The sequence below is a fragment of the Macrosteles quadrilineatus genome, unplaced genomic scaffold (assembly GCF_028750875.1).
Source record: "Macrosteles quadrilineatus isolate MER2022 unplaced genomic scaffold, UCM_ALF_1.0 Scaffold_2__2_contigs__length_208266976, whole genome shotgun sequence".
Classification (NCBI taxonomy): Eukaryota; Metazoa; Arthropoda; class Insecta; order Hemiptera; family Cicadellidae; genus Macrosteles; species Macrosteles quadrilineatus.
The window spans coordinates 23,625,850-23,912,551 of record NW_026542595.1 but is presented as its reverse complement, the minus strand read 5'-3'; the positions used below and the strand labels follow the sequence as shown (position 1 = coordinate 23,912,551).

Genomic DNA, 286,702 nt, shown 5'->3' with positions numbered 1-286,702 from the left:
TCCACCTCTCTAGGCTCAAATTTTGCAAACTCTAGCGACTCAAGGGGTGGGGGGGGGGTCCCCATAACTAACGGGTATAGTTGTGAATAACAATGACTTTGCTCATGAAAGTGCATTTACAGTTTACGCGGTGGGTCAGCACCTGGCTAGGATGATGAAGTCCTGAACGCTTATTAACATTTATTTAGCAAACCACTCTTAGATATATAAAATCTGAGCATTTCATCAGGTACGGTACATTTCCTGAATGTTTTAAGCTTGCTAAGTTTTAATCTCTTTATAAATCCAATGAATTTGCCATTATAAATAATTATAGACCAATAGAGGGAATAATAAAGCCCAATTAGTTTAATTTCTTCAAGCAAACAATATTTTAATTTTTAACATTCCTTTGTCTTAGGCCATCAATGCCTAACAAAATAGTATATTTCGTACCTAGGGCCGAAAATGAGGTTTTGCCGGCTCGAGATAGTTTTTAAGTTCGAGACGAAGTCGAGAACTTAAATCGATCGAGAGCTGCAAAACCATTTCGGTCCGTGGTACGAACGCTATTATTCACCACACTTTACCCTATTACCACTATTCACCACTATAATAATGCACACTGATAGTTAACACAACTACAACTATAAGGTTATGTGAAGAAATAATTTGAGGAATCAGCAAAAATAAAAATAAATAGTTGCTAGGCAACGGTGACAATAACACAATTCTATTGCAATGCTATGGATTTTGATTGTGTATTTAAAATGCATTCATGTTTTAAGTAAGTAAGCGGACAGCTGATTTTGCGGCCCCGGCCTGTAAAAACCTGCTCGGTCCCCAAATTACGATGACAGCTGGCATGGCCAGCAAAACGTAACTTTCAGCCACTAATTAACGTATGTAATACAGCCAAAAACATAATAGTGTGGTGAAAACAATTTTTCACCACACTATTATGTTTTTGGCTGTATTACATACGTTAATTAGTGGCTGAAAGTTACGTTTTGCTGGCCATGCCAGCTGTCATCGTAATTTGGGGACCGAGAAGGTTTTTACAGGCCGGGGCCGCAAAATCAGCTGTCCGCTTACTTACTTAAAACATGAATCTATCTATATATTAATAGGCAAGCATGTTTCTTTGAAACCTTTTTTCTCAGGTTGTGTGCATCGCAGGGAAAATCTACGCATACTGTTGGAAAGATATTTACCTGTAGATGTGCAGAATGCCTCTAAAAATTAAAATAGGCTAACAAATAAGCACAAAAAATTAATTTGAAAACTTCAAAAAATTAACATGGACCATATGGGTTGCTATGATGGTGACGAAATAACAACAAAAAGTAAACAGAAAATCAAAACAAATGGAAGAGATTCCAATTGCATGTTTTATTTACAGTGTGGGGAGAAAATAGAGAAGTCAGTACATTAATTATTTTTGGTCGAGTTTCGACCACAGGACAACCACTAGTACGTTTTAAATACACAATCAAAATGAAAATCCATAGCATTGCAATATAAAATTGGATTATTGTCACCGTTGCCTAGCAACTATTTATTTTTATTTTTGCTGATTCCTCAAATTATTTCTTCACATAACCTTAAAGTTGTAGATGTGTTGACGATCAGTGTGCATTATTATAGTGGTGAATAGTGGTAATAGGGTATAGTGTGGTGAAAAATAGCGTTCGTACCACGGACCGAAATGGTTTTGCAGCTCTCGATAGATTTAAGTTCTCGACTTCGTCTCGAACTTAAAAACTATCTCGAGCCGGCAAAACCTCATTTTCGGCCCTAGGTACGAAATATACTATAGTGTGTATCTGCAGTTTCACTTGAAGATTGTGTGGCAGGATTACAAATTTTACTTGATTGATAGCGGACCCTTCTAGGGCAATTGCTTTCTTGAGGAGTGCATCAAAACTGTTAAGATAAGTGCCTTGTAGAAGTTGGTCTTGTATACAATGACTTTTAGAAAAAGAAAAGAATTTCATTCATTGGACATCTTTTAAGGACACCGGAAAATAGAATAAGCAAGAAAATAATTGACAAGTTGTGGAATAGCAAGAGTGACTTTAGGTGGATTACAGAGATTAAGGAGGACATGAGAAGGTTGAAAATATCATTAGAAGATTTGGAAAATAAGTCAAAGGCGCTTGCAGTACTCAAAGACAAAAATATCATCCTGCCAATAGGAGCAAACAATCAGAGACAAGGAAGAGTGGTTTCGGAAGAAGAAAGAAACAAACGGTCGGAAAGAATGAAGAAGTATTGGGCGGACAAGAAGAAGAGACAGAATTTAAAAAGAATCTAACCATTATATTGACTTAAGTGGTCCAATGCTGGCCATAAAATAATAATAATAATACAATGACTTTTAGTACTCTAATAAATTGAGGGTGAAGAAATTCATCAGCAATTGGAATTATACTTTCACATTCTTTGTAAGAAGTGTAAAATTTACAATCATTCAAGTTACCTTTCAGGATCGACTGTGACAAAATCAGAGATAGATTGTTGTAACTGTTGTGAAACACTGAGCAAATAGTGTTGTGCAACAATATAATATACCGTAGGTGACAACAAAATTAAATGTTCAATTAATTTTGAAAAACTTAAGTTTTTTAAAGGGTTATCTGGGTCTAAAAGAGTTATCAGATTATTGTAACTAGATAACCCGTTGCTCGAAATCGAGCAAAACTGTAACCAACTTGTAATAAAAGGATAAGAACAAAAACAGCAAGAGCCTCAAGCCTCAATCAAGGAGTACTAAAGTTTTGTTTTTTATAGGAATATGAAATATATTATGTTGTAAAAATTCTAAAATTAATTTACATTATTTAAATACTGATCCGCTCTCATACTGCTTTGGTTATCTCTTTTGTACTATAGGCGGATGCCCTCTATGAACACGTAGATGTCAACCACACACTGTAAAGTGAGCTTTTCCAACCTAATGTAGCAAACTAAATCCATTACTTGATGCCTACCAGTAAGACACGTACTCTAGTATTGATAATTTATTTATACTTATTAGGGGTTTAAATTAGGGGTCCCAACCAAAGTCTCCGGTTGGAAACATAAGAGGGTAAGCAAGAGGATCTAATGACAGAAATAGAACAGATACGCATTTAACATTATAAGTTTTTGACATCTATACAGGTAGCATCATTGCAGCGAGTGAAGTCACTTATTTTTTCCCTTATTATGTATACACTAGGTGAAACCCGTCGAAATCGATGGTTACTTTCAAGGCTTACGCTAATTCATCTAACTGTGATAAATTGAGTGAAATTATACATATTTTGAGCATTTAGCATTGTTTAAAGATTAATAAGTGAAAAAACATTAATATGATATTGATTGCGTTAGTTACGAAATATGGTTGACCATTGAATGAATAAAATATTTCCCATACTGTACGTCATCGGAGTAGTTAGTATGCTATCTGGTATCTCTTCCTTTGGAAGAACCTTTAAATAGTATTAAAATCGTATTGGTGGATCTTTTGTAGTTAAACACTTCCGTGATTTCATCAGTGTAGTGCAGATTAATCTATGATTTTATTTGAAAAAAAATCTGTTTGTTGGGAAGAGACGTTCTAACTTCAAAGAGAGGTATATCCTTTACAAAGTTTGATTTTTCCTTCGTCACGTCGCGTCAGTTCATATCGTACTTCTGTGCCAATGAATAACCCTCTAGCACAGTTTTGAGAAATTGGTTGTGGGGTTAATGTTAAAGCTGGAATTCCTTGACATGGGGGATGTCAGTTAGTTGCCTCAGCCTTACCAGTTGAAGAAAACCAAGATGGCGGACAACCAACACAGTCTGTGAAAGTGCTCCACCAGTTTAGTGCAGTTTAAGTGGGTTAAACCAACAAAAGATCCATTAAATGTGCTAGAAAACCTCTAAAACTTATGTAAGTTAAATTTACACATTTTTGACATATGTATCTCAATGAAACTAAGAAAAATCAACACTATAAGCAACTCACCTTGTGATGACCTACCAATTTCTAATGGAATTATAAAGGAATCATTTATAAGAATACCAAGCATGTTCAAATCACTCTTTTAAAGGAAAAGAAATATAACAAATCTAATTTTAGCACTAAAATTCAAGATAAACCATCTCATTTGTAAATTCAATAAACTGCCAGTCAGGGAATACTAGGCTTCAACATAATTCCAACTCATCACTATACGTCACAGCCAAACTAGGTGACACAGACTGAGGCAATAACCTGCTGACGACACAATCTGACGACACAGCTGGTAGACGTCAACACTGCTGACTCTGTAACTAACGTCATAGCTAGCAGACAAACAGACATAGCACACTGCTGATCAACAACAGTTGTGTGTTCAGACAACTAGCCTCTCCAACTGAGGTAGAATTATGTATAAAGCAGGTGATTTAGTTTTTGCAAAGATAAAAGGCTACAGTTTCTGGCCTGCAGAAATAAAGGAGACTGTTCCAAAGAAAAATGATGGACAACCACAGTATACTGTTTCTTTTTTTGGAGATAATAAAACAGCTAAAATAAAGGAAAGTGATGTATGTCTTTACTCAGAAAACAAAGCAATACATGGTAAACCTAAACAAGACAGTTTCAAAAATAAATATTTTAATGCAGCTTTAAAAGAAGCAGAAATGGCTTTTGCAAGGAAATCAAGCAAAACTGATGATAAGCATTGCTCTGAAAGTCAAACCTCAGAGGACACCTTGCTTAGCTGTATCACTCAACTTCATACCTCAATTAACAAGCCCGAACCTATGTTAAACAATTTAAATCTTACCATGGACGATTTTCAAAACATTGTACAGAATTTTGATACAGCGAAGAGAATGATTTGGAAAGTTCTCTTAACCTAGCAGCGGAGGTTGGAAATGCTCTCCTTGAAGAAAACAATAAACTTAGAGAGGATGTACACAAGCTGAGTCTCGAAAATGCCAAACTGTCTTTTCAAGTAACAAAAATAAAAAATGGAAATGAAGCAGCAGCTTGGGAAGAAAAAATAGACACACTATTAGACCAAAATGAAAGATTGTTAATGAAAAACAACTCGTTAGTGGAAACCATCAATAATCTTGAAAACAGCTCGACAATGAGAAGATGCTTCGCAGAGACTTAGAACACACCTTTGAAGAATTGGACAAGGAAAAAGAAGACACATTTAAAGAATATGAACAAGAAACTCAACAACTTAAACGGAACATAAAAGATCTGACACAAAAACACAATGAAGTTAAGCTGGATGAAAAAGAGAAAAATCTGGTTAGTACAAAGCCTGCTGTAGCCCAGACCCATCAATGTATAGCTGGTCACAGTCCTTTCCTCTTAGCTGAACTTGCTCAAATTAAAATGAAACAAAATCAAATGGAACACGTCATTAACACCCTGAAAATGCAGATGAACAAAGAGATCTCTAACACCATTTCTCTGACAACTCGTACAAATCCTTCCATTCCAACACCAAGTTCATTAAAAAATAAAAGGGCTCAAAGAAATCATAACAGAACTAACATATTCAGCGTATCCCTGCAAAATGCAAAATACCTAGAACAAACAAATCACACACTTGCTACTGACTGCCGAGAAATAACCAGCAAAACCTTCAAAAACACAACGTGGAGAGCCAGACAAACTCCAACGAAAAAACTGCAAACTGAAACAACAACCGGGAGAGTCAGACAAACTCCTACTAAAAAACTGCCAACCGAGACTACAACAGGGAGAGTCAGACAAACTCCTACTAAAAAACTGCCAACCGAGACTACAACAGGGAGTGTTAGACAAACTCCTACTAAAAAACTGCCAACAGAAACTGCAACAGGGAGAGTCAGACAAACTCCTACGAAAAACTGTCATCTGAGACCTCAACGGAACAAGTATCAACAGGGGGAACCAGCCAAACCCCGCCACAAAAACTGTCACAAGTGTCACAAACAGTAAAAGCTCAAGAAAGCCTGAAAGAGACTAAAAATAAAAATAAATTTCCACCCCTAAATACTAAGCCAAAGAGCAAAGACGAGGATTACAATGATTTCTTTGTAAAAAATATAGGATTTTATTCAGAACATATGAAGAAGCATTATGGATATTTAGTAAAAAGGGAGGCTGCATCGCTACAGGATAATAACTTTGTTTTTTCCTCACCTTCTCAGATTATTCCAACGCAGCCTGATTTTACTTTAAGAAAACTGAAAAAATCAGCAGAGACAAGAGAAACGCAACCTGACTGTTTTTTAGACAATCGAGTCAGGATGTAAACTCCAAACTCATCCTGCTGCACCAAAATACACAGGAAGTCTCAAATAAAATAAATAGACTACAGCACCTTTTAGAAGAAACCAAACCTGACATAGTAATTCTTACAGAACATGGACTGAAACCTGAGACAATAAGTAGCACCGTCATAGCTACTGGATTCTGCCTCAAGGCTCACTATAGTAGAATAGAACAGTTGCTGCTTAAATAGTATTAACTCATTGGGCCATTTTTACAGCTAAAATGTCGTGTCATTTTCAATTATGTTACCAACCCAGTGGGCCACGGTCCATAATATAGGCCACTGCAAATAATTTGTCAGGAAAGGTACTATTTTAGGCAAGGTTTCTGTGTTTTGATGTTATTAGAAACGGTAAGAGCACAATAAAATTCTTCTGCAGATGAATTTTCAGTTGGAGAAATATAAGCCGAATTATAAATGTCACAATGCGAGTTTGAGCATTTTGTAACTATATTATATGGGTAACTTACATAGATTTACTTACATAATGGAACTTTATATTGCAACACATGACATGATACAGAAGAAAATAGATTTTGAAATAAGAAAATAACATTGCAAATACTTCTTTTGGACTATTCAGTAACTCCCAATAAATGTGTGTTGTTTAAAATACAATTTTAAAATTAACAGCTGTTTTATTAAATACCCCCACCGCAGCAAACCTGCAGACTAAGCGAATTTCCATTTGCCTGATTGGATTTACACTAAAATGTCTCCTTAAAAATATCACATTTATTCCCTATTTAAATTGAATCAGTTTAACACATACTTAGGTTTGCTGCAACAGTGAGGGTTAAAGTGTTTTTTTTTTATTTAAAATGTTAATAGTTAGTAAGAAATAAAAACATTTTCCAAATTTGGGCAAAATATGTTAATAAATAAGCAAACTACAACAATTTACTTATCCTCCATAAGAATAACATGGGAATTTAAAATTTAAAATTTTTTTTGAATTTTCTCCGTGACCATTAGGCGCATTATAACGCTTCAATATACTAAATTATTTGTTTTTTAAAGCTCTACAAAATAGTTTGGAAAGAAATTGCAAAAATTTAAGTTTTTTTGGTCAAAAATGGGAAAAACCCATTTTTACCCCATAAAAGCCCCCATAAACCCCCGTTCCCATGGTCCGATCATGCTGGTTCGCGAACTCGTTCGAATAAACGTAGGTTAACACGTTTGTACCAAATTTCATCAAAATCGGATCATTTTTGCTCGAGTTATCGCGCTATCGGACACATATATAAATATATATATATATATATAAATTTGAACGGATGCTATTTTTGGCCTCTAGGGACCTCAAAACGAAAAAAAAATCGGTCCCGGGTCCAGGTCTTACCATGAGTACTACGGTAATAGCTTATTCCCTATATGGGAAATTCGCTAAAAGTATTATCCACATGACCAAAATGTGAACAAATCTGTGGAGGGACCTTTAAATGCTTCGGGGGCAGAGCCCTAAGCGAATTTACTTTGTTTTTCTTTTAAAAACTCATCTACAGACCAAGACCTTTCTTTGGACACCTCTACCAAGTTTCTACACCCAGCCGTTCTCTCAAATTAGTGGAGACAAAGTTTCCAATTAAATATTTAGATTCCCCTATGTTAAATCTTATGGGAGAAAACCCAACTTTGATGGAAGATCCTGCCCAAACTAATCAAGATATCAAAAAACGAAAAACACTTTGCAAAACTACAGATCAGAGCAATTATTTTGACACTTTAATCATCAAAATCGGTCTAAAAATGAGGGAGGAGTTCTGTTCACAAAAATCGGCTTAGCGTATTACATATATAGATGAGAATCTCACTTGACTCCTTGGAGTACAAAAGTCCCTACAAATTTCTGCCACAGTCTTGCCAAGATTGGGCAAATAGGTTAACATTGTGACCCATTTGCCGTACATTTTTTCATTGCATTTTTCACTTGAATTGTTTTTCATGCGCTGTTGGGTTCCTGTGCCACCGCCCCACATAGCACAGAATATCCTCAGGATATCCCACAGAGTTCCCAAAACATCCCAATATCCCATGAGATATAGGAATATCCCTGGGACATTCCTGGCATATTTCCGTCACAATAATTAATTTAATTTTTTTGAGGGCTTTTGATCGAGGGACGGGATTATCTTTGGTATATCCCTAGAATATCAACGATATCCTTTTTTCATAATTTATTTGTAAGATCCACTAATAACTCAAATACCTACTTCGCGAAATATGCTACTGTACCGAATACAGCTTTCCTACACAGCACAGGATCCTGACCAGTTCCCACATATCCCACATAGATCCCAGGATGTGAGAATGTCCCTAGGATCACTCTAAGATATTGCACATATTATCCAACACAAACGAATGCATTGTGAGGATATCCTGGGGACTTCCTATGGATATTCTCGGTTGGCTACTTATATTTTATAATATTGGATGTATTTTTTCAAGTGACAGGTCGACAAGTGCTTGAGAAACGATATTAAAAAGGATTTCAAGGATATCCCCCCCAAAGGATATCCCGCGGTTGTGAGGAGATTATCATCGTCTACCGCGAATGGGGCAAAATTCTGATCTTTTCCCGCGGTTGTGAGGACATTATCCTCGTCTTGCGCGATCGCGGTCAAATTCTGATCATCCCACACGGCTCGCGGTCCTGTAGACATCGTAACCGTCTCCCGCGGTCGTGAATGCATGGTAATCGTCTCCCGCGTTTGCGGCAAAATGTTAATCATATCCCGTAGTTGTGAGAAGATCATCATCGTCTTCCGCGATCGCGGCAAAATTCTTGCTGTTTCCCGCAGTAGTGTGGACATTATCATCGTCTTCCGTGATCGTGCCAATATTCTGATCATCCCTCGTGGCCGTGTGTTATCGTTTCCCGCGGTCACGGAAACGTCACTGTTGTCATGCGCGATCACGGTAAATCGAAAACACCAGGTAGAAAATACAAAATTCACACATAATTTCCGGTTAAAAAAACTCCAGCATGATTCACGTATTTCCCGGTCAGTGGACACCCTGTTTATATATATTGCAAAGGGACTATTAGTCTGTATGCCTAGGGCGCTGTCAGGGTCAAAAACGGGCCTGGGTTGCGGTTGGTAACACAACATAATCTATCTATCTAATTAATACGTTACATGAAACTTTGTGAACAATAAGGCTTTTTTGTTTTTAGATTTAACCCCACACATTATATAGCAAAATTTTGGTCTAGGGGTGTAGATTTGCAAATTGACCTTACATTTATGAAAAAGTCCCTTGATCTTCCCCAGTGGCTTTTAAAGTTCCCTTGTTATCCTTATGAAGAACATATTTGTTTACATTATGATCAGCTGGATAATTTAATTGCTGTTAATATTTTAGTTGCAATTTAAGAAAACGTGTAATATAGTCAGAAACTTGGGTGAAAAAAATAAAACTGAATTAACACTGTGCTGCATTTCTTGAGCAATTATTGAAAGAGCTTATTTGCAAACTATGGAAACATAGGAAAGTCATAGAACACAACCAAGAAGAAGAAATAGAAATACAAATAATGTATTTTAAAAATTTATAATCGTTATTATGGACAACCTAATAGCATAGATAAAACATACTCCCTTGTGTTGGTTAGTCTATGCTAATAACATTTGTAGAAAACACTAAAAATCAAGGTCAGCTTTAAAAAAATGATAAGATAGTTGATTATATCGAGCTGTTATGTACATCGTGAGCATTTCTATAATCTTTGAGTCGACTCTTTAACCCTCCGAGTGTTATTTGTCGCTGCAGCGACCACTGTTTACGGCGAAGGCTCTATGACTGACAAAATCGGATTGAACTGGATCGAGTTAGGTATCGTTTTATTTGACAGATTCAGAGCTTTCTCGGGAGGTCTGTCTCTAAGCGCTATTCATTTTAGTTCCGAAAATATTGTAGCAGACAGCTGACGTGCGTATTTGTAAACAGCTTGGTTAACCTTGGACCGATGACTGATGTGTTTTATTACGTTTATCATTGTTTTAGTGTTAAAAATCAAAAGTAGTGATATACGTGGTGCATTATAAGAAGATTTAAGTGATTTTGAAGGGCTGGTTGATGATCCTGAAGAAGTAGGTAGTGGTATTGATGTAAATTATCAGCCAGATTCCTAGCTATGGTTAGGCTATGCATTCTTAGCTAAACGCTATGTACTGAAATCTGTTTTTTGCCCATAACTTATTTATTTGCAAATCTACTTCCTTATATTATTATATATTTGTAATCCTCATAAAATTTAGAACAAAGTGGATATTTTCAAATATTTATAGGCCTATAATTTATACAACTTCATTGAGCGCAAACTTATTTTTTTTTTTAATTTTCCAAAATATATTTTTTTTTCCAAAAATTTTTTTTGAAACAAATGTTCCATATGTTCTATGTATAATATTGAAGCCCATGATTTTCCAAACAAAATGGTATATAGAACAGTATAATTAACATTGTTTTCCAGCTTCTTAGATCCGTTTTAATAAAACCTTGCAAATGAGCAAAAAAATAGGTAGACATTAAGGCCAAAACAAGGGACACTCTGAGGGTTAAAGTCATTGTAAATTATGACTGTCATTTGTTTTACAATACCACCTGTAATACTTCGTAATTGCTTGAATTCAAGCAACAGGTTCACTAGTAATGATTTAAAAGGTGGTAAAATAAGAACAGAAAATTGTGTTTGTATATAATATTATTATTCAATTAGTAACAAATTTTTACTGCAGACATACAAAAACAGCTTAAAACAGTAACGTGTCCAGAGCATAAAGTATATAATTTTTTGAGATAATTTTAATAAGCCTCGTTTCTAGTAGCACAAGATAAAAAAACATATTGCACTTTGGAATGAAAATCGTTTGTAAACATAGTAACAGTAACATTGGTCAAATGAATTTGTCAAATTTTTGTGTCTACATCAAAAGTAGATTTTCAAGAAAACAAGCTTGTCAATTGAACACAGGAATAGAAAATTAATACATATGATTAAACAAGAATAATTACACAAATATGTGAGATGCCAATTAATTTTCAATCTGTTACTATTACAAAGTATAAACAAAAACATGTTTGGTTGAGAGATAAAAATTATTATAATATATCCATAATGCCATGACTAGAGATTCACTATTACTTAGAATACATATATATAATAATAAATAATAAAGGATAGAAGTAAAGAATATTTTTCACTGTACACATTTCAATAATAAAGTTTCAACATATGCAAAAGTTACACTAATTTACATAAATACAAAACTTACAAAACAAACAGTCTGTGTTAACAAAGTAATGGAATGCCCATTGCAGAATTGAATGAGCAACAGCATAATGTCGATTGAAGGTGTGTGACTAGACTTTTTTTAGGTTAAAACAATTATTCTTTTAATTTCTCAGTTTTTATTCAGGATGATTAATTTTATTTGCCAGCTTCCACATATTTTAACCAGTTAAACTGTGGACTGTGAGACTAGGCTCCACAATCATCCACAGAACTAAGATAACAGACTATAGCAAACAATGTTGTACTTATGTAAATGGCTTGAAAAAAGGTTTTTTGACAATATTATTTTGAATTTAGGGTAACCAATAAAAGTGTCATTAAAATAGTTTTGGTCGAGTTTTGAACACTTGATTATAAACTAATAACGTCTTTAATCACACACCTGCTTTACCTACTTTAGGAATTATAATCATAACAAAATAGAAAAATAACAAAGTATAACTGGCTTTCTATATCACAAAATAATGTCAAACAATAACCCATTTCAGTTGTTAGCTGATCTGATTTTGTCAGGCCATAATTTTTTGGCCATAATAAAAAAAACTATTCTTCAAGTTAAATCAGGTCTTAGCATTACAATGTTCTCCAATTGCAATGTGCTGCCAATATGATTCTCCAATAATGAAAAACAAACAAAACTAAACCTCATTAATATACCATAATTGACCTGCAGTACATAAAGCCTACATTTCATTCACTTATTGCTCTGCAAGCATCATATCCATAAAACGCACATCTTAGGCCAGAAGAAATTAAATCATAATGAGCTTCGAAAAGACATAGTCTCACGAGATTAACAGTCTTGCTAATTAGGACTCTCGTACAGTACATTCCCGTAGAGTAACATATTAGGCTATAAATGCGCTTAATGTATTTTTTGTACAGAGTGACGAGTGTGATGGTCAGTTGGTTATCAGGACTTGTAAGTACGGATGACGTCGCGTATGACAGCCCGACACAGAGGACAATGGCCACCACCCTTTCCTCGCCACTGCTGCACTGCACAGTCGTAGCACATGCACATGTGGCCACACATGTACAGCACAGAGTCGATAGTGCGCTCGTAGCAGATGGAACACTCTGAGCCCGATGGAGCTGTCACACTCGTCTCCACCCACTCCCTCATGCTAGGAGAGTCTAACGTAGAGTAGGACTGCGACACTGGCTGCAATCAACAATATTTGAATTAAAACAATTATTTGAATACATTTCAAGTTATAATATCATAACTAAACTGTATTTTGAACCAATCGGTAAAGAAAATAGGTCTTGCTGTGCCACCTACAGTAATAGCCTTTCCCTGTAGGGAAATTCACTACAAAAAAGTTAGGTCAAAATCTGTTACGTGCCCACAACTCCTAAACTTGTTAGAACATTTCTGTACAAAAAGTAGTTTTTCAATGAAAGAGTACTTTGTTTAGTAGAATGCAATCATTTCCAGGTATTTACGACGGCATTGTTGTCTGTCTTATAATCTTATCTGACTGGGAGAGATAAAGGTTCGCTGTAGCGTCCAGCAGCGGCCCGCGGTAACAAATCACGTTGTCTTTGTTGCAACAATGAGATACCGAATTAGATCGGTTACCGGTACTCAAAAAACTAATTTTAAGCTGTTCGAGAAGTTTGGTTGGGTTAGAGCAGTGTTATCTAACCTAACCTAACCTTACCAACCAAACTGCTCAAACAGCTTAAAATTATTAGTAGTTATTCTACTATTTTGTGTGTTTTCTACAAATTTATATCGCGTGTGATCAAAAACCTTTTCTAAATATTGTATTTTTCATTATGTATTACCTAATAAAGGTTTCAATGAGTTATAGAAGTGTAGTTGGAAAAAATAACATGAAGTGATAGGCTACTCATTCTTTCAGCCACAGATCCAATCCCCTACTACAATCAATATAGAATGCAAAAAGCTAAAACTCACAAAAAACTATTCTAAAGCCTGACGCATATGCTCTGATGACAGGGCGGCAATAGGAATTGTTGTGATGTACCCGTTTGTGGTGTACAGTCATGCCATATGTGGTGTAGCACGCAACTTTAAGTGTTTGATTGTCCACAGGGAGGGTCAGAAAACTAAAAAGGACCGATAATCGAGACTGAAATTCATTAAAATATTATACAGGACACTCTTCTCACCTCAATGTAAGTGTGGCTGTAGGTAGATAGCAGAGTTGCTGAAGGGTTGTGAGGGTGAGGAGGTGTAGGGGTGGAGGGAGGCAGATTGACCACCAATACAGTGCCTCCACCTACACCCCCCGCTAGCTGTACCACCTGCGGCTCTGGCAGTGCCACTCTCAGTGCCCCACCACTACCTCTACTGCTGGAGGCCACCACTGGGGCTGGGCCTGGTGATGTGCACACTGAAACATAAACACACCGTATAAATCAACTAACTTATACATGAATAAAAACACTTCAACAAAAGGTTCATGCTAATTTGTTTGCACGTTATTAAAAAAAAATGTTGTTAACACTTAGGTCTAGCATCTAAATATTTGTATAGGTGTTAAGATGAAAAAAACTCACAATTTTAAATCATTATATACAGTATTCATAAAGACAAGTTCTCTCACACCACAAATACTCTATATAAAAAATCTATACAAAATATTTGTTTTCAATAATAATAATAAGCAGAAGGAGAATGATTTTTAAAAAACCCAACAATATAAATAATTTAAAAACAATAATTTTGTTTTGGGATTCATAAAAAAGAGAGAACATTTTACCTTCTTGTTAGAGAGTATGACAACAGAAAAAACAAATCTTTATGAGAATGATAAAAACATGAAGAGGCTTGTACAAGTAGGCTAGATGTAAATCTCACCTGGCCGGGGGTGTTCAATTATGGAGCTTCCTAGGACCCTAATTTTCTGAGTAGATCCGTAGACATCAAAGAAGGCCCAGAGTGTCAGAGATTGATCAACATGCATCAGAACAGTCGGGGTACATCCGTTTTTACTCATCTGCACTTCACCTGTAAAACATTAAAACATTATTAGTTGTAACTTAACAAATAAATATCTGTTTTCACCTATATTTAGCAAATTTCTCTATAGGGAAGTAGCTATTACCATAGGTGGCACGGTAAGACCTAGGCCCAGAACCGATATACTTTTTCTTTTTATGTCCCTAGAGGCCACAAACACTATTCGTTCAAATCTTTATATATACTGAATGTATACGTCCGCAAACATGACAACTTGAATAATTTTTCTCAAATTTTTTTTAATTTGGCTTGAAGGTGTAGGGCGGGATAAACTTGAATGAGTTCGCAAACCAGCATGATCGGACTATGGGAACGGGTTTATGGGGTAAAAATTGGTTTTTTTATCTTTTGACACTCAAAACATAAAATTTCCCAAATTTCTCTGTACACCATTTCAAAGAGCTTAAATAAACAAATAATTTAATATATTGGAGTGTTTTTGTGTAGTATTTGGCTAAGTAGAAAATTGAATAAATTGTAAATTTAAAATGCCCAAGTTATTCTTATGGAGAATAAGTAAACTGGTTGTAGTTTGCTTGTTTATGGATATATTTTTATCAAACTTGGTAAATTTATTTATTTTATAAGCTACCTATTTATATTTTACTAAAAAACACACCTTATTATATACTCTCCCTGTAGCAGCAAACCTAGGTACTTGTTAAATCTAATGTTATTTAAATATTTCTATAATTCCGTAAGCTAATCGGTCCCCACGAAATATCTCGAGCTAGGAAAAAGGTAGCATGGCTGTTGAGGATTCATTTTTAAGCTTAAGGTCCAAGGATGGTGGGGAAAATATCATAAGTGTCAAAAATTACCCGTGCTCTGCCCCACAGGCCGTCAAAGATACAGTTATTTTCTCATGGAAGTACTGCTACAGTGTTTCTATAAGCTGTTTTAACCCTCCAAGTGTCCATAGTTTAGGCCTTAATGTCCACCTATTTTTGGCGCATTTGCAAGGTTTTATTAAAACGGATCTGAGAAGCTTAAAACAATGTTAATTCTAATGTTCTATATACCATTTTGTTTGGAAAATCATGGGCTTCAATATTATATATAAAACATAAGGAACATTTTTTCAAAAAAAAAAATTTTTTAGGTAAAAAAAATATAATTTCGAAAATTTTCAAAAAAAAAATAAGTTCGCGCCTAATGAAATTGTATAAATTATAGGCCTATAAATATTTGAAAATAGCCACTTTGTTCTAAATTTTATGAGGATTACAAATATATAATAATATAAGGAAGTATATTTGCAAATAAATAAGTTATGGGCAAAAAACTGATTTCAGTACATAGCGTTTAGCTAAGAATGCATAGCCTAACCATAGCTAGGAATCTGGCTGATAATTTACATCAATATCACTACCTACTTCTTCAGGATCATCAACCAGCACTTCAAAACCACTTAAATCTTCTTATAATGCACCACGTATATCACTACTTTTGATTTTTAACACTAAAACAATGATAAACGTAATAAAACACATCAGTCATCGGTCCGGGGGAACCTAGCTGTTTACAAATACACGCACGTCAGCTGTCTGCTACAATATTTTCAGAACTAAAATGAATAGCGCTTAGAGACAGTCATCTGGAGACAGCTTAGAATGTAACGGAAAGAACGATACCTAACTCGATCCAGTTCAATCCGATTCAGTCAGTTATAGAGCCTTCGCCGTAAACGATGTCTGCTTGTCGAAAAATCGGCAAGTAACACTATACAAAGTGTGGTGCTTGCCGAATTTTCGTCAAGTAACACTGGGAGGGTTAAATATGACAGCTGATGTAAACATTGCATATTTGTTTGTTTATTAGTTTTAGTGTTTTGTTTTGTTTTTTGGTTAGAATGGTAATGCAGTGTTGAAATGTATCAAGTTAGGGGAATAACACGACCACGAAGGAGAGTTATTGGGAATGGTGCACAGCATAGGGGGCGGTTAAGGACAGGGCGGAAAAATAATATTGTTTGAGGGAGATTTTAATCATTTACTGCCTTAAATATAAAATAATTTTGGAATTTTGGTTGTTCCAAGCAAAAAAGGTTCAAATAATAAAACATAGCATGCATAGTATATAAATATAAATATAGTAAAGGGAGCAAAACAGTAAAATCTGGAAATAGATTCCGTTTCTTTGTGTTTCTTAAACTAACTAAAATAAGTGTGTCAATGCCAAAGAAAAGGAATTTGGCGATTCACTTTGACAACTGGGCTACGGAACCATAGTGCCAAAGTATTTAGGATTTTTTTACAGTTAGTAACAGTATTTTAATAGGAAACAGTATATTCACTCACAAATAGTTGAATCGTTTATTGCAGAAACTCCATAACCAAATTTTTTTCCCAATTTTGACTTTTTAGTTGGCCTATACACACATTTTTAACAAATTGTTTGGTGCAGAAATCACACAACTGCAAAAAAATGTTGGTTATGGGGTTCTTACACATTTGTTGCCTTGAGCAGATTTAAAACTGTGGAAGGAGTTAATTAAATTTTTTATTGAAAATTAATACCAAAAACCAAGACAAACAAAGAGAATATTGTGTCAAAGGATATGGTGTACAGGGATATCTATCCTGACAAATTGATAAATTAATTCTTAATTTGTTTAAATATTAGGTCTACAATAATTTGTTTTACATTACATTTGAGATTTTTAGGGACTTCTGTCCCTACAAGCCACTAAAATCCAATACTGGTAAATGGAAATTCGTCTGCAGGTTTGCTGCTGCGGGGGTATTGTTATACGCTTATCACCTGCCAAAATTCATCACTACATTACTATTCAAAAGTAATGTTCACTATTTTTTGGATTTTGCTAACATAAACAAACATTTGTTATTGTTTCATCAACTGTTTCAATTTGCAACAGCCAAAACTGTATAATCAATGAAAATTTGTAATAGAAGGCATTAAATCCCAAAAAATCCTTAATCAGATTTAAATGTTCTCAACTGGAATAAAGAAATATTCCAATGCCTACTTTTATTTGAAAATTAACGTTCAAAACAGAAGCGAAAGTGGGTCATTATATATTCTCGACCCCATTTAAAGTGTTTGATCAATCTTTAACTTTAAACATATGTTCTCAAATATGTAATGACTCACTTTCTAATCTTGTTATGAAATTTTATATACTATTAATGTACTAATCAAATGAGGCCTAGCTATGTTTGTAAGATCTAATATGACAAGAACAGGAGAAAAAGGCGTTGAAATAATTTTAACAAGTCATACAGCATATTTAAACTTTAAAGCAAGATGGCAAATAGCTACCAAACTTGGCCAAACTTAAATAATGTCAATAACTTTTTGTAATTGATAACATTTTTTGACAGCCGTGAATCGTCCTTATTTTGCCTAAACCGATTCTACATGTTAGTAAACATTGGTCTATAGTGGTTTATCACAAACATTCATCTGGAGATTCAAGTTTGTGGCATTTTTCATAGCTTAGCTTTATTTACAGCGGGATGGAGTTTTTAGCTGTAATGCTTACTATCACAATCAAACTATAATTGCTGACTGTAAAGTCTGTGTGCAGATAGTAAATTACTTACCCTGATGAGTTATGCAGAAAGCCAGTTCATCTCCTCTCTGTGGACAGTTGGCCACATCCTTGCTGACCACCCAGTACTCTGGTCTGTCCAACAGGAGGTCACTGTCGTCTGGCAGGTCTAGAGGGTTGAGTGTCGTGGGGTCACAGCTGGTCAGTCCCAAGGCTAGAGCCCCCAGGTACATTGGCTCTGTAGCTAGGATCTGGATGACAATACGCTCGCCAAGTTGTATCGGCCGTGCAGTGAAGACATATCCTTGGCAGAACTCCGTGTCTGTCCTACTGGCTATGCAGCAATTGTTGCTGAGTCTCACGTTGCGGCCCCGAGTCCTGTGGAAAGGCAGTGGTGTGAAGTGGACGCCGGGCTGCTGGAAGCGAGGAGGCGGAGGAACTTGCTCTGACACATCTTCAATCCTTGGACTGTTTTGTATGCTGAGAGCAGCCATCGACGGCATTATGAGCCTGTCTACATCCGGGCTCATTTCACCGTTGCTTACAGCTGGATTTCTGTAACATAAGATACATCTATTAAATCATTAGGACCAAAATAAAAACTGTTATTTGGTTAGTGGTAACATAGTAGTATTACAATACTATATGGGTATATTGGAGGGGTTCCTTCTGAAATATATATTTACTGCTACTTCTTCTATTCTTACATTTGCTAATCATGAAAATCACATGATCCATAAATGTTTGAATTAACAAAAATTCATGTCAAAAGTTAATGATTGCAATGACAAGGAAAGAGCAGTACCTTCTACTATTGTTGAGCTGATGTCTGGCGTCCAGTAGTTCTATTGCTGTAGAGTTGCCATACACATCTATCATGGCCCATAGCTGGCCTCGGGTCTCCACACCACTGAAGAAGATTCCTTTCTCTTCTCCATTGATGCCGAAGTGCACATCACCAGCATGGGTAACATAGTAGAACAGGACTGTGTCTCTCTCACAGAACCTCTCTGCTAGAGCTTTGGCCCAGTAGCCCGCCTTGTTGGTTAAATCTAGAACACAATCAGGCATTATTAAAAACCAAATGATATGTTTAAAACTGATTTATTCATTTTGACAATCTACATCAGTTTTGCTACTTAATTGTTATCATAATTGGTAAAGTGATTCCAGTGGAACCGTAATAGTAATTCACAGATTGATTAGTAATTCAAAGTAAGTATTTTGAATAATCTTGAGAAAAAGTTTGATAATAATGAGACTAACCTGGACAGGCATACTTTGGAAGAGCATGTCGTAGATTACTGGGATCATTGGATGTGAAGCCGAATCTGATAACTCCACTCCAATTGTTGGATACATCTAGGAACTTTACATACACCTGAAACATACCATGCATGACCTATAGTTACACAGAAATTTATTTAATATATATTATTTTCAATTATGGTTATCGTTAAGACTTCGTTCATTACTATTGAGTAGTTTGATGTGCCTAAACGAAGACATATTGTAGGATGTATATTTAAGTCAAATAGCAAGTAAAACTTACAATATTGTTCTTGTTTGGTTTTCATAAACATTACAAGTTTGTTTCAAGATAAAAGTAATGATTATACTAGTATTATTCAACTTCCTTTCTGAGTTTAACACAATGTTTAACGTTTAACACCACAAAAATTTAAATAATTAATTAATTATATATTTTCAATCTGAAAAAGTATACAAGAGTAAAAAATAAGCCTATCCATCTAGTAATAGTACAGGGTGCGCTAAAATAACCTGACGGTTTATAATACTAAATAACTCAAGAACAAAATACAATCTTATGTATTAAATAATATTATATTGTACACACTACTATGCCATTTTCATTTATGAACAATTATATCTCTTAGGTGGGACCTTCTCCTAAACATCCTTCCCATTTTTTGTTTCATATTTACAGTCACCTTCGCCTGATGAATAGAAGCAATGTCATCCCGGATACACTGCTTGAGTTTAGGGATGGTTCAAAATTTCGAGACAAACACTTTGTTTTTTAAGTATCCCCATAGCCAACAGTCACACGAAATTAAGTCTGGGGATCGAGCTGATCACAGCACATCACCAAACCAAGAGATCCCTTTACCGGGAAAGAGTTCACGCAAAATTGAATAATTGGATGTATGACAATTGCGTCGTCCTGTTGAAACCATGTGTTGGTCATGTATATCCCTCCTAACATTCCCAGTTGTTCCCAGTTGGTTCCCAGTTGGTTGGAACCAAAAAATCCCTCAGTATTTCCACATAGCGTTCCGAGTTTACAGTGACAGGGGGTGTTCCCACTTTCGTCCTCAAAAACATATAGTCAGATGACTCCAAACAGTGCCACACAACACTAGACAGTAACTTTCTTTCGAGGAAGTGATGTTTTACCAAACATAACCTAAAAATTGCATAAAATAAGCAATCGGTCACTACAACAATGAGGTCTCTAGCTAGTATAACAGCTGACTTATTACAAAACAGAAACCGTCAGGTTTTTTTGGTGCACCCTTTATAAAGAATTGTGCAGAAGCACAGACAATGGACAACACATTTTGTCTGTGGCAGAGGTAAAGAGAACTTGAATGCACTGACTTAATGCACTATAAACTGGAGTAGTGATAGTGTCAAGGTGAACAAACAAATTTATCTATCGTTCTGTATATGACTTGACAGTTGTTGACTTATTAATTTCAAAGCACAACATATAATTGTGATTACCTTCTCAGAGATCTTGACTGGTCGGTTAGTGAATGTGACTCCCTTGCAGAAACTCTCAGCTCTGCGAGCCACAGCTCCATCACGGGACAGTCGGATGTTGTCTCCATGTACTTGGTGGAACAGCAGGGGAGGCAGATTGTTGGTGCCTGCACTGCTGGACGAATTGCGAGGCGCTGCAAACACATAGATGCGTTAGGACAATCACACTGGAATACTGTAAATTAATCCACTTTTGGATGCTAGAGCTGGAGAAGACATACCTCCCATTTAGACTAAATGTAGCCATTTCTTAAAAAAAGTTAAATGAGCCACTCATAGAGTTTTATTACTGTAGATTAAATTATATTTTCTCCAACACTACTCCATTTTACTTCTTGATACTAGGATAGTTTGGTGACATGTATAAGATGATTTCCGTGGTTTGGTTGAAATATTGACATAAAAACATAATAGACACAAATCAGTGATTGACATCAGCACGGTCTGTCGCTCAATTGATTTTTTAATAGCCTACAACTTTAACATTGGGGTGTCTAAATCTGCCTGAAGTCAAATTAAACCATACCTGAGCTCAGTAAAAAAATTAAGGCTGAACACTGATAATATTTATAGTTAGGCAAAAGTTGAGAAATATTTTTTGAAATCATTAGACTAAGTCAAGTTTATAAAATAGGCAATGTTTATCAGTAATATTTTGTTGTTACAGCCCTAATTTGGATAAAAATACATGTGAAAAAATAGAAACGACAAATTTTAAACTATGGGATCAAATTAAGAAAGTTGCCGAGTTGAAACTTACTAGCATGCAGTAGGGACGGGTATCTAAACGCGACGACCATACTCGCGGTACGGCGCTGCGACTGACGTAGACGCAGTGAAGCGACGCGAGACGCGGAAACAACGAGCGTCGAGCGAGGCCGCGGGCTCAAGGGAACTTCCCGCCACCACCACAACAGCGAACGAACAGCCGCGCCGCAGTCGCAGTGAGTCACTGTCTCTGCTCTGGTTATGAGGCGCACACGCGGGCGTCTTCCAAGTATTAGAGAGGCGGATTAAGTTTTTCGGAATTGAATTAGAAAATGGCTTAGTAAATAACTTGACTGATCATCTGTTGCGTAGAAGAGCCAAGGGTCATCGTATATACACAGCTTTCTGTTTCGTCATCTACTTTTTATTGTAAATACGCCACAATGAAGTAAATTGTAAACCTATAAATAGGATCAAATCAAAACTAACTGCGCTGAATGAATTCCTCGAATAACTTCATTGGGGAAAACTCTCTGAATCACTGGATCGTCGAGAGGAATGTGAATTACTTTAGACGTCCATTTGAATTTGAAAATTTATTTCAAAATTAGCTGTATACCGTAGTTAACAAAGAAATTATTTTGGTTGCTGTAATGGTCGGAACAGTAAAATTTATTCCATCGCAATAGGCCATAACAGTCTCGTGTGTCACAATTAGCCACAGCCCTGAGTAGCTGAGATTGACCAGTGGTCGTGGACAGGAAGCCAGTTGACGAGACAATGAACCGTGAACTTGACAGAAATGACTTGTCACAGACAAAGACCAGCGGCTTCTGGCTTGGCCCCTCCTCCGCCCCTTCACACTACACACTACACACTACCCGACAAAGCGTACCTCAGTGTACGGCATCATCGGCGTAATATAGCGCAATGATACTAGTTGTTACCGTTGGATGGACGAAGAATCTAAAGTAACAACAATATCGTACAGTTGCGTAATTAGCTAGGTAGGAATGTTCCTAATTGGGAGTGAAATGACTTTGATATCATAATACTGTACTTCACTACATCCAAGTCTAGGACGGACGTTGAGAAACAGCAAATTACATCACCAAACTGATGGTGAAGGAAGGATACAATAACCAGCATTACGCATTATCATCCGGTTTACCGAGGCGACTATATTGCCTCGGCAATTGATAACTCGTGGAGTGTAGAATTAGTGTAAATCGAACATTTTTAAAGCATCTTGTTGCATGATAGGAAACAATTAACCAAAAGCGCGTTGCCGAAAGGTCACTAGTGTTAAGGTTGCAGAGAGCTGTCAGTATCCTGTACCGTATTTCAACGATTACCTGTAATGTTATAGGCCTATTGTTAACTAGATTATAAATAAACTAGGTTGGTTATAAATTAACATGAGTTGTTTTGTTAACCGGAATTGTTCCTGAAAAGACTGAAACAAAACAGTTGTTATCTATCATCCGTGCTTATTTTATTATAATCATGCACATTAAAGTTACGTGATGGATATGATGGTGGGACTTGGCGAGCAAGCCGTTTGAGCAGTTATCGCCGGAACCGGAAGTGAGATTCAGCAAGACGAGTGTGTAGGAGTGGAACTGAATCATTACGTAGTTTTAGCTGAGCCTCAACTTGGCCTACTTGGTCACGTGAGGCTAAATAATCGTCACGTGTCACATCTACCTAGCACAATCCCTACACTCTTAACACTACACTACAATCAATACCTGGCATATTACGTCCGATACAGTACGTGTAGGCCTACAGTACGTTCAGTAGGGCAGTAGGCAGTAAGTCAAAGCAAGTGAACGTAGTAACATTTATTAATTAATTGCGATTGGTCGCCAGAGCTATTACCACATTATTTATCGCAGCTCTGCCTCGTCCTTGTAGTGGATGACCGGGGTTCGATTTTCAGACTCTATAAAGCTGTGATCAGTCAGTCCAAGAACGAGTCGGAGCTATGACGGAAAATGGTGTATGTATAAATAGATTAATTTTCCTGTAGTGACGAAACCAGCAATTTTACCCACGAATAAACCACATACAAAACCCGTGTTCACCGGTTATTATACATGTTGGTATATGAACGGCGAGACTTTGAGGCTAATTAGAAGTTAAGGGTGGGCGCCGAGCCGCCGGATACTTCAATTCATAGAATTGCCGTAATTGGAAGCACCGTTCCCACGGCAGCCTACAGCGTGTCCGCCGCAGGAGAGCGACGGACAACACCGCTGTTGGCGCTGTTTGTATGAAATTGCTCTACAGTGAATGGGAGGAACCGCTAAAATGTGGCTTACAATTCTTGCTGTTACAAACAACGATTTCTTGATAAATTTTAAGTGACCACAAAGGATGAAAAACGCAAAAATTAGCAGATAGGTAACAATACTGTAGGTACCTCTATTTTGATACATTTTAACGAGTGTTTCTTTTGTGCAATATACGTCAAGTAACATTAACAGGAAGTCTACCGGCGTAACCAATTAAGTTAAGTGCAATACGATACGAGTCAATATTGTATGGGTCGAACGAAACAAAAGCATGTGCACAATGAGCACGGATCCGTGCGAAGATGCAACTTTATGCCATGCATCTTGCTTCAAGCTGACCACGCCACGCGACCTAGGAGGATTACACGCGACACTGCAAACTAATGCCTCTAATGTTTTGAGTCATGTTCGCCGCTCAAGAGGCAACTTTGTGCAATGTATCTTGCTAAATATAGGTGAGCAATGGCGATCACGTCACGCGATGCGACAGTCACGATACTACATCTACTTTCAGCAACTATGACATGTCCTGTCTTAATGAAAACATTTTATCACAGATTCAATAAAGTAATTGACATTTAAGTCTACTCCTATCTGGTCTTTGCCATCAATACGACTGTAATTCAGGCATCCAAACGACAACAGTCATATTTGGCAAAAGAGCCACACATGTTATGTTAATTCAGTCGCGATGGCGGATATCAGTACAATATCGTACAGCGAGTGTCCTTGCTGCAAGATCGATGCTACAATGTACGGGTGCCTCGCAGTGCGTGGCGTGCCGTCTACCATTGTATTGTTATATGGGACAGGACGACTTTCTAAATCGTGCACATCTCCGTTCCCATGCTTATCACCGCGGCTTGGCTAGTTCTCAACCTTTGCGTAACCTCCCTTCCCCCCACCACCTTCCCATTGGTAACGGCATCCTTTTGTCTGTACCCTCAGGCAGCTGCAAAGCTCCCCTTAAACACTATACGATCGATTTTTGCCAATAGAATCAAAAGAACGAAAGTTTCAACCGTACGCAATCTTTTACTTGTACCATTGACTATATACGAATGTATAGTCAATGCTTGTACCCTAAACTATAAATTTGGCTTTTTAGAATTGTCAGTCAACTCGTTCTACAAATTGATAAAACAATACATAACATCACGGAATGGATAAGTAAACTTTTTAATTTCTATCAAAGTTCCAACAGCTTTAATCTCAACGAAACTATTATACTGTAGAAGTACAATTGACCTTGCCTAATTTTAACCTGGATTCTTTCACAAGACTGTTTTGTTTTTCACTCTATCTAGGTTAGAAATAACTTAACTACAGCAGTATTTATTGAAGGCAGTACTGTATGTGTATATAGGCCTACAGCTTTATTTCCGTGCAACATGGTCTAAACCACAGTGACGACGACGGACACCGTAGGTCTCTGGGTTCAGGGTTGTACAATGTACATGTTTGTTTGGTTTGTTGCTGAGGCCTGATAGCGATAGTAACCTAACCTTATCTCGACAGTGGAGTCGCCCAGTCTACATGTCTGTCCGTCTTGCTATATGCATCATATTACATTACACTAAGTACACCTCCACGATGGACGATGGACCACACTGTTTATCCTTAACACTTCTACAACGACAACCGTAGGCCTACTTCCATAACCACAACTAATACACTATATTGTACCAGTTATCGACAAGAAATTGTGTTATTGTAATACTGTACTCTCATTGCACGATGCCGCCGCTTAATATGAATATTAGCATTAGCAATATCACCGAATCTCATTTTCATAATCCATTAGTGTGGAACACTATCAGCTGTGAAATCATAGTTTACTTGGACTTGGAGCCAGATTATAAAACATCACCCACTAAGAGAATGAATCAAATTAATTGGTTGAAATAATTTTGTACATTATATGAGGAAACATTAGTTGGCATGAGCAAACTTAACATTTTACAAGCAACAAAAAGCTATACTGTCCAGCTAGATCTTACACATTTTAAAAACGCAATCAGATCGGTTTCACTTTAACAACACCATTTTAAAACTTCATAATGTATGTTAACTGTAAAAAAACTTCGGTGCTTTATATAGTCCCTTAAAATAGCAAAATCTCAATTCTGTTTTTAACTTCATGATTTTTTTGGAAATGGTACCGTACCTGAAATAAATACTTAAAAATTCTAACTACGCTAACAATAATTAGCTTGTCAAATCATGAAAAAGGCTACATACTGAGTCCGATTCTGCGTTTGATCTTCTTGAGCACCTTCATCTTGCTACGGAGAGGCGCTAAGATGTCGTCGACAGCGCAATGACACCTCTGTGGTTGTTGTTGTTGGGGGGCTGCGCTGTTGAACCCCATGGGCACACACCACACACGACACTACAATATTGTACACGGCACGACCACTAACGACGACGTCCAGCGAGCGACTGAGACTGAGACTGACTGACACTGACGTGGGGCTGGGGCAGGGGCACGTCTATCTCCCACCACCACCACCTCACACACAACAGCACAGCTGGCACCACCCCTCCGACTACCATTGTCACTCCTCTGTTTAATTGCGATTGAAAAGAATTCCATTGAATATTTTTAAATAAAGGGACAGGTGTAGACAGAGAACTATTTCACCTTATTACATACTTTATACTTTGTCTACACAAAACTGTGATAAACATGATAAACGAAACTAAAATATGGACAAGCAAGTAGGAGGAATAAAAGCTCTATCACAAGAACAAGAGCTCGTCAAATTGAATTTTAAGAAAAAAAGGAATCGGTAAATTAAATTGAAATTTGGATTTTGGTTGGTACAGAACCATTGATGATCCAACTAAATAAAGTGTTTGGTCAATAAACATTATATAGCCTAGAAGTGCACGAACATTGATTCTAAATGATACAACGATTATTTGCGGTATTGTACTGCGTTAGGATATCCACATATAAATCCCAAAGTACGCATGAACTTTTGAGAAAACTAAAAGTCACACCCCATAAACCATATAGTTGAAATGTTCGTCATGACGAGAAACCTTGCGCAAAACTATCCATTATTTCATAAATTCCCCTTTAAGGGCATAATTCCTTTCTAAAGGGAACTTTACATATACCTAATGTTAAAAATACCTCAGCTGTACTTATTTGTTTGTTATTCTTTTAATTTATTACCTTACTAGCTGGCGCGACAGACGTCGTCCTGTCCTCATGTGGTTTTTATGTTAAATGCTCGTTCATTTTCAAGATGAGCTCGTTCGCATGACTAAATCACGTCATGTTTTACTTTATTCTGTTTTGTTTATTTCAACTTAAATTAACAAATAAATAGTTTTATTAAAACTTATTAATATGTCAAACGAGGTGAAGCCCGTGGGTAACAGCTAGTGGCAATAATTATCCATATATTCTCAGATGACAATAATTTAGTAATGTTATACATCAGCATTCTTATCATAATGGTAGAATCACGTAGAATGTTGTAGTAATGGTAAAATGTAGTAGCTCCAAAGTCCGAAGGTAAAACAAAATTCAGCTAGTGTTTACTGTAGCCTAGTCAATAAAATCCATGTTTTTAAAATTATTGAGTGGCCGTGAGCGAGAAAAGCAAGAGCCATGATACAGTAATATTGCCAATGCACAGACATGATCGATTGTGAAAAGAATATACAGGTTATTCATGATAGTGCGTATAAGAATATAACGTGTCCGGGAAGGTGAGGACAAGGGAATTTGAGATAACACGATGATTACGGTAACTACCATAACAACAACAAAATTAGTCATAGAGGTTATCTTACTTAAGAACAAACTAATTCTAGGCCTACTATATAAAGATTACTGTATAGTTTCCTAAAATGGTAGATTAAAATGTCATGCGGCTATCAATTAATGAAGCTATCTAACAAAAGGTCGATGAGAGTAACAAAACCAGAGTTTGGATTGCACCGTCCCTCACAGAAAACCACAACGTTAAAATTTCAAAGGCATGTACATTTAACGCTATTTAAAATATATAAACTAAATCTATCTGCGTATATATATCATACAATGACTCTAAAGATCCACGTTTTTCTAGTTAAGAATTGCTGTGAGCATGAATAGTTAGTAAAATAAAGAATAGATAAGTAGGCCTAACCGTGAATTATCGTCGGGTGGCCTATTTTGCAATCTACATATTTCCATGAGTTATTCGTTCGGATTACATTTTATGTTGAACTAATGGAAGTGGTTTAGCCTATGTAACACATCCAATACATAAACATACTCTATATTGGCTAACATGAAACACCCCTTTGCATTGGTTAGTAGGTATGTGCACAAGAGAATAGAAGGGGTTAGATATAATGCTAAGAAATTATTTTTAATTTTAATTTACAGTGGCACAAGTGCGATGGGCGTAGGAAGAGGATCTTCAGTTCAGGATTCTACTATTATTTGGCCACCTTTGATCAAAATATATACATAAACAAGCAAACTACAACAGTTTATTTATTCTCTATAAGAATAGCATGTGAATTTTAAATTTAAAGTTGTTTTTTTATTATCTCCGTAACCGTTAGGCATACAACAACGCTTCAATCCAAAACACTAAGAAAGGTTTAACAAGCACCTTGGTATGTATCTAATAAAGTTATTCATCAAGATACAAAATTGTCTTTTATCAGAGAAGAAATCAAGAAACGAAGCGAAAAATATCAAAGAAAATTATAAAATCATCCAAATTTCCTGGTAGTCAACCTCCTCGATAATAGTGAAGCTACTTATAGGCTCAGAAGAATACTTCCAATCGATCTTCCAAATCGTTTCTAGTTTATTTTTTTTATAAAATGTTTTGTATGTCAGTGCACTCGCTGTGTAATTAACTCATGTTAAATTGTCATGGCATTTACTTATTTTTTCAGTATAGAACAGATTGTAAATAAAATACTTGTCAAAAAACCCTGTATTTTTATAGCTGGTGCGGGTGCAATGGTTAGGCTACTTGCAAATCCGGTTATTTCCTTTAACACCAAGGGACTGAGTTTTCATCAGGGAAAGATCTTCGGTGGTCAGTATCAAAGAGTCAGTGGTTAAATCCTTCATTTAATGAAATCCTTAGAGCCGACTCTAAAAAAACTAGATCAGTGATACTAAATTTACTCATTTAGTGTATACTGTATGTATAACATTCAACAGCTTTACAGGTATATGGTATATGACGAATGTCCCAAAGATGTTGTAAACGCAGTACAGTACACTATTGTGAAGCACCTCGAGGAGCGGAGGTCGAAGCTGTGAAGTATGAATGAACGGATATCCTTGCCTTACGAATCAACCGAGCGCAGCCGAGCGCTCATTCATGATTCCCGCATGGTAATGGCTAGCAATGGTCGGGGGGGGGGGGGGAGGTTTTTGTAGTCCAATTGCCCTCTCAATTGCTCGGTACTGCTCGCCCCCACGTGAACCTACGCGCCGCCGCCGCCGAGGTCAAATATAATCGTGACCTGGCCATGGCAATTACTGTACCACTAACATTTTTTGTATCTTTACTGGTCACGAATGATAAATTGGCTATGTCTTTTAAACCGGAGAATCAACTGATTGCTACGGAATGCTCTTAAAATTTGCGGTCTAGATTGTTAGCTATAATGACACTACTTCCACTCTATGCTGTATTGTCTCTGAAAATTTAAATTTATTTCAAACTAGGAACATATATTTCAAGCATTTCCAAGCTTTAACTCGTACAAATGCTACCGTAACAGTTTACGTTAGGTACACCAACAGAATTTTCTGTATTATCCAATTATTCCGCTTTCTATGAACAATCAACATGTGATTTTCGTTAGGTTGAGTTTTATTCCGTAACTCATCGCTGCGAGTTGTAATTTCTGAAACTTGAACATGTCAAGGTAACACCATTTACTATAAATATATGCATGTATGTTTAATTGTGATACATACATATCCAAGACAACGTGGTTATTATTTAGTCATGTAAAACACTTCCCTATATATCTGATATAAAAATGCGTTCGCCGAACTAACGTACTATGTGAGTTAATAGCTGAATGTAAGTATTACAAAAACACGACTAAAATCTTATTTTTTATCGTTATCTGAGCAAAAATGCTTAAAACATACTGGAGCCAACATGCAAATAGTTATACTGCATGCAATAGTGCATGCCCATAAGATAATAGATAATAGATTAGATTATAATTTTATATACAATAGTTCAAAAGTTATAAATTAATTTCTTAAGAGTATACATGTTTTTGTCCTGATATTATCACTATAAATGTGCTTTATGGTAACTGTAGGAAAAATATAATGTGTTACGCGAGTGACTTCGCCCACTAGTTACACAAATAACTATTGCAAAGTGTTATGCAGTTTGTATACATTTTACTCTTCAATCTTATGGTTGAACAAAGTTTACTGATCTATAACAAAACAAAACAGAAAAGAAAAGACAGTATCGCTTCAATGTAACTTCCAGCAATAAACTAGGAGGAATTCGCAACGCAAATTCTAAGGACAAACACAGTTTTACAGAGTGTTGGTCACACAGTACTATAAGTGTGTGTCGAGAGTATTATCATAGATTAAACAATACTCTCTTGGTATTATACATCGATGGGGTCGACAACAGTCGTATATTAAGAAACATATCCTGCAATTGGCCACACCTGACAGCAGGTGAGTCCAGGACAAGCAACTGCTAACCGCGGCATATGCGGGAGTCACCTGCCCGGCACCTGTTGTACTCATTAAAACTGTACTGCCAAAGACAAAGAATAATATATACTAGGCCTATATGTTATACTGTAATGCTGTATATCTGTATATGCATCACATAATATATGAACTATGATGAAACCTGGTGTGGATACCATAATGTTCCAACTACCAACTACATCGCTGATGCCTCTACGTGCAGTGTTTAAAATTACTGATGTAGTCCTGTATTGACATTTTAGCTGGTTCTTCCTACACTATACAGACAAGTTCATTTATACACGAGACGCACTTTCAAAAGAAACACTGATACAAGATTACATTCTATCCGTATCTCACGGCTCTTGCCAACTCAAATCATAGACAAATACCCCCGCCACCGCAACCCTGCAGACCAAGTGAATTTGAATTTCACTGATATGATTTTCAATTATATCTATTTAAATAGTATTATTTTTAACAATTACCTAGGTTTGCTGCTACGGGGAGGGTAATAAAGTGTTTTTTAAGTAAAATATTTATTGCTTAATATAAAATAGATAAATTTGTCAAGTTTGATCAAAATATATCCATAAACAAGCAAACTTTTAACAGTTTACTTATTCTCAATAAAAAAAACATGGAAATTTTAATTTTACAATTAATTTTTTGAATTTTCCTAACCAATAACCGTACAAAAGCACTTCAATATACTAAATTATTTGTTTTTTAAGTTCTTCAAAATGGTTTAGAGAGATATTATGAAATGTTATGTTTTGAGGGTACTCTACAGTAACAAGTTAGAAACCCCAGTTGTTATCCCATACAATATATTATTATACCTATAGGCCTATATACAGGGTGGAAAAAAGTCCTGAGACGATTAAAAATAATACAGGTAGAGCTTCAAAACTTGGTACACAGTTATTGGGTATTGGTATTGAGTTCATTTTCACTCACTATTCACCGATGCGTTTCCTCTTCAGGGGGATGGCCCGCTAGGAGTCAGAAGAAAATCTTAAATGTAAGCACAGGTACATATGTACATCAAATTAAAGGTCTTTGTTAGTAAAATACGATGCCACAAACCCAAACTCAAACGACCGAGTCAAAAATTACAGCTATTCTAAGATGCGTTAAATTTGCATTGCTATTATACGCTACCTCCTCAGGTAGCGCTAAACGTTGGAAGAAAATCATAAACGTGTGCATAGGTCGATACAGTATGCACATCAAATTAAACATATTTATTAGTAGAAAATAATGCCAAAAATTTGAGCTCAAAAGAACAACTGAGTATAACATGGTAGCCATAGCGCGTAGCGAGGGTTCCCTACCCCCATTGAAAAACGTCAGAAAACCGCTTCGCGCGGTATCATATAGCGATTCTAGTTTTGACATTTAAATTGTGAACCAAACACCATTTTGTACATAAAGAGTGGTTCTACTAAGTTTGCTTTTTAAAAAATGTCTATGCTTACGCAATCAAGGACAACGACTTGTCAAAGTTAGTGAACTTTAACTGTAAATACAAACCAGTGAATACATTAATGACTTGGATCTTGATAGGTACTCTTGTTTTCACGGAGAAGATTGCGTAAAATGCCATCTTGAGTGTTACAGACAAAGGGAAAGACAGATAGACAGACAGACAGACAGACAGAAATAGAGATAAGACTCGTTTCTGCTTCTTTAATGTATAAAACGTAAAAATAACCTAAAAGTATATGATTCTGAGCAAAGTACAGACAAAACTCTTAATTTTATTTATATAGATGAATTTGAACAGGTGGTGTTTATTGCTACGGGGGACATTCAAACGAAAAATAAATCGGTCCCGGGTCCAGGTTTTATCATGACACCTACGGTAATAGCTTATTACCTACATGGGAAATTCGCTAAAAGAAGCAAATATTGATATGCTAGTCCGTGCTCAAGCCTTAGCCCCATGAATATACGGAACTATTTATATATCTTCCCTTGACTTTACTTTCCTTTGGGAGATTCACTAGAATGCAGTCAGCCAACTGTGGAGAACGGAGAAACAAAACATGGGGTGGTTGAAACCTATTGACACCACATTGTAAACACTAAACAGAATAACTTGATGGATGACACAGGCTGTTGATTTGCGAAGAGCGCGGACCATCACGCCTCACGCGAGGGAGCGGCAACTCTGCCAATGCTGTACAAGGAACTGCTGATTTACAACACAGCTGAGGGCTCCAAAGTCATTCGGGGTGGCTTTTACTGGAGACCGTTTCACAATGGTTTCAGTTTCTCCGTTAGGCACTTTTTGTTCGTCAGCTAGATCTCAACAGCAATTCGCAGTTTGTAAATTCCTCAAAATGTCATTGACAAACGTGACTTAGACATTTTACGTTTTGGTATTTGGCAAAAATTATCTACCGTTAAATTAAATGCAGTCAAAACGACATAAAATTATAAAATGAAATTACACATTGTCTGAGATTCTCATCAGATTCGCTAACAATTTGCTTTTCCAATTTCCTTGTTTAATATATTTTTAATTACGTTGTAAAGTAACACCAACACGCGCATAACTCTTTCCAGGACGAATGTCAGCTGCATGTTGTTTATTACCCGCATTCTCGATGTCGGCCAGCTGCTCTGGACATATCTACAGCCTCAGTCACATCTACTGTGTTGTGTGTTCCAGCGTTCCAGCTGCCCCCGCGACGGCTGCAGTACTGCAGTCTGCAGTCAATCCTACCACAAGGTGTCTGGGACTAAGTGAGCATGGTACTGCAATGCAATGAGAGACAATTTTTTTGCTAATACATGGCAAAATTAAATAGTTATTTTGGGTTGTTAACTGTTTATAATTCTGTGGTCGCTGGTTTAGTCCACCTTTTAGAATTTTAGGACCAGTGCGCTGAGTTATTAATGAAGGTCGGTTTTATGACCCCCAAGTAAAAAACTTTATTCAATATTCATTTTTCAAGGGGTCTTTGTCAAATTACTTTAAATGGCGACCAAGAAGACACATATGTTTTTGCAAAATCTTCAGCAATAGCATAAAAATGTTAATATTTTAAAAAGACAAATTATTTACATAGACATAATTTTTACAAGACAAATCAAAAGACAGATCAAAACACAATCTGCACATTATTGTTGTTGATTATTACTCCGTATCTTTGGTTAAATACCTTATGCCTCACTTTATTCAATATCTATACTGAATCTGGTAATAATAAGACACTATGTTGGATATAAATTAAATTATGCAGTAGAGTGAAGGTAATGAGACAATGCGGATGTTACAACTTCCCAACAAAGATATTTTGCTTCGCTTTATATGAAAGACGATTTAGAGGAAGTGACATAGCAAAAAAGGCGTTGCATGGACGGCATAGTATACTGTATTTATCGTAAAAAGTGGCATATATACCCGACAAGAAAATAACGCTAAAAATCCACAGGGATGCTTGTATTATTGGTATAATTTGGGCATAACTTGGAATGAAATGATATGTTGCATGGCGGTGACCTGCAGAAGCCATCCTAAACCATGGGCTTGTCGATATCCGGACTGAAACAGAGGGAAGCCATGAATAGCTCCAGAGGGGAACGGAAGTTGGGGTTAGGGCCGGAAGGACGACTCCCCTTGATTTAGGCTTTGTTGCCAGGAGCAATAGCCAGGTACGGGGAGCATATGTGCGGCCCCCAGGTCCAGGTGTAGGCGCCCCAACAGCATTACCATACAGGGCGCAAACAGCTTCACAACAACCACTAACCACTGAGTATCACGCGGATGAACAAAATATATTCCATAAGAGCGAAGCTATACTTGGCGAACACCACGACATAATATCACACAAGCAAACAAGAACCAGTCAATTCCGGAGGTAAAGAAAATTTAGAAAAGTTATAGAATATGACAAACGCCAAGCCAGTGTGTAGACCTAGCGGAGATGATGGACAGGATGTTCTACACAATCATATACTCATCACCGTGTCGGAAACACGGCCCAGCGCCACTCGCTCTACTCCACTGGCTCATTTACATTGAATGAAATAACTTGAGTTAATAATTATAAATTATAAAAGAAATTAGCAACGCAACAGAAGTAAAATAACGCCACAACGGTACACGCGCATCGCGTATTGACATGGGCAAAGGAAAAGTAGCAGCAAAGTAAAATTTAACTCGATGACTGTAGGCAAAACTGTGCATGGATCCTATACACTATAGAACATAACTCAGCAAAATTTCTTATACGCTAATACGTATTCGAAAGTCAAATAGGATATCCTTAATATAGTAACTTCTTTAATTGACAGTGAGGGATTGATCATTTCAGCTAAAGGAGGGTAGTTTCCAAACAGATTGTTGTAGGGATCAAAATAAGTTATTAACAACCTATACGATTGTTCCAATGGTGCGGCGTTTAAGGGACATGGCAACGCGATGATAAGTACTCGTGTATCGGAGGGAGAGGTACCGTTATGTGAGGGGATCCTATTTTGGACTTGAAGTCGCCAGATGTGGATTCCCGCAGTGGAGGTATCCTTCTACCCCTGGGAGAGCACAGCCGGCACTGGGTCCCTCCCACACACACACACACACACACATATGCAGTCAGTAAGTTGAGGGCGGATAGCTAAAAATACGCGACATCTGACAGTGGTCGAGACGATTGTAAAATACTGCGTCCTGATTGTAACGTTAATGATTATCGGTCCAGATAAACGTGACAGGGTACACAGTATACATGGAGCAAGTACAACACTTGCGCTGGATATCAAATTGGTATCAACCACGAATACTTGAACAGATAAGCTATATTACGGGAATCATAAACAATCTATTAGGGTGCGAATTGGCTTTAACGTTCTCAGTCGAAGCTGATCAAGAATGTTTAAAACCGCAAATGGGGGAACCAATTACGTTACTACAGAACGTGTACACGACTAGACAAACTTGGGCAATGGGACAACCGATCTGATAAATTGCTATATCCATCAAAGACTTGAATTATTTGGATCATTTTCCCCGTATGTATCTTTCTGGCTTTTTTCACGACAATTTCTAATCACGAAAGTATCTGTTGTCGTATACGTGGATTTTTCTTAAAGACTTTACTTTCGATGGCTAGTCAAAATTATACAGCAGTCTCTACAAAAACAAGATCGAGTAGGTACAGACTACTCAGTAAATATTGAGTAAGCATTAGTTACCAACAAAAAATATGTTATGTTTGTTTTATATTTAAATCCAAATATATTATTAAGTATTACTAGTTGCATTACGTGTAAAATGTATCAAAAAAACTATATCTAGTACCCTAGATCATTAATGGAATGTAGAGAATAGTTTCCTTCTCACCAGAGACGCTAAAAAAGGAATCTTTTTGTTAAAAGGGCTTTAAGGGTTAAAACCTATTTAAATTCTTGTGGATATTCCGGGAATCGAACCCGTCGCTATGTCGCCCACGATGTCGATAGGTCGACGTAAACTGTACTACGCTGTGCCGCACTGTCGCTGATAGCTTGTCACTCTAGCGGCTACATTGCACGATACGCGGGGGTGGATCGGGAAACCACATCTGCGGTGATGTAGAATTACTCATCGTCCCCGGGGACACTTGTATGTTCCCAAGGGTTATTATCCAATCAACACGCCACATGTCCGCATTTACTTGTTGCTGCTCTACCCCAACATCGAAGCCCACTTCCTCTATTAATTACCGATACTGGCTGGAATAACTACACAACAGTTGCATCAGTTTCGGCCTTCTGTCTCGAACCAAACGTATATATTACGTGTCCGTCCGTATTTAACTGTTCATATTTATAAATTTATTTAACCATTTATTAAATAAATTTGTCATGTCAAGATATTTTAATAATACACTTCTGACTTTTTGCATGATCAGCATATAGTCGGAAAGAAGATAAGCTGTTTACTTTCACAGTATCGACGGCTTCCTTAGTTCCGATTAGAATTATATGACGTTGACACGCCAAGCGGCCAAGGACGAGCGGTGAATGAATTACAGTATAAATATGACAGCTCTGTTACTGACTATTAGATAAGCTGGTTTATATCCAGGATAAAAAAAACCGAAAGTCAAGGACAGCTGGGCCCAGCTTTGAACCACCAACGAGCTTCTGACTTTTCTCAAGATTGGCGGTCGTATGATTACCAGGCGAGCGCTATAACCACTCAGCTACAGGTCAAATTACAACCAATTGTTGTCCAACTATGTAGTGTTAATTGTAGTGAGATAATATTTTATTAAAATCTACGATGAAAGATCTTAATACTAAAATCGAACTCTTTAGCCCCTTTTTCGTTTTATAGCTGTTGGTATTGGGTGTAATGCTCAGTAAGACTTAATCTGGAAAACTATCAATATGTGTTTGGCCGGAGACGCAGTACTCAGACCGGAAGGACTGATTACAGGGGATGTTTCCGGTGTCGAGAGGGGGTTACTTCCGACGGGGGGGGGGACACGTGCTAGCAGTAGCAACATCTGTCCCGCATTTACACACCGCTGCAAGCGCAAGCACCTTTCTGCACTTGAGCGGTCCGTAATCATGCCGGTGATCGCTTCTCCTTGCTAAACAAAACCAAAAGCTATAGAGTTTTGATACTATTACAATAACTGGTGTTGCAAGGTCGATTCATAAAACTAAGGTTGGTGATGTAAAATACTTAAAATTTAAAGGTATGTGGTTCTAGCGTAAAATACGTCTATATTGGAATGTCAATGATTCCAAATAATGCCAAAACTTTGAACTTGGAATGGACAAAAACCACGGCAGCAGATGACACCCAATAGATTGCAAACAAGACACTCCATTGAAAAATAAAACCTGGGTATTCTGATGTTAACAGAAAGTGTAATCTGGTTAGTAAAAACCATTTTTAGTGAAAGTAAAGAAAACAGCAGTCATACAGTATTTGTCAGTCAGAAACCCGTGGAGAATTTATATCCTGGTGACAATTTGGGTCCACAGTTTCCACCCATGAACATTGTTTAAAATTTTTCCTTGGGTCAATTTAAGTATTTTTAGGCCAAAATCAACGGGGTAGCATGTGACTAATTGATCTAAAAGTAAAATTTGTAATGCAAAGGCGAAGGACTAACGCTAACGTTACGGGTTTGGCTACCGGTATAATTGTCAAATCAAATCAGTTTTATTTTCACAATTTATACAAAAAATAAAAATGTTTCAAAAAATAAAATACGAACAGCCTATAGTCTTGAAGTCTTATACAGTACATTGTTCACGTTCACGTAAAATTAAATTTATAAAGTTATTAATAGTATAAATTTAAATACTAGTTGGAATATGATTGCTCCAGCTAGAGTAATAACTAATGTAATAATGGAAAGGAGTCTACATAGACCTCAGTGGTCTGTGCGTAGACTCGAGTTGTTAAAAATTATATTTTATGAGCTAATTTGCAATTGAAGAAAAAGTTTTAAAATTAAATAAAAATTTACTATGTGCTATGGGAACGTGATTCGATGAAATATACAACATGAGAATAAATGTTCATTGAAATTTTTATCAACAGAATTGTTTTACGGGGAAGCCAATAAATAGAATGGAAAATTGGCAACTAATGCTGCAACGAAGTCAGTCGCTTTTTGGTTCACAACTGTACCCAGCTGCAATTGATTATTAGGCGTATAAAGTTTTAAAACAGTGTTGATTTCGGTCAGTCACAAAGCTACTGAGGTCATCTACACTCATTCATATTTCGTGCTTAAAATACGCACACAAAGTGCGTAGTTGTCTTTGTCTAAAGCGGTAAGTAATTAGTGAACTATGACTGGTGTATGGAGAGCAACTAAAGGCCAGTATTAACTAACATTTCATATCATGTCGATCCTATTATAGCTCGCCACACCGCAGTTATGTTTGAGGCACACGGCATGTGGCCAAACTCTGCACCAGCCCAGATGGCACGACAGACTTGTACCACACCACGCGCCCTCATCCCCATCCCATCAACAATTGACAGTTTAGGTATTTTAAGATGTCCTCCGTATCTGTTCCTGCTGGTGATAATTTAGTTTAAATGACATTATGCATCCAAAGACTCGAATTAGCTTATCGAATGAACAATTGTTATGTAACATGATTTCGCTTGTGCATTTGCAGAAATGGAATTAGTTCTAGTTCGATAAGAATAACATATCTCCTGAAGGTAACATGAACAAGAATCATAAAACTTATGATATCATCATTCAAATTTTATAGTTAGAATGTTTATACATCACTATTTTTTTTATTGGTTTAGAACTAGAGTTTGATTTGATGATGCATTTTATTTATTTTTACTTTCTCATTCTCCCCATATACATAGTAAGCCTATAATATACCAAGTCTCCATAATAAAATGGAGAAAGCATTCTAAGTTTCGGGTGGAAATATCAGTTTTGGACCCCAAAAAGTTGTATTTGAAGTTATAAGTCTGTGGGGTTGGGGTTGTGTACAGTACTACAGAGCATCGATATCGAATAGACATCGATGGTATACAGCTAAAGTTGTGCTAAGCTATGCATGTTGTCTGATCTTGATGAAATTAGGTATGTGGGTTGGGTACTAGACCAAAGTATCTAAGAGGGTTTTCATTTTTTTTAAGTTTTGATTTTTAATGGTGATTTTCCCATAATAATGGAAACATTAGATTTAAAAAAATACCATAGTTACTCCCATTGCTTGCACAAGGGTTGTTGACAAGCTAATGGGAGAAAGAATGTGCTAGATTGCTGAAACAGTTTATTTTTTTAAAGTCAAAATTGCACAGTTTCTCCGATTACGGTAGTATGTTCATATTAACATAGTACTACTTGACATACACCAGGAACTTTGCCTCAGGAAATGTAAATATTATCTTTTCTGCAGAAAGGGATCTTTCCAAGATCACGGATTCGTAGTCCAAACGGGAAAATTATTATCAAAAACATTAATGTTTTTAGTTCTTGTATTCTGATTTTTAATACAATATTGGATTGATTTTTAAAATATAAATTCTATTTTACATAAAGTCACTTAATTAAAACTACAGGATGAATTTATTCAACGGAAAGGATACAAAAAAAATCAAAAGTAACCAAACGATCAAATAAATTCAGTTAAATTAGTATTGGTTTATGGCTGCTGACCTATGGAACATTATTTTGTTTTTTTACTCCTCCAGATCTATAAAATAACAAAGGAGCAACAAACAATTGTTCTAAATGTTTGGCCATAAAAACTTAGTATAAATATATGCAAAGCCTATTATAATTATATAGTTTTACACCAGCGTTGACTACAAGAAAACGTATTTTTCAAATTCAGTCTCGACAGATAAATTCAGTCGTTAAACAAAGACACGTTTCCCTTTTTAATTTCACACCCTATACATTTACTTTAGTATTATAGAGAAATTATTGTTTTTGTCAATATTGTCTGTGTGTGTACAGAGCTACAGACCACACATGTGGTCTGATTTGTTGTACTGTATGTAGGTACTAATCCTTGGTACCTCCAAGCATTTTTTTTTTTTAATTTTTCGACCTTTTGATTTTAATTGAGATTTTACCATTAAATAACAGAAAAGTCAAATTTTTACAAAAACGAACAACCTTGATTCAAATTTAGTATGTTATATTCCTTTATCTCTAAACAAAATTGTATAACCCCATTGCTGTAAAGATTAAGGTTCAAAAGTTGTAATTTATGTGATTTACTCATTAAAAAACATAAAATAACGGAAAAATCTGATTTTAGAACACCGGATTCGTCGACCGATTTTAATTAAATCTAGTACGTTATGGTTCTTAATGATTCTAAACCACCCCCGCTGCTGTAGTACGGTTACAAAATTATTGAAACTTAAGCGATTTTCCTCATCATAACTACTCACACCGCTTACCCATGATTAAGGTTGTTGGCAAGCTAATGTCAGATTGCAACAGTTTATTTATAGGGGTGATGAAGAATGAAGACTCTTTAAGGAGAAGCAAGTTGACAATTTTAGAGAAACCTATGCAAACGAAGCTATCAATATTTCAACAAAGGTTAAGGTAATCTGAACTTGTTGCCAATACTTGGAAATAATCTGGCCTCGCAACAGGGCAAGGTCGAATCTTTATACCTTCGACAATGTGAAGGCGAAGGCATTCTATTCTGTAAGGACCTGCTCGTCTTTGTGCACCATGACTATGGGGTCTATGGCCTATGTGGTAACGCCGCTGTTGCTAGCCAGGTGTCGCGTGCCACTCTCCCCTCCCTACCCACACCACCCTCACATTGCGAATATGCAACTAGCCCAACTAGGTGTATATTGATAAGGCCTAACTATGGTGCGGGAACTACAAATCTTTCTTACAACTGGACATAGGTACTGATACTTCCGATATTGCAACATGTACTGAACAGAAAACATAAACTTTCCTCATAAATGAATCTTCATAGCCATTTTAAAAATAAAACTATTTTGTGTAGTGATTTTTTATAAAAGTGGCGTCGTTTGAATAAAATGTTAACTTGTTTTCATATCCAGGTTTTTTTCTTTCTTTTTTCAGGCCTACTCCAATACTGTAATTTTTGAACATGTTCTTGACATTGGTGGATAGACACTGTTAATTACTCGATGTGTTTTTCAGAGTTTCACAGGCGTCTGTAAATTAAATAATTTGGAATTTATCACAATTACTCATTACATAATGCTCCGGGTTCTGTACATATATTAAAAATGAAAAAAAAAAACTCCGCAGATATGTCAACCTGGTACTGTCAAGATGTTACTTTTAAAATATTAGAACACCGCAAAGTAATGAAACAAGCATTCGCCTTGTTTGACCAAGGCCTTTCACCCGATGTTCACATAATTCTGATTTAATATAAAAAATACTGACAGTGTAAAGCAATTTGCACTTTCGGTTTCGTTGGCGTTCTAAACACGCTAACCCTGTTTGGATCATATTCAAAATTCCAAAACGTCGCGAAAACACATTTTTAATCATGAAAGTAATCGTAATAATCCGTCAAATATCAAGAACATTGCAATCAGCAAAATTGAGTTTTATAACAAAATTATAGGTTATTGTGGTGGTAGGGGGATAGCCAGGTGGGTAGCCACGCGCCTAGCCGGGTGTGTCGTGTGCCGCTACCACCAGGTGCCAGCTGACTACCCCCTCCACCACCACCTGCAGAGACAGCTGACACACCAGCACCACTGGCGGGTAATTATAACATAGGCTTGTGTATGTGTACTCCTAGCATAATAAATCGGATTATTGGTTTATCTTCCATTTTAACGTGGCAAAAAAAAAACGTAAATAAAAACACACAATATGCATTTACTATTTAATTGTTTACTTCGTTAAAATTAACTTGCAATAATCTGATTTCATAAAATAATTACACCCAATTTAGTTTTCTTTACTTTAGCGAGAATGTAATTTTGCTCTAATAATGATTTAAAAACAAAACGTATTATTAGATTTGGGAAATAAATAGTCATAACATATAACACAAGGATTTTTCCCGTCAGTTACTTACTTACTTCTTACTTCTTACTTCTGAAGTCTTCTCCGCAATCGGGTGATTGGGGAATCGTCAAGATTCATCTGTTTGGTTCTCGAAGTGAGTCCCGTTATCTAAGGTGTTGAAAAGTGTGTTCCTCGATATACTCTGCTGTGGTGTAGTAGGGCCTATTGATTAAATATTGTTTAAGCTTGTAAATATTCTTAGTTGATATTCTATTTATTCTTATTCAACTTTTGACAGTGCTTGTGCTTCAGCCTCTAAAGCCACGTAGATGTAACAGTTTATAACATTATATTTTTAACAATGTTTACAACCAACAATTAATCAATATCAATTAATTATTTAAGATGGGGACGCCACTGTGTGCGTATTTTAACCCAAATATGAGTGAAGGATGAGTGTAGGATGAGTGGCACGATCTTGTAGTCTTGTTACGACCCAAAGAACACTAGTTTTCTAGTCAAAATATTATCCTAAGTTTGTAAAAAATTAATGTTTTTTTTTGGGTTGTAATCATGCAGTTTTTTTTTTTGTACAGAAGTGGTTCAAACCTGGATGTTGTTACTCATACCCTTCAAAGTAAAAAGTTAGTTGTCTAAATATTCTTTATTCTGTAATATTACACAACATTTCTCTTTGTAAAAACACGAGACAGTAACAACATATAGGCCTACAATCTAATTTACTTCTGCACTAAAATCAATTAAATATCTGTTAGGTACTATGTTTCCTTACTCAATAGTTATGATTAACTACAATGAACTATGGAACGAGTAAAAATACGAACGGTTATTTATCAGGCCTATATGTTGTTGATGACTTACAGTAGGCCTATTTACATTGATGGAATTTGTGCCCTGGTTAACAATAATCTTTTAATAAAAGGTAATACGAGTTTTCTAATTTGTATTTTTGCTTACTGTGACATAATGTGCTGCATACAAAAGTTGAATAGTTATGGTTAAACATATCAATTTTATGTGGAATGAATAAAAACTGATTTTTGTATCATACGGTACCTACTCTATGTTGTGGGTTATGCGATTCTTTATTTCCTATTGATTTTAAAGGTACGATTTTCAACTAGTTAGGTAAACGTTTAAATAAGCGTTGCATTTGAAAATTAAAAGAAGAGGCTCGGAGAAAGATATTTGATCAAATTAAGAGGACCAACTGAATTTTGTTGTTTTTTAACCAAAGGCGGGTGTGTAGCTATTTTATAAAACCGATTTAAAGAACAGCAGATTTTTCTCTTCAGCATCCTCTCTGTTGCGAAGCCTGACAGCAGCTAGATTTATAAATTCAAATATCTATTCTATATATAATTCAGTTTTAAAATCTTTGTACAACAAAATCTAGAGTTCTACTGGACCGATTTTGTTAATTAATGGGTCGTTGGAAAGCTTAATTCGTGTAGATTTGCAAATAATTATGAAAGTTTGTTTTTGTTATGATTTATGGTGAAAAAATTAAAAAAAACATGTCTGTTTTTGAACGACATGCTTTTAGGCGAGGTGTTATTATTGATGTAGATTTTTGTGGGCTTCACTCACCTTTATTTTTGTTTGTGATGTCCGGGACACGTCAAAACACATAAACATATATACAACACAAAATCGTCCACGGCATCAAGGTCCGACGTTTCGCGGAACTCGAAACAACGTTCCGCTTCTTCAGGGTATTAAAAAACTATTTTTAGCCCGCACGCGGGTCGAACGCCTAACCACGACTCCAAAAAAATCTACATAAAAAAAACATGTTTTTCATAAGAAATACATTGCACACGGTGTTTTCTCACTTGTTATTTGGGTGAGACTTTTAGCTGCCTTTTTTGAGTGTTACCAAGAAGTGTATAGTATCAATTTGTAGGAAATTTTGTTCACTTTCAGAATATCACCTTCCACTTTACTTGATTTCCTCACCATTTAACAGTTATTAGCAAAAAAGCTAAGCAACCTCCGAATTTCTAGTAATGAGAAAATACTGAGTTAGGGATATTTTTGTTAAACTTTGTACAACTAAATCTAGACTTCTACTGGACCGATTTTGTTACTTAATGGGTCGTTGGAAAGCCTAATTCGTGTAGATTTGCAAATAATTATGAAAGTTTAATTTTATTACATATTTGAGGTAAAACAATACAAACTAGTGAACCTGTGCGGCTCAATGCCCCGCAAAATAACATAACTTATGAATTCAGAAAACAAATTCATCGTATTATATACTCGACGTCGAAAATTAAATACAGTAATAATGAAGCCTTGGAAGGGAAGCAGTCCAGCCATTTTCTAGCTGTATGTGTATTATATTTAGTGAATTAATAAGTGTTCAAGTTTAAGTATGTTATATATGCTTAGGCAGCGAGCAAGGTTATAGGGTAGTTATGTTTTAAAGATTTGTATAACACATTTAACAAAACCTTTTATCATATCAAACCAATAGGCCTATGTAGCATATTTTGAGGGTCATAAAAATGCTGCTTGAAGAAAACACACTTATAAAAATAAACACTAAAAAACAATATTTTTTATCACAAAAGCACTTCCATGAATACTATGATTTTAGCCTTAAAGTTACCTTCAGGACGATTACCCTGGTCAGAGTTTTCCGTAACGAAAATGCTTATCCTATTAAAAGATGTAGCCTTACTTAAAACAACATATAGCCTACAGTAATATAGTTGCTCATGACTGCAAATGCCAAATGTACCGGTAACAGAAATTACTATCTTTCCATTTTAAAAGGTAAGTTTGTTTTAGACGGGTAAATTTTTATTCTCAAAATCAAAATATGTCCCCACTCACTTGTTCCAGTTAAGACTTAACATTCTATTAAGTTGTTAACCATTCTGATCACATGAAGCATTGTGCCATTAATGAGGCCCTTTTTGATGTATTAATATTCCTCTTCAATAAAACCACTGCCCCCTTTTATTAGTCTAATCTGTGTCTTGGCAATCCACTGACCTCTATATTTAAAAACTCAGTTGGATTTTCAAGATGGGTGTCTCCGCCTTCGTCTGTTTTCAAGGACCCACTCTTCTTCCCCTTGGTAAACTGACAATTAATTACCTGACTTGTCAAGTTCATGTAGTAATTCATTAATACTGTTAGTTTATAAAGAAAATTTGATAAAAGTTACTTGGCTTGGTGCTTTCATAACTGCAAACTAAAAATACACCCACGAGTAAAAAATAATCTAGATATTGGTTAAATAAAAACTATGTTTGTGTAATAACATTATTCACATGAAGTAGATGATTTGTTTGATTTGTCGATCAGCTGTTTAGTTCCAAATGAATTAATAATGTCAAAGATTTGTGATTTAAATACATAAAGTATTATAGTAAAGTTTTCTAAATCATGGTAACTTATTCTCCACTAAATTTTACTACTCCCAGCATTAAAATAAAGTAGTAAGATCCATTATGGGTAAACTTTAAGGTACACAATCCTTGATTGAAATGTAGTAGGTATACATTAAAAGTCATAATACACAGCAATTATTATGTAGTAGACTTTGACTATTTTCAAGTAACAAACATATGTTTCTGTAAATAACAATTATCTCCCATGTTATCCTTATGGAGAAATATGAAACTTTAAAGGGCTCCAGGGTCTCAATATCTCAGTATTTCCCTAAAAAGAAAGTTTCCTGCACAACTTCACGTTACCCTCTTTCCAATGACACCAAAAACATGTCAATCGGTTCAGTAGTTTCGGAGGAGTAATTGTCACAAAAAACCTGCTTGCGTATTAAATAAGTACTAGAGGTCGTCCAGTGGTCGAAACTCGACCAAAAATATTTAATGTACAGACTTCTTTATTTTCATTCCACACTTTGAATAGAACATGTGATTGGAGTTTCTTCCATTTGTTTTGGTTTTCTGTTTACATTTCGTTGTTATTTCGTCACCAGCAGGGCAACTCATAATATCCGTGTTAAATTTTTCAAAATTTTAAATTCATTTTTTGTGCTTATTTTTGAGCCTATTTTAATTTAAAAAGGGATTCTGCACACCTACAGGAAAATAGCTTTCTAACAGTATGCGTAGATTTTCCCTACGATGCACACGAGCTGAGAAAAAAGGTTTTAAAGAAACATGCTTGCCTATTAATATATAGAAGATAGATAGATAGATAAACAATAATACATTTAAAACGCCTTTTTCCAAGATCATATTTGTAACAGCCACCTTTAGGCTGCTTTTATTGATTATTTTCCAGAAAAACATAATACAGTAGTAATTTGTAGGAAATTTTATTCTCTATCAGAATATCACCTTCCACTTTTGTCGATTTCCTCACCATTTCAAAGTTATTTGCAAAAACGTTAAGCAACCTCTAAATTTATAATGGTGAGAAAACACTGAATTAAAGATTTTGTTGTTAAACGTTGTACAATTAAATCTACAGTTTTACTGAACCAATTTTGTTAATTAATAAATCATTAAAAAGTCTAATTCGTGTAGATTTGCAAATAATTATGAAAGTTTGTTTTTTTTCAGGATTTACTTGGTGAAACCCGTCAAAGTCTAGTTGCTGTTGAGGTTGCAAGCCCGTTTGACTTATAAATCGATGATAAATAACTAAATTTTTTTTTATTTGTGTGTTTCGTGATTTAGCAGTGTGCTTTAGGTACGTCCGATTCAAATAATCAATAATTCAAATGGAAGCTGGTATTTCACTGAAGGTTCTCAGGTCAAAACATATAGAATAACGTAATTAGAATTGAGTAAATATATCTAAAACTAATATTTATTTGATTAAAATATATATCTAAAACTTTAACTTAACTTATTAAAACTATCAATATCTCAAGTGAAAGCCTTTGAAGTATTTTAAGACCAAGACATATAAAATACCTTAAATAAAATTTGAGTTACGTATCATTGATTGCAGATAAGTACTAAAACGATTATAATTATTGTTGATTCGTGATTCAGCAGTGTTCTTTAGGTAGGATTAATAAGATCGGAATCTTAATACTGTAATCATTAGCTCAAATGTAAGCTGGTTTTTCACTAAAGGTTTTTAGACAAAAACATAGGGTAATGTAATTAGAACTGCTGGAATACATCTTTAATTGAAGTAAAAAAATCAAATAAATCTAATTTATATTTTTTCGTTGAGTAATACATTAGGTAAATTAATAATGATGCTTGATGACAAATATGTGCTTGCATAACTCGAAATATACGTCAAAATGAATGCCGATGCTTGATGGCAAATCGGTGGTGCGTCCATACCTTTAGTTTAAGGCCAAAATTATGAAAATCGGCCGAGTAGAAGACCTTTAAGACGGTGACACACTATCGATCTTTTCCCCGAACAAGACCCCGAACCGAGCAGGGAGAAGGGAGAAGGGAGGTCGAAGGGAGCATGTTCGATAGTGTGTCACGGGTCCGTACACCGAACCAGACGGCGAACCAGACATCAGGCCGAGCAGGGAGACGAGCGCTCTGGAGGCGGTTTTTTTGGCGAAAGATCAAAGAATAGATCGGTCCGATGTACGGAGTGATGTACGATAGTGTGTCACGGTATATTTTTGCCCCGTACATCGTCGCGAGCGCCGCACCGAGCGGCCGCCTGCACTAGCGATGATAGTTCTAATTTAATATGGCATTTTAACTCTATAATTAGTAAAATAAATAAATGCTGGGTAATATTTTGCCGTTTTATATTATGGGAATTTATGTTATAATTTTTTGGTTTGTTTGGTCAAGGTTGAAAATGTATTTTACAAGTTGAAACCGTCAACTCAATGATACCAATAATGTTTACCTTTAATTGATATTATACATTAATTCCTTCATAATTAATATAAACATAAATATTATTAAAGGCAATTAAAATTATCATTAGGTAACATGTTATTTCATGTTTTATTACTGTTTTATTATTACTACCTCTCGCTGTGCGGCTCCGGCATTAGAATAGACCGCAGTATCCCCTGCTCGTCGTAAGAGTCGACTAAAAGGGGGGGGGGGAGCGCACCAATTCTTTTAGCGTCTCCTCTGCAAACCAACATTTCCCGCTTAAAATCAATAAACCAATTTTCTTTTTCCAAATCACCCTGGTCTATTGTTGTGTATGGCTCCGTGTCCTGCGGTCCCCCGATGCGTTGGACGTCCGTTCAGGTAGAGGGTACAGCTTAGAAACTGGGTCTTTCTTGCACATCCCAGGATGCCGGATAGTACAGGGGCCCGAGTCAGCTTAGCCGGCAATGACCTGGCTGCCCTATCATCCGGCAAAAATCTCTTTGGCCGTAGCAGTGCCGGATGGCGACCGGATAGGGCCCTGCTGCGGTTTTGGGGGGGCTCTGCCGAGGCCACTACCTTTTCTGGAGCGTTCTGGGTTTCGGGGGGCGCAGGACATGGAGTACAGCCGTGCATGAGGTGAACCAGGGTGACATTCTCACGAGGGCACAGCATAGGGGGGGAACATTTGAAAATATGGCAGACAAACCAAAAGAAAACGTTCCAATCGTGCAAGAAAAAAATTCGGGTTCCCTAACCCAAAAAAAAGAGGCAGAAACGACACCTGAAGTGGATTTCGACCCGTTCAGGAGGAGCTCACGTTTGAGTCGCTCCCCTGTTCGCGCCCATCCTTTCACTCCGAGTTCCGATCCATCGCCGCTCTCGGAAACTCTGCCAGAGCAGGGAAGTGAGAAAACGACCTCGCCATACGAGGCCGTTATCGCACTGGCCAGGCAGGAAGAGGAGGACCTCCTGACAAAGTGTTTTGACACTCTCAGTCAGATGAAGTCAGCGACACGCAGACAGAGGAATGTGAACCAAGACGTTAAGACTGGGATTACCAAGCTGGAGTCCTATCTCAACCACATCCTTCATCTCCGCAAGTCTTGGAAGTCGTGTGAAAAGACCCTCGTCTCTTCGTCAACGCAGACCTCGCCACGACAACAGACGTCTCAGTCCTCAACTGCGGCCAGCTCTAAGCGAGCCGCCTCAAGCCCAGCTGAGCCTGTGACTGAGAAGAAAAAGAAGGTCGACGGAAACAAACCAGGAGAGTGGGTGACGGTTGCGAAACGGAAGGGCAAGCAGAAGAACCCTCCTCAGCAGTCTGTTGTCCAGTCTGGTGACGAAACGACAAAGAAGCCCAAGAAAAAGAGAGCCTCTAAACACCGCCCTGACGCTCTTCTAATCAAGCCGACAAGCGGAAAGACATACGCTGACGTGCTTGGTGAGATACGTCAAAAGGTGAAGCCCGAAGAGAAGGGAGCCGTTATCAAATCGCTCAGAAAAACTAGAGCTGGTGATCTCCTCGTAGAGCTTGGGGATTCCTCCGGGACGAAGGCAGAATTCGGGGCCGATTTGCAATCCATCCTTGGTGCAAACGCCTTGGTGCGTATTCTTGAGCCTAAGTCGACATTGGAAGTGAGGGATCTCGACGAACTCACGACTGAGGAAGAGGTCTCCACTGCAGTTAAGTCTGTTCTCGGGGAAAACAGTGAGATGAAGATCTTTGTCTCAAAGGCCAACTCTCGAGGGCAGAAGATGGCGATATTGACGTTGGGAGCTAGAGATGGGAGAAAACTCCTAGCTGAAGGGCTCATAAAGGTCGGATGGGTGAGATGCCGGGTCCGCGAGAAGCTCGTAGCCCCAAGGTGTTATAAATGCCTGGGGTTTAACCACATAGCTAATCGCTGCAAAGGTCCCGACAGAAGCAATATGTGCTACAAATGCGGCGGCCAAAATCACAGGGCCAATGTATGCAGTTCCGCTGAATCTTGCGTCCTGTGCTCAGAGGCCGGCTTGAAGAACGATGCCATAAAGCACGCTGCGGGATCAAGCCGTTGTGCTGCTTATAAGCAAGCACTGCACAAGATCCGCCAATCCACCCAGAAATGATAAGTGCCCTTCAGCTTAACATGCAAAGGAGCAGAACAGCTGACGGTCTGCTGTACCAATTCGCAACCGAGCAAGGCGCCGATATTTTGCTGCTGAGTGAGCAATATCAGAACCGACGCTCTCCTCAGTGGTTTCCTGATGTTTCTGGGACGGCGGCCATCTGGGTCCTTGACCCCGGGAAGGTACCTATCTTAGATTCCGGTGCGGGAAACGGTTTCGTGTGGGTGCGAAGCAGAGGTTTAACTTTCTTCTCCTGCTACCTTACACCTAACCAGCCCATAGCAGAGTACCGCCAGATGGTCGACTCTCTAGAGGACGGGATCCTGAACGTCGATGGTGGGGTGATTGTTTGCGGAGATTTCAACGCTAGGGCGGTGGAATGGGGTTCACCCCAAATAAACACAAGGGGACGATATGTTTTAGAGATGGCAGCCAGGCTGGGTCTTCATGTTCTGAACGTGGGCAATGTCTCCACTTTCCGTCGCCCTGGATATGGAGAGACCATCCCTGACATCTCACTGGCATCTGAAGGCCTAGCCAATCGGATTTCTGACTGGCGTGTCTCCGAGGACTACTCTGCAAGTGATCACCAGGCAATTGTCTTCGGGGTGCTTCCCGAGCCTAGGCGTCCATATGCCAACTCGGCCAACCCGCCTCGACGTTGGAACCTCGGTCGTCTTTGCCGAGACACCTTTCGGGGATGTATCGGGGATCAAACTGTTGGAGACATCGGAAGTGCCGAATTTCGTGCCACGTCGACAATGCGACTCATTTCATTGGCGTGCGACTGTTCCATGCCCAGGAATTCTGCCCGTCGTGGGAAGAAGCCAGTTTACTGGTGGACACCCGAGATTGCGGAACTCCGGCGAAGATGCCTTAGCCTCCGACGAGCAGCGCAGCGTGCCAGAAACCGGCCTGAAGCCAATGCCAGATCGGCAGAGCACAAGGCTGCCAGGCGAGATCTTCGTGGTGCAATCAACCGGAGTAAGGTCAGGTGCTGGAAGCAACTGTGTCAGGACGTCGACAACAACCCCTGGGGGACGGGTTACAAGATAGTAACCCAAAAGCTAGGGACTCGTTCACCACCTGTGGTCATGGATCCTACTGCCATGGCTGCTGTCGTTGACTCGTTGTTTCCAAAGCACCCAGTGCGACCAACTAGAGAATTTAGGAATCTTGGCACGTTCCCACCCTTTCGGGAAGAGGAACTTACCTCCGCTGTCCGATCCCTCAGGAATCGAAGAGCACCCGGTCCTGATGGCATTCCTGCGGAAATCCTCAAGCTCGTCGTTGAGTACAATCCAAAGCTTATGTTGGATATGTTCAACTCCTGTTTGGCGGACGGCGTTTTCCCGACAGCGTGGAAGGTGGCTCGCCTTGTCCTGATCTCTAAGGCGAAGAGTGCACCGGGAACCCCCTCCTCTTACCGCCCACTGTGTATGCTTGACACTGTTGGCAAAGTGATGGAGAAGTTAATTCGTGTCAGACTGACCGAGGCTATCGTCTCTGCGGGTGATTTGTCCCCGCAGCAGCATGGTTTTCGTTCTGGTCACTCGACCATTGACGCCATCCAAGAGGTAGTTGGGGCAGTGCGGAGTGCGGAGAACCACAGTCATTGGTCGCGCCGCTTAGTTCTCCTCGTCACTCTTGACGTGAAGAATGCGTTCAACTCCGCCAGGTGGAGTGACATGCTACAGGCACTCGAGCACACATTCCGCGTCCCTCCTTACATATTGCGAATGATTGAGTCCTACCTTTCAGACCGCGTCCTGCTCTTTGACACCAGCGAAGGTCAGCGTCGGATCTCTGTCACTTCTGGGGCTGCACAGGGATCGATCCTTGGACCTGATCTCTGGAATGTGTCTTACGACAGTCTGCTTAGACTCGAAATGCCAGACGAGACCCGCCTCGTTGGCTACGCCGACGACGTCGCTGCTCTGGTTGCAGGCAGAACCGTTGAAGAAGCAGAGCTTAAACTTGGTATAGTGATGCTCCGTGTCAACGAGTGGATGCGGGACCACGGCTTATCGTTGGCGGTTGAAAAAACAGAGATCGTGATCCTAACCAAGAAAAGAATTCCCACCGTCCTTCCTTTGCAAGTAGGCCATGCCCAATTGGAGACCAAGCCGTATGCCAAATACCTTGGTGTTATGATTGACAGCAAAATGTCTTTCGGCGAGCAGATAAAGCGAACTGTTGACAAAGCCGCTAAGGGAGTTGTTGCCCTTAGTAGGCTTATGCCAAATGTCGGCGGCCCCCATTCCTGCAAACGCCGCCTACTGATGTCTGCCGTCCAATCAGTACTCTTGTACGGCGCTGAAATCTGGGCCCACGTGCTGGAGAGGCGTGTCTTCCGTGACAGGCTCTCCCGTGTTCATCGTCGAGGTGCCTTGCGAGTTGCTTCCGCTTACCGCACGGTTTCCGAGCCTGCAGTCATGGTGATTGCCAGTGTCATCCCCGTCTTTCATCTCGCGAGGGAGCGACAGGCGATCTACCGCAGGAGACCTGAAGTAGATAGAGAGACTGCTGCCAGAGAAGAACGCAACCGCAGTTTCGACCGCTGGCAGCATGAATGGGAAGCCGAGTCTCGGGGACGTTGGACCGCCAGGCTCATTCCTAGCATCCGACCATGGGTGGAACGGGAGCATGGTGAGGTTGGGTACTACTTGACTCAATTTTTTTCGGGTCACGGGTACTTTGGGGCCTTTTTGCACAGAATGGGGAAGGCTGCCAGCTCAGACTGTATGTACTGTCCAGGCATTGCAGACACGGCTGAGCATACCTTCTTCTTCTGCGACAGGTGGCATGTCCGCCGAGCCTCCTTGATCTCCGAGATCGGCGTCGACATTACTCCCGACAACATCGTTGGAGCTATGATACAGGGGGAAGGAAACTGGAACTGTGTAAAGCAGTTCGTCGAAGCCATACTTCGGGATAAGAAGGTCGACCTCGATCGGCCTTAGTTTTCTGAGGAAACCAGAAGGAAAGCCCTAGGGGCGTAGTATAAAAGGCCTAGCCCGAAGTAATGTGCGAAACAGTTCCAGGCTAGTGTCCTAGGAGACGAGGGGGTTTTTTAGCCGGTAGTCCGGGGACAATGAGCCCGCGGGAGTCCGGCACTACTGAGAGGCCATTGAGCACCTCAGTGTGCGTAAATGCATTTTTACCTCCTCCCCATAAAAAAAAAAAAAATTATTACTACCTCCGCGCTCTCACTCGCACACACTCTCCATCTCTCTCTAAACTCCCTTTTGCCGCGCTCGGTAGAATTCGTCTGGTCTTGGTCTTGTTCGGGGTAATGTTCGGAGTGAAATTTTGCTGATATTTATCTCCCTTCTCCCTGCTCGGTTCGGGGTCTTGATCGGGGAAAAGATCGATAGTGTGTCACCGCCTTTAACCCGACTCGGAAAAGAAAACCCAATAATTTTTATCGATGGCAATAATTGGTTTACACATCCTACACTCATCTCCATTTATACTTGGCTTAAAATACCTACTTTGTATGGTTGCCATTTCACTAAAAAGTATTAAAGTATTATGCATAATCTAAACATACGAAACGTGTGTTAATAATTTAACAGCTTATTGGTATTTTGTTATTGATTTTTCTTTGATTAAATGTTGTTGTTAACAATTTGCATTTGTGTTTAAAGTGAGTTCCTTATGTTAAGAATGCGATTCTAAAGTTTTTTGCTTAATCTGTACCATTAATATTAGTGAGTAAAATGGTGTATGGATTTCACAGCTATTATTTCAATAGAGACCGTTGTATTTAACCACAACGGGCTCTGTTGCTAGTATATATATATAAGACTTATACATATATGAATACAAATTTAATGAATGGTGTTTTTGCCTTACGGGGACATAAATATGAAAAAAGCAAATTGGTCCTGGGTCTATGTTTTTCCGTTCTCTCTACCATAGACAAAAAGAATAAAACAAGGGCGACAGTAGTGCTGCGGTTAGCATATGTTCTGGCATTCACCGCTAGGAGTGCCGTGTAGTTACGGCAACGGCACACACCGCTGCGCTGCAGCGTCTGCTGGTAGCATCAGGTGCCTACGTCGGTCGGCAGCTAAACGAACACCGAGCACGCTCTAGCGGCACATCGCAGAACCTTCCTTTGACAGTCTCTACACCCCCCTCTACGGTAAAGGCCTTGCCACACCAAAAGTACACGTGCTTTGTCAGTACCACATCATCGGCGGGAGTTTTGAGGTGATTTTCATTACAATTCATTTTACAATATAAACACATTTTAATCCTACCTATTAGTATGCCATGTAAATCTTATGGGGGTTTTCAAAGCATTAAAGTGTTTTGTAAGCAATTGAATGTTTATTTGATTTGTTAATGTACATTAAAGAGTGGACTGTAATTATTTTTTAAATTTTAAATAGGAAATAGCTTCTTTCTTATAAGGAAGTGATGTCATTATAAATGTCTTGTCAGATGCCTGCATTTACATTTTAACCTTAAAAATTCTGAGGTGGTACTGCCATAGACCTTTTTTCTAACAGGGGGCTACAGTTCTAACTAGGGATGACCTAGAATTCAACCAAAACATTCTTGCCTTTGATGATTGTGGTTAAGCACTGATAACTGCATAACAGATTAACTTAAAATGTTAATAAATGAAAACACAAAAGATAATAGCATTCCCTTATATCTGAGACCCTCAGAGCTAATAAAAATTTACAAATTAAATAATTGGATGAATCTTTTAATTTAAAAAATTGAAATTAAATACAGTATCAAGTTGATTGATTTAACAATTCATTTGAACGAACATGAATATTTAAAACCAAAACTGTGATATTAAACGTTGATAATTGACTTGTTTTCTTGTTTATGTGTCCAGATAGAGGTTTTTTAAATGCTCATCAGGTGTTCCATTGAAAATCTTGGGTTGAAGAATAGCCCGTCTATTGATCGGACATGGCTCTAATGTAATAAGGGGTTCACTTTAAAAAATCATTACTGTTATATGGACTACTGTTACAAGTTTAATTAAGTTTTCTCAAGTACAACTATTGTATTTAAAGAACACAGTCAATATCAACTGAGATGGCCTACTATTATTTAAGGAAATCTATGTAGTATGATATGTAAAGCGACAACTTTGTTTACATTAAAACACGTAGTCCTGTCCCGTTAGATTGAAATACCATTATTTATATTGGCATAATGACATGTTGTGTTCATTTCATAAAAAGGACTGAAAGGAAATAACGCGAACAATTTAGTTAATAAGGCAGAGGACTGGGACTGGAGTAACAAATTCATCTTGACATCAGTGTATTTAAACTAAATATGTGTCAGGCTACCACTACCCTTGTTTAAGCACAGTGTCTTTTACATTGCACGGCAAAGCTTCAAAATTCTTAGTCTGAAAAACCTATCTCTAACCAATATTGTTATGGTTTTAATCAATACTCCAACACAAAAAATGGCACAGATTCATCAAGGTACTATTTGGACTAGACATAATACTGTATGACAGAATGGATCTTCAAAATGTTGCGAATATTTCCAACCATAATCACAAAAAAACTCATTACAACACAATAAGTCACATTGATCCAAAAGGTCAGGGATATTGTTTAAACCTTGAGGGATGACCTCACAAAGATACATCTATTCACTTAAGTAAGCTATTTAAAAAATAGCTTATTCCCTAAGGGAAATTCGCTAAAAATGAGTTTTGGCCAGTCGTAGAAGTCACAGTACCTTCCTCGTTTTTATCTATGAACAGACTTGACCTGATTTCAATTTTCAAATCCTCTCCCACTACCCCATACATCCAGTCTGACTGTTAAAGAAGCTGCCACCTCTCACTTGTGACACCTCTCACAACCGGAATTTTAAAAGTTCTGTGTGTCACCTATTGTATTTTTATTTATGAATTCGTGGACTTTTTATAGTCTAATAACTATTTAATATGTATTCGTTTCATTGATCTAAAAAATAGGACTTATAGAAACTTACGTACGGTAAGAATAACCTTGCCTTTAACACTTCTATAGTGCTAGGGACTTGAAATGTTTTAGGCCTACCAGTCTTAGTCTTGAGTTTAATACTCCAATGAATGTTTCTAAAAAGTATCTTATTAAAATTATCAGTCCCCCGCCTTCTAATTTTTTTTCATAGGCACTACACGAGCAATGCACTTAATTTCAATGGACATGCGAGATACATCCAGCAGGATGGTTGGCTTTGGTCCTAATTTTACCAGATTTTATTTTTTGAGTGGAGGAGGTATAACTGTTAAAAATTTTAATGTGGGGTAATATTTCACGGTCATCCCAAATACGTTGATTTGTTTCACGAAAAGAGTGCCACGAACGCTGGACATAGTTACATCATATGGAGGGGATGACCGTAGTTCTCAACCCCTGACGACAGGGGCGGTACGAGAGAACCGCTCAAGAAGCGCCCCGGGCAGACAGTCGTTCTTCAGCCATCGGCCAAATGTTCACGAACTCCCCACAAAACAATATCTGGTGATAGCCAATATTTAAAATCACAACACGATACGAACACTGGTAAGCATAGAGCCTTGATAATGCTCTATTTAATTACCATTCACGTTTAATACTTATTTAAAGTTATTAAAAATAAATAAAAAAAGGGTACTAAGGTGTATTTATTTATTAATATTATTTAAAGTTATATATTGTATGTTATCGATTACGCATGTTCAAGGCAGGATTCTCCGCGCACGAATAAGCGTAGACTCTGTCTTACACAAGGCTTTGGTGGTTACCAAGCATTATAAACGTTTTATTATTTCAAATTGTGTTATAAACACCACATTATATAGACCGATTAAAATTAGTACAATCGACTCTGGCGATTACCCGAGTTATTATTATTAGGACACAATTTACTTTGATGTCGACCAAGTACCGATTCACGTTTTATTAAAACCTCGTAGATCTATTTCGATATATTTATTCATGCGGTATTTTTATTCTAAATTCTATCTCAACGCATATTTTGAGTGGTTGTGATGATCACTTTTCACTAAGCCCCGATATTAAAATCTAATTTTGTCTCACTACACAAAATTTTGTCATAGAGATGCAATTTACACACACTGAGATACTCAATGTCCTCTCAATAGTGCCAGACTCCCAATGTCCGGACTGGTTCAATGTCACCAGACTACTGGCTGAAAAGCCCCATCATCTCCTAGGACACTAGCCTGGAACTGTTTAGCACATAACTTTGGGCTAGGCCATTATAACTATGCCACTAGGGCTTTCTTCTTAATGCCAATAGAAATATTAGCCCGACTGAAGTATGGCCTCAGTGAACTACTTGACACAGTTCCAGGTGGCCTCTCCCTGGAGCATACCTCCAACAATGTTGTTGGGATTGATGTTGGCGCAGATCTCAGAGCTCAAAGAGGCTCGGCAGACATGCCACCTGTCGCAAGGTGTGCTCGGCTGTGTCTGAAATGCAGGGACAGTACAGACAGTCCGAGCTGGAGACCTTCCACATAAAAGGCCCGGAAGTACCCATGACCCGACATAAACTGGGTCACGAAATAGCCGACCTCACCAAGCTCCCGTTCCACTCATGGATGGATGCTATGAATGAGCCTGGCGGTCAAGCATCTCCTAGACTCGGCGTCCCATTCGTGTTGCCAGTACTTGAAACTGGGGTCGCTTTCTTTTCTGGTGTAGTCCCTCTGTATACTTTGTGTCTCCTGCGGTCTCTTAGCAGACAGACAGAGATAAACACACCCATCATTTTTATATACTGTATTAGTATAGATAACACTTACTAAGTTAGAAACCTTCCAACCAGGTTGATCATGATAAATAGGTAACTGTCAGGTAGGACTAACTTAGTGGGCCCAAAATGCTTCATATTACACATTTTAAAATGTACAAAGTAGCCTGATTAGGTTTTCTTCAGATAGGCTATGTTTGGTTAACCCATTGATGCAAAAACATTTTTTGTTTCTAGGCCTAGGCCTATATTAATATTATTTTTCCTTAGGCTATGTCCTTTTGTGGATTATATCATCTATTTCAACATGATAACTTATGCATATAACAAAAAATAAATAAATAATATAATAATAAATGCCAACAATGATAAATCTGTGTCCTACCCTCCTCCTAAGTAAAAAAGAATCAAAACAAGTGCGGTGTGCAATCCATATTTAACTCACTAAGCTAGTAAAGTTGTCAACTTCCACCCTAGGGGGCTATGGTAACTTTCACCTATGGTTTTAATAATTAACTTACCCACCGTTTGTTAAAGGTTGGCCTTCCACTCCAGCTGAGCTACACATTATTAAGCTCGATATGGATTGCACCTGTACGAGATTCGAACCTGCGCAGGTAGAAGACCACAATGCTATAATCGTCAGTGCAACGCCTCAGCCAACTGAGCTAATGCCACAGTAAGCTAAAAGGCTCGATTTCCCCTATTTAACCGTAGCTCTCATAGATTGGAATCTGCGTATTATTTGATGGCCAGTGGGTTAGCAGTACCGTACAACTATTTCACGGTGAAATGCAGTTACGAGCTACACTCGTAAGTTGTCCTCAATGGGTTGATACTCATTTAAGCAAACCATGGGGTTTTGGATAAGCAAACCATCAAAAAGGCAAGTGGCTGCTCTTGTCACCAGTGCTCACTGACCAATGTTAGTTAATGGGGGAGTGAATCTACAGTAAGCCTAACTTAATTTAATTTCTTTACCGTATACTGTTAGGGTTGCCATATGGTAATTTGTAAAAAAGAGGAAATTTTAGCTGGCGGCCCCCACTACAGTTAATAAAAGTTTACGGGCTAGCTAAATTGTATACCTACATAGCACAAATACTTATTATAGCAGAAACGGTACCGTGAGATGGGGTTACATCGTTACAAAAATGTAGATTTTTTAAAATAAGGAACTTCAAAACTAGACATAGGCTACAAAAGATTTAATTCTTGCACCATATTATGTGAATGAATGTAGGCTACTATTTGTGCATGTTAAAAAAAAATTATATGTTTTATATAAAAAATATATATTTTTGTAACTGTTCAAAGTAGTCCTGTGGATGGGGCTTCTATGAACAAACTTTAACCTCTTAATATATCTTGCACGGTTAAACCTAAAGGGCTTCTTTGATATATCATAAAAAAGCTTGGGTTTCAATGAACAAATGCATAAAAAAATATTGAAAAATATTAAATGTTCAAATTTTTATTAAGTAAGACTAACTGAAACAAACTTACTCCTCCATTAGTATAATTTTTTCTAGTTCTTCCAGATGCCTGGTAATGGTTACACTTCTTTTTAATTAAGTTATTAATGAATATTAGAGTAAAAAATAATTGTTTGATATTTTGCAAACTGCTCAAAAGTGTCAATAAAAACATTGCAAAAACAGATGCCAAAAGAGCGTCTAAACTTTACTAAAAACGGCTACCTAGGCATATATATTTATTTCTTCTTTTAGCGAATTTCCCTATAAGGAAGTAGGCTAGCTATTACCATAGGTGGCACGGTAAGACCTAGGCCCGAGACCGATTTACTTTTTCATTTTGATGTCCCCAGAGGCCAAAAACACCATTCGTTAAAATGTATTATACATGTAGGATATACCTATATATATATATAGGCCCTACCTATATATACATATATATAGGCCTATATATATACACGTCCGTGAACGCGATAACTTGAGTATTTTTTGTCCGCTTTTGATGAAATTTGGTTTAAAACAGCTGGTGAGTGGTGATACGTAATCGTGCAGTTCTCTGATTGACTGGTGGTTTCTTTCGTGCAATAATCTGATTGGCTGGTCGCTTCTTTGCTAGTTGTTTGTTTATAACTGTCTCCATGACTCCATGTTGGTAGTTCAAAGTGAAGTAGTGACAAAGTAGGACGTAGCTCAAATTTCTGATCAATTTTCATTCTGTTTGTGTCGGAAAGACGGAAAATCGCATTCGGACATTATTTAGAAAACGGGGTGATTCGTGGTGAAATATGTGGATAGGCCTACCTATCAATATATATTTGTTGGACGAAGTGATTTTAATTTTCGTTGTAGGCTAGTTGCTGGTTGGCTATCGGCAAACCAAAGACATGGTGCTCTCCGTGCGTGCCGGTTTTGGTTATCTTTGAGTGCGACAGCAGTAAATTATATGTCGAGTGCATATTCCTTGTGAATTTTTCACGTCGATATAGTGAATCCAACATTCTTGAAGTGTGGAATTGTGTAAAATTGGTGTATATTGAGGTTTTGGAGGAACTGTTGTTATGGTCGGTTTTATTAAATTCCAGTCAATATTTGGGACTGGAAATGCTTTACCCCCAATTATTATCCTCCAAAACTTTTATACACTTTTTCCACAATTTCACACTTCAGAAAGTGTTTTTAAGCTGGGGTCTGGGTCCTAAATTTTTACTGCCATTTTTCGTAAAAAGATAAAGTTATGGAACATTAATGACAGCTGTGCGCTTTCAAACTAGAGATATGATGACGACGGGTCAGCGAGCGCGTTGCGTACAGGGAAGTTAATCCCGAGCACGCGAACATTACCGAACTCACCCGAACTTGAATGGTACGGTAATGAAGATCGAGACTTGACATAGCGCCTCTGGTGAGGGACCTCCCAACTACGAGAAGGTGGCCCCATTCAAAAACGACTTGGCACATAATTGCCGTAAGGTGTGATATCTATTTTGCGTAGCATAAGTAATCTTTGGTTAGGCCTAAAGCTTTCCTAAGTTAATTGATTGGTTATTTATTACAAGACCAGCTGATTCATTTAAATCATTATGCAAGCATGACCACTCAGTTGACATGCATGACTTATGATAGGACCAGCCAAGGAATGATTATTGGTGTGAACCTGGCAATAACTCCAGCCATAAGTAGTGTGCGCGCCCGAAAAAATCTATTGCTGGCCGCTTTGCGGCAATATACGTCCGCGATGCATATTACCGATTATGCCAACAGATAGAGGACACTTTAACGGACACGACAGTATCAACATTATGTACCTGGGGAGTAGGTTAAGGGGGGTAAAATGAGCAATAAGTAGTGCGCGCACCACCAAAAATCTATTGCTGGCCGTATTACGGCAAAATACGTCCGCGATGCATATTACCGATTATGCCAACAGATAGAGGACACTTTAACGGACACGACAGTATCAATATTATGTACCTGGGGAGTAGTATAAGGGGGGTAAAATCGGCAAAAAGTAGTGCGCGCGCTACAAAAAATCTATTGCTGGCCGTATTACGGCAAAATACGTCCGCGATGCATATTACCGATTATGCCAACAGATAGAGGACACTTTGACGGACACGACAGTATCAACATTATGTACCTGGGGAGTAGTATAAGGGGGGTAAAATCGGCAAAAAGTAGTGCGCGCGCTACAAAAATCTATTGCTGGCCGTATTGCGGCAAAATACGTCCGCGATGCATACTACCGATGATGCCAACAGATAGAGGACACTTTAACGGACACGACAGTATCAACATTATGTACCTGGGGAGTAGTATAAGGGGGGTAAAATCGGCAAACAGTAGTGCGCGCGCTACAAAAAATCTATTGCTGGCCGTATTACGGCAAAATACGTCCGCGATGCATATTATCGATTATGCCAAAAGATAGAGGACACTCTAACGGACACGACAGTATCAACATTATGTACCTGGGGAGTAGGTTAAGGGGGGTAAAATCAGCAATAAGTAATGCGCGCGCTACAAAAAATCTATTGCTGGCCGTATTGCGGCAAAATACGTCCGCGATGCATATTACCGATGATGCCAACAGATAGAGGACACTTTAACGGACACGACAGTATCAATATTATGTACCTGGGGAGTAGTATAAGGGGGGTAAAATCGGCAAAAAGTAGTGCGCGCGCTACAAAAAATCTATTGCTGGCCGTATTACGGAAAAATACGTCCGCGATGCATTTTATCGATTATGCCAACAGATAGAGGACACTCTAACGGACACGACAAAATCAACATTATATACCTGGGGAGTAGGTTAAGGGGGGTAAAATCAGCAAAAAGTAGTGCGCGCGCTACAAAAAATCTATTGCTGGCCGTATTACGGCAAAATACGTCCGCGATGCATATTACCGATTATGCCAACAGATAGAGGACCCTTTAACGGACTCGACAGTATCAACATTATGTACCTGGGGAGTAGGTTAAGGGGGGTAAAATGAGCAATAAGTAGTGCGCGCGCTACAAAAAATCTATTGCTGGCCGTATTGCGGCAAAATACGTCCGCGATGCATATTACCGATGATGCCACCGTATTTTGCCGCAATACGGCCAGCAATAGATTTTTTGTAGCGCGCGCACTACTTTTTGCCGATTTTACCCCCCTTATACTACTCCCCAGGTACATAATGTTGATACTGGTGTCCTCTATCTGTTGGCATCATCGGTAATAGGCTATGCATCAAGGACGTATTTTGCCGCAATACGGCCAGCAATAGATTTTTTGTAGCGCGCGCACTACTTTTTGCCGATTTTACCCCCCTTATCCTACTCCCCAGGTACATAATGTTGATACTGTCGTGTCCGTTAAAGTGTCTTCTATCTGTTGGCATAATCGGTAATATGCTTCGCGGACGTATTTTAGCGCGCGCACTACTTTTTGCCGATTTTACCCCCCTTATCCTACTCCCCAGGTACATAATGTTGATACTGTCGTGTCCGTTAAAGTGTCTTCTATCTGTTGGCATAATCGGTAATATGCATCGCGGACGTATTTTGCCGCAATACGGCCAGCAATAGATTTTTTGTAGCGCGTGCACTACTTTTTGCCGATTTTACCCCCCTTATACTACTCCCCAGGTACATAATGTTGATACTGTCGTGTCCGTTAAAGTGTCCTCTATCTGTTGGCATCATCGGTAATATGCATTGCGGACGTCTTTTGCCGCAATACGGCCAGCAATAGATTTTTTGTAGCGCGCGCACTTCTTTTTGCCGATTTTACCCCCCTTAACCTACTCCCCAGGTACATAATGTTGATACTGTCGTGTCCGTTAAAGTGTCTTCTATCTGTTGGCATAATCGGTAATATGCATCGCGGACGTATTTTAGCGCGCGCACTACTTTTTGCTGATTTTACCCCCCTTATCCTACTCCCCAGGTACATAATGTTGATACTGTCGTGTCCGTTAAAGTGTCTTCTATCTGTTGGCATAATCGGTAATATGCATCGCGGACGTATTTTGCCGCAATACGGCCAGCAATAGATTTTTTGTAGCGCGCGCACTACTTTTTGCCGATTTTACCCCCCTTATACTACTCCCCAGGTACATAATGTTGATACTGTCGTGTCCGTTAAAGTGTCCTCTATCTGTTGGCATCATCGGTAATATGCATCGCGGACGTCTTTTGCCGCAATACGGCCAGCAATAGATTTTTTGTAGCGCGCACACTACTTTTTGCCGATTTTACCCCCCTTAACCTACTCCCCAGGTACATAATGTTGATACTGTCGTGTCCGTTAAAGTGTCCTCTATCTGTTGGCATCATCGGTAATATGCATCGCGGACGTATTTTGCCGCAATACGGCCAGCAAAAAATTTTTGTAGCGCGCGCACTACTTTTTGCCGATTTTACCCCCCTTATACTACTCCCAAGGTACATAATGTTGATACTGTCGTGTCCGTTAAAGTGTCCTCTATCTGTTGGCATCATCGGTAATATGCATCGCGGACGTATTTTGCCGCAAAACGGCCAGCAATAGATTTTTTGTGGCGCGCGCACTACTTATTGCCAAGTTATTGCCAGGTTCACACAAGTGGAATGATTGACCAGACTAAAACATGTAGGGTAGGTAACTCTAGGCTAAGACTTACATGTACTTACTTTGGTTGATGTTGCTTCCAGTTTGTCCCATTTCAAATCATTATCGGTCAGATTACAACTGATTTATTTAAAATACTGTAACTGTTATTTATAATTCCTAGTCTAGTGTTGGGAAATAGCAATAGCACCGAGTCACAGGTTTAATATCTAAAATCTAGTTAACAAGGTTTTTAAGGTTAAGTCCACGGAAATGAAAAGAACATTTTACAATTTATTGACTTGTGTCTTAGTGATGAAAGTAATTTGCTAACTTTAAAATTTGTTGTTATCGGTATTATGGAATAGCCTAGGCCTACATAACATAAAAATAAAATCTACACACACTGTATTGTATAACGTCAATAATACATCAATACCAAACCAAATACATGTTTCACGACAGGACTTTATCCAAAGGCGGCAAAGGCTTGTAAAAGTTCCAAAACCAGATAGTCTTTTCACGTCTATGACTGCATTAAAGGTCGATTCACACACATCAGTTCAGTCACAGTTCCGTTACAGTCCAGTTGCAGTCCAGTTACAGTCCAGTCACAGTTGCATCCGCAATTTCTCAGTCAATTGTCCGTCAGTTGGTTTCAGTCAGTCTTCCGTCTCTAATATTTACAGTAATTTACAGTCAAAAAAATTAAATTTTAATCCTATATTCTATTAAATTATCATTGTCCATCTTGTTGATTGTTACAAACAGTACTCAAAATACAAACGCAACCATTTAAATAACAATAACACTATTTTCTAACCTCAAACAGTTCCGTCAGGCGTCCGAACAATCAAAAAGTATCGTTGGAAAGAAATCTGAAATTGACTGACGGGACTGCGACGGATGAGTGTAGATAGCGCAATAGAAAATCTATCAAAGAATATTTTTGTTAACTGTGACGTGCCTGAAGTGACTTTACTGTGACGTGCCGTAACTGATGTGTGTGAATCGACCTTAAAGGCCCACCCCGCCGCCGGCCGGCACGATTTGTTTTTCAGGATTAATATTGCCAACAGTGTCTTTTGGAAACTTCTGATTGACTATTGAAGGTTTACTAATGGAAAAATTAGTTCTGTTAATTAAATAAAATTATAAATGCTTCAAATTTAATTTTATATTTTTTTTATCATGAAATTAAACTGTCATAACCTAACCAAACTAACCAGACTTGCTTATAATGAAAAATTGAATAAAGGTTTAGTCAAAAAAATAACTTAAGTTCTGTTTGTAAAATAAAATTATAAATGGCTAAAATTCAATTTTATAATGTTTTAATTATAAAATTAAAAGGTCATAACCTAACCAAACTTGCTGATAATGAAAAAACCTATACAAAAATTAGTGCTCTCGGAAGGATTCGAACCCGGCCCTCCCGTTAATCAGCCCAGCATCCTATACACTATGCCACCGAGGCCGATGACGGTAAACAGTATCGTTCCGGTGGCGGTAATGGTGTTTCCTCAGCCAATCAGAAGCCTCCAAATAACACTGTTGCCAAAATTAATCCTGAAATCAAAATTCAGCGGCCCGCCGCACACGCACATTGTGGGGCGAGGTGAGGAGGAGCTACCTGGTGCAGGCCAGCAGGCCTTCCACTGTGGGTGCAGGCCAGGTATTTACTCAAGGGAGGTACAAAAGAGCCTTCGATGACGTCAACTGTCAAAACTCCTCTTGAGGGAACACCATTACCGCAACGATACGGAATTCAGTCATCGGTCCTCAATAGTGGATAGCGTGTCGGGCTGATAATCCGAAGGTGCCGGGTTCGAATCCCGCTGGCAGCACAAACTTTTGGTCAACAATTTTTTTTCATATCAGCAAGTTTGGTTGGTTTGGTTAGGTTATGACAGTTTCATTTTATAATTAAAAAATTAAGTTATAAAATTGAATTTTAGGCATTTAAGTAATAATTTTATTTTATGAACAAAACTATTTTTTAGATTAGGCCTAGTAAACCTTCATTCGATTTTTTCATTATCAGCACGTTTGGTTTGGTTATGACAGTTTAATTTAATAATTGAAAATTTTAAGATTAATTTTACAATTAACTATTTACTATGCTACAACAATAGATAAAACATACTCCTAGTCTATTCTACAACGCTGTTAACGGAGGAATTTTGAACTAAACTATGATGTCATCGTTGCCTCATTTATACCTCCCTTAAGTCAGACCCGTGCAGGCCAGGCCACGGTCTTCGAATTGTTTTTGTTTGGAAGCAGCTAATGGTATTTTTGCATTTACGAAATATTGGTTACTGGACAACATATGACAATATTGACTCCGCTTAAAATTTACAGATATCTAAATATTATATAAAAGGCAAAGCCCTCACTCATCACTAATTCTCCCACTTCCCATTTACCTAGGAGGCTGAAATTCGGTGCACCGATTCTTTGGACATTAAATAGGAAAACGAAGTAGTTTTTATTCTGATTGGGCTTTTGGGCTCCGCCCCAGTGGCTCTGGGGTTTCCCATGTTAACCTTATGATTTTTCATATTTAAAAGGAATTAATGAATCTTTAACATCTGTTTCAATTAAACAAGTTGGTTCTGTTTGTTCTATGATGTTCAATAGCATTAAAGTTACAATGATTACCAACAGGGTGCAGCATTATTATTGTTTTTAAATTTATGACAACAGCTAATTTGCAACCAAAAGGTGAGTGAGCGTAGCGAACGAACTTCAACATGGAGGCGAGTTAGCGTAGCGAACGAACTTCAACCTGGAGGCGAGTTAGCGTAGCGAACGAGCTAACCCGAAGCTAGTGAGCGCAGGAAATGAGCTCCAACCTAAAGGTGAGTGAGCGTAGCGAGCGAACTTCAACCAGGACGTGATTGAGCCATGCGAATAGGCCTACTTATGAAGTTAAACGGGGCAAAGCCCGCGGGTACAGCTAGTCCATATATAAAGCCCAAAGTACCCATGAAGTTTTGAGAAAACCACAAGTCACACCCCCATAAACCATATACTTAAAATGTTCGTCATCACGAGAAACCTTGCGCAAAACTATCCATTATTTCATAAATTGCTCTTAAAGGTCGTAATTGCTTTCCAAAGGGAACTTTCCATATACCTAATGTTGAAAATACCTCAGCTGTATTTATTTGTCTGTTATTCTTTCATTTTATTACCTTACTAGCTGAGGACCCGTCCTTCGTACGGGGTTGGCATATAGGAATAAAATGCTTATTGCAGTTATACTCAAGTTTTGCTTTTTCAATGGGGGAGGACACAGTTTGATAAAATTTGCTTCTTTAAATTTACGGTATACATAGTATTACACATCTACCATAGCCATAATGTTCTACCACTTCACCTAAACCACCTAAACAATAGAGAAAAATTAATTATTAAATATTTGCAAAATATCGCAAATTATACATTAAATTAAAAACATAAACAACTGTAAACAATCCTACTTTTACAGTTCTATTACGTATTACAGCTTTTTGTAGCTGCTTAGTTCAAACATAGACAATAGCTGTTTTTATAAATGAAAAAAAGTGCTGCACCCTCTGTGTAAATCTTATAACTTTTTAATGCTTTTGCATATCATAGAACCAACTTTTTAGTTTAAACAGCTGACAAAATTCTTTAATTCCCTTTAAATATGAATACTCATAAGGTTAACATGGGGAACTACAGAGCCACTGAGGCGGAGCCCGAAAGGATTTTTGAGATAAGAATATGCCTATATGTTAATCGGGAATGTGAGCTATCATCGTGCCAAATTTCAGCCCAATCCATCCAGTAGTTAATGCGTGATTGAACTTCAAACAAACACACAAACTTTCACATTTATAATATTATATAGTAAGATTAAAATCAGGTGTGATTATCATCAATATATATAATTCCGTAAGTCAAATTTTTGTAAAGAAATTGTGAGTGACTGGATGGCCGTAGAAGGATGGGTGGGGTCTTATTTTAAAGGTCTTGACGTGAATTTTGAGGGAAAACTATTCATTTTTCTTAATTATGCGCCAAAAGGGTGTAACAGAATAAAATAATTTACATTTAAATAGCATGGGAATCTAATTTTATGTATTTTTATTTAGTGTAAACACAGCTGTGATTATATAAATTGAAAAAAGTTATAACTACACCTGAATGTGCATATGTTATTATTTTGTTATTGTAAAATTGTTTGTGAAGCAGTAAACAACACAAAGTTAAAATTAGATCAAGTCTTTTGAACTGTAAACAATTTGATACTTTTAAGCTTAATACTTTACAATGGATTGTTTTTTTGCACAGTAATGTATAATGTCGAAAGACTACCACGCAGAGTTATTGTTCCTCGAAATGAAAACAACAGGCACCAGATTTGGCACAATATTAATGGAAGAATAAATGAGCATCGGATGAACATGAATTTATTCCTGTGTATAGATTACCACTTTTAAATGAGATTGCATTACACAGGGTAGGACCAAAGAACGATTTGATTTGGTAAAGTTTTGGCGCAAGGACAAACCTTCACAAAAGTGGGCATTTATTTAAAAAAAAACCCAGTGTTTACCCATGGTCAACTATATGTTGCTTTTAGAAAAGTAAAGAGGCCAGATTATGTTAAAATAGTACTAGAACCATATAAAGACCAAGTAATCGACCGAAATGGATACTACAAAAAACAAATTGTTTCAGAGAGATTTTGTCGTAGAATTAGCAGTTTACAATTTCGATGATGACATTATCTCTATGTGTTTTTCTAAGATAATTAGTCTATATTTAAAGAAATCTATATAGATTTAATTAATAGTCTTAAAGATTGTTTATTAGAAAATGTTCCATAGTTGTAAATTATGATTAGAAAGTTTATATTATAAACACACAGCATGTCCTTTGGAATTTTTATTTTAAATAGAGCAGACATCAAAATGCATTATGGAGGTATGTAATAACTATTATACATATCATAATTTACAAAAATGTTAAATGATAATTCAAGGTAGGGTAATCCATGAGACTAATAATTTGTACAAAATAATTACCATAATATAGGGGCTATTGCCCCTACAAGCCACTAGTTCGATTGTATAACTGTAATATTTTTTGTTTATTTCAGCTTAACTTAAACCAATCAACAGTTTTATTAATACTGTACTTATGAAGTCAAACGGGCCCCACTAGAAAATCAGGCCATGCTGCAGGATCCATGACGTCACACTAGTGCACTAGTGGATAGATTAATTGATAACTTCATTGACATTGCCATATGTTTTAGGAAAATAAGCAAGTGGCTGTTTGTAAGATTTTAATGGTAAGAGTAATTGGTAAGATTTTAATGGTACAACTATCCACCACTGTGACGTAGTGTTGCGCTGCCCGTGCTGCAGCATGACCTGTTTTTCTATAGTGGGGCCTCGGGTGAAGTCTGTGGGTAAATAAATTTATGTTCATAAATTTAAATTTAAATCAATTAAGTGCGATTTAATGATTTAATTTTCTAAATACAGTTTTGAATCAGCTAATTCTCACTCACCCTCAATAAATAAACTCAGACACATCTATTTTTGTGCTCCTTTAAAAAATTCCTTACAAAAATACCCACACCAACTTTCTGCATTGATCATTGGCAGAAAGCAGCCTTATTTATATAACCAATGAGCATAATCGTCTCCAACTCCAAATATTTAAAATATATATCATATTTATTGTGCTCTTTATTGTTATAAATATTATTTATTGTTTTCTAGATTATTCCATGTGCCTGTTTGCCATATACATACTCTTATTATTATTAAATTAGGTGTTATTTCTCGTTACTCTTAGTTCTTTCATTGTACAAGTCTTCACATGCACTGTATTCTAACATAGATAAAACATACTCCCTTAGTAGATTTCTCATCCTTATGGAACAGCTGAAGACAATGTTATTGTTAGTCCTTACGGTTTTCTGCAGATGTCGTGTTTTGTTTACAATTTGTTTCCCGTTATTACAGCCATTTAAAACCTCGTTACCCCAATTAATACGATCTAATCATAAACAATAACTTGTCCCCTAGTTATATAACCAAACAGTAAAGCACAAATCAAGAAATTAACCCTAAAATAATAGAAACAAAGTTTCGTCGACACTAGCGCCCATGTGTCACGTACATGAACTAGACACGAAAAGCGTGCTTCAAAATTTACAATGGGATGAGAAGTCTACTTGTGTTGGTTAGTCTATGATTCTAATTACTTGTATTGTTACCATAGACTAACCAACACAAGTAGACTTCTCATCCCATTGTAAATTTTGAAGCACGTTTTTCGTGTCTAGTTCATGTACGTGACACATGAGCGCTAGTGTCGACAAAACTTTGTTTCTATTATTTTAGGGTTAATTTCTTGATTTGTGCTTTACTGTTTGGTTGTATAACTAGGGGACGAGTTATTGTTTATGATTAGATCGTGTTATTTGGTTAAACGAGGTTTTAAATGGCTGTAATAACGGGAAACAAATTGTAATCAAAACACGACCTCTACATAAACCGTACAGAACTAACAATAAAATTCTCTTCAGCTGTTCCATAAGGATGAGAAATCTACTAAGGGAGTATGTTTATCTATGTTGTTACTTTAGATTTTACACTCATCAATTGTTACCACATTGTTACCATACATAGGCTATTTGCAGTGACGTAGCCAGGATTTCAAAGGGGGGGGGGTCGATCGACCAGGCCCAGGTAGAAGGGGGGTCCGGGAAATGTTTTGTAAATATAGGCCCTAAAACGGTCTTCTGGTATTGAAAATAATCAACCCCAACGTCAATAAAGTATTATAATATAATGTATATAATGATTATTATAAAATTGTACGTTTGATTTAATTTAACAAAAAAAAATATATTTAGGATCGGAAGAGGGGTCCGGACCCCCATAGTCGGGGGGCAAACTGTATTCCGTGGGATTTTTTGTGAAGGGAATGTGTGACTATGTGGAATCTCTTTATTATATGTCACATAATGGTGTAGTACCGGGTGTTTACCCTAGAATTGCGGGGTTTGGTATTTATGACATCTTAAATCCAAGATGGCCGCCATGTGTGACATCTATTCATTAAATTAATGATAACTCTTTCCAGAGTAAAATAATCGAATTTTAATTTATACCATTGAATTCAGCTCAAAAAATCAAACAATTTGGTGTTTTGAATCATTGCTCTATGACCATTGGTTACCGAGATATTGAAGGCGGAAAACACAGAACATTGTCCCCAAGCAAGACCCCACTACCCCCATGTTATCCTTATGGGGAAAAAATAAAATTGTATATCTAGCTTATTACTCAGCATATCTTAATAATAATTGGTATGTGGCTTCATTTAGTGGAGATCTACTTGATTATGGCCTAAAATCCCCCATTTTTACATTTCCGTGGCAGAAAACCTGCATACTCACTTCCCATGGTATTCTTATGGTCAATATTTTTGCATGCTTGTCCATGAACATACTTTGAGAAATGATGATGTGTGGCTACATTTTAATTATTTATTGAAGCATAAGAATACCATGGGAAGTGAGTATGCAGGTTTGCTGCCACGGAAATGTAAAAATGGGGGATTTTAGGCCATAATCAAGTAGATCTCTACTAAATGAAGCCACATACCAATTTTTATTAAGATATGCTGAGTAATAAGCTAGTACAATTTTATTTTTTCCCCATAAGGATAACATGGGGGTAGTGGGGTCTTGCTTGGGGACAATGTTCTGTGTTTTCCGCCTTCAATATCTCGGTAACCAATGGTCATAGAGCAATGATTCAAAACACCAAATTGTTTGATTTTTTGAGCTGAATTCAATGGTATAAATTAAAATTCGATTATTTTACTCTGGAAAGAGTTATTATTAATTTAATGAATAGATGTCACACATGGCGGCCATCTTGGATTTAAGACGTCATAAATTCCAAACCCCGCAATTCGAGGGTAAACACCCGGTACTACACCATTATGTGACATATAATAAAGAGATTCCACATAGTCACACATTCCCTTCACAAAAAATCCCACGGAAGCTGGATATGTGCAGTTTGCTCCTGGACTACCAGCCCCCCTGGCTACGTCACTGCTATTTGGTCATAATGAGCATTTCTCAACTTGTAATCATAATCTTTAAAATTGCCGTTAAATCCGTTGGCAAATAAATAAATAAACCTAATGTTATTTAAATAAATTTATAATTGAAAATTCAATCAGGTAAATGGAAATTAGTCTTAGGTTTGCTGTGCGGGGTATTTTCTTTTAGGCACTGTGACATTATGCACTATGATGCCACCATTTGCACATTGTTAAATTTAATGCCGCTGCCGCCTGCCCAAGCTAATCGTCTGGTGACTGGACGAAGTTTTCGTCTGCTGCTTGATTTTGTTCTTTGTTGACTTGTTCTTGTTGTCGTCGTGTTGTCTTGTCATACCGACCGACTGACGTTGACGGTTGACGAAAGAATAGACACTCGGAATCTTGGTATCATTTCATTTTCTAATTTTCGTGGTTCCTACCATTAAGGACAAAACCATAAAAAGGATCATTGTATTGTTTTGTACGATCATTGACGATTGACTGCACGATTGATGCACCTGCAACACCCTACTTACGACCTGTTTGTTTTCGTTTAAATTTTATCACTCAGGAGTCAATACTTGTCTCATGGGTCTCAAACATTCACACTCAATTCTACGAAAACATTTAAGGAAGTCAACACTAGCCTATAAGTTGTGTTTAGGTATTGTTAAAATTACATTTGTGTCAACCCAAGGCTAGCCCAACGATGTAAAGAACTAGCCTCATAAGCTGGTCAGAAAATACTTTATTTAAATAGGCCTACAATTATTTATATTACAGAGGACATTGTCACTAGGCTGCAATTAAATTAAGTAGGTTTTAGGTAAATATAGTTAGGCCTATAGATAAGTAAACTGGCAGTAATGGTTCGTCAAAAACCAGGACAGAAGCTAGAGAAGCCTAAAAATACCAAGGAGAAACCTTCAATAACCTCAAGGGAATGTTTAAGAGATGAAAAGGAAAATAGTAGTTCCTTCGCTCGAAGAGCAAAGCAGGTACTAGTTGCAGTTATTGTGGCAATCGCCGCATATATTGCTGGGAAAGGCTACTTGGAAACCAGAGTTAATACTCCATTTGATGATCATAAGGTATGTGGATGTGAGTAATTTATTTGTCAGAGGATACGGCAGTTACTGTCATAACCTAACCTAACTAACCAAACTTGCTGATAATGAAAAGATTGAATGAATGTTTAGTTCAGTTCATAAATTATAATTATAAATGCCTCTAATTCTAACAAATGATGTAACTTACAGCTAAGAATTAATGGCATTCTAAGCAAAATCTCTGACAAAAAGATAGTGTCACCGATGGGATTCGATCTAGACACCTCTTGTACATCAGCCGAGTAATGTATCCACTACACCACAAACAGCGATGGCTATACATCGTATCGTTATGGTAATGGTGTTCCGGGGCCCCACAACCCGGTAACGTCATTTTCGGACGCTTAATAACTTAAATCACTGCAATCACGCCAACATACTTGATGATTCACTGCCAAGTTATTGGTAAATTTCTTACTATTACAGTGCCTTCCACGATTACCAAAACAATTTTATCATTTCCCACAAAGTTATCACAGGTTTTCTATTACCTTACCGTACCTCCTTGGCCATTGCAACTTCAGAAGATTTTTGGCCTCGCCAACGATGCTTCTCCACTCTTCTCTATTCTCCACTGCCTCAGGAGTAGGCCTAGTCCTAGTGCCCAACACACCACATCCTTCAGCACCTGACTCCTCCATCGCAGTCTCGGCCTGCCAAGTGGTCTTTTGCCTTTTGGTTTGTTCTGGTCTACAATTTTTCTACACAACATACAAATTTGCGATTAACTTACCAAATAAAAAATAATATCGAAAAATAGGTTACCATCACCTAAGATAAAAACCTAAAATAATGGTTTAAACGTCTGTATAGGGGTTTTCTCGGATGCTCAACTCATTTCAACACTCAAAATTTACTTAGGCTACATTAGATTTTGAGGACATATGTTCCAAGATGGCCGCCAAAAACTCTGTTTCACTCCCTTGTTAGTTGGCTTAAAATAATTACTTAAATGTCTGTATAGGGTTTCTCGGTTGCCGAACACATTGCAATGCTCAAGATTTACTTACATTAACTTTTAGCTTTAGGACATATATTCTCAAAGCCTACCGTACTTAACAAGTTAACTAACAAGGGATATCTACGGAAACAGAGTTTTTGATGGCCAGGCATCTTGGAACATATGTCCTCAAAATCTAATGTAGGCTAAGTAAATTTTGAGTTTTGAAATGTGTTGGGCATCCGAGAAAACCCCTATACAGTCGTTTAAACCATTATTTTAGGTAAACTAAAATGGGAGATATGGGGCAAATAGAGTTTTGGCTACCATCTTGGATACCGCATTTCCGGTTCAAATTTCGCTTTGGCAACTTAACAGGCAGATTTGTACTTAGCAGGGTTGAAATACCCTAAAAACGTTGTTTCCCCTATTTTTAAATGAAATGCTTCTCGCATTGCCTTTTTTTAACGTGCCTGCTCTAGAAACAATTTAAATAATTTGATTATTTGTCAAATCTTGGTAGGCTAATTGTTTAAAAAAGATACTTTCCCAAACCACTAAAATAAGCCTATTGGTAAATAAGTTTAGGCCTAGTTTAGTTCCGTCAAGCTAGGTCTCTCAGAATAAGGTTACTGACAATTTGGCTTGATAAAGAGTTTGGTTAAGAGCTAAAATAATGAATTTGTAAATTTTACTGGAGCTTATTTGGGCGGAACTTTGCTCTTTGGAATTCGTTGGTATTTTAGAGTTAAAATTAAAAGTTTAAATTGATCTTCTATTTATTACCCTATACCCTTATATGACCAATGTTTGCTTGTATGTATGCTTGCACAAAGAGCTCAAAAACCGCTTTGACGATTTCCTTCAAATGTTGTAATTTATTTTTGGCCTAAACAGGTGTTCAATGCAGTTAAAACTGCCAACAAAAAGCTAATAATGTAAAAAAAAATGAAAATATAAAATTTTTAACATTGGGTTGCCAAGTAAAACCATGTTGGTTGAACAAAATAACAGGGGAAAAGTATACAAAAGACATAAAATGTGTACGTGTGCATGTTTGTTGGTAAACATGTGTTTACTGTGTTTAACCCTTAAGCCTGTGCACTCGTTTTTTTTACTCTGGGGCACATGCGGTGGTCTAGTAGACCCTCAAATAAAAAAGGGTAAACAAAGTTTTTGATAAATAATTAACTCTCTAAACTTAAATATAATTATCTATAGGTATTCATTTTCTCATTTTGATACGTAAATTTTATGATCCTACCATGTCCTTTTATTAATTTGAAAATAATAGTTTTAACCCTTAATTTTTTCATGATGAAATGTAATAATGGCGATAAAGAGGGGGAAATCGTAGTTGAACAAGTTTTATTGCAAGCAAGTGTTATTTTAAACTTTACAAAAGTATAATCTATCTATTACTTATTTAATACACAAGCAGGTTTTTTGTGACTATTACTCCTCCGAAACTACTGAACCGATTGACATGTTTTTAGTGTCATTGGAAAGAGCGTAACATGAAGTTGGGCAGGAAACTTTCTTTTTAGGGAAATCATTAGAGAGTAAGGCCCTGGGGTCCTCTAAAGTTTCGTGTTTCTCCATAAGATTAACATGGGAAACAAACATTGTTATGAAACTACAGCTGTTGTCAGAAATTAAAAGTGGGAAGAAGAACATATATGTTAATTGTAAACAGTCAAAAAGTTTTCTAATTTAACAGTTTGCTACAAACATTTACTGACTTGGACTTAGTTGAAATTAAATATTTACTATTTGAATTTGGGTTGGCATAAATGTTATGGAAAAAAGCGAGAGATCCTGGATAATATGATACTAAAAAGAAAACTGAATTAACACTGTGCTGCATTTCTTAGTAGTCATTGAAAGAGCCCATTTGCAAACTATGGAAACATAGGAAAGTCATAGAACACCACCAAGGAGAAGAAATAGAAATAATGTTTTTTAAGAATTTATAATCGTTATTATGGACAACCCAATGCGGCTATGAGTAAGGTTATGTGTAGAAAACACTGAAAAACAAGATCAGCTTTTGAAAAATGATAAGATTATGACTGTTATTCGTTTTAATATAGGCCTAACGCCTGTAATACTTAGCAATTGCTCGAATTCGAGCAACAGGGATACTAGTACTTATTTAATACGCAAGCAGGTTTTTTGTGACAGTTACTCCTCCAAAACTACTGAACCGATTGACATGTTTTTGGTGTCATTGGAAAGAGCGTAACGTGAAGTTGTGCAGGAAACTTTCTTTTCAGGAAAATAATTAGAGAGTGAGGCCTGGGGGCCTTTTAAAGTTTCGTGTTTCTCCATAAGATTAACATGGGAAACAAACATTGTTATGAAACTCCAGCTGTTGTCAAAAATGCTTTTCTGCTATTTAATTTAATTTGTTTACAAGGAGAATTTTTCTTGGTGCCATGTGGTCAATGAATTATACTTTTGCATATATTTTAAATGCTGTAAACTATATAAAATGATAGTACTGTAATACATTAAGATATCTTAATTTAAATAATCAATAAGCAGGATTGAGCCTTTGCCTATATGTTTCCTGGTAAGTGTGTTGTAACTGTTTCTCTTAGTATATTATAGTATCTCTAAGTAAAACCGAACTATCCTGTTCTGCATTCTCACCCCGTAGCGAAGCACGGGCAGAGCAACTAGTATTTCTAAAAACCATGGAAGCAGTAAATATGTCATGAATTAATACATTTCCCTGCTTATAGAAAATAGGTACTCTAAAAAAAATATTTAAAAAAACTTTCTTTGAAAATGTTATACCTATGTTTTTCTTTTATCATCCTCGTCCTGTGCTTGGTTTAGAAATACTTTTAAACACATTTCACTAATATTTTATATTTGTCCCTGGCACATTGGGTTTTATACTTGCGTTTTTGTTAGTTGTTGGTCTTGGTGTCTTTTTGTCGTGGGCAGACAGTGCACGGCGCCTTTGCACTGGGAGGCTGGATCAGTTGATTCTATGGTTGGACATTTCTATAAAATTGGTTTACAGATACTACGTTTTTTGACAAACTTTAAATACTATCAAAATGAAAAATAATAAAGTTATACCCTAAAGTTTTTAATACTAATTATGATGACAAAACTGAGACACTAAGGCTACTACGCACAAGGGGGTACACTAGACCCCCCCCCCCCCAGGGCCGTCCCTAGGGTTGGTGGTGCCCGGAGCAAACGTGGTCGTAGCGCCCCCTCCTCCCCCCAGTAATAGTCGCATTCGCATATATGTAATACTATGTTAATACAAATAGCCGCAGCGAGGAGCCCCCTCAGCCGCACCCGGTTGCCCCCCTTCGGACGGCCCTGAGCCCCCCCAAATGATCACAGTACCGGTAACACAAGCACGCGCGTGGGGGTATGCCATACCCAGGGTGGTATTAACAGGTCAATGACTCGGTCAAGACTAACAATACTGGCTGCCAGATGATGGCATATACTATTTTAGGCAGCTACTGTTATGCTCACCAGGGTTGCCACCATACTTGTAAAATTATGACAAAATTGTCATACAAGGGGTGTTAAGGGTTAAAAGCCATCCACGGTAGGCTATACTAGTAAAACACCAAATACAGTGCAAAGGGAAAAACATCGGTAGCCTAGTTACTATTGAGCAAAGATATTACTAAAGATTACTCAATAGTGGTACAATGGAATTAAAGTACCGAGCCATGGCTGGGTCCCCAGGTACTTTATTATTAGCCTATTACCGTCTACATCTGTGGCATTTTCAAAGGGGAATTGGAGGTACACGAACACGTTTTGGAAAAGCTATTTGGATGTCAAATTTACCCTCTTTTTGGAAATTTTATCTAATACCCTGATTTTCATTGCTATTTTGGAATACATATTAATGGAAGCTGCTAACTCGTTAGTCTTATATGGGTTCTTATACCCTAGGCCTATATCATTGCTTCTTTTTCCAGGTTGTGACAGAAAGTGGTTTAATGGTTCCAGATCGTTATTGGGGTTCATATAGGCCTGGAAACTACTTCGGTTTGAAAACGAGAGAACCTCACTCTCCAGTTTTTGGATTGATGTGGTATTTTCCAAATAGAATTGGTCCAGAAGGTATAAGTATACGGTAAGAAATTTTAGTGTCCAAGTTTCTCTTTTCTTATTTGCTAATTTTGTATTAACTTTTTGTAATTTTAGCGAATTTCCCATATAGGGAGTAAGCTATTACCGTAGTACTCATGGTAAAACCTAGACCCGGGACCGATTTAATTTTTTGTTTTTAGGTCCCTAGAAGCCAAAAATACCATCCGTTTTATAAATATATATCTGTCTGTAAGCACGATAACTCTAGCAAAAGTGATCCGATTTTGATGAAATTTGGTGTAAACCTACATTTATTCAAACAAATTTGCGAACCAGCGTAAATTACGTACGTAAATTACTTTTTCCCATTTTTGAGCCAAAAAACATAAAATTTTGCAATTTATTTCCAAACCATTTTGTGGAGCTTAAAAAAAACAATTTAGTATATTGAAGCGTTGTTTTGCGCCTAATAGTTAAGGAGAAAATTCCAAATAAATTTGTAATTTAAAATTCCTATGTTATTCTTGTGGAGAATAAGTAAATTGTTGTAGTTTGCTTGTTTATGAACATATTTTGATCAAATTTAGAAAATGCATTTATTTCTGACTAAACTATTAACATTTTACAAAAAAAAAACTTTTACCCTCCCTTTTGCAGCAAACCTAAGTACTCATTAAACTAATTATTTTTAAATAGGGAATAAATGTGATATTTTTAAGTAAACATTTTAGTGTAAATCCAATCAGGCAAATAGAAATTTGCTTAGTCTGCAGGTTTGTTGTGGCGGGGGTATTTTCTTATTAGCGAATATCCCATGTAGGGAATAAGCTATTACCGTAGTACTCATGGTAAGACCTGGACCCGTGACCAATTTACTTTTTTTGTTTTGAGGTCTGTTGAGCCCAAAAACACCATCCGTTCGAATTCATATATGAGTGAAAATTTTGAAACACACGTTTTCAGGAAAAGCACTTAAAAAACTATTTCTTCCGTTTTTTCAAACTTTTATTATTTTTTTATTTCATTAACATTTGAAGTTTCATAAAATGTCCATGGTAACGCAATATCTTCGGTGATTTTTTGTTAATAGAGCATCTTTGATGGAAAAACACGAAATTTCGTCACGACCATCACGGACATAAAACTGAATATTAAAAATAGTTAATAATATTTTTATAACTATGTTTTGCTATAAATTAATTTACTTTTAGGGTCATCATACAATAAACAGCTCACTAAGCTTTTGGTATATTTGGTCTTTCTAGAAAAAAATATAAAAAACTCAAAAAACTGAAAAAAAGGCAAAAAAGTCATTTTAAGTTTGTATAACTGCGATAAAACTTACCTGAAACCCAAAAAATCGTTATGTTTTTATAGAGGTGTGCTTTTTTGTGTATAAAACATTGAAATATGATGATATTTTAATTTTTGAAATTTATATGATAGAAATCGTAAACGTGATCGTCAGGGACAAGCGGTACGGTCGTGAATTGTCTGGAATAATCTAAATCTTTCAAAAAAATCCTTCAATTATACTGTACTGTTAGTTATAATAAAAATATGTGATTCAATTGAACTAAACTGTTCAATTTACAATGATATTTAAGTTATTGTCACGACCAAACACACTATAATCCATAAGGCTGGATTGGTCGTGAAAAAAACCCACGATGGTCGTGAAACTTTGGTCGTGACATTACGTGTTATTTGGCTCCGTTCTGGCGGTAGCCCTGCACCTCATGTTCGAGGATACAAAGTGGACTTCTAGGTTAATCTAGCAATTGAAATATCTTATAAACAAAAATTAGCACCATGCCTACTTCATCAAATGACTACGTTCGGTCATGGAGACACCAAAATTAAAAAAAAAAAAACTTGCCTTTATTAATCTTGTAATACCTCCTTTCAACTCGAAACGACCGGCACTACAATCCTGACGTACACCCCGAACTAGTCTCTAAAACCAACTGACTCTATCGACGCCAGGCTTGCCACTGTCGTGCTCCAAAGTTGCAAATTTTTCCCTAATGGTCGTGACGTCAAATCGAGGGACAGAGCTATTTAGTCATGGTAGTCAGTTTACAATGAAAACAAAATTATCATTTGCTCCTTTTTCGTAAGTTTAATAACTATTGATGTAATAAAAATATGACATTATATATTTTGGCATGAATAATTATTCTAAAAACAGTGTGAAAGTTGCAAAATGTACCCTAGGGACACGTTATGGTCGTAAGTTTCGAGACTTTAAAAATGCGAAAAAAAAATACCTAGAACCTATTTAAAGCCATATAATTGTGTGTAACATGTTGCCCGTGTCCCAAAAAATATTAAAACACATAATGATAAACTACATATTCAGTATCTACGAAGTAAAAGGCCAGGGACATAAAAACGTGCGTTTCAAAATTTTCACTCATATATTTATATACTCGCCTTTGGCTCGCTGGGGCTTTTTTGGTTGGGGGTAAATAGAAATGGGCCATGGCGCAAGACCTGCAATTGAGCCAAATTTGAGATCTTTAGCTAGAAGTGGGTAAAATTGATTTAGACCGATGCACCTGTAGGAATAACATTGGGGGTGGGGGGATTCTAATTTTCGTGGGGGGGGAGTTATATTTGTAAAATGTCGCTTGTCGAAAAGGGCGCAAGATTAACAATCATGCCAAATTTCAGATATCCAGTTAATCTAGAAATGGGTAAACGTGATTTAGACTTATGCACCTGTAAGAATAACATTAGGGGGGGAGGATTTAATATTTGGGGGGGGTTTGAAAATAACACGCCCCCAGGCCCCCTTTTTTGGTTGGGGGTAAATACAAATGGGCCATGGCGCAAGACATAACATAATAACATTGGGGGGGATTCTATATTTCGTGGGGGGGGGGGAATTATATTTGTAAAATTTCACTTTTCGGAAAGGGCGCAAGATCTACAATCATGCCAAATTTCAGATATCCAGTCAATCTAGAAATGGGTAAACGTGATTTAGAATTATGCACCTGTAAGAATAACATTGGGGGGGATTTAATATTTGGGGGGGGGGGGTTGGAAATACGATAGGGGGATAAAACCTTAAGTAAACCAGAGTAAATCTATAGCATGAACGGACCATGGGTACGGGGATTTATGGTGGTTTTTATGGGGTAAATGTTATTCTCCACAAGAATTACATGGGGCTCGTAAAAACTTTCAAATTTTGACATTAAACCTAAGTTTTAGGGGTCAAGGAGTAAAGTTACGAAAAAACACGTAATGTGTTAAATTTAAAGTAAAGTAAGGAGAATACAAAGCAATATTAGTTTTAGCAAAAACAAATTGTTTAAGTATGAAAAAATGGCGAAAGCCGGTAAAAATTTTAAGAAATTTACCAAATTTTGAAAGTAGGGCGTTTTTTGAAGGTTAAGGAATGCGATTTTCGGAAAACGCCTAATAGGGGTTGTAGGAAATTTGATTCCCGTTCGTGAAAATCCTTTCAAATCTTTTCTATGTCTTACCGTTTTCGAGCTATAGGCGATTGAAAAAAATGTGTTTTGTCGTTTTTAGAGGTCCGCCATTTTGGATTTTTAGGGTGGTTAAAATTTGAAAATGGGACTTTTGCAAAATTCACCATAAACTTATGATCCCTTACTACGATTCCCTACTACTATAGTACCAAATTCCAAGTCTCTAGCACGTTTCTAAACAATTCATATGACCATACCAAAGTCATTATATTTCAATCTTATTCTCCATAAGAATAACATGGGGCTCGTAAAAGTGGCAAAAAATCTTTAAATTTTCAGATTAAAATTAAGTTTTGGAGGTCAAGGAGTAAAGTTACGAAAAAACATGTAATGAGTAAAATTTTAAGTAAAGTAAGGAGAATACAAAGCAATAATAATATTTGCGAAAAGGAATTATTTAAGTATAAAAAAATAGCGAAAACTAGTAAAAATTTGAAAAAAATTTACCAAATTTTGAAAGTAGGGCGTTTGTTGAAGCTGAAGGAGTGCGATTTCCGGAAAACGCCAATGAGGGTTTTGTAGAAAATTTAATTTCCTTTCGCTAAGATTGTTTCAAATCTTTTCTAGCTCTTACTGTTTTCGAGCTACATCCGGTTGAAAAAAACATATTTTTTTTGTTTTCAGAGGTCCGCCATTTTGGATTTTTGGGGGGGTTAAAATTTGAAAATGGGACTTTTGGAACTTTCACCGGTAATGTAAGATCCCATACTGCAATACTACCAAGTTTCAAGTCTCTAGCACGTTTATAAGTGGTTCAGATGAGCATACCAAAGTCGGCATTTTTCAATGTTATTTCCCGATTTTGATGAAATTTGGTGAAAATGTTCGAGTTTGAGAGAGAGGTAACGAGTTCACAAACCAGCATGATTTATGCAGCATTTTATGTGGTAAAAATTGGTTTTCCCATTTTTGACCCTAAAAACATAAAATTTTGCAATTTATTTCCAAACCATTTTGTAGAGCTAAAAAAAAACAAATAATTTACTATATTGAAGTGTTGTTATGCGCCTAATAGTTACGAAGAAAATTAGAAAATAATGTAAATTTAAAATTCCAATGTTATTCTTATGGAGAATAAGTAAACTGTTTTAGTTTGCTTGTTTATGAACATATTTTGATCAAATTTGGAAAATGCATTTATTTCATACTAAACTATTAATATAAAAAAAAAAAAACTGATAAAACACTTTTACCCTTCCTGTTTTAGCAAATCTAAGTACGGTACTTGTTAAACTAATGCTATTTAAATAGGGAATAAATGTCAATATACAAATCACAGACTGGTTAACTTTTAACAAAAAAATAATTTTTTTAGGGTTATATAATTAACTTGACTTGTTTTAATCGTCTTCATTCCCCAGCCATTGGTGTGAACAAGGGGACCGGTTGGAAAGGTACACTTGGATTAAGCATGATGGTCGCAACTTTGGAGTGCAGGAAATAGACGACGGGCCGGTGAGACTGACAACTTCATTTGTGAAGCAACCAGGAGGAGAACATGGAGGCGACTGGACAGCTCGAGTGTCTGTTTCACTTAGGGTTAGTAAATTACTATACATTTGGGACATTTCTATATCACTTGCTCCAACATTCAGCTGAGAATTACATCCTACTATACACTATAACTTAGATTTATATCATATAGATGAAGTCAGTAGCTTTTTGATGGTTCGAAACTGGACCCAGCTGTTCCTGATCATTGGGCTTTAAATAAATGATCCTGGCTAATGAAACAGATGATCTTAGTCAGTAACAAAGCTACACAAATCATCTCACACCATTCTACACTCATCCTTCACTCATATTTGGGTTAAAATACGCACCTAAGTGGCGTCCCCATCTTAATGATTGATAATTGATATAGAATTTATTCCTGTTTTTCAATGATTTGTAAAATCAAGCTGTCATCTTCAGAATGCTGAACGGCATTGGTCGCTGGGTCTGTGCGTATGTGGAGGTCTTGTTGTTGGCTGACAGTTTCAATATTAACTTTTGTAAATTAATATAAATAAAACTCAGTTATGAGCTTTATTGTGGCAACAGTGTGACTCAAGGAAAGTGGAAATTAGATTAGAATTTTTCAACGCTGGAACATTAGGAAAAGTGAACAATAATTGTTGAATGAATAAGATGACAGCTGTGTTACTGTAAGTTTCTAAATTAGAATTGTTATTCACTTTTCGCAAATCTTATATATGTACATTAAGAGCGGTTATTAAAAACTAGGTAAACCTAGATGAACTATCAGCTAAGGACATAATTAATAATCTTAATGCAGTGGGGGTAGAATCATAGATAAAACAGACTCCCTTAGTAGAGTTCTCATCCTTATGGAATAGCTGAAGTTTCTTGTTATTTCAGTAATTTAAAACCTGGTTTAACCAAATAATACAATCTAATTATAAACAAAATCTCATCCCTTTGTTATATCACCAAACAGAACTCAAATCATAAAATTAACCTTAAAATAATAGAAACAAAATTTTGTTGACACTAGCCCCCAGTGTCATTGTACCTGAACTAGACACAAAAAACAAGCTTACAAATTTACAATGGGATGGGAAGTCTACTTGTGTTGGTAAGTACTTGTGAAGTTACTTCCATGTACTTGAAGTCGGTCTACTTGTGTCTATGGTAGAATCATTGGTTGTATTAATAGTCAAAGATAGAATGAAGTGGGATGACCAGTGTAGTTTTTTTATTTACTACAATCAGCTGTTTCTTTAAATTTAGTTCCAATTAATTAAATATTTTGTCATATCAACAACACATCTTACACTTTTTTATGTCCACCTTCACATTACATCCTGGGAAGCTTGGTTCCAGTCCGGGAGGAAGATAAGATTTTTTTTCTCGAAAAGCCATAATTAGCTAAGAGCCATAAATTTAGTACATTCTGGCAAACCAAAAGGCGTACCTAATAGTGAATTGTATCCTATTACAGAAGCAGGGAGCCAAAGCAGAACCCATTGCCCTGCTCCTGTATACGGCTCTGGACACACATACGCAAGGCCGCCTCAGTCAATACCCTGGCAGTGTGCTTCCTGGGATGGTGGGTGAGACAGACAAACTTGGGGCCTTTACTATCAAATTGTACAATATATCTGGTACAATAGAATACGAGTCGCACCTCGCAGCCCAAGGTAAAGGTCTGCACTTGCTGAAGGAAGTGGTAATGTCAACTATGCGACTTGTTACTGTCAAAGGTGTCAAGCAGATACTCTTACCTGGTGACATTACTAGAGGAGTTCCAGCTAACTTCACAGTTACATCAGTCACTACTCGAGTACCTTTTGAAATGGATGTTGTTTTTGAATCTGGTAGCAATTTTAATAGACCAAACACATTGACCGGTCAAGTATACTATGATTTATTGCAGAAAAATATTGAAGAGTTTGATAATAAATTTGAAAGCATCTTTAAATTGAAGCAAAAGGGATTTCAAGAAGAAGAAATTATCTTTGCTCAATCAGCCTTAAGTAATCTGGTTGGAGGAATTGGTTACTTTTATGGATCATCAAGAGTAATATCTGATCATTTAGAACATCCTGTTCCTTATTGGAAGGCTCCTTTATACACTTCAGTGCCTTCGAGAAGTTTTTTCCCCAGAGGATTTCTCTGGGATGAAGGATTTCACGGTTTATTAATTGCGTCGTGGGATCTTGAAATTGAATTGGACATCATGAGTCATTGGTTCGATCTTATGAATGTTGAGGGTTGGATTCCCCGTGAACAAATTTTAGGTGTGGAGTCTCTAGCTAAAGTTCCTGAGGAGTTTGTAACTCAAATAAATTCCAACGCAAATCCTCCCACATTTTTTCTCACATTAAATTACATAATAAAACACTACGGAGATAGGCTAGTAAGTGAAAACCGATTGGGAACTTTAGAGCGCATGTATACCAGATTGGTGAAATGGTTTGATTGGTACAACACTACACAAACAGGTGAATTACCAGGAGCGTACCGATGGAGAGGAAGAGACAGCAAAACCAACTTGGAACTCAACCCCAAAACTCTGGCATCTGGCTTAGATGACTATCCGAGAGCTTCTCATCCCACTGTAGATGAGCGTCATGTTGATCTCTTTTGTTGGATCACTCTTGGAGCCAAAGTTTTAACTGAAATTGCTCTTTTGCTGAACAGACAAGGGGAAAAGTATGCTAACACATTCAAATATCTGTCGAACAATCAGCTTCTTGACCGGATGCATTGGTCGTACAAGAGAAACACCTATGCTGACTTTGGTCTTCATACAGACGAAGTGATATTAGAAAAACCTCCGCCCTCTCCCAGGCAACATGGCCCTCCCATCTCTCAGCCGTACCGTAGAGTCGTTATCAAGGATCCTGAACTCCAGTTTGTAGACTCTAACTTTGGATATGTAAGTCTGTTTCCCTTGTTCCTTGAAATTTTGGACCCAGAATCACCAAAGTTATTAACTCTTCTAAAAGATTTGAAGAACTCCGACTATTTATGGACAAATTACGGTCTACGATCTCTCTCCAAAAATTCTCCCATTTATATGAAAAGAAACACTGAACACGATCCACCATATTGGAGAGGACCGATATGGATTAATATGAATTATTTAGCTTTAAAATCTTTAAACCATTACACTCAGGAGAAAGGGCCTCATTCAGACTTAGCAAAGACATTATACGATAGTCTGAGACAAAACCTCATTAAAAATATGTTGAAGGAGTACAAACGCTCAGGCTACGTGTGGGAACAGTATGATGACAACACCGGCCTCGGACAAAGAAGTCACCCTTTCACTGGCTGGAGCTCTCTCATTGTTCTGGTCATGGGAGAGATTTACTAAAACAAATCTTCAAACTTGTTGTATAATCTATTTCTATGAATTAGATTCAAATGAATTTATTTACGGGTGCATTGTCTTTTACAATCATGTCTAATTGATAAACAGAACACAAGATACTGACTTGTTACTTAAGGTTTGAGTTTTTTAAATACCTGTGATATGTGCAGCTATTGCACTATTATCCATCTGAAAACCCATCAATAATATTTCATATTGTCATAACCCACTGAATTAAAGACTAAACTTATACTTCGTTCACAATAATATTTATGAGGTTTGAGGGGAAGTTCCCCCACAACTATTTGGTATTTATTGTATGTTGCTTGTATGTTGTTTGTTATCTTACTTATGCTATTATTTTAAAGGTAAGGGCCAAATAGAGGGGATAGATTTCTTCCCTTAAAATCGCCTAAATATTGTGAACGAAGTATATAGTTCTGGAATGAGATTAGGAACACCTGTACAAAAAATGTTTTTTTTTTGGGGGATACCACTTGACAATTAATATTTCTTTACAGACTATTAACTATAAACCTCACAAACGTACAATATGTTTGCACATGGTTCACATTGATATTGGAAAGTTAAGGAAAAAGTCTTTGGCCAATTAATTTACAGGATTAAAATCATAGCCTAGATTAAGCAAGCATAGCCTACCTACTTAATTGAGCAATTATTGATGTACCCAGTTTTAAGAACAATATTAATCAACATGATGGTTGCCTTTGTTCTTGAGTATATGTAAATAAAAACTAATACACATTTTGCTGCATGGTGCAGCATATCCAGGATCTTCACTAAAACACTAACTTATGCAAAGAAATGATAGTACCTATTTTAAATAATTTTTAAAACATCAACTTATGAAAAAGGAAACAACCAAGTACACATCAAGTACTCAAGTTTTGTAACAGGATAAAAATTCGACTTGTACTATTCTAAGTCATTGGTAAAAACTTAAAATGTACAGAAACCTTAGGATATTTGCTGCAATAGTGGATTTTAAAGCCAATTTGAGTGCCATAGCAGTAACCCTAAAAAATAGTCTAATAAACTACTAGCTTGACTAGTCAATGCTACTACACTGTTTTTTAGTTTAACTTCTCTACAGTTTTATAAATTTGTATTTATGCTCATGATGGTTTCACATTTTTTAGTAACTCTGTGCATTGAATTACAAAATAAGACCTTTACTGCCTCAAAAGTAACATTGACAAAATGTCATATCTTTTATCAAGAAACATAGGAGTATTCACCATAACACACAATCCTTACTTTGCTTATCTGTTTCAACCTATACAATCTTTCAGTTCTAGTGTCCACAAGATGATCCCTTCTCAGAACTTGTAGGTCAAGACCAAGCCTACACATTTAACACTGTTCAGAGGTTTAGCCGATTAAAAACATTGAGCTATAGTTATGTCTGAAGGTTGAACTTGGTGAGAGAAATCTGGACCGTTTTTGACTTAAATTGCCAAAAAGTTTTTTCCCATTTTCTGTCTATTTATTCTAATTTTATTTCATATGTATAATGGGTTGAAATAAAATTACAGTTAAAGATTTTCTCCTGCCTTCCTGTTAAGACACTTCTATTGATTTGGAAATTGGCTGAAAAACAAGTTGGCATATAGTAAAATTATAACATAATGGTTTATTGGTATAAATTGTGTTTTATTGGTTGGAATGAAGTTTTCTATTTATAGATTAAAATATTCACAGTGTATGCCTTATATATGTTTCAAAATTCAATACTCAAAATCCCACCTCACGACACCGCTACCAAATCAACCTAAGCTCTTTTTTGGAATCAAACTCTTATTCATGTGCTACTTCCATGACCAGAGCCTGTTTTCTAAAAACTATAGTGTATTGTCACCACTATGTCTGTAATTTCTTTTTTCTCTTCTGCCTGAGATTCCAAGCAACAGAAGCCTCTTTGAGGCTACTCTGAGACTCCACCTACGCATCTTAGATAGCCTCCTTGTAAAACTTTGCTTCCTCTTCCTTATCCTTTGTCATGACATTTTCATATTCTACACTGATGATGATGCCTTTCGACTTGTTGCTGTTAACACTTTTTAGTTGTTGTGCTATTTATATTCTTATTGTATTGTAATTTGTAAATATTGTAAATAAAATGGTAAATAGAATTTGTTATACATTTTGTTAAATTGAAGCTCAAATAAACTTTTAAGACATAAGACTTTTGAGATACAATGTTTCCTATGATAACATCTTTCATTAAATTGGACATACAATGAAATGTATTGCTAAGACACCAGTTTGTATAGGTACAGTAGGCCTAACCTTTTCACGAGACGTTACCGATAGGAACACCCCCACCACCGCACCGTTCTAAACGCTTCTGAATTATACCGAGCACAGCCAAACTGTTCGCGGCAAATTGTTATCTCTATCACTGTCGCTGTCAAAACGTATCGTTTATAGGTAAAATTCAAATTTAATTTATTTAAACTGTCATAACCTTTGAACCAAACTTGCTGATAGTTAAAAAGTCGAATGAAGGTTGAAAAATCGAAAAAATAGGTCTGTTCATAAAATAAAATTATAAATGCCTCAAATTCAGTTTTATAATTTTTTAATTATAAAATTAAATTGTCATAACCTAACCAAACTTACTGATAATGAAAAAATCTAATGAAGGTTTACTAATCGAAAAATAATTCTGTTCATAAAATAAAATTATAAATGCCTTAAATTCTAACAAAAGATGTACAGTTAAGAAGTATTCTAAGCTAAATCTTTGACAAAAAGTTAACGGCTCCGGTAGGATTCGAACTGGATACTATCAGTCTATCAGCCAGGTACGCTATCCACTACCCCACCGAGGCTTATGGCTTTACTCCGGATCGTTGCGTTAATGGTGTTCCCTCAAGAGAAAAGACTGACGTCACGCCATCGGCATGGTGCGGTGGTGGAGGGTGTTACGATCGAGAAGGCTTAGCAACCTATTCTTAGCTTGGTGTTGGTAGAAAGTGTTCACAATATCTATTCTATATCTATCAATATCTATTTTATACGTAATGCCTTTTTTGTGAACACTACTCCTTCCTTATTTTTGTGGACCAATTTCAACGTTTGAGGTGCCATAATATTCGTCTCAATTTGTAGTTTTGCAATAAGGTTTTAGAATTAAAAAATTCTTACCCTTAAGGGCGCAAGGAGCTCTCTAAGGAAGACTTTTCCCTACAAGAATTACACAGAACAAACTTAAAACAAATTCATTTATAAATAAAAATACTACGTTTTTAAAGACGTAGGGCGCATGCAATAGCTAATTTAAAATTACCTTCAACCGTTGAGCTATTATTATCTATTCTTCTATTGCATGCACCCCACGTTTTTCGTTTTAAATCTTACAAGTATTTATTCTCTCCACATATTTATAAATTATTTTCTAATTTTTAGTCTTTAACGTGTAGGCCTAATTACTTATTTTATATGGCCTGTTAATACATAACCAAAACCTTATTATATGTAATAAGATGTTTTATGTTTACTTTGAAATGTTTGTCTTATATTTAGAATCTCTCGGGAGCAGAACCTGTACCTCATCTTACCTCTGCTCTTCAGACTGTCAAATTTAAGTATTTACAGTTGACTTCAATAAATTGATATATTTGTCTATGTACATTCTTCCAAAATGTAAACATTGAAACTTTGGAAGCCCATGGGGAATATCCCAAGGGAAATTTGAAAATAAAATGATTTAATATTGCAATGTCATCAATTTGTGGGCTATGTTTCAAGTTTCAAGTCTCTAGCTCATCGGAAAGTTAGTCTAAAATCAATTGCAAAATTTGTACCGGACAAGAAAGCGAGCTAATAAAAACGAGCCCATGGGGCATAGCCCAAGGGGAATGTGAGAATAACATGATTTAATATTGCATTGTCATCCATTTGTGGGCTACGTTTCAAGTTTCAAGTCTCTAGCTCATCGGGAAGTTGGTTTAATATCGATTGCAAAATTTGTACCGGACAAGAAAGCTAATAAAAACGTTTTAATTTTAAAAACAGCTGTTAATAAAAAGAACCTCAGTAGCTTTTTTGGGAGCAAATAACTTATTGATGTTTGTAATATTCAGAAGTTATTTTAATATCAATTCAATTATTACTAGTGTACCTGTTGCTCGAATTCGAGCAATTGCGAAGCATTACAGGCGTTATTTTAAAACGAATAACGGTCATAATTTCCGATGACTTTATAAAAGTCGACTCAAAGATTATGGAAAGACTCACGATGTACACAACAGATAGATATTATTATTATTATTTCTTTGTCATGAGAGCTGAAGCCCCCTGACTACGTACCCGGTACCTATCGTGAGACATACCCGGGCCCCATGATGTAGGCCGAAGCTTACGCATCAACCTTTAGCACATCATGGGCGGATGACTTAAGGTCATCAGGCTCGCCGGCTGCCGAAGCAGACCCTTCGGAAAGAGGGTTGCCCCTCAATCCTAACCAGGGATTCCGGCTGCTTGTTTAAGCGTCACTCCACCTGGGTTCCACCAGGTACAAGCCCCAGAGGACCATAATGGAGCGCCCCGACGCATTTAGTGCAAGCAACACTCGGGACCTATCTAATCCCTGACAGGCAGAACCCGCCATCATAGCCAGAAGGAAGGGGACCGTCAGCAACCTCCCATTTACACCACTACCCGATCGAGTCCTTACCCAGTTGCTGGGAAACCAGAGATAACCAGAGCGATAGATCCCCAGATACCCCTGGCAGGCTCGGACCCAGCACCCGATCTACTTCGTTTGCCCGTCAGACCCAACATCACTGCCAGGCCATCAGGGTTTCCCAAAAGGAGGCAGGTATAGAAGTGGGACCCACCCGGATGAACCTATCCACCAGAGGTGGCGACACCCTTGACTCAATTGAGGTTCCGGGAAGAACCCCCCACACTCAAGATAACCATACCGTCCGTGCTCAGAGACAGGGATTGGTTTGCATAAGTGCCTACAAACCGTTACCCTCACACTGCGGAAAGTTACGTTGCCCTTGAGTGTCCCCGTGAGCTACGGGTACTTGCCCGTTTTCACCTCCAGGAAAGGCTACTTCCAAAGTCGAGGATTTGCCACACTGAATGCTGGTCGCACACAACAAGCAGGCCGAAACCCAAAGAACCACAGACACAGGTAGGTTAGAGAATATGATGCACTTCCATCTCTCCTAGAGCTAAACACCCCTCCATCCTGGATAAAGGAATGTCACTGGGACCCAATGCCCAATAGATATAATTCAACAATGTTCAGCAATTGGGAAAAACAGTTCTTTGGTAACTGCTTCACAGATTCACAACAAGCCTTTGATATGCTTTTTAACACAATAATTAACAACCTATTGCAATTTTCTGTAAAAAAAAATAAACTTCATAAAAGTAAAGTAAACAAAAAATCTGGTTGGTTCACCAAGGACTTAAAAGCTATGAAGGAAAGAATTGTGTTTCTGAAGAGCCTGCTGAAAACTTCCAGCCAGCCACTTTTAAATCTTATGAATTATTTAAATGATTATAAAAAAAAGTACAGGCAATCTTTGTATAAGGCTAAAAAGGTGTATAATGCCAAATATATCGAAGAAAGTAAAAATAAATGTAAAGCGGCCTGGAACATAATTAAAACTCATAGTTGTGGTTTACATAAAGCAAACAACCATCACATTGCACCTGATGTCTTTAATACCTTTTTTGTAGAAAGTGTAGCAAATATTAAAAAACAAATTGGTAACACTAAATTTACTTCCAGTGATTTTCTAAGAAATACAGTTATAACCCCAGATCTTTTCCAATGGAAACTTGTAAATCCTGAAGATATTATACGGGTTGCTAAAAGACTTAGTAATTCAGACAGCTGTGATGTATATAATATGAGTAACAATTGTCTAAAAAGTATTATTCCTAGTATTTCAGTACCCTTGGCATATTGCATAAATTTTTCATTGATTGAGGGAGTCTTTCCAGATCAGTTAAAAATATCCAGGATATGCCCAGTTCATAAGAAGGGCCCAAGGAATGAACCTTTAAGCTACCGCCCAATTTCAATAATTCCAGTAATTTCTAAAATATATGAAAATATAGTTCATGATCAAATCTATTCCTTTTTTGAAGACAATAAAATTTTCAATCATTGTCAATTCGGGTTTCGAAGGGACAAATCAACAGTCCAAGCTGTAGACAAACTAGTTCGTGAAATTATTTCTTCCTTTGAGACCAAGTCATATGCCCAGGCCACCTTCTGTGATCTTAGCAAGGCATTTGATTGTGTTGATCCAAATGACCTAATAAAAAAATTAAATTACTATGGAATTACAGGCTCTGCTCTAAAGCTCATAAAATCTTACTTATCTAATCGAAGACAAAGGGTTTACACTGATGGTCTCTGGTCTCAAGAAATATCAATAAATGTGGGTGTGCCCCAGGGTTCGGTCCTGGGTCCACTTTTGTTTTTAATATGCATTAATGATCTCCCAAATTCAGTTAATTCCTCAACTATTCTTTATGCAGATGATACAACCTTTTTCCACAGTAATAATGATTTTGAACAGCTAAATTTATTATCAAAAAATACCCTCACCACATCATCAGACTGGTTCAAAGCAAATGGGTTTCTCTTAAATGAAAGTAAAACACAGAATGTTGTTTTCAGCCTAAGACCCCTCCCTAATAGCGGGACTGATATTAATATCGCAGTTAATTCGGTGAAATTTTTGGGCATAAAAATAGATAGTACTCTTACCTGGGGATCTCACATTGATTATATAACACCAAAACTATCAAGAACAATATTTCTCCTAAGACGCCTGGTTCATTGCTTGGAAACAAATTCTGTTAGAACTGCCTATTTTGCCTACTTTCAATCAATAATTAGATATGGATTAATTCTCTGGGGTAACTGCAGTAGAGTGGATGAAATCTTAATTCTCCAAAAAAGAGCCGTTAGGGTTATCGCTGAAACTGAACTTGATGAACATTGTAAACCTCTTTTTGTTTCAATGAAAATTCCTACTATTATTAATCTGTATATCTTTGATTTAACTGTATATGTAATAAATAACACACAAATACTAAAATTCCATGAACACAGATATAATACTAGAAATAAAAATCATACTTCCATTGACTACCATAGGCTCTCAAAATCTATAAACAGCCATGTTGTTGTAGCTCCAAAGGTTTACAATAAACTCATTGGCCTTATCTCAAAATATGATGTCAAACAATTCAAGAGAAAGTTTTATAACTGGTTATTAATAAACCCACTTTATTCACTTAATGAGTTTTTTTCTTGCCAAATTGCTTTCTAGATCGTTCTATACACTTAAATACAAATCCCCACACTCTATTAATTAATAGTCTCTATAAATCATTCTTCACATTAAAACTATTATTGAAAACTAATACTCTCTTTTTTTTATTAAGATATGATGTTATCAGAAATTATTTTTTATTTTTTTTATCTGTTATTGATGTTCCAGGCCAGCTTGAAGGAGAAATTGTTTGTTTAATTGTTTTGTTCTATATACTATATAATTTAAGTTTAATTTTATATTTACATCTACTTTAATTTGCTTCATGACAATTTGTAAAATGCAATCTGACCTATCCTATTGTACTTTATTGTACCGAATGGAAATAAATATATTTGATTTGATTTGATTTGATTTGATAGATATAATCAAAATTGTTTGTAAATATCTCATCTTTTTTCAAAAGCTGATCTTGTTTTTTAGAGTTTTCTACAAATGTTTCCCACACATAGCCGCATTAGGTTCTCTATAATAACGATTATAAATTAAGAAAAAAAAAACATTGTTTGAATTTCTTCTAATTTAGTTTTATTTTTAGTAACTTAGGCCTATATCAAATTGTCCAGGATTTCTCGCTCTTTTCCATTGTAATAATTACACCAACCCAAGTATAGTCTACAGATGCAATACACCAAAAAATTTTGTCTACGTGCTTCACGCCTACGTACAATCTCCAAGAAGTGGTAAAAAAAGGCAGAAACCAACCCATACAATAGACTTAAGTTAACTCCATAAGAAATAATTTTAAGAGTTACTGTGACATTAGGATTTTACACTGATTTGGATTGCACATTATAACATTACAACATTACTTACAACATTATATTGCAAAACATGACACGATGCAGAAGAAAATTGATTTTAAAATCAGAAAAAAACCTTTGCAAATACTCCATTTCTTCAATTGTTACTTCAAATACTTCATTCAGTAAATCACCATTTAAATATTAACAGCTGTTTCATTAAATAGTAGTGTAAAATTATACATATAGTCATAATGTAAACAAATCTGCTGAGGGGACTTTAAAGGCCTCAAGGCCTCTGGGGCAGAGCCCCAAGGGAATTTACATAGTTTCTCTTTTGATGGCTCATCTACAGACCAAGACCTTTCTTTAGAAACCTCTACCAAGTTTCTACGCCCAGCCGTTCTCTGAAATTAGCTGTGACAAAAACCCGTTTTTCCCCCATAAGAATAACATGGGATGGGATTTAAGGGCCACTGGGGCAGAGCCCCAAGGGAATTTCCCACGTTTCTCTTTTGATGGCTCATCTACAGACCAAGCCCTTTCTTTAGACACCTCTACCGAGTTTCTATGCCCAGCCATTCTCTCAAATTAGCTGTCACAAAGAAAAATAGTTTCAAATTAATATATAGATCTATACTATAACACGAGTAACATTTGCGCACAATGATTTCAAAAACGGCTCCTATGATTTTCTCTAAATTGTTTGGACTATCTTAGTTTCAGGCTAAAAACAATATCCATGCCAGCCACCGTTCTGGGAATATTTGTTTTTTGTTAAAAACGTTAAACAAAATTTTAATATTTTTAACATTGGTCTTATGTAAAAAGGTAAGTAGCCATGACAGTTTTAAGATCATGTATAAATGAACAATAGACTAATAATAGACAATAGACAATTAAACTTTATTTACACATTCATTAAGAATATTAGTAGCGTCAATTTACAATATTTTCTAAATGTGTGGTTGTGGGATTGTTTAGTCAAAGATCTGTTGATAGTATTCTTTTAAAGAGTAGAAAGGTCGAATTACTGTTGAATTATTAACACACGATTCGTATGATTAGGTTATGCATACTGGTAAACCAATTATTGTCATCTATAAACATTATTGGTCTTTCTTTTCCGAGTCGGCCGTTAGCTCTTCTACCGGACCGATTTTCTTAATTTTGGCCTTAAACTCAAGGTATGGACGCACCACAGATTTGCCATCAAGCATCGGCATTAATTTTGACGTATATTTTGAGTTGTGCACAAACTGCCTCCCTGTACATTTCTTATAGGAGTTAAATTAGGTTTATTCAAATTCGTTTGGCTCTTCTAACCCCCTGATTCTTATAATTTTGGTCTTAAAATAAAGCTATGCAAGCACATATTTGTTATCAAGCATCATCATTAATTTATCTTGTGTATTACTCGATGAAAAAATATAAAAAATATATATATATTTGATTTTTTGATTTTTTACTTCAATTAAAGATGTATCCCAGCAGTTTCTAATTACATTACCCTAGATATGTTTTGGTCTAAAAACCTTAAGTGAATTACCAGCTTTCATTTGAGCTATCGATTAGGTATTAGGATCGGACTATCTAAAGCACACTGCTGAGTCAATCAACAATAATTACAATTGTTTTAGTACTTATCTGCAATCAACGATACGTAACTCTATTTTTATTTAAGTTATTTTATATGTCTTGGTCTTAAAATACTTTAAAAAGGCTTTCACTTGAGATATTGATAGTTTTAATCAGTTAAATTCAAGATACTGTATCGCTCAATCATAAAACATAAATTTTATTATATCTTTGATATGGAATTTAGTTTTAGATATATTTACTCAATTCTAATTACGTTATTCTATTTGTTTTTAAGACCTAAGAACCTTCAGTGTAATACCAGCTTCCATTTGATTGATTGATTACTAAGATCGGACGTACCTAAAGCTTAAAGCACACTGCTAAATCACGAACAACCCAAATTGTAAAAAAAATGTATTTATCATCGATTTATAGTCAAACGATATTGCTTGCAAGTTGCAACCTCAACAGTAAAACTGTCGACTTTGACGGGTTTCACCTATTAATCTGTAAAAAATCAAACTTTCATAATTATTTGCAAATCTACACAAATTATGCTTTCCAATGACCTATTAATTAATAAAATCAGTTCACCCTGTAGATTTAATTGTACAAAGTTTGATATTATGATAGAGAATAAAATTTCCTACAGATTACTATTATGTATTTCTTGAAAATACTCAATAAAGCCAGCCTAAAGTTGGCTACAAATATAAACTTGGAAAAAAGGTGTTTTAAATGTGTTATTGGTGCAGTAGAACTCTAGATTTAGTTATACAAAGATTTTTAAAACTGAATTATATATAAGTAGATGGGATAGTTACGACTTTATTTCTAAAGTGTTGCCTTCCGGATTACTTAACAATTACTAATCTAGAGGTTAAAACCTTGTTACCAACGTAATCCTTGGTAGACTTTATGGTGTCATTGTCAAGCCTAGACGTGGTCGAACATTATCTACGAAGCAGCCTCCTTCATACAAAACTGATTAGAAGACAATGTCACTGATAACAACAATACGAAGGATAGGAGGGGAGGGGAAGGACACGGCGACGTTCAGTCTAGAACTACACCCTGAACATGCAGCCGCGCCGAGAGTTGTATGGCCATACAGTATTATTCGTTCGTTAAAATGATTGTTTGTGTTCGTTTTTGTTATTTTTTGTTTAGTTATGTGTTTGAAGACTTTATGACGACCTCCTAGGAGCGAAAACCACGTCTAGGCTTGACAATGACGCCATAAAGTGTGTCGAAACCGGTAGCCATTAAGTCTACTAAGGATTACGTTGGCAACAAAGTATTTAACATCTAGATAAGTAATTACGACTGTTCAAAATCATAGAATATTTTACCGCAATAGATTATACATACACTAATGCTGATTAAAGGGTATTGAGGAAAGCCCAAGGACACTCTGTAGTTTTTGACGATGCACCACCGGAATGGGCGCATTATTTGACGATCCCACGGATTATAAAATGGAAATGATATAGATCATAAACAAACAAATTACCTGAAAATAAATATGTGTGTAATATTATATTAATGAGTGAAAATTTAAAAACGTACGTTTTCAGGAAAAGCACTTTGCAAATTTTTCTCCTTTTTTCAAAACTTTTATTATTATTTTTATTTCATTAACATTTGAAGTTTCATAAAATGTCCATGGTAACGCAATATCTTTGGTAGTTATTTTTTAAAAGAGCATCTTTAGTGGAAAAACACAAAATCCTGTCACGACCATAACGGACGTTTAAATGAATATTAAAAATGGTTAATATTATTTTTATAACTATGTTTTGCTATAAACTAATTTACTTTTATGTCATTATACAATAAAAAGGTCACTAAGCTTTTGGTATATTTGGTCTTTCCAGAAAAAAATAAAAACTCAAAAAATTGAAAAAAGCCAATAAAATCATTTTAAGTTTGTATAGCTACGAAAAAACTTATCTGAGACCCAAAAAATCTTTATGTTTGTATAGAGGTGTGCTTCTTTTGTGTATAAAACATTGAAATATGACGATATTTTAATTTTTGAAATTGTTATGATAGAAATCATAAACGTGATGGTCAGGGACAAGCGGTACGGTCGTGAATTGTCTGGAATAATTTAAATCTTTCTAAGCAATCCTTCAATTATACTGTTAGTTATAATAAAAATATGTGTTTACATTTAACTAAACTGTTCAATTTACAATTATATTAAAGTTATTGTCACGACCAAACACACTATAATCCATAAGGCTAGATTGGTCGTGAAAAACCTGCGATGGTCGTGAAATTACGTGTTATTTGGCTCTGATCTGGCGGTAGCCCTGCACCTCATGTTCGAGGATACAAAGTGGACTTCTAGGTTAATCTAGCAATTGAAATATCTTATAAACAAAAATTAACACCATGTCTACTTCATCGAATGACTACGTACGGTCATAGACACACCAAAATTACAAAAACACAATCTTTCCTTTATTAATCTTGTAATTCCTCCTTTCAACTCGAAACGACCGGCACTACAATCCTCACGTACACCCCGAACTAGTCTCTCAAACCAACTGACTCCATTGACGCCAGGCTTGCCACTGTCGTGCTCCAAAGTTGAAAATTTTTCCCAAATGGTCGTGACGCCAAATCGAGGGACAGACTTATTTTGTCATGGTAGTCAGTATGCAATGACAATAAAATTATAATATGCTCCTTTTTTGTAAGTTTAATAACCATTGATGACATAAAAATATGGCTTTATATATTTCGGCATGAATAATTAGTCTAAAAACAGCGTGAAAGTTGGAAAATGTACCCTAGGGATACGTCATGGTCGTGAATTTTGAGACTTTAAAAATACGAAAAAAATACCTAGAACCTATTTAAAACCAAATAAATGTGTGTAACATGTTGCCCCCGTCCCAAAAAATATTAAAACACATAATAATAAACTACAAATCCAGTATCTACGAAGTAAAAGGCCAGGGACATGAAAACGTACGTTTTTAAATTTTCACTCTAATGCAACTGTTAAAAGGCGTCCTAAACAACACATGGAGGGATTACTCATGGTGGAAGGAAAAAACATAGGTGTGCTATTCCCATCATATTCTGACGTCACTCTGATTGCAAACAAAAGATCACCTGATTGCTGATTGTAACTGTCAAATTAGTATATGTATTTGTTTTGATTTGATTGTTATTGTTTTTATAATAATAAATAATAATACACTCAGAGTTTTTTATAATAATACTCCATGCAATCCGAGTGAAATTAGTATATGCGTTTGTTTTGATTTGATTGTTATTGTTTTTATAATACAGTAGACTGTTACTTATCCGGACTCTTCGGGACCGAGGCCAGTCCGGATAACGGTTTTTCCGGTTAAGCCGACGTCCCCAAAAACTCATTAAAATGGACCATTTACGGTGATATTCTACTTAAATTTAGGAGAGCATTGTATTTAGACATGTGATCACTGGTCTCAAATCTTTCCCACAGTACCGCCCACTTCCTGCCGATCTAGTCCGGTTAAACCAATGTGCCGATAATAATTCTCCGGTTAAAGAGATGTCATTTCCGTCGACTGTAGTCCGGTTAAAAGGTGTCCGTATGAGAGGGAATCTACTGTAATAAATTATAATAATAAAACCAATAACAAATCAAAACAAATACATACTAATTTGACAGTTACAATCAGGTGATCTTTTGTTTGCAATCCGAGTGACGTCAGAATATGTGGGAATAGCACACCTATGTTTTTTCCTTCCACCATGGGGATTACTAATATTAGATTCCATCAAGTGATGTCATTCTTTCATGTTTTTGATCCATACCGTTTCTGTTATAATGTCCATGGACGATCCCATTGTTGTGACGTTCCGTGATCCAATGACGCATCCTTGTCGCAACCAGATAGCGCATAATATTCTTAACTCTAAACTTAATGCTGGTCAAAGCTGCTCTCTGAAGTGAAACAGGTAATTGGCGGCAAGCTTACTATGTAAATGAGTCAATTAAATTGATTGAATTAAAATTTAGGCTTGTTGATTATTAGATTTAAACCCAAAGTCAAATAAAATAATGCATAACAAACTTTTAGTTGTTAACTACATTTTTCTCTCTGTAAGTTTTGTTTACAACCCGAAAACCCCTTATCCGTCTTCTTCCTATTCTTGTGATGCAACTCCTTAACTGCATAAACTAAAATATTTTAAACAGTATGGTTTTATAACTCATGCGATTTAAGTTTCATCCCATTAAGTTCTTTTTTATAAGTTTAAAATTTTAAATATCATAGTTTTTTATAATTTAGAGGAACGTTTGAACAATAGTGCGTGTTGTGACACGTTCTGCTTGAAATGCCCTCACAATATAATCCTTAGGCTAGCTGCCTTCTCACTAGGTCGCAGCCTAGTGAGTATATTGTATTATGTCCTGTACAAATCACAGCCACGCTTGTCCAATAATGTATAAGAGAACCAAAGTTAGGGTGATTGTGGAGAAAGAAAACTACTAATAAATAATGTTACATTATTTTAAATACAAAATTCTATTTTTTCCATAATCTTATACTTATGTACACAACCAATATAAATCCATAATCATAAATAATTAATAACTAAACAAACATTAAGACTGTGCAATTGTGAGGTTTTTACAGTTTCAGAAATCCATACAATCAAGAATAAAACGCATTTCAAACAAAAAAACACAACAATTGATAAAATCATACCTCAGCAAACGATTTTAACATTGTCAGCTAACTAAGATATATATTTAATGTAAACAAGATGACTGATGAGGATTTTCAATCATGTAGAGATGAAAAATATTTCGAATAAGGTTAATATATTGTAAGGACAACACAAACAAGCTCATACATTTAAAAAATTAAAAACATTACTTGAGGAACACCCAAACCACTTTAGACCATTTCATAACTGGTCTGAGGTCATGAGCTACACAATGGAATCGTTTTTTAGTTCTATGCAAGAGAAACTTGTTTGTAGAAAACTCTCATATTTATACTGAATGTTTTAATTTACCTTATATTTAATACAATAAGAGTTTTTTTCTGTTACATCCCTTTTTCAGTGCTTTTTCACGTCACATCAGCCATCCCACTCAAACAATTTTTACAATTGAAGTGTCGTAAAGCTTATGATTTTGCGGAGTCACGAATGATAACCAAAAAGGTCCTGTCCTAGGGCTTTGCCTTTTTAGCGTTTTTTTAAATTTCCTCTAGTTTAATATCTAACTACAGTTGGATTGTACAGTTTATGAAACACTTTCATAAGCCCCCCCCAAAAAAAAAAAATATGGTATTGTTTGGTAATGCAAATAACATGCATTTTATTTGGGATTATTTACAATTGACACATTATTGTAAAGCTGGGTTTACCAGGATTACGTATTTTCAACAGAATGGAAAATTTTTTAGCGATTTCAAAAAACAGGGTATTACATCAAATACGTAAAAAATTCACAAAAGTGGCCACCATTTTTAAATGAATTCAGATAATTAAGTTCTGTTTCCACCAAAATGTTTCTCTAAGCAAGACCTTTCTAAAAATTTACAGTATGATATATGTTAACATAAGGAAATTTTGAGATTCGAACCTGTGACCTTCATTTCTGGAACACCCTATGCTTAGATAATTTTCTAATTATTTAAAATGGATTCTTCATATGTGATTTATGGGGGAATAATTTTATTTCACTTTTCTAGGTGAAAACGTACTCCCGTAAAAGTACATATGTGAACGGGTGGTCTGCTTCACCCTGTATAACTTCACATCACACATTCCAATGTTCATACTATGTAATGTAGTATTTTAAAGTATGCCTACACTTGTTTAAAGAACATTTTAAAATTAATATGATTAATCAACACAAGCACAAAATATCAACAAACTCAATAAGCAGGTTTTATTTTCTCAAATAAAAGATCACATATTATTTAAAACTGTTATAACAAGAACATAGACAAAAGTTTTACACTAAAACAATTCAAATTCATTATTTCCTAAAATTTATACACTATCAGGTCTAACTAAATAATGGAATGGATGATCTAGATAACACAAAATCCGAGCAAACAGATGCCATAGAAAATTATCTAAAATTCTCCAAGTATTGGTTGAAAATTGTTAACTCTTAACTCACCTAAGTTAGTATTTTGAATTAAAGCTTCTATAAAAATAAGTGACAACATGTTCAAACAATAAACATACTATACCAATGGATAGCTTCAAACAGTGGATGATTCCTTTAAAAATGTTTTACAATAGAGAAGTAAAACTTACTGACATACGAGGGTCGTTCCAAAAGTAAGTTACACTTTTCTATAAAATCCGTGCGGTATGAGGGAGAAGTCTGGGAGTAGCAGGGAATTAGCGTCTGGGTGTTGTGGCAGCACTGCAACGTGCCCAAGGCTGGGCGTGGCTCGCTACACCAGTCAGGCGCTAGCCGTCATGGAGTTACCACTGGTTCCTGCCGCCGATTGTTAAGTACGTGCTGTCATTCGTTTTTTGACCACTAAAAGTAAAAATGCGACTGAGATTCATCGCGAACTTTGTAGTGTGTACGGTGATGACGTTATGTCTAGGCCTATGGTTCATCGTTGGCGCCAATCATTCATTGATGGACGGACAACGACACATGATGAACAAAGAAGTAGCCGACCTTCAACTTCCCGAGTTGCGAGCATTGCCGAAGACGTCTGAAGGGTCATTGTCACTGATCGCCGCCTTACACTTGATGACATCCTTACTGAACTGCCTCCAAATGTTGAAATAAGCCGTACTTCACTTCATCAAATAATTACTGAAGATCTAAGCCTCTCAAAAGTCTGTGCAAGATGGGTTCCACGCTTGCTCACAGAACAACACAAGGAGCAGAGAGTTGATGCAGCATTGCAATTTCAGCAATTTTTCGATGATGAAGGGGATGGTTTATTTGACCGAATAGTGACCGGAGATGAAACATGGATTCATCATTGGACTCCCGAAACAAAAAAAAAAAAACAGAGTATGGTGTGGAAAGCAAAAGATGAGGCTGCACCAAAAAAAGCAAAAGTCGTGCAATCTGCAGGAAAAGTTATGGCAACCGTCTTTAGGGATTCAAAGGGCGTGTTACTGATTGACTACCTGCCTCATGGGACCACGATTACCGCAGAATGTTATTGTGAGGTGTTAAAAAACCTACGAAGGGCAATACAGAACAAAAGAATAAGGAAGTTGACAAAAAAAGTTTTTTTGTTCCACGACAACGCTCGCCCACATTCTGCCAGACAAACACAAGACCTGCTTGAAGAGTTTCGGTGGGATGTTTTTGGACATCCGCCTTATTCCCCTGACCTCGCACCAAGCGACTATCATCTCTTTCCACAGCTGAAGCAACACCTTGGGGGAAAACGCTCTGCAAACAACGAAGATCTAAAGCAAGAAGTTGAAAGTTGGCTAAACAGTATGGCGGCAGATTGGTATGAAGCTGGTTTAAAAAAACTTTTGCCAAGGTACCAAAAATGCAAGGCAACTATGTAGAAAAATAGGTTTTGAGTATATCTTTAAAAATATATCCTTTACAAAGTTTTTCTGGAGTTTTTTATTACCTTTTTAAAAGAGTGTAACTTACTTTTGGAACAACCCTCGTAATATGGTACTTGAAGTTTTGGCAATAACTGTCAGAACTATCAAGAACCAAATTCAGGTTTTTGGGGAGTTACACTGTATAGTATGTGCTAAACTAAACAGGACTGATTATTTCAGAAAGAATTTCAGCAAACTGGTTTGGTTTGGCATGAAAGTTTTTTTATGAATGAAGATGGTGTCACTTGTTTGGTCATTGGCTCTTGATGTACAAAACATTACGGTTAAAATGTATTGAAACAATGAAAACAACTAAAATATTTCAAACACCTGCAAACTAATCATGGAAGACAGAAATAAAAATGACGCAGATTTTTTAGTGTGAAATGTTCAAACAGACACCTAATCCTCAGCTGGCCACAAGTATAGTAAACGCACAAGACTGCAGCTGAAAACATATTCACACATTTGCTGCTGATGCTAGCAACCTGATGACAGTAAGCTTGTTGCTTGAGCAAACACTCTGTTATAGTTACTATACATGCTGGCAGTAAGCATGAGTGTACACATTTTAACACAGATGGGAGCATGAACATGACTTTAAACTGTGATTATTTATTTCCATTAACAAGGATGACATTAATTATTAGTAAATCAAGACGAGTTAAAATTTTTATAACGGTTAGACTGGTGTATAAATAATAATCAACAATAATATATAAATAAAATAAATAAGCTTCGTATCTTATAAGCAAAACATTTGTGGCTTTGATATTTTAACCAAATTTTTTAGTGCATTTACAAGCGTATTGATCAAGAATGTTCAGAAGGTTTTCCGATGAATAGCTCGGCGACCTTCTTCATCAAACTCTCTCTTGGAGACCCACATCCTCTTGAATGTGTCCAGAGAGGCAAGAATGGAACCTCCAATCCATGTAGAATAAAGTCTTTCCTGAGGAGCTGATATCTGAAATAGATCAATGATCCAAGGTAAAATATGTTGGAACAATCTGGCAGCATTAAATTTAAAAATACTTTAAAGAAGAAGATAAATTAATGCCAGGGCTGGATTTAGCATTTTGGCACCCCTAGGCCCAATAAATTTTCCGCCCCAAAGTTACTTTCTTACTACCTTTAAAAAAAAACTTATTTCAGGCTTATATCATAATTGTTTAAACACCACTTTACAATGCAATTGTACCCTATCATTGCAAGTTATTTTAAAGAAGTTACTTGGTTCTGGCCTTAACGAAATGCCGTCTTAAACACTTTCAGGGTAGGTTTCCGAGCTCGGGATTTAGCTAATTTCTAGACTTGAGTCCACAAAATGACTTTCCGAGTCAGGGCGTTAGCAAAGTCCAGAACTCATACTCTGGAGTTTATTTGGCTGTTTAGACTCTGAAGTTAAAAATTTGACTTTCAGAGTGAAGGATCTATAGATCCAGGACTTAACTTAGATACTCGTCTCTTTCCAAGTCAAGAATTTAGCAAAATTCGTTAAGAGTCCTTGGAGCCTAGACGTTCTAACTCATAAAACAATAAAAAAACTACAAAGCAAAATTCTAATCTCACAGTATACTAGATATTTAAATTACAATCACTTTGGTATTTGAAAAAATATTTTGAGGTGGTAAATAACTCTTCAGCGGCTGTTTAAAAATAGCTAAATTAACATTGCTCTTATGGTAGGCAAATCCAAGATGGCCGTTGGCTTCCATGGACTCCCTTGGAAATACATTCAAGACAACAAAAACATTTCTAATCTCATAGTATACTAGATATTTACATTATAATCACTTCTATTTTTGAAAAACTATTTTTGGATGATAAATAACTCTTCAGCAGCTGTTTAAAATTATCCAAGATGGCCGCTAGCTTGGCCTCCTTTAACTACAGGACGCGGCCAGCGAGAATTGGCAACGTCGCACTGAGCAGTAACTCCCAACCATTTCACCATTATGGTAGTACGGAACTAGTGGTCGCGGTTTAAATATACTGCATTTTTACACTCTTACAATTGAGATAAAATTTTGAAATTTGGTACAGAGCTAGGGAATAAACTCTTCATGCCAATGGTATGGTTTTGAAAATTAAAATTTCATTTGGTAGTATTTATAAATATTTTTAAAATTAACACATTAGAAAAAGTTTGGAAAAGTAAAGTGAAAAAGTTGGTCGCCTACTAAAATTGTTGTTTGTTGGTCAGAGAAGTTTCGTCTGTGAGAAAGTTGTAGACAATTAAATATACTTTACTGTTTGTATTTAACTTTTCTTTCTATCATGCTTAGTTTTGTAAAAACTTTGGGTTGAACAGAGCGACCAAATCTCAGTTTTTATGCCAACAGAATTATTTCAAGCAAGTTGATATGCCTTTTAGTTATCCTAAAGAATATTACTTTTGTATGAAACATTGCTTTAATATACACACATTCCCAACCACTACAGAAGTTATAACTGAAAGCTCTTCCTGTGTTCCTTATATTTTCCCGTAATAAGTAATACTAGGTGAAACCCGTCGAAATCGACGGTTACTTTCAAGGCTCACGTCAATTCATCTAACTGCAATAAATTGGGTGAAATATACATATTTTAAGCATTTAGCATTGTGTTTAAAGAGTAATTAGTGTAAAAACAATAATGATATTAATTGCGTTAGTTGCCAAATTTGGTTGATCATTCAATGATTAAAATATTTCCTATACTGTACGTCATCGGAGTTATTATTAGTATGTTATATGGTATCTCTTCCTTTGGGAGAACCTTTAAATAGTATTAAAATCGTATTAGTGGATCTTTTGTAGTTAAACACTTCCGTGATTTCATCAGTGTAATATGATTCCATTTGAAAAGAAAATATTTTTTGGGAAGACATATTCTAATTTCAAAGGAAGGTGAGGTGAGGTATATCCGTTACAGTGTAAGTTTGATTTTTCCTTAGTCACGACGCGTCAGTTCATGAGTACTTATGTGAACCCTCTAGCATAGTTTTGAGAAATTGATTGTGGGGTTACTGTTAAAGCTGGAATTCCTTGACATGGGGGATGTCAGTTAGTTGTCTCAGCCTTATCAATAACGTAAAGCTGTCAATATAATCTCTCTACGGAATGTTATGTGTAGTGGAATACTTAAAGTGAAGTTGGCTTTTATTCTTGAACTGTTAGGGGCCTCCTAGTTCGTATGGTCTTGGCGGCTTCATTGGCAACAAATAATGCAAATGACATAGCAATGGGACATTTCCAAAAAGCAGAAATACTGTAAATTGGCTGTTACATATATTGACGTTTACATATTGTTAATCAACGTATCTTATAAAGGATTATGTCATCTAGTTTAAAAGGAATATGACATTTCTGTGATGACAGTAGCTGCAAAAATAATATTTTCTCTTTCTACCATATTTTACAGCCAAAATGTTGTGTTTTTTTCAATAATGTTACCAAACCAGTGCGCCAAAGTCCGTAATATAGGCAGGTGCAAATAATTTGTCAAGATGGGTACCATTTCAGGCAAGGTTTCTATGTTTGGATTTTATTAGACACGATAAGATCAGATATTTCTACATAAATATTTGATATGTGTAGAATAATAGGATAAAATGTAGGAAAAAGTGGTGAAAAGGGCAGACACCAACCCGTACAATAGATATAAGATAGTTCAATAAGAAATAATTTAAGAATTGCTGTGATAAAAGGATTTTCCACTGATTTCGTGATGGAACGTTATATTGCAAAACATGACATGATAGAGAAGAAAAACTATTTTAAAATCTGAAAATAACATTGCAAATACTTATTTGGTAGAATTAAGTAACTCCCAATAAATATGTGTGGTTTGAAATACAATTGAAAAATGAACAGCTGTTTCATTAAAAAGTATTATCCTCATTGCCAAAATGTAAACAACTCTGTGGAGGGATCTTTAAAGGCTTCTAGGGGCAGAGTCCTAAGGGCTTTTGCTTAGTTTATCTTTTGATAACTCATCTACAGACCAAGACCTTTCTTTGGACACCCCTACCAAGTTTCTACGCCCAGCCGTTGTTTCAAATTAGTGGGGACAAAGTTTCCAATTAAATATTTAGATTCCCCCATGTTAATCTTATGGGAGAAACTCCAACTTTGATGGCCTGTGGTGCAAAGCCCGAGGATTTTTATTACATGAATTGGTGAAAGGGGGCGTCTACACAACAAATAATTTATTTTGACACGTCGTTTGTAAAAATCCGTCCATTATTAATGGAGGAGTAGTGTTTTGTAGAAATCGCCTTCACGTATTATATATAAGGATTATTACAGCCAACAGCACAGCATTGAATGCATTTTGAAGACAGGTTAACTATTTACTACAATCCAACCAACAAGTTTACACGTACACGGTGCACACTGCACGAATTAATGTCTTCATAATTAAATACGGTAGCCTAAAACAGAAATGCCCTTTTCCTTTTAGTTTTAATAATTTTGGTGTAGTTTTATGAATTTTAAGTATGTGGTTTATTTACACGTTATAATGTAGTATTAGGAGAAATAAAAATATTACTTCATTCATTCTTTTATTGCGCTACCATTAATAACTAATCCATTGATAATATACTTGCAATAGACAATCGGAAGGCGGAGCTAGCGGAACTTGTAGCTTAGCGCTCATCAACCAATAGTGGCGTGGCGACCACCATCTTGATAGAATTAGGTGGAATTAGCGAATAACTAAAATTAGCGACAATGTATAATTAGAGTGCAGTTGTTCTTCTATGTTGGCTGGTTTTTAGTGACAGTGGTTTTAATGTCAGATATCGATATTTCAGAAGTAGCTCAAACTGTTTGTATTTGCGGAGTAAATTTGGAAGGAAATAGTGTCAAAAATTATTTTGAGAATGAGCTATATTTTATTAAAATAACTACACGAAAGTAAAGAAAGACAAAAATAATAGCCACTGTAACCGTAGAAAAATGTCAATCCTTTCTTGAATAAAATAATATTTTAGTTATTGCTTTTGTTAATTTTTACTTTGTATAGTAAACGTCATCATTCTAATAATTGATAAAACAATAGCTTACATGGAAGCTGTAACTAAATAAAATTGTAAATAGGATTTAAATTTTAGGTATTTAACAAATAATAAATCATAGAGTAAATACGTAGAAGAGACGCAAGAAAACTACAATTATAGGCCTAATACTTATATATTTTCAATGTACCGTAAAAGGTTTTAATAATAATAAGACATAAGACATTTATTGATCTTTAGGCAAAATTACATGCAATAGATCTTGTAATAATAATAATGTAATGTAATAATATTGTGTTATATTCTTGTATTGGCACAAAAACCTCGTATAATTCTTTCCTTCTTTTCCTACACATCAGTGTTGTCAGATATAAAACATCTAAATTAATAGATAACTAGTGTACCTGTTGCTTGAATTCGAGCAATTGTTAAGGCGATATTCTAAAACAAATAACAGTCATAACTTCTAATGACTTTAAAAGAGGTTTTTTTGTTATGTTGTTTTGATTTTGTGCAAATAAAAACTGGCTTAAAGCAGTGAAACATCAATCCTTTCAACTAATCTCATAAATCCTTATAGCACATGTCTCCAATTTTAGTATAACCATCTGTTTCAAATATTAGTGTCAATTTCAAAGTATTCGTCTGTTCAAAAATGTAAACAAACATTTTCTCCCTAAGAATAACATGGGAACTTTGAAGACCACTGGGGCAGAGCCCTGATGGAATTCCAAAGTTTTTTTGTTTGATGGCAAAACTACACGCTAAGACCTTTCTAACGACACCTTGGACATGGGGATCGGTAGCACCACCACTCCAAAAAAATTATGACAAAAATATGCCTTGCGTATTAAATATATAGGGTGATTGATATAATTGTGCCAGCCGATTTATTCGAAAACCATAAGAGATATCAACAAAAGTCAATGGTAAGTGCCTTGGATATTTTATTTAAAAAATTGTACTCAAGTTGAAAAAAGTATTTTAGCCGCCATGTTTCCAATATGGCCGCCAACTTTGATTTTTCTTATGGAACACCCTGTATTTTATGATGTATTCCGGTAGAAAATGTAATTTTAAGACAATTTTACTCTTGTAATTTTTTTCATAAACCTAACCGTTTCAAAGATAATAATTAGGGATGGACGGGATTGAATTTTTAGTTCGGGACGGGACGAGACGGGATTTTTATTTCCTTCCCGATTTTCGGGACGGGACGGGACGGGATTTTATTTGTGCATAAAAAGAAAGTCTTGAGTATTGCAGTTACCAAAAAAAGACATACAAAATCAATTTTTACCGTTTGTGGTACTGATCTATAAAAACCAAAAAATGGGTAACAATATACAGGTACCTATAGAAACTTGTGACTCGCGGTCACGGTGCGATCGTCAAAATGACCGCGGTCACGGGGTGATCATCGGTATGACTCGCGGTCACGGGATGATCGTCGGTATGACTCGCAGTCACAGCATGATCGTCAGTATGACTCACGGTCACGGCGCGATCGTCGGTATGACTCCGCGGTCATGGCGCGATCGTCGGTATGACTCCGCGGTCACGGGGTGATCGCCGGTATACCTCGCGGTCACGGCATGATCGTCGGTCCAATAATCGCGGTCACAGCGCGATCTTTGTTATGACTCGCGGTCACGTTGCGATCGTCGGCATGACTCCGTGGTCACGTTGCGATCGTCGGCATGACTCCGTGGTCACGGCGTGATCGTCGGCATAACTCCGTGGTCACGGCGCGATCGTCGGCATGACTCCGCGGTCACGGCGCAATCGTCGGTATGACTCGCGGTCACGGTGAGATCGTCGGTAGGACTCCACGGTCTCGTCGTGATCGTCGGTATGACTCCGCGGTCACGGGGTGATCGTCGGCATGACTCCGTGGTCACGTTGCGATCGTCGGCATGACTCCGTGGTCACGGCGCGATCGACGGCATAACTCCTTGGTCACGGCGCGATCGTCGGCATGACTCCGCCGCGGTCATGGCGCGATCGTCGGTATGACTCCGCGGTCACGGCGCGATCGTCGGTAGGACTCCACGGTCACGTCGTGATCGTCGGTATGACTCCGCGGTCACGGCGCGATCGTCGGTAGGACTCCACGGTCACGTCGTGATCGTCGGTATGACTCCGCGGTCACGGCGTGATCGTCGGCATGACTCCGCGGTCACGGCATGATCGTCGGCATGACTCCGCGGTCACGGCATGATCGTCGGCATGACTCCGCGGTCACGGCGTGATCGTCGGTATGACTCCGCAGTCACGGCGCGATCGTCGGTATGACTCGCGGTCACGGCGCGATCGTCGGTAGGACTCCGCGGTCACGGCGCGATCGTTGAAATGACTTCGTCTCCTGCGTTCGCGGACCTATCGCTCGCAATACCGGCGTCAACGGCACTCGCGAAGCGGCAAAATCGCCGACGATCGGACCAAATCCCGTCCCGAAAAATTCCCGAATCAAATGTTATCCCGTCCCGATAATCGGGAATATTTTTTTCCCGAAAAATTCCCGAAATTTCGGGACCCGTCCATCCCTAATAATAATGGTTTAAGTTGTGAAATTTCGAATTGTTTTCGAATAAAACAGCTGGCATGCTTGCTTAGGCCTTTATCAAAACTCTTTCTCATGCAGAAATTTCAAAACTAACCATTATTATCTTTGAAACGGTTAGGTTTATGAAAAAAATCACAAGAATAAAATCGTCTTAAAATTACATTTTCTACCGGAATACATCATGGGTGTTCCATAAGAAAAATCTAAGTTGGCAGCCATATTAGAAAAATGGCGGTTAAAATAATTTTTTCGACTTGACTAAAATTTTTTAAATAAAAAATCCAAGGAACTTACCATTTAACTTTTTTTGATATCTCTTATAGTTTTTGAATAAAACGGCTAGCACACTTATATCAATCACCCTGTATAGATTTGCGTGCTTGTTACAATCCTCCGCGGTGCGAGCGCGAGCGTTCAGTGGTGTAGGGTAGCAGTTTAGCCATCCAGCCATCCGATGCGGTGTTGCCTTTTCGAACGCCGTGGCCTGTAGTTAAAGGAGGCCGTGCCGCTAGCCTCCAAGGACTCTTAAGCTAGGATCTAAAACAGTACAATTTTGGATCCTCGCCAAGGGTAGGATTTAAAATTTGATCCTACACTTAACAGAGCTAAACGCCTCAGTTGTTTTGAAGTCGGTTTGTGTGCATGGTTATCATGTAACCCTAAAATATCAACTTGATCCTACAAGTTTTTGTAAGAAAATCAAAAGATTGGTTAATAACTTTTCAACTTTTGTTTTGCGAGCCGAGGGTGGTAACAGTGTCTCGATAGTAACATTAGCCCGCGCATGCACCTCTATTCAGTCAGAGCAGTAGCGCCGTTGCGCCGAGCCAACATTTTGGCAGTGGCAATACGATGCATATTGTTCCACAACATCCCTACAGCCTTCTCCCGTGTAAGACCAATGTTTTTACAAAATTGATGCGTAATAATGAAAAATAGTTTAAGTTTACCAACATTTTTTTCTTCTAATGAACTTCAAAATTAGAATGCTTTATTAGCCAGATTTGTATGTTAAGTTATGGCTATTTTTTTTATTTGTACCAAGACATTAAACAAAAATTTTCCCTTTTGTCGTGCCCCTATTGGAAAATCTGGCCCTGATGAATACTAATTAATAAGTGAAAACAAATAGCACAGTGTTGAAATCAAAATGCATAATAGAATTATCTTGTAAAACAATTTTTTAAATAAAAAAAAACTTTACACTTTTAAGGTAAAGCAATTCAAGGAAAATCCATCAAATTTGGTGGATACCAAGATCAGGCTGTCCACCCGGCCAACCATAAAAAATTCATGAGTAATTCCAGGTAGTTCAGGGGAAGGTATGGGGGTTTAGTGAGTGGGAGAAAATTTCGCGCCGTTCCGGCCAAACCTCGCATGTGGGGTTGGTTCGGCAGATTGGCCACAACCTAAACCCCAACTCTCACTTGTTAGCTGCGGAGAGCTACCTTCTGCCACTGGGTGTTGGTCCACCTACAGAACCAAGTGAGGGGGGCCCTAGACTAAGGTGTAATGCGATCCGTGCCAAGAGTCTTGTGGCACTGGGGGCCTAATATTCAGTGTCTTAACGGAGCCTTCTGGGAACCAGGGGTAACCCAGTCGTACGCATCCCTTACCTCTCTAATCGGGTCACTGGGGAGGTGGACTTAAATACCCGGTATTCGTGAGAACAATGTAGACAATCTGACCCAAATGGAGGAGGAAGGTCTACTGAAATCTGACGATGACGACAAGCTCGCAGAAACCGGAAAGGAACGAAAAACGACTTTCCAGGGGCGAGTTGCAAAGATGGAGGATAGCGGATGCTTAAGCCAAAGGCGAAAAGGTGCTATCCAGAAGTGAGAGGAGGCTGGTGTGGGCTGCTAAGCACCCTAACTCTGCTGCCTGCAAGCCAGTTCCTCCGGGAACTAGGATGCTGGGAAAAAGCAGAGCAAGGGTGGTACCCCCAAAGCTGACTCTAATGAAGCCTCCAGGAAGAAAGGTGGAGGCTGTGCTGACACAGCCACAAAGGATTGGCTGGTCAAGCAAGTTCAGGAGCTGAGTCCTTTCAGGAAAATCTCGCTTCGGCTTGCCCCAGCCTTGTGAAACCTTGTGAAAGCTGTGAAGGTATATTTATGTGCCCAGCCCTACAAGGTCTGCGTATGAGATCCCTCGTACGAAAAACGACTTTCCAGGGGTGAGTTGCATAGACGGAGGATAGCGGATGCTTTAGCCAAAGGCGAAAAGGTGCTATCCAGAAGTGAGAGGAGGCTGGTGTGGGCTGCCAAGCACCCTAACTCTGCTGCCTGCAAAGACAGTTCCTCCGGGAATTAGGATGCTGGGAAAAAGCAGGGCAAGGGTGGTACCCCCAAAGCTGACTCTACTGAAGCCTCCAGGAAGAAAGGTGGAGGTTGTGCTGACGCAGCCACAAAGGATTGGCTGGTCAAGCAAGTTCAGGAGCTGAGTCCTTTCGGGGAAATCTCGCTACGGCTTGCCCCAGCCAGAGACCTTGTGAAAGCTGTGAAGGTATATTTATGTGCCCAGCCCTACAAGGTCTGCGTATGAGATCCCTTGGCCTATCGATGGGAGATCAAAGGGAAAAACAGGTCACCATAGTCAAAAGGCTCTCACGGTTCACCAAAGACCTGGGATTTGACGGAGAATGAGGATCTGTGAACGAGGGTGCACAATAAGCTGTTCTAGCTGCGATGCAATCCCATGGTAACTTGTAAGCCTGGCCCTCTATTAAAATAACTTCTTGATCAGCATTGTACGTGTTATTAAATTTACGGAAAGTAAATAAAAGAAACGTCTTATAACACTTAAAACATATATTTACGCTTATACTGTTACTCACAAGACGGTAAATATACAAAAACGATGGTAAGTGGTGATCGATTTCGATTGGACACTCCAATCATCATCAGACCCAATAGGCGAATGACAAGAATCTTGAATGGCGTCCCTACTTATACCCTATTGGCTACCGGAAGCACCGGCCAATACATTTTTATAAGTACAACTGGAATCAAAATGTATTTGTTCATTAATCAACATATTTCTATCTTTACATTTTTCCTTATAAATATACAATTCTTCCCAAGCATTCATTACATATCCTTTCTTACAATTCTTTAAAATATCTAGACTATCCTCCATTTTTCCTAGTGAGTGCCCATTTTGTAACAGGTGTTGTGCGACATTTGATCTTTCCGGTGTGTTGTTCTTCCACGCAGATATGTGGTTTTTGAAGCGGTTTACGAAGTTCACAGTCTGTCCAATGTAGAAGCTATCACAATCGTTACAATTGATTTTATCGATTGTGATAGCTTCTACATTGGACAGACTGTGAACTTCGTAAACCGCTTCAAAAACCACATATCTGCGTGGAAGAACAACAAACCGGAAAGATCAAATGTCGCACAACACCTGTTACAAAATGGGCACTCACTAGGAAAAATGGAGGATAGTCTAGATATTTTAAAGAATTGTAAGAAAGGATATGTAATGAATGTTTGGGAAGAATTGTATATTTATAAGGAAAAATGTAAAGATAGAAATAAGTTGATTAATGAACAAATACATTTTGATTCCAGTTGTACTTATAAAAATGTATTGGCCGGTGCTTCCGGTAGCCAATAGGGTATAAGTAGGGACGCCATTCCTTGTCATTCGCCTATTGGGTCTGATGATGATTGGAGTGTCCAATCGAAATCGATCACCACTTACCATCGTTTTTGTATATTTACCGTCTTGTGAGTAACAGTATAAGCGTAAATATGTTTTAAGTGTTATAAGACGTTTCTTTTATTTACTTTCCTCTATTAAAAAAAAAAAAAAAAAAAAAAAAAAAAAAAAAGGTAGTTCAGGTAGTAATACTTTTCATACCAACTCCCACAATACTGTTTTAGCGCTAACACAGTTCGCTATTTCTTTTTGAAAAAAGCTTACTCAGTTAAAGGAACAAAATTTGTGATTATTGAAGTATTGTCTGAAACAAGTATGCAATTTATGAATAACTCATTAAAAAATAGTGATGTGTCAATACAAAAAAATTATCCACTCTCCATACCAATCCCTGAAAAATCAATTTGCAATACCGATACCATTTTTTAACTTTAAAAAATTTTCTGTGTGGATTACTAGACCAACACCTGTTTTTATTTACTTCCATAAAGTACGTAATTTTGGAGTCAAGGGGTTGTTTTTCCTAAAGGCCCAAAAGACAAATTTAATCAACAATTAAAAATTTGAACTAGGCAATTTAAGTTTTTAATCCTTCTTAACACGTTAAATACATATTAAAGTTAAAGGTAAAAAAATACTACAAAAAAATATCAAAAGAAAACTTTATTATAACTAGAGCTGTGCCATCTTAAAATTTTTGATCAATCCAAACTCGAGGTAATATAGTGATAATCTCTCGCTGACATAGAGACATCATCATCATTTTCCATGATCACAATAAAATCCTGAATATCTTCCTCAGTTACGCTTATTACTTATATGGGAAATACACTCTATGTGTCTTTGTAATTTGATTTTCATTATTTCATTAAAAAATAGTCCATTGTAGGGTAAACTTAAACAATATACGAGTATATGTTTGAAAAAGTTGTACACGGAAAATAATTTACAAGTTTAGAGTGTGAAGCTTGATATGCTATGTTGAATGTAATCTCTTCAGCAGAGTGTGAGAAAAGTAATGATATAGTAGCGCAAACAGCTCTGGTTACTTTACAACCAACCAATCTGTCTAGTCTAGAGAATAGACGGAAATATCACCTTCTATCCGCATCTTCATTTACAACCAGTATGTGGGTAACCGACACCCTTCCTGGTAGGGTTAAAGAAGTTTCATATGAAAGTCAAGACAAAAAATTAGTATGGGATTACATACACGCTCAATAAATATAAAATGGCAACACCAACAATACTGAGTATAAGAGTTGAAGAGAAAGTAATAATTACTTACCCTAATTTTGATATCCTTGGGTGCCAACCTTCTAACTTCGGACAGCAATTTGTCTCCAAAACCCTTAAAATTAAAATATTTTAATCAACGTTGGATAATTTTATCCATACACATTTACTTTTCCCATAGTATGTAGAAAAAGTAATTGTTTTTGAAAAATCGATGAGTTTGAGTTTTTGGTGGAAATATCGGTTGTGGGTCATCCTGCACCCAAAAAAGTGGTTTTCGAAATTATGTCTGTATGGCTGTGTGAGTGTAGATGAGTACAAAACTACATACTACACTTGTAGTTTGATTTTATTTTAATGAACTTTGGTATATCATGTGGGTACTACTAATCCATGATATCTCCAGGCGTTTTTTTAAATTTTAGATTTTTTATAACGACCTTCCCATAAAACCCACCAAATAACAGAAAAATATATTTTCTCAAACACTGCTTGAAAAAGCATGTGTTGAACATTAATAACAATGGATCGTACTGTGTAGCAGCCAAGTGGCCCGTCTAAAGACAGCTCCCCCCAGCACAGGCTTGTCATTCCTTCCATGCAATCATTTAATACAATGCTATTGTACGATTAACACATTCCCGCCTAAAGACGGGCGGCGCCCATCGAGTGTAGGAGTTTTGCCAACGGGTATCAGGTAGAAAGAGTCCCCCTCCGTGTATTCCTCATACTGTGGAGTTTTGCCATCGGTTGGGGATGGGCCAGAGAGGGGGAGGGGGAGAGAGAGAGAGATTACACGTGACCGTGAGGGTGGCTTCCGCTAGGGGTGGACAAACCAGAAGCATGCTGACTGTGTTCAAAGGAATGCAGTTATGCACCTCTGACGGTGAAAGGAAATGTATTGAATTTTTAACCTAACCTAACCCACTGCGACAAGCGCATAACTGCATTCCTATGAACGCGGTCATCACCCTGGTCCTCAACCCCAAGCGTAGACAACCCTTACAATCGCTCTCTTTCCCTCCCTCACACTCTCTTTCTCCCGCCCCCCACCGTTGGCAAATCTCCGCACCAAGAGGTGGCCGACGGCATCCCCCGATCTACACACTGGTCTAAACAATGACTTAATTTCAAGAGGCTATATCCCAATATCAGTTAGGATTGAAAAAAATAAATGATTTACTAACTTACCTTAAATAATGTTGAACCACCCGACAGCACAATATTTTGAAATAAGACCTTCCTCAGATCCATGTCAGACTTTTGGATAGCATATAGTAAGACCTCATGCAAGCCTTCATATTCTTCCCCTATGAGATCTGGCCTAAAAAGCACTTCAGGGGCTCTAAATCTAGCAGGCCCAATCTGAAAAAAAAAAAAAAAAATAGTAATAAGATTTAGATTTTAATATATAGATGGATAGATATCTATCTATTAGATAGATTTATTATATAGATTTTAATTAATAAGATTTAATAAATACTACACTAAAACAAGCTTTTGATTTTTTTTTAAAATGTTATCCTGAATATTTATCCTTTTATGGGTGAGTTATTTGTGTTTTTGTACAGTCTCTTTAGAACAAAGATGGTCTTGTATATGGACACAGGTAGTCTTTTATATAGATACAGATAGTCTTGTATATTGACATTGACAGTCTTGTACATGGGCACAGATAGTCTTGTACATGGACACTGACAAACTTGTTTACAGACATAGATGGTCTTGTATAATAATCAACACTGATAGTCTTGTATATGAACATGGATAGTTGTTTTATATGAAGTTTATTTTAATTTTTTGAACAATTAATTAATTATATTTGAAAATACATTACTATGACAAAACACCTGTTCTTATGTATGAATTGTACTATATAAAGAACATTTTGTGTAAAAAAAAAAACGGATCCATCAAAACCGGATCCATCCCCGGATCCGATTTTTTATGGATTCGATAGGGCGTCGGTTCTAGCTCAGATCAGGCAGATACGGTAGTCCGATATCCGGATCCTACCGCGACCCTCACTAATAAAATCTTATGTATGTCGTTTGTTGTATGTTTGTCCTTTATGCGTTACCAAACCGACCATCCAATTGTGATGAAACTTTATGAAGTTGCTCTATATGTGTCCGGGGATGTGTGTGTGAAATTAAATTTTGGAAACTACATCAGAGCTCTGCCCCAGTGGTGTTTAAAGTCCCCATGCTATCCTTAAGTGGGTTCTACCCGACAGCCTGAAGTTAATTCAAGATGGCGGATTGAATGGATCAAAATACAGTATAGTTTGGGATTGAACATGTCTCTATTGTACAAGCTCTTAAAATTGAAAACTAGAAGTTTTCCAATAAATGTGTGCCTTATGTGCTCTTAACATAAACAAAGCTTGTATTGGATGAAGAAACATTAATTTTTAACTATTATTTAGAAGTTAAAAGTGCATGTGAAAAACTTACGGATAATCTCGGAAGTTTCAGTTAATCCAGAACATAGTTAGAATCTATTTGAATATTTTACTGTTTATTTCAACTCGCTAAACACTTTAATAACGCCACGAGGGTCTATTTTGTAGGACCATTTTTATGCGGTAACCAGCCAGCTGGTGGAACCCTCTTAAGAAGAAAAGATTTGTTTACATTTGAACAGATGAATACTTTTGAATGTACAATATTAATAAAGGAAGTAGCTGGTATTTAATAAGAATAAGAGAATCTTTACAGCTATTTCAACCAAATTAATAAGTCGGGTTCTATGATGTTCAATAATTTTAATAAGTTTATAAGGTTCAACAACAGAGTGCAGCACTATATATTTGTTCTCCCCGTTGTGAAGCAAGGGTAAAGCAGATAGTATATTTATAAGAACTAAACATTACTCTAAATCAAAACACAGCTCTCATGTAATTTTTTATTTACAATTCTAAATAATAAATATCGAATGCAAGCATGTAAAGCAACAGGGATTTGCTTTACAACAACTGCAGCAAACAATACGATTACTGCAATGATTTATTGATACAATGTTATTTTGTTAAAGCCTTGACTATTGATACAACCAGTATCCAATACTCAATGGTTAAAGTTAAGATCTAACGAGTCTTCAGTATTAAGGCATTTAAAAATAGTTTTATTGGGTAAAAAATGCTCTGTTATAAACACTTAAGAAAATGTAATCCTTACAATGTATTAACAAGTTGACTGCGCGTCGCCAGCGCTCCCAGGTGGCGCGCGCCGACAAAAGTCGGCACCAGACCAACAGAAATATATTGAGTCAGTGTGAGCTTAGCCTCAGACGGAGACGTTATAATCGTTGCCAGCCTGCCAGCTTAGAATGCGAGCTTTACTTTGGTGTAGGTTGGTACTAAAATTTCCCGTAAAATCCTGTCTGGCAATGCTTTTGTCCTGGTTTCGGGGATTTTTTCTCTTCAACCCACATTACAAAGACACTGGATACGGATCCGTGCAGTGCTGCTACCTTTGGGTGTTTCAGTGAACTACATCCACTCTCGGGGTAACACAGCACAGTCACCACTGCTCTTTTGTGATTCGTCAGACTGAAATATTTGAATGCCAATTGCGTTCCCTGATTCGGTTGCGCGCCGTGGCTTCGCCCGCCACTGGGGAGCGCCTGTAAAGTCGGCGCGCGCAGTCAACGTGTTAAAACAAATGAAAAACAACTTACATCTAGAGTGCTCCCATCAGGCAGGATGTATTGGTATTTTTCTGTCTCTGCTGTTTCTTCTTTCTGGGGATTACTTGACAGGTAACAAGCCTTTTCTTTGATTGTCCGAACAATTTCAAACTCTGCTGTCGTACGGAAGTTGACCCCTTCTTTCCTGAGTAGCAATCTCCAGAAAAACAAACCTTATGATTACTAAGTTGAATTTAGAAATATGTTTGTTATAGATAGAGAATTATGATTAAAAGTAACTGTAAAATTACTTATCAGATCCACATTAACATCAACTTAAACTTTTAGTAATATTTGTTGACAGTCAAATGATTGAGTTGGTTTTACAACAGTTAAAAAGGAATATAAACTATCTGAAAAAAAGCAAAACCTTATTATAAAATGACACACCAAAAGCTTAGAATAGGCTAGTTCTATTGTGAAAAAATATCAAGTTTTACCTCATTTGAGCTGTATTTTAAAATTTTAAATAGTAAAAGAAATTCAAAAAATTAATAATAAGAAAATTGTAAGACATTGTTCTTGGCTAGTGTCTTAATCATGTAACATCTCGGGGGGGAAATTCTGTTATTTGAAAGTATATTGTTTATATAAAAAAAATTTTAAGAATTTAATGTAAATAAAATAAAAGTTTTTGTAAGTTAAAGTGTAGCTTTAGGTTATTACCAGACGGTTGTAAACCATCTAATTTAGATGGTTGGATTTAAATTGAAAGAAAACCAGCAACATATAGTCTGCTTACCTCAAATATCTAGAGACATCTCTACCAGCAATATCCACTCGCATTATACTATGGGGCATGGCAAAGCCTTCATATATAGGTACAGCATGAGTCACACCATCCCCCGAATCAAGGACAACTCCAGTCGTTCTTCCAGTGGCGTAGCTAAAAAGTACAATGGCTAATAAAGAAAAAAAAAACTTGAATATGACTTTCAACAATCACCACAAATCTAACTCATGAAAAAATTCTGTGAATATGGGCAAGCTATTACTGTTCCAGTTGCAAGTTAAAATGTAGCTTTTTGTTGTTTTACGTATAAATGTAAATATCTAAATACAGTATATAAAAGGCAAAGCCCTGACTGACTGACTGACTCACTCACTCATCACTAATTCTCCCATTTCCCATTTACCTAGGAGGCTGACATTCGGTACACCGATTCTTTGGGCATTAAATAGGAAAACTAAGTAGTTTTTATTCTGATCGGGCATTCGGGCTCCGCTCCAGTGGCTCTGGAGTTTCCCATATTAACCTTATGATTTTTCATATTTAAAAGGAATTTCTTAACAGCTGTTTCAATTAAACAAGTTGGTTCTGTTCTATGATGTCCGATAGCATTAAAGTTACAAGGATTACCAACAGGGTGCAGCACTATTATTTTTTTAAATTTATGACTACAGCCAATTTGCAACCAAAAGGTGAGTGAGCGTAGCGAACGAACTTCAACCTGGAAGCGAGTTAGCGTAGTGAATGAGCTAACCTGAAGGCAAGTGAGCGGAGCGAACAAGCTCCAACCTTAAGGTGAGTGAGCGTAGCGAACGAACTTCAACCTAAAGGTGAGTGAGCGTAGCGAACGAACTTCAACCAGGACGTGATTGAGCCATGCGAACGAGCTCACTTGTGAAGTTAAACGGGGTAAAGCCCACGGGTACAGTTAGTTATATATAAATTTTAAATATAAATTTTTTTTTAAAGAAGGAGAAAAAAGCGTTTGGCAAAGAGGCTAAAAATTACAACACCATAAAGTTATCACACGGTTTTCATAAATTGATTACAGTGTACCCTTTCTACAACAAAGAAAAAAATACAGTCAATTGCAGATATCTAATTCTGGTCTGAGTACGGTTTGAGGAGGCAAAAGGGATTGTCTTGGTCCCAAATCATCTAGACAATCAAAAGATTGGATAATTAAGAGTCTACTACCCTGGTTAGAATTTCTACATAAATATAACCATTAATACTTTCTGCAATTTGTAAACAAAATTCTCGGATGTGGTATTGTTAATTAATTATGTCCTGCCTTATGTACTAAATCTAATATGAGTTATTAGAGGGAAACGTTCTCACATTAGGTTCCAATTGCTTTTATTGATCAAATAACTTCCACATTTATTCCGGTACACTAACTGAACCACAACTATTACAGATTTCTTAACCAAAATAATTATGGGTAATGAAAACCACTCACAGACTAAGTACTGCTTGCATCGACACATAAAGTGCAGGTACATTGAAAGACTCAAAGAATATCTCGGCAGCTTTCTCGCGGTTGCGGCGAGGGTTAAGAGGCGCCTCTGTGAGCAGCACAGGATGTTCCTCAGAGAAGGTCTGCAGCTGGTCATTGCTGTAGATGTAGTTCCATATCCTCTCCATGTCATTCCAGTCAGTGACCACCCCGTGCTCCATGGGGTAGCGGATACTCAGCAAGCCTCGGTGCTCTTCTGCTTTTGGCCCTACAAACAAGTCCCCTTCCAGTGCCCCGGCCATCACTCTCACATGCTTCGGCCGCCCAATACTGAAACAACGAAAAACCTTATCACAGTTCTAGTAGTTGTTGATTAAGATTGTGAATTAAGATTTATAAAACGTAGTACCGGTACTTGCTAAATGATTGTATTTATGGAATGAAGATATATACATAATAGTACCCTACTGGTTTATTACCCTACCTTTGATTACAGGACGGGTGGCGGTCCTGTAATCCAGCTACTTGGAGGTCACGGATTGTGGATATTTATAGGCATGCACTGTGGATGGGATACTCCCTGGTGTGGATTAACGTCCTCACTAGTGAGTACTACGACTATCCGCAGTACTATCCTGATAATTAGACCAATTCGTATATACCAAGGAAAAAATGTGGTTCGGATTCCACTATAAACTGTAGGTCCCTTAGTTGCCATTAGCTGTTTGGGCTATTAATTAACAGCTGTGTCTGAGGAATGTCGGCCTTAGTTACTAACAAGACTACAAGATCGCGCCACTCATCCTACACTCATCTCCATTCATACTTGGCTTAAAATACCTACATTGTATGGTCGCCATTTCATAAGAAAGTATAAGTAAAGTACTCTTAACATATATTTAAACACTTATTCTGTCAAAAAAACAACACAGTAAATATATAAACATGATCATGGTGAATGATTATCACCAAACTGAATGATACTATTTCAAACCATTACCTGGTGACATCATGTTATCATGATTCTTCTCTGGCAATATAGACGTATAGACGTATGGTATAGACAAACTCGCCTTAGGCTCGCTGGGTCTTTTGGAGCCGCCCTAGGAAATTGCCTCTGGGGACAGGATATCGTCCGGGGATGTTTTCTTGTTTAAAAATAATGATAACTTGGCCGTTGCAAAGTGTTTTAAAAGTTGTTGTTTATTTAATAAAGGAATTAAACAAGTCCTTGAAAGTTGAAGTCTCGATGTGGGTTTGGTGCTCTAATACTTAAATTATCTAAGGCATTGTAAACCCATCTTTAGATTTTAAATAATAAAGCAATAATGTTACAATCAAAAGGGTTAAGGAGAGTGTTGTATCTCTATGTTTCAAATGCTATGCATTTAATTATTTAATCATATGTTATTTTCAAAAATGTGATTCAATTGATGTAAATAAACCAGTGACAAAATAAGGCTCATTTTTCATCCTACATTTATTTAACTATTTATTTCAAATATAAACTTACAATACACAACAGAAATGGCGACGAGGAGAGCCTAACGTGTTTTCTATTTGTTTTAAAGTTTATTTTATATATTTTTTTCAAAATGAACCAAGAACAGTTTGAAATATTAATCAAGACCTTGTCTTCAGCTATTCAAGGTATGTCAAAGACTCAACAATCCAACATCACTTTGATTTCCAATTTTGAACAATTTGACTCAAACAAAGAAACTTTTCAACTATACAAAGAAAGATTTGAAAATTACCTAAAGATAAAGAATGCTTTTGATGATAAAACTATTTGTGCCCAGCTTTTTCTCAATAGTGTAGGTTCTAAAACATATGACCTTTTGTCTTCACTCTCAGCTCCAAAAAAGTATTAATGAGCAAACCTATGATGAAATTACAAAATTATTAGACAATTACTTTCCAAAAACCAATGAAATTGTAGAACAACATAAGTTTTTATCCAGAATGCAGGCACAAAATGAATCAATAACAGACTATGTAACAGCTCTTAGGAAACAAATTTCAACTTGCAAACTTACCTGTACATCATGTGAAGCATCTGTATCTGACTTATTCTTAAGATCACAGTTTATCAGGGGAATTCATGACTCTTCAATCAGAGAACAATTAATCCAGACCAAGGACTTAACATTTGACATTGCCGTAGAAAAGGCAATAGCAATTGAAGCTTCGAAAATAGACAGTGCAACTCTGAACAACTTTTCTAGTCCTAAAACATCGTCACAGGCAGAAGTCAACAAATTATTGACAAGACCAACACACCAGAATTATACACCAAGAAGGACAGCCTACCTCAACAACAGATCTAACAACAGACTAAATCACCCTTCCACAAGACGAAATAAGGTTGATTTGGCAACACTTGGAATTGGAAACCTGTGTTTAAGATGTGGTAAAGCAAATCACATGTCCAGGGAATGTAAAACCAACAAATCACGCCTTCACTGCCAAAGCTGTGACAAGGATGGACACATAGCCAAGGTCTGTATATCAACTCTACTCTCTAAGAAATCCAGGCCTACAGTTAATACATTAAGTACTACTCCAAATGATTCACAGGACTTAAACTCACTTTATGGAATAGGGCAACTTCAAATTCTCAATGTAACTGACTACAATTCATCAGACACAGAAAAATTTTTCACAACTATTATAATCAATGGGAAACCACAAAAGTTTGAGGTAGATTCAGGCGCAGCTCATACCCTTCTACCAAAAGCGCAATTTGATAGACTTAATCTTCCTCAAAACACAATCCAGAATACAAATATAAGGTTTCGTTCTTACACAAATGAGGTTTTTCAACCCTTAGGCTTAGTTAATGTTCAGGTTGAATACAATGGACGCTCATCTACACAGCAGTTGTTAGTTCCTGACATGTACAGCCCTCTACTAGGTAGGACTTGGATAAGACAACTTGGAGTCTACTTGAACGATCTCGACACCCAGAGACCAAAAGATACCGGTACTTATGTAAACTTAGTTTCCAGTGACACAGACAAACTAGTTACTGTAGTGGAATCAAGATTTCCAGAAATATTTTCACCAGAAATAGGACATATTCCTAATGTCACCTGCTCTCTTAAGTTAAGACCTCAATCCAAACCAGTATTTTTCAAACCTAGACCTTTACCGTATGCACTCCGGGATAGAGTGGGACATGATCTTGACAAACTGGAACAAGACAAAATCATCACTAAAATCGAATCATGTGACTGGGGTTCACCCTTAGTTGTAGTGCCAAAGCCTGATGGTACACTTAGGCTATGCGCAGACTATAAAGTCACAGTCAACCCTCAACTCTACGATTCACACTATCCGATTCCTAGGATCGACGAAACACTCCACAAACTGAGAAACGCCAAGTTTTTCTGTACTCTCGACCTCTTTAAAGCTTACCTACACATAGGTGTCGATGAAGAAAGTGCTTGTGTTCAAACAATATCAACCCATAAAGGTACTTACAAAGTCAACAGATTGTCTTTTGGAATCAAGACTGCACCCAGCATATTTCAAAAAGTAATGGAACAAGTTCTACAAGACCTCCCAGGTGTCAGCTCTTACTTTGACGACATAATTGTCTACGGGTCAACTTTGGATGAATGTTTCAACAACCTTGTAGCTTGTCTGGAGCGACTTCAAACCAACAATCTTCACCTCAACAGAAATAAATGCACATTCTTCCAAGAAAGCATCATATACTTAGGATATGTTATTGAAAATAACAAGATATCCAAGTCTCCAGCAAAAGTGTCAAATATCCTCAATATTCAAAGACCAAATTCAGTAGAGGAAGTGAGAAAGTTTCTAGGACTTGTAACTTATTATTCAAAATTCATTCCAGCAGCTTCTACCATAACTTACCCTCTACGCCAGTTACTCATCAAGAATAAACCATTCAACTGGACAAAAGATTGTGAGAAAGCGTTCATCAACATCAAGAAGGAAATAGCCTCAGATAGAGTGGTAGTTCCTTTTGACCCGGACCTTCCAGTATCCGTAGCCTGCGATGCAAGCCCACATGGGATCTCAGGAGTACTATCACACATTATCAATGGAGAAGAAACGCCCATTGCATTTGTCTCCCGCTCACTTTCAAAATCAGAGTCCCAATACAGCCAACTTGATCGCGAAGCACTCGCTATTGTATTTTCTATTGGAAAATTTTTCAACTACCTCTATGGAAGAAAGTTTGAATTGATCACAGATAACCAACCACTCACACGAATATTTCACCCAAAGAATGTTCCTCCAATGACAGCTGGTCGACTTTTACGCTATGCAGTTTTCCTCAGAGGATTTGAATACAACATCAAACATCGGAAAGCAGAACAACACCAAAATGTAGACTTTCGATCCAGGACTTTTCAAACAACGGAACATCGTGGTATCGACACAGCACTGAATAAAGAAGAAGATGAAATAGAACAGAATTTAATCCTTCAAATCTCATCAATCAACATCACGAGTGATTCAATTTCAAAAGAAACTGCGTACGATCCAGGAATGAAAGATCTTATGAATCAAATAAAAGAAGGTGCAAATGATCCAATCTACTCAACCAATCAAGGAATTGTATTCAGAGGAGAACGTGTATACATTCCAAGATCACTACGCTCTCATGTTTTAGAAGAGCTTCATGCAACACACATAGGAATGGTAAGAATGAAGCGACTCGCAAGACTCCACTGTTATTGGCCCGGAATTGACAAAGACATTGAAAATAAAGTTCGATCATGTGCAGCTTGCGCTTTACAGTCAAAACAAAACAGCCAACAAAAGTTTTTCACCCTTGGGAAATCCCTAAGGAAAACTTTGAAAGAGTTCACATGGACTACGCAGGACCATTTAATGGACACCATTTCCTAGTAGTGATTGATGCAAAATCTAAATGGCCTGAGGTTCGAATAACCAAAAACGCACCATCCACAGCTATGACAATAGAATTTCTAAATGATATCTTCTCTACACATGGATATCCTGCTGTACTAGTTTCTGATAATGCCACTATTTTTACTAGCCAAGAATTTACAGACTTTTGCCGACAAAGAGGCATATTTCAAAAATTTATCGCCCCAGGACACCCAGCAACCAATGGGTTAGCGGAACGCTATGTGCAAACGTTAAAGACATCTTTGAAAAATTGTGCTGAAGATCCTCGAAAGAATATTAAATCACAAATTCAAGACATACTGTTTCGCTACCGAGCTGTACCTCTACAATGCGGACAATCACCGGCTGAACTGTATTTAAATTGAAAGATTCAAGATTCAAGATTCAAGATTCAAAATAACTTTATTCATTTTTCATACATGTGTACATAGAATAGCGTCAATTTAAACATTTTTCTAACTTACTACATTATACAAAAATATTAGATGTTAATGATTTCACTGCAATATACATGAAATAGACCTAGAGATGAGTTTATATCATTACATTAATAAAAAAAACTCATCTAGAGAGTTGAAAGATCAGAACAAAACTAGATGCTCTCAAACCCCCTAAGAAAAACACATCATTACATCCAGGTTTTCAACAAGTAAGCCGCTCATTTAAAGTGGGGGAGAGAATATTAGTACGTTCCTTAGACGGCTGGAAGTTCGGAAAAGTTATTTTTCAACTTGGAGCTCTGCACTACAAAGTCAAACTGGACAACGGTTACATTGGCAAGAGACACATCGATCAGTTGAAGAGAACATCAGTGCCAGAAACAAAAGACAAAACACACTCCAGCTCATCTCCTAAAGAAAATACCAGTTCGCAACAACAGAACGTGACATTCAAGGACAATGATCTAGAAAATATAGAAATCAGGCTTCAACGCAGAGAAGATAACAATGACCAACTTGAAAATGCAGAAATCAGGCTTCAACCCAGTGAACATAATAATCCTCAAACAGATGACAATGCTTCAACAGATGTTCCACGCAAATCAGCCAGAACGAGAAAGCAACGGAAAAGACTGGACTTATGAATCAAAATTTAGTGGGGAAGAAACTGTTGTATCTCTATGTTTCAAATGCTATGCATTTAATTATTTAATCATATGTTATTTTCAAAAATGTGATTCAATTGATGTAAATAAACCAGTGACAAAATAAGGCTCATTTTTCATCCTACATTTATTTAATAGTCGGAGAAATATAGGATATGACCTTAAAAAATTGCAAGAAAACGTTTTATGGTTTTATTTTGTAGAGTTGGGTTTGCAGAATGACATACTCAAAGTTGCCAAAAATCGGTGCACGAGAAAACCACTAAAATCTGAATTTAAAATGGCGGCTTTTTCCAACATTGGACAAACTAAAAAAACATATTTCACATGCATTTGTTATGCACATTTTTCAAGATATTGACTTGGGACCACCGCCTGTATTTATTGGATGGTTAGAACTTTATTTTGATAGGGAACATGTTTTTGGCCGCCATCTTGGATCCGCCATTTTGGACATAGATATTTTTTTTCAATGTAATGATAGTGACACATCATTACCAACTACATTTTTACAATGATTTCAATGCCGAAATCCGTTTCTAAATATCTTTATTCATTTAGAAGATATATTCAAACGAAAACTCTCCACCATACATTTCTTATGGACGTTTCGTAGTTTAATTTTTTTTAAACTATTTTTCTTATATCTCCAGTTCTTATTGACGCTTGTAGTTCGTTCTAGGCTTAAAATGTTCAGTAATGTAAGGGCTTTCATTTGAACTCTTGATCATTAAAATCAGACGAGTTAAAGACCAGCTACGAACCTCAGAACAATATTAAATTTAACTTTTTAGAAATATATTTTTATTAAAAGATTTATAACTCGGGTTGTTAATATGTCACAAAGTTATTTCTGGTCTCAAATTACTCAGTAAATGTTTGGCTTTAATTTTATTGATCATTAAACAAAATCTGACACTTTTAAAATTAGTCATGGACCATGATTTAACATTAAAATGTATTTATTTTGAAATGTGTCTTTAGTTAAAGACGTATATCCCCAATTCTAAATAACTCCCAAAACTCTTTATAGTCTTAAATAATTCGCCAAATTATTGACTTCTATTTTAGCTGTGGATTACTTTCCGGGAGTTATTAGGGTTTGGGATATATGTCCTTAATTAAAGACAAATTTCAAAATAAATACATTTTAATGTTAAATTAAGAACCATGGCCCATTTTTAAATTTGTCAGATTTTGTTAAGTGATTAATAAAATCCAAGCTAAACATTCACTGAGTAATTTGAGACCAGAAAGAACTTGGTAACGTATTAACAACCCGAGTTATAAATATTTTAATAAAAATATATTTCTAAAAAGTTAAATTTAATATTGTTCTGAGGTTCGTAGCTGGTCTTTAACTCGTCTGATTTTAATGATCAAGAGTTCAAATGAAAGCCCTTACATTACTGAATATTTTAAGCCTAGAACGAACTACAAGCGTCAATAAGAACTGGAGATATAAGAAAAATAGTTTAAAAAAAATTATCAAACTTCGAAACGTCCATAAGAAATGTATGGTGGAGAGTTTTCGTTTGAATATATCTTCTAAATGAATAAAGATATTTAAAAACGGATTTTGGCATTGAAATCAGTGTAAAAATGTAGTTGGTAATGATGTCTCACAACACTATCATTATATTGAAAAAAATTATCTATGTCCAATATGGCGGATCCAAGATGGCGGCCAAAAACATGTTCCCTATCAAAATGAAGTACTAACCACCCAATAAATACAGGCGGTGGTCCCAAGTCAATATCTCGAAAAATTTGCATAACAAATGCATGTGAAATATGTTTTTTTTTTATTTGTCCAATGTTGGAAAAAGCCGCCATTTTAAATTGTGATTTTAGTGGTTTTCTCATGCACCGATTTTTGGCAACTTTTAGTATGTCATTCTGCAAACCCAACTCTACAAAATAAAACCATAAAACGTTTTCTTGCAATTTTTTTAACGATCCCTATGTAAGTTTGTTTAGTTTGCTTGGACTATAACTATTTATTTCAAATATAAACTTACAATACACAACAGAGAGGTACTAACAATATTTATAGTCTTAAGCCTCCTTCGGGGGCCAGGGGGGGTTACATCATCAGTATAAAAAAAAAGTGGGTTACCTCGCCACTACAAATATCCTAAATATCTTGAACGTCTATAAGCAGTTAAACATCAATTTTCTAAACGAGGAACTTTGAAGGAAGGGGGCTTACTATGGGAGTGGTCACAATCTATTTTTTCTATTGATTTACGCCCATGACCACTCACTTTATTATCTCCTCTGTTACAGATTATCTAAGTAGGCTACTCATGACAAGCAATAATATTTAAAATGGGAAAAAAAACTGGCAATTTTTAGGACACAACAAAACAATTTTAATCTAGAACGTATGGAAATAGCTTTACACCAATTTTCTAAAAGGGGGAATTTAAGATGACATGGGTCACTATCTAACTTTTTCTGTTGAAAAATGGTTATATTCAACCTACGACCGTAGGTTGAAGGACTCAAAGTCATCTGCAACATGGCGACGAGTAAAGACAAGTTGCTTTGTGGTCAATGCAATGTTAAAGTTAAAAATTGCTGTTTTGGTCTACGATGTGATGGACTTAGTGGAAAATTGTTTCATATAAACTGTGTAGGCTAAATGTTTCTTGTGAAGACTATGACAAAATTTCGGAACTTCAACAAATTGTAAGGTGGTTTGGTTTTGTAAACCCTGTGATGATAGTGTTAGAATCAACATGAAATCTCAGCCTTTAATGGAAGACGTGTGTAGTCTAAACAAAAATATGGACAGATTAATGGGAATCATCAATGAATTGAAGAATGAAAATAAAACATTGACTGATCAAATAAATTCAGTTACCGTGGAAAAAGTAAAGCTACCTCACTGAGTGCTTGGGTCTAGGAACTGTTCATGTTGACACTTGATCTACTAGGCCTAAGCATAGATAAAACATACTCCCTTAGTAGATTTCCCATCCTTATGGAACAGCTGAAGCCAATTTTATTGTTAGTTCTGTCCGTTTTTCTGTAGAGGTCGTGTTTTGTTTACAATTTGTTTCCCGTTATTACAGCCATTTAAAACCTCGTTTAACCAAATAATACGATCTAATCATAAACAATAACTTGTCCCCTAGTTATATAACCAAACAGTAAAGCACAAATCAAGAAATTAACCCTAAAATAATAGAAACAAAGTTTTATCGACACTAGTGCCTTTGTGTCACGTACATGAACTAGACACGAAAAACGTGCTTCAAAATTTACAATGGGATGAGAAGTCTACTTGTGTTGGTTAGTCTATGGCCTAAGTCTAAGTCATGTAAAAAGATTGTTGATGCTGCCAATTCGAATACTGAAACAATTGTTAGATCTGACTCAAACCCCAATGATATTTGTCAAGTTAAGTCTAATACCAGTAACTTAAACTCTCATAGTACTATGACTCATGCTGCATCCAACTCAAATACTCGTAGGCCTAGGCCTACCTCAGATAACGAGAACATTGAACACTTCACATTGGGATATGCAGACGTTGTGAAGTGGAATAGGACTGCTGGTAAACCTAAGCCTTTACTTCTTGACAATCGTGCAAGGCCTAAACGACAAGACAATGTTATCATTGGTACTAAGGACTCCAGTTCTGCTTATAGCCTTAAAGTGGTTACAAAAACATCTTGGATTTTTATCTCTAGATTATCACCTGAGACAACCTGCCAATCAATGAAAGACTATCTTAAGGAGAATGGTGTCTCAAACGTGGAATGTGACGAACTGAAAATCTGGTACACATCTTACCGCTCGTTTAAAATAGGCCTATCCAGTGTAGATCAGCAGAAAGTGCTCTCAAGTGAATTTTGACCTGAAGGAGTACTAATTGCTGACTTTGTGCATCGTAAAAATAAACACTATGGACAGTCTAAAAGTCTCGAAGAATCTGTTTGTTTAGGGTTTCCGAGCCCAGCAAAGTAAGTAACCTAGTCAACTGTACCAGTATTATTAGTTCTGAAACTGTTTTATTTTTAATGTTTTTGAATATTTAGTCTATAAGGGACAAAACCATAGAATTAGATGTAGTCTTGAGCGATATTAAAAATCATATCCTATGTATATTCGAACATTGGCTTAACACTGAAGAGATAGGCTTTTATAGACTAAAAGATTATCATTTGGCCACATACAATGCGCGGGACAATATGGTGCATGGCGGATCAGCAATCTATATAAAAAAGGACTAAAATATAAGGTAATGGATGTTGCTCGTTTTTGCTCAACTCAACATTTGGAAGTTTCTGCCATCAAACTCAAATGCAATATCATTGTAGTCAATGTGTATAGATCACCCAATGGTGATATAAATATTTTCCTCAATCAGTTTGAAAGGTTATTATGTCTCCTTTTAAGTTTTAAATCGTCTTCCCTTGTCATCGGAGGGGACTACAATGTAGATTTGGTGGCTGATTTTACCAAACTGATCCAACGTGAGCTTGCAAGACTTATGAGGCAGTTCAACTTACATCCAATCAACTCTACGCCTACAAGAGGTAAAGCAGTTCTCGACAATATCTTGACTGATCTCAATTATACCAGTTATAATACTACAGTTATGGATTATGTCCTTTCTGACCATGCTGCAGTTAACTTAGACATATGCCTAGCCGATTCTGAGAAAACTTATCTTGAACAGTCCAACTCCCTTGTACACCATAGGCCCATAACAGAAGCCCGAATAAATAACTTCTGCCAGTTTTTAAGCAATGTTGACTGGTTTGTACTAGCCTTAGGTACAAACTCTGAAGAAATTTTTAATTTATTTTTTCACCAAATATTGCTTTGTTTCCATGACTGCTTTCCGCTGCAGAAGAAGCAGGACCCAAATTGCAATTCCGGTGGACAGTTCTCTGGTGGTAAAGCCTGGTACAATGAAGACCTGAAGAAGAGTGAAGTATCCTCATGGCTCTTTTTGATCGCCACAATGTTCTTAAAACCTCAGCATCTCTTCAAACTCTAACTGAATATAGAAAGATATACAAACAAGAACTGACGACTGAAAAAAAAAACAGTTTGTTGCCGACTGCATTGAAAAATCCGACAACAAGTGTAGAGCAGCTTGACAGGCCATTCGGAAAGAATCTTCAAGTAAACATCAACCTAATACTTCTGTGGAACCAAACGACGTCTTCATTGACTCGTTGTTGGAGGTGGCGGAGAAATCTGGCGGCGTTCCTTTCGGCTGCAGTGGATCTTCTCAAAACCAAGAGCACTGCAGCACCCGGCTTGGAATGGAAGTTAGTGTAATGTGAGGAGGTAGTGCGGCATGTGCGGCTTCTAAAAAGTTCTAAAAGTCGTGATATTTATGGTCTGTCTCTAGTGATGTGCTAAAGTCTATTTTGCCTGTGATTGTATAGCCTTTATCCTATTGTATAAATAGTTGTCTTATTGAAGGTGTATTTCTTCCAGCAAAGCTTAAGTTATCTAAGGTTGTTCCTGTTTTTAAGAAAGGGTCCAGAGATCTCCCAGCTAGTTATAGGCCATTAGCTTTAATTTCAGTCTTTGCCAAAGTTTTTGAACAAATTTTACATGACCAGCTGTACAATTATTTTTAAGCTAATTACTTGTTTTCAACTACACATTATGGTTTCAGAACTGGGAAATCTACAATTCAAGCTGTGACCTATCTTGTAGATGCAATCCTAGCCAACCTTGAAAGCAGAAATGATACTGGTGTCACCGTATGTGACCTCAGTAAAGCCTTTGATTGTGTTTGTCATGAGACAATGCTGGCTAAGTTAAAGTACTACAAGGTGACTGATACAACTCTGTCACTTCTTAGTTCATACCTAGATACCTGGGAACAAATAGTCTGTGTCAATAATTCAAGTATTCATGTAAAAGACTTGTACCCTTTGGCGTGCCGCAAGGCTCGGTTCTTGGACCTCTTTTATTCCTTGTCATGGTTAATCAGGGCCGGACTTGGGACTTCAGGGGCCCCGGGAAAATTTTCCAATGGGGCCCTAGGATTTCAGTTCTGAGGGGGTCCTCCCCAACTGAATTTCAGTTTGGGGGGTATGGAATACCCCCAAATGCTCTGTACCAGTGACGGCATATTTGGTATGGTAGCATGGTAGGCTACCATAATATATTTGGATTAGAAGTATTGATATATTTTTGTTTACTAGGTATTTAAATTATCGATTATTGCCGTCGATTTGTATGATTTTTAAATATTACTACAATATAGGTGTGATTATTTTATTTTGGTTTAAAACTCTTTTTCTAATAATAAAAATCAAACTAATTTGAATTTTAAAATCTTTTGTTTGCCACGATTTAGCCACCTCATTCATGTGTATATAGTTTTAATGTATATTAACTTATATACATAACATTTTCTGTTTTCAATTAGCCTACTTAACACCAATAAAATTCAAATAGGCTTGGAACTAGGTTTTTTAACATTAAGATTCATTAACTCTAAAACACAACTGTTGGGTTGTAGAGATTTTGTTTTTTTTTTTTCGTAAAAACCCATAAAATATAAAATACAGTATGACTTATGTTTATTTTTATAATGGTTTTGGTACCTATGGCATTCTCGTTTTTATAATATGTTAAAGTCCTAGCATGAAAAGTACCATTGACGACTTTCAAGTTTGAGATTTTATTAACGAGCAAAATCTTGCAATAAAAGTCTAATGATCATTAGTACTCACAAGCTAACTATTTATATGAGTAACTGAACGATGATCAAATGGATCCAATATCGATTAATACAACACAAACATATCATTGAATACAACATTACTCACTACAGCTTTGTTTTTGTACTGTAAGTTGCAGAATTGCAATAAAATAACACAAAAGTAAGACAATTTCCACCAAAACTAAAACTTGACGTGACCACTAGTCTCAAAGGACAAACTAAGGGAGTAAAGTGATTTAAATTGTTTTGAATAGGCGATAAGGCATTTTATGTGTGTGTATGCGCGTGCGTGAGACAGACAGGACTAGACAGGATCCCTTATCGCTCATCAGCTCATTATCATTTATTGTTGCAGCTGCTTCTGCTTATCGCTTGTTTAAGATTTCAGTCGACAACGCTCGCCCACTCCCAATAAATGTATTTTTTTGTTAATTCAGACGACTCTAGTTGTTGTAAAGTGTTTATATAGATTTAAAAATCTTACTGGCGCTGTATGATTTTGACTCCAAAGACTAAATTGGAGATCAAAATTTCAACGCATAACTTAATTATTTACTATTTTACAAAACCTTTAAATTGAACGGATAATATACTTCTACCCCTTAAAATCCTGATTGGTATATACTTAGAGGTAAAAGAAAAGAATAACATTTAATAACACACAAACGGAGCAATGTTTTTATTTTTAAAAGTATTTGAACTCCAGTGAATCTCCATTTAACACAACACAATTTTACAAGTCAAATTCAAAATAGCCTACAGAAAAATTGTGCTTTAGATGCATGCTAAGAACTTGTTTTATAAAAATCCCGTAGAAAAACTTGTTCATTCTTGACTCAAAACTATAGGCTACACCAGCATCTCTCTTTTAGGCCTATCTAAATTTGTTACTTATTGTTTTTATCAAGCAAAATCACAACTAAACTCCACCGTGAACTTTTTGATACTTACTAGTTTGGAAAGCAGCATTTTGGAACTTGATCACCAGCAAAACCAGCTTTGATTACACCAGATCCCTAGACAAAGAAAACAACAAAATTGGTGATGGGATCAGACCTGAATTTGGAACAGTCCTAGTTATTCTCATTTGTGAAATGAAAGAAAACTAGATTGGTATAAATAATTATTGAAAACAACTGCATGACAGTTGAGCAAACCACTCCACTATCGTTGCATAAGCCAGGTTTTCCTAGTCGCGTAAGTGGAGCCCGGAGAGAGGAACACGGAGAGTGGACTCCTCTTGTCTTAGGTAATTTAATGTTACTGTTTTCCTAGTAGCGGAGCGGAATGCCATGTTAATCACTTCTCCGCTGTCCGCCCTACGCGCTCCTCTTCTGCGTCTAGGGGGAAAAATTTTTTTTTCCCCTTAGGGTACTTAACAATTTATATTAATACTAGCTGTGTGCCCGTTCTACGCACGGGGATCTTATAGTAGTCATTTGAATGTGACAAAAATCACACAATGTTGGGTTTTTGGACATTTGTAATTTTATTTCTTAAGTAAGTAGGCCATGTATTCTATGGAAAAGTACCGGTATCAAGGATCGTCGTCGAAAAGGTTGTTATGAATAAATAGGTAGGCGTACGTACCCAAGGGATGGGCTATGGGCCTATTGGCTGTATGGTCCAGCGATTGCATCACACGGTGAGTAGAAACAGAAAGTGACACATTGGAAAAGCGAGTTTAGCATCATCCGTATACCTCTGTTACAATCACCCACTGCAGTTGTGAATTTTTACTTTAAACTTAACACAATCGCCATTGAAGCGCCGTCAATGACTGGAAACCTTGTTTGTAAGCTATTGACGACGATCATTAAGTATCCCAGCCCTATACAATACTGATTCAAGGTCTTCTTTCTGGTTATCAAAACTCAAGAACAATTTTATACACAAAGAATTTCTGGTTCCTGACCTGGATGATGCCTAGTTATTTAATTTTATTTACGGTTACACTATAATATTGCACTTGCGATTAATTAAATCCGTTATGTAAGAAAAACGTTTTTAATTTCACTTGGTTGGGATTTGCTTTCAAAACGTGATTGGAAATGGTTGCGGTATTTGTAAAAAACATTTGTAAACATATCAGTGACAGCTAGAAAAAATAATCTTGATCCGAACAGCTGTTCGTTATTTCATAAATAAATGATTAGGTATGTGATAAAAATTGAACGAAAATTTGACAAAAATCGCACAAAACTTCATTTTTTAACGTCCGTAATTTTATTTACAAAGAAGTGAGGCCATATTTTAATGGCTATAGACACTCTTGCCAATCCATTGAATACATTAAAATGACTTGGATCTTGATAGGTACTCTCGTTTTCATGGAGAAGATTGCGTAAAATGCCATCTTGAGTGTTACAGACAGACAGAAAGACAGACAGACAGACAGACAGAAATATAGATAAGACTTGTTTCTGCTTCTTTAATGTACCGGTATAAAACGTAAAAATAGCCTAAAAATATATAATTCTGAGTAATGTACAGACAAAACTCTAATTTTATTTATATGTATTTTTATCATCCCAGATAGATGGACTATTCATTAAAATATGCCAAAAAAAATTGGAAAAAAGTGGGTAGGGTGCATATGAAAGTTCGGGGACGTTTTTTTTCGCGAAAAAATCGATTCATGTTTAAATATTTTTTATGATAACAAAGAATATCTATTTTTTTAGTGAAGGTGAAAATAAGATTACCTATGTTATAAGGAAGATTTTAATATATATAAGTTACCATGGTTAGGCCTACTACTAAAACTAAAATTAAAAAAAAATATTTTAGGTAAAAACAAAAGTTTTATCATTGTAGCCCCGCGAGACAAAGTAGCCCCGGTTGACGGAACCAAGTTTTTACAAAATGGCCTGGTGTTGTACCTTGGACCTAGCTCATAGGTTGTACCTTGGACCATAGTAGCTTAGGCTACTAAAAGCAGACTTTAATAATTTTGTTAAAAAGGTTTATTATAGGCATTTGTAATTTTATTTGCTAAAAACCAACAGGACAGAACCCCCAAGACAGTTAGACGAATATTTTACGTCCTAACTAGCTATAAGTGAACTTGAGTGAATTTCTTACAAAATATGATTATAAAATATGTATTGTAAGGGCCAGTTTTGTTATAGTTACTTATTTAGGACCCAGACCCCAGCTTAAACGTTCTAAAATCACTTTTAAACTATTCTAGGACATCAATACTAAAACTTTATTAAAGAATTTTTAGGCGCCGAGACCTCCTTTTATTTTTAATTAAATAAACAATATTCCCAACTCACTAGGGGGCCGGTGGGAATTCGGGGTTTTGGGTGGGGGAGGTAAAACGTGGTTAATTATGGAGAGAAAAGGGTAATCCAACGGGTAAAAGTGTAATTTATAGGTAATTACCCAGCAAGAATGGGAAATTAGTCTAAAAAATGGGTACTTTCCTTTGCCGCTGACGACGACGAGCAAAGCCGGCAGAGACAGGAAGACCATGAGAATTGTATTGTAGGCTACCATAAATAAAAACAATAACAAAGTAAAAATAAAGTTGTTTGTTTATTTTATCCTATGTATTTAGTCATAAAATGGCTTTAAAAATATTTAAACAGGTCAATAACAAGTGGTGTACCTAACATCTATCACCTGTGTGTGAATAGCCTATCCTTAAGTTTCCTCTAAAAATGTGAAGTTAAGTTTTCAGTCTTCTTTTGTTTGAATATTGATAGTTTTATTTATTCAAGTTCATTAAAAACGTACACTGATCGTGAGTGAATTTTTACATTCAAAACACCAATAGAACATATAAACATATCATAACCTATTTCCATGTTTGTTTACATTGAAAATAAAAATATTTTTGAAACGATATATCGAACCGAATCTATATCGATATTTCTGCAGACACATGTTACGAATACATAGAGAAAACAAACACCTCAAGGAGTATGGAATTAATAATTAAATAAACATATCTATGGAATTAACCCACACAAGTTGTAAGTCGTTATCGTGTTTACAGTAGTTCATGTCGGTGACACTGGGTGCACTGGTGTCTACTATCTGATTTAGGCTATAACAGGGTTCTCTTATTTGTTATTTAGTTTCATGGTTTGTACTTTACTGTTTGGTTGTATATCTAGGTAACCATTTTTTTCCTCAGGAAATCATACAGCAAATTTGGTTAGTTTGGTTAGTTTAGAACAGTTTCATTTCATAATCAATAATTATTTGTTCCTCATGAAATCATACAGCAAGTTCGGCTGGTTTGGTTAGTTTGGAACAGTTTCATTTCATAATGAACCATTATTTTTTCCTCGTGAAATCATACAGCAAGTTTGGTTGGTTTGGTTAGTTTAGAACAGTTTCATTTCATAATCAATAATTATTTGTTCCTCATGAAATCATACAGCAAGTTCGGTTGGTTTGGTTAGTTTGGAACAGTTTCATTTCATAATGAACCATTATTTTTTCCTCGTGAAATCATACAGCAAGTTTGGTTGGTTTGGTTAGTTTAGAACAGTTTCATTTCATAATCTCCTCATGAAATCATACAGCAAGTTCGGTTGGTTTGGTTAGTTTGGAACAGTTTCATTTCATAATGAACCATTATTTTTTCCTCGTGAAATCATACAGCAAGTTTGGTTGGTTTGGTTAGTTTAGAACAGTTTCATTTCATAATCAATAATTATTTGTTCCTCATGAAATCATACAGCAAGTTCGGTTGGTTTGGTTAGTTTGGAACAGTTTCATTTCATAGACTAAGGCCTACCGCACACGAGAGACTTTTTGTCGGCCGACTATTTAGTCGTAGTCGGGAGTCAAAGTCGGCCGCATAGTGGTAAATCTGAGCGCGCACACGGGCCGACCGCAGCAAGACAGTCGGCAGACTGTCTGGAGACAGTCGGGGCAGTTTGGTGCTGACCGATTTTCCCGCCGACTGCTCCCCGACTCAACTGTCGTGTCTTATTGATAAAGGCACGGAGATAAGTTTGAACGCGCACACTGACGACTAAAAAGTCTGTCTGTCTGAGAGTCAAGTGCGTTGTTATCATGTGTATTATTATTGTTATTATGATAAGTATTATTATTTGTGTGTTATTGTTATTATTATGGCTTCGACAACCACCAGTGCAAGTGTTTTGAGGGACGAGAAAGTTGATAAACTTATCGACGAAGTTGAGACACGGTCCCCTATTTATAAAACGACTTTGAAATAGTATTCGGTGATAATAAAAAAAAATACCCCCGCTGCAGCAAACCTGCAGACTAAGTGAATTCCCATTTGCCTGATTTAATTTTTTATTTAATCTATTTCAATAAAATTAGGATAAACGAGTACCTAAGGTTTACTGCTACATGGAGGGTATTCAGGGTGTGTTTTAGTTAAACATTAATAGCTGAGTATAAAATAAATATATTTGCCAAGTTTTATCAAAATACATCCATAAACAAGCAAACTACAACAGTTTACTTGTTCTAAATATAAATGACATGCAAATTTTAACTTTAAATATTTTGGAATTTCCCTGTAACCATTATGATAACAATTAGCATGCTAAATTATTTGTTTATCAAGCTCTGCAAAATTAGATGCAAAATTAGCTATGCAAAATTAGCTCTGCAAAATGGGAAACCCCCATTTTTACCCGATAAACCCCCCATAAACCCCCGTTCCCATAGTCATGCTGGTTTGCGAACTCATTCGAATAAAATACCTGTAGATTTACACGTTTGTACCAAATTTAATCAAAATCGGGTAATTTTTTTTCTAGTTATCGTGCTAATGGACAAATATATATATGTGTGTGTGAATTTGAACGGATGGTGCTTTTGGCCTCTGCGGACATCAAACCGAAAAGGTAAATCGGTCCCAGGACCAGGTCTCACCATGAGACCTACGGTTACAGCTTATTCCCTAAAAGTTATGGGATGAGGTATTTGAAGCCAGGGTATTAACAATTGGTCAAAAAAAATCAACACTCATTCATGAGTACATGGAAAAATTTGTCCGGATATTTCCTCAAATCCGAGGATAGAGGTAAATCTGGCCTTTCAAGGTTCTTGGACTATAAATTGGATACACCCAGTATATTCTCTTAAGTTTTCTTCCACGAAATCTTATCAGTAACGCACATATGACAGCGGTTTCTGTCATATACATCCTTTTGACACTCGAAAGACGACTAAACAGTCGTGTCGTGTGCGCACCCATAGTCAACGACCAAACAGTCTTGACGACTTTTCGATTGTCCACCCGACTCCAGCCAGACAGATGGCCAACAGTCGGCCGACAAAAAGTCTCTCGTGTGCGGTAGGCCTAATATGAGGTAGCCTACATACCTTTACGTCAACAGTTCAATTTTGTCGTAAGTGGAACTCACTACATGTTTCGCCTATTCAGGCATCGTCAGATGATATCCTAGCAAGAATGCTTTGTCTTCATCCATGATGGGGTCGTCAAGAAACATTTAAATAAATACACACACATTACGCACGAAAACATTTAACAATTAATTAGTAGGCCTACTATTACCGGTCGCGGTACGGAGGCAGACTGAACATGCTGGAATTATGTAACACCGACCCCTCCTCCGTTATCAGTAGTTGTACTACAAAGGTCAAACTGTTCTTGTCTATTGTTGAAAGCTATTATGGCATTGAAGATGGAGTGTGATTTTAAATTTAATTGGTCATTTAAAATATGGTTTTTATTGTGGCTGTCTTGGAAGCTTTTGTAAATTTCAAACTTTTCTAGAGAATCCAATTTATTTCCTTTATTACAAACATGGAGAATTTCCAGGCTATTGTCAATTGTTATGGTGTGATTTTTATCTAATAAATGTTGGGGAAAAGTGGATTTTTGTTTGTCTGCTCTGGGGTTGGGGCGATGTTCCTTGTGTCGTTGAGTAAAGGATCTGCCTGTTTGTCCAATATAAAAATCCGGACAATCCATACACTTCAATTTATAAACTCCAGACTTGTCTAGCTTGTTTTCAACAACATTTTTTTGTGTTAAAGCTTGTTTGGTTTTATTGGTAGTTCTAAATGTTAATTGAAGCCCGTGTTTCCTTAAAACTTTGTTGAGTCCATTCTGAGCTAAGTGGCTGTATTCTGTGCAGATGTATTTCATCTCAGGTTCATTTAGCCCTAGTACAGGAGCTTTTGGTTTGGTTTTTAGTTTTGTTACCAATTTATCTATTATGCTCTGTTTGTAACCATTGGAGATAGCTATGTGCTTAATTATATTTAATTCTTTCTGGTAGTCTTTGGCTGAGAGCGGGAATTGAAGTAACCTGTATACTAGGCTATTGTAGGCCTAAGCGGCGAGTTTATGTGATATAGGATGAATAGGCGAAACATGTAGTGAGTTCCACTTACGACAAAATTGAACTGTTGACGTAAAAGTATGTACCTCATATTAGTCTAATTAAACAGTTCAGGGGCTACATCATGAATTTTAATTCATTTCATAATGAACCATTATTTTTTCCTCGTGAAATTATACAGCAAGTTTGGTTGGTTTGGTTAGTTTAGAACAGTTTCATTTCATAATCAACAATTATTTTTTTTTTTCTCAACAAGTGAATGTTCATAAGATCTATACATGTCAAAATCTTAACTGCAGTATTTTACTATTAAAAACGGGATTTTACGAGAAATACAGAGGGAATTCAGGTTAAATTGAGGGAATTCTAGGGGTAATTGTGGTACAGTGGCCTGTCACTGCAACTGCATTTCTATTGTGTGTGGTTTGTGGTAAAACAGATCAACAGATGATGTAATTGTGCAGATTTCTGATTGGCAGATGATTTCTTTCGTGTAGTAATCTGATTGGCTGGTGGTTTCGTTGATAGTTGTTTGTTTTGAACCGTCTCCATGTTGTTAGTTCAAAGTGAAGTAGTGACAAAGGAGGACGTAGCTCAAATTTGTGATTAATTTTCATTCTGATTGTGTCGGAAAATCACGTTCGGACATTATGTAGCCTAGAAAACGGGGTGATTCCTGGTGAAATATGTGGATAGGCCTACCTATCAATATGTAAGTTATATGTTGGACAAAGTGATTTTAATTTTCCTTGTGAGGCTAGTTGCTGGTTGGCTAGACCAAAGACATGGTGTTCTCCGTGCGTGCCGGTTTTGGTTACCTTTGAGTGAGACAGCAGTAAATTATAGGCTAGGGGCCTATGTCGAGTGCATATTCCTTGTGAATTTTTCACATCGATATAGAGAATCCAGTATTCTTGAAGTGTAGAATTGTGTAAAATTGTTTTTTAATGAAGTTTAGGAGGAACTGTTGTTAGGGTCGGTTTTATTAAATTCCAGCCAATAACTTATTTGCGACTAGGCCTAGATTGCTTTTACCCCAATTATTATCCTCCAAAACTTCATTTTATACACTTTTTACACAATTTCACACTTCAGAAAGTGTTTTTAAGCTGAGGTCTGGGTCCTAAATTTTTACCCTCAGAGGCTAAGTTAGATGAAGGCAAAGAGAGGTGGAGTTCACAGGAATGATCCTGACTTCAGAATATATCCAAGGGTTTTTTTTAAGATAAAATGTAGTCTTAAGCTGCATACAACTGATTTTAAAATCAAAACCAAGTTAAGATAGACAGCGAACTTTCAAATTTAAGCTAAAAGGTGCTACATAACCATTATTTCACAGTAGGGCTAGACTATGATTGAATTAATTAAAAATGGTTTTACTCACGTTATCAATCACAACAGGTTGGTTTACGACTAAATCATAAGGTTCCATTATACTTTTCAAAATAGGATTCTAAATTAAAGATATCGACACTTCTGAAATGATTTTTAAGGTTGGTTGGTGGTTGGTGTTGGTGGTGAATTTAGTTATCCATCAAAATTTTTTTTATGTAAGCCTGCACCGAACCGACCGGGTTCTTCTTCTTGTAAAGAAGAAGAATGGGCTTGTCTAAAAACTGTCAATTAGGGACTGTATCTGAATAGTCAATGATTGAGATTGAGAATGAACACGGCCGCCTTTAAAACTACAGACCGCGGCCTGGTAGAATTGGTAACGTCGCAAGTGGTGTTGTTTAGTGACAGACGTCCCGTAAGATAACATGGCAGACAGGTGACATCAGCCAAGGCCACACTAAAAAAACTGTTTTTTTAGTGAGGCCTTGCATCAGCTCATTAATTCGCACTTTATTGATTCAAATATAAATTTATGAAAATATTGAAAATAAAACATACAGAATTGAAAACAGAAACAATATGAATTAAAAATCTATATCTGTTCATTTTAAGTGGAGTCAATATTGTCATAGTCCAGTAACCAATCTTTCGTAAATACACAAATACCGTGGCCGTGGTTGAGCTGAGTGTTGACGATTGACTCAACTCTCAACCATTTCAAAAGTAGGGCCCGTGGTGTCATACGAAGTTCAACTGACCAAAATTGAAGCCCATGGAGTGGGAGTACTGTGCTTGATACATTTTCTTCATACCTTATTAGCAATCGAAGACAGGTGGTTGCAATTGAAATGAGGGGGCTCTTTCAGGAGAACTCATCAGAGGGTTGAACACGGTGTCCCGGAAGGCTCACTACTTAAACCTATCCTGTTCCTGCTAATGGTGAACGATTTTAGGTGAGGTGACGAGGCTCTCGCATGTATGCAGACGATACTAACCTTGTATTAGGCGGAAGCTCGGTGACACGAATTGAGGAAAAGATGGCCCTGGAACTGACCTCTGGACAAGACCCAAACCCTCATCTGCACCTTGGGTAGAACTTTGCCTTCTGACATTGTACTTCAAGTAAAACTTCTTGGCTTTTTAATCGATAGACGGCTTAATTGACAGCCCCATACTGAAGAGATCTCAAAAAACTCTCAACTTCCGACGCATACTTTCTCTACTTTGTAAACTGAAAAACAGCCTGTTCAAATCGTTTCTCTTTACCATCTACTACCGCCTTTTCCACAGCCATTTGAGTTAAGGCATACTGCTCTGGCGTCACTCCCTGAGCTTTGAGGCAGTGCTGCGGTTGTAGAAGGTGGCCATGCGAGTTAAATCGATCTAGTGCCTGGCGTGAACTTATCAAGCCCATCTTCAGGCGATTAGGCGGGCCTAACAGTCCACTCATTGTATATTCTCTATCCTCATTGGTACACGTAAAAAAGAACCTAAGTGAGTTCACAACCATCGATTCCCACCACCACACTACACGTAGCGCGCTGTACCAAGATAGATGTACCAAGATTCCGCATAACAAGCACACAATGCCGTTTTTCCGCAATGGCTTGGAAGCTGTTCAAAAAGATTGAGAAACCTCGAGACCAGGAAATTTTTAGAAAACAATAAAAGATCAACTAACTCAGTCGGCCTATTTCTCCATCAAGGAGGATAATTTAGTAAATAACTGACTCTCCCCCCACCCCACCCGCCAAGATAGTGGGTTGACTTATTTGTACATATTTTTTAATTTTGAAATTTGACAAGAACATTTTTTACATAAAAAAAAAGAAACTGACACAGTTAAAAAATCCAGCTAAACCGGTCAAAAACGAAGAAATGGTATAATGTATTTCTTTAACCGTGGCCGTGGCTTTATTATCGCATTGGTACATGTACCATAGAATAAATACACACCAAAATCTTTCTTTATTTATTGGCTGTTGGTACTATGCTTTGGACAATGGCTGGTAAAACTAACTTAAATTTCTTCTACTAACATTGTTGTTGGTAACACTGTTACTATTTGCATTTTCGTCTGTTCTGTTTTTATACCTTTGTTATTTTTGTAAATAATTGAGACACTGACTGACCCATTTCAATACTCAAGTTACAAGTAGATTCACCGTAATGGTAAAAATATAGTTATTTTTATAAGTCAATTACTTTTATTTTACTATCTTATAATGGCCGAAAGAGAGAAAATTCATGCCAGAAACATTTCTGGTCTACCTTTAAATTTTCTTCCACCTACTCCACCTGGCTTAGAATCTTTGTATTTAGCATGTAAAAGAATTTATCCTGATCAACAGAATCCTTTGCAAGTTGCTGCTCTGGTTAAATATTGGTAAGTGAACTTTAATTCTTCCTATAATTTATTAAGCCAGCCATCAAACTCTGAGATGAAAAAAATTGTAATCTTTAAATTGTCAAGGCCTGATTTAACCTAAGGATTAACCAGGTCCGTCTTTGAACCTGCCAGCGCCCTAGACACCACTACTACCTACTAGTAGAGCCCTAGGCACAACTACTAGTAGCGCCCCTTTGCAATATACGCTATAAGTTAACAGGTTGTCCACCGACCGGGATATCCGGGAACTATGCGTGACTTTTGTATTTCTACCTAGAATTTTCAGTTTACCGCGATTGCCCATGAACAGTGTAATAAGTTCGTATAGATTACCTAAAAGAACTAAGAAGATAAACGGCAGAACGCCAAGGCGGCAATATTTACCTAGATCTCGTAGTCGACTGCTCCTTCTTTTCGTTCAATATGGAGGGGTATTGAATCTTTGGACCTTGCCCCTTTGAATATCCTATTGTTTAATTCCAATTGTTTATGCGCCTCCTCCGGCGTGACAACACAACAAAAAAAAATTTCCCTTCACAAAAAGTTTCCGTGACTGTGGGAGATAATATGTCTACACACGGTTGTGAGGGATGATCAGAATTTTCTGCGATCGCAGAAAATGAAGATGATATCTACAGAGTCCGAGGTATGATCAGAATATTGCCGTAATCATACGTAAGACACGATTATAGGCTATCTGCGAAATTTGGGAATTATTGGTGAGTTTTTTAACCGAGAATCATGAGTGAATTTTGTAATCCCACCTGAAAATTTTAATTTACCGCGATCGCGCATGACAACAGTGACATTTCCGTGACTGCAGGAGACGATAATAGGCCTATGTCTACACACGGTCGCGAGGGATGATCAGAATTTTCCGTGATCGCAGAAGATGATATCTACAGAGCCATGAGGTATGATCAGAATATTGCCGCGATCACGAAAGACAATGTAAGACAATGATAATGTCCACACAACCCCGGGAAACATTAAGAATTTTGCAGAGATCGTGGAAGACGATGATGATCTCCACATGACTGTGGGATATGATTAAGATTTTGCCCAATCGTGGGAGACGATTACGATGTCTTCTTCACGACCGCAGGAGACGATTAACATGTATACAGGACCGCGGGAGATACAATAATGATTTCTGGACGGCCGCGAGGGATGATCACAATTATGCCAATTTATGCCACGATCATGCAAGACGATGATAATTGAATGACCGCAGAAAAAGATCACAATTTGGCCTCATTTGCGGAAGATAATGATGATCTCCATAAGACAGCAGGGGACGATATAATGATGTCTTCTCGGCTGCGAGGGGTGATAAGAATTTGACCGCAATCGCGAAAGACGATTAGCCTATAATATCTACCGTGCCTATTCGGTAAATTGGCCTTGGGATTAACCTACTGCATAAGAGTTAAGACTGTCTATAGAGTTCACTGAGCATTGAGCATTAAAAAATCATAAATGTTGCCTTCATAATAACACTAAATACCCCCGCTGCAGCAAACCTGCAAACTAAGCGAATTTCCATTTGGCTGATTGGATGTTACACTAAAAATGTCTCCTTTAAAAATATCATATTTTCCCTATTTAAATAGAATTAGTTTAACGAGTAGGCCTGCTTAGGTTTGCTGCAATAAGGAGGGTGAAAAAGTTTTTTTTTTCTTCTGTAAAATGTTGATAGGCCCTAGTTTAGTAAGTTAGGCTAAGAAATAAATGACTTTTCCTACAGTTACCTAACAATGTACATGTTCTCTCACTGATTAGGGAAAGCAAAGTGGCCAATTCGCTCATCAGTGAGACAATGTTAACATTGTTATTTGTGCAACTAGTGAGCAAAGGGAGCAATTGACTCACTCGAGAGAAATACTTACTCACGAGCCATAGGCGAGTTGCACTTTGCACTTGAGTTGCACATTATATTGGTCCTACAGTTACCATAAAACAAATAAATTGGTAAAGAAACGTGACATGTTTTTACACAGAAGTGAACTTTAAATATGATATTTAATGATACAACAGTACAACAGGTGACCAGCTGATTTACAGCCAGTGCTGCCAACGTATTTCGCGCGGATACGACCTTGTCTGCATGTTACGCGCTCACTATTTTGTGCATTCACGTTGCAAATCTGGAGTGAGAAAAAGTAATTAGAGTGAGACAATGTTAACCGCCCTCTCACTCACACAAGCTCCACATCTGCCTCTAAACTCCCTTTTGCCGCGCTCGGTAGAACTTGTCTGGTCTTGGTCTTGTTCGGATTGAAATTTTGCTTATATTTACCTTTCTTCTCCGTTCTCCCGGCTCGGTTTGGGGTCTTGATCGGAGAAAAGATCGATAGTGTGTCACCACCTTAAGATCCTTCAGTGAAATACAGGCTTTCATTTAAGCTATTAGTTTTTCAAATCGGACGACTTTCAAGCAAACGCAAGGTGGTCAACACACATTAAAATTATTTTTCATAAGGTATTTCTATGTATAACAATCAAAGCTCCAGTATTGTTCAGGTTTTTTTATATGTTTTAGACTCAAAATAATCAGTAAATTATAGGCTTTAATTTAAGATATTGATCAAGGTACTGTATTATTCAAATCAAAAATCATGAATTAGATTATTTCTCGGATATTATATTTATTTTAACACTGCGGAGCAGCATGGGTCCTCTAGTTCATATTTAAAAGGAATAAAGTATTTAGCCTAGTCAGATCTTTCAACTAAAAAAGTTGGTTCTATGATATGCAAAAGCAATAAAAAGTTATAGGACTTACCAACAGGGTGCAGTAGCCTACTATTTTTTTTTGCATTTATAAAAACAGCTAATTTGAACAAAGCAGCAACCAAAAACTGTGATACACAAACTGTCGAAGTAGGATTGTTTGTTTACAGTTATGTTTATGTTTTTAATTTCATGAATAATTTGGGATATTTTGCGAATTTTTAATAATTTATTTTTCTCTATTAATTTGGTGAAGTGGTAGAACATCATGGCTATGGTAGATGTGTAATACCCCCGCCGCAGCAAACCTGCAGACTAAGCGAATTTCCATTTGACTGATTGGATTTACACTGAAATGTCTACTTAAAAATATAACATTTATTCTCTATTTAAATAGAATTAGTTTAACTACCTAGTACTTAGGTTTGCTGCATCAGGGAGGGTAAAACTGTTTTTTTTTTTTGTAAAACGTTAATAGTTAGTAAGAAATAAAAACATTTTCCAAATTTGATCAAAATATGTTCATAAACAAGCAAACTACAACAATTTACTTATTCTCCATAAGAATAACATAGGAATTTTAAATTTACAATTTTTTGGAATTTTCTCCGTAACCATTAGGCGCATAATAACGCTTCAATATACTAAATTATTTGTTTTTTTAAGCTCTACAAAATGGTTTGGAAAGAAATTGCTAAATTTTATGTTTTTTGGGTCAAAAATGGGAAAAACCTAATTTTACCCCATAAAACCCCCCGTAAACCCCCGTTCCCATGGTCCGATCATGCTGGATCGCGAACTCGTTCGAATAAACGTAGGTTTGCACGTTTGTACCAAATTTCATCAAAATCGGATCATTTTTGCTCGAGTTATCGTGCTAACGGACACACATATATATATATATATATATATAAATATATAAATATATAAATATATATATATATATATATAAATATATATATATATATATATATATATATATATATATATATGAATTTGAACGGATGGTGTTTTTGACCTCTAGGGACCTCAAAATGAAAAAAAAAATCGGTCCCGCGTCCAGGTCTTACCATGAGTACTACGGTAATAGCTTATTCCCTATATGGGAAATTCGCTAATACTATAGTATACCGTAAATTTAAAGAAGCAAATGTTATCAAACTGTGTTCTCCCCCATTGCAACCGCAAAGCTTGAGTATAACTGTAATATGAGCATTTTATACTTTACTAGCTGAACCCGGCAGACGTTGTCTTGCCTTTGACTATTTATAACCCCGCGGGCTTTGCCCCGTTTAACTTCTTAATTTTCAAGATGATCTCGTTCGCATGGCTCAATCACGTCCTGGTTGAAGTTCGTTCGCTACGCTCACCCACCTTTAGGTTGGAGCTCGTTCGCTGCGCTCACTTGCCTTCAGGTTAGCTCGTTCGCTACGCTCACTTGCCTTCAGGTTAGCTCGTTCGCTACGCTAACTCGCCTCCAGGATGAAGTTCGTTCGCTACGCTCACTCACCTTTTGGTTGCAAATTAGCTGTTGTCATAAATGTAAAAGAAACAATAGTGCTGCACCCTGTTGGTAATCCTTGTGACTTTAATGCTATTGAACATCATAGAACAGAACCATCTTGTTTAATTGAAACAGCTGTTAATCTTAACAGGCTGTTAAGATTCATTAATTCCATTTCTCATAAGGTTAACATGGGAAACTCCAGAGCCACTGGGGTGGAGCCGATTGGACGAATCACGAAATTGATGGTGTATAAACCTATTCCATGACATTCTACACGTATGTACCAAGTTTCGTGGCAATCGGTTCAGCGGTGTCTGAGTTTATCACTGCCAAACAAACAAACAAACAAATATATATACAAACATCCTCTTTTATACTTATAGATATGCCAACATTAATTCCATTAATTCCACCGTACATATTGTGCACCGTACAAAGGGCGGGTACTCTGCTAGTATATACCGGGTGTCCAAAACCACCCGTACACCCCTTAAAAAACAAGGGAAACCTTTTCTTACAAACAAAAAATAATACAGAACTAGATAAATTGAGCACGGTCTACCAAATGGTGAGAATTTCAAATCCAAAATCACACCAGAAGAGGCTTTTTCAGACCGGAAGTTGACTTTTTTAAATGTAAACTACCAATTTTGATCACAGAATCATTAAAAATACATAACTTTTGTCTAAAACATTTTTTGAAAAAAACTTGTTTTCTGGATTTACTGGATTATCCTAGTGTAAACGTACCTTAAGGTGGACATCCTGTATACCTACTAACAATAAAATATTTAAAGCTAGACAAAATAGCTGTAAATGTATGTAATAACCAACTTTAAACTTCTATAACATTGAAGTGTTTTATTGTAACAGAAACCAGTGAATATAATACAAAAATTACTCGGTGGCGTTCGCAGAGGCCTCCACAAAATTGAGCGGAGTCATCAAGGGTTCATAGGCTATTATATTGTTTTTGTCATACTGCAGTAAAAACAGTCGTTTTTAATGCATGCGTTGCGAGTCTAAAGTAGCATTTTTACACTTTAGGGAGTAAAAATCGTTTTTAGCCTCTATGGAGTAAAAATCAGCTGTTGTCAACTCAGTTGTAAAATTTCGATTGTACGATTGCATGTATCAAAAATATGTATCGATTCGCGCTTCGTAATAATTTTAACGTACCGTCTCTTCCCAAAGCATTTTCGCATTGTAGATACATTAATCCATTCCCACACTCAACACTGCTCACCTTTACAACTTCCTTCACCACCCCCTACGTCCTGGACCTGTTTCCCACTCTTCCCATAGCATTTTAGGATTGCAGATACATTAATGTAATTGCCCAAAACAGTTCCCACACTCTGCACTGCTAGCCTTACAACTTCCTTCACCATTTCCTTTGTCATAGACCTGTTTCCTTCCCTTCTCATAGCATTTAAGTATTACAGAATCATTTATCTATCTGCCCAAATGGTTTCTCCACTCTGCACTGCCAGCCTTCCTTCACCACTTTCTATGTCCTGGGGCCTGTTTCCTTCCCTTCTCATAGCATTTTAGGATTGAAGATACATTAATCTAACTGCCACAGACGGTTCTCACACTATGTTCATACTTTAGTACTTCCTAAGCCACTTCCTATGTCGTGGACCTGTATTCATCACTTATCATTGCATTTTAGTATTTTAGATACGTTAATCTAATTGCCAAAAACATTCCCCACACTCCGCACTGCTAGCCTTTACTACTTTTTTCACCATTTCCTATGTCGTGGGCATGCTTCCATCCCTTCTCATAGCATTTCAGCATTGCAGATACATTAATATAACTGCTACAAACGGTTTCCACTTACCACACTCCACACTGCTCACCTTACCTCCTGCACCTCTTCCTACGTCACAGACTTGTTTCCCTCCCTTCCTATAGCATTTTAGGATTGCAGATACCTTAATCTAACTGTCATAAAAAGTTCCCACACTCCGGACTGCTCACCTTGACTACTTCCTTCACCACTTCCTACGTCACGGACCTGTTCCCTCCCTTCCCTTAGCATTATTGGATTGCAAATACCTTAATCTATTGGTCATAAACAGATTCCACACTCCAAACAACTCGCCTTTATACTTCCTTCACCACTTCCTACGTCACGGACCTGTTTTCCTCCCTTCCCATAGCATTTTAGGATTGTAGATACCTTAATCTAATCGTCACAAACAGTTCCCACAGTCCGGACTGCTTGCCTTTACCACTTCCTTCACCACTTCCTATGTCACGGACCTGTTTCCTTCCCTTCCCATAGCATCATAGGATTGCAAATACCTTAATCTAATGGTCATAAACAGATCGCACACCCCGAACAGCTACCCTTTACTACTTCCTTCACCACTTCCTACGTCATGGACCTGTTTCCCTCCCTTCCCATAGCATCATAGGATTGCAAATACCTTAATCTAATGGTCATAAACAGATCGCACACCCGGAACAGCTACCCTTTACTACTTCCTTCACCACTTCCTACGTCGCAGACCTGTTTCCTTCCCTTCCAATAGCATTTTAGGATTGCAGATACCTTAATCTAATCGTCATAAACAGTTCCCACACTCCGGACAGCTCACCTTGACTACTTCCTTCACCACTTCCTACGTTGCAGACCTGTTTTCCTCCCTTCCCATAGAGTTTTAGGAAAGCAGATACCTTAATCTAATCGTCATAAACAGTTTCCAAACTCCAGACTGCTCACCTTTACTACTTCCTTCACCACTTCCTACGTCACGGACCTCAAGCTAGTGTCGTCATTTGATTATAGTTATGATCCATACCGTTTCTGTTCTGATATCTGTGGAATAATGCTATCAGCTATTTCTTTATCTACTGCATTCAAAAGTCAACAGCTGATCATATGTCTTTGTTTATGTGTCAAATACTGCTTCCATGAGGATTACATTGAAAGTTTGAGACCCAGTGGGGTGGATTCCTGAGAGACTTTTTTAACACCATATAGATGTTGGCACTAGGGGTCTCAATCCCGGGATCCCGGCCAATTTTTGATACCTAGAAATCCCGGGATTGGTGACTTTAAATCCCGCGATTAACGGGATTGCAAAACCTATGTTTATATTGATTTTTTTGTAAATTTGAAGACTTTTACTTACGGAAAACTAATAAAAATAGTCCAATAACACTTGAAACACTTATACTCTTTATTTTTAGGACGATTATATGAAATGGTATAAGTAATAATCTTTTTGATTGGAAAATTTAATTATCATTAAACTCAATGTGCGAACGAATGTAGGCCTAAATATATGTTTCAGTTTTAGACGACTTGGATTTACTATCTGTAAATGTTGTTACATTAGTTAGAACTTAATTACAGTAGGCCTACAAGTTATTTTGAGTTTTACTTTTGACATTTAACGTAAACAACGCAATTTGTGTTGCAAACATTACATTGCAATCGGAAATTTAAGTATTATTTTCATTGAAGCCATAAAATATAACTATAAACACTCGATTATAATCTCATTATTAATATTGCTTGTATTTAGGGTCTATAACTTTTATCTTAGTATTTGGTTATGTGTGGTGGTTAAATTTCTTACAATTTAAAATGAAGTATTTCATACACACACTACCACAAAGCAGATAGTTTATTGTTTTACAATATCTTATATTGTTTTATTGCTGTCAGTCAAAATCACATTTTTACGCTGATGCTCGTGATTCTTCCCATTTTATCTTTTTCTCTTAGCTATCTTTAATCTATCTATTAGCGTGACGTAATGCCTACGTACAAGTACGGTTAATCGTGATTTTTTTTTAAATGTATTTATTAGGCCTATATTCTAGAATGACATATCAACATTTATACACTGTAAATAAGAAATACGGGCGATGAAAGTTCCGCGTGGTGATATTTATTTACTTAGAAAACGGAAACATTGTGCAGTGTAACACTAGTAAGGCCAGTTTAAAACATTAAAGTACTCAACAAGGGGACTTCTCGCTAATTTAAAATGGCTAAATCATAATATTATATAATCCCGGGATTGATCCCGGGATCGGCTGAGACGAATCCCGAAATCCCGGGATTGGATTAAAGGCCCGGGATTGAGACCCCTAGTTGGCACTCACCGATATGGTCTTTATTACCATGCAAAATTTGAAAACGATTGATTCAGCCGTCTAGGAGGAGTTTGCGTATTACGAAATGCATAAGAGTCGAAGTATAAGAGCTTTGATCGCTTCGCTCGCTCCGCTCAATAAATACACTTAGCCTAAGTGTTTATACCCTGGTAGACAAATCACCTGTTTGCAAAGTTTCAGCCTATATACTGAAACTACATTAAGTAGTTTTTGTATAGCCTACTGAAAGGGCAAACTGACAGAGGGATACAATCTTGTTTTTTGATTGTCTGGATAAAGCTAAACATAATAAATTTGCCAAAAGTAACTAATATAATGTTATTTGGTTGCAGGCTTGGTGGACCAGATCCTCTGGACTACATTAGTATGTATGCTAATTCTGGAGATGCTGACCTAGATATACCTCCACATTGGCATTACATCAGGTAAAATATCTTGTATAGTAATGGCAAGTACATTTAATATCCTTATTTATGGTTTGGTACCTGTGTGACATACACAACTTGTGAAGTAGAAGATAGTGCTTTTTCGCTACACTACTTTGAAATTACCTGTTTTTTCGTTACATGTTTATCACCTGTGAAAATCCATCATTACATTCTTGCCTACGGAAAAATAATGTTTACTTTGCAAAAGTTATGTTTACTATCTTTTTTGTATTTTGCAGACGTGAACAAATTAAAGATTTGTTAGGCCTATTGTTTTTTCAACTGTTTCAATTTTCAACAATCAAGGATATTAACTTTAAATTGAAGGTATAACCTAAAAATTGCTATGAGTTTTTAAATGTTCCTAACTGTAATAAAGAAATATCGAATGTTTGCACAACTCATCCTACACTCTTCTCCGTTCATACTTGCCTTAAAATACCTACTTTGTATGGTCGCTATTTCAATGAAAAGTATTAAAGTATTGAAAGTATTTTAATTAAGAAAACAATAATTAGTCTTCATAGTGTATTGAAAAGTAACGTTCAAAACACGAGTGAAAGTGGGTCTATACATGTTCTTGACCATTTAAAGTGCTCGATTAATCTCGCACATCAAACATGTTCTCAAATATGTAATGACTCATTTCTCACTTTCTACTCTTGTTATGAAATATACTATACCACTATGTTGATTTACATCTACTAGTAAAACTCTTTTCTATAGGCTAATGTAGTTTCTACAGTTTTTACTGTTATCGGAAAAACATCCACAAGACTGACTTGAAAAGTTGTTGACATATTTGTGTCTATTGCAGTTTTGGCTTGTCTGACCTTCATGGAGATGGCAGAGTACATGAAGTAACCAGTCCAGAGTCTCCTAGTGGTTTTGGCTTTGAGCTGACATTCAGACTGCGACGTGAGGTTGGAGAGACAGCTCCACCTACTTGGCCTGCCACCCTTATGCAGTCCCTCGCTAAATATGTATTTCAATCAGGTAGGCTTCAAATCACATACAGCTGTGCAGAAAATGGAGCAAATTCAAATCAGAATGTCAGCTATCTAATCGTGGTGGCGTTTCTTAGTGATGAGGATGTTTTAGTTAGCTCACATTTAAGATGTTTTCCTTTTTTTACATCACGAAACACCTACTACCATAGAATGTTTTGCCAGTAACACGGAAAACAGCTTAGAACAACCTTAATTGTTAATTCTGACAATCCAGAGTCTAATTCATAATACAATGAACTAAAATTTACAATACTAAAACAAGGGCTGAATATTTTTGTCGTAAATATCTATTTAATTAATAATAAGTACCTATCTACTATTTACTTTATTTGTTTAAGCTAAAATATTCCTCGATCCCAGACTAAAGAGGGTAAATTATGAGTTGAAAGATATTTTACTATCTCTCAAATACTGTCTTCAACTCATACCTTCCTAATTTTAAAATGCTTCCAGGGAAATTGGACAATTCTAATGTTTTGTGTACAGTGTAAAGTTTTGGGGACATTGGAAAATTCTTATCTGCATAGTGTGTACAAATATTGTAGGCTAATGTTAATTGTGTAAAATGCAAAGAAGAAAATTACTTGTGTTAGATTTTGTGTTTTCAATGTATGTTTAATTAATATTTGTAAATTTTCTAAGATGCCTCAAAGAGATCGGGCATGCAATAAAAGTAGGCTAATAGGGCTTGCAATTCAAATAATAGGGATATGATGATCGACATAAATCGTTTTATTTTAACCCTTATCAACTACATATATCAAATATACATGGTGGAACGATGTTAGTGTTAAACATTTTGCCCACCCTGTATATATATATATATATCACGGATTTCGAAGTCACAAAGTGACTCAGATTGCTAGTTATAATAATAAAAAAAATCAATTATAAAATACTATAACCATTGAATATACACAGAATAGACTTCCCATGTAATGTTAAAATTTGAAGCCAAGAAAATATATGAAATTCAGGACCATCTCACCAGATAAGATAAGAGGGTACTTGTGTATTGGGTTAAATATTAATTTAAATCAATGCAGTATCATAGCAAACCGCTGTTCGGGTTACCATTTGACACAGAATATTGTCATTAATTGGTAGACCATCTCAACAGATTGCACCACGTTGTTTTGGCTTCAAATTGATCCATTACTTGTGAAGTCTATTCTGTGTATGCTATAACAAAAATATTATTTAAAATATGTTTTTCTATTAAATATCTAATAATGCCAAAATCTTAAAAACCACGGCCCATGCATGTATATGGTTATACAAATACTCGGACTTTAACAGGTTAAAACGTTATTTTTTCTTTTAAACTACTTGTTTAGTGAGGTCTTACAGCAAGTTACACATAAGAAAAAATGGCTTGCTATGTACATGGTGCAACCTGTAGCTCTTAAACGAGTAAAGTTTAGAGTAGGAATCCTAATATTATAAATGTGAAAATATGGATTTTTTGTATAACTCTGAAGTTCCATCACGGAAAAACTACTGGACTGATTGAGCTGACATTTTGCAGAGAGTTACTTGATAGTCTTGAGAAACATAAGCATTTTAAAGTTGTGAAAATCCTATAGGGCTATGTCCCACTGGGGTTCTTAAAGTTTCCATGTTATTCTTATGAGTATTCATAATTTAAAATTTCATAGACAGTAGACAATTTTCTTTATTTGTGATTTCTTTAAGAAATACAATGGTGTCACAAAAATCCAGAATGTTTAATATTTAGATTGTTTTAACAGTTTACATTTTCTTTGTGTTGAAAGTTCATAATTGGTCAAAAAAATTCCTTAAGGGAGTACACCGGCGGGTCCACAAGCCAATCTCAGAGTTGCTGTTTGAGTTGGTTTCCTGTTGCGTTCTTGAGGTTGTTTGGAAGAGAGTTGATGATTTTGCGGCCAATATAAGAGGGGTTTCTGCTGTATTGTGTAGTGTAGTGGATTGGAAGGTTGTGGTCGGCTGCTCTTCTGGTGTGGTAGGAGTAAAAATTCTCATTTCTGGGAAGGTTAAGTTTTTTTGTATACAGGACAACTCCATGGATGTAGAGTGCTGTCACTGTTAGGAGCTTAAGGGATTTAAATGCTTCCCTGCAGCTGTCTAAATACTCAAGGCCGGAGAGTGCTCTGACAGCTTTTTTCTGGAGTACCAACACTTTGTTGAGGTTTGCTTCTGATGTTCCTCCCAAAGATATTAAGCAATAACTTATATGACAATAGACAATAGACAATGATCTTTATTTACATGTTCGTTGAGAACAGTACATGCCTCAGAATAATATGTAAAATTTGTTGATTTAATATGTTGTTAAAGCTGGTTGTCAAGGAATTCTTTTTCTGAGTAGAATGGCCTTTCTTGCAGCCATGTTGTTAATTGGTTCTTGAAACGGTGAGTTGGTTCATTTCTAAGTTGTTCTGGTAGGTTGTTGAAATACAGGGCCCCTTTGTAGGATGGCTTCTTTTCAAAGAGACTTAGATGGTGAGGTGGTATTGCAAAGCTTGAGGCGTTCCGTGTATTGTGATGGTGAATATCTCCGTTTCTTGTTTGATTTGTGGATATGGTATGGAGAATTGCCTCACAGATGTAAAGTGATGTCAGTGTGAGGATTTTTAGTTCCTTAAATGCATCACGACTGCTTTCTTGATATTGAAGGCCTGCTAGACATCTTATAGCTCTTTTTTGGTGGATAAGGACTCTTTTTAGGTAGTTGTTGGATGTACTCCCCCAGACCACCAGACCATACCTGAGGTGTGACTCGACCAGGGCATGGTAGGCTGTTTTTGCGGTGTCCAGACCACCAACCTGCTTCATTCGCCTGATGACATGAATGCCAGAGCGTAGCTTCTTGCAGAGTTGGTCCATGTGCTGTTTCCATGTCAGTTTTGAATCCATGACAATGCCGAGATATTTGGTACTATTTTGTGCTTCTATCCCAGGGATTAATACGTTTGTGTCTTTATTTTTAGTAGAGTAGTTTAGCTGAACAGTTTTCTTTTCATTTAGAGCCAATTTGTTTACTGTGCAATATTGTTTAGTCATGTTGAAGTTTATATTGATGTTTGGGCTTAAAGTTTCTGTTGATTTGTCAGTTAGTGTGATGACAGTGTCATCTGCATACATTGTGGTTTGGCAGTATTCTTGTAGCTAGTCTGGTAGGTAATTTGTGAGGAGGAGGAACAGGACTGGTCCGAGAACTGATCCCTGTGGTACTCCTCTCCGTATAGGGGCAGTTTAGGAATTTATTTTATGGCGAGTGTTTTTTTTTCTACATGCTGAATCTCAACTAGTTGCTGTCTGCCATTAAGATAGCTGTGGAACCATTGTTTAGACTTTCCCTCAATACCCAGAGCTCCCAATTTTCTAAGAAGTGTCTTGTGGTTAAGGCAGTCAAAGGCCTTGCTAAAGTCCAGAAACAGACTTGTGACTGAGTCTTCTAGTTTTTCTATTATGTGCTCGGTGAGCTGTATTAAGGCAGTGGAGGTGGATCTTCCTTTGAGGAAGCCATGTTGCTGGCTGGTGAGCAGCAGATTTTGGTCTAGATAGGATATTAGTCTGTTAAGGAAGATTTTTTCAAAGATTTTAGAGAAGGTCGGTATAAGTAGAAATTGGTCTGTAACTTTTAGCATCTGTGTTTGGTCCACTTTTATATTTAGGGTATACCTTGGCAGTTTTCAGCTGCAGTGGCGGCGATTGGGCTTGAGTGGTGAGGGGGGGGGGGGGGGCGAAATCTAGATTTATTGTTGATATAATTCTATTTTATAATTTTGATAAATATTCCTTATGAAAGTGGGGGAGCAACTGCCCTCCCTGCCCCCCCCCCCCCCTAAACGCCGCCTCTGTTCAGCTGTGTTGGGAAGACCCGTTGTTTGAGAGACTTATTTATGAGTGCTGTTAGTGGGTTAATCAGTTCATTTTTGCATGTTTTGACCAGTTAGGCTGATATTTCATCAGTGCCAGATGAAGTTTTTGGTTTAAGTGAGTCTATTGCTTTTGATACTTCGTTACAAGTTGCAAGCTAAAATTTTAGTTTGTTAGCTGTTAAAGTGGAGGAATTTCGGGGGTTCTGGTGTGTGTGTTGGTGTTGTTGGCCTGAAGTGTCCTTTCCTCAGCTGTAGCAAAAAAACTGTTGAGGTGGTTTGCTATTTTGATTGGGTCCTGTAATGTCTCCCCATCTACTAGGAGTTCCCACTCATTTGCTATACTGGTACTTGATTTTCTCTCATTATTTATAACCTACCAGAGTGCCTTGGACTTGTTGTCGGCATTGCTTATATAGTCGGATGTTTGAGATTTCCTCAAAGTCTTTAGTCTTAGGTCATAGTCCCTTTTTGTTGCTGCGGTTTCTGCTTTATCTTCAGGTAGACCTGTGCAGTTTTCTTTTTCCAGGGCATTTATATATAGATTTTTTAGTCTAGAGCATTCAGCATCCCAGCAGTTTTTTTGGTTCTGTTGTTTTTTTCCTTGTCATTTTTACTGGGCAGGTCTCATTTAGATTTAGTATTCCTTGGATACCCCGGGGAAAGTTGTTATAAGATTCATCAACATCTTCTATGTGGTAGACACAGTCCCAGGGTTGTTCATGGAGCCTGGTTTTAAATAGATTTATGGTGTTTTTGTTGAGAGTTCTTCTTTTCTCCTTAATTGACTTTGTAGTTTTTTCTGATGGTAGTTGGAGAGTGGCAATTTGGGCAGTGTGGTCTGAGAGTCCAGACAGGATAATGGATGTCTGGATATGTTTTGGGTCCAGGTTTATTGTTTGTACAGATCCAGTCTATTGAGGTTTTAGTTTCATGTGTAATTCTAGTAGGTGGTAGATTTAGTCTAACAATGTCAAAAGAGGATAGAAGATCTTCAACTTGGATGTTATCTGTGTCGTTTGCATGTTCACCAAGGTTGTTTACATTTATGTCGCCCATGATGACAGTTTTCTTCTTTGTGCGGAGAGCATATTCCAGCTGGCTTGCTAGGATATCTAGCGCTTGTTCCAAATTGTCCCTTGGAGGCCTGTAGACTCCCATGACCTAGACTATTTCCTTTTTCAGTTTTATTTCGAAAAGAGCAGTTTCACATACTAGTTCTGAGTCGTCATCACTTATCTTAAGTACTTTCATATAATTTTCCAGGCCATGTTTGGCATATCCTGCAACTACTCCTTTCGTATGATTTCTTCTTGTGTAGCCTCCAATTAGGGTGTAATGTTAAGTTGCTGAATACTGTTTTCTGCACCAACTAGGTTGAAGCACAATTTGCTCTATGCATGATTACAATAATGGACGATTTCATGACATTGAAAAGTGTTATTCATAGAACAAGTAACTTATCACTATGGTTGAAAGTTATAGCAATGTCGTTTTTAACATTAAAAATAAAGAAAGGCAATAAATTCCAATTTCAGTAGGCTAGGCTCTGTAACACAAAAAATAAACTTTAAATAATCGTTTTATAGTTTTATTGGTCTTAATTGTTGATATAAGACATCTATAAATGAATGTACATTAACAAAATAAAATTAGCTTTTAAAATAAAGTTTGGTTGTATGTTTGAACTTAATGAAATTTACATATAAGATGCGGGTACACTTCCATATCCGTTGGCACAAACAACCGAATGAGTAATATCGATCGATATATCGATTATTTATTATTCGATATATCGTTTGGTTAGTTAGGTATGATGCTTAAAAATAATGCAATATTTAAAAATAAGTATTATAATAAATATGAAGGAACACCCAACTATTTGGTTCTGTTGTTGTAATGTTAGGTTTATAATGCCAACAAATTAAGGTACTTTCCTGTTAAAGGGAACATTCATTATTATCGATGATTTTTTCTCGATATATCGATATTTTTATTTTCCGATCCATTACAAATTGACAACAACTAACTGATCTTGTTTAGGCTAAAATATTCTAAGCTAACCTAACATAACCAACCAAACTTGCTGGACCATTTAAAAATTCCGTTTGGGTTTGGTAATAGAAAAGGCAAGTTAAACACGGAATTTGTAAATGTTATAGCAAGTTTGGTTAGTTATGTTAGGTTATTTTTTTTAGAACCGTTTCATTTCATTATTGTTTGTTGATAGTGAACAATATTTATCGCGTAGTTGTCAGCTGATATGTTTCAATTTGTTAATATCGATATATCGAGAAAAAATCATCGATAATAATGAATGTTCCCTTTAACAGGAAAGTACCCACATTAAATACAATCTAGGAATAAATTGTTTTCCAAGTAATGTTAGATACAATACAGACATTTTTTTTAAATGTTTGTTCAATAAAAATGTAGTTGCAATTAATTTTACATTTACCTAATGAGTGTGGAATAAAAGTAACGTCTTTGGAAAAGTAGGTAGCTAAAATTGTAGCTATAGCTACATTTCATTGTAGCTGTAGTTGTAGCTAGCTACTTTTTCTGAACTGTAGCTGTAGCTGCAGCTAAGCTACTTTTTTGGAAATGTAGCAGTAGTTGTAGCTAGATGCATTTTAAAAGTAGCTTCCCCAACACTGTAGCATACTATACATTTAAAGAACCAAATTTTCTCAAAAACCGTGTCCTCCCCCATTGCAAACGCAGAGTATGAGTATAACTGCAATAATCATTTTTTACTTTATACGCCAACCTCGTACGAAGGACGGCTGCTACTAGTCAAAGAATAAACACCCCCGCCGCAGTAAACCTGCCGACTAAGTGAATTTCCATTCGTCTGAATTGATTTCCAATTAAATCTATTTAAATAACATTAGGTTTAACAAGTAGCTGGGTTTGCTGCTACAAGGAAGCTAATAAAGTGTATTTTTAGTAAAATAATAATAGTTTAGTATAAAATAAATAAATTTGCCAAGTTTGATCAAAATATATCCATAAACGAGCAAACTACAAAATTTTACAATAATCTCCAGAAGAATAACATGGGAATTTTAAATTTACAACTTTTTGTATTTTCTCCGTTACCAATAACCGTACAAAAATACTTCGAAATACTAAACATTTTTTTTAAGCTCTTTAAAAAGGTCTAGAAAGAAATTGGGAAATTTTGTGTGTTGAGCCAGTCAAAAATGAAAAACCATTTTTTAACCCATAAAACCCCGGTCCCCTGGTCCGATTATGCTGGTTCACGTTCATGTATGTATATATATACACATATACCCTGTATAAACATTTGAAAGACTGGTGTTTTTGGCCTCTGGGGACATCAAAATGAAAAAGTAAATCAGTACCGGGCCTAGGTCTTACTGTGCCAGTGCCACCTACGGTAATAGTTACTTCCCTATAAGGAAATTCGCTAATAAGACTTAAAATTGGATCTTCATTTTTAAAAGATCATAAAAAACATTGAAAATATTGATTCCATTGTTTCAAAAATTGAAACAGTCAGTATATTATGGTATTTTTGAAATGTAGATACAATTTTAAGACTTATTTACTCTTTGCAATTTCTCTCTAAACTTAATCATTAGGGAGCTACAGGATGCACAATGTACAACGCAAGCCAATTTTTCTTAGGTGTAACACACTTCAACTCCTAAACAAGTAGCTTTAGAGAAAAATGTCAAAAATAAAAATATTTTAAAGTCACATTTACATTCTAAAACAATCATAAAATATTGGGTGTTCTATAAGAAATATTGAAGTTGTAGAACATATTGGAAAATACCGGTCATATTTTTTAAAATTAGTAACCATAAAAAAATCTTAAATATAAAGGGGAGTTCCCCATAAGAAGTTAACTCGTTAACTGTCCTTCTTATAGTAAAATTGTTCACTTTAGGTGAGATACCCTGAATAGTTAAATTACAATCAATTAGTTTTAAAAGTGGAAATGTGTTGGTGTGTGTCAACACTGATTATGTGATATTTCAAGGCAATACTCTATGTGCTGGCGACCACGTGTCTTGGCACTGCGCACTAGACAGTAGTGAGTCTCGTATCCAACACATGTTGATGGCAGCAGACCCCCAGTTGCCAGCCACCACGTCACCATTCGGCCTCGTCAACTTCGTACAGGTAGTGGGCATCTGTCGGGAGGAGCTGTTGGCGGCTCAGCGCTGGAATGGACCTGGTGTGCTTGACATCCTCCGCAGACTGCCAGGGTATTTCAGCTGAATTGTGCTTAGTAGAGTATACCACCTCTTAACCGACCTCGCATTAACCGATAATCGGATTATCCACCCTCCCTCGTACGTAAAATATTACAGTTTGTTTTAACTGACCTTGTTTTGTGAGCACTTCCGTTTAACCGCTGCTTTTGTCGATGGGAACAATACGCTAAACTCTACAGGATGTTACAGGCTTTAAATAAACAATCTGTCTCGTATCGAAATGGTTGCTTGTATTCTTAATTTTGACAATAAGTTCTGTACTGTATTACGATGGATTTGAAATTACTGGACCATTAATGGATTTGACTCTTGCCTACAACTTCAATTTATTCCACTGAAAGTATTTGAATTGACCGTGTAGTTTATTTTGTAAATAATACCATTGACTATACACAGAATATTAATCAATATTCACCCAAAACACTAGTAAACTCTAGTGAGATTAGAGATGGTCCTAAACTTCATCTATTTTCTTGGCTTCAAATTTTCATATCACATGGGAAGTCTATTCTGTGTATAGTCAATGATAATACACACATGACTTCACAATAATCTTACTACTATCTATCTATTATATTATTAAAGTGATACAATCAAATTTTATGTAAACGGTTAAGGCCATTTACCAAATAAAAATATAGGCATATGGCACATCAAAATGAAGCTTGGAGTGTGTAGATTTGCCGAAAAGTATTGATATGGATGAATTTCCTAAGGGCTCTGCCCCACAGGCTGATTTCCAAAGGGCTACGCCTGGCATGCTTCCAAAGATTAAATGATTTAATTCAATTTAGTTAATGAAACAGCTGGTCAGTACAATGAAGTGGTGTTTGTTTATTTACTCGAAAAAATTGTTTGTGATGCTTTATGTAGTTTTAGGAGGGTTATGTTTGGTTTTAAAGAAAGGTTGTATACGTTTTGTAAAGTATTGCTCAAAGTTTCAATTTGTAATTTATATAGTAAGCTACATGTAAAAAGGCTTGACCAAAATTGAAGAATTATGGCCAAACATGTCATTCATGAAGCATTAATATAAAGCAATTGATGCTATTGCTACACTAAGGTATGTTGTCATATTCTTTTGGATCTATATTAACATTAAAAGTAGGTGTTTGAAAGTAAGTAGGTTTACACTTTATATCAGTTTATATTTTCAAACTAAATCATAGAGTTGTTGTATTTTAAAACACGCATCAGCACTACTTCAATAGCTCTCTAGATCACATTTTCTCCCCGTTGCAAAGCACGGGTATAGCAGCTTGTTATATTATTATATTATTCCAAATGAATAGCACTCAATTTTTTTAAGTTTTTAGGGATTGCCCGTTTTAACTGTCCTTTTGAGCTATCCAACCTAGGTCCAGTCCCGTTATAATTGGTTAAGCTAAGTTATCGGGGTCTTCTGTATATCAAATTAAATACATTTTTTCATTAGGTTGAATTTTTACACTTGATGGCAACAGATATATCTAATCTATATCTATAAAAGATGAACTATGTATGTATGCATGTATATATGCATATACCTTATGGACTCCAAAACCACTCGACAGATTGTAATGAAACTTTCAGGCAATATTAAGCATCTTTCAAGGATGGTTCGTGTGAAGTTTGGTGCAGATCCGTCAAAAGGGCTCCGCCCCAGAGGGTTTAAAGTGGGCCAATGTCAGACTTTTTGAACTACAATGTTTACAAATAAATATAACTAGCTGTTACCCGGCAACTGTTTTGTTGGTTGTAATAATTACAACATGATGTATTAGTCATGATTTGAAATAGTGCCACAATGGCTCCATAGAGTGCAGCACAGAAAACTATTTTACTTTTGAATAAGTCCAAATATATTAAACCCCAATTGCAGCACACCTGTGCACTCAACGACTCCAATGTTAAATATGTAAACATAAAAACCTTTATCTAAGTATTATAAACAATAAATGGGATGGCAATGTGTTAATATTTGTATCTTTTGTTCTATACCAACAGTGGTGGTAGGTACACCTAAAAACTTACATATTTATACACCTAATGAAAAAACAAATACCCCCGCCGCAGCAAACCTGCAGACTAAGCGAATTTCAACTTGTCTGATTACATTTTTAGTAAAATATTTCCATAAATGAGACATATTTATTCCCAATTTAAACAACATTAGATTTAACCAGAGCTTAGGTTTGCTGCTACGGGGAAGGTAAAAAGTGTTTTTTGACCATATGTCAATAGTATAGAATGAAATAAATAAATTTGCCAAATTTTATCAACATATACCCATAAAGAAGTAAACTACAACAGTTTTCATTTTCTCCCTAAGAATAACATAGGAATTTTAAATTACACTTTTTTTAATTTTCTCCATGACTGTTAGGCATAAAACAGCACTTCAATATACTAAATTATTTCTTTTTTTAAGTTCTACAAAATGGTTGAGAAAGAAATTGCAAAAAATTTTATTTTTAGGGTTAAAAATGGGAAAAACCCATTTTTACTCCATAAAACCCCCCATAAACCCCTGTTCCCATCGTCCGATTATGCTGCTTCGCGAACTCGTTCGAATAAACGTAGGTTTACACGTTTGTACCAAATTTCATCAAAATCTGATCATATTTGCTCGAGTTATCGCGCTAACGGACACATATATAAATATATATATATGAATTTGAACGGATGGTGTTTTTGGCCTCTGGGGACCTCAAAACAAAAAAGTAAATCGGTCCCGAGTCTAGGTCTTACCATGAGACCTACGGTTATAGCTTATTCCCTATATGGGAAATTTGCTAAAAAACATTGTTTATCCACTGGCAATTAAGTAAAATATTCAATTGTTATTTTTGGTATACACTTTTATTATTCATTCTAAAGAACAAATTACGATTTAAAATAATAGTTGTTAAGCGCAGCAACGCGCGCCGGGTGACTGCTAGTATATCCTAAAATAATATCTATACATATCTTTGATTTATATTTACCAATGGTAATAAATAAAGCTAAGTTAAAAATCTAAATTGTAGAAACTTTAAAAGTAAACTTAAAAGGAAAATTTGTCTTTCTCTATCAAATATTTGAGTTATTTTTTTCCTTATTAATGTTTTTTTCTTTTCCATTGTTGCTCTTTAAGATGGTTCCGCCCCCTGGCTGTTTACGCGTAAACATGGCCCACAAAAAAGAACCTCCTGGCATTATTAAAGTGTTTATACTGTGTGTTTATAAAAATTACCTGGATTATTTGAGCATGGTGTCCCGTAGGGCTCAGTATTGGGGCCGGTCCTTTTTTTAGTCATGATAAATGACCTTAGTGCCATTGGAAGCGTTCTAATGTTTGCTTATGATACAACAATCGTTGCCAGAGGTTCTACTCCAGTTTTAGCCAGGGAAAAGGCTGCAGAAGTTTTTGACTTGGCAAAAACTTGGTTATGGTTGGAAATAAACGGATTGAGCCTCAACCGAGAAAAAACCCAAGAGATTGTGTGCAGTCTCAGTCGTACAAACGCTGACGTTTTGACAGAGGTGAAGCTGCTGGGATTAGTCATAGATGCAAAGATTAGCTGGAGTGGCCATGTGGACAGTGTCTGTACGAAGCTCTCTCCAGGCGTTCATCTACTCTGCAGACTTAAAACCCTGTTGACGAGGCATTACCTGACCACTGTCTATCATGGCTTGTTTCATTCCCACTTGGGGACACTCCTGCTTTGGGGACATGCTGCAAGGTGTGAAGATATTCTTCTCCTACAAGAACAGGCGGTTCGGATCATTGCATCGACAAGTTACAGTGAACACTGTAGGCCAATCTTTAGAAGCCTAAAAATTCTTACTATCTTCAGCCAGTATGTATTGTTGAGCCTCTGTTATGTGAGTGATAACCTACACCAGCTCACAAAAAGGGAATTCCACCAATCCCACAACCTTCGTAACAGTGACCAGCTTCACATACCCTACTGCAGGCTCTCCAAAACACAATGCTGTTTCCGCATTAGGGCTCTGAAGATGTACAATGCTCTCCCCCAAAGATTTAAGACTTGTGAACCGTCCGCTTTAAAAAAAAGTCAAAGCCTGGCTAGTCGACCCACCACTGTACTCAGTTGACGAATATTTTGATGCGTTGCACCGAGTATAGGCTCAACGCCATCTTGCCTAAAATATTGTAAATAGTTTACATAGTATTTTTAGTTTTATCCTTGACACAGTCTATCCAGAAATTCTGGTCAACGACGTTGCAGCAGGTATTAAGGAATCAAAGGTATTCGAACGAGTTTGCGAACCAGAATGATCAGACTATGTTAGCGGGGGTTTATGGGGGATTATATGGGGTAAAAAATTGTTTTTCCTATATTTGACCCAAAAAACATAAAATTTAGCAATTTCTTTCCAAACCATTTTGTGTAAACAAAAAAATAATTTAGTGCATTGAAGCGTTACTATGGGTATTTACTCAAGGGAGGTACAGAAGAGCCTTCAATGACGTCAGCTGTCAGATCTCCTCTTGAGGGAACACCATTGCCGCAACAATACGGAATTCAGTCATCGGCCTCGGTGGTGTAGTGGATAGCGTGACAGGCTGATAATCCGAAGGTGCCGGGTTCGAATCCCGCTGGCAGCACTAACTTTTTGTCAACAATTTTTTTTCAGATCAGCAAGTTTGGTTGGTTTGGTTAGGTTATGACAGTTTAATTTTATAATTAAAAAATTGAATTTTAGGCAATTTATAATTTTATTTTATGAATATAATTGAACAATTTTAAGATTAATTTTATAATTTTCCTTAATTTTATAATTAACTAGGCCTAGTAGTGAAGTAAAAATTATGCTGTGTGCTCTCTACTACAACGCTTTTAACAGAGGAATTTTGAACTAAACTATGATGTCATCGTTGCCTCATTTGTACCTCCCTTAAGTCAGACCTGTTATTATGCGCCTAATGGTTACGAAAAAGATTCCAATAAATTGTAAATTTAAAATTCTTATGCTATTCTTATGGAGAATAATTAAAGTGGATTATTCATAAAAAATGTCAACATTTTTACATGAACACCTTTAACAACATTTTTAATTGAAACATTTTAAGTAATATAAAATAACTCTTTTTTTTGTACTTTGGTATTTTAACTTACTTAATAATATATACATATATATATTATATATACAATAGTTTGGAAAAAGGGCTACCATTATAAATATTAAAGAAAGCATTCTAACTCAGTACCCTGAAACGATAAAATAAAATAAAAAAATCATTTCAGGGTACTGAGTTGGAATGCTTTCTTTAATATACCATATAAATTTATATATATTACAAATTTTAACGAATGGTGTTTTTGGCCTCTGGGGACATCAAAATGAATAAATAAATCGGTCCAGGGCCTAGGTCTTACCGTGCCACCTACGGTAATAGCTACTTCCCTATCGGGAAATTCGCTAAAAACTACAAAAAAAGTATACCAATGAAAATCACACCGCGCTTGATTTAGGCCTACATGTAAATTAGTAAAAATATACTAGGCTAGGCTTTTAATGACCTAAAAATACGATTGATTTTACAAAATGAGCTATCAACGACTTTGGTTTATAAGTTTGAAAAGTTGAATTAGGCCTATCTAGGCAATAAAATAAGAACAGATTTAACATTAACTTATTAATTGCTGAGTGAACTTGGATGAAAATGAATAACCAATTAAATTAGGCTTATATGCTCCGTGTTAAAATTTATGAGAAGATGTAACGACGTCGTTTAACAAAAATACTAGGCCTAACTTGCCAGATATTTAATCTGTAATACTATCATTTTTTTATATATAATATTTTAACTAGCCTACTGGATATCTTCAACCAGAATATCATTTGAACATATCATTGTATGTTACAGAGCTGGTGGGCCATGGTTGGTTACAGACATGAGGAGGGGGGAGACCATGTTTGAACTGGATGTCACAGCCCAGGATGAAGTAGACAGAGGTATAGAGGAAGACGGCTCTAACCTCAGTGGCGTGAGTGCCAGGTGCTCATGGTCAGAGCTCAACCATCTGTTCAGTCTAGGAACTGGTAAGTCATGGCATCTACAAATAAGTACAAAAGTAAAACTGAAACATACCTTGTCAAACAATCCTCAACATGTGAACTTATAGATGACTTGCTACTTTGTTTCAACAATTACTCAACTTTCCATCACCTTCAGACTTCAAAACGGTGATTGAGTTTTGAATAATTGTTGAAACAAATGAAGCAAGTTATCTACAAGTTCAGGCGTAGAGTATTGTTTGAGAAGGTATGTTTTAGTTGTTAATTCCCTTATCTAATTAAATAAAACCCAAAATATAATTTATTCAGCAAAAAAATACATTGAACATAATTTTATCTATAAACAACAATATTTACAACTTTATTTAGTTCTATTACAAATAATAAGACAATTTTTTGTAAAAAGCTTTTAAATTACACTGAGCAAAATAATCTCCAACAATGGAAAAGTTACTCCTGTTGGTTGAAGAGATAGTACAGGCGCTAGGTGCAGTTGAGTATGCATGAAAAGAGTCACAGATTTTGACTTTTGATTTGGTAATGGGGACCTAGGTGAGTGTAAAAACCCATGTCGTCGCCTCCAGGGGTGGTCGACAACATAGGGGTGGGGGCGCAAAGTTGCGACAAACGTTAATCAGAAAACCACTTTTAAATCCCTTGTTATTGAACGTAAGTAAAAGACTCAATTAAATTGACTTTTGATTTTAGTAATAGGGGCCTAGGTAGGTGTAAAAACCCAGGTCGTCGCCTCCAGGGGTGGTCGACAACATAGGGGTGGGGGCGCAAAGTTGCGACAAACGTTAATCAGAAAACCACTTTTAACTCCCTTGTTATTGAACGTAAGTAAAAGACTCAATTAAATTGACTTTTGATTTTAGTAATAGGGGCCTAGGTAGGTGTAAAAACCCAGGCCGTCGCCTCCAGGGGTGGTCAACAACATAGGGGTGGGGGCGCCAAGTTGCGAAAAACGTTAATCAGAAAACCACTTTTAACTCCCTTGTTATTGAAAGTAAGTAAAAGACTCATTTAAATTGACTTTTGATTTTAATAATAGGGGCCTAGGTAAGTGTAAAAACCCATATCGTTGCATCAAGGGGTGGTCGACAACATAGGGGTGGGGGCACAAAGTTGCGAAAAACGTTAATCGGCAAACCGCTTTAACTCCCTTGTTATTGAACGTAAGTAATAGATTCATTTAGTAATAGGGGCCTAGGTGAGTGTAAAAAGAGCTGCTAGGCAGTTGACATTTGGTCTTGCCCAAACACTTCTTGGTCTTAGGCCCAAACCCTCAAGGAAAATATTTAAAAATGACGTTTTCACATTTTAACCCCCCCACCCCAAATCTAGAAATTTCCCCTCTATCTTATTCTTAGGGGGAATAGCATTGAAAGTGGTCAACTTTGTGTGTTCATCTGAACCATTTAGAAACGTGCTAGAGACTTGAAGTTTTGTAATATTGTTGTATCGGATCTTACATTAACGGTGAAATTTGCAACAGTCCCATTTTCAAATTCTAACCCCCTCAAAAATCCAAAATGGCTGACACTTAAAAACGAATAAAACACGTTTTTTAATGGCTAGCCCTAAACGGTAAGTTCTATACAAGATTTGGAAGAATTTTAATGATCAGGAACTAAATTTTCTACAAAACATTTTCAAGCGTTTTCCGAAAATCGCACTCCTTCACCTTCAAAAAAACGCCCTACTTTCAAAATTTGATAAATTTCTTTCAAATTTATTATGATTTTCGCTATTTTTTTTGACCTGAGAATTTCTTTTTGCAAATATTATTAATTCTTTATATCTAACTTAGTTTACTTTAAATTCTACTCATTACATGTTTTTTCGTAACCTTACTTCTTCAACCCCACAACTTTGGATTAATGTCAAAATGTTAACATTTTTTTTACCACTTTTACGAGCCCCATGTTATTCTTACGGAGAAAAACTATGAAATTTAAAGACTTTGGTATGCTCATCTGATTTGTTTAGAAACGTGCTAGAGACTTTAAATTTGATAGTATTGTAGTATGGGATCCTAAATTAACGTTGAAATTCCCAAAAGTCTCATTTTAAAATTTTAACCCGACCAAAAATCCAAATGGTGGACATCTAAAAACTAAAAAACATGTTTTTTAAAAACGGCTATAACTCAAAAAGGGTAAGAGCTAGAAAAGATTTGTAAGAAAGAACATGATCAGGAATTAAATTTTCATCAAAACACTGCTAGACGTTTTCCGAAAATCACAACCCTTCACCCCCAAAAATTGACATACTTTCAAAAATTGCTAAATTTTGTTAAATTTTTTAATGGTTTTCGCTTATTTTCCACACTATTTAATTTTATTTTTTTAAATTAATAATGCTTTGTACTCTCCTTGGATTACTTTAATTTCAATCACTACATATTTTTTCGTAGTTCCTTCGCCCCTAAAATGCAAATGTAATGTACAAATTTGAAAGATTCCAACACTGTTACGAGGCTATAACAGTTTCCAATGTTATTCTTATGGGGAATAAGCTTGAAAGTGACATACTTCAGTGTTACTTTTTTAACTATTTTGAAACGTGATACAGACTTAAAACTTTAACCTCTGGAGGCTACAACATGGGTCTTTACCCTAGGCCCCTATTACTAAAATCAGAAGTCAATTTAAATTAATCTTTTACTTACCTTCAATAACAAGGGAGTTAAAGCGGTTTGCCGATCAACGTTTTACGCAATTTTGCGCGCCCACCCCTAAGATGTCGACCACCCCTGGAGGAGACAAAATGGGGTTTTACACTTACCTAGGCCCCTATTACTAAAATCAGAAGTCAATTTAAATGAGCCTTTTACTTACGTTCAATAACAAGGGAGTTAAAAGTTGTTTTCTGATTAACGTTTTTCGCAATTTTGCGCCCCCACCCCTAAGTTGTCGACCACCCCTGGAGGAGACGAAATGGGTTTTTACACTTACCTAGGCCCTTATTACTAAAATCAAAAGTCAATTTAAATGACCCTTTATTTACGTTCAATAACAAGAGAGTTAAAAGTTGTTTTCTGATTAAAGTTTTTCGCAACTTTGCGTCCCCACCCCTATGTTGTCGACCACCCCTGGAGGCGACGACCTGGGTTTTTACACTTACCTAGGCCCCTATTACTAAAATCAAAAGTCAATTTAAATGAGTCGTTTACTTACGTTCAATAACAAGGGAGTTAAAAGTTGTTTTCTGATTAACGTTTTTCGCAATTTTGCGCCCCCCACCCCTAAGTTGTCGACCACTCCTGGAGGAGACGAAATGGGTTTTTACACTTACCTAGGCCCTTATTACTAAAATCAAAAGTCAATTTAAATGAGCCTTTTACTTACGTTTAATAACAAGGGAGTTAAAAGTTGTTTTCTGATTAACGTTTTTCACAACTTTGCGTCCCCACCCCTATGTTGTCGACCACCCCTGGAGGCGACGACCTGGGTTTTTACACTTACCTAGGCCCCTATTACTAAAATCAAAAGTCAATTTAAATGAGTCGTTTACTTACGTTCAATAACAAGGGAGTTAAAAGTTGTTTTCTGATTAATGTTTTTCGCAATTTTGCGCCCCCCACCCCTAAGTTGTCGACCACTCCTGGAGGAGACGAAATGGGTTTTTACACTTACCTAGGCCCTTATTACTAAAATCAAAAGTCAATTTAAATGAGCCTTTTACTTACGTTTAATAACAAGGGAGTTAAAAGTTGTTTTCTGATTAACGTTTGTCGCAACTTTGCGTCCCCACCCCTATGATGTCGACCACCCCTGGAGGCGACGACCTGGGTTTTTACACTTACCTAGGCCCCTATTACTAAAATCAAAAGTCAATTTAAATGAGTCGTTTACTTACGTTCAATAACAAGGGAGTTAAAAGTGGTTTTCTGATTAACGTTTTTCGCAACTTTGCGCCCGCACCCCTATGTTGTTGACCACCCCTGGAGGCGACGACATGGGTTTTTACACTCACCTAGGTCCCCATTACCAAAATCAAAAGTCAAAATCTCTGACTCTTTTCATGTATACTCAACTGCACTTAGCACCTCGCCTAAGAGTAATTTTTTTTAAATTTAAAGATTAAGAAAGGATTATATTAGGGGTGGACAGGATTGCATTTTTAGTTCGAGACAGGACAGGGGGGTTTTTATTTCCTTCCCGATTTTTGGTATGGGATTTTTTCCTGCGCAAAAAAGTTTTGTTTTAAAATTCTTGAGTACCTATAGCAGTTACCAAAAAAGTAAAATAAAACAAAAAAAATCAATTTTTATTTAGTGATAGTGATGATGATGACAAGTATGATGACTTCTCAAATCACTTTAACCATTTACAATTATACATCTCTTATAGGCCTAATTATTGAAACTGTACCTAGCTGTCAAAATGAGATTTCCTACATTTTCTAATCGATGTCAAGTGCAATGAAATAAATTGAATACCATCAATGACTATGTCCCTCATAAATATCTGAAGCTTAAACCACTAAATTTTTTTAATCTTTTTTTTTACAAAGCCAAAACAAGCTCTGCTAATTTTTAAGCTAACCTTGATAAACTTCTTACTGTTGACGACAACACTAATGTTTTTTCTGACAATAAAGAAACTATTTTGAAGTTTCAGGACGATATATCATAACTCTCAATAAATTATTAAACCAAAATTTATCTTTTGGTTCAGAACTCTAAAGATGGACACTCGTCAAATAATTCAATAACCTTAAACCCAACCTCTACTCTTAGCATTGTGAAATTGCCTAGGCTAGAACTGAAGTGCTTCAATGGTGACACTAAGGCATGAATTTTGTTCATTAACCTTTTTGATACTACTACCCAAAATAATAGTAGTTTATCCCTTGTTGAAAAACACCAGTACTTGCTAAGTTCACTTGAAGGTGAAGCCTTACACTTAGTCAAATTGTTACCTATCTCTGCTGGCAACTATACAATAGCCTATAACGCTTTACAAGAAAGATACTACTCAAAAGCGTAGGCTAATCTCTGTTTACCTCAGTAAAATTGTTGATCCACCCAATATCACTTACACATCAGTCAAAAACCTCAGATCACTTTTAATAAACAATTTCAATGAAAACAAACAAGCTCTTGACATCTCTTAAGTAAGTTGATCTTGCGTAAAATGTATCCAACCTCTGTCAAATGTTTGAATCGAAATGCATAAACTCTTCCGACTCTCCTCAAGCAAGTGACTAAGTAAGATAATCAAATTCCTCAAAGATTTTTGTAACAATAGTGAAAATGCCTCTCTATGTCACAGTCAACAAGCAGCTCCTCTCAAAATGTTTAACCCTCACCAAGGGTCATGTCAAATTGATAAATCAATTCAGTTTCAATATCCCCCTATGGCTTTTATATGTACTTCAAAAGATTTGAAATGTTTCTATTGTAATGAAAATCACAAAATATATAGTTGTCCTGTATTTCAAAGTAAAACCCCTCAGGAAAGGTTTCAAGTTGTGTGTGACTTAAAACGCTGTACAAATTTCCTCGCAAATCACTTTGCTAAAGTTGCAAGTTTACTAGTACTTGTAAGACCTGTTTCAAAACTCATCATACACTCCTACATTTTTTGAAACCAGTAAGCCTATGGCTGTTAACAGAAACCACTCAATCATAGAAGAACATACAAAATTTAACTTACCCTCTAGTTCTATCAACTAGGTACTTTTCCTAAACAACAAAATAAAAATAGGTTTTTAGCTTAACTAGAACAAAAAGAAGCAATCTCAAACTCAAAACCAATAACTCCTCTTTCCTCAGAACCTTCGAAATCGGCAGCTGTAACACCTGGCCATTTTCTTATCAACTCTCCTCTGACCTCTGTTCCTGTAACAAAAAATACCTCACCTCTTATTACTAACTTGCCTCAAGCCTTTACCCTAATCCTATGCTGCTTTTGGAGCCAAGAATATTATGTATAGACATGAGTCAAAGTGTTTCATACCATTAAACGGTGTTCTTTAAACAATATTACACCTCCCCCTCCGGTCAATTCTCTTAAATTGTTTTTTATTTTTAATTACACTTTTTTGTTGAACCTTGTTGGTTCAAAGGGGGCGGTATGTTCAGTCAAGTTGTCTTTGAGTTAGGGATGGACAGGATTGAATTTTTAGTTCGGGACGGGACGGGATTTTTTCCTGTGCATGAAAAGAAAGATTGGAGTAATGCAGTTACCAAAAAAGGCAAACAAAATCAATTATTATCATTTGCAGCACTGATCTATAAAAACCAAAAAATGTCAATGGGATTGGTATGACTCACGGTCACGGCATGACTCCGCAGTCATGGCACGATCTTTGGTATGACTCCACGGTCACGGCATGATCATTGGTATGACTTCGTGGTCACGGCGCGATCGTCGGTATGATTCCGCGGTCATGGCGCGATCGTTGGTATGACTCCACGGACATGGCGTGATCATTGGTATGACTCCGCGGTCATGGCGCAATCGTTGGTATGACTATGACTCCACGGACACGACGTGATCATTGGTATGACTCCGCGGTCACAGCGCGATCGTCGGTATGATTCCGCAGTCACGGTGCGATCGTCAGAATGATTCCGATGTCACTGCGCGATCGCTCGCGGTCACGGCATGATGGTCGGTATGACTTCTCGGTCACGGCGTGATCGTTGGTATAACTCCGAAGTCACGGCATGATCGTCGGTATAACTCTGAAGTCACGGCATGATCGTCGGTATAACTCTGAAGTCACGGCATGATCGTCGATATGATTCCGATGTCACTGCGTGATTGTGGGTATGACTCCGTGGTCATGGCATGATCGTCGGTATGGTATGACTTGCGGTCACGGTGTGATCGTCGGTATGACTCCACGGTCATGGCGCGATCGTCGGTATGACTCAAGTGATCGTCGGTATGACTCCGTGGTCACGGCATGATCGTCGGTATGACTCCGCGGTCATGCCGCGATCGTCAGTAAGATTCCGCGGTCACGGCATTCCGCGGTCACGGCATTCCGCGGTCACGGCGCGATTGTTGGTATGACTCCCCGGTCACAGCGCGATTTCGGGACCCTTCCATCCCTTCTTTGAGTTTTAGTATTAACTAGCTGTGTACCCGTTCTATGCACGGGGATCTTATAGTAATCAGTTGAAACCTTCTTATATAAAGAACAGCAGTTGGTTTGCATATTTTCAGATATGCTGGCCAAACTATTTATTATACATAACTTCATTTTATGTCGTTTGTTGTTGTTCCGGATCGGTATGACAATCAATAAAAGGCTAAATTACCTGTGTCCGCCGGTCGATCCTAATGTATCCTATTACAGGAGGGGTCTGACTTAGGGGAGGTACGAATGAGGCATTTAGTTCAAAATTCCTCCGCGAACAGCGCTGTAGTAGAGAGCACTTTGGCAATGAAGGTTTACTAATCGCAAAAATAGTTCTGTTCATTAAATAAAATTATAAATGCCTCAAATTCAATTTTACTATTTTTTAATTATAAAATTAAACTATCATAACCTAACCGAACTAACCAAACTTGCTGATAAAGAAATAATATAACAAAAGTTTAGTAATCGGAAAAATAATTCTGTTTATTAGATAAAACTAGAAATTGCTCAATTAAAATTTTATAATGACTTAATAATAAAATTAAACTGTAATAACCAAACCAAACCAACCAAACTTGCTGATAATAAAAAAATCTTGGACAAAAAGTTAACGCTACCAGCGGGATTCGAACCCGGGACCTACAGTATATCAGCCCGGCACGCTAACCAATAGACCACCGAGGCCGATGGCTGTTGAACGTTTTGTTACGGTAATGGCGTTCCCTCAGCTAATAAGAAGATCTCAGCTGTCATCGTAGCCTCTTCTGTACCTCCCCTGAGTAAATACCATTACAGGAGATGCATTTCGGCGAAATTAAATCGCCATCATCAGTCCTAAAGGTCTTGAGCTTCCCCATTAGGTGCGTCTTGGAGTTTTTGAAACACATACATGAACTGTACACTTATACACATGACGAATAAAACATAAATACACAGTAGGCCTACTTTTATTTTTACTATAGACAAGTAGACGCGCGTCGGTCGTGTGCCGAGTCTCGACTGAAAACGCTCATTTAAAAAATGTAAGTTTCCCAGCAATATACAACACTGATTCAAGGTCTATTTCCCGGTTATCGAAACTCAAGAACAATTTTATACACAAAGAATCTCTATTTTCATTTACTGTTACCCTACATATTATTGCACTTGCGATTAATTAAATCCGTTATGTAAGGAAAAACGTTTTTAACCTTAATTGGTTTGGATTTGCTTTCAAGACGTGATCTGAAATGGTTGCGGTATTTGTAAACAACATTTAATGTAAACATATCAGTGACAGCTAGAAGAAATAATCTTGATTTGAACAGCTGTTCGTTATTTCATAGAAGAATATGTGCTAAACATTGGGAGAAAACTTTACAAACAATCGCACAAAATTGGGTTTTTAAACGTCCGTTATTTTATTTACAAAGTGGTGACGCCATATTTTAATGGCTAAAGACAATTTCGCCAATCCAGTGAATACATTAAAATGATTTGGAACTTGATAGGTACTCTCGTTTTTCAGGAGTAGGCCGCGTAAAATGGCTCTTGGGTCGTAACAGACATGAAGACAGACAGAAATTTAGATGAGACTTGTTTCGGTTTCTCTAATGTATAAAACGTAAAAATAACCTAAAAGTTTATGATTCTGAGCAATGTACAGACAAAACTCTAATTTTATTTATATAGATTTAAATGTCTTTGTTCCTAACAGTCTATCTGTAATTCTCATCACATGACCATATGTCAATCTCTATTGTTGCATTCATTCATCGCGAATCACCTCTCATAAAAACATGTACTTAATTGATCTCTCGTAAAATATACCTCTTTCTATCAAAACCCTCTATTTTTCCTCTTTTATATTATAATTACACCGCACAATTACTATAGTTTTGTTGTTGCCAGGTGAGGGTGGAACGTTAAAAGAAGGTCCAGCAACGCGACCCTTGACCCCTAGCCCGGACTCTGAGCAGATCCAAGCAGCTTTACGCAAAGGCTCTCTCAACACACGACCTGTACTTCCTCCAATCAAGGCACATGCAGAGCGGTATAATGTACAGTAGGTATCACTTGTGTCTTTGTGTAATGTACATCATCTGCAGTAGTTGAGAATGTTGCAGCTGATGATTTAAGTGCATGTTAATAAATTGTATAAAAGTGACTCCTCATTTCATTAAATCTTTAAATCATTATTATTTTAACAGTTTAGTTACAATGCAAATTTTTCCTCTTAGCTCAATAATTTTAAAATAGTTTCTGAAAACTTAAGTTAATTCATAGCCTCCTCTAATACAAGGCCGCAGCGAGACAAAAGTGGCAACACTGTTGTCCTGTCAAACCGAAACAGCTGTTGCACTAATTTATAATGGGCCATGGTGGAAGGAAAAAAATATAGGTTTACGTTTGCTATTCCCGTCACATATGCTGACGACACCCAGATTGCAAACACCATTTCACCATTTAGAAAAAATTATAAAAACAATAACAATAAATTCAAAACAAATATATGCCTGTATGGCAATAGAAACAGGTGCTTTTTTGTTTGCAATCTCGGTGACGTCAGCATATGACGGGAATAGCACACCTAGGTTTTTTTCCTTCCACCATGATAATGGACAGTATAGGCAATGTTTATTATGTACACTTTACTTATTTCTGTTATTACCATGGCAATAGGCATGTTGTTTTGATGTTACAACACACTAACACCTTATTAGAGAAGGCTATAGTTAATTCCATTTACCAAAAATAAAAATAAATATATATTCCAAGCAATCCAAATAGTATTCCGTGGATTATAAAGCAAAAACTTATGTCATTACATTTATATTTAGATTTAAATTTAGATTTTAGTGTGATGCCAATTACTTTGTTTCAAGTTAAAGTGCCTGCCACAAACCGCCGTAGAAATAGTATACTAAGAAAACTTTGTTCTAGAAAAAAAGAAAAAAAAACTAAACTTTTTGCTTTTTGTTTGTTAGCCTTTTGCATCAATTGGACCTCGCCAACAAGTTTTTTAAGCTTGGTGAGACCAAGCTCTTGTAATTTCTATAATAAATATTTGAATATTTCAATTCAGAAAAGGTCTATATGATGTTTCTGAGAGAGAGAAAACAGCAGAGAATGTTATCTTATCTTACTTCTTACTAATATTATAAATGTGAAAGTTTGTGTGTTGCACAATCATGCATAAACTACTGGACGAATTGGGCTGAAATTTGGCATGATGATAGCTCACATTCCCGATTAACATTTAGGCATATTATTCTTATCTCAAAAATCCTTTCGGGCTCCGCCCCAGTGGCCCTGTAGTTCCCCATGTTAACCTTACGAGTATTCATATTTAAAGGGAATAAAAGAATTTAGTCAGCTGTTTCAACTTTACAAGTCGGTTCTATAATATGCAATAGCATTAAAAAGTTATAAGTTCTCCCAACAGGGTGCAGCACTATTATTATTTTGTTTTTGCATATATGTCAACAGCTAATTTGAACTAAACAGCAACAAAAAGCTGTGATACACAATGAGAACTGTCAAAGTAGGATTGTTTACAGTTGGGTTTGAGTTTTTAATTTAATGAATAATTTGTGATATTGTGTGAATGTTTGATAATTTTTTTTATTGTTTAGGTGCAATAGTGGTAGAACATTATGGCAATGGTAGATGTGTTATACCACATCATACCGTAAATTTATGAACCAAATTTTATCAAACTGTGTCCTCCACCCATTGCAAACGCAAAGCTTGAGTATAACTGCAATAAGCATTTTATACTTATATGCCAACCCCGTACAAAGGACGGGTGCTCTGCTAGTTGAAATATAAATTGAAAAATGTTAGGCTAACTTCTTTAAAATTTTTTATATGAGAATGTGCATTATTTATGCCCCCAACTAACAAGATGTAAAAAGTACGAACATTTCACATACATTTTGTTATGGAATACCAGTCTTTAGTGAGGTACTTGTTTGCAGCAGTTGGTCAGTTGTGAGAGTCAAACAGTTTGTTTCTTGATAAGTTCAGAGTTGTTGTTGTGTATTTGTTACTGGCGTGTGATCAAGAAGTCCACATTTCTCTGGTGACAATGCTGGAACTCCAGGCACTTCTAGATTCTATCTTAAAATACTCTATTTTTGAAAATATGTTTCTGGACAATAAAGCACATTCACTTATTATACTTCTCAAACTTTTCAGTTGGGCTTAAGATAATTTTCTCAAAATAAAAAATAGGACAGCAGCTAGCTTATCTTAGAAGAAGTGCAGGTAGGGCATAGACAAAACAGAAGACACATAAACACATATTTTATCCCCTGGTGGACTTTGTAAAGTGTAGAGAAAGAGAGTTCATTGATGAATGAGGAAATATTGTGATATGTATCTTCTGTGTGTTCTTTGGCCTGCCTGCACTTCTTCTAAGGTAAGCTAGCTGATATCGTCTTTATTCCACTATTCAAAATCCTGGCCTAGGGCCTTTCCTTGAATAAAACTAACGTCAAAATGAAAAAGTAATTCTTGACCAAACTTGAAATCACGCCATGTTTTGGATTTTTTGTTCTAAATATTTGAAAGCCTTAAATGTTCTCTCTAGGTTGAATAAATTATTAATTAACTGACGTAATTTTATTTGTTTTGCAGATGTAAAATTGAACATAGCCAATACGATGAGGATTGCCTGAATGAAGCTACAGAGCTTTTGAGAACAAGAAAATTAGAAAGCCTGCATCTTACGTTTAATTTAGAGTCTGGAGTTTTGTTGCCTCTTGCGATACGGTAAGTTAGTTCAAACTTAAAAAAATAATAGCAAATTTCATCACTAGCGCCTAAAGTAACACTTTTCGACACAAGGTCAAAATTAGAAAATGAGGGAGGGTTTTAAACATATTTTTGCTAGAATGATAAATAGGGATGGACGGGATTGAATTTTTAGTTCGGGACGGGACGAGACGGGATTTTTATTTCCTTCCCGATTTTCGGGACGGGACGGGACGGGATTTTATTTGTGCATAAAAAGAAAGTCTTGAGTATTGCAGTTACCAAAAAAAGACATACAAAATCAATTTTTACCGTTTGTGGTACTGATCTATAAAAACCAAAAAATGGGTAACAATATACAGGTACCTATAGAAACTTGTGACTCACGGTCACGGTGCGATCGTCAAAATGACCGCGGTCACGGGGTGATCATCGGTATGACTCGCGGTCACGGGATGATCGTCGGTATGACTCGCAGTCACAGCATGATCGTCAGTATGACTCACGGTCACGGCGCGATCGTCGGTATGACTCCGCGGTCATGGCGCGATCGTCGGTATGACTCCGCGGTCACGGGGTGATCGCCGGTATACCTCGCGGTCACGGCATGATCGTCGGTCCAATAATCGCGGTCACAGCGCGATCTTTGTTATGACTCGCGGTCACGTTGCGATCGTCGGCATGACTCCGTGGTCACGTTGCGATCGTCGGCATGACTCCGTGGTCACGGCGTGATCGTCGGCATAACTCCGTGGTCACGGCGCGATCGTCGGCATGACTCCGCGGTCACGGCGCAATCGTCGGTATGACTCGCGGTCACGGTGAGATCGTCGGTAGGACTCCACGGTCTCGTCGTGATCGTCGGTATGACTCCGCGGTCACGGGGTGATCGTCGGCATGACTCCGTGGTCACGTTGCGATCGTCGGCATGACTCCGTGGTCACGGCGCGATCGACGGCATAACTCCTTGGTCACGGCGCGATCGTCGGCATGACTCCGCGGTCATGGCGCGATCGTCGGTATGACTCCGCGGTCACGGCGCGATCGTCGGTAGGACTCCACGGTCACGTCGTGATCGTCGGTATGACTCCGCGGTCACGGCGCGATCGTCGGTAAGACTCCACGGTCACGTCGTGATCGTCGGTATGACTCCGCGGTCACGGCGTGATCGTCGGCATGACTCCGCGGTCACGGCATGATCGTCGGCATGACTCCGCGGTCACGGCATGATCGTCGGCATGACTCCGCGGTCACGGCGTGATCGTCGGTATGACTCCGCAGTCACGGCGCGATCGTCGGTATGACTCGCGGTCACGGCGCGATCGTCGGTAGGACTCCGCGGTCACGGCGCGGTCGTTGAAATGACTTCGTCTCCTGCGTTCGCGGACCTATCGCTCGCAATACCGGCGTCAACGGCACTCGCGAAGCGGCAAAATCGCCGACGATCGGACCAAATCCCGTCCCGAAAAATTCCCGAATCAAATGTTATCCCGTCCCGATAATCGGGAATATTTTTTTCCCGAAAAATTCCCGAAATTTCGGGACCCGTCCATCCCTAATGATAAACTATAATTTTTGTCATATTCAACCATTATTTAATTGAACTAAGTAATAAAATAAACAAACTTTTCATGTAAAGATAACCTCCTAGAACAATTTCCATCTTGTTTTCAATTTTTGCAATTGTGTACTACGGTAATAGCTAACATGGGAAATTCGCTAACAGGTCTTTCAAACATATTTACACTTATACGGTTTAACAAGATGGTAAATAGATATAAAAGAGGTAGTGGTGATTTTTTCGATTGGACACTCCAATCATCATTAGACCAAATAGCCAAATTACCAGAATCTCAATGGCGTCCCTACCTCCTATTGGCTACCGGAAGTTCTGGACAAGAAGTCTTTACAAGTACAACTGGAGTCAAAATTCACTTGTTCATTAATTAATTTATCAAAATTTGGACACAGTAGGAACTGTTAGAAGAGATAAAAGTGGACAACTTCAGATATGCTATATTTTTACTCTTCAGATGTGTATTTACAATCAAAAATGTAAAAAAATGTCCCATCTACCAGGCCACCTTTCAGTAAGTCTTGTGTGTGTCTCTCTTTTGGCTTTTGTTATTTTGAGTGCTTTCTCTGGTCCCTCAAGGTCTCTTTTAGCTCCTGGTAGATTTCAAAGCGCTCCAGGATCAGCAGGTCAATGGGTGGGGTTCCCACTTGGACTAAAGCTGAGCAGTCTGGCAATGTTCAATATCCTCCAATTTTCCATGTTTTCCTGTTTCGTGGCTCCTTCTTGGGGTTTCTTCTTGGGGCGTAAAGCATCTGAGACGTTGCTGAGAGATTGCTACGCTGGACAGCAACTTCCATTTTGGTGGTCTGCAGCCTCTGAAATTTGACATAAGCATCGCAAGTTCAGCTTTGTTTATCTGCGGACCAAAAAGATGACCATCAATCTCGACACCAAAAGACTGTAGAACCTCGATTAACCAAGATCATAAATCGATAATAATTGTCTCTTCCTTACATATCTGTTTGCTACTGTGTTATGTCGCAACAGTAGACACTTGTGATTGGGTAATTAGTAACCATGATAACTTTAGATGGCTTGTATTGGGTGATTAGTTACCATGGCAACTTTAGTAGCCTGTGTTTGTGTGATTTGATTAGTATAGCAACTTCTTGAATGTGTGACGAAGAGAAACCCAAGAAAGAATAGAAGAACAAAGATAAAAAATAAGCAATGTTTTAATGTCATTGTTATATTTATCTCATTTTTACAAGTGTTGTGTTGCTACTATCTTTAAGTACTACAATTCTATACTTTCTTTTATGAGTAAGGTATCTAATGTTTTTATTGACAATCTTCTGACCTAAAACTGCATGTAGTAGTAGTTTACTACTAGACTTTCAATTGTTGTTTACGTGATTTATTGCTGTACAGTGTTTGGCAGTTTTTTCTGTTGGAGTAAAAGTTTGAGGAAGCTGTGATTTTAAACGTTAAAGTTTTTATAATTGAATAAAAACTAATGACTTAACAATTGAAAGGTAGACACTTCACATTCAAGTCAGTGCTGGGAGATACAGCCATGACTCTAGTGGCAGCTTCTGTGACAGTCATGTTTGTAGATGCAGACAAGCCTTACGCTGCACACAGGCTGTAGCTACAAGTTGTTATACCTACCTTTAGGAACACTTGTGTTGCAGGGGGCGTGTGAGGCACGGTAGACACTTCACATTCAAGTCGGTACTGGGAGATACAGCTATCACTCTAGTGGCAGCTTCTGTGACAGGCACATTTGTAGATGCAGACAAGCCGTACGCTGCACACGGGCCATGGCTACAAGTTCTTATACCTGAAGATTTCATTGAGCCAATGGCCAACACTCTTGAACCCCTCAACAATCCTGATCAGGTCAGCATTTAACTAAAAATACTATAAATCTGACTACCTTTTGTGATATTTGTCATGTGATTTGAAATAGTAACTAGCAATTATACAACCATGCTTTGTAGTAGTTTGATCTTATACAAAATTGTAGGGTCGGAAAGCTGAGTATACTGACTCACCAACACAATAAATACTTTATTCCACTCTCACCTTTATAGGATTTATGTGGTCCTCAATAAACTATTGTATCCTGTAAAATCTGCAATATATAATATAATAAAGTTAAAGAATTACTTAATTGTGAACTGTTTAAGCTCTGGCTATGACTTAGTAACCAAGTCAAGTACTGACTGAGACAATATGCTCAGTAGAAACTAGAAAGTTTACCTGCAGCACATGCGAAGATTTTTAAAAGAAATTTTTCCTGCTTGCCAAAAAACCCACATTAAATAAGAGGTAATATTGAAGATAAAATATTACAGCTCGATTTTAAATTTTAAATTTAAATATCTTTAACAAGTTTGATTTTGTAACTGTTTGTCATGTAATGATAATTTTGCCTTCTTATTACGATGATAAGTTAAACCTTAAAATACTAAAGGTGGACTGGTCCATATTGGTTTATTATATTTAGTACTTCACAAGGATATTTAGTAATCGTCTTTATAAAACTTACCTTTATATGAAATCTTGAATTTAAGCTCGCTCGGCTTAGTGAGTTATCTCAGATCCAAAAGCAATTATTAAAAATTGTTTTCTAATTAGAAGCTCAGTTTTCAAGCCAAGCCGAGCCTAGCCTACAAACTTGAGGGATCAAGCACAAACTCGTAGAACGTGATCGTAAAACAAGTCTGCAAAGTTAGCGTGATCGAACAATTTTTCGCTCTTGCCACTATCGCTTAAGACTATGATGACATTTCCTTGATCACGAGAGACAACGATAATGTCTACAAACAGTGGGAGGTGTCAAGGATTTTGCCGCGATCGCAGGAGATTATTTTTTTATTATTTATTATTTATTTATTTATTTCCAAAAAAATACAAATTTACAAAACACATACAATTCCAAGCCACAAAAGCCAATATGGCTTGTCTGCAGCAATTATTATGACGTTTGGTGACCGCGGAAGACGACAATAATGTCTACAAACCGTTTGAGATGTCCAGGATTTTGACGTGATCGTGGAAAACTATGATGACTTTTTTGTGACTGCAAGAGGCGACAAAAATGTCTACAAACAGAGGGTGGTTTTCAAGATTTTACTGCAATCGTGAATGACGATAATAACCTTAGGTGAGATTATCAGAATTATTTCGCCGATGATAATATTACCAATGATGGAGATATTCAAAATTTTGCTGCTACCCTTAGAGACTATGCAAATATATCTATCTATTCCTTCCAAAATAAATATTCTCTTATTTTTATCATAAAATGTTTAACTTTACATATCAATCAGTCAAACAATAACTTTTATAGCTTAAAAAAATCAATAAGTTTTTTTATTTATTGTTGGAATAGTTATTTATTGAAGAAACCAGTCGAAATTGACGGTTACTCTTAAGGTTTCACACAAATTCGGCTAATACAATAGATGTTTGAAGTTTAAAATATTGAATATTTATCTTAATTTAATCAGGAAATAAGAGACCGTAAGTATGAAGATGATCACCATCTTACACCTTAGATGAGGACCACCTTACAAAATGTGGTTGATGAAAAATTAGTTGAATACGATATTTCCGGCATCAAGTAACCCGAAAGGTGTTGCAGAATCATCCGTTGGTTTCATGTTCATGAGTTGTATTCATGTTAAAGCCTCTTTCACCAAAAAGGAAAATGAGAGGACATAAAATTGGGTCTGTCATCTGATGGAGAGAGTAAACATTACTGATAACCGGTGCCATCTTTTTTGAAAAAATACTTTCAGCTTTTTTTTCAAAAGCTAGGCTTGATTGCAAATCTCAGGCTCGCACACCTCTACTTCTAACGTTTGGTCTTCATAAAACATAAATTTTAATATTTTACTATCCTATTCAATGATTTGAAGTAAGATAAATTCTAAAGTATGAATAATAACAGTTTGAACTGTTGTTTGTTTCAGTTGGAGATTCCAAAAACATTTGTTTGGTCAGACAGGAAGCTAGCAATCACGATTCTCTCAGACAGTCGGATCTAGCCAGCAACACGATGCCTGTGTCTACAAATGGCCTTATTTATATATATAATATATATTTTTATAGTTGTTAAATCTGATGTGTTTTGTCTAACACATTAACTCGCACATGCTCAGTATTATTTAGTAATTCTATAAAGATAAATTTGTTCTCAATTTAAGATATATTATAGTGTATAAGGAAATATACCTCATTTTTATAATTCTTCTAGTTTTTATGTTGAACCTTCTAACTTAGTATTTAGATGATTATGATGATGATTATTTAGATGATTATGATTATTAGAGTTATGATTATTTAGAGTATTAGATGATGATTATTTAGATGATTTTTGCTTGCACAAGCTTTTTTTGCGACAAGATCATTTTCAAAAATACCTCCTTATTGATTTACTTAAGCTTTAAAATAGTATTAATCCCAAAGTTCTGTTCCTATTTTTAATTCCATTTGTCTCCCTGCCTCAAAGTTTAGATTGATTCGATTTAGTTGTATAATTTAATACAAATTGTTAGAGACTGTGAGAATGTTAGTGGATACTTTACGAACACAAATTGATTGATTATCTGAAAACACCTTAATAGAAAACCATGATAGAATGTAGGCCTAATAGACTAACAAGTAAAGTCTGTGTTACATTACAGGTAATGTCTAGTCATAAGAGGTGTGCAAGCCTGAGATTTTCGATCAAGCCAAACTTGGTTAGAAACAAGCAAAGAATTATTTTTTTCTAAATAATTTTCATTAAGATTTGTTTTATATTTCTTAAAGTACACAAGGCACACATTGTAATTATATAAGTTCAAGTTCATTCCAAACCAAAGCCCTCAGCGTTGGAGATGGCAATGATGAGTTTCTCTTGTAGAACGTCAGCACTGTCATACTGAGGCAACACTAACTGGTTGAAACATGTGTGAGCTTCTGGTAGATTGTCTGGTTTGTTGGTTATACGAGTTATTTTAAAAGTCATTTCCCCCATCCCACCCACAGGAACTCGATCACTCCCTGTTGTAAATAGGAGAAATTTCTTCTTCAATTCAGGTGATAGTGATTGTAGAATTTCCCAGAAGTCTCTAGAAAAATAGATTACCATATTAAGTTGCATAGAAAGAAGTAAAAGTTACTGAGATTGTTACAGGGGTTCACACTGTTTGACTCTTGGATTGCTATTGATACTAAATCAAATAAAAAGGTTAGTGTCCTGTTACCATTGTCTATCCTATAGCTTTTTAACAGTTTCTAACAGTCTGTTAAAAACTATAGGATTGACAAAATTAAGTCCTATAGACATCCCAAGAACAAAACAACCAGCGCAGAAACAAAAAGATCACAAGGTTCGCGCCGGTAGGTGTAGCGTACCCTTCAAACCTGCACCTCGAAATGGCCCAGGGTTCTTTTGTTTCTGGTATGTCTATAGGCAAAAGAGTGATCTTTTAAACTTTAGCCCTAGATGTGACTATGTCAAAAGGTCCGCTTGATTATTTTCACTGGGGCAGTATTCCAGAAATACTTGGTTCTTGTTTATTATCTCTCGGACATAATGTTTTCAAATACCGTTATCTAAATGCTTTATTCTGGCACTCATCTTTTAATTTTCAATAAACTTGATACAGCTCTGATTGTCTTCAAATATTACTGTATGATTTTCTCGGGGGTAGCCCATATCTTTCAATAATAGTCTTATCCATACTACTTCCTGAGTGGCTATGCTTGGGGCCATGAATTCAGCTTCTGTAGAGTAAAGAGGGACATTGGTATATTTTTTGCTAATCCAGTTTATAGTGCTGTATAACATGTAAATCATTCCGCTGATCTGCTAATCAAACCCCCCCCCCCAATCAGCATATACGTAGTACGGCAATTTCAATTCTTTTTGCACCCCTAATTTTATATATTATACATCAAGAGTCTGACCCAATAGAATTTTGTTCTGACTTAACTGTTAAATTTGCTGTAAAATTTTAAAGTCAAATTATACAAAGTAACCAATATAAAAAGATTCATTCTTCTAAAAGAATATTGTCAAATTGACTATGGTGTGTCCTTCCAGTTAAAAAAATAACTATACAATTAGTAGAGCAAACAAAAGACAGCAAAGCAAAAATAAAAATAAAAAGTTTTGCAATATAATTGAATGAAAATATATCACTTAGAAAGTTGTCTTGTTTTAATAGTAATTTTTTCTGTGAATTAATTTGCCGGGATTAATTCTGATCGAATCTAAGATTGTTTTGTTAGTGATACTTACATAATGATTGGGTCATCAGACTTGTAACCATCATATTCTGTGACTTTACGAAGTTCATTGAGCTCCAGAGTCGGCGACCCACAAACAAGCATCTCAACCTCTTCTGGTCGAAGCATCTGGGAAAATAAGTTTTATTATAAGGCAAACATCATCTTACGTGGATAATTTCAAAGTCAATAAAACTGGCTTCTAATAATGATTTGTGAAGACTTACAATGAGAGCGTTTGATGCACAGACGCTGTGAAAGCCCAGGTAAAAAGCTCTGAACTGGTCATATATGGCTGTGTTCAGCACCCAGTCAAGATACAGAGCTACGTATTCTTCTCTGTTTTCATTGGTTACTGAAATGTCATCTCCGTCTGGCTTCAGCATAAATGTCTTGACTTCTCCGTATTCTTCTAAGCTAACCTAGTGACATAGTTGACATGTATCTAAACAATAAGAACCAAAATATAGTGTCACCAAAAAAGATCAAGCAGTCAAATATATTTATTCAGCATTACCATACACTGTCTAATAATACAACAAATCATTAGCAGGAAATTATGATGTTGTTCCTATGACCGCGGGAGACGAACATGATGTCTTCAAGACCAAAGAATATATTCATGATTAATTTGCCGCAATTGTGGAAAAAGATGACGTAATTTGCGTGACCGCCGAAGACGAAGATGATGCCTACAAGACCTAAGAAGAGATTCTTGATTTTGCCGCAAACGCTGAAAAAGATGACGTCGTTTCCGTGACGGCGGGAGACGAAGATGATATCTATAAGACCGAAAAAGATATTAATGATTTTGATGCAATTGCGGAAAAAACATGACGTTTCCTTGACTGTGGGAGATGAAGATGATGTTTACAAGACTGAAGAAGATATTCTTGATTTTGCCGCAAACGGGGGAAAAGATTATGTTGTTTCCGTGACCGCGGGAGACAAAGATGATGTCTACAAGGCCGATGAAGATATTCACGATTTTGCCGCAGTGGCGGGAAAAGATCATGTCGTTTCCATGACTGCGGAATACGAAGATGATGTCTGCAAGACCTAAGAAGATATTCTCGATTTCGCCGCATTCGCAGGAAAAGGTGACATCGTTTCTGTGACCGCGGGAGACAAAGATGATGTCTACGAGACCGTAAGAGATATTAATGATTTCGCTGCAATTGCGGAAAAAATATGATGTTTCCATGAGCACGGGAGACGAACATGATGTCTTCAAGATAGAAGAATGTATTCATTATTAATTTGCTGCAATTGAGGGAAAAATATTAAGTTAATTCCGTGGAGACGATGATGATCTTCAAGACCGCCGATGTACATGATGTTGCTGCTCAATGTATTTACACCACTGTATAGCAATATAAATACACAAACACCCCATCTCAGCAAACCTAAAGAATAAACGTATTTTGATTTGCCTGATTGGATTCTTACTGAAATGCTTCCATATTCCACATCAGATTTGTTCCCTATTTACGTAACTTTTAATTTAATTTAATTGATTGATTTATTTATTCATTCCAAAGGACAACACCTATACTATTATTATTGTATATTATTATTATGTGAGATTTTACAAAATTTCCCAAAATATAATATTAGAAGTTAATAGTTTGGAAGTTTATTTAGTTTAACATCTAGGTTTAGTGAGTACTTAGGTTTGCTGCTACAGGGAAAGTAATAAAGTGTATTTTTTTATAAAGGTTATTAAATTATTATGAAATTAATCACTTTGCCAAAATTTCATCAAAATAAATCCATAAACAAGCAAACTAACTCTCTTAGTTTACTTATTCTTCACAAGAATAGCATAAACATTTTTACCTACGACAGTTTTTTAAAGTAGCCGTTTCAGTATAGTTCTTAGAATTGAAAAGTATCTCATAACAGCATTGTTTACATTCATAACAGAATAGTTTTACTCATAACAACACGGGTAACGGACCAATGAGGTTCAAGGATTGAGAGAGGAGAAGCCAAATTGTAATGATTCGAAATTCAACTAATCAGCTATTCAGGCCAATTTAATTGTTGATTGGTGCAATTAGTATTTGATACAATGTTGTGTTGCATCAATGTCAGTGGCAATGAGAGGTTATAAACAAAAACGTAGTGATTTTTAGTAATTAAAACACCGTCGTAGGTAAAGTAGTGTACGCAACTCGCGTAAATAGTGTTAATGACACTCGTAGAAGTTTTTAAGGCACTCGCCAAGGCTCGTACCTTAAATTTTCTACTCGTGTCGTTAACACTATCTTTACGCAATCGTTGCGTAAACTACTATAAATGTGCAGTTTTAAAAATATTTTTCCTGTAACCATTTATCTTACAACAACGTTAAAAATACACTGAATTTTTAGTTTTTCAAGAGCACAAAATGGTTTAAAAAGAGGGTAAAAATTGCGAAAACCAGATTTCTCCCCTTGTAGAACTCTGTTCCCATAGTCCCATCATGCTTGTTCTAAAACATATAAACTTTTTGAATAATAAAATGTAGGTTAAAACGTTTGTAAAAAAAAACAAAAACAGATGATTTTCCTCTAAAGTTATCATACTAACGAACTTGTGTTTAAATTAGTTTTGAACAAATCACATTTTTGGCCTCTAGGGACATCAAAACGAAAAAAAGTAAATCGGTCTTGGGTCTAGGTCTCACCATATTACGATAGGTGTACAGCTACAGTAATTCTACAGTAATTATAGCTTGTTCCCATTATAGGTGAAATTTATACTTGAATATGCAAACACATTAATAATTAACCCTTTCAGTGCTAGGCCAATAATTCATATTTTGTAAGACTTTTTTGTTTGCCTTTTAATTCCATTACCCGTTGTTGAATTTTAACTGTCATGTTGTCACTTTTTTATTAATTAGGCTAATTTTGAATAATAACACAATAAGAAAATATATAAGAAAGATAAATCCCGGTATTTGTAGTAAACATCAAATAAAACTTAGTTTTTGTTGTAATTTTCCTGGTTTTCCTATAAATTTTTATGTTCTGATAGCATTATTTGAAACCGAAATCTCACAAAATCAAAAGACATATAGTTTACAATGTAATATTGAATTTAACCCTGATTTAGTTGGACGAGGTTATTGTAATATAGCAATTTTAGGGAAACTAATGTTTTGCAGCAAAGTCTCGGAACACATTTACTACTACTAAAACTAAAAGATTGCATCTAAATAGTCCGTGACTAGCTGGTGCTGCTACCTAGTAACGCATTGAACAACCATCTGCAGCGCCATCTGTTCGCAATCGGTGGCGACAGCTTAAATACCGGGTGTTTACTCCCCAGTCTTCAAGCACAGATAGCCGAGAAGGCTAGGGCGTGTGTCACTTGGCCAGTGGCATTCGTCTGCTCGGGTTCGAATCCCGTCCTGTGTGGCAAATAATTGGTGACCTGTGTGTTTGTAGCGATATACTACAACCACTGGGGCATAGTGAGGTGTTCATAATCCTTGGTTTAGACATACACCTCGAAATCATCGGATTGGGCAAATCTTTTAGCTAAGTGGTTGGTAGTGTATCCTATAAACATGCAGGTCACCAATGGCCGTTTTGCTATTTTTTTTTTAAATAACCTTCCTCTCTATATCCCCTAGGGGTTTTTTTTTAAACAACGATATATCGTTTCATAGCACTGAAAGGGTTAATTATCCTATTTATGAGCAAAACCATCAATGACAATATTGATTTATAATACACAAAAAAGGGATCAATATAGTGCTAGTTTTTCCTTATTAATTAATTGTTAGTATTTACATTTACCTGGAAACTAATGCACATGTCTTCCTCGACATTTCCCTCGTATGTCAGAAGCTCTTTCAAACCTCGTGCAACGTCCTGAAAGTGTTAGAGCTGGATTTAAAAATCCAATATATATTTTAATTTATAATATTTTCAATTAAGGTTATTACGTACAAAGAACCTTGAGCTTCCCTACAGACAGAGTCAATCAATCGGATGACTAATCATGATTTTTCTACAAAAAACAAATTAGAAAAAATATAGGTCCCTTTTAATATTCAGTGCAATTTAACTTGGCACTTAGTTATTGTAACTTTTACCAGTTTTAGATAATTTAACAATACTTTATTGTCATATATTTTTTCTTAATTGAGATAAATACTTACAATGAATTGTTTAAACAAGGATGTTTTTAATAAATGCTTGTATCTGTATTGAAAACAGTGTTAGGTGGGTTTTAAATACTAACATAGGCTATTTGTGCTATTGCCACACTCAATGGATCAAAAATTGTTTATATTGCTCCTTTCCAAAGTTTTCATACGTATGCAAGTTCATCAAGCAACTCTCTCAAGTTCGACATGCTCTGGGGCACTGATCAGGGAGCGCAAAGGCCCTGGCTAACGTGCCTAGGGACATGGGTATGTTAGTTGTGAACTGACCGGCATGATCTCTGCCAAGTCATCGACAGTGGGCATGTGGACAATGCCTACGTTGCTGGTGTCTACAGGCACGACTGGGGGCGACAGCAGCTTGCGGTAGCAGATAGACGGGAAATGGAGATCCAGGATGATGGAGTTGTAGACAGCTAGACCCATCAGCACTCCGATCAGGTTGTACTCTCGAAGTGCACCTTCCTGAACAAACCAGTACATAGCTATACTCAACTCCATGCTCAAGTCCTGCAATACAGGTTTTATGGGAGATAGTCTTGCTATCAAGTATCAACATTACTTGAAACATCAGGTTTAATGTCAAGTATGTTGTGTAAACTTTCCTAGGAGGGTACTCGTGAACTCGCTGCAGTAATTTTTACATATTTCAATATCTTTATGTTTTTAGCGAATTTCCCTATAGGGAAATAGCTATTACCGTAGGTGGCACGGTAAGACCTACACCTGGGACGGATATAATTTTTCATTTTGATGTCTCTTGAGGCCAAAAACACTATTCATTCAAATTGTTATATATGTATGTATAGATTTATACATACATACACAGTCTGCAGGGGGGGGGTGGAATTTATAAGTTAGATTGGTATTTTGAGTTTATAGTATAGAGTTTATGTATAGATTTATAAGTCTGTGAACGCAATAAGTAATTTTTGTCCAATTTTGATGAAATTTGGCTTAAGGGTGCGCTCTACCCCTGACGTGCAACCCAATGCAAGGGTTAGCAAGATTACTGTTTTCACCTGCTACATTGAAGGTAGAATCAAAGTTAAGGTCTCATATTAAAGAGGATGAAATTTTCTATAGTTCTGCGTTTCATTATTTCATTTATTTTTAATACACACCTTATAAACTTGATTTGTAGGACATGAAAAAGGGTCTTATCAACTAGCCCTAACTTATTGAAAACACGTTATTTGAAAAAAGCAGAACTATAGATTGGTATCATTACTATAAGCCGTTTAGAGTACGTAGCTATCATTATTGGTTAATTCGAAAACAGTAATCTTAGAAACCTCTGCAAGCGCTTCTGGCGGCACTGTCCAATGGTGCAACATAGCAACTGAATCCCGAGCTGAGGTAGAGCGCACCCTTAAAGATATAGGGCAGGAAAAACTTGAATGAGTTCGGGAACCAGCATGATCAGAGCTTAGGAACGTTCTATTGTGGGGGGTTTTATGGGGAAAAAATTGGTTTTTCTCATTTTTGACCATCAAAAAACATAAAATTTACAAATTTCTCTTTAAACCATTTAAAAGAGCTTTAATAAACAAATAATTAAGTACATTGAAGTGTTTTTTACGGTTAAAAAATTCAAAATTGTAAATTTAAAACACCCATGCTATTCTGATGGAGAGTAAGTAAACTGTTATGGATATATTTTGATCAAACTTTGGCATTATTTATACCATACTAAGCTCTTAATATTTTACTAAAAAACACTCTAATGTTATAAAAATGGATTTAATGCAAAATCTAATCAGGCAAATGGAACTTTGCCTAGTCTGCAGGTTTGCTGCGGGGGCGGGGAGGGCGGAATTAATAAGTTAGACTGGTATTTTGAGTTTATAGTTCAAAATTATTTTTTAAGCGTAAGAAATAATTAGAGGAGCGTTTTGAAGGGCTGGCTAGTTTTGTTTAAATGTAGAGTCAGACCTGATCTGTGCTGAACCAGTAACTGCGAGAGTGAGGATGGTAGACAAACATGCCATAGTCAGGGTGGAAGATCTGCCTGATCAGCAGCAGGAACCATTCCTTGGTCAGTCCGCCCATGTCCAACCCTGGCTCACCCACAAACGATACCTTCAGTTTCTTCTTGAGATCCTTCTGTTTACTCGCTATCTGCCAAATTAGAACTCAAATTCAAAACTTCTATATTCTGTATTATGTTAATTATTTACAAAGCGTTCAAAATCTGTATTCACTCATAAACATTTTAAAAGGTACAAAGTACCAAGATAGGAGAGTCGCCATGTTAATAAGTAAACTATAACTAACCTCTTTATTATAAGAAAAAAATGTTGGAGAGAGTAAAAGTTGATTCAATCAAGCATGATTTCGATAGTCTCAAAAACTTAATGTGGTCTTTTTACAATTTAATATTTTGTGGGAGGTCATTAAAAAAATTGATTTCTTACATATTGATTGATTATTAAAGAAAACATAATTTTATTTACTTTGAGACTGACCAAGGAAATTGAATAAACAAAAACTTACTTCATTAAGTGAATCGCAGACAAGATGTGAGCGACGGACTAAAATATTGAGAAAGAAAATATCAATCTGAGGAGCTTGATGTCGTGCAACTTTGGCCACTAAAGATCGCCGAGCTGTCAAAATCATCTGCTGCTCTGAATCCTATGAAGAAAATATATTATCAAGACCAAAATATCTGTTTTTACTTGGATTCAACATTCTGTCGTCATTTCTTCCAAGCTGAGCTGCAAGAGCTTTTGTCATATTTTCTTCAATGTACAAACCATAAAGAATAAATCTTCTTAAGCTGATCCAAGTTATACAATGTGTCTGGTTTTAAACGGCACAAACTTGCAACCACCTCAGGGTAACCTCCTACAACTGTCAAATAGCAACTTTCTATGTGAGCAGAGGTTGATTTGGACTTCAAATTAAATTTCTCTGTTAGTAGCCTAAAGTACATTATTAAAAAAAAAACAAAAACAATCAATCCACTCAAATATTGCTTGCAATCCTTCCTTAAAAAAGGGGAAAAATATAATTTTTAGATTTTTTTACTTTTTGATTGGATTTTTATTATTCAGAGTTGCCTCAATGTCTTCTGAAGTAAAGTTTATGTTACATATTTTGTGTCTGATGTCAGCATCTGTGGTATTTCAGCAAACATTTTTAAGAGTGCACTTCAAGCTCTGGTCTTATTCCTTACTAGTGGCAATCTGTTAGAAATAATCATTAATCAAGGGATAAATGGAGCTACATTGAGTTCAAAAGTGACAGATCTATAACTATAACCACTGGAATACCCAATAAATTAACTAACCTATCTGCCAGCACATATCTCCCCAGTTCTAAGAATCTCAGAATGTACATAGGTAAATAAACTTGTGTATTTTTACTAAAGTTCAACAATTTTGAAAATAATACATCGATTTCATAGGAGCAAACTGTACATTAAACACACTATAACATCCAATCACATTTATTGAACAGCTTGAAAGTTGTATTTAGTTAGCTACATTTCCTACCTTGGTGAGAATAATCCGTTTGGCTACGATGCTTAGTACAAAGGGATACTGACAATAGGCAAACTGGCCGCTGCGCTGTGGACTCTGCCAATTGTAGTAGTCTTGCATCAAGTCTATGTGGTCGAGGGCTGAGTTGTAGAACTCTGTGTAGTCAAGTAGTGGAGGGCTACTGCCATTGTTGGCTGCGTCTGGAATAGTCAACATATAGTAGTGTATCAGGTCTAGCTTTCAACCAAAAATTATTCATAATAAAACACTCTTATTCGGGTATAAAATAAGAAAATAAGGTATACATACAGGGTGCCTGAATAGTCACAACCTATTTTTAATTAATAATTGTCATGACTTTTTATGGTGCTAGAGAACAAATAAGCATGTACATTTAAACATTGATTAATACCATTTATTATGGAACACATTAAACCCCGATATATGCACATGCATTATCAACACATTTTCTTAATCCAACAGGTACATTTAGGACAGGTTATTGAATAAAGTATTGTGGAACATTACCAAGAACATCTAAAATGGAAACTTCAAATTCATAGTCTTTGGATTCCTCCTGTAAACCTCTTCTTTTGCCCATCCCCATCAAAAGAAATCACAGGGCGTAAGGTCTGGGCTACGAGCAGGCCAGTGATGTGGACTACCTTATCAAATCAATTTTATCGAGGAATTTTACATTGAGCCAATCTTGAACAATATTTTCATTATTCACAGTGCCACCTTCAAACCGTTCATTATGACAATTTTTTTTATTGTTCTTGCATTAAGGGAGTTAATGAAAGAAACTGATTTTTTTGAAAATTTTATTTTGACATATTTTTGTTTACCATTAAATTTTAAATCTAAAAACATAAAATACCGTACAATTTGTATTTACCTTACCTTACCTCCTTGGCCACTCAAACCTAAGAAGGTTTTTGGCCTCGCCAACAAGTTGCCTGCACTGCTGCCGGTCTGCCGCCAAGTCAAGAGATGCCCCCACTCTGTGTAGGTCTTTCTGGACTTGGTCTCTCCATCTCAACTTTGGTCTTCCTAGCGGGCGAGTGCCTCGTGGTTGTCCATTGGCGATCTTCTTAAGCATACTTTCTTCTTCCCTTCTTTCTACATGGCCTGCCCATCTCAGTCGTCTACTCTTCACTATGGCTACAATGTCCGGTTCATTGTACAGTTCTCGGAGCTCTCGGTTTTTTCTTATTCGCCACATACCTTCTTTATTTATAGGTCCGAAAATCTTCCTCAAAATTTTGTTCTCAAAAATGATAAGTTTGTTTTCATGATTTCTAGTTAATGTCCAGGTTTCCGAACCATATAAAAGGACTGGTTGAATTAAAGTTTTATAGATTCTTAATTTTGTGTTTTTGGATAGTATTTTTGAACTAAATATTTTTGATACGCCCCAGAAACATTTGGTTGCTGCAATCAGTCTCTTTTCTATTTCTGTTCCTCTTTCGTTATTCCAGTTAACTGAGACTATGATGGTATTTAAATTTGTTTACTCTTTCAAAATTATGGTTATTGACCCTAAAAGGTTCAGCTCCTTCAATTTGGGTTCTTCCGACTTTTAAATATTTCGACTTCTCTTCACTTATTTCTTTCTCGGAAGTCCAATCTTATTTGCTTCCCTTATAATAATCTCAGTAAGCTTACCTAGGTCCTCTTTTGATTCTGCATCTAATGCAACATCATCCGCAAAAGCCAGTGTGTTATAGATCCGAGGTTTATTCCAGCTTTGATATTTTTTTTGTATTTACCTTGGAAAATCTTTTTTAAGTTAATAATGTATGCCAATTTTTTTCAACCTTTGATCGTTTTGTTTTGAGTATTTTAGTTATACAATTTGACAAAAACCTAGTTATTTTTATAAATATTCATTTCATCTTCATATAACCTATTTAACCCTTTGAGTGCCAACGTCCGGGGAACCGGACGTTTTTAAAACGAGCCAAAAGTGCCGACGTCCGGCCGACCGGACGTTTTTAGAACGAGCCAAAAGTGCCAACGTCCGGCTGACCGGATGTTTCGTAATGATCGAACAGATGTCATAACAACCGAATGGATACTCGGATTCTTTTAACCCATATATTAACATTGAGTCGAAAGTTACTAGATGCGATACATCAATTTTCGTTTGGTCGAAATATCGAAAATTAGATTTTTACGAAATTTTAACCTAAAAATCGTCAGATCGCGCTCGGCATTTTTAGCGCGACCTTCGGGAAAAATCATCGGCATTTTTTGAGCGTTACTTTTATTTCTCGCCTGGCACTCTAAGGGTTAATTCATGTAGAAAAACTATATTTAATTTTATATTGGTATCACAAACCATCCTTGGAAGATGGTTAATAATGCCTAAAAGTTTCATTACAATCTGTCGAGCGGTTTTGGAGTCCATAACGTATATACATATATACATACATACATACATACATACATACATACATACATACATACATACATAGTTCCTCTTTTATAGATATAGATTTTATATTGGCTGTTTATTTATTTTGGAAGAGCGGGGGCCACAGCTGCTTTCCAACAAAGGTCACAGCTGATTCTGTGGATTCCCAAAAGCTGTATTTTTGATCCTAGATTCTGCTTCTAGTAGAGATAGAGAGATGATTTTTTGTTTATTTTGTTCAGCTTGTTCAATCCTATGATCTGTAGGATGGATTTGAAGGAAATCCTAACAGAACATATTTTAATAACATTTTTTTGTTAATTTTCTACAAAAAAAACCCAATTAAAACATTAAAAATGGGTCCATTAATTGTCGTATTCAAACAAAACCCATCCTACAGATCATAGAGAATACAGTAGAACTCCGATTATCCGAATCAATAGGGACCAGACCCCATTCGGATAATCAAAAATTCGGATAATCAGAGTTTTACCGGAATTCCAGGAATTTGAAAGAAAAATCCAAATTTTCGGTACTAAGTAAACTTTTAATTAATAATAATTTAAATCAGAACATTTTTACAGTTTACAATGCTCATAGTACAAGTGTTCTATACATGTTATTAAGTCAATAGTGTTCCATCAAAGTCCAAAATTGGCTAAATGTGTTTAATAACAATTCTTTGATATTTTGCAAAACTTATTACTGTAGCTTTACGTTTTTAAAATTGTTGTAATAAGCGATTCGGATAATTGGAGATTCGGTTAATTGGAGTTCGGATAATTGGAGTTCTACTGTACTTTAAAAAACACTTAGAAACAAAAAGTTATCAATTATCTTTTATGGGTTTTAATCCGTACATGATCTAGTAAACCCTTGTAAAACGTGAAATTCACCCCCTCCGCCACAGGGGGTGAAAAAATGCCATCCCATGTTTTTGTTTCAATGTTTACAGGTAGCATCCAGAAAAAGGTTTCAGTATTTTTGTTAATAATTAAAGATTTTTCATGAACTCCCCCACCACTTAAGAGAGGCATTTATTCCATTCTCTACTCTCCACCACCTCTGGATCTGAATAATAGACTTCTACACTTCATATTGTGAAGCAATTTTTGTCCTTTCCTCAATACATAAAACACCATCCATATAGAAGTTTCAATCAGTTTACAATATGAACTAAACTACCATCAATGGCATTAAATTAGCTTCAATCAGTTTACAATATGAACTAAACTACCTACCATCAATGGCATTAAATTAGCTTCAATCAGCTGACAATACGAGCTACGAAAACCATATGGGGGTTTGGTGATGAACATTTAAAATTAGGTACTGGTACAGACTTTTCAGCCACCCTATATTATACGATTTAGTTGAAATCATATGAATCTAAATGTAAATATGTTTTTAAATTTGAAGTAAATGTTGATTTCTTGGCTTGTGATTACACAGTATGAAAAGTTGGGAAACTGAGTTGAGTTGGTTTTTGGTACACGAAAAATTCCACAAGATTTTTCCTTTAATGCTATGCACAATTTATTAAATTTACAAGTAAAAAAATAGCACATTATATTAATATTGTAATTTGCTTTTACTTACTAATAAGTGCCAGTACTTTGGTACCGGTTGGAATCCACCAGCGGCTTTTGGACATTGGAGGAAGAGATTTGTCGGACGGAGGGTACTGGCGAATAGTAATGAACTGTATAATGTGCCGAACTATGAGTCTTAGCTTGTCCACCTCTAGTCTGTAAATTAATTTCATGAACTAATAAAATCAAAGAATATTCATGTACAGGGTGAGTCAGTAAAACGGGGAATTTTTCGGAAGGCATAAAAAAAGTTCAAACATCATAACATTAATTTATTGATTAAAAAACAGAGTAAATGAGTGGAAGTTTATGTAAAAACAACAACAAAAGTTTCAAGTCTTAAAAATAATATTCAGTGTCTAGTCTTAAAATAACCCCACAAAAAAATCACAGGAGCTGAGTTTGGAGGATCAAGGAGGCCAGGCAATACCTCCATTCCTTGAGATGGAGGTGATTCGGGAAGATTAATGAGAGAAAATTTATGGACACACTCTTACAGTGTGACTTGTTACTCCATGTTGTTGAAAATAAGATTCAGCAATTGCTGGAAAACGTCAAAGTTGTGGCAGTAAAAAAACAAGCGTAGGTAGCGTTGAGCATTAACTGTGACAGCATTTTCAGTATCATTTTCAAAGAAGTAGGTGCCTATTATGCCACAGGGAGAAACCCACCATATAACTAAAATAGTATAAGTTTTAATTTTACATGTATGTGTAAAATTATGTATTCACTCACTTAAAATAAGAGTCAAGACTGTCTGTTCGTGAAGTGCTTGTGGGTTCCTGGCAGACCAATATCTAAAATTTTGCCTATTGACATATCCTGGTGGAAATGATCGTCATCGCTCATCCACAGGTTGTGAATTAGCTCTAGGTTATCTTCCATTAGCTGCTCATAAAAAGTAATACAAGATTGAAAGTCGCAGAGATTCAAGGCTTGCACAACCTGAATTTTGTACGGATGCATGTTAAGATATTTATGCAAAATTTGTCTCATCATTGGCGTGGAAAGTCCAAGTGCTATGCTATTCCATCGGGCAGATCCACCGGGACTTCTAGCAATCGTTTCTCTAACTGATTCAATGTTTTCCGGACATCCTCTAGGGAAGAAAGATCGCTTAAATAAATTAAATTTTGTCACTATCATTTCAGACTGCTGCTCCTTTAAGTTATTTACAATTTTAAAAAAGCAATGGCATATGAGTTGAAATAAAGATATTAATATTTGAAGGATTACTTATGTTCTGTGCAATTGAGTTGGAGGAACTATAATAGACTTACTATTGGAATTCCTGCTCTCTGTATATAAGGTAGGAGGGGGGAGGACACAGTAGGAAAAAACAAAATTTCATAGTAGAAATTTATTGTGAGCTGCGATACAATGAAATTTGGAGTATGTTGCATCCTTGGCAATGGATAGAACTTCAGTATATCCCAAAATCAATGTTTACATCTAATACAAAAACAAGTAAATAATACAACTGTAACTGAAACCATTGACTATTGGTTACTGAAGTGGAATGGTCGAATCGATGGTCAAAGCTGATAATTTTGATGAAATTTGGTTTAAAGGTGTAAGGCGGGATAAACTTGAATGAGCTAGCGAACCAGCATGATCGGACCATGGGAACGGGGTTTTACGGGGGGTTTTATGGGGTAAAAATTGTTTTTCTCATTTTTGACCCTCAAAACACAAAATTTCCCAATTTATCTTTAGATCTTTTTTAAGAGCTTAAAAAAAATAATTTATTATATCAAAGTGTTTTTGTACGGTAATTGGTAAAAGATAAAATTAAAAAAATTGTAAATATAAAATTCCCATGTTATTCTTATGGAGAATATTGTAAATGTTTGTTTATGGATATATTTTGATGAAACTTGGTAATTTTATTTATTTTATACTAAAGTTATTAATATTTTACTAAAAAACAACACTTTTTTACCCTCCATGTAGCAGCAAGCCTATGTACTCATAAAACCTAATGTTAATTAAATAAATTTAATTGAAGATCAATTCAGGCAACTGGAAATTTGCTTAGTTGGCAGGTTTGCTGCGGCAGGGGTATTTTGGTTTATTATCCTCTTTGCCATGCACAATTATGTAAAGATGTTGCCATTTAAAATCAATCATTAAAAAATTGATGGTAAAAAATATCTGGTAAAATGATTTAAATTTTTCATAGAACTTTATTTGTTATCAAACAAATAACAAATATCTTAATGGATAAACTTCCACGGTGGTCACTCATATATACACAATCTCGGTCTTTGGGGTTGACCGTGTCAGTTGGCTATGTACACTATATGTACAGAAACTACCGACATTTCGGCCACATTACATTAAACAAATAACAAATTGTTAAAAAAAATAAAACTTAAATGACTTCAGATGTTGAAACACAACTTCAACTAAGCAGTTTTAACAGAAGTCAAATTGTTTTGTGTGTACAAGGGACAGAAAGAATGTAATTTGACCTAGATTCGTTGCTGACGTTCTGTTTGATGTTTGCTTAGTCGGAAGGGCAACACAGTTGACATGCTCTGGTAATTGTAGACCACTCGGATCAAGGCCACATTTAATGAAATGCCCGAATCAAATAATCGTGTTTCAGCTATATCAAATAAAAATTTAATCCTGGATGTGTCTTTTTAATTTTCTTATCATGGAGCAAATTACTAATTAAGATACCTGCATGTGTTCATCTTTTACTTTAATCTTATCCTTTATATCTTATCTTATACTTTATCTTACTTGTGTGAAACTAACAAAAGGTTAAATTATGAGTACTTTGTACTGTTTTAAAGATAAACACATGATGCACTCTTTGACTATTGATGGAATTAGGACATTCCATTCCCATGTTAAACTTATGGCCAGGGTTAAAATAAAAATGGACAAGGTTAAACTAGGTGGTGTTCGCAGAGGCATCCACAAAATTGAGCGGAGTCATCAAGGGTTCATATTATATTGTTTTTGTCATACTGCAGTAAAAACAGTCGTCATTGGTGCATGCTTTGCGGGTCTAAAGTAGCATTTTTACTCTTTAGGGAATAAAATTTGTTTTTAGCCTCTATGGAGTAAAACTCAGCTGTTGTCAACTCAGTTGTAAATTTCTATTGTTAACTATTGAATACGTATCGAAATATGTAACGATTCGTGCTTCATAATCATTTTAACCTACAGTCTACAGTCTCTTCCCATAGCATTTTAGCATTGCAGATACATTAATCCATTCCCACACTCAACACTGCCCACCTTTACTACTTCCTTCACCATCCCCTACGTCGTGGACCTGTTTCCCTCTCTTCCCATAGCATTTTAGGATTGCAGATAAATTAATGTAATTGCCAAATACACTTCCCACACTCTGCACTGCAAGCCTTACTACTTCCTTCACCATTTCCTACGTCATAGACCTGTTTCCATCCCTTCTCATAGCATTTAAGTATTAGATACATTTATCTAACTGCCCAAACGGTTCCCTCACTCTGCACTGCCAGCTTTTACTACTTCCTTCACTACTTCCTACGTCGTGGGGCCGGTTTCCTTCCCTTTTCATAGCATCTAACTAAACATTTAATCTAACTGCCACAGACGGTTCTCACAATATGTTCATACTTTACTACTTCCTAAGCTACATCACTACATCGTGGACCTGTTTTCATCACTTTCCATAGCATTTTAGTATTTTAGATACGTTAATCTAATTGCCACAAACATTGCCCACATTCCGCACTGCTAGCCTTTACTACTTCTTTCACCATTTTCTATGTCGTGGCCATGCTTCCATCCCTTTTCATAGCATTTCAGCATTGCAGATACATTAATCTAACTGCTACAAACGGTTTCCAGTTCCCAAACTCCACACTACTCACCTTACTACTTCCTTCACCTCTTCTTACGTCGCAGACCTGTTTCCCTCTCTTCCCATAGAATTTTAAGATTGTAGATACCAAGATACCTTAATCTAATCGTCATAAACAGTTCCCACACTCCGAAAAACTCGCCTTTACTGCTTCCTTCATCACTTCCTACGTCACGGACCTGTTTACCTTCCTTCCCTTAGCATTATTAGAATGCAAATACCTTAATCTATTGGTCATAAACAGATCCCACACACCGGACAGCTCGCCTTGACTACTTCCTTCACCACTTCGTACATCGCGGACCTGTTTTCTCCCGTCCCAAAGCATTTTAGGAATTTTGATACCATAATCTAATAGTCATAAACAGTTTCCACACTCCAGACCTGCCTTGACTATTTCCTTCACCACTTCCTACATCGCGGACCTGTTTTCCTCCCTTCCCATAGCATTTTAGGATTGCAAATACCTTAATCTAATGGTCATAAACAGATCCCATACCCCGAACAGCTCGCCTTTACTACTTCCTTACCACTTCCTACGTCGCGGACCTGTTTCCTTCCCTTCCAATAGCATTTTAGGATTGCAGATACCTCAATCTAATTGTCATAAACAGTATGTAGCTACAATACTCAAAACCAGTGTGTGTGTGAATCGGATTCAGTGTTTTTTAAATCGACACAATTGATGTTTAACTGTAAAATTATTCGATTTAAATTGCATATCGAATATAGTGGCGGATCCAGAGGGGGGCGAAGGGGGCGACCGCCCCCCTCGGTCATTTTTATATATATATTTTTTTACTGCATGTAATGTCAAAACTTTGCTGCGATCGGCAAAGACGATGATGATGTTCTGTTACCGCGGGGATTATTCAAGGGTTTGCCGTGACCGCAGGAGGCAATGATGATGTCCACACGACCGCAGGAAATGGACAATATTTTGCCGCGAGAGCGTGGAAGATGTTGCTGATGTTCCGTTGCGGGATTGCTAATTCCGTTTTTTGGCTGTAACCGCGGGAAACAATGACAATGTCTACACAACCGCGTAAATTGATCAAAATATTACCACGATCGTAGGAGGCGATGATGACTTGTCCGTGACCGTGGGAAACGAGGATGATATCTACATGGCTCCAGGAGGTGATCAGAATTTATCCGTGAAGACAACGATAATATCTACACGACCGCAGGAGATGTTCATAACTTTGACACGATCACGGGAGACAATGATGGTGTTAGTTACTGTGGGGGTTATTCAGGGGTTTGCCTTGACCGCAGGAGACAATGATGGTGTCCATACGACCGCGGGAAATGAACAAAATTTTGCCGCGATCGGCGAAGGCGATGATGACTTTTCCGTGACTGCAGGAGATGATCAGAATTTATTCGTGAACGCGGAAGACACCGATAATGTCTATAGGACCGCGGGAGTTGTTCATCATTTTGCCGTGACTGCGGAAGACGATGGTGATAAAATAACCTCTATGTAACTATAAATATTAGAATAACTATTATATGCTACACAATGTAAAAATTGTCAAGAGCAATAAATAAATAATAATAAAATAAAATGATGTTCTGTTTCCGCAGGGGTTATTCGGGTTTTGCCATGACCGTGGGAGACAATGACAATGTGGGGGCTTCATCTCTAATCTCCCCCCCCCCCTCAAACTAACGCTGGATCCGCCACTGATCGTATAAGCCTATAATGGATGAAAGAAATAGCTGGTCATGTGACATTTGTTTACAAGATGTTTTTCCCCATTAAAACTACCAGAATTGTCTTTATGCATGTAAACTAGCTGTTTTGAATATATTCAGTTTCAATTGACTACTCGAATCCCGTACGTAGGACGTGCCAATAGCTCGTACTCTATTACTAAATAGAGCTTTATATTCTACAGTTCTATACACATCTAATGAAAATATTTTGTTTTGTACAAAGATTAAAACCTATATAATGTAGGTAGCCTACACTAATATGGTGTAGACTATCGAATCAATTTTTGATTAACTCATGAACAGGTAGTCTACAATGTTTACAGGAAATTGATTGAAAACTGTAAACCTTAAACACTATAAATGTGGAATTATGTAGACTCATAGTTTCTATAACCAATAAGTTCCTGTTTCTTATCATCATATTTGTATACCTACAGTGTGAAATAAAGCAGTGTTACAATATTTACATACAAAAATATTCACACGGGCAACTCGCTGTGAGTAAACAGAGTTCTTATTAGCTGCGTAACTGATACAAGTACGCTGTTAAGTCCAGCATCTATAAATAATGATTTCCTTCACATCAGAATATTAATTTGAACATAACTTATTTTTTTGGAATAGGATGCAAAATATGCCATTGAAATCGTGATTACAAAATTACAACACGCTTTTAGATTTTAAATGTTCTAATTTCCTTTGAACGTTTGTACCTTTAACTACCAGATCACAATTTCTCCGAAAATTGATTGAATGGTGTACACTATATTTAGTGTACCGGTAGGTTATAAAAATATCAATATCCAAATTACTGCATTAAATAGCACTATAGCACTAAGGTACTGTTTTTAATCTGTAATTTAGCATACTCTGTTTCTTATCACATACAATTTATTAGTTCAAAGTCACAAATTATAAGAGCCCTACGAATGTATGTAGGTTTTAAATAATTAAATAATATTATGTTAAATAGGTAGCAATTAATAGTATAGAAAAAACAAATTCAAGAAATTGGTAGCCACATTTAACTTTGAATTCACCCTTCCAGATGGGTCTCAGAGGAATGTGCGAGGAAAAAACCAAGAAAAGCAAGGTGTGAGACGATACAGCCTACAATAATCAACTGTTCTGATAAATCTTTATGATTGCATTACAATTTTCAGAAATCAGGATGCGAACCTAAACATTGCCGTCTTGGTTTTTCAGTCGGTCGCACTAAGTGAAATGGACCGAACCGTGAATATTGGTTTAATAGCCTATTGGTAAAAAGATAGGAAACCAATGTAATTAGAAAACTATTGGAAGTTACAGTGTGCATTACCACACTGGTCTTGAATACGATACCGAGCGGCGAGCGGCACTGTGACATCGAGTCTCATTTAGTGGTGTTTAAATTTGTTGAAGATGGCCTTAAGTCCAGACTGATTTCCGCCAAAATGTAGCTTGCTTCTCAGATGAATCATGCTTCAGTTTTGTTGTATAAGCCACTGGCAGTGATGTTGTAGACCTGCCCTTCTCTTCTCAGTCCTTCATTTCAAACTTCCTCGTGTACTCGAAGAACCTATTGCCGTCTTCCCTTAACTACATAATTAGATGGTGTTATTCCTCAAACACTCTATCCTCTTATTTATAAAATCTAGCTTGTTATTTAACAGACAATTGTCAGATAGTAAAAACAGATATAATTTTATGTCCTGCGGGTCTGCACAGTTTACCATCCTTAACTACAATGAAAACGGTAGAAATTTGATGAGTTTTAAGAAAATTGCTGCTTGTATCGTACCCGGGGGGGAGGGGGGTAATTTTCAAAGCAAAAAGTTAGCAACTCTTCGAGTTCTATATTTGCTACATTGTTCGTATGATTATCAGATCAGAATTTTTAACACTGTATGTCAATATAGGTTTTCTTAAAAATATACTGTATATGTCTTTGTTAGTCTATTATTAATTTGTGTACCGGTACTACAAAGTAATAAATTTTATGTATGATATTTCTTTTTATGTGTAATCTTATAAGTATGAAGTTTATTTAACATTTGACCTTAAAAAAAGTTGGAAGACAGCAGACAGTCTCATTATTTTTCTAAAACAATGTAATGGAGACGTTTTATTACATATCTTAAAAAGATCATCAGTTATAATAAGTAAGATTGGTATAGCTCATATAACTGTATAAGGCGCCTAAAGGAATCATAAAAAACCGTCATCAAATTTTTATGAAAGAATTTTCAACTACCTATCCTAACATTTTGGTAAAGTTAGGCTAATTAGTAAATTTAACAAACAAAACACTATAAGTAATTCAAGATGATATTTACTCTAATGCTGATATTCCACCATAAAGGTGGTTCACTTTGATGTTTAGAGAATAGGAATGCAACAGTAGACAACAATGCTTGGTGAATAGAAAACAATGAGAGTCAGCAGTTTGTTTGCCTCCAGTCAGTTGTAGTCATGATGTGGTTAAAAACTGTTCTGTTCGTGAGTTGTGTGGTGACATGTGTATTGGCGGAGGAAATACTTGAGAACAATTACATTGATTCAGAAGATTATCTCATGCAAGATCTAACAGCAAGAATAAAGGATTCTCCAGACATATTTGAAACAGCGGATAAATCAGTTGCGAAACGTAATCCAGAGAATGAGAGAGATTTAAAATATATACTTGCAAAAGACATTCAAAAGAGAATTGAGGCATTGGAACAACTCGATGAAGCTTTTGAATTTGTGAAGACTGGTATTGATTCAAATAAAAGAGATATAAAAGAAGACACTAAATCTATGACAAAAACTAAAAATATTACTGATCAGCCTGAAATGTCTCCTTCTGAACCATCTGACAATGAGGATGCACCATCCAGAATCACCCGGCAGTACCAATCCATCTATAGTTCAGGCGACAATAATCGAGGTAGGCAATTTCCAACTATTGATACGTATGGAAGTGAAGGACCTCGCTTGACTGTGAATTCATTTAAAGAATTTTCTCCTCTTTTACCAGTAACATATTATGATAGTGATCCTTACATAGCTCAATACAACCCCTCGGCTAGAACATTTGAATTAGCTAATAATATTCAAGGTGGTTTACAAGCCAACACAAAAATCGATGGAGCAGGAAATAATAAGGAAGGAAGTGATAAAAATGGAACCGAGAAAACAGGTTCAGCAGAAGGAGGAGCTATAAGACAAGGAGGTATTCATGCTCATGCGGGGGGAGTTCATGGTCATGCAGGAGTTCACGGTCATGCGGGAGTTCATGGTCATCATGTTCATGCAGGAGGACTAGGAGGAGGTTTAGGGGGTGGTGCGGTTCATCCAATCATACAAATAAAATACTTACTTCCTAATTTCCTTTCTGCTCTTACAAATGCAATTGGAGGATCTACAGCGGGTCTTGGAGGTTTTGGTGGAGCAGGTATTGGAGGAGGGGGTATTGGAGGAGCAGGTATTGGTGGAGCAGGTATTGGCGGTGGAGGACTTGGGCTAGGAGCTGGACTTGGAGGAGTCACACATAAACACAAACATGCAGAGAAAGTACACAAAGTTACTCATCATCCTATCAAAATAAAACCTGTAACACATGCAACAGGAACACACATTGTTCCTATAAAGAAGGAAGGAAAAAAAGAAAAAGGATTTTTTTACAGCAAAAACATTTTCTTTGGCAAAATAGGATCTCAACCTTTTCATGGGTCTGAAAAACATTTCTACAGCCACCCGTCATCTTACTCCAGCAATGCTCAAAGTGGATATTCCTACTTGTCCCCATTTAACCTACAATATGCAGAGCGTAGCCCTGTAGACACATCACTCTATATGCCAGATGCTCAGACAATCTATGGACCTGGATATGCGGCATATCCACAAGGAAGCTTTTATGTTGAACCTTCGTACCTACCGTTTGCACAAGGTCAGTACTTGTACCCTGTTGATGCTAAGAGTTTAAACACTGGAGGACAAGCACAGTTTCAGCTAAACACAGATCCTAATGTAGCTATCAACCCAAACAATGACAAAGAAAACTCAAATACTAATCCAGATTACTATGTAAGAAGTCACGCGACCGAAACTGATGAAGATTCTATCTCAAAAATGAACATAGAGGAGTTGAAGTCGAGTATTGAAGAGGAGCAAAGAAGAATTAAACAGCTTCAAGATGAGCTGAAATCTTACGCCAAGGATCTCATCGTCACTCCGGAGGAAGGTAAAATTAATACTCCTTTTACAGAGGAAATGAAAGACTTAAAAGTTGGCTGGAATAAGTTGCAAAATGAAATGAGGAAACTTAATAAAACTCTATAAAAGCAATTATGTATGTGGTAGATAAAAGAGATTCAGTATCTTTTAAACCGTAGCATAACAACACTTGTATGGCACAAAATAATAAAATGTGTAAATAAATTAAAATGCTATAATGTATGCATGGATGTCAATTTTTAATTAACAAACTGTAGTAATACATAATATTTTATTGTTCCTCATGCTTTTTTAAACCATTATTTTCAACCTCACAATGTATATAAAATGCATAATACTTTTTTATTCTAAGTCAGTAAAAATTATTTTGTATAAAGATAGCACTGTTTCAAAACCTTTGTTTGCTTAAGCTCTTTTTTTCACACATATTAATGCATTATAACCATGGGGGCTGATGTAAAAAATACTTAGACACTTAAAAAATAAATTTATTTAACTTGCCAAAGGTCTTATTTGACTAAAAATCCAGCCTATAACAATCTTAATTTAATTTTGGCCTAATGATGATGTTATCGAATTGGGTCTCTGTCAGATGGTTGGCTCTCATAAAAGGTGTTGACCTTTAAGCTTTACATATTGTCATTGGAGTAATGTTTAATAGCTGCAGAAATTATTGGATGATAGTAAAAAGTTAGAACTACTGTAGGTAGACATTGGATGATGGTAACAAGTTAGAACAACTGTAGGTAGACATTGGATGATGGTAACAAGTTAGAACAACTGTAGGTACCGTAGACATTGGATGATGGTAACAAGTTAAATTTACAACCGTAGGTAGATATACAGTAGTTGTTCCAGTAACTATAATCTTTGATAAAAGTGGTACCTGTATGTCAACATTTATTGAAATATTGAAAACCCCTTTTCAAACTATAACCAAGCAAATATAAAACGATTACTTAAAATTTTACTTCAGAAATACTATGAAGTAGATAGTCATCGTCTGTAAATCAGAATATATTTATTGAGGTTGCTCAGTAATATTTTTCATAATTGGTTTTAAAATACAGAGGAAACCTTTTTTTCTAATTTTTTGTTCCCAATTAAATTAAAGACGATTCTCAAAACAAATATAAAGATTCTAATATAAATCAATTGAATTATGGATACATAAGACAAAATACCAATCACATATTTTTATTTAGGAATGAAAACATGTCAGGATAACAGGATTTAAACAATGTATTTACTATTTTAAATACAGTATATCAAACTAATATTGATAAGTCCTACAATGTATGCAGTGAGAATTTACCACCAAATTCTTTGAAAGCTCCTATGCTTCATGCAAAGATTGTTTTATAGGATTTCTGCTGAACAATAATTGAAAATCAAAAAACCATTACACACTCCCTATTCTTATAAAAACGTTTCAGGTAGCTTTGGCTATCTTTCCGGTTATACAATGGTCAGAAACTACAATAGATACAATTCAACTAAATACTTATATCCTCTAAAACTTAAAAACAACTACAAGTAAACTGTTGTGTATCTTATTAAACTTCTTAATTAGCTGGATACTTCTGGAGTCTTCTTTAAATTTTCAAATAGAAAAACTAAAGAGTGCTCTATCACTCGTATACTTGTAATTTTGTGTCATGCTTATTACAGGCTTCTTCTATTATTGTACAACATAACTGTTTCTTTCCAATCCTTACTGACAATAATTAGTCTTTTCTTCTAGTGTTTAAAGATCTATTGACATATCTGTTACTGGAATGATTCTTCTTCATTTTAACTTTTTCTAATATGTCCTTCGATGCATCATTTCTGTTTCTAAGCATGACATGGTGGACTACTGAAGGTGGGTTCAACAAATATGGTAACTGTAGAAAATCTGAGTGATCTTTTGGTACATCTTGAAAACGCTTGCGATTTAAAAAGTCGAACATTTCATCAATTATTTGGGGTATTGAAATTAAAATTAACTCATTGAGGTTTTTGGTAACAATTCTAATAATTTCTTTTGATAGATGACTTTGCTTTGTATTTATTTAATTCCCTACTTTACTCAAATATATCTCAGTTTTATTAATGAGAGTCTCTAAAAGAGTTAGAAATTTAGCAGATTTGATCTCAGACGACTGTTCAACTTCTTCGGGTATTTTACATGAACTCCTACGAACCCTCACTTCTAAGCGTTTCCATAAGCTAAAATTCTTATAAAATAGAAACATATAAGGTTCTGATGAAAAAGCTCTAAGATGGTTGTCGTAATTGAACTTATCTTCTAAATACAAACATCTAAGGTGGATAGCCTTGTTAGATGTAAGCAATGAGTTATTTATTTGAAACACCGAGCACAGCACAATAAAGTACCTCAACATTTTATCAGCACAAGGTAACTAGCAACGCAAGTCTGCTGCTCAAGGTATTTGCTGATTGATTCAGTTTCTGCCTGCATCATCATAATCAAGGAAATATTGAAGGTATTGCTTTGTCAGCTTAATTGTCATGTTAATTGCTTGAGTGTTGTCAAAATTGATGGTATGCAACCTATTATTGCATCAATGAGGTTAACATTGAATTGATTAATTGTCTCTGATGTCATGAAATACCTCAAGCAAACCTGCAGACTAAGTGGATTAGTGCATTTCCATTTGCCTGGATCGATTTTTACCAAAATATTTTCTTAAACATGTCAATCCCGATTTAAATAACAATAGATTTATTGAGTACCTACTTAGATTTCCTGCTACAGAAAACGAAAAGGTGTTTTTTTGTAAAATATTAATAGTATAGTATAAAAAAATAAATTGTCCAAATTTGATCAACATATATCCATAACAATCAAACTACAACAGTTGACTTTTTCTCCATAAGAATTACATATAGCCTACTTTTTTGCAGAATTTTCTCAGTACGGTAACTTTTAATCCTTCAACAATGCATAAATATACAAAATTTTTTTCTAAGCTCTATAAAATGACTATGATAAAAATTGGGCATTTTCATGTTTTAAGGGTAAAATAATAATAATTAAAAAAAACAATAAATAAAAAATATTTATATCCCAAAACATTGCCATTTCTATGACCCGATCTTACTGCTTTGCAAATTCAATTCAAGTGGATTTAGCTACATGCCAAATTTAATCAAACACACACACTCACATTTTTATAGATGTATACAAATTTTAACGAATATTTTTTTGGCTTCAGAAGACATCAAAATTAAAACGTTAATCGGTCCGACTCTAGGTCTTATAGTGCCATCTACGGTAATTGCTATATATACGGAAATTCGCTAAAACTGTTGTACATTTAATTTAGTGTCATTGTATGCTTTATTGTATTTGAGCATTCAAAGCAGTCGAAAATTCATGTAGGCTATAATTAAAATTTAGTTATGTTACAAACTAAAACTTATGGCATTTGACACTAAAAAGCACATAGAAGCAACCAGTGTTGCAATGGAGTGGGAACACATGGTAATGGCTTCCCACTCTGCTTTTTCCAATAGTCCTAGCCTATATATTAATCCTAAATGTTAGTCAGTTCTTAGACAATGGTGAGCTACCTCACACTGGCTTTTTACGACTTCACCTTTGGTAGCAACAAAATTGCATTGAAAACATAAGCCTGCAGAAATATAAAATACATTGAGCTACAGTACTCATTCATTAGTAGTTATGATTCAAATCAGTAGGTATTAGAATAATATTAAATGACTTACAGCTTAAACCATGAGACTAAAAGTTGATGGTCTGTAAGCTGAAGTTCAACAATGTGACGCAGAAGATGGGCAAATATAGAGTAGGAGGATTGGGCAGCAAATACTGGATTCTGCATGAGAATAAACAATGCTCTTACATCATCCTTGGGATGTAATCTGTAAAATAAGTATTTTCCAGTAGAGCTAACTAAAAAACAATCTTTAACTTGGAACAATTTTTTTCTACAAAACTATCCTTTGAATCTTTATGTTCAAAGAAGTTATAATCCAATGATATAGTAATATTTAATTTGTATGATAAAATAAAATATGAATAACCAGATCACAATATTTTTAAACTCTTATTTGAATAGATCAATTGATTATTGACAGAGCTATGGAGTATAAACAATAAACTGTAACTCGTCAAAATGGCAATGTATATTCGGGCATCTCTTAAAATAATGGGACGAAATTGGAAAAGTATACAAAACATATACAGGGTGATCAACTCAAGGAGGCCAACATTGGGATATCGGAAACGGTAAGAATTAGAGAAAACTTTCAATGGGGGACATTCCTTTATTTTTTGTGGCAATTAAAAATATGAATTCAGTTTTCTGAAATTCAGTCGCCATTTTCCAAAATGGTGGCCAACTTTGAAATTTCTTATAGAACACCCTGTATTTGATCATGTTTTCGGATAGAACATGCAATTTAAAAACTTTTTTATTCCTTGCATTTTTTTCATAAACCCACTCGTTTAGGAGTTACAGCCTATGAAAAACTCCGGTGTACATGTTGCATTGTGTAGCTCCTAAACGAGTAGGTTTATAGCGAAAATGCAAATGTAAATAAGTCTTAAAATTGCATCTACATTCCAGAAAGACCATAAAAAACCTTAAAATACACAGTTTTGGCTTGTTCAAGTTTGCTGCCATTTTGGAAAATGGCTGCCATTTTTGAAATAATAAAATCAATATTTTTTAGATATTTTATTGTCGTTTTGGAATGTAGATGCAATTTTAAGACTTATTTACATTTGCATTTTCGCTATAAACCTACTCGTTTAGGAGCTACACGATGCAAAATGTACAACGGAAGTCATTTTTTCATAGGCTGTAACTCCTAAACGAGTGAGTTTATGAAAAAAATGCAAAAATTAAAAATGTTTTTAAATTACATGTTCTATCCGAAAACATGATCTAATCCGAAATATAGGGTGTTCTATAAGAAATTTCAAAGTTGGCCGCCATTTGAATTTCAGAAAACTGAATTCATATTTTTAATTGCCACAAAAAATAAAGGAATGTCCCCCATTGAAAGTATTCTCTAACTCTTACCGTTTCCGATATCCCAATCCTAGAGTTGATCACCCTGTATATACTCTGGGAGTTAGCCAAGTTTAATTATACCACTATTATTTTATGCTGCTCCAGTGTTCCAGTCTTATATGGCTTGCCTTAAAAGAGTAAATAATAACAAGGAAGGATTACTGTTCATAGTTTTTTACAGATCTATGGTATATAGGTAAAGAAAGTTGTAAGATTGAAAGACTTACACCATAGACTAAGCAACTCTTCATCCCATTGTAAATTTTGAAGCTTGTTTTTTGTGTCTAGTTCATGTACGTCCACACAGATCGCTAGTGTAGACAACATTTTGTTTCTATTATTTTAGAGTTATTTTCATGATTTGTGCTTTACTATTTGGTTATATAACTAGGAGACCAGTTATTGTTTATGATTATATCGTTTTATTAGGTTAAACGAGGTTTTAAATGACTGCAATAACAAGAAACAAATTGTAAACAAAACATAACCTCTATAGTTGGACGTACAGAACTAACAATAAAATTGGCTTCAGCTGTTCCATTAGGATGACTTATCTACTAAGGGAGTATGTTTTATCTATGCTTACACCCTGTTCTCCTCCAGTAGAGCATTGATGATGGATTTCAGTACAGTCTTGTGTACAATCGAAGGCTGAAACAAACATAAACATGATTTATAATTCAGACCCACATGACCTTGTCACTGACCTTGGGTGTATGTATAATGTGTAAGTGTCAAAGGTCTTTTCTCATCTGAAGTCACTATTAATATTAAGGTCAACAAAATTTACAAGTTTTACAAATCAATATACTACTTCAACAACCTCCACAAGGGTTTTGTGACTGAAGCTCTTCCTTTGTTTTTCAATAAAGTTTTATAATTTTAGTTTTGTTAGCAAATTTCCTATATAGGGAATAAGCTCCGACTGTTTGTAGTACTAATGGTAAGACCTGGACCCGCGAACGATTTACTTTTTTGTTTTGAGGTCCCTTAAGGCCAAAAACAAAATCTGTTTAAATTCATGTACCAAGGTGTTTAAAAATTCTCGGATAGGCTTTGTAATAAAAAAAATCTTAAATATTGACCTATAAAACTTAGAAAATTTTTCTTGAACACAAAATATTATTTTATCACGTATTCAGTGTCCCTCTACCTCCTCAGGGGGATGGCCCACTAGGAGTCAGAAGAAAATTTTAAATGTAAGCATAGGTTGCTCACCAAATTAAAGGTCTTTGTTAGTAAAACACAATGCCGCAAACCCATATCAAAGCGGACAACTGAGCAAAAAATTTCAGGTATTTAAAGATGCATTAAATTTGCATTACTATTATACGTTACCTCCTCAGGGGTGTGCCCGCTAGAAGTTGGTAGAAAATCATAAACGTATTGACCTATGGGTCAATATGCACATTAAATTAAAGGTTTTTATTATAAGAATATAATTCCACAAATTTGAGCTCAAAAGAACAAATGAGTATAAAATGGCAGCCGTTCAAAGATTCAAATGGCAGATTCAAGAAATCTTTGAACGGCTGCCATTTTTGACTTGGTTGTCCGTTGAATTCAAGTTTGCGGCATTGTATTCTACTAGTAAGACTACTACTAAGACCTTTAATTTGATGTGCATATAAACCTATGCTTAGATTTAAAACTTTCTTCTGACTTCTAGTGGGCCGTCCCCCTGAGGAGGTAGGGGGTCACTGCCGAATACATGTTAAAATAGTACGGTATGTTGTGTTTGAGATACATGTTCTAAGTTTTTTAGGTCAATATTAAACATTGAAAAATTACGAAGCCGAACCGGGACTTTTGAACACCCGGTATAGCCTTGATTTAATGCCCCGCTAGCGTCCCGGATGCCCTAGTATAATTGTAGACTTAGGCACTTAGTTATACTTAGGCTTCAATATACTAAATTATTTGTTTCTTCAAGCTCTACAAAATAGTTTGGAAAGAATTTGCTAAATTTTATGTTTTTAGGGTCAAAATGGGAAAACCCAATTTTAACCCATAAAACCCCCCATAAACACCCGTTCCCGTTGTTCTATCATGCTAGTTTGCAAACTCGTTCTAAGTAATGTAGGTTTACACGTTTATACCAAATTTCATCAAAATCGGATCATTTTTGCTCAAATTATTGTGCTAACCGACACATATAGAAATATACTGTATATGTATTTGAACTGATGAGGTTTTTGGGTCTAGGGACCTCAAAAATGAAAAAGTAACTCGTTCCCGGGTCTAGGTTTTACCACGAGTACTACGGTAACAGCTTATTCCTTATATAAAATCACTAAAACGCCCTTTCTGATGCTGATTGAGTTGAAATTTCCCATTTTTAGTTTACTAATATTTTACCAAGGCCTAGTACAAATGCTTACAAATGTCCGAATGGCATCATGAACTGCATAAATGAATTCCATCTTCAAGTTTGGGTCTTCTAATCCAGCTCCAGCCTCATCTTTGTCCACCTATTACAAAATAATAGTGAGACACATATTCATATAGTAACGTAGAGGTTTATTGGCAGCATTGAATTCCTCTTGGAACTTGCAATTTTAATGATTTTGATGCTGATGGAAAAGTTGGTAGAAAAAAACAGTTGACCACTGAGAATTCTTTCATTAGGCAACCAGAGGTGCGCTGCACGTTTTTAGGTATAACTACACTGTATATTATACTTCTTGTTTGTTTCAATGTACTGCTGAGATTCAAGCAGGCATAGTATGATAATTGCAGTTGAGAACTTAGTTATTAATATTAAGGCCAATTATAAAATATAGTTTTGCCATTGATTTTCAATAAAAACCTTTATTATGTATGTTCAATTAATTATTGGTTTAGTTTGTTTTTTATTTGCTACATCAGTAATTCAATTCATTTGTCACTAAAATGAAACTTGATATGCATCTCACAGGTTTATGTCTTAGCCTTACAAAATTACCTTGAAAAGTGCGCAAATCTCCGCAAATGTGTCAAAGCAACGCATGTAGAAGCGTTGGATGCCAATGTAGTTCTCTGAGTGATGGGCCCTCCTTACATCCTGACTGAAATGGCACGTGAGCATGTATAAATTAATGATGCCGGTAGGTTATTATTATTATTCTTTATAATGGGATATGTATCATTTTGTTAAAAATTTAAAGGGCCATAACGTACTAATTTTAATCAAAATTGTTCGAGCCATTTTCAAGAAAATCAGATTTTTACGTTATTTTATGGGTTTTTAATAGGGATATCACCATTAAAAAATCGAAATAAAAAAATGTAAAAACGCCTGGAGATACTATGGATTAGTGGCTACATACAAAATTTCATCAAAATCGGACTACAGGTGTGGTCTGATGGTGATGTTAAGCTTCCCTATCCCAAGCGTGATGTATACATCTTCTTTACTTCACGAGTGACGTAAAGTTAAAAAATCTCACTCGGTGAGGTAATGAAACCCATTTAAATAACATTGAGTGCTTAACTTAAAAAATATACCTCTATGGATGGAGCCAACGACGTTCACCGCTAGAAATCAGCTGTGTGCTTGAATGTTATTGTGTTATGCTTTAAAGTATTTTCCTAACCTAGCTTTTGTTTGTAAAAGAACGTTACTGTTAGAAGATGAGTGAAATGGATAATGAAAAATATTGTACGTAACCCCCTGTATATTGTCGGGTCAGGTAAAACCTTGTACGTTACACGTTACGCAAGAGCGTGTTTACATCACTTAGGTGAATTATGCAACACCTGCGTGATGTAAAAACGCTCTTACTACACTTGTAATGTAAATAGCTATTACTTTATGACGTTATTTAAGATCATAGTAGTGGAAATAAAATCGTAAATATATCCCAAGTTAACGGTAGACAACATCATCGTTTTACCTAGTTAGTGGAACTTTGTGAAGATTTCCCTTGATCATGGCAAAATCGTGAAGATCTCCCGTGATTGACGTCACGTAATCACTGATGGTTGGAACAAATTCCGTACCATGAAAATCCCAAATTAAATGTAATCCCGTATTGAAGATTAAAATGACTAAGGTAATGAATAGGGGAGGGTGGGGTCATAGGGGACCGTCGTAGGGGACGAGGCTTCGTCGACGTGGTCCAAATGCAACTCCCAACGCAAGTACAAGGACCCCCCCCCCCTTGGAACCACTACTGGGTATGGACATTTAAATCTGTCAGAAGGGATTTTAAACTTGGTTACGGTTGTCGGCCTCATGTTAAAACCTCCATGAAAATTCTTAAAATGAGTATTTTTCTATGTTGACCCTGCACAAAAATAGATTAGGCCTTTGTTCTGTGGTTACTAGACACAACTGCACTCACTGATCATTTATAAGTGAGGTGCTGGTGTAGTGGTGAGTGAGTCGAAAGGTCGCTGGTTGCTAGGTCGTCTTGTCGACACAACAACTTTACTGTGTCAGCAATATTGATTATCAACTAAATCACGCAAATAATCATTTGACCCATTCAAGTACTGTATTTTGTTTCAACTACTTTTATTTTCTAAATGAGTTTATCGCATTTTGGTAAAAGTTAATATCGAAAACGTGTCCAAGGGCCATTAGGTGCATAGGTCCATTAGGTCTTCCAAAGTCTTTTGTTGATTGAAGTTGATTAATAATGTCCGAAGTAGATAATTGGTTCGTAAATAAAATGAATATAATTATTCGGTAGAGTATTATTTAATGTCTAGATTTTTTCCTACGCAAAAACAACATAGGCCCTACACAATTTTACACATGTTAAAAATACTTCCCGGTAACAATTAAAATTGCTCTAAAAAATATAATTTTTTCTGTAGATTGTGTCAAACGTCCTCACAGATAACTTGATTTCCATTATCGTTGTTGTAAACATTGGTTACGATAATTTGTATTATTTTTGGGAATAATATCGCCGTGTAGTTCTTGTTACTTTCTCCCCTATACATAATATACGGAGAAAGTATAGTTTTCGTCAAAATTTTCGAGTTTGAGTTTTCAGTGGATATATCCGTTTTGGGTCTCCCTGGATCCGTTTTCGAAGTGATGTCTGTTCGTGTATGCGTGGATGTGTACAAAGCTACAGACCCCACCTGTAGTCCGATTTTGATGATATTTGTTATGTAGGTACTAACCTATAGTATCTCCAGGCGGTTTTTTTCAAAATTTGAATTTTTAATGGCAATGTTTCTATATAACCCATAAAATAACGAAAAAATGGCCCGAACGATTTTGATTTAAATTTAAATTTAGTATGTTATAGTCCTTTAAATGCTGAACAAAATGGTACAGATCCCATTACGGTTCCAAAGTTATTGTAACTTATGTTATATTCCCATAAAACCACCGCTTACCCATGATAAAGGTTGTGGACAAGCTTATGGGAGGTATTTTGTGTCAGATTGCTGATACCGTTTATTTACTAGTGGGCTATTAAGGTGTTTTTAAGTTACGCATCATCATGTATTTCTGAATACGAACTCACAGGAAGTCCTCCCTGGTCTTGTGCCTAGTGGGGTAGCGAGGGACGACCCGGGGCTCCTCCAGGTCGCTGACTATGGTCTCCATGCTGAGGGCGGACCTGAGGCCGGAGTCTGGGGTTGACACCGAGGGCTCAGAGTCCTGCAACACCAGTCACCGAGTTACAGCACACTGCGTCAAGCCGGCGAAACTACGATAGTATAAACCTGGGCAGCTCACTCAGTGATCTACTTTAAGTATATTATTTCTTCGTTTTCGTTAATTAGTTGGAGTATTTTAAAAGATGCTATGGTAATGAGAAGTTTTCTTTAAATTTGCTTGGTTGAAAAGTTTCGGTTAAGTACAGAAATCAGTATTTAACACCAGCACACTCAACTCATTCATTTTGAGGGATTTACTTCAACATAGTAATGGAGTGTCTAATAAATCAATGTCAAGGTGCAAGATACTCTGGAGAATCAATCAACTATCAACGGCCAGAATGTAGTACAACTACAGCTGAGTCGGCAATCACGATATAACCGCAATGATTGGGTTTACAGGTTATAATTGATCAATGCTTGGCTGAAAACAAGCAAAAGAACTCAGAACAAAGAGAACTCTCTCTATACTCTGAAGTTGGGGGAAAAGTACGTGACTTGATTTCATTCAAGCCACGGTTCTACCGAAAATCATCTCATCTATGGATGATGGACAAACAATTTTGTATGCACGATTTGGTCACATGAATCGATGATCCGAGATCGTGTATGTGTGAAAGAGGAAGGCCGAAGGTCTAGAGAAAAAGAATTCCCAAAGTTTATTATTTACTGATTTTAATTTCTTACAATGACTTGAGAATACTGCGTAGGTACAGTAAGTTAATTCATATTTCCTATTATATATAAACACAACAGTAAGTACGCTTAATCGATGTTAATTATGTTGTTCTAATATCCTTAGGTGTGGCTATGATTTTAGTTGTTCCACTGTTAACCAAAAACAAAACCGTAAACAATGCACCTATATCTAATAGCTAATCGATAGCTTATTAAACCGAAAAATAAATAATCGTGTAAACAGAGAGTAAAGAACTAAGCTATAACAAGACGTGCAGCTTACGGAGAAAATTCCACCATAGAGAATTAATCATAACCAAAGATTAATTAATTCTGTTTGAACTAAAAAAATACTATTAGGCAGGTTTGCTGCGAGGTATGTCCTAAACAGTGTCCTTTATTGTTGGTATTATTAGCGAATTTTCCCATATAGGGAATAAGTCCCCCCCCCACAGCAAACCTGCAGACTAAACGAATTTCCATTTGCCTAAATTTGATTTTCAAATAAATCTATTTATAACATTAGGTTGAACAAGTAACTAGGTTTGCTGCTTCAAACCTAGGTTGAGTCTAAATAAAGTGTTTTTAGTAAAATATTAACAAAATAAAAAAGTTTTCCAAGTTTGATTAAATGTTATATCCATAAACAAGCAAATTACAACAGTTTACAATATTCTCCATAAGAATAACATGGGAATTTTAAATTTATATATTTTTTAATTTCCTCTGCAACCAATAACCATACAAAACACTTAAATATACTAAATTATTTGTTTTTAAGCTCTTTAAAATTATCTAGAGAGGCATTAGGAAGTTTTGTGTTTTGAGGTTCAAAAACGAGAAAACCCCCTTTTTACCACAAAAAACCTTCAAAAATTACACAAGTTATCTCATATAAATCTTATATATATAGGGTGTTTCGAAACTCTCTCCCGAAACTCCGTGTCCGTGGTCATGTTCCTTAGGTCAAAACAAACAAAATAGTATATTAATTTCATCCCTAGGGCCTAAAGTGACTCTTGTTGACCCGAGGTTAAGTTTTACGATCGAGGCGAAGCCGAGGTCAGAAAATGAGCGAGGGTTAAAAATTCACTTTTTGCCCGTGTGGTGAACTATATTTTTCGTCATGTTGAATAATTAATTAACAAACAAAGCTAGAAAACGAAATAATTTTTATTTAAAGATAACCTATCAAAACGACTTCCAGCTTGTATTCAATTCTGCTAATGCAAATAATCAGCTGTTTAGTAAGTGATTTAATCATTTCGTCTATCACGATTGTGTTACAGTACATTATACCATCGATATTTTTAGCAATCGACAACAATAGGCTGAAACCTTATACAGGGTGATCAACTCAAGGAGGCCACCATTGGGATATCGGAAATGGTAAGAATTAGAGAAAACTTTAAATGGGGGACATTCCTTTATTTTTTGTGGAAGTTAAAAATATGATTTTAGTTTTTCAAAATTCAGCCGCCATTTTCCAAAATGGCGGCCAACTTTGAAATTTCTTATGGAACACCCTGTATTTTATCATTTTTTCGGGTAGAACATGCAATTTAAAAACTTTTTTATTCTTGAAATTTTTTCGATAAACCCACTCGTTTAGGAGTTACAGCCTATGGAAAAATGACTTCCGGTGTACATTTTACATCATGTAGCTCCAAAAAAAGTAGGTTTACATCGAAAATGCGAAGAGAAAATAAGTCTTAAAATTGCATCCACATTCCATTAAGACGATAAAATACACAGTTTTCCACTTTTCAAGTTTGCCGCCATTTTGGAAAATGGCCGCCATTTTTGAATAATAGAATTAATATTTTTAACGAATTTTATGGACTTTTTGGAATGTGGATGCAATTTTAAGACTTATTTGACTTATTTTCTCTTCGCATTTTCCATATAAACCTACTTTTTTTGGAGCTACATGATGTAAAATGTACACCGGAAGTCATTTTTCCATAGGCTGTAACTCCTAAACGAGTGGGTTTATCGAAAAAATTTCAAGAATAAAAAAGTTTTTAAATTGCATGTTCTACCCGAAAAAATGATAAAATACAGGGTGTTCCATAAGAAATTTCAAAGTTGGCCGCCATTTTCTAAAATGGCGGCTGAATTTTGAAAAACTAAAATCATATTTTTAACTTCCACAAAAAATAAAGGAATGTCCCCCATTTAAAGTTTTCTCTAATTCTTACCGTTTCCGATATCCCAATGGTGGCCTCCTTGAGTTGATCACTGTGTATATTAATTAATCGATAAATAATTTCGATTGATACGATTACCACAATCGAAATTAACGAACAACTGTTTATAATAGCAGATTTTTACTCTCTAGAGACTAAAAAGGATTTTTACTCTCTAGAGACTAAAAAGGATTTTTACTCTCTCGAGACTAAAAAGGATTTTACTCCCTAAGGGAGTAAAAATGCTTTAATACAGTACTTTAATACTTTCTTATGAAATGGCGACCATACAAAGTAGGTATTTTAAGCCAAGTATGAAAGAAGATGAGTGTAGGATGAGTGGCGCGATCTTGTAGTCTTGTTAGTGACTAAGGTTACTTTAGACCCGCAACGCATGCATTAAAAACTGCGGTTTTTGCTGCAGTATGACGAAAAATATAATATAAACATACTCGTATACCCTATCTAGCTTCGTTTGCCGTCTGTCGGTGTGTATATGTATTTTTACATAACTTCCCATAACTTTGGAACCACTTGAGGTCCCAACTTCAAACTTTGTACGTGTATGATGACTAACAGGCACTATTCATTTGCAAAGCATCAAGTTTCTACGTAGTATAATTTCAAAATGGCGGTAATTTTAATCTTTCAAAGATTAATAACTCAAAAACCATTGGGTTTATAAAAAAGTTACAAATGACAAAAAGGATGGAAATTTCATTCAATTTACATAAATGTACACTTTTTATAGGGTCATAAGAGAAATATCGGAGAAAATTTCATTTCTATAAAGTTAATACCTGCTAATTTATTGAATTTGCCCAAAATTTTTAGTTTTAACTTCAGAAAGTTTTATTTTTCTCTGTTATTTGTGTTCACATTTTGAACGGATAGAGCTTTTGGCCACTGGGGACATCAAAACAAAAAAGTAAATCGGTCCGGGGTCCAGGTTTTACCATGATTCACCTAATACCGTAGGTTTGCTGCGAGGGGTGTAAACAGTGCCTTTTCTTGATTGTAATATAATTCTTTTAGTTATATAGTAATAGTCGCTCGAAAGTTAATTTGCCTAGTGTTTTACTTTGTTTTTATAAGATGTTGGTTGCTTCTTATAACTGTGAAAGGCTTCTGGCTTATGCATGAAACGTATAAAACAAAACAAGGAGTGGTTGATTCAGTACAACAATAAACTCACTCAATCTACTACTCTACTAATAAATATTAATGGCGGAACCGGGACATCCAAGACGTAGCTGTCGTGCTACCTGACTGAGACCTCGACCCACTGCGATGTGTGGATGCAGTATATATTTAACACCATTAACATTGCCCTCACCTTGTGTATGGGAGGCAGAGATGTCTCGGATCCTGGCCTCAGCAGTAGCTCTGCTATGTCCATAGTGCCTAGCCTGCTGACCATGATGCTGCTCAGTCGCCTACACCCTAGACCGTCGTCGGTCTCCTGCAACATGCCGTCGAAAGCTTACATCCACAACAATCTAAACTACGCATGTGTTTCATCATAAAGCTTAGGAGGCACTATTTATGAAGAAAGTCCATCTGTTACTTACGATTGGGGGAAGCCTTAGATTGTTGACTACGGGGTCGGTGGTGGAGCGATGTGACCGGACCCTCCCGGCGCCTACACCCGCCGCCACGCCACCGTCCAGTCGTGCGGGGGTGTAGGGTTGACCACAGAAGGGACACACGGCGCTCAGCCTAGCGCCGCCCCCACCGCCCCCGCCACCGCCGCCTCCATGTTGGTGTATGGTCACCTTGCAGGCGGCGCACGTCGCTACCTCGTCCTCCAGCCGCGACTTGGTCGCCACCATCTGTTGGGACGGCCGCTGTAATACAAACGTGTTGGTATCACCACTTAATACATCTGATTTGCAAATTTATAATCCCTATGTTATTAAAGTAAAGGTGACTAGCTAAAAGTATGACGGAAGTTTGTGCTGTTTTTCGCAAACCCATCCATGAATAGCAATTACACAAATTACTGCAAGAGCCATTTTAATGCGCTTGGATTGTGTCATTTACAATTCGGCTTATTTCTATTAACCAACGGATTATTCTTCTGCAGAAGAAGTTCATTGTGCTCTTATCGTGTCTAATAACATCCAAACAGAGAAACCTTGTCTAAAATGGTACCTATCTTCACAGATGATTTGCAGTGGCCTATTACTGACCGTGACCCACCTGTGCGTGAGTTTTTTTTAAATAACACTACACTTAGACTGTAAAAAAATGGCACAAAGAGTAATTACCATTTAAGCAGCTACTGTCATGACAGAATCAATCAAGAATCAAGAATCTTTATTCATCGTTAACGCTATGTACAATACATGCAATGGATGAACGTCATTTAATTATAAACAAGTGCAGTGTATACATGCAAACTATCACAGTCATCTTAAAAATAAAATACTGAAGTTTATAAAAAACATAGGTATGCAAAGACTAGAGCACATGAAAACAGGTGCACTGTGTATACAATACATGCAGTGTGTTTTAAATCAATTAGAAAAAACGGTCATGTTCCTTTTAAAATATATCTCATCGTCCTTTATTAGATACGTTGATTTAATAACAATGCATGTAAGCCAAAAAATAGTGGTTCGCATAGTCAAATTTCACCGGAAATAAAATTTTACCACCGTTAACCTCTTTAAAATTAAAATTTTGTAAAACCCCGTCTTATTGCACATATAACCCGTATAGTGACCCAATATGACCTATTTGATGATTTCATGTCGTATATTTTGTGAGATATGGTGACCATAACATAAGTCAGTCAGTGGTATTTGCCTTCTATAAATAGAAGAAAAAGATTGGACATGGTTCTATTGTGGTGTAATGAACATCTTGGTGAGAGTGGAATTCTTGCATCAACAGGCACAACGCTTTTCAATTCGGGCCCTATATCCTGTTGCAGAATAACTCTTTAGATAATATGTTCCTTAGGTAAAAAAAAACATTATATACTATAATATACTAGTGCACATGTTGCTCGAATTCGAGCCATTGCAAAGTATTATAGGTGTTATTTCAAAACGAATAACCCTAACAGTCATAATTTCCTATCTAAGAGAGTCAACTCCAAGATAATGTAATCAATCACTCCACACCAGTTATCGAAACTGAAAACGAACTCACTCTGAAAACGAATACTGATACTGTGTGTATCATGTGTTTACTATAACAGCTAGAAATTATTTTTAAGAGGGCGTTGGAGTGCGGCCATGTTGGATTTTTACCTCCATAAGAACAATGTTAAACTTAAACCCAGATATCTCACTTATTTGCCAATATAAAATTATGAACTATGTTTTAAATTAAAGGCATATTTGATACACATCATTATTGCGGGAGACTTTTTAACAAAAGTAAAGGGATTTCTAGGAATATAGAATGTAAAACCTATATATTCATCAATTTATTTTAGCTTTGCTAGGACGTTATAGAAGAAACTATTCCGCAAACATGATCCGAAATGTTATTAAGATTAAAATAAAATATATTTCAAATCATTAAGTCAAACAGTAACAAAAAAATATGCTTTTAAGTGAAGGCATGTTCCGCACGTTTCAATGGGAAATTGCCACTGGTTTGCCTGCGCTCTCCTGGCATCGTTAGTGTCAGCGAAGATTTTAAATCTGACTCCAACGCCCTCCTTTTCTTCATAAGAAATACATTGGGATTTCGATGGCCTGTGGGGCAAAGTCCGAGGACTTTTATTACAGGAATTGGTGAAAGGGGGCGTCTACACAAAAAATACTTTATTTTGACACGTCGTTTGTAAAAATCCGTTCATTATTAACGGAGGAGTAGTGTTTCGTAGAAATCGCCTTCACTGATTATATATATGGATTAAATATTATATAAATAATATAGCCCCTTGAAAATGTATCTATGGATAATGGAAAAACCCAAGAATGTATTCTCTACCAAAATCCCTTCGTTAAGCAGATATCAGCTATTTTGTATGTTTTAGAAAAACATTTAGTATCTTTGAATTTCTCCAACCGATCTTTATGAAACTTGGTATGTATATTAAGAAAAAGAAGAAAGAAGAAGAGGCGTTTATTGGAAAAAATAACCATTTTTCCTAACAAAAAATTCAAAATGGCGGACATTTTAATTTTTACAACTTAAATGATAAAAAACTGTTGATTTTATGAAAAAAAGTGTTTAGTACACTTTTGAATCGATTTAGGTTTCTACTGGCACCCTAAACTTATGGGACAGTTTTCTAGAACCTACTACACTGGCAGACTGGCACTTGGCATTATCATTACCAACCAAAATTTTGGTATGTATGCCGACATACACACATTCGAACTTCGTAGAAAGAGTATTAACTCCTAAACCACTTGTATCTTAAACGCTTAAACGATAGTTTCTGAATATATATATATTTCCAAAAGTGAGTAAAATTCGTCATGGCATAAACTTACTTACACAGATTGCATTTACGAATAACTTTATTACAAACAAGAGTTTGAGATATATAGTTTAAAAAATTACACATTTTCTGATAACGCAGACCCTTTACGGTAGGGAAAAAATAAATTTTAAAGTAAAATATTTTGTTGGCAAACACTGACGATTAATATGTTTGTAAACAAATAACTTGTAAAATAACCATTCCAATGACAGTTTGGAACCAGCTATTAGTTAAACCAGCACTGAAACGACTTTAAAATGTTAGCGTCGGCTGCTAGACTTTTTAAATACCACCGCCGCAGCAAACCTGCCGACTAAGCGAATTTCCATTTATCTAAATTGATTTTAAATTAAATCTACATTAAATTAATTTAAATTAGGTGAATTTAAATACAATTTTAATAGCTTGGTATAATGAACAAAATTTGCCAAGTTTGATAAAAATATATCTATAAACAAGCAAACTACAATATTTTACAAAATTCTCCATAAAAATAACATGAGAATTTTTAATTTATATATATATATTTTAATTTCTCCGTTACCAATAATCGTATAAAACACTTTGATATACTAAATTATTTATTTTGAAGCTCTTTACGAATTTCTAGATAGAAATTAGGAAATTTTGTCTTTTGAGGGTCAAAAATTATAAAAACAATTTTTTACCCCATAAAACCCCCCGTAAAACCCCGTTCCCATGGTCCGATAATGCTAGTAAACAATGCTGCTTTATTTTTGACTCGGCTGTCCGTTTGAGTTCGGGTTTGCTCCAATGTGCTACTAACTAAGACCGTTTATTTTATACCAAACTCGACCTAAGCTGTTAAGAGGTTTGTCTTACTCCTTGTGGGCTGCCCCATGAGATAAAAATTGATAATAGCCCTAAGTAGACATTCATTGTCATTATTGATACAACAAGTCTCATTACTTTATCTATAATGGTAAAAAATATATTACACCGTTCTGGGAATTTTCAAACACACTGCATAGGCTAAGATTTTAGTGGAAATCCAGCCAGGTAAATGGAAATTCGCTCAGTCTGCATGTTTGTAGGGTATTAGTAATTAAAATTAGAAAAATTAAAATGGCTGCCATTTTTTAAGTACAAGTACACTTGAAAAACTGTAATAGGCCTACATAAAAATATATAAAAACGTATTTGTTTAATGTTTGATCCCCATAAGCTTTACGTTTGTACCAGTTGTACCTGTGCGATGGATCATAAACACCGGGAAAAGACTGTCCTGCTCATCTGATCTGATATATCGGTGTTATTTCTACAGTGTTTACTTCACCTCAATCGTACCATGATCGTACCTAACTCAAAGATAAATTGACTGCTCTGTCTACTCTATAAAAGTGAACAGTTTTAATTTTTTTAAATCAATTTAAATGTGGATTATTAACAATATTGAACTTCTTCAAAAAGATGGGATGTGCGTTATAATCTCCAGATTCCAGGACTTTTATAAAATAATTAGTATCTATTTGAGACACTTCAAAATCCGACGAAATGCATATCCGTCAAAGACATAAAAAACACAACACCGAAATATACAACGAGACTTACAATGGCGTAGTCATCGTCACCCGGTAGGTCGACATCGCCATCGTGGGGGTGAAGGCCTCTGAAGGAGTTCCTGAACCTCTCCCAGACCCACGTCACGGGCGCCGGCATCGCCATCGCCTCATGTCCGTCCCGGAGCGCTGCTACCCCACGACTGTAGGATGAGAGGGTGGGAACCACCCTACACGACCACTACATTCCACTACAACATTGTACTACTACTTACAGCTGGAGAGGGCGTTTGTTTAACATTACAGCCTCCACTACTTAACGACTGGACTAAAATTTTATATTTACAGTATTACAGTACTTTATTACGCGCAGGTTTGTATTAATGTTTTGAAACATCATTAAACTCCGGAACGGCCCCATTATGAAGTCCTGTAATCTTTTGGACTATAATGTTTTATCCCAAACTACACTAAATACACAATATGTTTCAACCTAAAGATATGAGTTTGAAATAGGGCGTAACCACTTAACAAGCTGTGGTAAACGTTATCATAACGGGCTTCTTCGAGGAAGATATTTTCAATAAGGAGCAGTTTCTTCACCTTGTTAATATTTATCTTTTTGCATTTAAAAGGTACATATTAAGGTGGGATTATAATCTCTGGGTCTCGAAATAATATCAGCAAACTGTCATTACAAATGTGTGGTTGAGGTGTTGTTTAGTCAAAGATCTGTTGATAGTATTCATTTAAGGAGTAGAAAGGTCGATTAATCTATGAGCCATTGATGCAAAGCTGGTTTGAGGTCATCTTCTGTCTTGCTTCTTAGATCTGGAGGTAGCCGGTTGGATATTTTCATTCCTGCGTATGAAGGTTTCATTCCAAACGGTGCCGTGCGATGTTGTGGAAGGTTGTACTGCATGGTGTTTCTCAGGTTGTGTTGGTGCCCAGGTATTAGGGTAGCCCAGTTAGGAAACTGTTAATACTGTTCTATGAACTGTATCTGGTCTCCATTACATCCTGCCTACTACAATCCCTTCCACTAATACCCATCCCCTGAATCATTCTTACGCTCTGGGGAGTCAAACGGCACTCGGGTCTATCTGACCCGACATAAAAAACACTCACATGTCTGTGAGCAACGTATCTCATGTCATGTGTCAACATGTCTGTTGTGTTGACGGTTTTGACAGTTTATAATCGCCAAGGCAAATAATAGAACGGCACTCGCTCCGTTTCCCCAGGCGACTAATTGGCATAGAAGTCCCGTCCTCTAAATACCAGATTAGTCCCTACCGCTGTAGCAGAGGTAAAGATGTATGCTAAATCGTATATATGTGTCGTATGCCTGTCAGCATATCATATCTAGGGACTATTAATTACTGTGATTTTGGAAGGATTGTTGATTATCACGAAGAATTCGATTAAATGAATTGGGAAAACTGGAATTTTATTATTTAATGTTATTTTGGAATTTGATGGGATTTGGGCTCCCATAAATGCATTTTTACTACTTAAGACAACAACATTACAAGGTGCACAGTGTCAATGTTATGTAATGTAGTGACGAGTGACATCGATTGGGCAATGTGTGTTGTTGCTGGAGTCATGGAGACTGAACAGCACACCTAACCAAAGCCACGCACAAGCAATTCATTAATCGCTGATAATACAAATCATTACGCTGTTTCAACAGATTATGGGGACTACCAATTCAAGTTTTTGTTTTTGAACCCTTTCAGATAATATTGGACGGAGCACATGAAAAGAGCCCGAAATTTTAATCCCCAAAAAGGTCCACTAAGCATGGAATCTTAGCTTATCTTAAGCATGGAAAGAGCCCGGGTCTCCACAGTTAACTGAGGAGGAGGACGCTGACTCCTGTTCTGAAATAGTGTTGTGTTTGGTTGGGTTAGGTTAGGTTAATCTAGGTTAGGTTGGGTTAAGTTAGGTTAGGCTAGGTAAACAGACTATATATTTTAGTAATGTAAATATCTTTTAATAATCTAAATTTTAATAACGTATATTTTAACAGTGAATCTTTTAATATTGTAAATAAATTCATGTAATGTGTTATTGGCTCTTTCTCCTTTGAAGACTCGTTGTGAGAGTTCTAGGAAGAGCCCGGGCTCTTTTCGCACAGTCATGGGAGGGACCTTGTGCGCCCATATTGGAGCGTCAGATTGTCAGTTCTTCGTAAATAGGTGATCTGCCGCGGTGGGGACTGGAGGAAATTAACGAACAATCTAACTGAGTAGCCTACAATAGCTATACGAAAAAACGTATCTTTTATACAAAAACTAGCTGTACCCGCGGGCTTTGCCCCGTTTAACTTCTTAATTTTCAAGATAAGCTCGTTCGCATGGTTCAATCACGTCCTGGTTGAAGTTCGTTCGCTACTCTCACTCACTTTTAGGTTGGAGCTCGTTCGCTGCGCTCACTTGCCTTCAGGTTAGCTCGTTCGCTACGCTAACTCGCCTCCAGGTTGAAGTTCGTTCGCTACGCTCACTCACCTTTTGGTTGCAAATTAGCTGTCATAAATTAAAAAAAATAATAGTGCTGCACCCTGTTGGTAATCCTTGTAACTTTAATGCTATTGTACATCATAGAACAGAACCAACTTGTTTAATTGAAACAGCTGTTAAGATTCATTAATTCCATTTAAATATGAGTACTCATAAGGTTAACATGGGAAACTCCAGAGCCACTGGGGCGGAGCCCGAGTGTCCGATCAGAATAAAAACTACTTAGTTTTCCTATTTAATGCCTAAAGAATCAGTGTACCAAATTTCAGCCTCCTAGGTAAATGGGAAGTGGGAGAATTAGTGATGAGTGAGTGAGTGAGTCAGTCAGTCAGTCAGTCAGTCAGTCAGTCAGTGAGGGCTTTGCCTTTTATATATATAGATACAAGTACTGATCAATATTTGAAAATTATTAACAAATAACTGTAACTCTCTTATACAGAGTGTAAATCAAGTATCGAAACAAATCTGTATTTTTTACAACGAAATAGATAACAATTGTGGCAACAAAGGTTCCGATTGTTAACAAAGGTTCCGCATTTTTTACATAACAAAATGTTTAAACCCCTCCCCCTAACAGGGTAGGGGGTAGTGGGTGACATTTTTTCAAATAGCAACCCCTATTGAGTGACCCCTCATTTTGAAGGGTTTGTCAAATATAAATATGTAGTGGACTTCAAACTAGCTGAGTCGGTGGCTCAGTTGGTAGAGTCACGGACTTCGGGCGTAAGCATGGCCCAAGGCAGCGATGACTTGGGTTCGGATCCTGGTCACTGCCGCAAACATTTTTTTCAGTACAGTTCACCTTTGTACTGTACCGGCTCACCCCTTGCTTTGCTGGATACGTTCCACGCACAGATCTGTAGTCTATGTGGACGGGCAAATGTAAGGTTAAAAGAGGCCACCAACATCTTTAAAAAAATAAAATTAAAAAAAAAATGAAATAAAAAAACACTATATTTGAATTGCAAGACGAGGTACGTAATAGTTTAGTCTAGGTACTTAGGTTTAATGTAGTCGATTTATAAGTTTTAGGCCAACAGGTATATTGTTAACTCGTATCATAATTTGTGAATTGCACAATTATTATTTCAATCCAATAACAAGTTAATAAATATATTGTTACCAGCACAAGAAAGCGCGGCCGAGAGCAGCGGTATGATTGCCACTGCCACTGCCAACAGTCTGTGCCGCCTCCAAGCCCACCCCCGGCCGTCGGGGTCAGGGTACTCAACCCATGGTGGCGGCGGTGACGTCTCCCTGTACATCAGAAAATACAAAGTAATAGGCAAACAAGACTAGCATTCTCACTGCCAACAGTCTGTGCCGCCTCCAAGCCCACCCCCGGCCGTCGGGGTCAGGGTACTCAACCCATGGTGGCGGCGGTGACGTCTCCCTGTACATCAGAAAATACAAAGTAATAGGCAAACAAGACTAGCATTCTCACTACCAACAGTCTGTGCCGCCTCCAAGCCCACCCCCGGCCGTCGGGGTCAGGGTACTCAACCCATGGTGGCGGCGGTGACGTCTCCCTGTACATCAGAAAATACAAAGTAATAGGCAAACAAGACTAGCATTCTCACTGCCAACAGTCTGTGCCGCCTCCAAGCCCACCCCCGGCCCTCGGGGTCAGGGTACTCAACCCATGGTGGCGGCGGTGACGTCTCCCTGTACATCAGAAAATACAAAGTAATAGGCAAACAAGACTAGCATTCTCACTACCAACAGTCTGTGCCGCCTCCAAGCCCACCCCCGGCCGTCGGGGTCAGGGTACTCAACCCATGGTGGCGGCGGTGACGTCTCCCTGTACATCAGAAAATACAAAGTAATAGGCAAACAAGACTAGCATTCTCACTGCCAACAGTCTGTGCCGCCTCCAAGCCCACCCCCGGCCCTCGGGGTCAGGGTACTCAACCCATGGTGGCGGCGGTGACGTCTCCCTGTACATCAGAAAATACAAAGTAATAGGCAAACAAGACTAGCATTCTCACTGCCAACAGTCTGTGCCGCCTCCAAGCCCACCCCCGGCCCTCGGGGTCAGGGTACTCAACCCATGGTGGCGGCGGTGACGTCTCCCTGTACATCAGAAAATACAAAGTAATAGCCAAATAAGACTAGCATTCTCACTGCCAACAGTCTGTGCCGCCTCCAAGCCCACCCCCGGCCCTCGGGGTCAGGGTACTCAACCCATGGTGGCGGCGGTGACGTCTCCCTGTACATCAGAAAATACAAAGTAATAGTCAAACAAGACTAGCATTCTCACTGCCAACAGTCTGTGCCGCCTCCAAGCCCACTCCTGGCCGTCGGGGTCAGGGTACTCAACCCATGGTGGCGGCGGTGACGTCTCCCTGTACATCAGAAAATACAAAGTAATAGTCAAACAAGACTAGCATTCTCACTGCCAACAGTCTGTGCCGCCTCCAAGCCCACTCCTGGCCGTCGGGGTCAGGGTACTCAACCCATGGTGGCGGCGGTGACGTCTCCCTGTACATCAGAAAATACAAAGTAATAGCCAAATAAGACTAGCATTCTCACTGCTAATAATCGCGGGGTAAGAGCACTCGGTCCATGGTAGAAGTGGTGATGTTGAAGTTGTCCTGTATTTCAGGCGTAAAAAAGATAAGAAACGCCTGGGAGCAGAGAAGATAGGAGAAGTGGCTTTTGCACTATTCCGGCAAGTTAACAAAATTGAGTTAGTCTCCCCAAACACACAAGCCAAGTTGTTCTGATACCTTAAGTTAAGAAAGACGTGCGATGGCATTCTTTGGACGATACGATGAAAATTCACGCCCAGAGTTCGCCACGATTTTCATTGGCCATTCCTTTGAATTAGTTCTGGTACTAAGTACGGCTCATCCGTATAATAGACTATGGTGAGGCTCTGCTACTTAATGAGATGACGAGGCAGAGAGTGGATGAAACTACCAATGTGCGTTCTAATATCCGTAGTAAATATTTAATCTCGACCTCTGAAATGGAGACCTCTTTGGATTTCACAAGGGATATATTCAAGCTCGATGGTGAGCCTAATCTCTTTATTTTCTCTCCCAACAGCGTGATTAGATGAATGTAGAGATGTAAATCTCGCCATGCCCATAGACACCCGCCGGAGATCACGCGGCTGTGGTATCCATTGATAAAAAAGTAAATAAATAAAATAATTGTTATGGAAGCCATTATGTGTTTTTGTCGCTTTGTATGAAATGAATGTAGTTGGGTATTTAAATTGTATATGTGCTAGTAATTTGTTTTATCGTTGTTTCAGAGAAATATGTTGTCGTTTTGACATTCAGGTTTACCAACTAACAGATGGTCGTAGACAATTGTTTAGTTAAGTGTTGGCCTATGTATATTGTTCTGAAAGGAATGTTTATTTGTAAAATAAAGCACTTTATTCATTCACTCATTCAAACTGATGTGGATACTTTGCATGCCTAGCAGAGACGATGGAATAAGGGAGAGAACGAACGCTGGAGTCGTTGTTTGATTCTAAATTAAAGGACGTGGAATTGAATGGGAGCATGAAGGAACTTTTTTTAAGATTAACAGTTTTATTTTAGGGTTTTCCATTTCTAATTTCAAAGTATCAAATTAAAATTTTACTTTTATGTAACTTGTACACAATGTAAGGAAACTTCATTAGAACTTTTCCGGAGTTTGTTCTATGAGTTAGTTATAAACGCTCTCTACTTTTTATCCCAGAAAAGGTCTGATTGCATGAATTTTTTATGATAAAAAAAATCAGATTGAACACATAAAGTATTGTAATGTTACTACACAAATTAATGGTTGAATATTTACACTATATTTTAACGAACGTCACGTATATAATCTAAATTAAATAGTAAATATGGAGTTGATAATTTTATAATAGTCAAGACGCTAACCTTTCCAAAATTTGTTAAAATCAGGTAACAAACAAACAACAGCCATCCACTGTGTATGGATTATAGACCAACGTCATCAATGACATTGGCATTGACATTTCAACATTATTGATTGGTCGATCAAGCTAATGACTATAAATACACAGTAAAACACGCATCTAATGTGGACAAGTAAACTACATCTAAATAACAGCATTTATACTGTACTTACTGCTATCAGACTTGTGACAATGAATCTTAAAGATCGAAGAAACACTGTCCAGTCATAGCGTCATGAAAGTTACATAAAAAATAAAATAAAACATATTAATACAATTTAAAACATCAAGATAAATTTACACTGTGATCCACCTCTACAAACTGCCACACCTCTGATGGTACGTCAAGCCCCGTGCCAAGCACAGGAACGTCGATATGCCAGAGCAGCGCCACGGCAACGTCTACTGATAATTACTGTAACAAAAAAAAAAAAAAAAAAACCAGGGCGTGTCAATAACATATTTGTCTTAAAACAGTATAATAAACTGTAGAATGTATAGGTATGTGTATCTCGTGCTGTATGCTGACAAGATTGGGCTATACAAAGAGACGATTGTTAAACATAGCAATGTAGCCTAAACTCATTGTTACATGACCATTGCTCATTGATGTAGTATACCGATTATAAATCTTGATTTTATTAATAAACGTCAACAATGTGTTATATATTTATTATAGAGTTCACACACCTATAGTCTGATTTTTACCGGAGTGCGGCTGGAGCTCAGCCCTACCTGCGAGGGACCAGACTCACGCACGCACACTCACCACCTTCCTAATTGCCTGAAAGCCCCGATCCCCTATTCACTAAGTACAAATATAACATCTGTTGTATGATACCTCAAAATTGCAATTCATTTGATGTTAGATATACTTTAAAATGGTTAGTGTTAATAAATTTGTTGTTTAATTCAATGAAAAATGAGTCCAAACACGAAATGATTATGACAAGTAGCTAGCTAATAAAAACGTGTTAAAATATTCGTAGCTTTTACACTTTGTAAGCAAAATATATATTGTTTGGTATCATTTTACTAAGCATTTTGAGCTGAAGTCAAAAGCGTTACCAGATTTTATAACAAACGTAAAATTTAAAAAAATTGATAATTTTATTTCCGTGAGCCAGCGATGACTCGAGTGGCAGAACAATGGTCCGTCCCACGTCCGTCCTAATCCCTTGCGTCTGTGTGTGTGAGGCCTGCGTGTGTGTGAGTAGGGTCGACCCTTCAGCCAGCCGCTTTCCGTCAACAATCACACTATAAATCACAGACAATGGAAACCCAGACGTATCACTGCGCGATGCGTAGGGCCCCGTCACATCCTGCCTCTAGCGGAGAATCGAGGAAACACGCAATCTCGCGCTCGCCTCGCCAGTCGCCGGCATGGTCGGCGGTCGCTGGCTTGCAATTAATTGTAGCACTAGCAGTTCAACTCAACGCCAAATTCTCGTCTATCATTCCTCCTCCACAACTCGCGCGGTTCACCGATACCGTACTCCCTACGACTACCAGTGCATCCATCTGCCTGCGGACAGCATTTATTTTTCATTGTGTGATTATTTTAATCACATTTGCGACGAAGTTTAGCAATAAATAATACATTAAACATAGTGTTCAAAAAAGGCGGGGGACATATTTTACCTAGCGATTCCTTGGGTAAAAATAAAGAGAAAATCAAGAATATTTTTTCCCAAAATTGCTTCGTTGCCCAAATATCCGCCATTTTGTATTTTTGACATACACTTTTTTATATTTTAATGTTTTTTACTGATTTTTATGAATCTTGGTATGCATGTTAAGGTAGAAAAGACCCGTGTTAGAAAAAAAGTTCATCTAGATTCAAACTACAATTTCAAAATGATGGCTATTAAAACATTTAAGCTTAAATTACTCAAAACTGGCTGGTTTTTTGAAAATATTCCAAGTACAATTTTAATTATCTATTATTTTAATTAGTATTATTTTAATTATCCTTTGGCATTTTTAATTATCTATCAAACGAAACCAAGTTCAAAAAGATCAAATAAAAAATAGCTGAAATATAATAATTTTTAGTTGTATAAGGGGCAAACCTGACTATCTTCTGCATATATTCTACCCCATTTCAGCAATAAAAGTTTTGGCAATAAATTTTATTCAGTCTGTAGTACTGTAATAGAGAGGAGCGAAGCGAAGCTCGTTGGGATCGGCTTCAATACAAACTTCCATAGACACAAAACAAAAACACAAATCACTGAAAATGGCTTAACTTATTTTAGCCAAACTTTCCAAGATGCTTTGTTTCCACAAATAGGAATTCGGAAGATTTACGACCAAACAATTTAAATTTTTGATAATCTATATAAATAAAATTACAGTTTTGTCTGTACATTGCGTAGAATCATGCAGTGTTTGGTTAATAATTAACCAAACACTGCATGATTCTACGCAATTATGTTACGTTTCATAGCCTAAGAAAGCCGAAACGAGTCTTCTCAATTTCTGTCTGTCTGTCTGTCTGTCTGTCTGTCATTGTGTCATTCTGTATGGACTCCAAAATGTTAGTTTTTACTATGAAAAAGATAAAACATTAAGTGAAAGATTTTTTTGAACAAGCCATTATGAATTTTTAAAGCTTTACGTTGTTAACGTATCAATTTTTTGTGGCCTTTGTATTTATTTACTTATTTATATATTTGCCAACGGATTCACACGAATTTTACAGTTGGATTACAAGTTGTGAATTGCTCAATATGACTAAATAGCCTATAAATAAAACGAATATCAAAAGTAACAATAATAAGAATACAGTACATGCAAATACTTGGACAAAGAAAGAACTAAGAGTAACGAGAAGTAAATACACAAGTTGGTTGAATAACAATAATAATGAAAATATGTATACAATAAATGTCACATTGACCAATCTAGGAAATAATCCATAAAAATCTAATGGTGTCTGTCTGTATGTGTATTACTAATAGGTGCAAAAACTACTGAACCAACTGGGCTTAAATTTTACAAAAATATAGCTATCATACCAAGAACCATTATAGGACTAATCACATTTCGATACTGACCGTAGGCTTTGCCCCTTTGGCTTTAAAAGTTCTGAGGTGAACATTTTAAAAGTAAATATTGATTGGTCTCCATGGCTGCGATGATAACTCTAACAATGTTTTATTACATTTGCTTTGACATGTAAATGTAAACAAAAAGAACTGCTAAACTGCATATTTCACAATTTCAGACAGCTGATTCAAAGAAATTAAATATAATATTTTCCATAACTAATGGGGTAGGCTTATTTTAATCTAACCTTCTATCATGGATTATTTATTCTAAAACTATGTCAATCATTATAGAAAAAAAATATTCTATAACCATTGCTGTATAAACTCTGGCTCTGCTTTGGATTTTTTAAAGCGTCTAAGTTATGAAAATAATGTTATTGATATGTTTTTATGGAAACAGTATGACAATTACAATGTATAGATTTTTTGTGTGAATTTGGAGGCTACTTTAAACAAATTCTAACTGCTTGACATGTGTTTGATTAACTTAACATAACTTGCACATCACATTGTTTTTTATATGTACAATATTTAGGTACGGTACATTAAGTTATTGTGTTTTGCTAAACCCATGCTTAAATTAAACTAAAGAATATCATCAATAACTAAATTGTACGTTGATTTTTGTTTTCTAAAATATGTTGTATATGTGTAACTATATTTAATTATCAAATGGTAGTACAAAATACTCTTATTTTATCTTAACATAGCTTTCAGTTAACATTTACTTTATTTGATACATTTATTATTTGTGTTTTGCCACACCACTGATTAAATTAAACCAAGGAAAATATCATAAAACTAAGCAATACCATTGACTAATGGATACATAAGTTGATTCAGTTGTTGTATTAATAGTCAAAGGCAGTACACAGTGTTCTTTTGTTTCTAAAATCAATGAAATATCTGTTAGTATGTTTACTTAATGGTAAGTGTGAAAATGTAAAGGCAATATGGTCTATGGAAGAAGGTCTTAAAAGAACTGTTTTGTATATTAAGTTGTTTGTTGATATTTTTGTATACTGTAGTAGAATCAGAGATGCAATGCAACATATACTGTATTTGCTATTACATTTTTTAGTTCTTGATACTTTGATAACTATATTAGATTTGTCTCATGTCTTTAATGCTAAATAATTTGTTTACAAATTTTTATAGTAGGTATCTATAGATATAGTTTCTTTAATATTTCAAAAGACCGTATTGATAAGGAACAGCAATATTTCTAAGGTTTATAACAGGTGACTTAGTTTTGCTAATGATTTATTGTGAGTGAAGAAACTGAAGATGGAAGGATTTGTGATTTTCTATAAAGAAGAGTGACATTTAAAAAAATGTTCATTTAAATTTAATAATTAGTGTTTTTGCAACTTCAAAATTGAAATTTAAAATGTCAATAATAAATTAAAAGATATGTAATTAAGGGAGATGAAGGTAAATCATGTATGTAAAAGTTTTATTTGAAGATTTGGTAAGTTTTTCTCACATCAGCCTAGACAAGATTTAAAATTAATCAAAACCAAAATGGTGGTATCCACTACTTACCAGATTTAAAAGTCATAACTTAAACGTTTCTATTAAGGCTATAAAAGTTGAATTTTGTTTCTAAAAGGGTTGGCAGATGTGTAACTATTATATGCAACAGATATAAAGATTAAAATGTTTCTATTTTGTGTCCTCTTCCCGTTGCAAAGCACGGGTACAACAGCTAGTAAATAATAAAGATAACAATAACCATGATGAATATTTTCGTGAAAACAAAAATAATATGGCAATGATAAATATTTGAAGTGAATAATTATTGTACATTATTATCCATCTAAATCTTCTTTTGTACTTCGTTTCATAATTTATGCCGTAATTTCAACAACATTTCGAGTCATTTTCGGACTAAGCAAAGCAAATATAAATTGTCATTCCATACGGCATTTTCACTGCACTACAGGGTGTCCCAGAACTCTCTACCAATATTTTAGGGCATTGTTCTTGGGTAGTTAACATACCTTAATATCATATTTAAATCGTCCGGAAGTCCTTAGTTACTCACACAGCCGCCATTTTGTTTTTTAAGTTATTAATTTTTTATAAGGAATGGTTAAACATACGAAATTGAAACTTTGCACAAACATTTGTGACAACTAGACAAAGCCACCAAAAAATTATGACGATTTTTAAAATTCATAAAACAAAATGGCGGCCATTTAAAATTTTGTTTCTTAAATAACTCGAAAACCGTTGATTTTACAAAAGTTTTACAAGGATAGCTTTTTAAGGCAATTTTATTACAAATCGATTGACACCTTAACTTTGAAGATTGGACAAGTATTAACTGAGATATGGTAGTTTTAGTGATACGTAACCGCTGGAGGTTAGTTGCAGCGCATGCTGAAAGCGGTGGTCACGTATCACTAAAACTACCATATATCAGTTAATACTTGCCCAATCTTCAAAATTAAGGTGGCAATCGATTTGTAATAAAATTGCCTTAAAAAGTTATCCTTGTAAAACTTTTGTAAAATCAACGGTTTTCGAGTTATTTAAGAAACAAAATTTAAAATGGCCGCCATTTTGTTTTATGAATTTTACAAATCGTCATCATTTTTTGGTAGCTTTGTCTAGTTGTCATAAATGTTTGTGCAAAGTTTCAATTTCGTATGTTTAACCATTCCTTATAAAAAATTAATAACTTAAAAAAACAAAATGGCGACTGTGTGAGTAACTAAGGACTTCCGGACAATTTAAATATGATATTTCGGTATGTTAACTACCCAGGAACAATGCCCTAAAATATTGGTAGAGAGTTATGGGACACCCTGTATAAGTAGGCCTAAATACGATTATCATAAAATTTGACGACACTATCAAACATTTCAAATAATTATTTTGTAAATACTTTGCTTTGGTTGGTTAAAGCGTAGCAAATCCCCTAATTCAAATCTGTGTTTGTGTGTGTGTGTAGTCTGTTGGTAACGCATTAATGTCCTTATATCTCAGTGTTTCGTGGAAAAGACAAGAGCACCTTTGTTAATGAAAATTTCAACCGGAATAAAGTGTGCATGGTGAGGTTGGGGTAGTATTTTAACTACTTTTAAACAGTGTGGAATGTCTTTTAAATTATAGGCCTACCTTGGGGCAATTTTTTATCATTGGATATAAAATACAGACTAACACGATAGGGTGACATTTAATTGCGAAGCATTCGATTTGTAAACATTGTAAACCGTCAGATATTGTATTTGCGAAGGTTTAAATGTATTCCTATAAAGTAATAGCACAGACCACGGAAACCTATTACAGTATTATAGTCTGATTTTTACCGGAGTGCGGCTGAAGCTCAGCCCTACCTGCGAGGGACCCGACTCACGCACGCACACTCACCACCGTCCTAATTGCCTGAAAGCCCCAATCCCCTTTTCACTAAGTAGAAATATAACATCTGTTATATGATACCTCAAAATTGCAATTCATTTGATGTTAGATATACAGTAAAATGGTTAGTGTTAATAAATTTGTTGTTTAATACAATGAAAAATGAGTCCAAACACGAAATGATTATGACAAGTAGCTAGCTAATAAAAACGTGTTAAAATATTCGTAGCTTTTACACTTTTTAAGCAAAATGTATATTGTTTGGTATCATTTTACTAAGCATTTTGAGCTGAAGTCAAAAGCGTTACCAGATTTTATAACAAACGTAAAATTAAAAAAAATGATAGTTTAATTTCCGTGAGCCACCCGATGACTCGAGTGGCAGGACAATGGTCCGCCCCACGTCCGTCCTAATCCCTTACGTCTGTGTGTGTGAGGCCTGCGTGTGTGTGAGTAGGGTCGACCCTTCAGCCAGCCGCTTTCCGTCAACAATCACACTATATATTGTCTGTGGTAATAGTTTTGCCAGCATATCTGGAAAATGCACACTAAATATGCAAACCAACTCCTGTTCTGAATTTAAAGGTTGAAGGTTTCAACTTACGGGGGAACGGGCACACAGCTAGTGCCTGTATAATTATAAAGAAACTCAACGTTTTTAAATTATAACATTGGCCGTATAGGTTGCCATGATGGTTATAAAATAACGACGTATATGTAAACAAAACAAAGAATTATAGCATATGTTTAAAATCAAGTTAAAATATGACCTAAACACAGTACAAAGGATACACATTCTGATGATAGGTTGACAGGTGATGACCACTGATCAATATGGTACGGACAGTCGTAAGTTAACATTTACGTCGCCATTTGGTAACTACCACTGATGGAATAGGTGCATTTTATGCATTTTTGTAGCTCCAATCTGGGGCGAGAGAGGTGCCTTTTGTCACCAGCATCATATTTTTAAGCTCACATAGCTTAATCATTGAATGGCTTCATATAGGAAGGACAGATCCAGGGCACGTATTTCACTACTCCTAATATCACATTTAGTTACAACCACATTAAATTTGATCTAGCATTTTATTCATCAGAGTTTCCTAAAAAAATAATACCCCCGCCGCAGCAAACCTGCCGACTAAGTGAATTTACAGTTGCCTGAATTGATTTTCAATTAAATGTATTGAATTAATACTAGTGTACATGTTGCTCGAAATCGAGCAATTGCAAAGAAGTACAGGAGTTATTTATAAACAAATGACTTGTTTAAAAACTAATAATACCAGCCATAATTTCCGATGATTTTAAAAGAGTCGACTAAAAGATTATTAACTGATGGAAATACTCACAATTTACATACCAGTCCTATTCCAGTTTAAAGGGTTATTTTTTAACTATCAAACTGCTCATGGACGGGAAAAGGTAAGCTTACAATTTAAGTCAACATAAAAAAGCTGTCAGCTTTTATAATGTACCGTATCTAAGTTTATTATCCAATTTGTAGACAATAAGGTGTAGGCTGCTTTAAACTCTACAGAACAGAGTTAGGCAAAACCTGGCAGAGCTCTAAAATTGTGTTATTTATCATAGGCATACTCATATGCCAAATTCTTAAAATAAAAATTCAATAATTAATAACTTATATCATTAAACACAAACCATCATCCAAAACTATACACATTTTTAATACAACATAGATAATTATTTACACATTACTGTTTACAATTAACATGTTCTTCTTCTCACTTTTAATTTTTGCTTCGCAACGGGAAAAATCGGTTTCATAATAATCGAAATAGATTCATAATAAATAATCTATCCTCAAGTTTAAGATTAAATAAACCTACCACATAGTTGTTTTATTTTTTTTGGATCAGCTGTCTGAAATTGCGAAATAGGCATTTGACAGTTCTGGTTGTTTACTTTTAAATGTCAAAGCAAATGTAAATATTGTGAATTTTCTCATGCTTCCATGGAGACCAATTAATATTTAATTTCTGACAACAGCTGAAGTTTCAAAACAATGTTTGTTTCCCATGTTAATCTTATGGAGAAATACGAAACTTTAAAGGGCCCCAGGGCCTCACTCTCTAATTATTTATCTAAAAAGAAAGTTTCCTGCACAACTTCACGTTACGCTCTTTTCAATGACACCAAAAACGTGTCAATCGGTTCAGTAGTTTCAGAGGAGTAATTGTCACAAAAATCCTGCTTGCGTATTAAATAAGTAATAGATTGTAGTGCGGTGTTTATTATGAAAGAGGTACCTGACCTGTTCAACTAAATATCCTAATTTCTCAGCTGTTTGTAATGGGATCGTTTAAAACTTGGTGGCATTTGATAGGATATTTTAAATGCTAAATAAAAGTGTCCATGTTTTTTTTCCATAAAATCAGCAGGTTTTTTGTAATTAAAGATATAAAGTTTAAAATACCCTTATTTTGAAACAGAAACATATTTTCAATGATTATTTTTTCTTAAATACATTATAACGTATTAAAACTGTATAGGTACCAAGTTTCAGAAACATATCTTAAATATCTTCAAGAAGAACTGGTAATATTGGAATTAATATAAATTTGAAATAAAAAGTTCACTAATAAATTCAGAAATATTGGTGAAGTTTTTATTTCAAATTTATATCTTAAATAGTTTTCGATCCTCCACCCCTATCTGTTAAAGGGGTTAAAAAATATTGTTAATGTAAAAAAATTGCGGCACCTATGTTAACAATTAAATCGACAAACAGAATATTTCTATCATTTCGGTTTTACAAATACAGATTTCTTTTTATATTTTTGAAATTGGTGCTTTTTCACATACATAAAATCGCATTTTGAAATACCTGTCATTTTGGCTAGGGGTGAGATATCCACCAAGGGTTTGCGTCATTGTGTTTCTTTTGATAAATCCTTCAAAATGAGGGGTCACTCAATAGGGGTTGCTATTTGAAAACAATAAGTCACCCCTACCCCCGCCTACCCTGTTAGGGGGGTTAACAATATTTTTGATGTAAAAAACGGAACCTTTGTTCATTCAATGCCACAAACATAATATTTTAATCTATTTCGGTTTAAAAAAATACAGATCTATTTCAAGACTTTATTTATACACTGTATATGAATTTGAACGGTTGGTGATTTTTGACTCTAGGGACCTCAAAACGAAAAATAAATCGGTCCCAGGTCCAGGTGTTACGATAAGTACTACGGTAATAGCTTATTCTATGAATGGGAAATTCGCTAAAACACAGCAATTTTGAAACAGGATCATATTTTTTAATGATTATTTTTCCTTAAATACATTATGACGTATTAAAACTGTATACCAAGTTTCATAAAGATATCTTAAATAGTTTTCGAGAAATATCTCATTAAAAGCGCGTTCATTCAAATTTAAATAGAATCCCACGGCGCCACTCGAGGAGGAAACGCTTCGCGTCTTCCGCTACAGTGGCGCGGCAATACAGCCGCATCATGAAACAGCGCCTAGCGCAGATCCAGCTGACCGTCTGCATTAGAGTATTATATTGTCTGTGCCTAAATATTTCACTTATTTTAATTGCATTTTCTGTTACATTTGGCCAAGCCACATCACTTGGTTTGCGTTCGTTCCACGCGTCTTGGCATATTCCTGTCCCAAACAAACTAACACATGTTACGAAGTCACACAAAAATACAAGTGCCTCACTGTATTTATAATCTCTAAGAACTCGACAAAGTCGATACATCTTATCCTGAAGAGATAATATTGTACGAGTATATCCAATGCGAATTGACTCTGGCTCGCCATCGAAGACGACAATTGACATACTTTAAACAATTTGTCCCTTCAAGAACGAAATTCCGGGAAATTATATATACAGGTAAAAAGAGAGAGAACCACGAACAATCCCCCAAAACATGTTGTATACTAGGTAACCGACAATTAGTATATTTAAATAATTTTTTTGTCAGTGGAGTTTTCAACTGTTTCTTATGACCCTTGGAATGTGTGATAGGGTCTATAGAGGCAAATTTTAGAATAGAAAACAATTTATCCAATTTATGGTTTGAAAACGGGTTTTAATTCTAAACTTAACTGGAGGGAGGGGTTAATATTCAAACGTGAACACTCAGATCACGTTTAAGTGATTTTTCCATATCTGCCAATAAACTTGGAAAGCGTCAACAAATATTATTCGTGATTTTCAACCTATCGTGCACTGCATAACCATTTCCCGGAGATAAGCATTTTACTTACTACTTAGAGGAGGAGTGAACTGGTCTTGCGATAGAGCGTGGCAATGTAATTACTTAAAGGATGTGATAATGCTGTGACGTTAGGTGGCCAATACCTCTTTAGAAGCCAAGACATCGACGATCGGTAGCCTGTAGGGTGAAGGAACGGTCATTGCCACAAACAGGGCAATGCCCGAGGACTTTTATTACAGAAATTGGTGAAAGGGGGCGACGACACAAAAAAAATACTTAATTTTGAGACGTCGTGTGGCTTAATTTTGCCACACAAAAAAAATACTTAATTTTGAGACGTCGTTTGTAAAAATCCGCCTATTAACGGAGGAGTAGTGTTTCGTAGAAATTCCCTTCACGTTTTATTTATAAGGATTTCGTCAGCATCATTCTGTTAACATGGATTGGAGAGCCGGACAATTGTATTTAAAATGGTATTCGTATTTTACTCTTAATTATTTTATTTTCCTAATAACTAATTAAAAATTTTATTTAATTGTACAACAAATTAAACCAGAAATACAATGAATATATTTTTTATCAACATAACCAGCTCAAGAACTCAAACAAGAAAACTATTATTGCAATTCTTGGTTTTTAAACTAGTAAATACAAGATAAATTCTTTGTTTGAAATTCATTGTTGTTCTCGTACAACAAGATAAATTATTTATTAAAATCTACAACTTCTCTACCTTTCTTACATTGTAAACATTGACGTTTTGAGTTGTAGCGTTTGATGAGCGATGATCGGCTATCGGCTCTCCAGGAAGCGTGTGAGGTGAAGGAACGGTTCCTGCCGTCATAAAGTGGCCACAAACAATAGTAGTGGCAGGTACAGTAATTGGTGGCTCTTCCTGTGCAAGATATGCGATGCAATAGTTGCGTAGTCGGTGGCCTACTTCCCACCACCACCTGCAGCGCCACCGTCAGCCGTCACGCAACTGACAACAGTGACATGTTTACACACATTGAAATCATTGTGATTATGTGCATTCTCATTGAAAATGCACATTGAAAATGCTCATTGAAAATGCTATATAGAGAATAATAATTTATTGAACTTAATCTGCCATCAACGTAGATATAATGGCTTCATAGGGATATGGCAAGCAAATACCCTCAAGATTCATCTTGGGGATGTACATTACTTGAAAATGCCGAAGAGTTCATATCAAGAGTTCATGATCATAAACCCTAAAGAAATTTGTGTATATTTATTTATTTATTTATTTATTTTACATATCAACGGACAAACTCCATTTTTACATCCATGCAACAAAACAAGATGGAGAAAAAAAAATTCGTAACAATAATATGGCATTGCTCTGGCCTTAGTGCAAATCGTGAAAATACATGCATTTAGAAATAAGAATGTACATAATGATTCAAGTGTAAATAAATAACACAACAATAACTAACATATACAATAAATAACATACACAATAAATAACATATAGGCATACAAATAAAATAAATAGATAGTGAAATATGCAAAACAAAACAATAAAAATATACTATATTTATTGAACAACAGACCTGCCAAGAACTCCCTGCATTTAGATATGTAGTGAACAAAATTATTTCAAATATGATAGATATTGATAACAAATCTTCCAAACTAGGGACTACGTTGAAGCTTCCTCTTCATCGAAGCTACACTGTCCAGGAAGAAGTCGACAGTTTCGGGCACGTTGTTGCCCTCCCTTTGCATGCGGATGAGTGCGGCATTCATCTCGTAGTTCGTGTGGTGGTGCTGTCTAACAAACAGGTCTCTCGAACGGGTGCGTTGTGGAGTCCGAAATTGAATCTGGTGAAGCATATCAGGGCAGTCAAGTGAACCATTAAGGAGCTTGTGGAAGACAACGAGATCAGCGATGTGCCTCCTGGTTTCCAGATGCTGAAGACCCAGCTCACGATAGATTTCATCAATCGGGACCTGGCGGTACAGGTAGCCATTCCTCACACCAACCATCCTGGCAAACCTGCGCTGCACCCCCTCCAGCTCGTCGCAGAGATAACGTTGATGAGGGCTCCACACTGATGAACCATATTCAAGCAGCTGCCTCACCAATGCACAGTACAAAGTTTTCAGTGCGGTCAAGTTGGTGAGATTTCTTGAAAATCTAAGTACAAACCCAAGCATTTTGTTTGCCTTCCTGCAGATGGCAGCTACCTGAACTTCAGGATTCAACGACGAGGTCCAAATAACTCCCAGGTCTCTTATCTCCGTAACTCTGGAAAGCTCTTCTCCTCGAACACTGTAGTTAAATACAAGAGGGGTGGTGCATCGATGGAAGGTAATAACTTGACATTTCCCAATGTTAAGTTTCATGTTGTTTGCCAAGCTCCATTGGTCCAGGGAATCCAAACTGTGCTGGATTCTCAGACAATCCTCTTCTTTTGAGACAGCTGAAAAGAGTTTCACATCATCAGCAAACAGTAAGGAGTCAGTCATAATAGTCTCTGGTAGATCATTTACAAACAGAGAAAACAGTGGAGGCCCAAGAAGAGATCCCTGTGGTACCCCTGAGGAGGAGACAAATTCAGAGGACAGGGTGCCTGCAAATTTTACATATAGGCGCCTATTCGAGAGATAGCTAGCCAACCATCGAACTGAGGCGGTATCAAATCCCAGGCTGACAAGTTTATTGAGAAGAAGAGTATGGTCCGAACTGTGTCGAACGCCTTTGAGAAATCCAAATAAACTGCATCCAACTGGTGATTTGATGTGAAAGCTTCAAGTATTTTAGTTTGGAAAACTATTAAGTTGGAGATGGTAGAACGTCCTGATACAAATCCATGCTGACGAGGGGAGATGATGCTGGCTACTTTGTGCTTGATTTGGTCCAAAAAGAGTTCCTCAAACACTTTGGACAACGCAGAGAGGATAGAGATGGGTCGATAGTTGGAGACAATATTATGCGGTCCAGTCTTGTGTATGGGTACAATAAAAGCTTTCTTCAAGGCATCAGGGAAGATTCCATAGGCCAAAGACGAGTTGAAGAGTTTGCATATTGGCTCAGCCAGAATGTGTCTACTGTACTTCAGAACATTAGGAGGAATTTCATCTGGACCCCAGCCTTTGGTCTCATCGAGCTATAGTATAGTCTATAGTCTATAGCTATAGTATATTATATTATTAAAGACCTTATTTATTTATTTTTATTTATTTTATAGGAGTATAGTCTATGTTGAATCCATTGCTATTTTACGGATCAAGTTTTAGCAACGCTGGGGTTGTCCAGTACCATCGCCTATAAAACCTGGGACTTAGGCTATATTATATGGCCCTAAAATGTATCATTAACGTAGGAAGTTTCCTAACAAACCGAATTCAATAGGTACTCTATCCAATCTTACTTCTATGTAGTATTGAGAAATATGTTTCGGCCACAAGAATTCCAGCGGAATATATTTCATTGTCCATAAATTATTTATGGAAATGTGTTAAAAATAGGTAGGTAGCTGTAGTAATGCTCCACAATAAACAGTACTTAAAATAGTACCTACTTTGAACAGTATTTTTAATGTATAATATTTTAAAATCCAGATAGTATTACCTCGTTCTCTCGTAATGTTACAGTAGTAACAATACGCCTTATTTTGCTTCAGTAATTTCACTATGAAACTAAATAGGTTTCTTGATAACATTTACATACACAACTGCATGCTACATGTTTTTTTCTCTTTTTTAGATCGGCGAAGTTGCGTAGAACTTGTAGCACGGCAAGAACGACGACAGACAGAGCAGATGTGTGTGATCACAGTGCTGAGCGCTGAGCACTCACTGACCTCAGCCGTGGGTAACTGGCGCTGATCGCCTCACTTTCACCTTCAAAGGTCAGTTCAAATGTCAGAAACACAACGTGCGAAGAAAATCACCCGGACCGTAGCACATCAGTATATGGCAAAACATACCCTGGCCAGACTCAACCTTCTCTTAACGTGGATCATCGGGCTGAGTTGAGTGTTTAGTCAATCCGCCTCAATTTTAGAAAATCTTAACCTTATTTGAAAGGAATCTTTAGTATTTGTCAAGTTGTATTCACCGATTCATTCGTTTTGATTAGTTTTCTCAAGACAATATGTTTCAAAGTGAAACAACTGCAGATTACTGTTAACGCACAATTTTTCATTACGCATTCTCTCTGCGTAACATTGGATAACTGGGTGTATTAGTATTTGCATTAGTTACAGCTAATGGTAGGCATATTACTAGGAGTGTACGAAAAACAAATCCTCTGTGAAACAATGCAATTTTCTTCCATTGCATTTTTCACCATCGACAAAGTGAATGTGTTGTATGATGTAAACATGTGTATGATGGACCCGGCTGGAGACAGGAAGTGACGTAGCAGTTTGTCAAGTGTTGAACGCTGAGTCGGCGGCAGCGGGTAGTACATTGTAACGGCACACACACTTCCGTACGTAACGTAGACACAATTATAGACTAACCAACACAAGTGTACTTTTCATTCCATTGTACATTTTGAAGCTCGTTTTTCTTGTCTAGTTCATGTCCAGTGACACTGATCGCTAGTGTCTACGATATTTTCTTTATATTATTTTAGGGCTATTTTCATGATCATCGCGCTTTACTGTTTAGTTATATAAATAGAGGACGAGTTATTGTTTATGATTAGATCGTTTTATTTAGTTAAGCGAGGTTTTAAATTAATGAAATTACAAGAAACAAATTGTAAACGAAACACGACATCTACAGTACACCGGACTGTACTAACAATGAAATTGGCTGCAGCTGATCCACAAGGATGATAAATCTACTAAGGAGTATGTTTATCTATGATACAATGTAGATACCAAGTAGATACAATGTTGGATGGTATGTAGATACAATGTAGATAACTGCACGCTTCGAACAAGCCATGAATGCAAAATCTGCTTGGAAAATAAAACTTATTTGCCATCTTCAATCATTACACGTTTTAAAATGAAGTTGAAGTAATTTATCACTCACTATACATGACAATGGAGTTTAGTCTGAGAAGATATGCGAGGCAACTTCTGCTGAGTAGTTATCTACCCACTCAAGACGGGATTAATCATCGTTCGTATCCCTGTAACTGTAAAGGTGTTCATTCCTATTCTGCGTCTGGTCACTGCAATCTAAACAATAACACGGCTAAAAAATTAACGGCCTCTCAGTAATGATGACACTGTGGGGAATTCAAATGCTTTTAAAAATGTTGGAAAGAACTGCTAATAGGTAAACTCCAAAGTGTCCACATATCCTCGAAGTTATGTCTTTTTTGGGTAGCCTTGTGGTTATAGTGATTGCCTTCCAACTGGAGGAGACTAGTTCGACCACACCATTGAATTTATCATATAAATTATATATATTCGATTATCACGTTCTGGGCCTATATGCAATTTTTAAGGAGCTTTAAACTATTAACTAAGCTATCTAACAGAATTTGCTGCGTTAAATACTGATTAGACCAGGGTCTGGATCGCTCCTTTACAAAAAAAAATAATAATAATAATAATAATAATACCAATAAAGTCAAAAACATAAATTAAAAACAATTTACTGTTTAACTCACATAAAGTACATACCTGTAACCAAGTAGTTATAGTGCTCGCCTTTAAATCTGAAGGTTGCTGGTTCGATTCCAAGAGAGGTAGTTATTGAATTTAGATGACATTTATTTGTCTTTGGGCTATCAAACAATAATTCTATCTAACGAAATATAGACGTTTCATAATAACGAGGCTAGGGTTTGGTTTGTACAGCTCCCTTTCAAAATGTAAAAAATGCTATTGTTATTGGTTAACACAAAATAAATGCCTTCTACATACTTGTACCACTTAAGTTTGCAGTTGAGGGAGGAGCCTATTTACCATATGGTTTTGAATGAACCAATGAGAACCATGCGGTATTGCCAGAAGCGCAATAACTAACACTTTTACTGTCAAAATGGCAGTAAATACCTTCAATCAAGAATACTTGATTTTTTTCTGTATACTCTCATTGCTTCTCTCTTTTACCGCTATGTGGAGTTAAGTCAGCCGGGAAATGCTCGGGTTTGGGGGTGGATCTCCTTGTTAACTAAGGGAAAGGCGATGGATGGCCTGTGGCCAGCTGACAGGGAAAGCAGCTGATCTACATAGCTTGGTGGTTGTGGTTGTGGAGACTGTGGTTGTTGTGGTGGAGGATGCGAGAGTGAAAGTCCTCGTCGGACTGAGGACTGAGGAGGTGAGGTAAAGGTAGTAGTGTTGTGTTAACAGCGGCGCGGCGTCCCGTAGCGTCGTCAGTTAGTTTACCATTCATTGGATAGTGCAAAATCCCCTGAAGCAGTTTCGCGTGCAATCACCAATTCTTCGCTATGACTCAATAACAGCTGGGCAAGGTTCGTAAATTTTTCGTCGATAATTAACCGTGTGCTGCATCTAAAATTGTAAGAATTGAGTTGATCAGTTAATGTTAGTTGATGTACTAAAGGATTTTATTATTGATCATATACAGAACTCTCTACCGACCTTTTAAGCTATCATTCCTGAACAAAAGGCAAATTAAAATAACATGTTAACAATTTTCAAAACTTATGTAGTTGAAGTGTAGTGTATCTTGTGTAGTTGAAGTGTAGTGTATCTTGTGTAGTTGAAGTGTAGTGTATCTTGTGTAGTTGAAGTGTAGTGTATCTTGTGTAGTTGAAGTGTAGTGTATCTTGTGTAGTTTCAAAATGGTGGCTATTAAACATCTTTAAACATAAATAACATAAAGACTAGACAGGTAAACAAAATTAATGTTGTAACGTTTTATTTAGACAATGTACTCACAGTTCTAACGATACCAAATGAAAGAAGCCCCGTCCACAAAATTTGTTTTAAAATTGGTTTTAAAATCTAAAATTGAGTTATCTCCATTATTTAATAATTGAGATAAGTCAATTTTAACATGCTGGGTACATAAATATTTTCGCTCATTGGGTAACCAACAATTAAAACCACTGATTGTTTTAGCTAACTAGAATAGAAGTGATCTCACCCAATAACCACAGATATTATAATTGAGCCATACCCCTTATTTATGAAGCGATTTTCTTAAATTTGGTATCGTTAGAATTGTGAGAAAATCGTCTATCAGAATTGTGAGAAATCGTCTAAATAAAACATTCCTACAGTACCTAGTTTTATTTACCTATACAGGGTGTCACAAAAAAGTGTGATGGGCTATACAGGACCTAATTCTACATGCAAAAATAAGTCAAAAATGAGGAACAATTTTTTTTTGATTTCGGCAGGTTAGCCGTAATCCGCCATTTTGTTTTTTGGGGAAAATATTTATTATTTCAAAATCCCTTTGAGATATTTTTACGAAACTTGGCAAAATTGTTTACACTATAGTAAGTAACATTTATAAAAAAAAATATTATTTTAACTTTCCAAATTTAAAAATGGCGGCCGTTTGAATTTTTTAATGCCAAATTTCATGAAAACCGGTACCTAAATCAAAATTTTGTAAGACACAAAAGTTTTAGTATTTATTATGACAAATCCAACAAAACAAAAATGAATAAAATCGGTTCATAAATAAAGAAGCTGTGTTTATTTTAGTAATTTAGACTGAAATTATTAATATTAAAATGTATTAAATGTAATGTAATAATTTATGTAACGTATTAAGTAATTATACGTTCCACTTTTCCACTTTTCCAACTTTTTACGTTTCCACTTCCATAAATAGTTGAACATTTTTTATAAGTTTTGGGATTAAAGGGTTGTAATGGAGAGATTGTTCTAAAGACTCCATGCTTGAAAATGAATTCAATGCATAGTTATCAATAAATTATGACATTTACTTACGAAATTTATCAGAAAAACATAGCAACCATTTGTCTGTGACCGGAGTGGTTCTACTTGTATACAAAGGAACACTGTATACATAGGTACTGTATCATCGGGGCCAAGGGAAAGGAAACACTCCTCACAGACAGTGTCGTTTCTGCAATCGTCATTGATTGGGAAGGCCAAACACCGACGCGTTCGTTTCACTGGCGTGTTTAATGTTTGTAGAAACTCGTTAACATATTGTAAGTTTAGTTAGATTATTGCAACCTGAACAAGATAATGAAGTCATGATACATTGTTGAGAGGTGGAATCGCAAATCTTAGCAGAATTCTGTTGGCGTAAACACAATACTTCCTAGCCTCAGACAATCTCAGTTATACATTTCAAAGGTGACTATAATGTCATATTGTTTAAAAACTACCATGATATCAAACCGCACACATTTCAAAATACAGTATTACGCCCAACTCCAGTCAGGGTGTATACAGGTTTTATTTTACGTTAGCGCACACATACGTGCGTTTCAAACATTCAAGTTTGTGACTTCGATGTCATCAGTCACAGCCAGTGTTGTCTTCGTCCTTGATTTGTAAATACCGATCGGTAAAGGTTTATTTTTGTACCTTGTTTGTGTCTTGTGAGCTGTAGCTTTAACTAACAGACGTCCAATGGACTGAATATTTCGCGCTGGGGCCTGATGATGGCACAACTGATAATGAAAGTCTTGCCATCTCTTTTTTCTTTACTTACTATTTGCTTCTCTTATTTATGCTTTTTACTCTCTTGTTATAAAATGGCTCAATAAACAAGACCTCGATTGTTCTAACTCTTGACAATGCTACGTGAGTAAAAATAAAATTCTGACTTTATTTATCGTAAAATACAAATTACCATTTCAAATAATACTTTCTTTTAATAATCTCTTATTAAATGGCGACGATACAAAGTAGGTACCTATTTTAAGAATAGTATGAATGGGGATGAGTGTAGGATGAGTGGCGCGTTGTTAGCACAGCAACGCGCTCCGGGAAACTGCTATAAAAAAATTAATTGTTGATCATTTTGTATTCACTATGCATTATTATTAAACATATACTTTACATGTAGTTGACATACTAAACCTCAAAATTTAAGATACCTGTATGTTATCCGAAATTCTAGGTAACCGAGGTAGTCTCAGTCCCAACAACCTCGCTTACACTCCCGGTGTACTGTATACAATTGTTTCAACACCATTTACAGTAATATTTGGGACTAAGCCAATATTTAACTACTTTTAAAAAAGTGGAGAAAGTTGCTTTCGACTTGACTTTAGGACTGTGTTTTAGTTTAATTGTTGGATATAAAAAAAAAAATAAAAAAAAAATACATATCCGCGAGAAATATATTTGCAAAGCATTTTATTTGCCTGAAAACTCTCAGATATTTGATTTACGACATATACGTATAACAGTTTTGTCTGCATATCTTGAAAAATGAAAACTCTACAAACAAACCTGCGGTTTTGAATAGAGTATAATAATGTCTCAACAGACTACAAGATCCCCGTCCGTAGAACAGGCACACTACTAGTACACAACTAAATATACTGTTTAAAAATGTATAATATACGATCAAAAGTTGTAATGATAGACTTAGTATGTGTTTTTACTACCGTGTTTTGCTACAATGTTTGCTACAATGTTTTTAATATATTCTGTCTGTATAACATCTCGCCACGGCCTCCGTGATTCCCCCAGCAGAAAGCCAGAAACTGTGACAGTCTTTGTCACAACCGACTACTTTCAAAGTAATGGTAGACGACATCGGTCATCGGATGTCCTATTTGCCGGGCTGAATGGACAGTTAGGCATTATACGAGTAAGTGTTGGGCGGAAATGAAAGTCCGCGTGGTAAATACGCCAATAAATAGAAACAATGAGAGTGTAACTCCTTCCTGTACAACTAGAGAGCGCCGCACCGGACTAGTCTGGACGTTATCGGACAAGTGCATTAATTGGCCAATATGCGAGAGAGTTACAAGAAGTGATATAGGGGAAAATTAAATATACATCCCAACGACCATTATAAAACATAAACCCCTCAAAATGCAACCTTAATGTGATGAAAGAGCTATCTACTAGAATGGTCCATGATATTGATAAGGAGTTTAGTTCAAACATTTCCCTTAACGATGGGCCAAATTCTTACTTCAATACCAAAACGACATATTAAACGATGATACATTATAACCTCAAATAAATACAGTCTTCTCTTGGTAGGTGTAGTGTCCAAACCTTCGCTAAATCAAAACAACGGTAAATTTACATTTTGTTGCTAGCCTATGTAGGTTGGCGGATGGTTAAATAAACAACATATGTAAATATCAAATGTTTCTATTTCACGCCCTCTGCCCGTTTGCAAAGCACGGGTACAACTGGGGTACACAGCTAGTTTAATATAATAGATTTTTTTTTATATTTCCTTTTTGCTAAATAATAAAAAAAATTTACCCAAATGTATTTATATGCCTCAAGGTGACATTAAGTATCTCTCCCGGTTAAATATGAGTTTAGTGATATTTTGCCCATTTTTTTGGTGAGATTGTGCTTGATTTTTAAAGTTTAATGAAAGGTGTCCAAGCTCATCCTGAAATATTTAAAAAAAAAACGTGTTGTCGTGTGCAAGAAGTTGCGGAAAATATGCATGTCTCCCTTGTAAATAGGTCTTAATACGGACAGGTACCCCTTACAACCTGCTTGCATATTGGCCACCACACCGGAGTAAGAAACTCGGTGTCGAAAATCTGAATCTGAATTCTGCTTAAATACAAGCGTGCATCTTGGATGTACCCTTGTGAGCGTCTTGGACGGGTTTCTCGCAATTCCCGGCACAAAACTATAATGGGTTTGTAATGGACAGCTTCCCTGTAAATCCTTTTGAATTAACCAAATTAAAAATGCCACTAGCGTAGACATAAGCAAAAAAAACTGTATCAGCAATCCAACACACACTTTCTACCATTAGCTTGTCAACAACCTTTTTCATATGCAGTAGGAGCAACTTTGATATTTTATAAGGAAAATCGCAAAATTGCAGTGTTGGGAAGTACCGCGCTACAAGTAGCGACGCTACAGTAGCGCGCTACTTTTTTTGTAGCGTTTAGCGTTAGCTGTAGCTACGCTACTTTTAAGATTTTGTAGCTTTAGCTGTAGCTAGCTACATTTTTAAAGTAGTTGTAGCGGAATTTTAGTTACTTTTCTCGCTACATTAACATTGATTGAGATAGTGATTTTTATCACAACCTTTCGTGAAACAACCTTTTTCAAACTGAGATTTTCAAGAAAATTAGGCCTACTTTCTTGGCTTCATACAGCTGGTCGCAGCCGTTTCATTACCTGTTACAACGTTGCGTGGACATGGAGGCCATTATCTGAGTGTTATCAACATTTTTGGCTCTCATTTCCTTCATTTACTACTCTATGATTACTGTCAGATAAAATAAAATCTTATGCAGACGACGTTTAAACGTTACCGGTGACAAGAGAAGGTATTGAATGCTTGCAAGTGATTGACAGGGAAATTAGTTTGTATCAATTTAGTTTAAACTTGGGTTTTAATGTAAACTAACAGTAAACCTTAAAATAATGAGAAAGATGGTCTATCAACCTTTGCTTCAGCTGTTGATTGTGGTTCATCATCACAAGCCCTTCCTTGGTTAGATTACAAAAATTTTTCAAAGGTTTACTAAATGAACGAAGAGGAAATTTCCTGATGAGATTTAAGATATGCCTATAGAATACATAATAATTGTAACGAAAAAATCTCCATATAACATGAAACTTGCATTGAAAAAGTAGCATACTACAGTACAGTAGTTTGCTCCTGCTAACAGCTCTTGTCAAGGACTACTCCTAGGCTATGCTATTGGATTAATACGAATACCAAGTTCAATTAATAGAAATATATCTGTTTAGTCCATGCAAGAACAAGCCTACTATAGCCAACTTGTTACAAAGCCAAGTACGCCTAAATGTTATTTTTACTTAACAATTTTCAACATGTTTAAATTAAAAGCCGATTTTAGGATAAGTTGCTGAATACTGTTTTCTGCACCAACGTTTGGAAGCACAATTTGACCTATGCATAATGACAAAGGACGATTTCTTGACATTGAAAAGTGTTATTCATAGAACAAGTAACATATTACTATAGTTAAAAGTTATAGCAACGTCGTTTTTAACATTAAAAATAACGAAAGGCAATTAACTCCAATTTCAGTAGGCTATGCTCTGTAACACAAAAAAGTATTTTTAAATAATCGTTTTACAGTTTTATTGTTTTTAATACTGTAGTTGATAAAATACATCTATAAATGAATGTATATTAAAGAAATAGAATGGGCTTTTAAAATATAGTTTGGTTGTATGTCCTTTGAACTTAATGAAATTTTCATATAAGATGCTTAAAAATAATACAATATTTAAAAATAAGTACTAAATATGATGGAACACCCAACTAACTTTATTTTGGTTCTGTTCTTGTAATGTTAGGTTTATATGGTTGCAATTTACCTAATGTGCGTGGAATAAAAGTAACGTCTTTGGAAAAGTAGCTAAAATTGTAGCTATAGCTACATTTCATTGTAGCTGTAGTTGTAGCTAGCTACTTTCTCGGAACTGTAGCTGTAGCTAAGCTACTTTTTTGGAAATGTAGCAGTAGTTGTAGCTAGCTACATTTTAAAAGTAGCTTCCCCAACACTGCAAAATTGCAATAACATTTTAACCGGTTTTCTTACAGCGATGGGGGTAACACTATTTTGTTTAGAATTATAAGGACCATAACACAATAATTTTAATCAAAACAGGGGTTTTTTTTTAATCCGATTTTCTATTATCGTGGGGTTTTTCATGGGAAAACTGCAGTTCAAAATAACTTTCAAACCATAATATTTACAGCACCCATGGAAGTTGTACCATTTTATTCTGAATACTAAATTGATATCAAAATCGTTCAGCCAATTTTGAAAAAATTCAATTTTTCCATTATTTTTCTATTTTTTATGAAAAAAATACCATAAAAATGTTACCATAAAAAAATCAAAATTTCAAAAAAGTAAAAAAAAACGAAATACCATGAATAGCACCTTTGACTATTGACACAACTAGACATTCCATCCCCATTTCAAAGTTGTTGCCAGTTTTTTAAAAATCAAAATCATCATTGTTGATGTGAGCCACCTACAGATTTTGCTTATCTAAATTTCTAATCCTATTATAGTCTAATATAAATTTCTAATCCTATTATAGTCTAATATAAATTTCTAATCCTATTATAGTCTAATATAATACGAGCTATGTCTGTCTGTCTGTAGTAATACTGTACATATTTTGAAATCCAGATGAAGGATTTTGACTAAATTTTGGAATTAGGGTCTTATAGCCCTAAAACCGTGATTGGTGACAGTCACTACCTCAGGAAAATTCTAATTTTCGTTACACAACTCGTTTGAAAATTTAAAATTTTAACATTGGCCTTGTGTTGCCAAGTAACTATGTTGGTTGAAAAAATAACAAGTAAAAAGTAAACAAAAGACTTTAAACATGTGTTTATAACAAACCATCCACTATCAAATTATAAAATACAGTACAAAGTGATTATCATAAGTTGATGTAACTATTGAGCAAAGATTACATTGAAGATTACTCAATATAGGGAAAAAAGCAAGTCAGTGTTGATAAGTTATGAGTGTTTCGTGTTGGTGCCGTTTGAGTGCTCTGGCATCAATTTAACAATTCACTCTTATTTAAGTGGAGATTTTACAATTTGAATGCACTCTTTTGTACATATTTTACATAAATTGGACAGCTGCACGGTATTCATAATAAATCGAAATTCTGCTGGAACTTAATGCACAAATACAGAACCTTAATAACAAGACTCTCATGGGGATTTATAAAATAAGACTTGTTATCAAGGTTTGACTTCTTATCGAGGTTTGCAATAACATGTGCTAAAATAATTATTAAATAAAATCATTTCAAGGGGATTTGAAAATGACTCTTGTTATCAAGAGTGACTTGTTATTGGAGGGTCTTGTTATCGAGGTTCTACTCTGTAGTGGTCACCATACTTTTTGAAGTTTGTTTTCTTAAAGGTTGTAAATATAAATTGAAAAGCATTGTATAAAGATTGTATTCAAGCAAGTGTTCTTCATTCAATCATCTCAAAACATTGCCAGAAGTTCGTTCTTTTCGGTCGTTTATTGCTCGTTTTAATTTTCTTCAAATACCAGGCAATAGGCCTATTTGAGAATGCATTCTGAAATTTTCCTAAATAGGACACTGTAAATGAGGTATTTTACGGTATTGTAAAAGGAAAACACAAAAAACTACTTAAGGCTTACTTACTAGGGCAATTTTATACTCCAAGTTGTTGCAAACACAACAATCAATAAAACAAAAGTGTGTTGCCAACACTATGATAAAAAAAATATTTCAAAGTAAATAATAAGAAATCATGTTCATAAAAGCCTATTTAGATAAAAATATTGATTTGAGAATACCTAGTTATTTAAAACTACAGAATTATATAGTTGTTTTGTTTTAATTTCCAATAACATAAGATAAATGTTATTTGTTATAACCTTATTTAACTACATAAATCAAATCTGTAAAATACTGTACCACCTATTCGATCAGAGTGGTCATTTCTAAATTGCGACTTAAATCTTTCTCTGCCCAGTGGTCATCATCTAATTTTTTCCTTTGTTCTATGTTTAGGTCGTGAATTGATTTGAACATATGCTATGATTCTTTGTTTTGTTACATTTACGTCGCTATTTTGTATCCATCATGGCAACCCATAAGGCTAATGTTAAAATTTTAAAACTTTGAGTTACTTTTAAATTATATAGGCATTATCAAAAATTGAAATTTGTTATCAAACCAAAACCATCTAACCAATCTAAACCATCAACCATATAAACCTTCTAAACATTTTGTCAAAACTAGTAAGTTTGCCTAAAATATGTTCAGCCGTTATTGAATTAATGTGTTGGATTTGAAGTCGATCCCAAACAGCTTCGCTTTGCTCCGCTTGATAAAAAAATAGTTGTAAAAACGTGAGTTTTCTTTATATTGCTTTTACAATCGAAATAAACTATACCTCGGTCCCTCAGTACTTCTGTTTAATACATGATATTTTTTACTAAATCTAATTAATGAGATCACTTGTGAGCTATAGCAAATAATGTTATTAGCCTACCCATTTACTTAGTCAGCAACAAAAATAAGGTAGAAAATAGAATGTTAGACACAAGCGCATTCTATGACTGGCTCACACAACTATGTTAATTTTTGACAAAAAAAATTGGCAACAGCTGTCCCAATAGATGGGACGTCTACTTCAGTATCCAATAGTCAATGATACAAAATATTATCAAAATCTGACAACGTGTGTGGTCTGTAGCTCTGTACACATCCACACAAACAGACATTTGCACACGCACGCACAAACACAGACATCCCTTTGAAAACCACTTTTTTTTATTCAACACGAATATATCCACTCAAAACTCAATCTTGAAGAATTTGACGAAAGCAATACTTTCCCTTTATGAACTTTATGAGAAACTAAAATTCAAAACTTTATTGCTATCTAAAAGTTTACCATGGATTTTAATACAATAGTTTTTTCAAAGTCCAATCATAGGGCAGGCAGATTTGGAACACATAGTAATTTGATGATTCCTGGTCATAACAGGAAATAAGCTGTACATCCTACATACACACCACACACCAGAGAAAAAGTATACTTATTCCCTTATCTGTTCTAAAACACAGTTTAGTGTATGGCCGTGTCCGCTTGCACAAGTGCAAGTTGTAAGTTTCTTAGTTCAGCTAGGTGACTTCTCCTTCGACCCTTGGCTTCTACCCGACGATTGTCATTGATTCTGAGATACTAGCTGCTGGAGGCCTTGTCTGCATCAGGTGACTGTGTGCTACACTGTTACAGGAGTCACAATGTAGTTGTGTGCTGATATGGACGTCCCCATGGTGAACATCACCATCACGTCAGGGGACTCTTCCGTGGACTCTGGCTTCCACCCCACATCTGACACTGACTCCGAGATACTGGAAGCCTTTTCTAGGTAAGTGAACATTTTGTAATTGGTATTTTAAAGTATCTTTAAGTGGAACATCACTCTTATTTTCACATATTATAACTGCTTCTAATTCCGTAAGCCCAAAATTTTACAATGAAATTGTGAGGTAACGGGAGGTCGTAGAAAGCTGGGAGAGGTCTCATTTTAAAGGTCTGGGCATGAAATTTTGGGGAAAATTATTCATTTTTCTTAATTATGCACCAAAAGGTTGTTACGGAATAAAATAATTCACAATAAAAAAGAATGGGAATCTAGGTCATGTCTGCTTTGTTTACTTTAAAACATATGGTTTAACTTTATTTAAAACATATGGTAATATCATTAATATGTAATATGTACTGTATGTATATTAACCCTGCAGAGAGGTTGAACATACCTATCGACTATATCAATTCAATTACACTATCTGGAATGCCACCACACAAATTAGTTTTAAAAGTTGTTTCAATATTGATGTTCATAAGAAATATGAATCTAGGGTTTGGATTAGTTAATGGAGTACGATTGGTTGTGTTAGGTATGTCTGAAAAAGGTGTAAAGTTAGTAGTAATTACTGAAGTAAGCAAAGGGAACATATTTTTCATGCCAAAAATAATAACTTATAATATGGTATGTAATAACTATTATACATATTATAATATTAAAAATGTTAAACGATAATCAAGGTAGGGTGATCCATGAGACTAATAATTTGTATAAAATAATTACTAGATATATACATAGGGGCTATTGCCCCTACAAGCCACTAGTTTTAAAGTAAGTTATTAGTCTGAATATATCCTCATACCCTTTTTGTAGGCACACATAGAAAGGTCCTGTATGGTTTTATAATGCAATACTGTATGTAATTTTTGCACCAATTAACAGTACTAAAATCTGATGAAAAGGATATTTTTTGAACACATTTTCCGTAAGGAGAATCATAACCATAGTATGAATATGAACGGACTACAAATAGTACTGGCAAAGGTTTTGCCATAATAGGGCCTATACAGCAAGCAACTGGTTTCTGGTTTACTCTTAGACAAGAAAGTAGTACTTTAGTTGTTTAAAAAAATGTTTGGTGAAATCAGTTTGAGCTCACTAAATTTATAGAGCTTTGTTATGGTATATACTTTTTCAAAAAGGAATAACTTGGTTATGATTTTTTCAACGGGCTCTCAAAGAAACTACAATAAATAAGCCATTAATATTAATAACAAATCACATTGCACTTCCACAATAAATATACCCCGTGCCATCGCCCGGATTAGAATAAAGGACCACAGTATACCCCATCTTGTCATAAGAAACGACCAACAGGGGTTGGGAGATCCCTCTCTCAATTTTCCCAATTTTCTCTTAGGCCAAGTTTCCTTCTTTTATCTCTGGCTTGGTACTCGAAATCTTTAGTTTTTCCTTCTATTCTTCTTCTTTCAAACCCGTCTCAGGGGAGGTTTCCTCCTCCTTTTTTTGACTGGTGTGACTATTGAGCCCTGGGAGTGCCCTCTTCTAGTGAAGAGGGACTGATTTGTGCCTTGCGATGCTAAAGTGACTTTTTGGTGCGTCATCAGAAACCAGCCCCCTTGGGCCCTAGTCCCAGAGTGTGGAATGGGTGCACGGGTGACCTTGTCATGTCAGGGTTTAAGGTACTGGGCAATCGGAGGCCGGGCCCCGGGAACCTGTGTTAGAGGCTTTGTACCTGAGGGCGCACCTTTTGCTGGTTATACCAGGCCGCCCCATGCCGCACAATACGCTGGTTTAAAGTTTTATGGAATACTCAACTTCATGAAGCACGGAGTGCATGCTTGGCAAGCAGTTAGAAGGGGCAGCATTTCAGATGGGAGTGCTTGTCTGTAGATCACCCTACCCCATGACCCAAAAAAACACCGTGGTCACCTTTGCTATGTAAGTAGGTAAGAGGGCAACTACCTTCTCACCCTCTGACGTCAGCCTTCAAGGCTAGTGAAGAGTTGTCGGAGGATTAACACTGCTGTCGGAGAGCTCAGAGGTGTTTTTTCTGCTTCAGAAATATCTTGACGCAGAGAGTACTATAAAAAGGTGGAGGAGAAACATGGAGGAGACAGTAAAAGCAAAATGCTGGATATCTTCTGTGCTGGATCTAGATAGGTGTTAACCAAGTGGTCAAAAATGGCATGGCCTTAGTTTTGTCTTTATCTGCTGGCTAGTTAGCAAGGTGGTCAGAAAGAAAATTGCGGAGAAGGTATCCCTTCTGGTACAGACAGAATGCAATATTCTAAGAAACAAAGGCGGCTCTCTCCCTTGGAAAGTCCTAAAAAAATAAAAGGTCGTACAAAAGGTGCTACTCGGATAATTTTGCTGCAACAGCGAAGCTTCGACAGCCACAGCAACCTCGAACAGAAGAGAGGTTAGTTGATAAGCTTAGGCAGGAGATGGCTGCATCGGGGAGCTTCACACCTGCGTGATCGGCTAGCACTGGTGAACTTCGGCAGGATAACGCTCCAGAAACAATCTCCAAGCATCCATCATAACTTCCGTTCCCCCTCAGAACATTGTACCTCACTTCGATGGCAAGACCCCCTGGGAGGACTACATGATCCTCTTCGAGACAGTGGCTATAGTCCATGGGTAGACCGAGGAAACAAAGGCTTCAACACTGTGTCTTGCTCTACGAGGTGATGCGTTAGCTGTTCTGCATACTATGCCAATGGCGGAAAGGAAGAGCTTCACGGAACTAGTTAGGAGATTGAACAGGCGCTTTGGGCATCCACACTGGACCAGCTTTACCGATCACAGCTGCAGAACCGGATCCAGAAACCCAGCGAGTCACTCCAGGAGTTTGAAGCCGACATTGCTCGCCAGGTGGAAGCTTTTATTGTAAAGAAGATTGTAAGCCCGCAACAAAGGGTATAGCAGCTCATTATTATATCAAGCAGTTTTGTGATTGTATGTTTGCTGTATAGCACATGTTGTTTTACTTACCCAGTATATTTGTTTTTGGTAGTGTGGCAAAAGTATCGTAATTTGACTCACCCGGGAAGCTAACACCAACAAAACCAACAATGCTAACACCGTAAACAACTACTTCCTGGCCTTACATTGCAACACTAATAATGTAGAAGCCTACCCAATAATTTAAATCATATTATTATTTTTTCATGAATATTTTCTATTTTGTAGCTTACATTGTTAGTTATATTTTATAAACTAGTTACAAGAGAGTTCCTGTGGTTTTAGCGAATTTCCCATATAGGGAATAAGCTATTACCGTAGTACTCATGGTAAGACCTGGACGCGGGACCGATTTTTTTTTTTTCGTTTTGAGGTCCCTAGAAGCCAAAAACACCATCCGTTCAAATTCATATATATATATATTTATATATTTATATATATATATATATATATATATGTGTCCGTTAGCACGATAACTCGAGCAAAAATGATCCGATTTTGATGAAATTTGGTACAAACGTGTAAACCTACGTTTATTTGAACGAGTTCGCGATCCAGCATGATCGGACCATGGGAACGGGGGTTTACGGGGGGTTTTATGGGGTAAAAATAGGTTTTTCCCATTTTTGACCCAAAAAACATAAAATTTAGCAATTTCTTTCCAAACCATTTTGTAGAGCTTAAAAAAACAAATAATTTAGTATATTGAAGCGTTATTATGCGCCTAATGGTTACGGAGAAAATTCCAAAAAATTGTAAATTTAAAATTCCCATGTTATTCTTATGGAGAATAAGTAAACTGTTGTAGTTTGCTTTTTTATGAACATATTTTGATCAAATTTGGAAAATGTTTTTATTTCTTACTAACTATTAACATTTTACAAAAAAAAAAAACAGTTTTACCCTCCCTGATGCAGCAAACCTAAGTACTTGTTAAACTAATTCTATTTGAATAGGGAATAAATGTTATATTTTTAAGTAGACATTTCAGTGTAAATCCAATCAGGCAAATGGAAATTCGCTTAGTCTGCAGGTTTGCTGCGGCGGGGGTATTGTACTAATATTATAGTGAAATACTCACTATATTATGCTCTGTTCCAGCAAACCATTGTCACCAAACCTGACAAAACTTTACAACCATGAAAGTGACAATCTTGTAGAGGAAGTATACTTTGCTGAAGACTCTTTGTGTAATCTAGAGGGTAAGTGGGCTTTAAAATATTAAATGACTTTAATGAAATGTACATCATAATAATGTATGTTTATAAAATGTGTATTTAAAAATCAGTAAACCAGTATACAAATAGAGTTTGGGTTTGTACAGTTCCCTTCAAAATAAATTTTTAAATAATCGATGGCGTGAATAACACCATACTAATAAAAATAAACGGTTTCAGCAATCTGACATGTACTTTCTCTCATTACCTAGTCAACAACCCTTATAACCCACCCCCTACTTACAACCCCTGCTCATGGGCAAGCTGTGGAAATAACTATGATATTTAATAGGCAAAATCACAAAAGTTGCAATAGCCTTTGAACTGTAATTCTTACAGCGATGGGGGTTGTACAAATTTGTTTAGTGTTAAAAGGACTATATCACACTAAATTTGAGCTAAAGTCTTTCGAGTCACTTCTTAGAAAATGTTATTTCCCCGTTATTTGATGAAAAAATGACAAAAGTTGCAATAAATTTCACACTGTAGTTTTTACAGCAATGCGGGTTGTAAAGAATTAACAGGACATTTCAATCAAAATCTTTTGTGTCATTTTATTTATCTGATTTTTTGTTGTTTTATGAGTTTTTATCAGGATATGTTTTAATAAATGAATATAATGCCTGGAGATACTATATACATAAATAAGTACCCACATACAAAATGTTGTCAAAGTCAGGCCACAGGTTTGGTCTGTAGCTCTGTACACTGATCATTTTAACTTGAGCAGACATTGATATACTATAACTACCTGAAACCTTGGACCCAGGAGGTACCGGTACTCAGTTCAATCCCTACAAATTTGACGTTGATTCTTAAATAATGCGTTTTTTACTATGTCCGGGGTCACAAAGATCTTACCTACTCAAGAACACAGGACACAACAACAATAACAAAGGTAATCTAATATAATTACATTTCTTGAAACTGGGATGAAAAAAATATATGTTTCACTTCAATAATCAAAATGCCACTAGTATAAACCCAATAAAAAAACAGTATTAATTTTAGGTAGGGATTAGTATTATCAGTTAAAATTTGTTTTGGCGTTTTTTAATATATCAGACATATGTTCTCCCTGCTCTTACTAAATATCTTGATTTCCTATAGGAACTACCAAGTATGTAAACACAGAGGTTAACAGTGAGAGGGACAGTGGAACTTATCATGCTTCACCGTACATAATAGAAGAGGAGGCCAGTTTGAGGAGGAGTGTTGCTAAACTTTGCGAAGACATTAACATTACTAACTCACTGGTCAAGGAGGAGGTCTGCAAAAACTGTGTACCTTCCACAGGATTGAAACCAACCCATTATGTGAAAAATCTCAACCTATATGAACAAAATAATCAGACTCGACACTATGTAAATCAATACGAACTTAAGACTAGAATTAAACAAATCCCGATAAGTGAAAGTGTTGTTGGTGACATAAAGAGTTCAAACATCCAGGTGGTGGTAGCCATTGATCTAGGCTCTACATACAGTGGCTACGCGTACTGTTACACACAACATGAGTTTGACAAAGAAATCCATATGATGAGGAAGTGGGAAGGTATATATATATATATATGGATGTATATATTTTATTACACTCAATCTATGTTAAACTTTGTTTAAATTTTATTGAATATTCACTTCCATTCTAGATATTCATCGGTTTGGGCATCAACTAGACCTCTCAATCTTCTACAGTGTTATCCCTCCTCAAAACTTATGTTACCTACCTAACTCCTCATAATAAATTTTTAACAGATCTGATCTATTCTCTTTAGGTACTTTCACACGGCATGATTTTAATTCTCATTCACCATAAACTCAATTTTCCTGGGTATTCTCTCTTTTCAAATAAATCCAAACTAAAGTCTGCTTTTTCTCCTCTTAAAATCTCCCAAACAACCTCTTCTGATCTCTTTATTCCAAAATTCATCCTATCTTGTTTTACTCTTAACAGCCATAAACAAATTTAATATCTCCAATTTGTATTTTGATACCTTATACTGTAGTTTCTTAGCGAGTTCCCCAATAGGGAATAAGCCTTAATAATATCAAAATCAAGTTTGATTTAGGTGGTTTTAAATCCATTCAAATTATTCATTGTATCATTTTGTATACTCTTCTATTATTCTACATTATTCTATACAAATTATTCTACATATCTATACATTATATAAATATTTATATAATTACAAATCAGGTTTTTTGATAAAATGCAGGACTTTTATCAGTAACCAAATATAATTTGCAGTCATCCTGATACTTTGTCCATTATTTTAAGATACCGTAGAATAATTTTGTTTATAACTAAACAGTTTATATTTCCATCTTAGATTGTTAGAAGTAGAAATATTTTATGTAAAAGGACAAACATTATTATGCACATCAATAAATAACTAAAAAGCTAAAACTACAATGTTGGTTTGTGTAAAGTAGTATTTGGCGTAGTTGAAATTAGATTCCCAACAACAATCCTAATAATAGTATTTATGTACGATCAATAATGATTCAATACTTCCACTATGATAATGCATGGCAGTACTAATATAAAACTAATGGTCATGTATTTATTTCACTTCTGTTCTCAATGTATTACCGTATTGATAAGTGTGGAAGATATTTTCAGACCAAACTAGGAATGGTGTTATTGAATGAAAAATGTTTAATATTATGTTTATAACTAAACAGTTTATATTTCCATCTTAGATTGTTAGAAGTAGAAATATTTTATGTAAAAGGACAAACATTATTATGCACATCAATAAATAACTAAAAAGCTAAAACTACAATGTTGGTTTGTGTAAAGTAGTATTTGGCGTAGTTGAAATTAGATTCCCAACAACAATCCTAATAATAGTATTTATGTACGATCAATAATGATTCAATACTTCCACTATGATAATGCATGGCAGTACTAATATAAAACTAATGGTCATGTATTTATTTCACTTCTGTTCTCAATGTATTACCGTATTGATAAGTGTGGAAGATATTTTCAGACCAAACTAGGAATGGTGTTATTGAATGAAAAATGTTTAATATTATGTTTGAAATACATTTAAAATGTTATTACTAACTGTAAAACATCCCAAACTTGTTAGTTTCTTTTGGAATAAATTTGCATATTGTATAAAAGGTAGTTTTATAACGAAAAAACAAGCCCATGGGGCGTAGCCCAAGGGAAATATGAAAATTAAATTATATAATATTGCATTGTCTTCCATTTGTGAGCTATGTTTCAAGTTTCAAGTCTCTAGCTCATCGGGAAGTGGGTATAAAATTGATTGCAAAATTTGTACCGGACAAGAAAGCGAGCTAATAAAAACGTTTTAATAATATTTTGACTTGTAAGAATTTTTTTAACATAAGCTTATCCTTGGCAAGATGTTTTAAAATCTAAATTTATTTTGTGATGTAAAAGTAAATTTTTTAAATATTTCTTTAAGGTGGTGATCCAGGCTTAAATAACCAAAAAATACCAACAACGCTGTTGGTTTCTCCAGAAGGTTTATTTCATTCGTTTGGACTTGCAGCAAGAGACTGTTATCATGATCTAGAGCCGCAAGATGCCAGTAGATGGTTTTATTTCGACAAATTCAAGAAAACACTACATAGTAATTCTGTAAGTCTTTGTTACTCCTGACTTTATGATTGTCATATTTAGGGCACTAGTCAATTCAAATAGAATTGCATCTGCTTGTGCAAAAGAATAATAAACTGTACAGAGATACTATAACTTCAAAGCTGAATAATTAAAACGTTCATTCACATATTTGACATATTCACACATTCAAATAATATAATTTTTTTCACCCCTTTTCAGCAGCACAAGATGATTTTACAACCTTTTGTATAGCTATTCTTGTTACAGTTGTGACTTAGGAATCTTACAACATATAAATCCTGAAAGTATTTATTTTCTAGGCCTGCCCTTTTTGTTTTCAGAATGTGAGTCCAAACACGAAGGTGACAGCAGCGAATGGCAAGAGTTTCCCAGCAGTTGAGATATTTGCGATGGCATTGCACCATCTCCGTGGTCTTGCTCTGGCTGAGCTGCAGGACCAGGGAGGGGAGGTGGGGATTGAGGGGGTGCGATGGGTTGTCACAGTCCCGGCACTCTGGGGACACGGAGCCAAGCAACTCGTACGAGAAGCGGCCTACAAGGTACGAGTCATCAGAAGGGAGGATGAAAACCACACGGAAGGGATGTGGTTATAAATAATATAATACAGCCCCTTTAAAAACAACCTCCCGTTCCTTCCATAATTACTGCCATTATAGCTACCTATATGGACTTTATTACATTTATGCTATAAAATCCAGGTGAATAGGTTATTTGAGCAGTCTTCTTTTCACTTTACCTTAATACACTTTTTATGTTGCAGTATATATTTAATTTACTGGACAAGTTCTCATGAAACAATTCTGATATAAGCTTCTGGTTCACTATAGATTAGACTCATTGCAAATAAAAGTTTTGAACCATTGATAAAGCATTACCATTTGATATTTGCCTTAGCTTGGCGTTTTTAAGTAACTTGTATAAAAGATACTTAAAAACTGATAATTTTACTACCACTAATCAAAAACTTCATTCAAGAAAAATAATTCTAATTGCCAGGTTTTGTTTGTACATGCGTAGATTAACAAAAAACTTCCCATCCAAGAAATTACAATTAAATATTCTACAGCTTTTAACTTTCACCTAAAAAACTGATAGAACATAAATAGTGGACATCAATTTGAAGAGCTTAGTACGCATATTATAGTACACCAGGTTGTTTTCTTAGCTTTATAACAAGTGCATTTCTAAACTCACATGGATCAGTAATAAATGGCAGTTACTTTTAGTTAGGTAATGACACATTTTTTAGCTTGGAATTTGTACCCAATCCCTTGACAATTGGATCACTTTATTAAGATTAAGAGAGCACTAAGGGGGGTTACCTTCCGGCAATTGACTAATGCCATTAGGCTATAATTAATTAAATTAAAGAGAATTAATCACCAATATATTGTTTAGTGCATACCAATACCCTAGACAAAAATAATTTTTGTCTATGGCAATACTCACTTGAACCAAACGATTCTAGGCAGGAATCTGTTCATCAGATTCTCCACAATCTTTGGTTATTGCTTTGGAGCCAGAGGCAGCAGCTGTTTGGTGTAAGAACCTGAGGTTTGATCAGATCGAGGGGAAACAACTGTGTAAAGGACATTACCAGCAAAGTAGTCAAGGTGATAATAATATACACCTATTATGGTATTCATTATGGTATTATGGTTCTTGTACATAGGTACGTTTAGAATAAATATTAGGTTTAAGTGTTTCATTTCATAAATCTCAGTAGTTGCAGTTATGTGCATGATTTGTGTAAAACAAATAGAGACAATATGCTTAGTGGAGATTCAGTTTGACATAAAACAATTGTATTTTTGTTCTTGCACCTAATATCATGCTTCAAAATTCATCATTTAAATAAAGTATAGTTTACATCTCCCTTTTTCGAACACCTCCAAAATAAACCAGTCAAGATTTAAAAGGGTTCATATTATACACAAAAAAAGAAAGAGTAAATTAAACAAGTCAAAATTAAAAGAGAGATAAATTAACAATGCTAGTCAAAGAAACAATATTACGAGGAAGCAATGCACTTGGAACCAGCAATGTTGACATTTTAATTTTTGTATTGTTGCATTGTTGCGGCCATGTGGGGATTTTGCAATATACTTTTTCTCTCTCTCTCTCACACAATGATCAGCTGGCCTGCTAATGAATACTGAACAGTACTATATACAATAGTGTAATAAGTAGGTCTGTAGCTATGAATTTACCAAACTGCACTTTAGATGAACTTTAAAGTGACTTTTATAAGCAGCCAGTGTGAGTAGCTATGTAGGAACTACACTTTAACCCTTCCCAGACGGGCGAAATCGTGACATAGAACTGGAAAAATTATTGGAAAAAATTAAAATTAATTTTCCTTATTTGTGTTTTGTTATAGGTACAGTACTGTACAAGTAGGCCTATGATAAAATAAAACACAATGGAACACTTCATACGGTCAATATAATTTTGTACTCGTTTTTAACTATGCGGATATATCCGCCACCCGTCTTTGAAGATATGACCATGATAATGCTAGGCAATAAATAAAGAACAATATGTAAACAACAAATAAAGACAGCGTACTGTTGAGCACGAAACGTCAAGGGGGGAGCGTAAGAGAGGTGGGTGGTGCACGGGAGAGGGGTAGGCTTGTGAGAGTGGGGGGTGTTCGGGAGAGAGTGCAGCAGCGCAGCCATGGAGAGAGCAGGAAAGTGGCACCACCGCGAAACATCTGGTTACTGCTCAAGCACCTGCCAGTCTGTCTGAAGAGAAGGCGGATATATCCGCTTCCCGTCCGGAACATCAAAAACCATAAGCAGATATATCCCCCACCTGTCCTTTATCGCCAAAGACTTAGGCGGATATATCCGTCACCCGTCTGTGAAGGGTTAAGTCCTCTATATTGCCAAAAGTCAGGACAAAATGGATCCCAATGAGAGGAACTCTGTTCTATAAGTATTTTAAGACCAATACAATTTTGAAACAATTATATACAAAGTTGAGTCTAAATTTACCATTTGATGATTGGTAAGAATAGTACTCTCCTGAATGGATTACAAGTCCGTGTTATAACAGGTTACGTAGTTAGACGTCCACAATTCTTCAGTCGAACTTCCGTTGACTAGTTTCGACTACTAAGTAATCATTTTCAAAACTTGTATAGGAACTTGCTTCATCATCGTGGACTGTGGAGGAGGCACTGTTGATGTTACTGTGCATAAGCTCCATCATCCCAAGGGACCACTCAAGGAACTTTACAAAGCATCTGGGGAGCCTTGTGGATCACTAGGTGAGCTTCACTTAGTAAATACATGCAAGTGTGTTGGTATTATATCAATTAAAATAGTTGGGTCCTGGGTAGCTGAATGGATGGAGCTTGGCTGGCAGTTAAACCATTCTTCTGAGAATAGCACTATTTTATATTAAAATGGTATACATACATGCTACTAAGCAATCCATTCAATTCCAGTTGCAACTATTTTCAGCCATATTATCAGGGGGTCGTGTTTAAATGTTTATTTATTTTTATGTGCTAAATATGACACTCTTCATATGAAGAAATAAAACATCGTTTACCGCTGCCTGATAATTGCTCCACATAGGAACCGAAACTAGCTGGGACTCTACAATTGAATAGATGGCTTAATAGCAGGTACCTCTTTAAACCTTTTTAATAAATATTATTGAAGATTTAGTGGCTAAAACCTACAACAAAGCCTTTTGATGGTTTGAAGTTGGGCCCTCGAATCCTTGGGCTTTTGATAAATGGACCTGGCTGTAGATTCAGCTGTAAAGCTATCTCATGCGTTCAACTCTCTCAGCTTCTCCTTAAAATACACGACCCTGGACACCATGGTGTTCATCATCCTATAAATATAATGTAAACCAAACTTAGTATCAATCAGCTTAACACACTACGGTATCATCTAATACAGTATTATTAGCATACAAATCAGATTTTACATCTGTGGATGGTGAATTCTTGATTGCAGTGTTAAATGCGTTAGCAGTAGTTTACGTAACGATTGCGTAAACATAGTGACATTTACACTATTCACGCAAGTTGCGTACACTACTTTACCTACGACAGTGTTTTAGTTACAAAAAATCACTAGGTTACTCATAACTTATAAGAGTGGTTATGTTTTCGTTAATAACCTCTCATTGCTACTGACAGTGATGCAACAAAACATTGTACCAAACACTAATTTTACCACTCAACAAATAAATTGGCCTGAACAGCTGATTAGTTGAAGTTAAAATCATTATAATTTTCCTACAGTTACCTAACAATGTACATGTTCTCTCTCTCTTCTCTCACTGATTTGAGAAAGCAAAGTGGCCAATTCGCCCATCAATGAGACAATGTTAACATTGTCTCACTCTAATTACTTTGTCTCACTCCAGATTTGCAACGTGAAGACACAAAATAGTGAGAGCGTAACATGCAGGCAACGTCGTATGCGCGCGAAATAGGTTGGCAGCACTGGCTGTAAATCAGCTGGTCAGCTGTTGTACTGTTATGTTTGTCACTTCATTGAGCGGAGCGAAGCGAAGCGAGCGAAGCTCTTATACTACACTCCTGCTTTTGTTTTACAAATACTCCTCCTGAACGGCCTGAAGCGATATGCACCAAATTTAGCACAGTCATGGTAACCGACCATGGGAAGGTATAAATCTGAAATGGTATAAATCGGACCACAGGGATTTTCTCTACGTGAATTCAAACTTTTGGAAATTTAACATGGGCCTTATGGGTTAATTGGTTGCCATGACATTATTTGCGAGATAACAATAAAAAGGTAAACAAGAGTCGCAACTCGCAACATATGTTAGTCAAATAGCACATTACAAATACCTTACAGATAAAAAGGGAAGAACTTGATATTATTTAGGGGATTAATATCATTGAGCATAATTTACTACAAAATGAATAACCAATTATGGTCGCCGAAATAAGGCTGATGCACCGTTGACTTTAAATAATCCAAATAGCCATTCCATTTATGCGAACCAAATCTAGGCTTACAATTGAGTTTGGATACTGCAAGTAGACTTTCCATTGACGTGAACCAGGCGTACCATTGACTTTGGATACTACAAATAGACACTCATTTATGTGAATCAAATGAACCATTGCTTTGGATCCTGCAAGTAGACAATTCATTTACGTGAACCAAATATACCATTGTGTTTGGATACTGCAAGTAAACAATTCGTTTACGTGAACCAAATGTACCATTGACTTTGGATAATGCAAACAGGCATTTTATTCATGGGAACCAAATGTATCATTGACGAATACTGTAGTTAGAAATTTAATATATGAGAACCAGATAAAATATAGAATTTGGTTCCTGCAAGTAGACAATTCATTTACGTGAACCAGACTTATGATTGACTTAGAATACTGCAAATAGACATTCCATTTAAGTGAACCAAATGTATCATTGGCATTGGGCACTTAAAGTATTTAATCTCATTTACGAGGAAGAGATTGACTTTAGAAAAGTATTGAATTAATACAAGGTGGCCATGATTAATACGCTGGCTCCGCTCAATATTGCAAGCAGACAACTGCATTGTACACCTAGTGTTAAATGTTATATTAAAAGTTCACTTCTGTGTAAAAATAGGTTATGTTTCTTCACCAATTTATTTGTTTTATGGTAACTGTAGGAAAAGTATAATGTACAACTCGACTTCAAAGTACAATTGCCTCACTCGAGAAACCATTCCTAAAGGATTGGAACCATTGTAAGGATTTCTCTCGAGTGAGTCAATAGCTCACTTTTCTCACTAGTTGCACAAATAACTATTTCCTTATCTCTCAATCCTTAAACCTCATTGGTCCGTTACCCATGTTGTTATGAGTAAAATAATTATGCTGTTATGAAAGTAAACAATGATGTTATGTGAAACTTGTCAATTCTAAGAACTGAACTGAAACAGCTACTTTAAAAAACGGTCGTAGGTAAACTTATTAATTATTCGAATCCAACCAAGTCCTACAAAATGAATATAACACATGCATTTGCAAATTTTGTAAAGTAAATGATTGCCATAAAAACTTCATGATCTGAAAATCTCTGTGTTTTTCAGGAATAGATGAAGAATTTGACAAACTACTAGGAACTGTGTTTGGGTTTTCATTCATGAGTCAACTAAGAACTGACCGCCCAGCTGCCTACATGGAACTAATGTTAAGTTTTGAATCTCGGAAGCGAAGTCTCCTTCCATCTCGCGCATCCCCTCTGAATGTCTCTCTCCCATTTGCATTTATTGACTTCTTTGAAAAAGTAACAGGAAAAAAGGTGTGTCTTTGTTTGTTTGTTAAATTTTACAAAATTATTAATTATAAAAAAATAATATTTTTGTATATGACTTTAATCATTCCATTTTCAAATGAGTTTGCAAGGTACAAAAGTGAAAATTATTATAATCTAAGGCTTACCTTACGATCCAATTAATTTATTGTGGAGACCTAGGTTTCTACGCCGGAGCGTTATCGTCAGTCCTAGGCTAAGCTAAACTTTTTGTGTTTCATCTCTTACTTGAGATATTGTCGGTTGAATAGAATATTTAAAAATATAAACACTGATTATACATAAATATTTACAAAGACAAAGTGGAGAAGTTAGATGCATGGCCATGATCTTGTCAATCCTAACCTCCAAAAGTTGAGATGTGATAAGGATGATTTAGTGACTTCAAATTTTTTGCATGGTTGTTATCACTCCATAGAGTAATGTATTTTTGCGAAAAGTGAAAAGCTTTAACTGAGGTAATATGCACCTCCCTTAGAGCACTGCACTTAATTTCATTGTATGAGCCTATTAAATGCTTACAATGTGTTTTTAGTGAATGTTTGATTTGAATACTTTACCAAATAAACATTATATAAATAGTTTTGACTCAGTAACAAACATTTCATAAACAATTTGTCAACAGCTTTGAAAAGTGCTGCCCTCTACACATTCCTAGTCACAGTCGAATATATAGAGATTATCCTATTGAATTGTATTTCTCACAAAGCTTACAATTCATTAAAGGTATGGTTTTACAAAGCCACAGTAAAATATGACTATGGCTTTCACTTGATGATAAGTTAATGGGTTTTATTCTCCCTGACTTGGGTTGCTCGTATTTTGATGAACTTGTTTAATAGAAAACTAATCAATTGATTCATTCTCAACTGTAACTAGGATTGCTTTCATAGCAGTGAACGCCAGTTGAGCTGAGCAATCAAGTTTCATAGGTTTTAATAAAGCAATAAATGAAAAAAAATGTTTATAGATATAATAGAAAATACAAATGTCCCCACACTCCGCACTGCTAGCCTTTACTATTTCCTTCACCACTTCCTGGAAGGTCGTGGACCATTTTTAATTTTCAAAACACTAAAATTAAGATTTAATTTGAATTATTATGTAATAATTATCTAAATCTTAAGGTGGAAGAGAGGTTGAAGGGTTATAACAACCCACAGCTTTCATGGTCACCACAGGGTATGCTACGCATCAGTCCAGAGTTGATGAAGGAGTTATTCAAATCAACTGTAGAAAACATTGTTAAGGTATGAAATTGAACTATGTTTCATTTACATTCATAATTTAGTGCACATATAGAGTTTCAGATATCAAGTGTAATGGCAAAACTGTATTATAAAACCCCAGGTGTAATTTTTGAATATTTGGATAGTACTTTTTGATAATGATACTGTAGTAAACTACTTTGCCCTTGACCATGGATCCAAAGTCAATTGTATTACTGTATTAAAGCAATATAGTGTGACCAACCTCACAAAGTCTGCACTACCAAGGCTGATGCAATGCTTTGACTTAGAAAATTTATTATTGGTGCTGTCCCGTCTATCAAATCATCATCCTGAAATACTCATCAACAAAACCCATTTCAAGTTGAAGCAGCAAGTCAAAACTTCCTCTTAAAAACATCAGAAAACTACTTTTTAAATCCGTACACCTGACATCTTAACCTGTTTTGAAAACTATCATTATGCTTAGGTATTCTTAAAATCTGGTAACAGATGCACCTGCAGCTGAGCTATGAATGAGGTATTATTGGGTAGATAAATTAACTTAATTTTATCTTTTATATTTTTATAAATCTCAGATTTGGATATATTTTTTCCAGCATGTGGAGGGGGTCCTAACCACACCAGAAGTTGCAGGATCAATGAAATATGTATTTCTTGTTGGAGGCTTTGCTGAGTCACTTTTTCTCCAAGATGCAATCAGGAAAAAACTTACAGATCTTAACATACCACCTCCAATTATTCCTCAGGTTAAATTTTACTAAACTAGTATTGTATGTAAGTCAACTAGACATTCCATCCCCATGTTAAATTTGTATTCAGATTTGTATCAAAATCGTCATAGTTGATGTGAGCCACCTACAGCTCCCTGTAGCAGCAGCAAACCTAGATAGGCTACTTGTAAAACCTAATGCTATTTAAATAGATTTAATTGAAAATCCAATTACGCAAATGGAAATTCGCATAGTCTGCAGGTTTGCTGCCGCAGCGGTATTAAACATTTACGACAGATTTTTTTCCTTCAAGAAGATGATATAGGTAGATCAATGAGTGTTGTAAACAATTTGTCTAAAGCGCTTGTTTTCAAGTCACATTTACAATGAAGTTTACAACCAAATACTTAATACTTTGAATACCATTCTAGTCTTGAGTAGTGTTCACACGAAGCCAGCTGGCAGGCAGGTTACCTGCCTACGTAACTATTATAAGTGCATGAACTGCTTCAATGTAAATGGTGTTTAAACTGTATTGAAGCATGAAAATAAAATAAAATAAAAAAAAAACTTAAAATACACTAGAGGCAGGGAACCTGCTCTGTAAACTGCCTGCTTACTGGCGTTGTAAACACACCTTTAAAGCAAAAAGTGTTTCAGAAGTAAATTGGATTCCAAAGACCTTCGATCATATTGATTACTATTATACTACTTTACCGTTATAGGTGTGTTGATAAAATTGCCTTACCAAACAAAAATTATCTACTCCTTTGTGCAATGAATATGGGGATAGAGTGAATACAAAATTAACAGACTTATGAAATGTGATTTGTAATAATGCATTCCTCACTTAAATTAAATTTGATATTGTTTTTTTAAGGGAGTGGCCCTATGTGTTTTGAAAGGAGCCGTTATGTATGGTCTCATCCCACAAGTAGTACTCATGCGCAAGGCTCAGCACACCTATGGGATTGGAGTTTTGAAGCCCTTCCAGAAAGAGAATCATCCTATTGGTGAGTACAAATTAACAGATAATCAAGTATATAACTTTCTATGTGACAGTGGTCCTGGGTAGCCTAGTGATTTTAACGCTTGCCTTAAAATCAGAGGGTCCCTGTTAGATTCCAAGGGAGATCTCTAACAGATTCAGATGAACTTTTTTATTTGGCTATAAATTAATGATGCTTTCTGACAAGAGATTGAAGTTAGATTATTACAAAATCTGGGATTAGGTTGCAACAAAATCAAGAGTTGAGTAAATATTAGAAAAATTAATTATAAGTTTCACCTAATATCATAAGTTCATAAGTACATAAGTTTCATTCCGGCTATCAGCGTATACTGGCTGTTTCTAGAAAAGTTAGTGCTGAGAGACAACAGAGAGTGGTGTGCTGATGTGTTTGACGTGTTGGTCACCATCAACCAGAACCTGTACGCTGGAGAGTCTGTACTGAGGAGGTACACTCCTGCTAACCCCAGCCAGAATGTTATCATCCTTCATATCTACCACACAGACCTTGCACAGCCGAAGGTAACAATTAGTTCTGATACTACAGTAGAACCTCGATAGTAAGGGGTGTCGAACTATAGGGAAATGGAGTTTAATATACAGGAAAGTAAAAATACAAGTTTTATATATAAATCACCAAAATTTTATGAATATTAAAAATCTTAACAATTTCACAGTTTTTTTGTTCTCAAGTCAACAATAAATGGCAAATTAATGTTCAAGTCATCTTACATTACAATAGTAACCATTAAATATCACTTGACAAAACATTTTGTGATCTTTGATTGTTTTTCACTCTGATAACTGGAAAGTACTGGTCCTGGTCATTGACCGGCGTACGTGTCAAAACAAAATATCGATCGCTAATGTTAAGGACAGGTAGCCCCAGCCCGTGTCAAACTACAAGGAGTGTCAAACCATCGAGTGTCAAACTATTGAAGGTTTACTACCAACAACTAGTTAGGAATATTTAACTTATTGCTCTTGGATTTAACTTCCTAAATGGTGTACGTGTTTAATGTCAACATTTTTGGTTTAACAAAAATTGGTATGTCACAAAATTTATGTTACTTAGATCTACTAGTATTTTTAGTTCTGCTATATTGTACTTCTAATTATAATATGGTTTGGTTTATCACTATGGATAAGAATGGGAAAGATTTACTTGCAAAACTGAAATTTTGTCACATCAACTGTGTAGAACCCAGACTTATAGAAATTCGAACACTATACAGATATCTGGAGAAGGACTTTTTCAGTAGTTATTTTACAATTTTTGTGATTTGCTGCCGCAACGGACTACAAAAATTGATAATAATGTCATATGATCGTGTCCTGGTACAACCACCAATTGACCAATACATAATTTATCAGTAAGGCTCATACTGTACATGTACTTGTACATATTAGCTCTCTCTTTGCTTTGCTTGGTATGTCCCATTACACAGGAAAAGATCCATGTGGACGGGCAAATGCAAGGTACCGGTAAGTTTTCTATTGATTTGTTAAGTCCCCTCCAAAAAGGAAAAAAGAGGTTTCCAAAAATTACTTTTGTCATCTGCTGTTTTTGCTCTTAAAATGGGAAAACTATTTCATGTTGATTTAGACAGAGAGAAAAAAAGCAAGAAAGTATGTTAATAAATGTCTGACAATATATACTGTCAAAAATTCAGTGAAGAACCTGGAATTGCTTAGTTGTACTTGTATCTTGTATCAAAACCAAAAATTATAGTTTTAAAAGTGTTCTTTGTTCCAGTTTGTGACTGACGAGGGTGTGCAGAGAATTGGAACATTGAAATTAGACCTGAACTCAGAGCTGGGTAGAGATAAGCCTCGGGAGATTTTGACTCGTTTGATATTCTCAAGCACAGAGCTGACCGTGAGTGCAATGGACCTGGAGACTGCAAGCTACACAGACACCAGTCTCACCTTTATCGGCTGAATGTGAGGACTCTGCAAGAATAGCCAGAAATAGGAAAATTATGATATACTCATCCAATTCTGTATGAGTTCATAGGGTATAGTCAAGTCCGATTATACTGGGATTCCACAAAAGACTAGAGCTTCCTAGAGATTTCCTACAAAACTAGAGCTTAACTTCTTTTTCTCAACATGTGATGATCTACCTGTGTAGGTTGTATCGACCACATAGTGTACCTAGCTTCGTATTACCTTTGACTATTGATTCAACTAGACGGTCCAAGTTAAAGTTGTAGCCCGTTTTTTATCAAAATTGTCGTAGTTGATGTGAGCCACCGACTACAGGTACTGATCTAAATTACAATTAATTTATGTTGAATGTACACAAACTTTTTTACTTAGTCAAACTCATAGAACAGCAACAGTTGACCCATCAACTATGTCCAGCAATAAAAAATAAAGTAGAAAATTGAACTTTAGACACGATCACATTCTGTAACTGGCTCACACAACTATAGTTCGGCCGCTTAGAAAACGACCTGCGCGCTGCTAAACCAATGCTGGAGGAGGTCGCTTTCTAAGCGGCCAACCTAAAAGTTCTTTATTAATAAAAAAAATAGGTCACAGCTGGTCCATATAGATGTGATGTCTACTTTAGTATCCAATAATAAATGGTATTTTTGATAATTTTGCTGAGTTTGTTTATGTTAATCTGAGGACCCACGCTGCTCCGTTTGTTAAAATAAATATCATATCCGAGAAATACTCAAATTTATGATTTTTGATTGAGTAATATACAGTATCTTGACCTTAACTCAAACGATCAATAGCTCAAATTAAAGCCTATAATTTACTGATTATTTTGAGTCTAAACCATATAACAAACCAAAAACAATACTGGAGCTATTGATTTTTAATCATATTGGTTGTTCACCTTGGGTTTGATTGAAACTCGTCCAATTTGAATGACTTTAATAGCTTAAATGATAGCCGGTATTTCACTGAAGGTTCTTATACCAAAATATATAGGATTATATCATTATAACTGGTGAAATAAATCTTAAATTGAAGTAAAAATCCAATAAAAAAAACTCAAATTTATGTGTTTTGGTCGAGTTATACTATGTCGATGCTTGATGTGAAATTTGTGTGTGCATACCTTCAATTTGTGACCCCCACCATTATAGGCAACATGGGGAGCAAATTTTGTTTTGTATAAGCCGAGTAAGACTGTAGATTAATATATGCCGATGCTTGATGTGAAATCTGTGCGTTCATACAATTTGAGACCTCAATCATGAAAATCAGTCGGGTAGAAGAACCAAATGAACTCGGAAAAAAATCAAATTTTTTAAAAAATATTCAAGATATGTACAGTAAATGTCAAATGTTTCTACTGTATTTCATGTCCTCTTCCCGTTGCAAAGCACAGGTACAACATCTATAGTTCGGCCGCTTAGAAAACGACCTGCGCGCTAATGCTAAACCAATGCTGGAGGAGGTCGTTTTCTAAGCGGCCGACCTATAGTTTGATATAACTGAACATTTTTGTCATATTTCCTTTTTGTTAAATAAAAAAAAAATTACCTACGCAAACTGTATTATAGTTGCTAATCTTTATCTATCAAAAAATAAGAATTATGTATGTATGTTGCTACGCACCATAAAGCTTTCTATAGGCTATTCATTAACTTAGGCCTACAAAATTCCTTTGGCTACTAAGTTAGCCCACATTGAACTGAAAGTCATTTTTATTTCTTAATAAAGATAATTCCTAATTTGTGTTTTGTTTCTGTCTAATAAGGTAAGTCTTTGTCTTAATCTTATAATTATGAATTATTTTAAGAATAAATAGATTTGGTAAGTTACAATATAAAATTTATTAATGAAATACAAATATAAGATAAGTTATTGGTTGAATTTAGCTACAGGGTAAGTTAACAATGGTAAATTTTCAAAATGGTGGGGGTTCCAAAGTGGATCAAAAGATTCTAGGCTTATATTGGGCTGGTTTCTTCTAAAGTACTAATTATTAATATTTAAATATGAGCTCTTAATCTCAGGGAGGGGTGGTCGTGCCGGTTCGAATGATATATTAGGCTTCTTTAAAATGTAGATAATTTAATTTAGTTATTATTCTGAAATACTAGGTTCGTGATGCTATTAATATAATAATGTTAAATGTCCAAAGAAAGATTCCAAATGGTTTCACTGAATTTAATGAAATAAAATAGGATTTGAAGATTAAATTTTGAATAAAAGTTCAATTTGATGAGTTAAGTTAATTTGGCCTATTAGGCTATGCTGATTAAATGTCCAATGAAGATTAAATTTGTCCTTAGTTAAATAAGATGGAGATGGTTACCAAATTTGGAGTGTCTGTCTTCTTATAAATTGGTACTAACTCTTCAAGGAAGGCACTTGTCCAACACTTTAGGATGATAAGAAATTTAAAATTTAGGTTATACTTTGTGATTATGAATTTAATTTAAATGAAACACAATGTCCAATAAAATGATGTTCACACTGTGAAGAGTTGGCAGGATCTGGGCAGAGACAATGGTAGAAGCTCAGGAAGTCCATGTCCATTGTTGAAGTGATGTACAGCTGGTTAATTTACATGAATGACACTTGCCACAGTAATTTTGATTTTCTTTGGATAATTTTGAAAAATAATACTATATTTAAGATTTTATTACTATATTGCAATTTTCTTACAATTATATATTATTCTAAATAAATGATTATTGTTGGTTTTTGATAAGTACAGGATAGATATGGAAAGAATTTGCATAAATATTATATTGTAACATAAAATAGGATGATGTTTCTGTGGGGTGATGGGATATTATATAACATTTAACAAAATTGGATAAAATAACACATTAACAAGGAGAAACATATTAAATAACTGATAATACATTATCAGGGGCATTAACAGACATTATGAGAGAAAATATATAAAATAATAGAGAAATTAATGTTAATGATGAATGGATGACATGTAATATTACAATGTATGTATAAACCCTATGGACTCCGAAACCACTTGACAGATTTTAATTAAACTTTCCGGCGTTATTAGGCATTATTCAAGGATGGTTTGTGTGAAGTTTGGTACATATCAAGCAAAAGGGCTCTGCCCCAGAGGGTTTTAAGGGGTCCAATGTCAGACTTTTGGAACTACAATGTTTACAAATACCGTAAATATAATTTAAATCAGATATTTACTTTCATCAACTGTTTTGTAGGTTTAACATTCTGTATTGGTCATGATTTGAAATCGTTCTACAGAATGCAGTACAGACTATTTTACTTTTGGATGAGTCCAAATATATTAAACCCCAATCGCAGCACACCTCACACTCAACAATGTTTAAATTCTCCATGTAAACATAAAACGTAAAAACCTTCATCAAAGTATTATAAACAGTCAAAGGGATGACAATGCCTTGTTATTTTTATCATTTGTTCTAACATAAATTATTAAGTGAATAATAATCGTGGTGCTATCTCAGGTATTCAAAATGCCTCACAATTTATCATTAACCCGCCTCATTACTGTCATTAAAAGAAGAAACTTAAATAATACGAATGCGAAACTTAAATCCACCCAAGCTGTGCAACGGAACCAGAATTTTAAAAATGACATCAAACTTGATCAAAGCAACAAACATCAGTGGTAAAGTTTAAAGGAGAAATAGTCTTAATCCCAAAAATACCAATGATTTCATCCAAATTACCCTTTGAATTCAAGCAAGAAGCAACTACAATTTCCTTTGCGTCTTGCTTTCACAATCACCATTATAAGTGACTATCGCCAGTAAAAAATTTTAAAATGCATGGTTTTCACACGGATGGTTTTTTACGGTATGCTGCGTGCTCATATGGTAGTAGGTACGCCTAAAAACTTATATATTTATACACCCAAAAAACATATTTATATTTAATTTTTTTATAATATATTTGGTATAAATTTTTATTATTTATCGTAAAGAACAAATTCGAGTATCATTTAAAATAATGGTTGTTAGCGCAGCAACGTGCGCCGCCGGGTAACTGCTAGTCTATAATAATAAAAAAATAAAAAACCTGTTGCCTTAGCAAGAAAAATCAAGGTACGGTATGTAATACTGTTTACAGACACAAAATCTTTATTATATTGAATTTTAGCCTCCTGATCACATTTAAATACTAAATAATGGTGTAAATACCTGCATTGATGTGATCAATGTGTTGTGTTGCTAAATTGCAACCGGTTTCGACTCACAAAGGAGTCATCGTCAAGCCAGTACAGATTAGTACAGGTAAAATAATACAAAAACACTCCATATAAACAACAAAATTTGTACATTCATGAAATTTCACCCGTAAGTTACTAATAATATGAGAAATGAAGATCCGATGAGTCCCCAAAATTTTGGGCGTCCCAAGGCCCTTTTTAGGGCCCTTTTTGTTCCGAAGGGCCCTTGTT

General features: G+C 36.2%; 7 protein-coding genes across 10 annotated transcripts; 3 read left to right on the top strand and 4 right to left on the bottom strand.

The window, feature by feature from the left end:
• Nucleotides 1-10,955: 10,955 nt before the first annotated feature.
• Nucleotides 10,956-26,314, bottom strand: LOC128987877 (protein neuralized). 3 transcript variants are annotated; one of them, XM_054408944.1, is made up of 8 exons: nucleotides 26,120-26,314; nucleotides 20,835-21,007; nucleotides 19,353-19,467; nucleotides 18,892-19,138; nucleotides 18,139-18,659; nucleotides 14,411-14,560; nucleotides 13,720-13,943; nucleotides 10,956-12,742 (listed from the first exon to the last, which is right to left on the bottom strand). In XM_054408944.1, the coding sequence occupies exons 1-8, from the start codon at nucleotides 26,247-26,249 to the stop codon at nucleotides 12,491-12,493; spliced, it is 1,812 nt and encodes a 603-aa protein (XP_054264919.1). In that variant the 5' UTR covers nucleotides 26,250-26,314; the 3' UTR covers nucleotides 10,956-12,490. The 3 variants fall into 3 exon arrangements, with proteins under 3 accessions (XP_054264919.1, XP_054264920.1, XP_054264922.1); XM_054408945.1 differs by having other exon boundaries at nucleotides 18,139-18,641; XM_054408947.1 differs by lacking the exon at nucleotides 26,120-26,314 and adding an exon at nucleotides 21,634-21,674.
• Nucleotides 26,315-72,255: 45,941 nt separating this feature from the next.
• LOC128986001 (mannosyl-oligosaccharide glucosidase) lies at nucleotides 72,256-88,553 on the top strand. The gene is made up of 4 exons (XM_054406050.1): nucleotides 72,256-72,983; nucleotides 77,907-78,064; nucleotides 82,889-83,066; nucleotides 84,472-88,553. Exons 1-4 carry the CDS (start codon nucleotides 72,759-72,761, stop codon nucleotides 86,350-86,352), a joined length of 2,442 nt encoding a protein of 813 aa, XP_054262025.1. The 5' UTR covers nucleotides 72,256-72,758; the 3' UTR covers nucleotides 86,353-88,553.
• Nucleotides 88,554-100,519: 11,966 nt separating this feature from the next.
• Nucleotides 100,520-143,523, bottom strand: LOC128983890 (beta-centractin). Its single transcript, XM_054403144.1, has 8 exons — nucleotides 143,366-143,523; nucleotides 135,620-135,684; nucleotides 121,944-122,270; nucleotides 120,494-120,637; nucleotides 119,743-119,908; nucleotides 117,253-117,426; nucleotides 116,114-116,176; nucleotides 100,520-104,555 (listed from the first exon to the last, which is right to left on the bottom strand). Exons 1-8 carry the CDS (start codon nucleotides 143,411-143,413, stop codon nucleotides 104,412-104,414), a joined length of 1,131 nt encoding a protein of 376 aa, XP_054259119.1. The 5' UTR covers nucleotides 143,414-143,523; the 3' UTR covers nucleotides 100,520-104,411.
• Nucleotides 143,524-145,402: 1,879 nt separating this feature from the next.
• LOC128987432 (suppressor of fused homolog) lies at nucleotides 145,403-187,244 on the top strand. Its single transcript, XM_054408272.1, has 9 exons — nucleotides 145,403-145,702; nucleotides 154,418-154,510; nucleotides 155,331-155,509; nucleotides 163,399-163,627; nucleotides 169,494-169,669; nucleotides 178,640-178,793; nucleotides 181,370-181,504; nucleotides 184,697-184,904; nucleotides 186,986-187,244. The coding sequence occupies exons 1-9, from the start codon at nucleotides 145,542-145,544 to the stop codon at nucleotides 187,058-187,060; spliced, it is 1,410 nt and encodes a 469-aa protein (XP_054264247.1). The 5' UTR covers nucleotides 145,403-145,541; the 3' UTR covers nucleotides 187,061-187,244.
• A 274-nt stretch (nucleotides 187,245-187,518) lies between these two features.
• On the bottom strand, nucleotides 187,519-234,085 carry LOC128987142 (probable E3 ubiquitin-protein ligase HECTD2). Of its 2 annotated transcripts, none has more exons than XM_054407868.1 (17): nucleotides 233,876-234,085; nucleotides 225,829-226,104; nucleotides 225,594-225,719; nucleotides 221,255-221,391; nucleotides 218,731-218,833; nucleotides 218,168-218,257; nucleotides 216,373-216,437; nucleotides 214,474-214,629; nucleotides 200,959-201,107; nucleotides 196,953-197,140; nucleotides 195,949-196,089; nucleotides 195,388-195,573; nucleotides 193,723-193,917; nucleotides 193,082-193,156; nucleotides 189,518-189,712; nucleotides 189,304-189,419; nucleotides 187,519-188,128 (listed from the first exon to the last, which is right to left on the bottom strand). In XM_054407868.1, the coding sequence occupies exons 2-17, from the start codon at nucleotides 226,087-226,089 to the stop codon at nucleotides 187,864-187,866; spliced, it is 2,448 nt and encodes an 815-aa protein (XP_054263843.1). In that variant the 5' UTR covers nucleotides 226,090-226,104; nucleotides 233,876-234,085; the 3' UTR covers nucleotides 187,519-187,863. The 2 variants fall into 2 exon arrangements, with proteins under 2 accessions (XP_054263843.1, XP_054263842.1); XM_054407867.1 differs by lacking the exon at nucleotides 233,876-234,085 and adding an exon at nucleotides 230,280-230,393.
• Nucleotides 232,052-235,105, bottom strand: LOC128984001 (uncharacterized). The gene is made up of 10 exons (XM_054403283.1): nucleotides 235,020-235,105; nucleotides 234,908-234,961; nucleotides 234,772-234,825; nucleotides 234,636-234,689; nucleotides 234,500-234,553; nucleotides 234,364-234,417; nucleotides 234,228-234,281; nucleotides 234,092-234,145; nucleotides 233,876-234,009; nucleotides 232,052-232,113 (listed from the first exon to the last, which is right to left on the bottom strand). Exons 1-10 carry the CDS (start codon nucleotides 235,103-235,105, stop codon nucleotides 232,052-232,054), a joined length of 660 nt encoding a protein of 219 aa, XP_054259258.1.
• An 18,436-nt stretch (nucleotides 235,106-253,541) lies between these two features.
• Nucleotides 253,542-282,915, top strand: LOC128988018 (heat shock 70 kDa protein 12A-like). The gene is made up of 14 exons (XM_054409190.1): nucleotides 253,542-253,707; nucleotides 263,145-263,280; nucleotides 267,310-267,410; nucleotides 268,536-268,979; nucleotides 270,868-271,043; nucleotides 271,367-271,585; nucleotides 272,515-272,659; nucleotides 274,195-274,320; nucleotides 277,134-277,345; nucleotides 278,485-278,607; nucleotides 279,186-279,335; nucleotides 280,180-280,312; nucleotides 280,655-280,830; nucleotides 282,065-282,915. Exons 2-14 carry the CDS (start codon nucleotides 263,171-263,173, stop codon nucleotides 282,248-282,250), a joined length of 2,301 nt encoding a protein of 766 aa, XP_054265165.1. The 5' UTR covers nucleotides 253,542-253,707; nucleotides 263,145-263,170; the 3' UTR covers nucleotides 282,251-282,915.
• Nucleotides 282,916-286,702: the final 3,787 nt, after the last annotated feature.

Bases quoted from the DNA above. Each gene is read 5' to 3' on its own strand.
- LOC128987877 (XM_054408944.1), bottom strand. From the start codon at position 26,249: ATGGGGTTCAACAGCGCAGCCCCCCAACAACAACAACCACAGAGGTGT. The intron at 21,008-26,119 runs GTATGTAGCCTT...ATGTGTTTGCAG, and splicing joins CAAACGCAGAATCGGACTCA to CGCCTCGCAATTCGTCCAGC. The intron at 12,743-13,719 runs GTGAGAAGAGTG...TGTTGATTGCAG, and splicing joins ACAGCCACACTTACATTGAG to CCAGTGTCGCAGTCCTACTC.
- LOC128986001 (XM_054406050.1), top strand. From the start codon at position 72,759: ATGGTTCGTCAAAAACCAGGACAGAAGCTAGAGAAGCCTAAAAATACC. The intron at 72,984-77,906 runs GTATGTGGATGT...TTCTTTTTCCAG, and splicing joins CTCCATTTGATGATCATAAG to GTTGTGACAGAAAGTGGTTT. The intron at 78,065-82,888 runs GTAAGAAATTTT...TTCATTCCCCAG, and splicing joins CCAGAAGGTATAAGTATACG to CCATTGGTGTGAACAAGGGG.
- LOC128983890 (XM_054403144.1), bottom strand. From the start codon at position 143,413: ATGGAACCTTATGATTTAGTCGTAAACCAACCTGTTGTGATTGATAAC. The intron at 135,685-143,365 runs GTGAGTAAAACC...TTCTTTGTCTAG, and splicing joins AACCTGTTGTGATTGATAAC to GGATCTGGTGTAATCAAAGC. The intron at 116,177-117,252 runs GTAAGTTAGTAA...TTTAATTTTAAG, and splicing joins GTGGTTCAACATTATTTAAG to GGTTTTGGAGACAAATTGCT.
- LOC128987432 (XM_054408272.1), top strand. From the start codon at position 145,542: ATGGCCGAAAGAGAGAAAATTCATGCCAGAAACATTTCTGGTCTACCT. The intron at 154,511-155,330 runs GTAAAATATCTT...TGTCTATTGCAG, and splicing joins CCACATTGGCATTACATCAG to TTTTGGCTTGTCTGACCTTC. The intron at 163,628-169,493 runs GTATTTCAGCTG...TGTATGTTACAG, and splicing joins ATCCTCCGCAGACTGCCAGG to AGCTGGTGGGCCATGGTTGG.
- LOC128987142 (XM_054407867.1), bottom strand. From the start codon at position 230,393: ATGGCGATGCCGGCGCCCGTGACGTGGGTCTGGGAGAGGTTCAGGAAC. The intron at 225,720-225,828 runs GTAAGTAACAGA...GGCATGTTGCAG, and splicing joins ATCTAAGGCTTCCCCCAATC to GAGACCGACGACGGTCTAGG. The intron at 214,630-216,372 runs GTAAGCATAGAT...CTTATTTTACAG, and splicing joins CTACTGGAGGAGAACAGGGT to ATTACATCCCAAGGATGATG.
- LOC128984001 (XM_054403283.1), bottom strand. From the start codon at position 235,105: ATGTACAGGGAGACGTCACCGCCGCCACCATGGGTTGAGTACCCTGAC. The intron at 234,962-235,019 runs GTTGGCAGTGAG...TCTGATGTACAG, and splicing joins GCTTGGAGGCGGCACAGACT to GGAGACGTCACCGCCGCCAC. The intron at 234,146-234,227 runs GTGGGCTTGGAG...TCTGATGTACAG, and splicing joins CCTGACCCCGACGGCCGGGG to GGAGACGTCACCGCCGCCAC.
- LOC128988018 (XM_054409190.1), top strand. From the start codon at position 263,171: ATGGACGTCCCCATGGTGAACATCACCATCACGTCAGGGGACTCTTCC. The intron at 271,044-271,366 runs GTAAGTCTTTGT...TTTTGTTTTCAG, and splicing joins AAACACTACATAGTAATTCT to AATGTGAGTCCAAACACGAA. The intron at 274,321-277,133 runs GTGAGCTTCACT...TGTGTTTTTCAG, and splicing joins GGAGCCTTGTGGATCACTAG to GAATAGATGAAGAATTTGAC.